The 269,525-nt window shown below is 45.2% G+C and overlaps 5 protein-coding genes, 1 long non-coding RNA gene and 1 pseudogene across 17 annotated transcripts; 2 read left to right on the top strand and 5 right to left on the bottom strand.

Moving 5' to 3' along the window:
* Positions 1–2,261: 2,261 nt before the first annotated feature.
* Positions 2,262–7,900, bottom strand: LOC310844540. The gene is made up of 3 exons (XR_014564173.1): positions 7,851–7,900; positions 5,385–5,517; positions 2,262–2,485 (listed from the first exon to the last, which is right to left on the bottom strand). It is a non-coding gene; the product is annotated as an uncharacterized lncRNA (long non-coding RNA).
* A 39,189-nt stretch (positions 7,901–47,089) lies between these two features.
* LOC310845203 (small ribosomal subunit protein uS9 pseudogene) lies at positions 47,090–47,588 on the bottom strand (annotated as a pseudogene). The gene has a single exon. The product of its transcript is annotated as a small ribosomal subunit protein uS9 pseudogene (transcript).
* A 26,179-nt stretch (positions 47,589–73,767) lies between these two features.
* KAZALD1 (Kazal type serine peptidase inhibitor domain 1) lies at positions 73,768–85,756 on the bottom strand. The gene is made up of 5 exons (XM_083738049.1): positions 85,560–85,756; positions 81,793–82,384; positions 79,279–79,439; positions 75,451–75,598; positions 73,768–74,166 (listed from the first exon to the last, which is right to left on the bottom strand). The coding sequence occupies exons 2-5, from the start codon at positions 82,328–82,330 to the stop codon at positions 74,069–74,071; spliced, it is 945 nt and encodes a 314-aa protein (XP_083594175.1). The 5' UTR covers positions 82,331–82,384; positions 85,560–85,756; the 3' UTR covers positions 73,768–74,068.
* A 41,392-nt stretch (positions 85,757–127,148) lies between these two features.
* SFXN3 (sideroflexin 3) lies at positions 127,149–144,006 on the bottom strand. 3 transcript variants are annotated; one of them, XM_083740124.1, is made up of 12 exons: positions 143,784–143,914; positions 140,030–140,196; positions 138,988–139,158; positions 138,046–138,144; positions 137,453–137,528; positions 136,965–137,050; positions 135,101–135,228; positions 133,891–133,940; positions 133,254–133,303; positions 131,601–131,648; positions 127,727–130,640; positions 127,149–127,686 (listed from the first exon to the last, which is right to left on the bottom strand). In XM_083740124.1, exons 2-11 carry the CDS (start codon positions 140,191–140,193, stop codon positions 130,544–130,546), a joined length of 969 nt encoding a protein of 322 aa, XP_083596250.1. In that variant the 5' UTR covers positions 140,194–140,196; positions 143,784–143,914; the 3' UTR covers positions 127,149–127,686; positions 127,727–130,543. The 3 variants fall into 3 exon arrangements, with proteins under 3 accessions (XP_083596250.1, XP_083596251.1, XP_083596249.1); XM_083740125.1 differs by having other exon boundaries at positions 127,149–130,640; positions 143,784–144,006; XM_083740123.1 differs by lacking the exon at positions 143,784–143,914 and adding an exon at positions 143,335–143,466 and having other exon boundaries at positions 127,149–130,640.
* A 1,519-nt stretch (positions 144,007–145,525) lies between these two features.
* On the top strand, positions 145,526–156,440 carry LOC310844524 (proton channel OTOP1-like). 2 transcript variants are annotated; one of them, XM_083738622.1, is made up of 8 exons: positions 145,526–145,570; positions 145,817–145,852; positions 147,501–147,778; positions 148,705–148,841; positions 149,537–149,595; positions 150,431–150,558; positions 152,022–152,941; positions 155,806–156,440. In XM_083738622.1, exons 3-8 carry the CDS (start codon positions 147,529–147,531, stop codon positions 156,013–156,015), a joined length of 1,704 nt encoding a protein of 567 aa, XP_083594748.1. In that variant the 5' UTR covers positions 145,526–145,570; positions 145,817–145,852; positions 147,501–147,528; the 3' UTR covers positions 156,016–156,440. The 2 variants fall into 2 exon arrangements, with proteins under 2 accessions (XP_083594748.1, XP_083594747.1); XM_083738621.1 differs by lacking the exons at positions 145,526–145,570; positions 145,817–145,852 and having other exon boundaries at positions 147,469–147,778.
* Positions 156,441–159,301: 2,861 nt separating this feature from the next.
* Positions 159,302–189,149, top strand: PDZD7 (PDZ domain containing 7). Its single transcript, XM_083737931.1, has 15 exons — positions 159,302–159,763; positions 161,580–161,720; positions 162,951–163,125; positions 166,199–166,375; positions 168,398–168,545; positions 169,557–169,617; positions 170,836–171,306; positions 172,214–172,399; positions 174,552–174,709; positions 176,735–176,826; positions 177,068–177,159; positions 178,218–178,289; positions 179,251–179,844; positions 180,788–180,888; positions 184,820–189,149. Exons 1-15 carry the CDS (start codon positions 159,571–159,573, stop codon positions 184,964–184,966), a joined length of 2,808 nt encoding a protein of 935 aa, XP_083594057.1. The 5' UTR covers positions 159,302–159,570; the 3' UTR covers positions 184,967–189,149.
* On the bottom strand, positions 186,261–249,909 carry LZTS2 (leucine zipper tumor suppressor 2). 8 transcript variants are annotated; one of them, XM_083737957.1, is made up of 7 exons: positions 249,499–249,632; positions 244,690–244,739; positions 238,299–238,388; positions 195,101–195,511; positions 193,564–194,160; positions 191,910–192,179; positions 186,261–190,715 (listed from the first exon to the last, which is right to left on the bottom strand). In XM_083737957.1, the coding sequence occupies exons 4-7, from the start codon at positions 195,479–195,481 to the stop codon at positions 190,047–190,049; spliced, it is 1,917 nt and encodes a 638-aa protein (XP_083594083.1). In that variant the 5' UTR covers positions 195,482–195,511; positions 238,299–238,388; positions 244,690–244,739; positions 249,499–249,632; the 3' UTR covers positions 186,261–190,046. The 8 variants fall into 8 exon arrangements, with proteins under 8 accessions (XP_083594083.1, XP_083594082.1, XP_083594086.1 ...); XM_083737956.1 differs by lacking the exon at positions 249,499–249,632 and adding an exon at positions 245,386–245,582; XM_083737960.1 differs by lacking the exon at positions 249,499–249,632 and adding an exon at positions 245,045–245,184.
* Between the last annotated feature and the right edge of the window lie 19,616 nt (positions 249,910–269,525).

Here is a 269,525-nt window from a genome sequence, read left to right as displayed (position 1 = left end):
AAGGCTTGTCAGCCCAAAGGAACAGGGACCATTAGCACGCAAAAAATAATAATGGGGAGGGGAGCGGTAGCACTTTCACTAACAGGTAAATAATTAAAAAGAAATGCTAGCCTACCAGGTCAGGGGGATTATTTAGAGCCGGGAGCCATTATCACGCAGGCACAAAATGCAACTCTTGGTGTGTGTGTGGGGGGGGGGGGCGCGCGTCGAGGTAGAAATAGGCGCGCAGAAACGCGCTTACGCAGGCGCGCAAACTTAACGGCAGAGCTGCGTCTTGGAGCGAGGTTTGTTTGGGGAAGCTCTGCAGACAGGAATTAATTCCGAGTGCCTGCAGAATGCCAGAACACGCAAAGCCATAGCTCTTCCTCCCACCTCCTCCCTTAACAGCAGGTAGCGGAAACAACAATTAGTTCCAAGAGTCACGTTTATATCGCGCTGTCAGCCTCCAATTATTATGAAGATTATCTATTTGCTGGAAGATCCTGAGACGCAATCGGCAAATGTGGGAAAGGGAACGTTTGTGTTTCTGTTGGAGAAAGAAAGAAATGGAAAAAATATATGGCTGGATTTTATATATACGGTTCGAATTTGCATTTATAGATCTGTTTAGTAGTTCTGTTACAGAAATAGCTAAAGGTAATGTATGATCCAGATTCTGAAGCAACATCCTTGGAAGTTAGGTCCCGTTGAACTTAATTCGTAGGAATCAAAGGAGTTTAAAAGGTGGTAGGCAATGGACTTTAAAGGGCAGGTCGAATTCTTCGCTGGTTGATGAGATGTGTTGCTATTACATTGATAAGCACAGTTGTTTTTTAAAAAACTGCCACTGCAGAGTTGTTAATGGGTCTGATGGAATTAATCGATTAATCATTAGGGTAATCGAGTCACACGTTGATCTTATAGAATGTGGACTCTAAATCAGATTTTAATAAGTACCAGTCGTGCTCCGCGAAAGCCTACTGAGCACATCTTAGAGAACGAACACCACCCGTCTCTTCATTTAGCCTTTATAATTGTTTATCCTTTGGTGTGTGTGTGTTTTTACACTTCTCCACACCGTATTCTTTATCAAAATATTCTCGGTGTATTAACTGCACCGATTTAAAGCAACTTTAATGCAGTGACTAACAATTTTAAATTAACTGACAGCTCTGATTAGTCATAGCAGAAGCGGAGAAAATCAAAAATTTACAGTTAGTCAGATCTTTACTTTGACTCAACCGCCTAGGCAGAAAATTGTATTTTTATTTTTAAGCTGAAAGGGAATTCCAAATATGTTCAAAAAAGACCCACGACCCATTATGGTGTGACCATGTAGCTGTTTGCAGTCCATTTGGGAAGGACTAGAAAATACTGGAAATTCAAATTATTTATCCTGGTAGATCTGTACAGGTCTTTTTTTTTTTTTTTAAAGGAAAATAAATAAATAAACCAAACTCTTCCGTCTGTAATAGTGCTTCGATTCCCAGTTGCTTGCGGGACCCCCAAATTTTGTCCCCTAGGCTATATAGAATAACAGGCCTTCACCAGATGGTCTCTTGCTTTCCCGATGCTAAGTGATGGAGAGACGATATTATTGGGAAAAGAGCATCTGTTCAGGCACACACCCTCCCCTGCCCCTCACTTGGGAAACGCGGCCTCGCCTCTCGCGCGGAGCCGAAGCTCTCCTCTGAGCGCTCTCAAGTATCCCGAGGAAACCCCAGCCCGGGCTTCCCAAGTGCCAAATAAATATTTGCGAGGACGTTTTCCTTCCGTGTCACTTCCAATTTATAAGAAGCGTCCCCACAACCGCAGCCGCTCCTTGCTGACCTTTCCCACTCGAAGTCTCCCAAGAGCTAGATTTCTCCACTGGCGACGAGTAAGAAAACAGGAGTGGATCTAAGATATTTTCATTTTCTTCCCTCTACCTCCACACTCCACTCCCGTTTTACTTTGCCATTTGAAAGTTTTCCATTTTGGCCAGCTGTGTTTTTCAAAGTAGGAAATGGAATAAAACAACAGCCGTTGGAATACACGGGGAAATGTACACGCGCGGGCCCGCGCACCCACGCACACCTCAAATGCAAAAGCCTCCACTGCTGAATTCTTAGGCGCCAGGTGTATATGCTGAAAGGCAGGTGCTTTCAAAAGCTGCGAGAATTTGAGGGTGAAGCCTGATCTGCTTCTCACACAGTGAGAATTTCTTTTTATTGTTTGCACAGAAATCTGTATTTCGCATTCATTTACAGCCATTTAATTTCTACTCGCTGGTACACACTCAGTCATCCACACGCAGGGCCACAAGCCTTGTTTATCCCGAGATTGTCAGCAAACACGTGTGTGAGAATGAGAGAGACCTTCGAGGGCTTTCTCATTAATGAAAACCGAACATCTGAATGCCTCTGTACTTGGAGCTAATCCTTAGGAACTCCTCGAATTAGTCAGGACTCTTTTTTCCAGGACACGTCCTCCTTTTCATGGGTGGGGTCGTCAAAGCGATCCATAGCTAAAAGTCGAAAAATTCGACCTCTTTTTTTGCTCTTTGAAATATGGCAACCCTACGTATCTGACATAATAACAGAAGAAGAGCCCTGCCAGCGACCCATTCCAGCATTCAAAGCTGTGCCTGCTAAACTTGAGAGAAGTGCCACTCGTTTCTCTTTGAAGCAATGGGAAAACGCGACCTCCTCGTGCCACACCAGACAGGCTGCCACGCAGCTCCCTCCCCGCGCCTCTCAGAGGCTATATCCTGTTGTTCCTTCCCCTCCCAAGAGAAAGGGTCCTGATCCCCCCTCTTCTGGCCAGCAGGATCTTCCCCTTCCCTTCCTTCCTGCAGCGCCTTGTCTGTAGGCGATCGGGTTTCCCCCGCCGCACCCGCCCTACCTGCCTCAAGTTCTTGACTTCTGAACTCTTTAGGGAACCTGCTGGCGCCAGCTCCATCATCCAAAGTCCTTGTGGTTTGGGAGAGCTGAAGCTTTCGGGGGTTAGGGAGGAAGGAGCTGATGACTGCTTCAAGGGGGTCCCTCCCTCCCTCCCTCCCTCCCCAAGGGTTTAATTGCACTCCCGGAGGCTACTGGTGGGGAATCTGGCTCCCCCCACCCCACCCTCTCTGCCTTGTTGTGTAATGGGAGGCTGATCCCTAGAAAGGTGGATAAATATACACTTCATCTCCCTCAAAAAAGTGCAACCCAGTGACAAGGAAGCATCCAATAAGCAGCCTGCTTCAAAGCTTAGTTTCCCTTGGGTGGGAGGTTGGTTCAGGCTAGTCCTCTCATACTTTCTCCCTCGATATTGGTAATGGGGAAATGAAGGCAATGGGGTCCTTTATATGCCCAGCTGTCCTTTGTCAACAACAATTTGTTGCTGTTTTTTGTGTTGAATATATGCTATACAGTGGCATAGCGTGGGGGGTGCAGGGGGGGCCGGCCTCACCGGGCGCAACATCTGGGGTTAGGGTTAGGGGGCGCAAATCCACGGGTTAGGGGGTGCAAATTACTTGCCTTGCCCCGGGTGTTGACAACCCACGCTACGCCACTGATGCTATATGGTAATTTATGGACCTAATTATAGGTACCTAAAGCAATTGCACATAACAGTCCATGCAGAATGTAGGGACCCTGTATATAGAATATGTACAGGGTGCTTGTATACAAAGGGACGCGGGTGGCACTGCAGGTTAAACCATAGAGTCTAGGACCTGCCGATCAGACGGTCGGCAGTTTGAATCCCCGCAATGGGGTAATCTTCCTTTGCCCGGTCCCTGCTCCTGCCAACCTAGCAGTTCGGAAGCACATCAAAGTGCAAGTAGATAAATAGGTACCACTCTGGTGGGAAGGTAAACAGCATTTCCGTGCACAGCTCTGGTTCGCCAGAAGCGGCTTAGTCATGTTGGCCATATGACCCAGAAGCTGTACGCCGGCTCCCTCGGCCAATAAAGCAAGATGAGCGCCGTAACCCCAGAGTCGGCCTTGACTGGACCTAATGGTCAGGGGTCCCTTTACCTTTTAAAGCCAATTGCACATAACAGTCCATACAGAATGTAGGCACCCTGCATATAGAAATGAACAAGCCAGTGATATTTTAGGGAGCAGGCTAGCAGGCTTGCATCACAGGAGGCTTGCATCATTACTTACATCATAGGAGCCTACACAACACAAAACACTGTTGCTGTATGTAGGTTTTATTTTATTTGTTTTTTATCTTATATTTTGGAAATGTATGTCCAGCTTTCTTTCCTTTAATTTTTTTGAGGGCCCCCAAGAAAGTGGGGCCCTAAGCTATATCTTGTTCAGCTTATACGTAAATCCAGCACTGTGTGTGCATGTTCTCATGCGAGGCACTTTAGTGAAGTTCAGTTTCTGGTGCACTTTGAAATGGGTTTCTATTGGTCACTTTTTTCATGTGGATTTTTTTTTGTTTTGGGCATTTTTATGGAAAGCCTAGAGTATCAACATACTAAAGAAATGGATACACTGCATTTTGAATTAGCATTCTTGCCTATTCATAACCCTGATATAGTGGGCAAACAAAGACCTCCATCCCCACTTGCTCAGGCAAGGACAGGTGTACATGCTTCGTCTAGCCATGGAGGAGGAGGAGTTTGGATTTGATATCCCACTTTATCACTACCCTAAGGAATCTCAAAGCTGCTAACAATCTCCTTTCCCTTCCTCCCCCACAACAAACACTCTGTGAGGTGAGTGGGGCTGAGAGACTTCAGAGAAGTGTGACTAGCCCAAGGTCACCCAGCAGCTGCATGTGGAGGAGCGGGGAAGCGAACCCAGTTCACCAGATTACAAGACTACCACTCTTAACCACTACACCGTGCTAGCTGGTTAGTTAGTGGCCAGGGACCCCTGCAGGACAATTTTTGAGTCTTATTTATTTTTTAAGTATATTTTTTAGCCCACCCTTCATCATCATAATAGATCTCAGGTCAAGGTGCAGCACACACATACACTGAATAAATGAAATCAGCTGAAAGCAATCAAAAGTATAAATCAATGTAAGGGCACCTTGAAAGAACTCATGGAAATGAAAAATGCTGCTTAAAGGTGCAAGGTGGCCTACTCACTCTCGGTCATACTCTAAAATACTCTAGATGCCTGAGCAGCAGGTGGGTCTTTACATGCTGCTGAAATGACAGAAGTGTCAGCAACCAAGTGTGTTTCCAAAGGGAGAGCATGCCACAAGCAAGGTCCCTCCTTTGTACAGAAGGCCCCTTTCTGTGTCATTGTATAGTGTGTGTCATCCCAGCAGTGTAAAAGAGCCTCGATCCATTTCTGGTCCCCTGTAGTTATGTTATCACTGGGGTGGGTACATTCAAGATGTATATCTGAATAAGATTCCACTTCAAAGTATGTGAGGAGGGACTGCATCCAAATTCAAAGGCACGCCCGGCTTACTTTCAATGGGATGTGCGTTCCCCTTCTTCTCCACCTTGTCCATTGTATGCATCTGACGGGTAAAGAGACTTGCTGGAACAATGCAGATGCCATCCCTCTTCTCTCTAATATCCATCCGCCTTGTGAACAGTTTCTTAGGTACAAAAAACAAACCAACCAACCAGGAAATGGAAGTACATTTCATGGGGAGCTAATAATAGTATTACTTAATACAGATGTGTTGCTTTCAAGTGTTCAGAGCACATCACATCCATTATTTAGTTGCAATCCTTACAACAACCCTGTAAGATGACAGTGTTTATTATCTTCTATACTGCAGATAGGCCTGAGGCAGAGAGAGAGAGCAGCTTGCCTATGGTTCATGGATGATGCAAAAGTCAACCTCCTGAGTTGTACTTGGTGTCTCCTACCTGTTATTACTGTACAAAAGCATACTGCTCACAAGTAGGCTTAGCACTTCATAGATTGCAGTATAAAGTGATAGTAGCATTGACTTATTTCTCCAACTCTAGAAGTTTTGGACTACAGTTTGAACCATCTCTTATAATTAGCCATGCTGGTGGAGGCTGATGGGAGTTGTAGTCCAAAACATCCAGAGAGCATCACGTTGGCAAATACTGCTTTACAGGGTTCTTATGAAGATTACAATGAATAATGCATGTGAAGCACTTTAAATATCTGAAAGTATTGTCCCAATGGTAAGTATTATTATAACATGTTTAATAATCCCATGCGCACTTACCTGGGGGTAAGTTCCATTTAGCATGCTTAGAAATATCCTACATGGCTGCAAACATGTTTACTCAAGAGTAAGATCCATTGAACACAAGGGGACTAACCTCTGAGTAAACCCTGCTTTAGGTTGCTCTGCTCAACATGGTTTCAATGCTCAGTTTGTTATTTAAAGCATTTTAAGAACTCCACTCTTTGGTAAAAAGTGTCCCAGAACAACTTACTGATCAATAAAAAAAGGCAGTCCCTGTCCTTAGGTTTATTATTTGTTTTATTTATTAAAAATGTATAAAGTCCTTCATTTGAAAATTACAAAAGGTTAAAGACAATATATCACAATATATCTCACTATATAGAAGGGTCTGGTAACTTCTGTTTCAGTGTATCTGAAGAAGTGTGCATGCACACGAAAGCTCATACCAAGAACTAACTTAGTTGGTCTTTAAGGTGCTACTGGAAGGAATTTTTTTTGTTTTGACTATGGCAGACCAACACGGCTACCTATCTGTAAAAGGTTAAAGAGATTCAGCTGGGGGTGGGGGTGAGAGCAAACTTCAGCATCAGTTTTTACAATGACCAGCTGGGATGGAAAGAGCTCCGGTAGCCTGATGGAATCGATGCTGTTGGCTGACAGATGAAGGAGAAAAACCATGAGCAGCTGGTCTCAGCAAAGCGGGAGGAATAGACCAGCTTCCCTTTTCTCCCTCTGATGCATCATCACCATTCCTGAGTTTGTCAACCACTTGTGATCTCCAAATGGGAGGAAAAGTGGGATAAAAGGTGGGCATCAGAGCATGTACCAGCTTATTGGCTTCCTGGCTCTTGAGCTGGCCCTGGTTCTGACCAGATTTGGGCAGACTTGAAACTCTTGTACATGACAAACATGTGAAGGTTGCAAGTTCACATCTGCATTAAGGTGTTTATACAGAGATCCTCGTATCTTTTCCTTCCCCCTTCTGCTTTTGTATTGTTAAGCTGAATATAATTCTTTAGGCCCACAATATAACTAGAGATCAGCTGACGGTGGAACTCCGAAACCCGTTGAGTGCGCTTTTGGAATGAGGGCTTGGGATTCAGTCACTCCGATCATGGAAGGAAAACTAACATGATTGTTGACAACTTTATGCCAATGTGATTGACCTGCCCTAATAACACAATTGTTTCGTTTTGAGTACAGAGCTCTTTAGATTGGCTCAGAACCAAACAGCATACTGATTGGTTTATAATGGCTACACTTCCAGCAGATCATTTATGTATTATTATTTATACTGTATCTTCGGATTTGGGGTACAGGAAGAGGATGTTGTTTACAATGTTTCTTAGTGCCAAAATAGATGTTTCATGCAGCACCATTTTTTTTAAAAAAAGAACAATAAAAATAGCCTGTGGAGGATTATTTAACCCTTCCAAAATGTTGCCTTAAAACTCAAAATCCCACCTCAAAGCTGCTGATCACCACACAAAGAAAAAGATACAACTGAATGCACCACATCTCCCCCCCCACCCCCACACCACAAATAAGGAAAAGCAACTTATGGAGGGAGCGTTTTTAAATAGAAAAGTATCTGGAAGGGAAAGGGTTAAGTACCCCCTCCCCAGCTGCTCCACCACTGAAATCCTCAGCCTCCAGAGGCTGCTTTGCTGCCCAATAAAAATAAGAACCTGCTTATAAGTTGCCTTTCCTCATGGGAGCTCAAGACAGCATGCATTATGTTTTATGTATCCAAAATATACCTGTTGTATAAGTTGCCCTGCCTGTGCTGATTGGTGGTTATTGTTTCACCCATGAATCATAACGGAGAACAAAGAAATAAAATAATCATAATTGCAACGAAACAAACAAAAACAGAATAGCAGTAATATCTAACATGTATCATACTACCGAGGAGGTAGAAAATTGACTCAAGTTTTGCAAGCTGCCACGGCAAATCCTGTCACTGAAATAAGGTCACTGTAATACACTGTTTATTTATTTATTTATTTATATTTATTTTAAAATTTATATCCCACTTTTTGCCATGTAAGTCCCAAAGCTGCTGAGAATAAAATATACAATAAAATATTATTTAAGTTTCCATTTTTAAAAAAAAAAAATCAAGAAAATAAAATCCTATCTATATAAATATATGTATTTACAAAATGGAGGGCATTTGAGAAGCATTCAAGGTGCAAAGGCCTCCCGAAATAATATAGATATGATATGGTGTGTGTCTGTTACTTCATAAGTAAGGGAAAGGTACATTGTATGATTTTTAAAAATACTATACAGTCCTTTGAGCTTCCTTCTGGGTTTTGTTTACAGTGCTGCACTTGTGTAATTCGCACATCAAAAAATTTAAGGAGAGCTAACTGTGTGATCCTATCTATGTCTGCTTCAGTCAGAAGTCAGCCCCCCCCCCGAGTTTAATGGGACATTCCCAAGTCTGAATGCTTAGGATTGCAGAATTAAGTATTTATTCCAACTGTTCTGCTGGTGTTTCATGGCTAAGCTGTTTATTTTTAGCAGGCGACATGGGAAGAGGGGATTTAAGCAACCATTAAAAGTCCAGCTATGGCTCTATCTGTGCAAATTGATGCTGGCACAATGCTTGCTGAAGTTCATCTCCAAAGCCTCGTCCATTCCCACCCTGCTAAGCCTGGCTGTATCTGAAGTCTCTTTAATAACCATATACACCTGTTGATAACAGCAGTGAGCGGTTGTCAAAGTTCCCCTCTGCCTGTCCATAAAAATAGCTGTGATGGATAACTGGATTTCTCTGGCGGTAGGCTGGGGAATACTATGTAAAGCTTCACGCTGGCAGATCACTGGTACAAATAGGAACCCAGCATAACTTGAGAGCTATTATGGCTGAGATGGGGATTTGTGATTCTTCTTATGAGTGCCTTGTGGCCACTCCAAGGCCTAGCAGGATGGTCTAGGTTAACTCTTTTGGAAGAAAGATATTATTACAGAAATGATATTATTACAGAAATGCAGGTCCAAGTTAATAGCCAAGGGGACTAACATTAGACCGTGCCCAGAACAGCTGAGCAAAGCAGCCAGGGACTGTACACATGACATTTTATTTTAAAATCAATGGAGACCGAGTACTCCCCCCGCCCCCATGTAGTCCACACACAGTCTAGATCTATTGCATATGTTTTACTCCTGAAAAGTGCTTCTTGAGAAACTGGTTACATTTCAAAAAGCAAAAGCTCATTGCAGATTGATTCGGAATCAGTGGCGTAGGGTGGGTTGTCAGCACCCGGGGCAAGGCAAGTAATTTGCGCCCCCTAACCCGTGGATTTGTGCCCCCTAACCCTAACCCCCAGATGTTGCGCCCGGTGCGGCCGGTCCCCCCTGCACCCCCCACGCTACGCCACTGTTTGGAATTGCCTTGCAGCATTATAAATAATTGTAATAAATATACAAACAAACAAATAAAAGAGTAAATTCAATTCAATTTGATTTGATTTAGTGGTGGTCATTTTCTTTGTATTTCACAGTTTTATGATGTTTTAATTATTTTATTGCTCCACTTCAAAATATGTTAATGAGATTATTATAATTGTTATTAATTGCACTTATTAGTAGTTTTTCTTTACAAAAGGTAATCAAAAGTGACTTACAAAGTACAGTAGTACAAATATGAAAACCAAATCAATTTTTTTTAAAAAAACAACAACCCCACATTAATCCATATAAAAGGCAGGTTTAACACATTCTACCCACTAAATATATACAACCTTCCAAATTAGGGCTAAAGGCAGTTTATAAATACTTGTATAATGAAGTAAATATAATTCTGGGAGAAGGCAATGTTTTCTGGTTTAGACACATGGTGATCCTAACAAAGTTAATATAGTGGTAGCATTATACTATGCTGCCAATCAGATTCAGCTACGCTATTACATCACAAAAGGCAAATGAAGTTAATTCCATCCAAGAGGCGATCATTCTGGAACAGCCAGAAAAAGAAACCATAAAGGGAGGGGATATTCTTGATTTTTCTTACAATGTTCACTAAACACAGGGAGTACTTTTGGCTCAGCTGCACAAAGATCTACAATTCCCAGGACTTCCTGGCAGAGGGAATGACTATTAAACCAGTTTGGGCTAGTTGTGTGGATGAGCTCCAATTGGTTTTGCCTGCCTGCACTGTTGTGACCAATCTTCCCCTTGACATAGATTACATTGTCTTTGTTCTTGCCATTATAACTTCCCATCAGATTAATCACACAGTTGATTTTGCACCATTCAACATTAAAAATATATATGTTAAATTAAGTCTTGTTTAACTTGCTTAATCTGGAGGTGATCCAACCAGTGAGCAGAGTCCCCATTAACTTCAAGGAGATTTAACAGCACAATATAAATATAGCTATACAAGGGGATTAATATGCATTAAACATCATCCTGATTATTACTTCTTGTTGGCTTTCCCTGCTACTACCACTTATTCCTTTCCCAGTCAATTGAAAATGTCTTTGAATAGGGATAGAAGGTAGCACAGCAGAGGAATGGGAGGAGGAGTGAGGTTAAGAAGGGCCCTGTTAGATCAGACCAAATGTCCAACACCCTGTTCTCCAGCTGGCCACTGGGATAACAGGAATCTGGATTAGATGATCTTATCCACCTGTACTCGTCTTAAATACTCAGCCTTCCACCTCATCCTAAGATTTTACTGTAGTTCCCTATCATGTTCTGCATCCATCCACTTCTAGCTTTTAACCATAGCTTTTAAAACTCTCCAGGGATGCGGGTGGCGCTGTGGGTTAAACCACAGAGCCTAGGACTTACCAATCAGAAGGTCGGCGGTTCGAATCCCCGCGAAGGGGTGAGGTCCCATTGCTCGCTCCCTGCTCCTGCCAACCTAGCAGTTCGAAAGCACGTCAAAGTGCAAGTAGATAAATAGGTACCGCTCCAGCAGGAAGGTAAACGGCGTTTCTGTGCACTGCTCTGGTTCACCAGAAGTGGCTTAGTCATGCTGGCCACATGACCCAGAAGCTGTATGCCAGCTCCCTCGGCCAATAAAGCGAGATGAGCGCCGCAACCCCAGAGTCAGTCACGACTGGACCTAATGGTCAGGGGTCCCTTTACCTTTACCTTTACAACTCTCCACCTCTTTAGCTTTGAATAGCCCCCCTTGGCTTCCCCACTTCACAAGTTGCTCACCTGTTTGGCAGCTTACTGATAGCCCCTCATCCCTCTCTAATATCTGACTCCTGTTCCTCTGCCACTCACCCTATTTATTAAGTTGTTTCCACTCCCTCATTTCAGCTTATCATCTGCTTTCACTTATTTATAGCAAATATTTCCACTTCCCTTACCTCCAGCTTGGCCTACCCCATCCCTTCCCTCTGATTCATCCATCTTCATCTTCTTGCGTAAATGGTTAGATCTTTGTGCAAGGTCTATATCGCTTAGTGTTCTATATTTTCGTCAAGTCCATTGCCAATATGAAACCCTTGTCAAGTGGTATACCCTCAGTGTAAGCAGTCAACAAAAATGAGTGGGAAGGTTGGCCTTGTTGGCTAGCATAGCCAAAGAAACAAACTCTTGTCTGTATAGATTTTGACTAAGTCTGAAACACAACATTATATACACTTTAGTTTGACTTTCCCATCTTAATTACTGCCTTTGCATGTCCCTAAATCTAGGGCCAGTCAAGCAGACACAGTACCATATTGATCCAGTGATGTCTACATCATATTCAACCTTAGAGTGACACCACACAATTGTCAAGAGAGCTAATCATCTGTGAATTCAAAATGTGCAACAAAGCCAGTTGGCATAATTCTGGGACCACGAGTAAGAATAGGCTCCATCACAGCAACCATTTGATCAGGAGTGCCCATAAAAGTTCTCTAGATGTGTATACCACACAAAAAGCTGTCAAATAACATTCTGTAGATACTACCATTTTCCTTGGGTTGAAACAACCAAGCCATTCCTCCACTTCCTTGCCTTCCTCTTCAGACTGATGTACAGCCAGCTGAGCTCTCACTGTGATCACCTAACATTTCCAGCTTTCCTTGGACCTGGCAAAATAAAGGCAAGGGAGGTGATGGGGATGCTCTTAGCAAGCATCTCCAGCAATTAGCTAAACAACAGTAGCTGCATGGCCGGAACCAGGACAAATGTTCCATTCTTTAATTGGATAGGCCTACTCTGCAGTGGAGGTCATTAGCTCTTCATTTCCTATACTGTAGTTAAATTGGAATGTGCTTATCAGACACAAGTTTACTCTGAAAAAAAGAAAACTTTTTAGCATGTATTAAGTCATAATGTAGGCTCCCTTTGAGGCCTTTAATGGCAGCTATGTACATACAGGGGCAGCTCAGATTTTCAAATAGATGGGAAACATTAGCAGAAGCAAGTAATCTGCCGCTGGGAAATACGAATTACGTCCACTCCCTCTGTCAGGTGGGTCAATTCCACCCAGCATTAGATTACAAACCACCAACCAATACTCCATTTCCATTAAATTTTGAGCAAGGAGAAATCTGCAATAATTGGGGATTTGAGCATAAGAAAGCCAAAGGCCAATAAGGCAATCCAGAATGTGGCAGATATTTGAAACTCTAGTAATTACTGTGCCTTGTTGCTTTTATTAAATGAGAAGGCATTGGGTTGGGTTGGCGGAGCCTCACGTCAGCAGTTTGCCTTCCTTGAGAGTGCGCCTGTTGCAAACAGCAAGCCATCCATTTTCAATGCTCCTGTTTATTTATTAGTTCCTACCAAGCTCTCTCGGAAGTCCATCAACCGACAAGAACCTCGTTTCTTTCCCAACCCCCACCCTTGAGCTCCTGAGGGGGTGTTTAGAGTCCCTCCTTCAATCTGGATTAATAAAGTCACTGGAGAGAAATCTGTCAGTTTGATTAAGGCAGCCCTGAAAGGCCTCTCCATGACTTATCCATTACAGACGAAGAACGTTGCAAAGTAGGGACAATTTATTTCCAAAAAATGCTAATGAAGCCACAGGCAAACAAGTCTCCTTGAACTGCTAGTACCACACTCATGCACATACATACATACTTAATATATAAGGTGGGAGGAGATATCTGGAAAGTGCAGTCATATTAAAATCAGCCAGTGATTGTTTTACAGGAGCTGTTCTGGAACACAGGGCTGCCATACAGAAAAGGAAAGCTATCCTAACATCACCCCCATGGGCTGGTTGCGGGGAGACAATGCCTGAATTCCCCAACTTTAATTGTGAATTATTGCTTCTCTGCTTTATAGTTGCTGTTGCAAGGTTGGTTTGGGGTTGGGGGGTGCATGTTTCTTTTTATTCCCTGTGCCTTATATCAAATGTTCTACTCAGAGGAGACCCATTTAAATTAATGAGCATAACGAAGTTTGTTACAACCCAGTACTCCCGATATTTGAATTTTCAGTAGTCATAAACAGGACAGCTTGCTCGAAGTGAAGTCCTATTATGTCCCATGAGAGAAAATGAAGCACATGCAGATCTCACCCAGTAAAATCAAGGAGGCTGAAAAGTGATTTATGCTTTTGCAACTTTTACTAGGTCCCAGGATCCCATTCAACAGCTTATTTCACAAAATCATTGATGTATTTTTGAATGATATTTATGGATCACCTCTCTGCCTGAAGGCATCCAAAGGGCCTTTAAAAATGTTTTCATTTTAAGATCTCCGTAGAATTCCAAAGAGAAGACTAATTTGGGTCTCTTACATTGGGTTTGCCATATCCCCCAAAGTGAAAACAAACTTGTTGAGCTTTACCTTTTCCTTGGGCAAAGTTATTGAGCTTTTGGGGGGAACATCTCCCCCCAAAATAAAGCATTCAAAGCATTAAAAAACAACAATCCCACCCTACTTGCCATACATCCGGTTTCCCCAGACATTTTGCCAATTCAGCTAAAGTGCGCCCAGATGCCATTTTTGCAGCCCAATTCCCAGGTGTACCCGGGGGGAAACTGGACGCATGGCAGCCCTACACATAAGACAAGTGCCTGCTAAGTCCATTCGCCACCCAACTCCCAGACATATTGCTTCCACTTCCTGTATACAATTAGCATATTCCAATCAGGACCTGGGTTTTATAAAAGAACATATGTTAGATGCCAAATAGGAGACTCACGCTTCCCTTCCCTCTGTGCTTCCTCTCCTCCACTGCCACCCTTTCTCACATGCTATAGTGTGAGATGAGCTAATTGTTACCACATTATAAAGCATTATGCAGAAAAGGAGTGCCATAAAGCAAATATACTCACCAAGGCACTGGTGGATGAAAGTGGGGGCGGGGGGGGAGTGGTCTGCCCCGGGTGGCCACCCTGGGGGGGGGTGTGACAATGCGGTTGCCCCTGCCCCTGGGACGTTCAGCGCACACGCCCTGGGATGTGCACCACTTGGCATGCTCCCCTGATGCGTGGCACGCCCCCCACGGGCAGTGCGCCATGCTCCCCTGGGACGCGCGCCAGCCGTGCCCCTGGATGTAACCCTCTCCCAGTGCCAGAACAGGTAGCTTCACCACTGCACCAAGGCTATAAGTGGCAGAAAGCTAGGGAGTCCTAGTTCAGTGCAGCTTCAGAACACCCCACAATATTAGATCACATACTAGACAGTGATTCAGTCGATCTGGCTGATTTAGTAGTTCTGTTTGTATTTCTACCCTTCAGGTCTTGTGGAAAACACAGGAAGCCAGCGGCGTCTTTTGATACTGCTACACATGGCTAGTTAGTCAATAATGCTGCTGCCAAATCTGTATCAATTGCTGCTTCTGAGTAGCTTTCAAGGCTTGCCCCAAGTGCAACATGTCTCAACCTAATCTGGATGTTACCAGGGCATAGAGAACTGTGGCCAGGGGCCCTCTGTCTAGGAGGCACCAGAGCCAGCATACCAGCCTACACTGGGTCTCTGTAGGTTCCTCAGCAAATAGAAAGTTTCTCCCTCTCTTAATTCCTGTTTATAAGCATTTAATCCCCAGATTTGGGCACAACGGAATGTAGGATTTTTTGTTAATACCAATACTGAATTGTTCCTAATCTAATAAAGAACCTGGAAGGAGAATTGTGTTTTGGGAGAGATGCATGCGTGGATTTAGTTTGGAGGTCTGAATATGTGCAATTTGTTTCATCCATCCTTTCAGCACACCAGTATTGACAGCAGAAACAAAGAGCGACAAAGAGGTTCTGAAGAACAAACTGTAACGAACAAACTATAAACATTTCTTTAACAATGGAAAATAAAAGGTGCCTGTCACGAAGGCCTACACAAACCCTACCTGTCCTCCTGCAAAAGACTGGATAAGCATGTTTCAAGAATCACCTCCCTCAATACACAGCAGAGTTGTCTCTTTAGTTTAAATCTGTTAAACAGGAACCCAGGAAAGATCCTTTCATATCACATGGCTTCCCCTACGTAGGCAAAGCAATAATAATAATTCCAAACACCACTCTCTGAGGGTTTCCTGTTTCATCCATTTTCAGGGACCTTTCCTTTGTGCTGGGTTCTCCCTGCCCACCCAATAAACCAATGAGTCAATTTTTGTGAGTTTTTGTCTTCATCAGAACACAGATCAGAAGTCAGAGGAGAAAACTGGGGGGTTGGGGGGTTGGAGGGGTACTCTGAGTGAAAAGGTTGAAAAGGCTCTAACCCTGCAAACATCTTGAATTAAAATATATTGACTTGAAAATAAATCTTAAGGAAGTCATTGTCCCAAGATAGCAACATTTTATTTGGATCCCAAGTGTTGGGGGGGGGGAGTGCTGTTGTAGTCAGGTCCTGTTTACGGCCTTCCCAGAGGCATCTTGGTTCACCACTGTGAGAACAGGATTCTGCACTAGGGGTCCCTTGGGCTTCATAGCATTTGGCACAACACTTCGAGAAAATGTATGGATTCTCCTTCAGATTCCTTCTCCTGTATCAACATGGGCATAGTCAGGATTTATTGGGGGGGCAGGGCACCCACCTGTCCTGTTCCAGAACTGAGCTACCTGCAACACAATTGGTCAATTCAAGGAAGCCTTGCCTATTGTTCAGTCGGGTTGCCAATTATGCCTCAACTTTATCCAAGTGACATCAATGAGCATTTCAATTTCAAATATTCTGATTATTTCTACTTTTAGTTAAGTATTTTTTATTTATTTACATGATTTAGGGGGGGCATGTGTATGAATGCTCTCCTCTTCATAATTCTCCTGTGTTCTAGTGATGTCCCTAAAGTTCAAAATTACTGCATTTGATATTCTAATTTGCCAGTTGTAACACTCGGCGTCGAACAAATTGTGCGCCGTTTTTCTCAGACATTCTTTTCTGGCTTAGAAAGTTACATACACAGTCAACAGACCTTGATCCAGCATTGGTACTTGAAACTCAGATGACTTCCGTGGCTTGGAGAACTGTGTACCTACTAACTATGACCCTACCTGGATAGAGACAGCCTTGTTACAGTTTATCCATGCTCTCGTAGCCTCCCGCATGCATTTCTGCAATTTGTCATGCTGCTTCCAGTCTGTGTCCACGCCCAATTCAATATGCTGGTTTTAACTTTCAAAGTCCTGCGGAACTCAGGTCCAGGTTGACTGAAGAATTGCCTTCTCCTGTTTGTACCTGTCCAGGCATTTGATTGTTATCAGAGGCCTTTCTCCATCTAATGCTACGAAGTGGGTGGTGACAAAGGAGAGGGCCTTTTAAGTGGTGGTGCCCTGTTTATGAAATGCCCTCCAGAGAGAGGCTTGTTGTTGCCCACATTATGGTCCTTTGGGTATTAGGTGAAGACATTTTTAATCTCCCAGGCCATTAAATTTATAACATTTTTTTTCATTGCTTTGCTGAGTTTTTTCAAAGCAACAGCAGCTGCTTGCTCTCTTGCAAATTCCAGATTTTTGACATGGTGACATCTCTTGCCTTCCCTTGTTAAAACTTGATCTGGCCACAAATTCTTGAATTTATTTATTTATTAGATTTATATCCCATCCTTCCAAAAGAAGCCCAAGAATTGAAATGCTTGATACATTGTCACATCTCAGATTTGCATGCAACATCATTTCCTTCCCTAGATTGTGGGGGAGGCTGGGGAGGCGAAGTCAAAGTAATGCTTGTCTTCCGCAAATTGTGTGAAGTGGATCTTCTTGCACTTTAGACCACGGGATTAAACACCCACACCCACCCCTTCCAGTCCTGTTGTAATCCCATCATTTGTAATGCCAATTGGACTTCTAGATTGTTTCGCTTTTAATAGCGAAGTACTCCAATGAATGCAACAATCTATTTGAACATGGCCTCAGAGTGGCATCATATTTAATACATTTTTAAAGATCTGACTTACAGAATAGGGACAGAAATTGTTGGGGGAGGAGTATAAAGCAAACATTGAGGAAATAGTTAAAGAGTAACATTTCTGCTAAGCACTCACTTGAAATCCAGACAGCACTTTCTGCACATTAAAAGCAATTAACACCATTTGGGGAATTTTTAATTGCTCTATAAAGCACGCTGTAAATAATTATTCCCAGCCCTGTGGATCCCTTGAACGATCTCCCTGACAGTTGTAATTTATGGGGCCTGAAGCATGGCTCTTTTTATTCAGCATATATCCTTATTACAATAATGACTTAGCACTCTGGTGCCCTTAATGAGTATAAAGAGCCCTGTGCACAAGGGAGGGGAGAAAACTGCAAGGTTTTAAGAACTTGACCAAGCACCATTTTTCCCTAGTTATTGTTATAAATTGTTAAGCAGTTATGCAGACTACTAAATGATCAAGACTTTGTAGGGAAGAAATCTGAATACATTACTATGTACGTGTGGTCTGATTATATTACCTAGGACTACTTTTCAGAAAGATAAAAATCTGGGTGACTCTTGGTCACACTTCAACATGACCAAGAGATTGGGAGTGCAATGCAAAGCAGAGGGTGGTCCAGGCCCAGGTCTCCAGACACATACCCCTCATTCTTATCACATGATGCTACCTTAGCAAAAGGAACTTTAGTGGAAAGTCTTCAAAGGGAGATGCCATGCTTTGATTCCAAAGTTGAAACTCAACTTGACAAGGTGTCAAAAATCTAAAGTTCAGTTGGCAGCTTACTCAAATCTAACTTTCCCAAGGACCCTGAGCAAAGTTGCCTAGGCCAGGCAGGTCGAAAAACAGCCTCAAGTAGAAATATTCTTCTGCACCCTCACATTGCTGTCTGAGTTTTCATGCTGAATATTCAATTCCTGATGCCAGAAACACCAAATTCACTGAGATGGATGATGTTGGAAATAGACTGAGGATTAAATCTGTAAATTAAAATTTAAACCTCCTGTCCCACATGTGTGGAATAAATATGAGAATAAACAGGTTTGTAAAGCCCTTTTCAGCATAGGTAAAACACTGGGAATTCTTTGTCAGCAAAGTCTGCCAGGCCTCCCTGCAACAAGGAGAGAAGGAAGATTTCCAGCTCACCACAACTAGAAAGTGTTTACAAATGCAGCATTTTACTCCCCGCCCCTAGACATAGTATCAAAGAAACATAGAAGTGGAGAGTTGGAAGAGATTACGAGGATTATCTAGTCCAACCCCCTGCAATGCAGGAATCTTTTCATCCAACGTGGAGCTTGAACCCACAACCTGAGATTACCGGGTAAGTGTTTCAGGCTTTTCCAACTGAGTGGCAACCATTCAGTTCTATGGGAGGAAGTAAGGAATTTCATGGAGGTGGGGGATAAATATGCTCCTGGCCTCTAGAGTTAGCCCTCGGTAAATTTATTTTTGTCCATGTCAGTTTCTGTTTTACTAATATGCCTTTTGCATACATATTTAGGCCTCCTACTCACTCCATTTTGCCTAGTTAACATGTAGCTACTTTCAACAGCAGCAAAACTCAAGTTGCCACTGAGGAGTGTGTGGCATAGTATCTAGTAATAGGGGGCACTTTCAAGAGCTAAAAATTCAAGACTGATGATTTAGGTTGCAAACCTACGAACTCCTGCAAGAGTCAATGTGGAGCAGTACTTAAGAGCATTGGACTAGTACAGTGGTACCTCTGGTTACGAACTTAATTCGTTCTGGGAGGTCCGTTCTTAACCCGAAACTGTCCTTAACCTAAGGTACTACTTCTGGATTAGCAGAGTCTGTAACCCAAAGTGTTTGTAACCAGAGGTGTTTGTAACTCGAGGTACCACTGTACTTGGGAATCCTCACTCAGCCATGAAGGTCATTGGATGACCTTGGGCCCATCGCCAAGCCTTTCTTTCAGCCAGAATTCTCCGGAACTCAGTTCTGCCGCCTCTCAGGTGGGTGCCATTGCCAGTATAAGAGAACAAGGGAGGTGAGTTCCGGCACCTCTTTTTCTAGAAAAATAGCACTGCCCATCACTCTTAGCCTAACTAACCTACCTCAGAGGGTTGTGGTGAGGATAAGATGCAGAAGGTGAGGTTCATGTATGCCACCATGAGCTCCTGGGAGGCAAGTGGGATAAAAAGGTAATAATAAATAAACTCTTTACTGAGTAAGCCTGTTGCAGAAAACCGGGGTTTGTTTCTGGGTAGTTCTGAGCAAACATAGACGGGATCACACCGCTTGCGATGCCTGTAATTGCAAAGCTCCACTTACATCCCAAAAGCAGAGTGACAGCCCAGGATCACAAAGCTAACACAACACCAGAGCGCTAGTTGTTGAGCCACCTAATAAATATTAATGGCTGGTTGGCTTCCAAAAGAGCATCTGCCTCCAAAGTTATTGTCTCCTGGCCAAAAAGCCACCTACTTCCAGTGTGAAAAAAGAAGCAACTTGCTTTAATTTAATCAGCAGTGTTCCTGTGCCACCACCTCTCCTCCAGCACCAGCCAGTCACCATTAAGGAACAATACGTCTGCCTGACACGGCTTCCAGCAATGGTGCCCCAGGCAAGGCTCTGCTCGCCCCTCCTTCGCCTGTAACAAATTAAATTTGTGCCATCAGCTCCAAGACAAGTTAGGCACAAGGGGAAGCCCGAACAGGACAGTGACAGTGTGATGAATGGAGGCGCTGAGGAGAATGACACAGAAAGAGAAGAAAGGGAGGGGAAGCCCAGGCAGCTCTCAGCTGCCGGCCTACATCAGGTGCCGAACTTTTATTTGCCTTCTTCACGCCATTTGAGGGAAACAGAGATTGATTACTCTGACTCCTGATATTAACTTCCTGCTTAAATTACTCCATGGCCTCCCCTTGGTTGCATGTCACTGTGGACTTTGCTGGCCGTTTCTTCAAATCTAGTGGACATTTTGGTTGCTGCACATACTGTCTTCCCACCCAACAATTCAGACCTGAAAGTTACCATTTCTGGGTGGTTCTTCTCCTCTTTGCCAAAGAATGATGGGTAATTATTTGCCTCACCTTTTTAGCATGGAAAACTGTGGGTTGATTTGATCTCCACTGAGCATGTTGGGCATTTCCAGACTGATTCACACAACTGTTTTGAAGTTGTAAAAGAGGGGCCTGTGATTATCATTAGGCAGTCACCTCAGGTGGCAGGTGCTTGAGGGTGCGAAGTACCAGGTTGCCTGTGCATGTGAGGGACACCATCCTACTGCCAGCATTCAAATAAGATTCAACTACCAATCTTGTGGGTACCCTCTTCTTCTTCTTCACCTCAAGCAGCAAAATGTCCTCTGGTCCTCTAACACCAAAATCAGAGTCCTGTGCTGCAGTGTTGGAGCCTTAGAACTAGCTGTCAAGGTACTAAGGTTTAAATGCCCAATAGCATTCAGTAAATTTGACAAGCAGCGGACTGAGAAGTTTTAGAAATCTAGACTGTGTGAAGCAGTTAACAGAGACAATTGTTTTTCTTTGATTCCAATATCTTATGTCACCCATCTAATTTTCTTGTCAGGTTTTCGGGACAAATATGGTCTCTTTCAATCAACTGGTTTCTCTTACAGGTAAGAGCTGCCACTGGGGGAGAAAGGGGGTGTAGTGGGTGCGGTCCGCCCCAAGTGTTATCCCTGAGGGGGGTGACATAACCTCACTGCCCCCCTGGGATGCTCACCTCGCCCCCATAGGCAGTTTGCCCCGCCCCCAGGTGCAGAGCTAGCTCCTCCTCTGAGACCTGCCATACTGCTCCAGCTCAAAAGTCTCCCTGTGCCACATTCCTAAAAAACATGAAGTGTGACTATGACAAGCAGGTATTTGAAAATTGCATACATGATAACATCTCACACATCATACAGCTAACACTTCTCAGTGAGCCAGGGTTTGTAGGGGTGCCCTGTTTTATCTAAACGCTGGCTCCAATCCTAAACACAGTTACTAAGGAGTAAGTTCCAGTGAGACAGATTTCTAATTCATCATGATTTTGGATTGTGGCCTGCAGGTGGGTGGGTGGACCAGTTTATTGAGCTTACAAAACTTACATGGAGGTTAGAATATACCTGGCCTTTGTTGAGCAATTCTTCTGCTTTGTTTGCAGGACAATTATATGAGATTGCATTCATCCTGCCATTTGTTTAATCTACACTTTGCAGGGAATTTCCCTATTACTTTCCAAACTGTTTAGGGGTGTCTTTCTTTCTTTCTTTCTTTCTTTCTTTCTTTCTTTCTTTCTTCTTGTGAAATTTTCAATTACAGCTGGTTATAGTTATTCCAAACTTATAGTTATATCCAAAGGACCATAATGAATAACTATGGGGACGCGGGTGGGGCTGTGGATTAAACCACAGAGCCTAGGACTTGCCGATCAGAAGGTCGGCGGTTCGAATCCCTGCGACGGGGTGAGCTCCCGTTGCTCGGTCCCTGCTCCTGCCAACCTAGCAGTTCGAAAGCACATCAAAGTGCAAGTAGATAAATAGGCACCGCTCCGGCGGGAAGATAAATGGTGTTTCTGTGCACTGCTCCGGTTTGCTTAGTCATGCTGTATGCCGGCTCCCTCAGCCAATAAAGTGAGATGAGCGCCGCAACCCCAGAGTCGGTCACGACTGGACCTAATGGTCAGGGGTCCCTTTACCTTTACCTATAGTTATTCCAGTTGCAAACATCATCTCCTAAGCCTTCTCGCCTGGACTTCCCAACCTATATTTCCTTGACATCCTCAGTCACTTTGGTTTGCTGCAACTCCTAAAGCTTTCCAATCCTTCCCTCCTCTATCTTGCACTCCTTGTTGTGTCTACTGGTGTTCATATGTTTAACCCTACTTGTAAATTTATATTTATACCGCTTCTTTTTAAATACTCCTCTAGTTGTTCCCACTCACTTAAAACTGTTTTTCTCTTTGTATTTCTTATGTTGGCTGTCATCGTGGCTAATTCTACACATTCTATTAGTTTAAACTACCAACTGGTCTTTGGTCAAGATTTCCCTCTCCTTCCACGTTTTACTGCTGCTGTTGTGTAAAGGAAGAGGGTTGTTTGTTTGTTTTTATTACTTTATCTGGAATTTCCTGTCCTATTATAGCTAACAGGAATGTGTCTGGCTTATTGAGGAAGGAACATTTAAGCATCTTCTTTAGTTCTTCATAAATCATTCCCCAATATTCCCCACCCACCCCCAGAGTTCGCATTGCCACCACATGTGGATTAATGAGCCCTCCTTGTCTAAACATTTCCAACCTAAGCTGGATCCTCTTTTATACAATGTAATCAGTTTGCTGTGCATTAAATGCCATCTGAAGATCCTTTTTTGGATGTTTTCTCTAATTGCATAACATGCTGAGAATTTTATGGTGTTTTCCCATAATTTTTCTTATGCTGATAATTCTATGCTGTGTGTGTTTCTTTTAAAGGTGATTTGTTGTGCTAAAAGATGAAGCACTTCATCCACTATAAATGCACAAAGCCAAAGTTCTGAATCACTTGCACAAAATTTGGAGGCCCCCATGGTTATTGCTCTGCAGTGTATGAAACTGCCCTAAGTTGTTCTAGGAAGTTTTGGAGGGGCAGTCACCATTTCATGCTCAGATTGCCACAAACCTTTGCTTAGCTAAAGAGTGGGGGGAAGGCTTCAGTGAGGAATGCAAGCCCAACAAGCAGATCCACCTGGTGTGATGTGACAACCTGTCAAAAATGGCCTGCAGAGCACTTTGGGATCTGGCCCCCTAGACCAAAGCGTCTCCCCAACCTTGGAAGGAACACCATTTCTTGCTGCTTCTTTTTTCTGTGACACTAGGAATAATTACATGGGAGTAACTTATATTTACATCAATGGAACTTACTTCTAAGTAAATGAAATGATCAGGGATGGGGTGGTAGTGTAGACTAGGGCCTGCCAGAGCAAGGTTCAAATCCACACTTAGTCATCAAGCAGCCAGTATTGGCCTCTTAGCTTAACCTTGCTGTGAGGATTAAAATGGGGAGGGGGAGAACTATAGGATGGAAATGGATTAAGGATTAAATCTGTAAATTAAATTTAAACCTCCTGTCCCATGTGTGTGGGAGAAAATATGAGAGTAATAAGGCTGCAAAGCACTTTTAGCAGAGTAAAAGCACCTATGTGTTTTTGCAGCTTACTGGAAACTAGGAATTAGGCAATTATTGTGGGATGTGAAACACATAGCAGTCAAGTAAAACATTCCTAGAGTGGACATGAAAGGGGATGCTTGCTCCATCTAGTCGGAACTTCCTGTTTCCTCCTGAGCTGGGACAAGCTTCCTCTACATGTGACTAGAGGTGGGTGTGACCTTACCTGCCCAGGTAACAAAAGGTGTGAGGCAGGCAGCATACTTCCTCTTCTCCATCTTGCTTTCGACGTGTGCGCAGCAGTGACTGCCAGTCTGCAGTCACTGGGACTAACCTGCATATGGGGTAGTTCCACGTTTATATATCTTGTAACCTAAGTCTGCCTTCAGGGATCTATCTGTGAACTGAATGAATGTGAGTAAACTACTTTTATACTTTTTTCACAAGACTGTGTTGTGTCTATTCTTTTTAAGAGGGATATAAGGGAATTACCAGGAATCTTATATTGAGAGGCTAAAACTAGCTTGCAACAAGCTAACCGCTGTATGTTTAAAAGGGGAATGCACTCTGATAAGTAAAGGGACTTGCTAACGCAAGTTAGGAAGGATATTATTAAACAATATATCCTCTCTTGCCTCCCTGAACATTCCAACAATTATACCATTTAATATCTGTTTATTTGTGATCTGCTAACCCTTCCCCTGTTTGTCCCCATTGCTAGAAATAAAAAGATATACTTGCATCCAATGCAAGCAGTTAATACTTCTATTCAGGAATAAAGAATAAAGCTTCTTAGTAACAAAGTATGAAATTGTTCTCCAAAAAGAAATCTGGGCTCTGAGTAGAGCCCAAGCAGGTATGTCTGCTCACATCATTGACTTGAAAGAGAGAGAGAGAGCTCAGACAGGAAGTAAGTACATGGGCTGATTGCCTTCATTATAAATTTCCACCAAAGCTTTAAGGAAGTGACCTCATAAAGTCCCATCTATATTGATTCAGGAACTCTATGCATGTCAGCCCCTCATGTGCCTGTCTGGCCATCACACATTTGTGATTTTGACTGGAAATCCCACACTATGTACACTCACCACCTTGAGCTCCTTGGACGAAAGGCTGGTCATCACTTTTGTTCTTGGCACATTACAGATAGTCCTAAAACACTAGAAACTGGTTGAACCACTCTTATATCCTGGAGTCACTTTGTTAGTGTAGGAGTACCTACTAAGTCTTCAAATGGCACAGGCCTTGTCATCAGGCCACCTGAACAATAGCTGATTCTTTGGCAGCAAAGCAGTTGTTTTTCCAGTGGCACAGTGGCCTGTTCCCAAAACTTTTGGTGTTTCGTCTTTCACTCTGGCACACATGCATTAGCCTACAAGAGGCTACAGAACAACAAAATTACAGATAATTTTACAATAGGAAGAAACCCTTATTTCTGTGTAAACAGAAACCTGGCATTCTCCTAACACACCCTGCAAGCTGGACCAGCAACAATAGATGTTTTGCATTTCTTACTTAAGGTCACATCCTTTGTAATTCACATTAATGTCTGGGGAAAACCTCACTCCCTGGCTTTATATTCATAATCACTATCATTAATGCTAGTTAGAATCCTGGCTTTAGACCTGCAGAAGAAAGTAAGTAGATGGAGATCTACTGCTAGATACCTAGGTTATTCCCAGTAGATCAGAAAGGGCTTCTAACCTCACACCTTTAACAGCAGCAAGGAAAATTGCAAGTTAATATATGCTGTGACTTGACTGAACTATTGCCGTTTGCTTATCTCCCAATGTTCCATACTGGTAAAATATGAGAGTTTTATTTATTGCTTCTAACCAGTCCTTTGCACGAGGCCAGTTTTTGTGTTAGAAATCCCTATTCTGTAATAGCTCTGTTGTAGATCTGTATATGCAGGTCATCCCACTAGGTAAGTGATCTTGGAAGTGCACCTCCCCCCCCCCCCAAGAAGCTGCAAATAACGAGAAAGGGGCATTACAGGGTTCATTTCTGTGGCGTTGGACTCGCAAAACTCCTTGCGAGGTTTTTCTGTGGTCACTGTCGTTGCCTGGAACCTTTACAGAAGGAAACAGGTCCTTACGAAACCCTAGCCGGTCACTAGATTAAATACGACGGCAGGACTTGGATCCAGCCGCCCTTCGGTGTTTCAGGCACACAGTGGAAGGAATATTAAGTCATTTATCACAATCTCGCTCGTTTCCTACTTAAACAAGGCCGGCCGGCCTCCGCTGATTGAAGACACGCTTCCTTCCATTCGTCATTTCTGCGGCTCCGGAGAAGTTTTGCAGACACCGTCGCCAGGCTTCCCCTCTCCTCCTCCCTCCTCCTGCCCAGTTCCCTCCCACTGCATAAGTTACACTGTCCGGCTGCTGGCACCCAGGAATGGGAATATTAATATTCCCCGGCAAATGCCCTCTTCTAAATATTGCTATATGAAGAATAGGCGCAGCGCCCTCCTCATTATTAAGAGCGAGGGAGATGGATGGGACCGAAGCAGCCGGAGAGCTGCGCGCTGAATTGATGGCCGGTGAGAAGAAGAGGGTCGAAACCGCAGCGCAAGCCGCAGCTTGTATGTGGAGCAATCCTGCTTGGGTGGAAGTAAATTCCGTGGAAACCAGTAGAGTTTACCCAAGTCTGTGCATGTTTGCTCAGAAGTCCACCCCACTGAATTGCACGAGAGGATATTCGCGATTAAGTATACATAGGATGGCAGCCTTAGCAGCGGCATACTGTGTGTGCGCGCACTTAGGTGTCAACGTCATTAAAGTAACTGGCTCGACTGCATGTGCATATTTACTCGTGAGTAAGTCCCACTCTTTCCCTAGTAAACAGGTTTCGAATCCCACCCTTGTCATTTCCAATTTCCCAGTAAAAGTTGGTACTCAATATCTCTGATCACAGATAAGTCATTCTTTAACAGCTTGTGGTCTTCGGATGAAGGGTGGTACACAAATTCACAAAGGGTGGTACATAAATAAATGGAATCAAAAATAGCACCCGTGGGGGGTGAAGCCTATGTCTGTCCCGTTGAATTCCAGGCAGGATACCTACTCTCAAGTAAAGGTGCCTGTGACTGCAGAGATCCTACTTACTTGTGTAAGCCAACCGAGGTTTACTCAAAGGAAATCCCACTGGGGTTTATTTCCAAGTGCGCATGGCACTCAATCTGCACGGTGCGATCCTAAACATGTCAACTCGCAATTGAGTCCCATTAAGTTCAATGCGTCTTACAAGTAAACATGTAGGATAGCAGTCTTAGCGATCATGAATCCCAGAACAACGGAATGAAAGTTTCTGCACTAACGCGAAGTGGAAGGCCATACACTGCCTTGGGTATCTAATACTGTATCAATAAACGCCGAACAGGAAGAAGCAAGAGAGAATTTCATTTTCAATAGTTGTAACTCTGGCTGACGATGTTTTGAGAGTTACTAAACCAGGAAAGCTTACTTCACAATACGTTCAGGAGTCTTGAAGGAGCAACAAATCGTGTATGTGTGTGTTTGCAACAGACCAATCGAGCTACTTCTGCGGAAGTTTCGAAAGTTATTCCAAAATCCTCATTAGGGCAATATTTATTAGGTCAACACCAAAGTTTCAAACAGCGTGCAGGCTCCTTGTAAGGCGGCCTTTGCTTTTTGACAGCTCTCATTTTTAAACTTCTCTTTCTCTCCCCACCCTAGATAATACCGGAAGTATAACGGAGCGATTTTTAATAAACAAGCAAACCGTGAAATCATGGCTTTAAAAAACGCAGATTGAAAAGAAAAGGAAAAGTCTATATCCCTTTCTGTGTTATGGCTGTCGTTTCTCTGCTTTTGTAAAGAAAGGACGTCATGTCAGAGCAACCCATTATTTCAAGACATGCTGCTGGTACGTGAAAAACAAACAAGCTCGTTTCTCCTCATCCTTTTAGCGAGAGGGTGAAGAGTTTAACAGGAGCCACTCCTTCGCTTGGGAGCCGCTTCGCTTTGCGATTTACACGTTGGGAGATGACATCTGCCCGATCCCTTTTTCAGAAGGCAAGATCCAAACGGCTAACCAAATTACGCGCAGCGGAGGAGGAAAGTCCAAGGATATTCACTCGGGAGCGAAGTCCTGCCACTATTGGATGGGTTTTCCTTCAGAGGAAAGTGTGCTTAAAGTTGCAGCCCAAGACTCGGCCCGAAAAGCAGAGGCGATCTCTCTCTCTGCTATCTGTCGCCGCGCGGCAACAACCTGAGCGGAACTGTTGACTGTGGAAGCAAGCCCAGTGGAAACCAAGTGAAATATACGAAGAATTTCCTAAAACAAGCTTGCTTCAGAAAGACAACTGATAGCAAGGGCAAACTGTTAGAGCACCATACCTGGTTTTTACACAGCTAATAAATAACGATCGGATAATGCGAGGAAATCTCTTCGCATAGTATACCCTATTTTCTCGCTCCTCCCTAGCATGATAGAAAAAACAGCCCCAGGTACTTTATGAAAAACCCTATCTCTCTTTTTCGACCACCGAAAGGGCAACTTATTTTCTTAACTGCTTGCTTTTCAGGCCCCAATACTCTGCACACTTACCTTGGAGTAAGTTGTATTCAATGGGTCTTATTTCGGAATAGACAGGCAAGGCAACCATAGGTCTGCGCTGTCAGAGTCCCTCAATAGGACTCGATCCTGCCCGGATCTCTTGCCATGTGTCCTTTGGGGATTTCTAACTAAGCTAAATCCCAGGAGGGAAGGGAGAGGGAAGAAAGATCATGGCACACAACGCCCCTCGCGAGACAGAGGCGCAGCCAGCAACAGTTTCAATGTTGGGGCTCAGATTGAAGGGAAAGACCGCCCGGATTTTGCTATCCCCGCAGGGATTTGATACTAAGGAAGCTGAACCGAAAATGTTGGGAAAAGGCTTTGTGTGAAGTGCTTCTCTAGACCAGACGCAAGGACAAACGTCCAGGATAGATGCCTGACCCGAAGGTGGGGGGAGGAGAGAAAGAAAGCTAGAAACCTTCCAGAATCAACAGCTGTTTGAGATCGCCCCCTCCTCATCCCCCCAACGGATGTGCGAGATCAAGCAGCCCCGCTTTCCTTCCCTCCACGATCCCAGCTAGGACCGGATGCAAAGCGGCGCGGCGCACGCGAACGACCCTTTTACGCAGCAGTGTACAGTGGTACCTCGGGTTAAGTACTTAATTCATTCCGGAGGCCCGTTCTTAACCTGAAACTGTTCTTAACCTGAAGCACCACTTTAGCTAATGGGGCCTCCTGCTGCTGCCGCGCCGCCGGAGCACGATTTCTGTTCTCATCCTGAAGCAAAGTTCTTAACCTGAAGCACTATTTCTGGGTTGGCTGAGTCCGTAACCTGAAGCGAATGTAACCTGAAGTGTATGTAACCCGAGGTACCACTGTAATTGTGAAAGCGACACAGTCAAGACCCTGTTCAGCTGCCATGTCATGTTTTCCCAGGTGTTCCTAGAGAAGACCCTGCCGCCCAACAGCAGTCGCCTCCTCTCTTCTTCTGGAAGCTGTTAGGTCTGCAGATAGTAGACTTGGCTAACCCCGCAAGTTTAGCTTCCTGATGGAGAGGGACAAATGTCCTGCTTGTGTGGGATTCCCATGGGCACCTGGTTGGCGGCTGTCTGTGAGAAGCAGGAGGCTGACCTAGAAGGGTCTTTGCTCTGATCCAGAAGAACCCTCCTTATATACTCATGAGGTATGAAGGAGCTCTCTCTCTTTTTCGTCCTGGATAAGTATGTAGGAGTTCTGAAACAAACAAACCAAAGTCTTTTGCTTTGTGATGTAAACTAATTCACAGGTAAGGGCTAAGGCTAATGGATCCGGGAGAAGCGATTGAAGACGTACGCTCCGCTTCAAATATTTTATGGGGGAGGCGAAGACCCCTCGGCCCCTAGAAGTTGACTCCTATGAACCCAGGTGTTTCAAATACCTGTTTGGAGAACTCACACTTGATTATTAGAGACGCGGCTGTAAAAAGCAGGCATAACCCTACATAAACAGCGCAGCAATGTGTATAAGAGCTTTATTAGCACGCTAGTGCATAACTCCAGGACGATGCAAGATGGTGAGGGAATGGCTCTTCCTGAACAGCTGCTGCGCCGGCCTTCCTTTGTGAAGGAAGGAAATCGGGATAGGCTGAGGTGGCCATGGGCGTAGCCAGGATTTTTGTGGGGGGGAGGCCTTTTGTTAGTGGGGGCAGAACCTCAGTTTGCTATGTATTTTTATTGAATTTTATTGATGGGGGGAACCGCCCCTCCCTGTCCCCCCATTGGAGGTTGCCAATACGGTGGTGTTGAGTAAAGCCCCTGGAAATTTAGGCATGTGTGGAAATGTTCTTAATGGGAGACAGAAAACAGAAGGGAGAGGAACATGCTTAGATCCCGGTGTGCATTCAAAGCAGCCCAGGAACAACTACTGCTAAACCCTCTTGCGAAAAGGCGCGTTGGACGTCTGACTGATTATCCCACAGAGTTGGTTACTGGGGAAAAGAGGACAGAGCCAAGTTTTAAGGCTTGGAAGTCCTTTTAGTAGCTTTTACTAGCTTAACAACAACAACAATTTTCTCTTTTGCTCTATGACTCTCACTAGTAACATAATATTTGGAATATTATACACACCTTTCATTAAAAGAGAAAGCAGCTCAGCGAAAAGGGAAATTTCCCTTGCAACAGGAGCAAACTGAAAATTTCTCTGGCTTATTTCTGGTAGCATTTTTTAAACAGTAAAATCACTAGTGGCAGGGCACTACAGCAGCTGCAACTACCGTAAATACCTTTTGAAGCAGGCTGCGTCACTCCATCGTAATATAAAAGAAACATCAAAGGAAGGAAATGGACTGGCTTAGAACCCGGGTTTGACCAGACAGTGGTGATTCTACAAGGAGGGACTTTAGGGCAGATTACGGGCTGTTGCTGCAAGATCACTGAGACTGGAGCCTAAATTACCAAACTGTACCACAGCTGCCAACTTTGAAAGCAACACCCTATCTCTACCCGCTTTTTAAAACGGTTTCCTCTGGTGTGGTTAGAAGCGGGAGGGCAGATGCAAAATGAGGCAGGGCTCTTGCAGGGAGTTCCGCGGGCGAACCTTTGGGGAAGGGTCGTAGCTCCGTGGCGGAGCATCAACTTTTCCTGTAGGGGGGGGGTCCCCGTCACTTCCAGGTAGTACTGGAAATGTCCCCTGTCTAAGACTTCGGAGAACCGCTGTCAGCTGGTGTACTGAGGTGTGTGGACCAATGATCTGACTGAAACAAAGCTAGCTTCCTCTGCCATGCAAATGACTCCTGCTAACAGCTGCTCTTCACCTATGAGAGTGTAGGAGCTCTAACCACCTTTATGTAGAATCCTAGAATTATAGACTTGGAAGGGATCCCAAGGGTCATCTAGTCCAACCCTCTGCAATGCAGGAATCTTTTCCCCACGACTCTGAGATTAAAAATCTCATGCTCTAGCAACTGAGCTATCCAGCCATGTATATCTGGCCACCCTAGCTAGAAGGGATGCTGTGCAGCTCCACCTCGCGAAAAGCTCATTTCCTGCATATCTGTTGAGCTAGAGCCGAGGCACTGGAGCAGTTGGCAACCTTATTTAAACGTGGCTCCGGAGACCTGCTAATCTTTTTCAAGCTCTTCAGGTTTTCGGCTGGCTTGAAATGGAACACCTTTCAGGGCCGCGGACTTCAAGAGAAGGCGCCTGCGCCCCTGTCCAACGGGCCTTTCTGTTGACTTACGAACAGTCTTGTTTGTTTGTCTTTGCAGCAGCCCGTGGGGATCGGCGGGGGAGTCAGATGACCGCCTTTGTTTGTGGCCCGAATCAAGCCGACCCTTGTTTTGCCAACGGAACTTTGCTCCCCAAACAGCAACCCAGGACATCAAAGGAAAGACTAATTTCATTCAAGTAGGGAAGACGACGAGGACGACGACACCACCGCTGGTGAGAGGCTGCTGCTGCTGCTGGGGCTTCTGCTACTGTCAAGGTAGCATTTTTCCTAATTGCCAAGCAAATCAAAGCCTATTGTTTTAATTATTGCAAGTTTACAGCTGGATGATAAACTCTCACCGGTGAATCTTTTAATTTTTATGGAGGTTAATTAGCATGCAAAACAATAAAGCGCACTAAAGGGGTGAACCTAAATCTAAGATTAACTTCTGGAGACCAGAGGTATTGGGAGGAGCATCCAAAGACATGCAAAACCAGATCTCCACTCATTCTATGCAGCCATGGCAGCTCTTAGCCAGGTGGCCATGAGAAATGGGTCAGATATGACAATGGCTAAGATCTGGGAACACACAAGTAAATTCTAAGCTTGCTAACAGTAGCCTTTTGTAAGTTCTCACACAGCTCTTTCTGTGCTCTTTTAAAACAGGTTCTAAGAATGCTTTCTGTTCACATTCAGTGGTGGTGTTTTGTTTTGTTTTGTTTTAAAAATGGGAGTGTCTTCCCAAGTCACCACAGGTACGCTTGCCGATCTTACTCTCACTGCCTGTGGAAATGATGCATTCAATATAAGGTCTTGGTGAACAGTGATGGGAAGCTACTGGTTTTCCAGATGTTGACTTACAACATCCCTGGCCATTAGCTATGTTGGCTGAGGATGATAGAAGTTGGAGGGCCACAAGTACAATTTAAGCACCAAGAGTCCAGTTGATGGGCACATATATATATTTTCCATCTGCTAAATGTATTTTCTCACTTACCTATTAATAAATTGATCTTAGAAAGAGGAATTGCCATTGTTATCAAATGTAATAGGATCCAAGCTCTCCTCCTAGGGGTTTTGTTATTACATTTAAATCCCATCTTACCTCCAATGAGCTAAACATAATTACATTTATCATTATCATGAATTACCTTCTAACTTTGTCAAGGCAAATTGCATGTAAGGGTATTAAAAAGTTAAAAACACAGTAAGGGTATTAAAAAGTTAAAAACACAAAATTTAACCCTAACCAAGTAGGCACTCATGGCAAAGACCAATTGAACCCAGCTGGGAAGCCTATTAGAACAAAAATGTCTTCTGTTGTTTCCAGAAAGTGCAGATAGTGGACGACTGCCATATCTCAACAGGAATTGTATTCCACAGAACAGGGGCAGCCACACTAAAAGCCCTGCTTCAAACTACAGCAGAACAAGCTTCTGAGATCTTTGGAACTTGCAGGAGAAACACTCCCGCATACCACAGCAATCTACTGGGTGTATAAGGGATAAGACAATCTCATTACAAGAACCCTGTGAGGTAGAGTAGCTAAAATATAGTAATTGGCCCAAGCCCATTGCCTACCGGGGATTTGAACTTGGGTCTCCCCAGTCCTAGCCTGACATTCTGACCACTACACAACACTGGCTAAGGTTGTGCCCTTTCCTGATTCTAAGGTCTGTGCAAAGTAATAAACAATAAATTAAACAAACATAAACATCAGAGAGAGAAAAGAAAACTTATTGCTGTAGCACTTGGGATCCTGTATTGTAGATTCTCCAGACTCCAGAAAATTAAAGCTAGTGGTCAAAAAGTTATTCAGATAGATGTTCTACTAGAATATAGCTATCTAGTTGCAGCCATGGTATCCTTCCCAGGCTCATATAAAACCCTTCCTAATGCAATTTTGTTCCAGGACTTTTACAGCTCCATGGAGATGAGCTGTGACATTTCCGCTTCCCCTTTCATAAATATTGCATCTAGCAAATGCAATTACCAAAGGCGAAACAGCACCAAGTGTTTACTAAATAAGATTATGTGATAATGTTAATGTGTTTTATGTCTGTGTTCTGACACAAGACAAACTCCCTATTAATAACAGCTCAATGAGATGCTGAGGTTTTGCAGGATGCAAGAGGAGGCTGGAGATTTCATGGTAGCTGTTAAATACCTAGAGAGGGAAAGGAAGCTTGCCCATTAAAACACTGGCAGATTTGTATGACTTCAGATAGTCCAGGTTAAGAAGTTCACCGTGCAGTGCAGTCTTCCAGCTCCAAAAAACCACAAATGAGAAGGTTAAGTGGGAAGAAAGACCATATGTAACTTCCTTTTTATTTTGATCATGAGGACTACTCTCATATGATATTTCTTTGTATCCTTCCTCTCTTGCCCTTTTCCAATATCTTAGCAATGTATCATCATAAATGTAGCTAAGGGTGGCCAATCATATGGTCTAGATTTAAATAAGAGGTTAGTCCACACCTACTTTGATAATGCATTTCCTTCACCCCCAAAATTGGGCTTTCATATTATAGGTGTTAAGGATGAACCCGGGGAAATAAAATTCTGTAGGTGTTATTGTTACTCACACAGTGAGATGCAACTGCTGGACTCTCTTGAAAAATATCCAGTGCCTGAAGGACAGCATGTTGTTCCATGCATGGATGTGACCTGAGAAATTAAATTATCCAGTATATTTGACTAAGCTTCAATCTATGGTGCCTTTTATTTTTACACATCACTAACCTATCATGCGGGTGGCACTGCAGAGCTTAGGACTTGCCAATCAGAAGGTCGGCAGTTCGAATCCCCATGACGGGGTGAGCTCCCGTTGCTCGGTCCCTGCTCCTGCCAACCTAGCAGTTCAAAAGCACATCCAAGTGCAAGTAGATAAATAGGTACCGCTCCAGCAGGAAGGTAAGCGGCGTTTCCATGCGCTGCTCTGGTTCACTTAGTCATGCTGGCCACATGACCCAAAGCTGTACACCAGCTCCCTGGGCCAATAAAGCGAGATGATCACCGCAACCCCAGAGTCGGCCACGACTGGACCTAACCTATCACACTAGGAGTCCAGCACTTCCTCACAACAAAGGAGCCTAGCCCACATGTTGTATGTCAGCCTTGCTAGATTAGGATGGATACACAGATTCTCTGCTTCCTCAATGAGCAAAATCTTTGTAGGATTGGTGACTCAGAGCTATGCTGGCAGAAGTTCTGCAAAGAAAGAAGCAAGAATCACAGGCAAAGGCAAACCAGATGGTTGTTATTGCACCTTTGTGAAAAGAATGGAGTTGGAAAGCCTGTGCTAAAAGGAGAACAAAGGCTTGAAAGCAGCAAGGGGCAAGGACAATAGAAAGAAGGAGAAGGCCCATGAAGGTAATAGACAAGTAGTGATGTAACATGTGAGCAAAACATAGCAGAGAACCTGTTACTCACATGAGGCCTGAAGTTTGCCCAGAGTCAGGGTCCACAATGCCCAGTCCCCAGCCATGAAGCTATGCTGCCAGCCTTGTGGGAAAGAAAGGAAATCAGCCCTTGGCCATGCTAGTCACTGAACAAACTTTTTCCTGGTGGAGTTGAGGAAAGCGGAACAAATCCCATCAGATAGCTAATTAAAGGCCCCATCCAAGTGAGCAGTCACTGGACCAGACTCCCCTAGGGCAAAGAGTCCTCCTTGCATTCATATAGATTACATATGCAGGGACAGAGAAAATGCACCCCAACAAGTATAGAGTGGTGTCGTTTGGAGTCTTCTGAACTCACATCAGCCATAGTTTGTGTTTGATCTTTGACCTCCAAAGGTGGAAGGTCAACTGTTGATTTACTTTGGTCCCAGGGTCTCCTGTTCATCCATGTCCATTTCAACATTTTGCCATAATGGAAACAATTTTCCTCTCCGCCTAAATCACTTCACATTCAAAACACAGCAACTAATCGACACCTGATCCTCTTCGCCTGTTAAGAAGCAGCAGCTGTCCCCCCAAAAACTTCACTATGCTCTCAGAGCAGCACTACTAAAGTACAATAAGCCTCTTTGGACAAGCTTCTGCAGCAAGCTTGACACATGTTAAATGATCCCATGTTGGTGTGTTTTGATTTGGCAAGGATCTAAAGCAGAAGACTTGCAATACCTTTACGCAGAAGACAGAGCCAGTGCACCCTAATGGTTCTATTGATCTGAAAACCCTGTAGTCACATTAACCTTAGAGGAAAGGTGGAGCTATGATTAAGGCAGGTTGGTTGTACAGGTGGCGTCTGAGTTCTGCTCTTAACTGAAGTATTAATCATCTGCAAAAAACTAACACAAACTTCACTTCCTTATTCTGTACTGAAATATTTTCATTTGTAATATGAACAATACTAACTCTATTAATGTGCCAGTGCAAAATGTTGGTGTATTCCTCCTCCTAAGAAACACAGGTGCAACACTGACCCAGCTTGGAAGCATCTAAACACAAATATTGCCCTTATTATATTCTTTTTAAAATAGTGTTTAAAGTGTATATTAACATCTTGCAAAAACCACCTTAGGCTTCTATTCAAATACCACCCTATGTTTTATTTAAATTTCACCAGCCCTAAACAGAAAGTGCCATCAGTGATGAAAGACAAGTTTCTGCCTATGGTTTCACATACCAGACTTTGCCTCAAAATTAGTTCTGTGATGTTCCCCAAATCATATGCATATTTTTTTATCCTTGCAAAAATCAAGGTATATAGACTAATATTTACCCATCTCCTTACTTGCTTTGATAATGTATTCTTGCAGTAATGTATCAAAGGAAGAAATATATTAGTTATTATGTGAATTAAAATAGCATGCAAGAATAGAAACATTTTGGAAATCGTCCTTTACAGTTTTAACACAGTTTTCAGATTGGAGTCAGGGGAACTCCCATAACCCAACTTTCTATCAAATGTGTGGCTTAGCCTGCTCTCTGTTAGAGTGCTGGACATTACTGCCAAGGAAAAGTAATAATGTATGTTGACCATTAAACCTCCAATATGTTCTGTTTTTAGAGTTTTAGCTTTCTATCCTTTGTGGATATGCTATTTTGATATCCTAACAAGTAAGTGAGCCAAAGAAAATGAGAGAAAATTGCTGTAGCTGGTCCCTACTGGGTTCTATACTCATTCAACAATGAACACGTCTACAAATATTTCTTCTTTTTTTCCTTCAAATTTTAGATTTACAATGGGCAAGGGACAGAAGGGTTAATATAATACATGTTTTTTTTCTAAACACAGCACACAAACATTAAAATAGTCAGGTTGTAGCTTGGATTTTGAAAACACACACACACTCTGCTCATTGTTTGTTCAGGCATCCAGGAGCTAAGAACTTTCCTGGAGAACAATATTGTTAACCTGGAAATGTGTGTCCTCTCTAACTTTAGATGGCCCTTGCACAAAGGAGGGTGACGTTCTAGTTAAGGAGATGATAATAATAATAATAATATTCCCTGGATGGTTGAGTGACAGACTGATTGGCCAGTGTTATTGTTGGAGACAATAGCTGATGATGCATGTTGACAATCTGTGTCACCATAGTACCCTCAACTCCTCCACCCTTTCCATTTCCCTTCGGAAAAAAAGTTGCCATTTCTTAGAGTTGATGGTTGAATGCAGCTAGGTAAGCTATTTTCTGCCAACAATGCACAGAGGCAGAACAAAGGTTGGAGCTTTAGAAAGATTCTATTACATTTAAAAGTCTTAGCACCCTCACAGATGGTTGACCAATAAAATATATTATAATAGCAAGTGCCTTGACTCTTTCATCAAGTCTTCATGAATAATGACTACTATGCTAATGTCTCCAGCTGGATTTATAATGGTGAAGTGGAACATCATTCAAGCCTGCTGAAGTAGGATTAAAAAAGGTAAAGGTAAAGGACCTCTGACAGATAAGTCCAGTTGCGAATGACTCTGGGGTTGCGGCGTTCATCTCGCTTTAGTGGCCGAGGGAGTCGGCATTTGTCCGCAGGCAGTTTTTCCGGGTCATGTGGCCAGCATGACTAAGCCGCTTCTAGCGAAACCAGAGCAGTGCACAAAACACTGTTTATCTTCCCGCTGGAGCGGTACCTATTTATCTACTTGCACTTCGACGTGCTTTCGATCTGCTAGGTTGGCAGGAGCAGGGAACGAGCAACGGGAGCTAACACCGTCATGGGGATTTGAACTGCAACCTTTCGATCGGCAAGCCCTAGGCTCTGTGTTTTAGACCACAGTGCCACCTGCATCCCTCTTGCAGTAGGATAGTAGTCTTTATTCCAGTAGGTATGTGAGACTAGGTGGCATCTTGTCAGAGGGGCTGTTTCTCTATTGCCCTCTGCAGAGAGTACCTATTCTGTATCAATATTGCTGCTTTCATAAACAGGTATATCATATATGTCTACTCCCAGCATTCAGCTACATTTTACCACACATTTTAGCATGAGGAAGGCTCCATTCACACTTCCATGTGACGGAAGGGGTATTTATCTTTGGTGGGATTCCACTATGCAGCTATAGAATGTATATGAATACTGCATGAACAGATGTAGTATCAAGTGTGTAAGTCTTTCCCTTCTGGTCACTTCTTCTCCTTCATGGCATCCTGCTTCCAAGGGAAGCTGTATCACCTGTACTACAACATTTCCCTCCTTTTGGATCAACATAAACCGGCATAGACAATCTGAAATAATAGGAGAATGTGCGAACTTGCAATCTTAAAGGAGGACTTCCTAGAATCTTGCCTTTTAGATTGCAAAGTTTTCAGTGTGGTTCTGTTCTATTTAATTCTCAAACCCAAGGAATCACACACACCAACAAATAAATAGCAGACTAATTAACTTTTTTTTTTTTTACAGTTCGTATTCAGATAATATATTGACCCAAAGGGCTACAAGTGCCAGCGGAAGTTCTCCACAAACCTAAGTCTATCCACTAAAATATGATATTTTGTGTGTTTGTGTGCTGTGTTCCATTTGTCATGGCTGATGATCAACTTTTGATACTTCAGAGTGAGGATGAAGTCCCTTGTGGTTCTCATTTGTTCAGCCTTTCCACTATCCCAAGTTTTTTTTTTAAAAAAAAATGTTCTGTGTGATTATGCCAGTTGCCTTGAAAGGCTGGAATTTGACAGAGCTGGGGCAAAATTTCTCCAACGCCCACCCCACCAATTTTCTGAGAAATTGCATATAGGATGGAAGAAGTTAAGGACATTTTCATGACCAAAAGGAAATCCGCTTGGAAAAAGTCCTGCCTCTCTCAGTGAATTGATGCTTCGTGTTCCCTTGTGATTAATTGTCAAGAGAAACTTTGTGATATGCTTGCAGCTCCAGCTTCCTTTGTCAGGAGCTTCTCAAACTCTTTTATCACCCCCTGAGGCCGGACTGGCCAAGGCACCAGGCAGTCTGAGCCTGGCATGCACCTCAGAGACCTGTAACTTGTTTGTTTTGGTATGAGTCTGAGCTTAATTGGGGCTCAAAGGAAAACAACTCTTTAGGGAGGGAGAAAGGGGCCCAGCAGTGATGGACACATCCCTGAAGAAAGGATGTAGACAGAGCCTGTCCAGAAATACACAGCCACAAAACTAATCTGGCCAGGTGAGTCTGAAGAGATGGAAGAACTCCTTAGCTCAGAGCCTGGCAATTTAGGATGGCATCATGGTATTTCTTTCCAGGCATCCTTCTGATAACGGAGCCCCATGCTTATGCTCAACCAACTAGCTCAGGAACAGAAAAAAAACAATAGAAAAGGTAGAGTATGAAAGGGAAACTATAAGCAAAGATATAAACAATGAGATAGTTGGTCTGAAATAAGGCTCATCTTTTCTTTTTTATTCTATATGGTTGAGATGCTCTTAAAATAATAAACACTTGGCTATTCTGCTGTTTTAAGGCTTTGTGCCCCTAGACAGCTGATATAATAACAATAACAATAACAAAACAATAACAATAACAATAATAAATAAATAAATAAATTAAATAAATAAATAAATACCCTGCCCATCTGGCTGGGTTGCCCCAGCTACTTTTGCATCTGTTTCAGTGAAGAGTAAAGTTGAGCATACAACTGAACTATTGTAATGCAGTATGTGTGGAGCGGCTCATTAAGATACTGTAGTTCAGAAATTTCAATTGGTCCAAATGCAGCATTGTGATGGGTGTTATATTATAAACAGCAGTATAGCCAAGTGTTTGCTTTTAAAATGCATTAAGCTCCAAGCCACAGAAAGCTTAATTTGCTGGTTCCTGCATATCAAGCTTTAGCTAAAGGCACAAGAATGAATAGCGTGAGTGACATTTTTTCTGGTCAGTTAACAACCAAATTGTTACGGTGGCAAAGCATGCTGTTACAGTGACAATAAGAGCAAGAAACAAAATACCATGGATTGCAATGAAGATGTGCTAATGCAGCTGAACTCATGGCTCTTGGGGTGGTGACAAACCCCTTCTTTCCTGACCAAGCTTCTGCTGTCACTGGGAAGTGGACCCCCACATTTGCACCCAGAGCAAAATAGTGAAGGCATCATCTCTGTTGCCTTTTAGGTGCTTGTTGAAAACGTCCCTCATTCAACAAACCTTCTGTGTGCAGATTATTATCCCAGCTGGCATCTGTATTGGATTTGAAATTGATTTTATAAATGCAACTGTTTTGTATCTGTTTTCCTTGCATTGTAAATTGGTTTGAGGTGCCTCATAGGCATAAATGAAATAAATAATCCAAGAGCAACAGTAAGAAAAATGGAACTTTTCATTCCATTCATTTGCTCTGCTCCAACTTATTCTCCCTAATGTCGTGGATTATTTATGTACAAGAAAGACTAAGGAAACAATAAATCAGAGACTACAATTAGCATGAGTAATTTTACAAGCAAAGAAGATCTATTGCAATTCTGCTTCCACTGCACACAGGAGCCAGATGCACAGCTACAAGCTCTTAAATGGTCTTGCTCAGAATGGGTTGCACAGATGGGAAACCTGTGGCCCTCCAGATGTTGTGGGCTTCAGTTCCCATCATGCCAATACTCAGGGGCGGTGGGAGTTGGAGTCCAGCAACATCTGGAGGGCCACAGGTTCCCCATCCTTGCTGGGATAGGACAAGTGATGCTTCAGTATTTGGCTTTTGATGATTGAGGTTGTCCAAGGTAAATTGAAATTGGGGGTGCCCAGATTGGATTGCCTAGATGCTAGAGGAAAGAATAGTCATTGATTCACCAGGGAAAGATGTTCATGGACTAAGGGGCAGAAAAGACACACTGTCAGGAGAACAATGGCATAAAACATCTGGTTAACTGGGGTAGAAGATGAATTTATTTGAATAACAGGAAACAGTAGGAGGGAAAATTAAATATCAACTCCCTTCCTTTTAGAAAAAGAAGCTGTATGTGTGAGTGGGAGAAGGAGAGAGATGGCCATATACCAAGTGGAACCAAGTTGTATCCCAAGCCCTCTTCATTCCACAGAAACACCCCCAACGTCAGCAAAGTGCCCAAGTTTCCATAGAACTCAAACCCTGCACTGTTGGAGCTGAAGGGAGGCAACAAATAGAAATCAATCTCCATATGGAGACATCTAAAAGCCAAAGGAGCAAAGGACCACTGAACTATTCTCACAAACACCGCATTGTGCATGCTAGGAACAGCTGGGCCATGTTGTCCTTCTTATTTTAGAACAGCAGTTAGGTTTCCAGGTTAAAGAAATGCTCTCTCCCTCCAACAATCACTTTTATATTTTATTATTTATCATCATCATTATTCACAAATGGGGTAGGATGAATAGGCTTCTTGCAATTTGCAAATAACTTCTACAAATGGCTGCTTCTTGATAAATATTTAACAGTGCAATCCTAACCATGCCTGCCCAGAAGTAAGTCATGTTTAATTCATTGGGGGTTATTCCCAGGTAAAGGGGGTAAGGTTTGCAGTCTTAGTTTGTATTCCTTTACTTTGATAGGTTATATTTGATCAGTAGCAACTGCAATTAATTCATTTCATTATTATTTCACATTTACAGAGTTATCAAGGCCTTTTTGTATTTTTAATGAGAACATTTGTTCTTACTTGGCTTTGAAAGCATTAAAGTAGAAAAGTAGAAAAGAAATCTCACCTTAAAGTCAGAAGATTTTAATTGTACTAACATGCAATTAAATACTGTGTTGAAATTACTCTGGCTGACATGCTTTAGGATTTAACAGAAACCATAGACACAACGCCAGATATGCTGATGGCAACTTATTTATGCTGGCAGTAGAACACAAGGCTGGAGAAGCCATTTCACCAGCAAATATATGGTGGTGGAACAGCTGAACCAGGAGGAGAAGGACATGGGCAGGATAGGGGCACACTTATGCCAAACCCTAGACCCCAAGTGATTGCATAACTTTACACCAGCCTCAGACCTGGTGCAAAAAAAATTTCCCTTCCAAGGACTTCAGTGGAAAGAGAGATTAAAAGAAGAAAAGTAGCCAGCCCTCATCATCAATGTTGCCATGATAGGGCACTGGATGTGTCCCCTCCAGTTCCCATCACCTTTGACCATTGGGCATCCAACAACAGCTAGAGAGCCACATGTTCCTCACTACTGGGATATGGTGAAACTCAGCACCCAGTCACATACCACTGCATGTATATAAACTCCACACAGGAAGACCATAATGAGATCCTGATAGGGTGCACACTAGCTTCATGTTGTGTACACTATGAAGTAGAGTCTGATAATGGGTACCTTTGGAGAAAGGACACTTTGCACCCTGGTCTCTAGAACCACTGCTTTCTTGAATACTCTGTTCTATGTAGATAGATTAACTCATCCTGCCCAAAAGCAGACTTCTTAAACCTTTAGCAGGTGTATGACAAAAAGGAACTGTGCTGATAAAGTTTTCCTCATCATTCTGTTTGATGCCAAGATAATGTTTTACATGCTACATTTGGAAGCACAACATGACCTTTCCAAGAAAATGTGAGCAACTCAATTTTTATTGAACAGCCCAGAGGACTCCCAAGGAGAGGGAAGAGGAGAGGAAGCTGAAGGAACACTCCATAGCTGTCAACGTTTCCCTTTTTTAAGGGAAATTCCCTTATTCCGAATAGGATTCCTCACAAGAAAAGGGAAAAGTTGACAGCTATGCACTCCACAAGGGAGGGTGTTTGAAAAAGGATGACAGGCTGCCAGCTCTGCAGGCAAGGGGTGACATAACTGGGCTCCTGAGCCCCACAGAGGTGCCGCAGAAAGAATGTAGTTGGTCAAGGGCGCCGTGGACTCAAAAAGGTTGAAAACCTCTATCTTACAGCATAAATCTACAAATGTCTACCTGACTTCAGTGGGGTTTACTCCCAGATAAGTGAACACAGGGTTGCAGCCTGAAAAGCATACTTAGGACATGATAGCTCTGGGAGACTTCATATATAGTTATATGATTGCAAGTAGATACAGTGCAAAATCTGCAGTTGTTCCCCAGGGACTTGAGTTGAGAGAGATGCCACCTCTGATCATAGTGGTAAAATACAGCTACCATGATTATGAGACATTGATAGCTTTCTGCATGAAGTAGCCTTCTCATTCATGTAGAAGGATACTGCTGACGCAGAGAGGATTCGGAAGTGACTATGCAATGAGAAATGTAGTTAGTTTTCTACCATCTGACAAGATGAGGCATCAGGTATGTTTCAGGATGGAATGGTACTGAAGACAGGGAATGACTTCAGCAGATCTGGCATGTTCGGAAAAGTCCCAGTGCATGCAGGCCAGACCTAGTCTGTGAACCAAATATTTGATTTTCCCAGTCCTAGCTCAAAACTCTAACTAATATAGCAAACTGTCTTAAACAAAGCAAAACAAAAAGTGTAGATATGCATTCACTCATGTCCTCCCTTTTCTAAGTCCCACCCCCCGCTGTTGTTGAGAGCTTGTATTCCCACATTAGAGGGAAACAAAGAAACACCCGCAGCTGCTTTTTCTACATAGACTTTCAGAACCCAAGCAGAATGCCCAATGGAGCTTGATACCATAAGAGTTGCTGGCAAACTGCACAGACCTCACACCCAAACTCTATGGATTCATTTGCTGTCCCAGGTAAATGTAGCAAAGCCTGTAACCTCAGGCTCCCATGACCAACCCAGGAGGGATTAGGAGCTGTAGACAGCAGGGCAGTTACTCATCCCCTTAATTCCTTGTTTGTTTTGTTTATCCAGCGTAGCTCCTTCAAACCCTATTAAGGAACCCTATTAGCCTGCTAACAGCAAAACAAGTTAGCCCCCTCCATCCTGTCCTTTCCCTATAACATATATATCCCCAAGCAGTAGGATATGCCATGTTAATGCAAGCTAGATACAGATTGTGGGTGAGTGGGTAAAGCGTTTGGTCCTGGTTTGGTTAGCTAATGCCTTGGAATGTATTGAGTGGTGCTTGTCCAGGCACTGACTCCTGTACTCGCAAATCACTTTGAATTCCATTGCAAAGCCTTCAAGGTCCTTGCAAGATTGTACCCTGTCCCCGCACCCCATGCCTCATCAGACTTGCAGGCTGAATAATTGGCAGGTTGTTACGTTTGGAGGCTTCTGCTCAGCCCTCCCCAGGATTAATAATGGCATCTGTGGCAAGTGGGGAAGCTGGATGTGTTCCATTGTTTGCCCACTTCCTACCTGTTTGGTGCTGACATGCTGTGACTTTTCCTACCTCGTGTGTTTTCTCCTAGAGCTACATTCTTAACACCAGGCAGGAATGCTCTGATTCATAGCAAAGTGCTACTAAGCAGTGTTAAGGAGAAATTTAATATGTGCAAGTGTTTAAGGATTCAGAAACAATGGAAGGTTCTACAGCCACATGGACTTTCCTACAAGAACCGGGATGGCACAACACAAAGTGGAGGAAACTGATCCGAATGACAAACAGATGTGAGGATGATTTCTACCGCCACTTGTTGCTGTAGCAAAATATCTATTGGAAGCACATTGTTGTTGGCATCTGTCTGTCAAGTTTAAGACAGACACAGTTATGGGAGCAGTTACACCTGTTGAATTTCTGCTTGCCATGCAGCTCTTTTAAAGGTCCAGAGCCTCTGTCAGAAATAAAAGTGGCAACCACTGATAACACATTCTTTGTAAGTCTACCGGGCATTAGGTGAACGGCCCAGGCTGGACAGATCAATGTGGACAGCCACTCTCTCTTCCTGGGACTCCCTTTTCCCTGCCTTGCTGTGATCAGCTCCCTGGTGGTTTCTTTTATCAACGGCTGAAATCCTTGTTTTCTTAGTTGCTTGTACTAGTAGCTCTATCAGCATTAACCCTTGACCTCCGAATGTAGCTTCTTCCCTCTTCTTCCCACAATTATGTTTACAGAGCATTTTTTTCCTGGTCCTTAGTGAGAGAGATTACCTTGTGAGTCATGCAGCAAGGGTCCATTTGCCCTGCAACTTAGCTGACATATGCAGAGGTGATGCAAAGGTATTTAAAATAGTGCTGAACGGTTTTTCGCAGTAAGGTGATTGGAATTACTTAAAAGTTGGATAAGTCCTAAGAAAACCAAAACACAGTCCTGGCAGACAGGCAGGCAACAGGCAAAGCTGTCCTCTGATTTTCTTTGCTGTGTGTGTGTGTGTGTGTGTGTGTGTGTGTGTGTCTTTGTCTTTGTCTTTGTCTTTGTGTCTTCTGTTGGACAAAAGAAATGGCTAACTAGCAATGATCCAGCTTCAACCACACAAATGTGAAGGTTTGATTTGAACACACACACCCTCACACACCAGGCTTTGACCATTTAAAAAAGCTAACAAATACATTTCACAACAAACTTCCATAGGCAACAGGCTACTTTGTCAGATGCATGGAATCTGGAAGTTGTAGGATCACCAAACCTTTCCACAGCTTGGTGCATGTAATGGCCTGTCACAACAGAGCTGCTTCTGCTCATTTTATTATTGCCTCAGCATCTTCCTCTCTGATAATCATATCCAACACAACACACACAAACACAAATCCTCGGGTCTTTGAAAGGGGGAGAAGATACAAGGAAAAATATTTTACTTCTGCTATATATACCCAATTGGACATTTCTAAGATAGATGGGGCCTATCCTGGACTGAGAGGAGGGTAGGAATTAATCAGCAAATGCGCTGGCAACGATCTGCTCCAAAATACACTGGAGCATGTCCAAGCAGTACACATTTGGCACTTTGAGATGGAGCACGGCTGGCCTCAACATTCCATGGCAGCCTTTGGCTTTGGAGGATGGTGGTAGCGTACTAGATACAGCCAATGTGGGGAAAACAGGTGTCTGATGAGTTGCAGAGTAGTTAAGAAGAAAAGTTCAGCTATTAATCAGAGATTGGATTTAACTGATAGATGGGAAGAAGCAGTTGACTTCTCCTGTGTTCTTTGGCTGAGAATTATCTCCATGGCCTCATTAGCCTATCCTGATGATGATATGGCTTGGACTAGAAATCAGGAGATAATTCATTTCCATGTTCTATAGTTCTGGGTAAACCTAGATAATTTCCTTACTGTCAGGGGTTCAGAAGGAGAGACACAGGAGGGGGAGCAAATGGAGAGTGAGGAGGAGGAGTACGAGGGGGGCGCAGGCAGTGACAGTGGCCAGAGTTATTCCACAAGCCTCTCTAGCGAATCGGAGGACTCACAGAAGGGAGCGCCGGTGGCCAGAGCGAAGGGGGCTCCAGGGGGGAAGCCTCAGGAGGAAGGGGCTAGCGGGGAGTCCCTGAGCAGCAGTTGGAAATCAGGACCAGCTTCTCCACCAGAGCGCAGTGGGGAGGGGGAGTCCCAGGAGTCGGGACCAGTGTCCTCACCACCAGAGGGAGGAGAGGAGTCAGGTTTGGCAACGCCCACATCAGGAAGTGGGGAAACGGTCAGAAGGAAAGTCACCAGCTGGGCGCGCGCGCCAAGTTCAAATGTACAGGAGCGCGGCACAGCAGGGAGCCCGGAAAGGGAGCCAGGTCCTAAAGCCCGCTGGAGGGAGGGGCAAGACTCAGGAGGCTCAGCGTCAGAGGAGTCCAGGAAGGAGGGAACCCCAGAGGGCAGAAGGACCCAGCGAAGGAAAGAACAGCGTAGGAGGTGGAGCCGGGCTAGAATCTTAAACTGGTGTGGGTGGAGCAGTGAGTCAGAGGGGACTTAGCCGGTCTAGCGTCAGACGTGGGTCTGCGCGCCCAGAGCTTGGAAATGGAAACTAAACTTTAATAAAGACTTTTGTATATAACATCCACTGGGCGTTGGTCCTCTGTGAGCTGGGACCTAGCGGCAGTCCTGACACTTACGCTCTTTGAGCCTCAGAGTACAGTAAGCTCAAGATTCCTTAAGTTGCTTTAGTTAGACTGAACAGTTAACCACCCTGCCATACTTCCCATTAGGGCGGTTTAAGAGTGATAAGGCTTTCCCCATCCTTTTCATTGTATGCTTATGGAACAGTATTGTAATTAATGCTGCTGATTGTGATTACAGAACCATGGTGGTTATTTTAGATCAAAGGTAAAGGGTCCCCTAACCGTTAGGTCCAGTCGTGGATGACTCTGGGGTTGTGGCACTCATCTCGCTTTACTGGCTGAGGGAGCTGGCGTACAGCTTCTGGGTCATGTGGCTAGCATGACTAAGCCACTTCTGGCAAACCAGAAAGGCCATTTACCTTCCCGCCGAAGCAGTACCTATTTATCTACTTGCACTTTGACGTGCTTTCAAACTGCTAGGTTGGCAGGAGCAGGGACCGAGCAATGGGAACTCACCCCGTTGCAGGGATTTGAACCACCCACCTTCTGATCGGCAAGCCCTAGGCTCTGTTTAAAAGCAATAACCACCCATTCCTCTCCCTGCCCACTAAAGGGGGGGGGGGAGCTCAGAGAGCAGTTACAGCACATAAGCCCCCTCTAGTGGTGGTTAATAGATTACTCATAGATAGTGATGTATCCTTTCCTCTCTGGTAGTTGTTGTTGTTGTTGTTTTCAGTTTTCTCCATCTTTATTTAAAAGACTGAACAAATGCATAGTTTTCTTTTAACGATAAGACTTCTGGTAACGAGCACGAGCACCAGGGCCCCCAAACTTCTTGGATTCACAACGACGAGGATCAGCAACCAAAAGGGTCTTATCGTACTGGATAAGGATATCCTTTATCTCCTTATTGGAAGCTGCTTCAACATATTTCTGGTAATAAGCCACCAGCGCTTTGGAAATAGACTGCCGAATTGTGCATATTTGTGCTACGTGACCTCCACCCTTCACACGGACTCTGATGTCGACTCCTGCAAAGCGCTCCTAGCCCAAAAGGAGAACTGGTTCAAGCAGTTTGTACTGCAGAGTTCTGGGTTCTATCATTTCCAGAGGCCTTCCATTCACCTTAATGAGGCCATTTCCTCTTTTGCAGTGAGCAACTGCAGTAGCAGTTTTCTTCCTGCCAAAGACCTGCACGCTCTGGAGGGGTTGCTTAGTGAGAGCAGAAGAGTCAGAGCAGAAGAGAAAAACTCTGGTAGTTGTTTTTATAGGCCAAGTACAAGTTAGGCTCATTCCTGCCTCCCTTGCTCAAGTTGTGATTGTGGCCATATTATTTCTCCATTGCTAGGCTGCATAAGAGCAGTATCGTTTTATTTTGTTTTAGGAGACCTTATTAGATCAAACCCAGAACACTTCCCAGATGTAGCGCTAGGCCACACATAAACTGAGCAGCCACCCTGTTAGATTTCCCACTGTGCTGCCCAAAGTGCCCACCAGTATAGCTGTATCAGATGCTCGTGGGCATTGCACAAATTTAACATGGTTGCCATCTAGTGCCAATCAAAGCCAAAGAGCTTCCTGGCTCCCATACAAGCTGCACCTGCCAGGGTGACTCACTGGCACTGTGTATGCAGAGCCTTTTGACAGCAGCTGAGATATTGAGAGAGGCGTAGGTGACACTGGGTGCCCCTATGGCTTCTGGACAAGACAGATAAGCTGTGCCAGGGAGGGGGCACTTGTACATCACACCCCAGAAAGGACACAAATTTGTATAAAATGTACCCATGCTGATTTATATTGATAGATGCAAATTTAGAGATAATAAGCACTTTGAAATAATTGCTGGAATTTAAACAGAAGTACAATACAGCTCAGCATAGCGTAGGAGACTGTGACCAGATTACCCGTGTACTTGCTTTGGCCATATTTGTAGAATAAAGCACTATTAAACCATTTTAACAGTTAAGGGTTTCATCTATTCCCTCCAGAGTGGTTTAACAATCAATCTGGAACTCTGGAAATTGTAGTTCTGTGAGGCGAATAGGGGCCTCCTAACAATGCTCAACACTCTTAACAACACTCTTAACAAACTACAACTCCCAAGAGTCTCTGGGAGGTGGGAACCATGGCTGTTAAAGTGGTCTAATATCATTTTAAGTATACAATGTGGATGTGGCCTTAGTTTGAATCTGAAATTGCTTTAGTGGTGAACCACTCTGAAATTGCTGTGCAGTGAAGAACAGATAATAAATATTTTAAATAAAGAATATACCCACTCAGCCAGTGTTTCAAATGGAAAAGGTGTATAAGGAGCACCTGTGTTTTTATCATTGTTCTCATGTGCTAAGCCACTGAATGAAGCATAGGGAAGGCTGCAGCTCAGTAGCGGATCATCTGCTTTGCATGCAGAAGTTCTTGTGTTCAGTTCCCAGCATCTCTGGACAGCAACTGAAAGATGGCATAGACAATTCTGTGCTGGATGGACCAATGGTCTGACTCAGTATAAGACAACCTCCTGTGTTCCTAAAGGGCCCTTCCACAATATCACAGAAAATGGGCCATGGCATAAGATTGTGGCTTGATGGAGCAAGGGCAAGGTTCATCTAGTCTACTGTTATGTTTGCAACAACAAACAGCCAGATACCTTTGCAAGCTTCCCACATGCTATAGTCTTCAACAGGAAGTTCCCATATCCTAGCATTTATCTCACTTAGCTGCTTGTGTAAAAGATGTAATATCATGACTGACTGCTCATAAGATGTGGTTTAAGGGAAAGGAAGTAGGAAACGGGAAGCTTTTAAAAGACTTGACATAGCTTTGGAACTGTGGCTACTCTCTCCCACACATCCTCCACCCCCACTGAAATTCCCAGAGGATTTGGCATCTCCCACATACAGAGTATGCCTGTTATGGAAGACTCCACTTGAAACAAAAAACATTGAGCTAGAAAAAAGCTTGACATGGCCTTATGTACCCAGTAGGTCTGTGCTCTGCAGAATAATTTTTTCTTGAAGTCCCTAAATATCAGAAGCTCTCTCCACGACAAATTGGAGCAGGGCTTTCAGTGTGGCTGCCCCGATTTGTGGAACAACAATGCTGTTGAAAGATGAGGGACAACCACTATTTGTACTTTCTAGAAACAGTTGGAGACATTATCCCCAGACAAATCGTATCTGTTTATTGTGTATTGTTTTTAACCTATTTCTGCACTGTTTCAACAACTATTGACATTTTTTTCTTGTCTGCTTGTAAATCACCTTGAGACCCATGTTAAGGGTGTAATGATGATGGGACTAGTCTGGACATTTTACATGGCTTACTTCTGTGATTCATGGTATTAGAACAGCTGGCGTGACTTTCATATAAAATACACCTCTCATGAGCTATTCATGACCCTGGTACAAGCTCCTGTCATATGTGACCTTGAAAGAGCAGTTAGCATCCTGACCCTAATAGTTGCAAAAAAAAAATCTGTATTTGCCAGAAACATCAACCTCCTGTTAACTGGAACCATACAGAAAATGAAGATCTCTTTCAAGGTAAATTGTGGCCATAAGTGTGTCCCTTCCCCTCTTACAGCTCCTGAATAAAATGCTCTCCCTAGGGAATGAAGAGCTACCCTCAAAAAGTTGTTGAAGTAGTATTCAACCCATTGATTTGTATGGAGAGGTTTGGAAATCCCATGCCCAAAGAAGCGTGTTGGACAAATGTCCCCATTGCAGAATTAGCAACTGTATTATGAGAAGAGCTGTGAGAAACTCAAAATTGCTCTCTGTACACCATTTGTACATTTGTTGCTTTAAAGCTATAAGTGAATATCTGAACCTTCTGTTTTCAAGTGCTATTGGGATGCATCTATAGAGGTTTACACATACATTTAATTGCAGTCCTCACTCCCCCTGCTTGTTGTATCTATAGCTTCAGACCCCCTGTCTTTCCTTCATTTCTTGCTGTTTGTGAGCAGCAGAAGTGTGTGTAGAAGGAGAGCAGCAGTTGGAAAGACGGACACTAAATTTGCAATGATTTCTACTAGGCTTAGAATAACAGCATTCTATCTAAAAACTTTTGGAAAACTGGACAGTTTATTACTTCTATTTATAATCATGCAAACTATAAGCAACATGAATACTTGTTTCTGCTTAAATGCATCTTCAAGATTTCATTAAAATGCTTATGGCAGAGCCCTCTGTGACATCAGACCAGCTGAAATAATGGCAGTCAAAACAGATAATGGTATTTGCAGCTGAATTAGGGTTTCACAACCTTACCACTAGAAAATGAATCTGATTCTTGCTTGCAAGGACAAGGAGAAAACTCAACAGCCAAAGTGGGGAACCTGTGGCTTTCCAGATGTTGTTGGACTGCAACTCCCACAATCCCATGCTGGCTGAAATGAATTGGGGTCCCTCAACATATGGAAGGCCACACACCTGCACAACATATAGCACAAAATTCAATGTATCATTTCCCCCATGTGGAAAAAGGTGATTAACTTTTCCTCCCTGCTAACTGTTTTTCCTTCTAAGGTCACCTCAAACTGCTTTTATCTCTGCAGAGGAAAAGATACAAGAACTTGTAAGGAAGGAAGGCAGCTGGGAACAATTTTGAGAGGAAAAGCATCCTGAGGTTAAACACCTCTCTCCATCACTCCTCCTCCTCTAATTTCTTTTTCAAGTAGGGGAATGTTTCCTAAAACTCAGCATAATGTGTACTCTTGCTTTTACTCAGGCTCACTATCTAAGGTGAGAAGCAGATGGCATTAAGAAAGGTAGGAAAGGATGTAAAGTGATGATCAGGAAGGGAGGTTCTACAATGTTCAGAGCCTTAGCTAATCTAGATGTATAGCTAACAGTTATCACCGCTGCTCAGTCCCATCGCTAACTCCAGTTCAATATCTCTGCCTGAGTCAGCACCACCTCATTAATTATTTCTAATTCCTAATTAACCTTTGTATCATCACAACAATCCATACCTAGGCTTTGGCAATAAACCATTGTCACTGGATTAATCACACATTTACACCAGAGTAATTAACCTGGAAGGGACGCAGGTGGCGCTGTGGGTAAAAGCCTCTGTGCCTAGGACTTGCCGATCGAAAGGTCGGCGGTTCGAATCCCTGCGGCGGGGTGCGCTCCCGTTGCTCGGTCCCAGCGCCTGCCAACCTAGCAGTTCGAAAGCACCTCTGGGTGCAAGTAGATAAATAGGGACCACTTACCAGCGGGAAGGTAAACGGCGTTTCCGTGTGCGGCTCTGGCTCGCCAGAGCAGCGATGTCACGCTGGCCACGTGACCCGGAAGTGTCTCCGGACAGCGCTGGCCCCTGGCCTCTTAAGTGAGATGGGCGCACAACCCCAGAGTCTGTCAAGACTGGCCCGTACGGGCAGGGGTACCTTTACCTTTACCTTTACCTTTAATTAACCTGGAATACCATGCTCTTGTTGTATATTTACAATCACAGGTCACACATCACCCATTGAAAGGGTAGAAAAAGGCCACCCTTTGCTACTCTGTCATCACCCCCAAGATCCTGAGAATTAAAAGCATACTAATGGGGCAGCAAATTAACATGAAGTGATTGTTCCTTAACCCCCCCCCCCACCAAAAGATTGCCTGTTCACAATCATGGGAAAAAATTAGGCCCTGATGTCCATTCCCTGCTTCACCACCATCACCTTCCTGACTCCTAGGCAAATGTTTGAGTGGAAGCCAGTAGTCAAGTTAAATTGGAACCGAAATCTAAATAATGCAAAATTATTTATTGGACAGAGGGAGGGAGGGAGGACAGCCATCAATCCCACACCATCTCACCCTGACACCACCAGCGCAACCAGACAAAACAGGCCAGGGAAATAATAGTCATTGTGAAAGGAATGAAAGAGGCCTGCATTTTCGTGAGTCCTGCCAGGTTAATACCACTGCCTATCTCCCTGACAGCTACAAGATTGATTACCAGCCTCAGCACTCTTTATAACTTGATCAGGCGAATTAATCTCTGGCTGTGGGCCCATCTGATGCCTGGCATCGCAAATTTAATTTGGAGGTGTAGCAGCTCTTTTACTGTTCTCCCCCTTCCCTTCATCATGATCCCTCCTCCCCAACCCGCTGTGCATGTAGCAAGGGTGGTGTTGCCGTAACAACAAGGCCTAGTGATGGCTTCTAACTTGAGGCCTGAGCTGTCAAGGCTTCAGCTGTCCCACGGGAGGTGTTTCATCAGGTACGCAGAGAAAAAGAGGCTTAACAGACACTAAGTAAGACATATTAATGTACTAAAGACTTAATGAAGTTTGGAAGGGTGGGGGGTGCAGAGGGGAAAGTGCTTACTTTATTAGTTTATGGCCGATTAATGGGAATGGTCATTACAGTGATGGAGATAGATTACTCCCATCAAAGAGCTCCTGCCATTCCCATTCAAATAGTGGGGTTGCCTGATGCTTCCTCTTGGTCTGCCTCAGAGAGCTCCACCCTTTGAGCCACCATAAAAGAGTGAGAGAGTGTGTGTGCTCACGGACACACAGCCAAGATAAGGGCTGGTGAGGCTGGGTTTTTTTTAAGAAGTGAAATAAAGAAAAGCTGTCTAAGGATTTTTAAAATATATATATAATGTTTGTATGCAAGAAATGGGACGAACACAAAGGAAGGAACTGTTTGCCAGGAGATGACTTTATAGTGAAAAGTTGGGGGATCGCGAGAGAAAATTGGAAGATGGAATTTTTGATAAGAACAAAAATTACAGATCATGAACAATAATTCTTAGCTATATGGGCACCATGGTAGATTATTTGGTAAGGAAATGCATAGCTCCGTCAGTAGAGCATGAGACTCTTAATCTCAGGGTGATGGATTTGAGCCCCATGTTGAGCAAAAAGCCCCATGTTGACTCGATGACCCTTGTGGTCTCTTCAAACATTACAGTTCTATGATTCTATGAAGTACTGTGCTGGGTCTCCTGAAGGTGCAGCTGAAGGGGTGGATCCTGGCAAATCTGGTGGTTGAGCTTGGTAGAATTGGGGTGGGGCTTTGTGGAGCCTGATGTAGGAACAGAGGCCACCCAGGAGAAGAACCTGGTTGTATGTTGGAAGGATGGATGAGGAGGAGAGTAAATGACTTGATTTTGTGTAGGCTCTTATAAAAAATGGCAGAATCCAGTGTTGTACAAGTGAATTAGGAGCATCTTCACCTGCTGCATAACCATGTGCCACAGAGTTTGCAAGAGTGTGGGAGGCTGTCTGGAACAAGTAGCTAACACATTTATGAAGGAAAAGCCAGAAGCATCCCACTCACTACTGCTGGTCATGGGGTGGGCCTCCCTCTTGGTCGGGACAGAACCAGGCATGAGATTAATTTTGTTCCCGTGAGAGTGGCCTGCGGAGTGCAAAGTGAGACATAGATAAAGAATAATGAGTAACAGTAAGTATTCACGGAACTGGATTGTCCAATACATTTGGGAGTAAGTGAGTGAGAATAGTGAGTGTTGGCATCCAGATGTTCAACCTTTTTTCCTGTCTTATCCTCCCCACTCATGTGGGGAAGGGAGAGGCTGTGAATATATTTCTCCATTGAGGCTGTAATGTAATGTTCTGCATGCCTCTGCAGTATGATTCTGCAGACAAAAATGCTCATGAGGGTTTGAGCAGTAATGATGGTTGGAGTGATGTACCTGGACTTTGCCAGCAGAAAGTCTACCTTATTCCTCTTATTCCTAAAGAGTTTCATTATTGAGCATTCCCACCAAATATGAAAGAAGCCATTATTTGGTTTTGATTAACATTTATTACTTACATATTTCTATGTTTTATTAAATAATATTTTATAGTCATGTTCTTTTCTTTCAAACATCCCATTGTCCTGTTAAATTTTTGCCATTCTGGAAATTGACCTCTATCATACGTTGTCCCATTGACCTTGGAAGTTACCTCCTAAATGCTTCTGGTTGCAATTCTAGACACATGTACCTGGAAGTAAGTCCCACTGAACTCAGAGCGCCTTACTTCTGAGTAAGCACAGATAAGATCGCACTATGACAATATCACCTATGTTACTGCATATGATGAGAGCCATTCACTTCCTGAAAGATCTTACAATCTAATGAAGAAGAAGAAAGTTAACTAATTGGAAATGCCAAAAAGGCAGTTTCTCAATGCTGAAAAATTACATTTAGAAAAATAGAGGGTTACATTTTATCTGTTAAAAATCAAATTGAAAATAAACTTGCAGCTATCATTCTGAACATTTCTACAGCAGAAAGTGAGCACTGAAAAGTTTGGGCAATGTCCCATCTGATAAGTTCCAATGCTGACATAGCTCCTTAGAATCCACTTTGACTTACAGCCTTTTGTCAATCACTGAGTGATTTATATCTTTCCTAATGAACTGACTGGAATTAGATTAGCTTGAGCACCCATGTGCTCAAACTGGGCTTGATTAAAATCCCATCTGTGCATTTCCAACATTTGAAGGGTTTATTATGACTACTGTTTTGAAACTGGATGCTTGTGCGGGAGGGGAAGGATGTCTGTTATTAATACATCCAACTTATCAATGTCTCTTAGGGTAATACCTACTTTTCGTTGCCAAAGCAAATACTGTGCTAACTAGTTCTCAGGTTTGTTTTAAAACTAGAATTGCTGCCCCCATCTGTCACCCCAGGGAATTTCAAGCTGTGTTTCCTTCTTTCACAACATAGTACAAAATATCTCTGAAGTTTGGCCTGTTCAGTGATACTTCATTGAAAAATAGGTTAGCAGAGGGGCTCAGTGCATCAGGGCCAAATTGAAAAGGCCAGCAGAGTTCAAAGAAATATTTGATTTGTCTAACATTTACAGCAGATTGGGGCTTTACAAAACACATAAGGTTTAGAATGATTTCTAATCTTAGAAACTTTTGTGGCACACCTGTTTAAAGACAGGAAGGTTTATTCATGAGGGGCAGTCAAGAAGCTGTCTAGGGACCTAGAATATTTGGGTTCCTGTCTCTGTCACAAAGCTTTAAAATAGTCTTGGGCAAGAATCCCCAATAGTGTGACATGGGTGCATTAAAAATAAATTCAGTATTACCAAATTGGATAAAAAAACTAATATCCCTGACTGAGGGGGGGGGGAGAATACTATTACAGTGATATATGCAATAAGAAGGCATAGACTATGACAATACCCCTTTTGTAAAAGAGCAAGTACAACAGCTTGCTTTCACAGATGTCCTTTTTATACTTAAACTTTTCATTAGATTTGTTCATGCATCTCTCACCTTGGTCCCTCAGTTTCTCCATCACTATTGTTATTTTTAAAATTTAATATATTTATATGCTGCTTAATTCCAATACAGTCTCTGAGCAGTTTACAAATCATTTAACCTCTACTGATACATCCATTTAGCACCACATTTCATGATGTTGCGATATAATGCATGTTGTGTTGCCAGGAAACAGATTTTACAGGATGCTCTTGAGAAAGGGGAATTCTGGGAATTAATTTTCCTTCCTGAGAGGTTGTGTGGTTATATGCTTAGCCAAACAAATGCACAAATCCCCTTTCTCTGAATTAAGGAAACCATCACTGAATATTCTCAGTTTTAAGAGAAGCAGAGTATGCTGACTGTGAACAGGCTAAAACAATACTTTACTTTAGGATGTAAAAATCCATTTAAAATGCATCAGAGGGCTTCTGCTGCAAAACCCCCACAAAGAGGAAAGAAGTTTTTGTTGTGTGCTGAAATGTTTGCAAGATGTGTCTCCCTCTTTTGGCTCAGCACTGTTCATGATAACCCTCTCCAAAAACTATGAATTAGCACTATGTGTTCTAATCAAACTACATGAAGAACATTTTTGTTGAGAGACGTTCAAGGCTTCCATTAGGGGTAGAGTGTCTCATGTTTCAGCACTGTGGACAGCTACCACGATTAGATTCTTTTTCAAAAGGGCTACAGTGCAAAAAAATTAAATCTTTTCTGGTACCAGTGTACACTTCAGACCACACAGGTCTGTTCATTAGGCACAGGTACTCCTTATAACATCAAACATAGCTGTTGTTGAGCAAAACTATACTCTTGAAGAAAGTGCTAATTAGATAACAATTCAGTTATGCTGACTCAAGGAAAGGAGAGTGATAGGGAATGTATTATCTCAATTTCCATCTTTGTTGCAAAGGTCCCATGTAAGACAAATAATATACAGAGCAAAAAGATACCAGAGTTTACAAGATCTTTACTTCTGCCATTTTGTTCCTTCTTCTATGTTCCCTAAACGAGACTGTTGAACAGTGCTTGCCCAAAATGTTTTGATGCCTGGAAGCAAGTTCAAATGGTTTTTCCCAGAACAAAACAAGTCTTAGCATTCAGAACCAAATTCTGCTTTTGTCTTTCTATCTGTCATAATCCTACCTGTAGCTTCCTTCACACTACTGCAGGGTTGAGCAGGTAAGATTTGACACAAATTGACAGCTGCTAGATTAACAATAGCAAAATATTGGAAAGCTTCCCATTTGGGTTTATCGGAAGTTTGATTCCAAGAAATCTAGTCAACCATATATATGGGAAAATAGCACATAAAATGAAAGCATTATGAAAAGCAAAGGAGTCAGACAAATTTGGAAAAAAACATGGTGTCATTTTATTGATTTTTATTGAATTCACTTCTAATAAAGAAAACAACTTTTATTCCACTTCAAACTCATGGTGATTTAAGAATAACTGATATTGGCTGATGGTATTGTCTTCATTTATTCTCTGAATCCAATTGCTTTTTTTTTTTTAGTTTTCCCTTCTTAGTTATTGTCCTGATTATCATTTTACACAGTGCTCTTGACCTAGAGAAACCTAGAGGGCCACAGTCAGACCCCAGCTTAAGGTTATCCACCCCAGGGGGGAGTAATGACAGTAGAGTTCATAAAGATTTTACACAAAAGAGACTTTGTATATTCTAGAAGTGGCTTGCTGAGTGGGGCAGAGCTGATATGCAGGTGGGTCTAAAACAATTTAATTCTTATAAATCTAAGCACCTTGAATTTCAAAATCTTCAGACCTTTGGTGGGAAGAGGCATGAACTCTTGTTCTGTGATCCTTCACGTGATATATAATCTGAAAAACTGGTCCAGAAAACTGCGTGGTTGTTTTTTTTGACAAAAATAGCTAGTAGTTAATTAAGCGGTTTAGAAGTAGTGGGATTTATTCCTAGGTAAATAAGATTACACTTGTCCTTTCTGCAGGCTTTCCAGTGGTCAGAAAAAGAGACTACAGCATTCTGTTTTCTGAAACTCACCCATCATGCACTCTTTGGTTTTCCCAATTTCTTCTTTGTGCACTCCAGTCCCTGCCAGAAAAAACTCAAGTTCTGCAACCTTCATCTCCACAGTGGTGTGGGTTTTTTTTGGGGGGGGGGGAGTTTGCAAGTGAAATATTTCATACAAAAATAAAAATAAATGTATGCTTTCTCAATAAAGGGGCATGGGGATGCCAAAAGAGGTCTGTTTACATAATTATTCTCATCACAGAATGTTAAGTTGTACTGTTGCAGAATTGTAGAGTGTTTGGGCAACGTGTTCTGGATCCCCTGGTGATGATGAATCAGTGGCAGCCTTTTCTCTAACAAACTGAAGCCCTTTCTGGGTCTCTATCCTAGGCAGCACAGCTCTAAAGAATCCCCTCCTACACAGAGGATGAATAGGGACAGCCGGGCAGCAATAAAAGTGTCAGGACTGTCTCCTTGTGCATCATTGGGCTACAGTATTTCAGCAGAGCAAACTGCACAGAGGCTAATTATTGCTTCCCTCCACCCCGACTCTCTCCCAATTTAAGATGGATCTGACTGTCAGTAGAGGTGACAGATGAAGACAAAGCACAGGTACAGCTCCCATGAACTCCAGGCCTGGCTACATCATTTGAGAGGAGCTGAGAGCACTGGAGAGTGGGGGCTCCTGTGCAGAAACATTAACTCTTCTAGTTCTGGAATATATCCGGATTAGTGAATTAACAGCTGAGAAGCTTCTGTGAGTGTGTCCCCCTGTTGGACACCTATTTTCAACACTTACCAGATATTTTATGCTGTGGAGGCAGCAGTCCCACAGAACCTGCCGCTGAGCACTAGGAGTTCCTCTTTAATCTCCATAGGCTTTCAGAAATATGGGGGGAGGGAGCCTTGTTGGCATATAAACAGGAGAGCAATGGTGGCATAACTCAAGGTAGCCAACATGGTGCCCTCCAGATGTCATAGGACTACATAATGGCCAGATGATGGGAAACACAGAAAACCACTCAGATCCATGCTTTTTCTACGCACAAGGCAAGGGGAAGTGTGAATGAGCTCTCTTTCAAACACTGTGATTTATTTAGTTTTATTATGCAAAAACTTGCCAGCACTAAGTTTCTCTGCTCTGAAGACCAGAGTCCAAGCAAATTGCTAATCTGGGCATCTCTGAAATTCAAGTGTTTCACTCTGAAACATGGGAGAAATATTTGTATTTCTTTGTCCACTGAAGGGCTAGATTTCTTTCGAGTTCCTAACAAGTAGGTCCTATCCTGTACCTTCAGAAGACTAGTGAGACTTTATTACCAAACTTCATTTATTCTTGTCCTTCTTTCATTGCTACTGGACCAACCACATTTCCACCTAAAATCTGTCCAGTCTGAAACAGATAAATTCCCCCTTTTGAAAGGCCCATATGCTGCTACCTTGTGCCAAACCCTTCAAACTTTAATTAAAGAAGAACATAAGGACCATTTGCAAGTTCATGGTCAGGGGAGACTTAAACTAAATCAGCATAGCCATTGTGAGAGGACAGTGGTGTGTCCCCCACCTTGAAGGCCTTCTCTCTCTCTCCCACCCACCAACTCCCACAGGATTCTGCTTTAAAAGATGAGCCTTTTCTACAGCAGTACTCAGGCCTGTCAGATTTCTATCCCCTCAGGCCTCAGTGTGAGGGGCACAATTTCATCTGTTTTGCCAGAAAGACACAGGGAACTGGCAAGAAGAGAGACATATGCTCCTTCAGCCTGTGCTTTAGTCTTTACAATAAGGGGAAAAAATGCTAGTTATGTATTCTCCTGTGCTAATATAGACTTTAGGCGATGAAGAGGTCACATGCTGTTTTACGTGTTGCATGATTGCTTGGAATGTATGACAATGTAGCTTCTTACTCTGATCCCAACTGTCCTAACTCTGGCCCAATTCCCCCAACACTTTGTTCATGCCCACATAAGAGTGCACCCTTGTGAACTGAGTTGGCTTTCATTTACTTTTTATGGAGGAAATTGGTAGTTTTGGGAAGAGTTATGTATTGACTTATAGGCAGTGCTTTTTTCTAGAAAAATAGTTGCTGTACTCACCATGAAGCTGTTACAGTAAGTGCCACATTTTTAACAACAAAAGAGGTGCCAGTTCTGCGTACCCTTGAGTACTTCCTGGAGGAGGAAAAGAAAGCACCGAGCAAGACAAACTTCGACAAGTAAAAGAAAAGAGATTCAACAGACCAGGCAAAATGTTGCCGTTACCAGCACCTTTTCTCAAGGATCTATATAAAGGAATAATTCAAAAAAAGATGATTGGGGTGGTCTGTTGATATATGGGAAGTATCACCGAAATTACTAGCTTACTTGTTAGCAATCTAACAGCAATCTTGAAAAATCCAAAACCTTCTTCTTAATTATCTGTGTTGTATGTGTTTTTGAGCTTGATGATCTTTCCTAACTACGAGCATCACTTGATGCATTCGAATGGCCTATTTCTAAGGAGCTGTCCTGTTGCTTTCAGGGCATTCTTCTTACTCAGCTTGCTTCAGTTCACATGGGTTTGGGAGGCCATCCATGCCAGGTTTGTTGGTGCAGTGAAGGGGATGAAGCAATCACCTTGTGATCTCTCTTTGCAGCACTTGCCAGGAAGAGATGTCCCAAATCCCCATTTGGATCTGTTCTGGAGTGGTGTAGTGGTTAAGAGCGGTAGTCTCGTAATCTGGGGAACCGGGTTCGCGTCTCCGCTCCTCCACATGCAGCTGCTGGGTGACCTTGGGCTAGTCACACTTCTTTGAAGTCTCTCAGCCCCACTCACCTCACAGAGTGTTTGTTGTGGGGGAGGAAGGGAAAGGAGAATGTTAGCCACTTTGAGACTCCTTAAAGGGAGTGAAAGGTGGGATATCAAATCCAAACTCCTCCTCCTCTTCTTCTTCTTCTTCTTCTTCTTCTTCTTCTTCTTCTTCTTCTTCTTTTTCTTCTTCTTGTAGTGCTGCTTTAGCTGCCAGACCTGCCTGTTGCTCATCTCCATCACTGCACACAATGCTATCCAGTTTTGCCCCAGTGTGCGATCTGTTCCTTGTCAGCTGTTAACAAGAGGAAGTGGCTGGGTTTTCCTCTTCACAGTTGGCAGATTTAAAAAGTCCAGGCAAGTGGTAAGGGGAACCAGAATATGGAGAGGGGGCTCAGGGTTTTACTGGATGTAGTTGTTCTTTTGTCTACTGGGACTGCATAGATGTACTCTGATTAAATTAATTTCCATGTAATTTTGGCTTAATGGCAAATTAATGATTTATCATGCAGAAAACAAGAGTGATCTGCTAGCTAGGATATTTGTCTGTATATTCTAATTGCTGTGCAACTGTCTCAGAGTGCAGTTACCTAGTTAGAAATCTTTTGCTTTTTATTCTTTTATTTGTACAGATTTAAGATTAGGAAGTAGTGCTCCAAAAAGCAGAGTATAGGGATAGATGTTAACAACCTTCAAAAACAGATAGAATAAAGCAACATTTAAAATGTCATGTTTAAACATTCAGAGAATTGTAAACATTGGCACAATAGAGCAATGACAATGTCTAAGATGAGTAAGATTTGTACCATTCTTATTGGGAGGATAAGCAAACTCTCATTGGTTAAACTCCTTAAGAATGATACAAAGCTCATTTGAATGTTGACTATCTCTTAGAACCATTTGTACCATTAGCAGCATTCCTCAATTGCCAGTGAGATACATCAGTAGGATCACACCATTAAATGTTCCCAAGTACTATGATCCCAGGCAATATATTGGCTATATTCTTACATTTTGTCAATAATTATTTAAAAAGACGTGGTTCAACATACCAATGCTGCTGCTCCTTTCCTCTCTCTTCTGTTTTGCCCCTTTATGCTCAAGTGATGAAATGCAACTCTTTCAAATTAATTGCAGGTTTAAATTGCCTCTCTACCTAACATGTTTTGTAAGTATATCACCTGCTTTGAACCTAGCTGCGGTTTTTCTATGCAGTTCAAAGCAGGCCAGGAGCAAGAGAAATGCCTAATCTTAACGAAGTGACAGACTGTAGGCAAAGGCAACTACAGACCAGGACAGTAACAGATAGCAATGGCTAGGGTGGAAATGAATGTGAGGAAAGACAACAAGCAGCTAAGCTGCTTTCTGATAAGCTCTTTCTCCACAAAACAGCCCCATTACTCAAGGAGATAACCTGGAGCTGAGGGTCAAAAATGACTGAAGCCAGAGCTACTACTGATTTTATGAATGGGTGTACTCCTAGCTGACTCCTAAGCCAAACCACATGCAAATACGGGCTTCTCCTTTCTGTCCACTGACAATTTATTGCCCTGTATCACCACTTAGAGTCCATTTCCCTCCAGGAAAGACAAAAATCAGCTGTGCCATATTTCTCTTAGCAAGTTTGACCTAGACAGTAACACAGGTCTTGAAGAGAAATAATGATCTTTGTGGTTACAATTTCATTTGGTAATTTACTGTATAATAACTGTGTCGTGACTGCTCTAATCAGTGCTTGTATTAAAGGGCACCACCTGTTATTTAACTGCTGATATAAAACTATTCTGAATCTGGAAGAACTCAAAATAAATAACATATGTTGCAAACAACACATCATTCCATGGAAAACGGTGGGGGGGGGGGGGGACACCGTATCAATGAAAAGAAAAGGTGAATCCGCCATATAGGTTCTATTAAATTTGGCTTTGATTTATTTTTTAAAAAACTGTAACAGCTTGATGGTCACTTCCCTCCATGTCCTATCACCCAATCTCCAAGAAAAATTACAATTGCCTCTCAGTAAGACTATCAATGTGCCATGTTTAGATCATAGAGAAGAAGCATTTTTCATGGCTGCTCCATATTTAAGACCTCCCTTCCCCTTTGAGACTTGCTATCCAGGCTAGAACATTTGGAAAAACCACGGGAAGCCATTTGTTTGGACTGGCTACTGGTAGTCAAGTTTTAAGTGAGCTTCATGACTAAGGAAAGATTAGAGCCTGGCTATTGCGCAGTGCACCACGCTCAATCCCTTAAGGGATTCTATAAAATATACAGAGATTGTGAAGCCGCTGTAATCTTGAGCTGCAATAGATTGCAGTGCAGATGAATGCAAGGATAATGTGGTAGGAACGCCCACTTTTATTTTGGTCAAAGTACACTTGCAGTGTGAATCTCTTCACCTAGTGTTATGCTGCTGGTGTTTTGCCCTTTTTCTGAGATGAGGATCTAGCAACATAAGCCCTGCATTATCTAAGTAAGCATATCCTTTCAATTTCCCATGTTAGGACCATGGGTGCTTGTCCTCAGAGCACCCCAATTTCACTCTAGGTATTTCTGTATGAGTTCTTCATTGGTATCCAACCCCATTGTCAGATCCACTTCATTTTGCCTCAACTATTCAGCCATTACTTGAAACGGACTGATAGCATGTTGTAGAGTTTTCCTCAAGTGGAATGTGACTGCAAGGTTGAAAATGTGACAGACCCAATTCACTTTGGAATGATCATAGTTCTCTAAATCTCGCAAAGCATCATGTCAGATTGAGCAGATGAATTATGGCTGCTTACTCTATTGTCACATTCTTTAGGAGAATGATGGAGATAGACTAAAACAAGTATTTTGAAGCTCTATTGCTTTCAAGGGGAGAGTCAACATAGTGCTTAAATCTGTTGGTTTTGACAGTGATTCAAAGCACTTAAAAAGGATTTAACTTTGCTCTACTTCATTGCTGATTTTCATTCATTTTAATGTAGAAAAGTTGTTTGTGCATGATGCATCAGTTTTATGTAATGTATAGTGGCATGATTTCAAAACAGTATTAAACTGACAGCAACATTTTACAACTTTTCAAGCTTAATTCCTTGGTGGTGTGCTTATCCGGTCATGAGTTCAAGACTAGAGGGGTAAAATTCTGGATTAGCAGCCCAAGAGCCAGCAGGGAAAACAGTTTCAAACACAGGACCATAGAATTGTAGAGTTGGAAGAAAACAAACTTGCTCCATCTTCCATGTGACATCCCCTTAGATGTTTGAAGATGGCTATCATATCTTCTGTCAGTCTCCTCTTTTCCAGGCTTAACATACCCAGCTCCTTCAACTGTTCCTCATAAGGCTTGGTTTCCAGACCCTTGATCATCCTGGTAGCCCTCCTCTGCACATATTTCAGCTTGTCAATATCATTCATAAACTCTGGTGCCCAGACAGGACTCCAGGTGGGTTCTGACCAAGACAGAGTAGAGCAGTACTATGACTTCGCTTGATCTGGACACTATATCTCCGTTGAGGCAAACTGCAATAGCAGCCACTTTTTTGCTGCTGCATCACATTGTCAATACATGTGCTCTCGTAAGACCCCTAGATCCCTTTCGCGTGTTTACTGACAAGCCAGGTGTCCCCCATCTTATATTTGTACAGCTGGTTCTCCCTGCCTAAGTGTAGAACCTGACATTTCTCTCTATTGAAATTCATTTTGTTCGTTTTGGCCCAGTTCTCCAATCTGTTAAGGTCATCTGGAATCCTTATTCTGTCTTCTGCTGTATTAGCTACCCCTCACAGTTTGGTGTCATCTGCTAATTTGATGAACATCCCTTCAATTCCTTCATTCAAGTTGTTTATAAAGACATTGAACAACAACAGGCCCAGGACAGAACCCTGCAGCACCTCACGTGCCACTTTTTTCAGTGATGAGGAACCATTAATGGGCACTCTTTGGGCTCAGTCAGTCAACCAGCTATAAATCCACCTAACAGCTATTTTGTCCAGCCCACATTATGGAGAATGCTAGTATCAAAGAGACCAGGCCTCTCCTCCCTGCCCCCACCACAGTCTTGCCAGTATATCCTTCCTTTCCCTTGCATGTATCAGGGGACCAACTTAGATATTATTCATTAAAACCCTCAGCCAAATCCACAGCCTTCATCCATTTGCCATGACTAATATCAGGCATTTGAACGTTTTTATTAAACTCTGCCGTTTCCTCTCCTTTTTAAAGTTTAATAATAAATTGGATGTCACATTATAGCTGCATTTATTAAAACCCACCAGAGCTTGCTCACTCAGTATGCTGCAGCCTTGTGAATTATTGAAGCCCCCCTCAGCCCCCCTCACCCATGAGGCCCCTTTGCTTCAACTGCAAAAGGTGTTTTCCCCCTTCCCCATTTTATTTGCCAGACAGAATAAGTGCCAGCAAGAGACAGAGATAAAGTGGCTTATTCTTTTAACTGAAATTAGAAAGTAAGTATTCAAGCGGGAAATGGGCATGTCACTTACGGCTACAGAGCGGAGCCTCTGGTTAAAGCTGATGGGGAATTTTAAGAAGAATATTTGAAATAAGATGCAAGAGGAAGATGCCAAATATTCTGTGATATAATGTGGCGATTCAGAGTGCTTGTTGGTGGGCCACCTGCCATTGCTCTTTAGATATTTGGATGTACTCACCATTCAAACAGATGATGGAGATGGGAAAGTGGCAAAACCCTGCATTCCCTTCTCTAGCCTATCCACATTTAGCTCCCATGAGCTATAATATCATCTCATATATGATGCAACCCCCCTCCCTCTTCCATCCCCATGAAATAGCATGCAATCCAAGAAGGAGTGTTGGAAAACATTCTATATGCTTCCAATGAAGAGTATTTTAACAGGCCCTTGGAGATTGGAAAACATACAACATAAGACAGCCAACAAGGGAGGCAGGTTGACAGGAATGTTGTTGATCTCAGGAGGAAATGGTTGGGGATGCTGGAAGAGAGGTTTTCTTTAAAGAAAACCTGCTACAGCAAAGATAGACTTCTAATGACCAGTAAATACAAAGGACCAGGTGTAACTTATGAGTTCATCCTGCATGAATTAATCTCCAGCCTGGCAGAGACAGAAAGATTCTTCCCTACTATCACTGTACTCTATACCTAGTGCAGGTACAGATATGTACCACTTCCAGGAGTAAGTCTAACCATGTATTTCTGTATTCATAACATTTATCTGGAAGGCCAGGATGGCAGAGTGGACCAGGGTGGACAGGGAGGCAAGAAGGAGGCAATTTTTCTTTGGACCATGTGGGTTTCCAACAAGAACCTTGTAAAGGAGAATACAAAGGAAAAAATTTCTAGACACTGAGGTCCAGTGCCAAGGGTCTTCCGGAAGTTCCTTCACTGCGAGAAGCGAAGTTACAGGGAACCAGACAGAGGGCCTTCTCGGTAGCGGCGCCCACCCTGTGGAACGCCCTCCCATCAGATGTCAAGGAAATAAACAACTATCTGACTTTTAGAAGACATCTGAAGGGAGCCCTGTTTAGGGAAGTTTTTAATGTTTGATTCTAATTTTAATATTCTGTTGGGAGCCGCCCAGAGTGGCTGGGGAAACCCAGCCAGATGGGCAGGGTATAAATAATGTATGTATGTATGTATGTATGTATGTATGTATGTATGTATGTATATCACATCACTATTACTATTATTATTTTCTGCCAGCACAAAATGCAAATAGATGTTTCCAACACACTGATGGATGGAAAAACCGCATCCATCAGTTTCAAAGGTTTTCAGCTTCAAGCAACACAAACAGAAGATTGCAATGTGATTGAAGAGATTGCCAGTAGATGGCACTATTTAGTGGACAATCATTGACAAACAGGTAGTGGGAGGAGAAATCCTAGAATTGTGCTGTGTGAAGAGTGAATGTGAAGCACTTTTCAAAATCACCACAGACATATTTCATTTTTTATTGTTTTTTTAAGAGAAGTGTTCCAAGTCTTGTTCTTGAAACTTAAAACATTGAACCTTGGCATCTTCAATTAAAGGATCAGATAGCTATGGATCAGAAAGCAAATAAGGGGAGAGTCCTCTTCCTTAGACCATGGAGAGCTGCTGTCAATCAGAGAAGATGGTTCTGACCTAGATGGATTTCTTTTAAAAAACTAGCTTCCATTTTCTGCCATGAGTTCCACAAGTGAGTATGACTGGGAAGTCTGGAAGCCCAATAGTCACACTTGATCCCATTTCATCTCTGTGACCCAACAACAGAACCCGCATCCTCCAAGCTCTTTTTTACAAGACAAGAAGAAAATGTGACCAATGTTTATAAGACAATGCATCTCATCTGAATTAATTGGCTGTTTTGCTTTGTTGACTCTTGCCAGAAAGGACGTTCTGCCCTGAAGGAAACCAGGAGCAGTTCCTTGGCTTCTGTTAATGGAGTAATGCACTCACTGCTTCCTCCATCTGCGCTCCAGTCTTGACACTGAAACTATGGCTGGTCATAGGATAAAATGGCTGTTTTCCCCCCAAAGGCTGATCCATATGCATTGAGTCATAAATCTATGTTTCTAGCTATGAGGTGGAAATCTCTGACTCCCTGGCCTATATTTCTTTTTTGGCAAACTGCTGTGTAGCTGGATAAGTGATGAAACCCAGAGCAAAGAGATGTGATATATGGTCCCCTTTCAGTGAGGATGCTTCGATTAAACAACTGTTCTAGAAGGTGCCACGTTGTACACATCCTAAATGATGCCTTTACACAGACGCACACACACCCTGCAAGTGGCTAGTCCAAAGCCCGCACAATATCTCTGTGTTCATTTTTCTCTCATTTTTTTCACCCCCCTCCTATTGCGGTTATTGAATTAAAGACTGAAAATGAGGGAAATACGTTAAAGGCTTTTTTCCTTTTTTTTTTTTAAAGCTTGAACAACGGCTCTTAAACATTATTACCGTAGTGAGCCTCCCTAGGGCATGATTAAAAACTTTTTCAAGCTCCTCCAAGTGTAACTAAGACAAAACAGACAGTTATTATGGCAATGCTTATTTTGGTCCACTGCCCAGAGGAAAACTGATTCAAATGAAGGAGAGAGAGCTGTGCCTTCCCTGGTGTATGGCAGACTCTAGGGTGCCTGAGGGAGGAACCATAGCAAAGAGGAACACACTGAGCAGGAACTGGTTTCCTATGAGCCCCCAATGCCAACACAAAGCTATTATAATAGCAAGAGGGGGAGCGAAGTAGCACTAAGGTTGACATTATTTTTTCTCTCCTGGAAAGGCTTCTGTGCCTTTTAAAACCTGATTGCCAAGAATAAATTCAGCAGATGAAGATTCCGCCCTGCCCCACCACAGAGGTGCAGCACTGAGAGATGCTTCTCCTGTTCCATATCTGCCTGTCACACAGGAAAATCTTGCCAGTTTTTAAAAAAATGGTTCCGTGACCCTAGTTTAAATTTGTTGGTAAACAGATGTAGTGTGGTAGGTGGAGGGAAGCCCAGGCACTGCAGGGTTAATGGAAGCTTCCAAGCCACCACTTGGACGCCAGTCGCTGTCCCGGAAGGAGTGCCAAACCAGCATATTTTAAAGTAACAACAAATAACTTTAATTAAGTTCTGTGGCAGTGACAGATTCCGAACAATTAACCTTAGGCCCGGTGCAGAGAAGGTTATTTTCTTCTTTTAATTTTTAAGTGGTGTTGAAACAAGGAAGATTTGTGACCCTTGAGACTCTCTCTGCAGCAAAAGAACAGGCTGAGCAGTCTTCAGCATCCTGTATGAACTCCCCGGTTGATAGAATTTAATGGTGGTGATGGAATGAAGGCATTTCTGGGAAAGAACTGAAATCAGCTTTATATGCCTCAGCCACTACTCTGTTCCTACCACAGGCTGGAAGAGGGTCGTATGGCAGGTTTTAGTTATTTGGGAAGCTGGTCAGTGGCAATAGTCTGGGATCACCAGGCATATTTTTTAGGTTTGCTTGACCTAGGACCGTCTATAAGAGACATACAGTGGTACCTCAGGTTAAGAACTTAATTCGTTCTGGAGGTCCGTTCTTAACCTGAAACTGTTCTTAACCTGAGGTACCACTTTAGCTAATGGGGCCTCCTGCTGCTGCCACACAATTTCTGTTCTCATCCTGAAGCAAAGTTCTTAACCTGAGGTACTATTTCTGGGTTAGCAGAGTCTGTAACCTGAAGCATATGTAACCTGAAGCGTCTGTAACCCGAGGTACCACTGTACCTTTAAATCAGTGGTTTTCAACCAGTGTGCCATGGCACCCTGGGGTGCCTTGAATGATGGTCTGGGGTGCCGTGGGCAACGCTAACCTGTCCCTCTTTCCTTCCCTCCCTCCTCTGATGCCCTCTTGTCTCTCTGCCTCCCAAAGGCTTGCACAGCTGTTATTTGCAGCAGCCCTGGCCATAAGTTCTGCAGGCAATGGTGCTTCTAAGAGGCACCTCTCTCTGGAGCAGGTGGGAGGTCAGAGATCAGGGACAGCAGAAAGGAGAGGAGAGAGGAGAGAGGAGAGAGGCACACTCCACAAGGGAGGGTGTTCGAAAAAGGGTGAGAGACTGCCAACTCTGCAGGCAAGGGGTGACATAACTGGGCTCCTGCAGAAAGAATGTAGTTGGTTAAGGGAGTTGTGGACTCAAAAAGGTTGAAAACTTTTGCTTTAAATAATTGTTATGATAAATGGATGGGGGAATATGATGCAGTCAAGTGATGGTATGATGAAACACTCGCAAGTAGCTGTGTGGGGTGGGGGGGGAAGGACAGCTGTAATGACACAAACATTAAACAGACAGGAAGCTCAAGGTATTAAGTCACACACACTCACCCTTAAGAGGATGAATGCACTGAACATCTTACTATATGTTCATTCCATTGCTGAAGCTAATCACCCCCCTCCTCCCCCATTAATTTCTCTGGTTCTTTTCTTTTTTAATAAGAAGAAAGGTCTTGTCTGTTTTTAAAACTGGTCTCCTTTAGTTTCTGTTAGCTCCCTTTGTTTAAGCGCCTTACATTACTGGCTGTCTGGCTTGTATCTAAAGCCATGGCTTGCGTACATGTTAATTATACACAGGTATAATTAATGAATGCAAGGGGGATAATTTGTGGAGGGGACTTCTCTCTCTCTCTCTCTCTCTCTCTCTCTCTCTCTCTCTCTCTCTCTCTTTTCTAAAGGAAGGCCTTGGCCAGCAGCTCACTTTTCAGAATGTTGCTTATTCTGTTCTAACCGAGTCTTTAAGGGGAAGTGTGATGTAGTGGCTAGAGTGTCAGACTAGGACCCTGGAGGTCTGGGTTTAGATCCCCACAGATCCCCTTGTGCCAGTCACCACCTCTAAAGGTAAAGGGACCCCTGACCATTAGGTCCAGTCATGACCGACTCTGGGGTTGCATGCTCATCTCGCTCTATAGGCCGAGGGAGCCGCCGTTTGTCCGCAGACAGCTTCCGGGTCATGTGGCCAGCATGACTAAGCTGCTTCTGGCAAACCAGAGCAGTGCACGGAAGCGCCGTTTACCTTCCCACTGGAGCGGTACCTATTTATCTACTTGCACTTTGACATGCTTTCAAACTGCTAGGTTGGCAGGAGCAGGGACCGAGCAACAGGAGCTCACCACGTCGTGGGCATTCGAACCACCAACCTTCTGATCAGCAAGTCCTAGGCTCTGTGGTTTAACCCACAGCGTCAGCCGTGTCCCAACTGTCACCACCTCTAAGCCTAACCTAAGTCACAGATCTTTCATATTGATAAAAGGGGGAGGGGAGCCATGTGTGCTGCTGTGAGTTCCTTAAAGGAAAGGCAAGATAAAAATGGAATTAATGAATTATTATTGGCTCCAGAAAATTTTACAATATCTTAACAAGATATTGGCAACCCTGTACAGTTATAGGAAGCTTTTATAAACATCTTCAAACATGAAATGCAATTTAGCCTATTTTTTCTCTTCATAATAATAGGGTTGCAGCCTGGGATTCCTCTCCCTGGAAAGTGCACTTGTTTCCTATCCCAGTTAATTCCCCTGTCTTCAATAAGTATGAATCCTTTTTATTTAAAAACATCTTTACACATCTTACTGTTGCAGCTTCCAGCAGTAATCAATTCCACAGGTCAATTGTGCATTGTGGAAAGCAGAGGGGAAATCTTTTTAGTTGGTTAAGAAAGCTGCTGTGTATAATTTTCTCTTTGTCCTCCAGTTCTAATACTTACTGCTGGGTTTATGCATGTCAACACATGATTTACTGGGGACAATTCATTTATGTTTATCATGCAATAAATACAACTATCATGTTGCACCATATTTTCTTGCAATAACTTGCAAGGGTCACAAAGAGCTTTGTTTAAAGATGAGTGCAGTGTCTGTCAGAAGTGAGAAGAAGCTTCAATGCTAATTTCATTGCTTGATATGAAAATTAACCATTGTGTGAACTGGTCATTTAGCTCACTGTTCACTCAGCATAGGTGAGAGCAAGTGCATCTGATGGCGGCACATATGCTTAAAACTTGCATTCTGAGAGCAGACTCTCCTCAATCTAACCTTCTAGGTGAGAGGTGAAAGCAATATTGTACATTGGTAGAATTCAGCCTCCACTTAGCATACCTGTTCCTCTCTTAGACCAACCTGAAAATCCCATGGTACCCCTAGTTGTACTGTTTGAACTGCTGCATTGAATGTCAGCATCACACTGTGTGGGCCCCTAACATAGGCAGCTGAGCTCTGTTCAGAGCCCGGTGAGAACTGCCTTTTAAATTTCCTACAAAGCTCCTGCTGTAGGTGTCACTCAAAGGCATTGTGAGAATCAGTGGCTCGCAGATTCAATTGCTTGAAGTGGGCCTGAGTGGGCAGGAGCAAACCCTCCCAGGGTTGGGACCCCTACATTGCCTTGGGTTCTGGTGCTGGGTCTGGTAGCAGCTATGGAAACCTCACACACATACAGATCACTTGGTTTCCACAGTAAACCTAAACCTATGAATTGGCCATTTAACTCTGCTTTACACACAAACAACATGAAGTGTCAAATGAGTACACCCACTGACTCTGCCTCCAACATTCAGTAGAGCCTGCCTTTGTACAAACTAAACACACATTGGCTTTTCTGCACAGTTGAGGATCCTGCTTTTTGAAAGGTCCCAGATCTGAGGCTCCCAAAGCACAGTCCATGGACCAGCTGTGGTCCATGAGCTTTATACAGGTGGCCCACAGCAGCAACTCTGCTGGGTGGCAGAGCTATGTGTGAGTGACAAATATTGCAGGCGCACACAGCTGCTGCTCCATCATTCTTAGACCCCAACCTTCTTAGGCCCCGGTGATGGAGCAGGGAGGATGCTCTGCTGTACTCAAAAGAATAAAAGCATGGCAGCAAAATCTCAAGCAGAGAAAGAGGCTGAAAAGGCACTTGGAAAGGAGTGGAGAGTTGCTTCATAGAAGCGAAGGAAGCAGCGAGAAGGAAAAGAAAGAGAGTGAAGGCTTATAAAATTCAGGGGGAGGGAATCATTAAGTGATCCGGCAACACCTTCAGCAATTTTCAAGTGGTCCGGGTGAGAAAAAAACTTTGGGAACTACTGTCCCAGATTGCACACACAGGGCCTACATGCATACAATCTATATGCACATAGGATCTGTTCACAAGGTCTGTTGAATGTGTATAGATTGGATTATATCCTATCACTCTGCAGGCATTCATTCTAAACCCCATATCATGTGAACAGGGGGAGCAGGCATACTGTTCCCTGTAGAATGACACATTGCTCATGCACATTTCATTTAGTGCACTACAGCAGTGGCCATCAGATCCAAGTTTATATGAATCCTCCAAGCTTGTGATCTGCTCACATAGTGTATGTGGTGTTTATGTGTCAGCTGCTCTGAGACTAGTTTATAAATTGATTAATTGCTTCCAGAACTGAAAACAATCCATTTCCAAGAATCAAAAGGAGCCCATACGAATCCTATAAAGAGACCATTCTGTTCATCTCTTGTTTGTTGAAAATCCTGGTTTGGCAAAGGATTACCCACCAGCTCTTCTGAATGAGCATATCATTTTATTCCTGGGGGAGGCACCCAGAAACCAGAGTTTCATCTAAGGATCTCAGCTGTGAAGGACAAAACAGATGTGTACAAATCCTCAGGAGCTGCTCCCTCAGGACTTTTGATGAGACCTGAAAAGACCTTTGAAAACACAGTGGGAAAGTGGATCTCTCCGCTAGCACTTCAGGAAATACAATGCTTTCCACCCTGCCCTGATTTTGATTTTGTTAGAAAGCAAAGGACAGTAACAAATATAACAACACAAATGAGATCACAGATGAATCTGTACAAAAGGCTTGAGAGAAGCTGCTGCATATAAGTCAGGCCTCCAGTTGCGCTTTAAAGTGAGAATCTCCCAGGTCTGCTTTATTTTCAGGAGTGAGAATTGCGGTTCTTATTCAAAGGTCAATCTTGTTACATTGCTGTACACCAGGGATGGGGAACATTTTTCAGCCAAGGGGCCCACATTCATTTGTGGTTAACCTTTTGGGGACAGCATACCTGTGGTCGGTGTGCTCAATCACATACCACTGTCCATCCAGGCAAGTAAGAGTTGTAACCACAGTTAAAGGACACATTTCAGCCAGATAAAATCACTAGAGGAAGATACAGAGCAGGACCAGTGAGGGTTGGGACCTGGGCAGAGCCCTGAGGATTCAGTGGGTTGCAGGGATATGCATCCCTACTATATACCATTGTAACCTATCCGCACTGTCCTCAGTATGGAAGAGTTGATCATGCCAGTGTATTTGCATAAGAGGCTTCATATCTAATGCTAAATGTGAGTGGTGGTTTCACTTTAAAATCGTCAAGGCATTCAGCTCATATGGCGAATAGAGTCTCATACAATGACACTGCAGTTGATCTGGAGGGCAAGAGCTGATCCAAAGTGAGGAAGCAGACCAAACAGAAGTACAGATCAAGGCTAAGAAGGCAACTTGGAGTCTTTAAGGTAAGGAACAAAGGAATGGTGGGCAGGGTAGAGAAGAAGCGTGTGGAGAGCATCTGGAACAGAAGAAATAGGATGGGTTCTCATCACAAGAAGGGGTCTCATAGCTTCGTCTTTTCTCCAGAGTCTGTGCTGTGCCATCAAATTGTCTAGATGAAGCCCTGGTCTCTGATCAAACTAGTCAAAATATCATTCATGCAATTAGCATTTGCATAACTGGTTTTTTTAAAAAATAAATTGAAGTATGGGGGGCAATCTGGATTGGGACCATGGTGTGGAGGGGTTGGGGGGGTTTGTGCTCCCCCCCCACTCATATTATATTCTCAACTAAGGATCTTGTATCTGCTATCTGCATTGAGGATAAAGCCTCTCGTTTCCTCAAGGGGAAGTTTACATGAGTGTTGAGACATGTGAGGTCAAAGAAACTATATTCTCCAAAGGTGATCAAGGTACCATTTAATGCCCATTTGCTCTAGGATCAGCTAAAAAAAACCAAAACCCCTCTTTTCACTTGCTTGTTGTCCCCTTTACCTAACAAAAGAAGGGGCCAAATGATTAAATACATAAATCTTCCCAACCCAAAATTAACTGATACCCAAACTGTCCATAGAAGATTTTCAGCACAAAGGTTCAGTACTGGCTATCTCAGAGGTCTGCAGTAGATGAGGAGGCAAATGTTCAAAATGGAATAGATGTACATTGCTCTTCACTTTGACAGCTCCCTCATGCATGTGCCATCAGTAATAGTCATATGAGTCATCGTCACTCTCCATGTCATCGTCTGGCCCTAGTCTGGGCATCTTGGGCAGGGCCAATTCAGTCATGTTCAGCTGATCTGCAAGTACAGGGCACAAAGCAAATTATTAGTCCTTGTACAGTGTTTGTATTCTTTGCTATCTATCCTTCACCACTGTGGGGATAGTTGGATGTTGTCCATTTTACAAGCAGCCAAGATCAGGGCTGGCCCAAGTCTCAGTTCTGCTGCCTGAGGTGAAGGACAAGATGTCACCACTACCCCATTCCATGGGCAGAAACTTACCAGATTGACAGCTGAATCTTACTCATCCTTAGGGAACTCAGTGCAGGTCCCATGACACACCCTTCTCTATTCTCTAACACAGGAGAATAGCTGGGACAGGGGTTCAGCAAGAATTGGCTACCGTCTCTGTCCACATCTCAGCATCCATTGCTTGAAGCAGCTGCCTCGTCTGACAAACAACTTGTCAAACATTTTATCTCCATGTCTTTGTCTGCATTTCTTTTCACCAAACCAATAAATCAACCAAGCACGCATGTCACAAACAATAGCATGCTTAAGCTAATATTTGGTGTTAATTGTTTTTGCAGATATTTTAAATTGAATGCTAAAGAGGGATATCCTGATACAGTGAACAAAAAGTAGAATTTGGGCCCAGAAGACATCTGCCATGGAACTGCTTAACTCTGTGTTGAATTGTGACCATAGAGAAGAACTAAACATTATGGGAAACACATGATTATCACTGAAACTGGGAGCCACCTGTTCCTTTGTAGCATGTAGTTCAACTACCATCATATCTTGACAGCATTACATTAGCTTTTTGAAAATCCCTTTACCCACAGGACTTGCTGCCACTAAAAGGGGTGGGAAAATGTTGATTGTAATGAGGATGTAATCCAGGGGAAATGGACACAGGGCTGCCAGTTTTGTTGGCAACCATGTTTTGGTAACATGTATTTCTGCCCAGAGTGTGAGGAAATGGCATTCCATATATCTGAATTCCTTTTATTTAGAAAACACTTTTACCAACATTTTACCAAGGACTAGGTTGGTATAATCAGTAGTTATGGATAAACCATTTGATTCTTTAAAAAAAAAACTTCAATTGTAACGCAGTTGGTTACACAGGATATATGAAACACTACTTGGTAGTTAAGGAGCACTGATAGCAGCGGCTGCCTGAAGAATATCAGATCAGCGGTTGCCTGAATAATATCAGATAGCTCAGAAGAGGGGAAGACTAAAGAGACATTGAAGATCTGCTCTCACATATGGCAAAGGGTGTTTGGTGTGCTGGGCCTGAAATGTCAACACAATGAATCTGTCAGGAGGAGGAGAGGAAGAATAGGAACTACTTACCAGGAGTGAGAACCATGAGGCTGGCTGGAGCTGCCACCTGCCCAACGTTGTTCCTCGCAAAGCAGCGGTAAGTCCCCTCATCAGTTACTCGCACAGCTTGAATCTGCAGCCAGCTGGTCACCTCATATTTCTGAGGGCCTCCCCTAAACTAGAGTTAATTATATACCAACAGGAGAGACACAATTCCATTGTTAAAAACTTTACAGCAAGTGGATTGCTGCCGAAATCTCCAATGGGGAGTTATTGAGACAGTCCCTGTATCACAGATCAATCAATTCAGGCATATCTAAGATATTGGTTGCACACTCAAATCTCAGTTTTAGCATCGCTCCATTTGCCCTCCTTTCAAGTGAAGCACTATCATGTTCTCTGAAACATATTTTCTTGCACAAGCATATCTTGTCATTTATAAATTATAAAAGGTGTCACATAGGACACCTTTTGTTATTTAGAAAGCCACACACCTGGAATGCAAAAACTGTTGACTCATTTTCCTGTTCTAAAGCAGGGCCAATAAGACTGAATGTTTCACTTTAAAAGGTTTCCACGACCTCTGAGGCATGCATATTTCTTCTTCATTATTTGTCTTCCTATAATTTAGACCCTTTTTCTCTTTTCCTAATCCCAGCAGTTAGAGCAAACAATTAGTCTCTTTCTGTCATCTCTGCACATATTTGGAAACTGTAGGATTCCACCATATTCCTTGTTCTCACTTTAAATGGGATATTCCACCATCCTGAGTGTTTGGGTACACATAAACAAGAAAGGTGGCCCACTTCTGGGTTTTTAAAAGATGTACATATGCAGACCCATTTCACACTTGACGCATACATATTTTGTACTTGTGTATTTTCTAGGACATCTCAGCCTGCTGTGAAATACCAAGTCTCCCCTCACCCCCACTCTGAACTGGAAAACAATCTAAATTCCTTGCAGATGTAGCAAACTGTACTGTGGCACACTCTCTCTTTTCTTTTAGAGCATAAATCAGAACGGACTGGAAAGTGACCACAAACTGTCTTCTTGTTTCTCAGTCTCCTTTGTAAACAGGATACAAGCAGCTTTCCTCAGAAAGTGAATGTACAGGCTCTGTCTTTCTCTTTCTTTTGTCAACTCAGAGAGCACAGAATCACATCCAAAAAGTGATGTTACCTCACCAATGGGCAGAAATGCATGAAGCACAGAATTTAAAAGATCACTTTGAAATAGTCATTTGCTTATCTAATAGCAGCGCAACACTGAAACAAATTCCAGAATTTGTAATGTCTTGGCAGGGACTGGGTTTGTGGAGTCAGTAGGAGAGGGACTGCTTGCCATGGATTGAATCAAAAAGCTTTATATGGGACTCAAAAACTTCACTCTCAATTGCTGAATGCCACACCCACATCCACTTTGATTTCTCGGCTCTTAGAAGATTATGCCTACATACTTAACTATATGTCTACATACATATAGTTTTAAGATGAGGTCTAGAAATTTTTAAAATGAAAACTAGGTTTCTCTGCATTCTTACAAAGCTATACAAAACAAAACAAAATCCTTCCAGTAGCACCTTAAAGACCAACTAAGTTAGTTCTTGGTATGAGCTTACGTGTGCATGCACACTTCTTCAGATAGATGGGTGTATCTGAAGAAGTGTGCATGCACACGAAAGCTCATACCAAGAACTAACTTAGTTGGTCTTTAAGGTGCTACTGGAAGGAATTTTTTTTGTTTTGACTATGGCAGACCAACAAGGCTACCTATCTGTAACTAAAGCTATACAAGTCTGTGCAATAGATTAAAATATGCAGTCACAAAGCAGTAGATTACCTGATTAAACTGGGAAACCTAACCTTAAACTGAGGATCCTCCAGTGGGACTGACTGATTTACAGCACAATCCTTTGCAGGATTGCCAGAATGTAAATACTACTGTGTTTGATGAAGACCACTTCCCACCTGCCTAGGATTTCCATTCCATTTTAAAGATAGAATCCTAAAGTTGTAGGGGTGCATGGAGATTTAGGGGTGCATTAGGACCTTGGTAGCATCATCTGGTTTAATACCTGCCCTCACACGGAAGATTTTTCTGCGCAATATATTCCATAATGTTTCATTTAAACTGTTTTTAATTAACTCGCAGAAAATGGAGTTTCTCACTGGAGATTATTCCATTGTTTCAGCTTTTCCCTGTGGGAAAGCTGTTTCTGGTTCCAGTTTTCATTTGTTGGGTTTCATCCCCGATGTGTGGTCCAGCAAGAAAATGCAGTCAAGGAAAGTGTTATGTACTGAGTTGAATAGGATCCAAAAGGCAGCAGTCTGATTGGTCCTAGAACAATAGGATCCAAATTGCAGCAGCCTATTGGTCCTAGAACAATAGGATTCAGAATGCAGCAGTCTGATTGGTCCTAGAACAATGCAGCAATATGATTGGTCTGCAGGAGCCACCCAATCCGACTCCAGATGGAAGTGAATCCACAACCTGATTGGCCTACAGGAGAATTCCAGAATTAGCCAATCACGTGCAGCCCATTGTGTAAATAATGTATATAAAGCAGATACTTTGAGGGGACATTCATTCCTCCTCACCACTATGAGCTGAATAAAGAGCATGAAATCCACTCTCGACTCTGAGTATATTTCAGAAAGTGACTTGAAATTCATTCTAGCTGGAAGATGCCACCAGAAGCATAACACTACTTTCCCCCTGCCTGAAACATGGAGCTTCCCCAAGCTTCTCAATCCAGCAGTGATGTAGTTTTCGCCTCACCCAAACATTCCATACAATAATAATAAAGATTTGTAGTTTCTATAAAAGTTTCCCAGGACTTCCTTACACGCCCTTTAAATAGAAGGGTATACAAGCGGCTGCCCTACAGCCTCTCAAGTTCTATTTTGGGATGGAGCTCCAAGCCTGTTAACCCTTCTGAAGATAACTTGGTGAGCCTTTTAGGGTTATGCACAGTGAGTACAATATTCCACATCTGCCATTGTGGATACGTGTATTATTCTTCCTCAAAGGGGAACAGTAAAAAGTAGAAGATAATTGAACTTCACTGTAACAAAGGAAATGTATGTGCAGGGATGCAACTGTTTTTTCAGCAGCAAAAAAAAACATACAGTGGTACCTCGGGTTACAGGTGCTTCAGGTTACAGACTCCTCTAACCCAGAAATAGTACCTTGGGTTAAGAACTTTGCTTCAGGATGTGAACAGAAATTGTGCGGTGGCAGCGCAGCAGCAGCTGGAGGCCCCATTAGATAAAGTGGTACCTCAGGTTAAGAACAGTTTCAGGTTAAGAACGGACCTCCAGAATGAATTAAGTTCTTAACCCGAGGTACCACTGTATTCTGAAGAAAATGAAACTTCATCTGTGGCATATCTGTGGTAGGCGGGCAGAAGACCTAAGGTCAGCCTACCATATTTTTCATTCTATAAGACGCACCAGACCACAAGATGCACCTAGTTTTTGGAGGAGGAAAACAAGGGGGAAAAAATTCTGAATCTCAGATGCCAGAACAGCAAGAGGGATCACTGCGCAGTGAAAGCAGCAATCCCTCTTGCTGTTCTGTCTTCTGTGATAGCTGCACAGCCTGCATTCGCTCCATAAGATGCACACACATTTCCCCTTACTTTTTAGGAGGGAAAAAGTGAGTCTTATAGAGCAAAAAAATACGGTAAGTGATAGAAGATGCTAAACATGATATGTAGTTGCTAAAAGAAGGTAAATTAGGCCTGCCAAATAACTGAGTACTCTGAGTATCTTCTGCTGAAAAATCCTTTTTCAGACCTGCCCCATAAACACAAGCCATTCTCCCCCTGAGCTCTTGCTGGAACTCGTAGCTCACCTGAACCGAGATGTGGGGGTCATCTCCAGGAAGCAGCATGTCCGATCCTTCCTTTCTCCATTCAATAGATGCCATGGGGTATGCAAAGACCTCACAGCCAAAGATCACATCTTGCCCAGTGATGTTCCAGATGTCATAGGGAGGCGATATGATGTGGGGCTCTGGAAAAGACCCAAAACTATCTGAGAGAAATAATCTCTGGGTTGCTTGTATATGAAGACTGGATTTTATAGATTAGTTCTCTCAGCTTGTTCTAGCTGAGATCTGATTTAGGTGTGTTTTCCAAGTAATCTTTCTAGTACATGATGCGATATTTACCTTTTGATTGTCAGCTTGCAAGCAGTGCCTGTGTAATTTTAATATTTTTGTTCAGCAACTAGCAATTTTAGGTGCCGCAGCAGCAACCGCCACAATAATAATTAAGCACATTGTTCTGTACAACTGTTGCACTACGCTGCCTTATTTCTTATAAACAGAAAAAAGCCAGGCTTTTTATGACTGAGCTGAATAGTCCTCTTCGCCATGCCCACCAGCAGTTGTTAGTCAAGCATGTGTTTGCATCATGGCACATCTGTGAACCACAGCCCTTGGCCCCTAAACGGTGGTCCAGAGCTTTGTCATGCTCGTTTAAATGAAGTGCTTCTCAGGGAATGTCGCTTGAGTCTCATGTTGCAGCAGAAACGTGACATCCTTGTGGCAGCTGCTAATCAGCCTGCTTTACTGTCAGATGCTTTGGCTACATTTAAAGCATCCTGGTCCCTCTCTTCCTCCTGTTGTGAGGTTGGCTGCACAGGGAGGGGTCCATAGCTCTGTGGTAGAGCATGTACTCTGCATGCAGAAGACCCCAAGGTCAATCTCCAGCATCTCCAGCTAACAAAGGATTGGGTGCCAAGTGTTGGGATAGATAGATAGATAGATAGATAGCTCTCTACTTGAGAACTTGGAGAGCTGCAGAATGGGTACCGTAATCCTTGATCAGTTCACCAAAGAGTCTCTGGCTAATTTCAGGCACCTTCTTAAGTTTCAGTTGGATTTTCCAAATAGTGTAGTGATGTGAGGCCAAATGTTAGCAATCCCAGTGACACCATCCTGCCCCAACACCTTGGATTTCTTCTATCGTTCCCCTCCAAAGGAATCCAGCAGAATTGCTCCATCTATTTTAAGATACGCACATGTTGGCACAGCCCTTTCTTTTCTGGGCCAGACTATGCAACATGCACACTAAATAGCAATCTATTTTTTCTCCAAATTTTGTGATGTAGTCCCCAGGTTTAAAAAAAATGTACAAAAATGCAGATCAATATGTATATTTTAGAATAAAATATGTTTAGAAAAATGTGCTTCGAGGGAAAATCGGTTTAGAAAGGTGTCTTTTGTGGGATAGTAAATATTTAAAAGAGGGATGCGGGTGGCACTGTGGGTTAAACCACAGAGCCTAGGGCTTGCCAATAAGAAGGTCGGTTGTTTGAATCCCCGTGACGGGGTGAGATCCTGTTGCTCGGTCCCTGCTCCTGCCAACCTAGCAGTTCGAAAGCACATCAAGTGCAAATAGATAAATAGGTACCGCTCCAGCGGGAAGGTAAATGGCATTTCTGTGTGCTGCTCTGGTTTGCCAGAAGCGGCTTAGTCATGCTGGCCACATTACCCGGAAGCTGTCTGCAGACAAACGCTGGCTCTCTCGGCCAGTAAAGCGAGATGAGCGCCGCAATCCCAGAGTTGTCCGTGACTGGACCTAATGGTCAGGGGTCCCTTTAAATATTTAAAAACATTGGTCAATACAAAAAAATAAATCCTGGATTTTTCAATGGCAACAAAAAATATCCAGATGATATGAAATAGGCTGGAATGGACATGTGATTGAACACATGGGAAAATGACACAGGCTGAAAAAGAAGACAAGAGGCTTCTGGCCAGATGTTTAGGTTCACTGGAGATGTCCCCTAACAACCATACAGTCCTTATTTTCAATTACTTATTGCTTTTTTGGGGGGTGGAACCCCATGATCTTGGTCTTCACAGCTTTCCATAAAAAATAATTACAGTGCACTGTGAAGAGGTCTATGCATCACTCTTAAGGTGAGGTTGTGCTTTGCATACAGAAAGTCCTAGGTTGAGGTTTAATACCTGGCATTTCCAGTTTAAAAAGCTCACATGGCAAGTGATGGGGGAGATCTTTGCATGAGACCCTGGAACACTTCTACCAGTCATTGTAAAGGTAAAGGGACCCCTGACCATTAGGTCCAGTCATGGCCGACTCTGGGGTTGAGGCACTCATCTCGCAACCAGTCATTGTACTGGGCTTGGGGGAAAAACAAAAGCTTGAACTGGTTTAAGGCAGCTGTCAAAGCATTTCCCATTTCTCTTTTGTCCAGCTTAAAGCTGTCCGTCTGTTTCATTTCGCAAATGCCCCTTTTTCTTGGAATGTAAATGTGAAGAAATGCCTTCTCATTTTATTTCCAAATCATCGCTTGCAGCTTCACTTGGAAATTTAGAGAAAACCTGCAAAAGCCTTACCTGATTCACAGGGTCCTTCATGGGCCACAGTGAGATTAGCCTCTGGATGGGAGTTATGCACCTCTTGAAATTTGCATATTTGGGCATAGGTCTTGCCATCGGAGCCACAGAGAGCCTGGCTAGATTGGCAAGCACACTGAGGCTCAGGCACCTCACCGCGCCGTAGGTCCCCGGAATCAAGGCGGCACTCTAAGTGATCCCCACACTTGCCATAGAAGTGGTTGGTATTGTCCAAGTCACAGATTTGGCCCTCCAGATTGGCACACTCCCAACAGCAGTCACAAGCATCCAGCACCACCCCAGCAAGGCAGCCACGTGGCGTGGGACATTCTTCCAATCTACATTGCACACAGCTTTCCCCCTCCTCCAAAAGCCTCTGCCAGCCACGCTGCAAGTAATCTGGGCCGACAGGAAGGGCTCGACTGAGTACATCCCAGCACAAAAACAGAAAGAGAAAGGTGACTAAGTTAGCAGGCCGAGACATTCTCACAAGCTTTTGGGAACTTGGCATCCATTCATCACCCTTGCCGAAAAGCATCCTTTGGGTCCTCAGCACCGGTCACTGCAATCTTCTCTACAAGGCCATCAGTGCCTGCAAAAAAGAAACAGAAGTTAGAAGAGGGGGATATATTCAGAGACAACCACTTAATGAATCCCTGAGGTGTGGAGAAGGGTTGTGGCTCAGTGGCCGTACCTTTCAGGAGGGCTGAGAATGTCCCCTTCTTGGAACCCTGGAGACCTCCTGCCAATCAGTGTAGACAATACTGAACTAGATGGACAACTGGGCTGACTTATACCAAGTTTCTTGTGTTCCTGTGGAACTATATGAGGAACAAGGGACATCAACTGGGGAAAAAGGCAATCCCACCCACCATTGAACCCAATGTATTTTGACTATATGTTATTTTAGCTTTGCACACTATCGCCGGAATGTAACTTCCATGAAAGTTGAGAGTCGCCCATACAATATATATAACTGCAAGATGTTTCATCAGGCAGACAGGAAATTTAAACCTGAGGTATTATATCCAGAACAATAGTAAAAGCGCATTTCGATCATTTCAGATCACAGTTTATTTACAATTATTTTAGCATTGAAAAATATAATAGCTAACAGGTGGTTATGGGCTATTGTTGTCCCAAGCCAGGAACTCAAGCCTTAGTCTATTTAAGCCGCTGTGCTTTCTCTGCCATAAGGCTATGAATGTTAATTCCCAAGCTTGCCTTTCATGTATATTGTACAAGCTTCCTTTTAGAACAAAGCCTGCGAGGTCAATGAGGGAGCAGTCATGCTGTGAAAATATTCACTCAGTACGAAGTTATTCTTGTCCATGATCATTTTTCTAGGCCAGGTCATTCAAAATATTGGGGGTTGTTTGACTTCAGCCATGCGGCTGCCATTGAGACAGGGACATCTGTTGCATTGTATCTGGTAGTTAACAGTTGTTCTGAAAGAAATGGCCCTTGGGTAAGGAAGAGGGGATGCAATTGCTATTTCTGTCACTCACTTGCAGTTGCAGCCAATTAAGTGTCAAGTAGGTCCCCCCCCCCCCAGTACATTATCCTTGGTTCTTATCACCTTTACCACCCCCTTTCCCACTCCTCCATGGTATTGTCTATTTCATGCCTCTTGCCTCCAAAAGCTAGGATCCTACATCCACCTACCTATTTTGGTCTAATAGACAAACAAATATATCCTCAGCAATAAATAAAATAACCCAACTCCTCTGGGCTGCTCTGTATCACTAGAATACACACACCTCAGGTCTGAAGACAGAACCTAGTATTTCAGATCCTTTTTTGTACCATCTCCTCTAGATTTCTCTGTCCATCCAGGTCCTAATGACTAACACGACAACCTGCATTCCCCCCCCCTAACTTTGGAGATAGAAACCCCACTCTGTTATTATGGAAGTGCACTAATGAGCACTGCTAGCAATATTCTCACTTACAGACAAGCGCTAAAAAGAAAAAATTGCATGGCATTTCAGATGAAACTAATCCATAACAGAAGGAGTTCTATTGTTTTATAGAAAACACACTCTATATAGCCCCGGGCATTAAAGGCTATCTTGTGACAGCCAAGCCTTCCCAGAATTGTTCTCCTTTACTCCCCACTCCCTCCTAACCACAAACATGCACATTTCATACCAGACCTTTAGTTAGCTACCATGATGATAGCAACTTTTATTGGTGAGCTAGAAATTACACTTCTGCCAACATACTAGGTCTTGAGACTCTGATGATAATAATACGGGGGGGGGGGGGGAGAGAAAGACTCAGGGAAGGTCTCTAGTGTTTGGTTGTGGATGAATTTTGCAATGTGTTTTATGGTGGATGATTTTTACAACATATTTTATTGCAGAGGAATTTTGCAACATATTCTTGACACAATAGTGGTGGATTTATTATAGATCATTAATTGTTCTTCAGTGCTTCCCCAGTGTTACCAAATTATTGCTGTCTGGAGGAACTACAGTGGGACATATGCAGGACAACACCCTGAACATCTGTGGTATAAAAAGTTTTGGAATTTCAGCAGGAAGTTGCAGGATATGCACTGAATGGAAATGTGGCCGTATGAACACCCCAAAACATTTGCTGGTGCAAACAGTATTGAAAGCAAGATTTTGTATGACCACCCCCGATACCATCATTATCACAAATCATCATGAACATGCAATTAAAAAGTTGTTTGGATGGGCCCTATGACGGCTCAATTGCTGTGAAGTTAAGGCTGCAACCATATGCACATTTACCTGAGAGTATGCTCCACTGAACACAGTGGGACTTGTTTCTGAGTAAACATGTCTAGGACTGTGATGTAAATAACAGTATGATGCTAAATATAATACATCAGAATGAATGAAGTGCTGTAACTCTCTCCAAACACCCTCAGGAATATTACTGTTCAACAATGTTATTCTCTCCCTGCTAATTGAAAACTTTGCTAGACTTTAGATACATCTTTAGAGGAACTTCGCGCAGGGGACCAGGGGAAATAATGGAAGCGTCAGGGCCCATAGAGACACAGTGAGCAGTGATTTTAGAGGCCAATTGTTTCATGCTTTGCCTGTAGACAGGATTCCTTGGACCCATCCCATCCATGACAGATGTTTATCCAACCAATGCTTAAATGGTTCCAAGGATATGTATCTCCTGTGGCTGAAAACCTGGAGCCAAGTCTGAAATGCTCGTTTTTCCAGAATTGACTCCAAGAGTTTCAGAAATCAATGGATACCTTGAGATTTCAGGAATGGTCAAGGAGCTCATAGAATCATAGAATTGTAGAGTTGGAAGGGACCCTGAGGCTCATCTACTCCAGTCCGCTGCCCCCATGCAGAAATCTCAGCTAGATCATACATGATAGATGGCCATCCAAGCTCTGCTTGTAAACCTCCAAGGAAGGAGAATCTACCACCTCTAATGGGAATTTGTTCCCCTGTCAAACAGCTCTTACTGTCAGAAAGTTAATCTGAGCAGCTGGTCTGGAGGACCATGCTTTAACCTTGAAAGGAAGGTTTAGGAAGCTCCAGTATTTGAAAGTGTCTCACCATGCAAATATTTAACCGCCTTTATTTTAAATGCTAGACCTGACTTGAATTGCCTTAATCCAGAGAATCATCGTAATGAATATTCCTTCTTTTGAGAACTCTCCATTTCCTTGCATACTATATACAGTAGACAATGTAGCCCTAAAATATTTCATATATATATTTTTAAAAATCATGCAGCTCTGCTCCCCATACAGTGGTGGATGCACCTACCTCCGCTCAGACTAGGCAAAGCCTGTGGCTGGTTCAAAATCCTGGTGATCAGTTGCTTCCAACGCCGTCCTGAATATCCTCTCCAACCGGGTTAAGCTGGGTGATTTTTGCCTTTTCCAGTGGATTAGTTTGTCTGCATCTCTGCTTGGAATGAGGACCAGTGATGTCACAATGAAACGTGATCCCCTGATCCCAGCCCTCTCCTCTCTCCCGCCCCTCAACACACACAAACAGTACTACTTCCACCAAAGCCTGCCTGATTAGCCACTAGACTTGTTTTCATGCTGAATGGCCACGAGTGAAGCCCAACAGAAACCTCCTTCGCTACTCCTGGCTCTGCTCTACGGAGAAACCACAATTGTAACTAGACACTTTTTTCACTGACTACTTAGGAAGCAGGCTCTAGGCAGAAAAATCCTTTTTTTTATTAGAAGTATAAACTGGAACTCAACATGTCCAAGGGGGGAGCTCAGAGTTCTTGGGTGGCAGATGTGCCTGATTTTTCCGAAGCAAAACATTCCACAGCAGAAGAGCCCCCAGAAACTCCTGGTGTGGCCCCTTCTGCTTGCTGTAAAGAAAAGCTGTGAGAGGTATTTGGGGAAAGTGATATTTAGTTGCCACATGGACGGTATGTTTCAGAGGGCATTCTCAGTGAGGATCATCAGAGTGGTGAGATGGGAAGAGGCAGCAGCTTTAGGACATGCCTGGCGCCAAATACCGAACTTTTTCTGCCAAAGCAACAGTGCAGGTTGGTTCAAGACAGAATCCACAGCCTGCCAAAGTTCACCTGAGATGTAGCCACATTCACACTGCCTTCCCAAATAGAGCATTTAAAGAGGGCATGTATTTGCATTAAAATGGCATATGCTAATTTATATAGATGTGAATTAACAGACAAAGAAAGAAAGAAAGAAAGAGAGAGAGAGAGAGAGAGAGAGAAAGAAAGAAAGAAAGAAAGAAAGAAAGAAAGAAAGAAAGAAAGAAAGAAAGAAAGAAAGAAAGATCTCTGTGTATGATTTGCTAGCAAAAGATGAAAAGTTTGATCTGGTATGTGCCAAAATAAGCAATCCCTCTTTTTCCTTGTCTGCCACTCAGATGTGGGCTCTTTCATACCCTGAGAAAGAATGTAAACCTAGATAAACAAGCCAGGCATCACAACAGAATTTCCTTAGGAAAGTCATGTGATCCTTCTCTTGACTGTCTCACCGATGAGGTTTCCCAACTGGAATACAAGGGCAGCAGAATCATATTGTGCGCTAGATTGCACAGTTAATTAAGGCCCCACCCTGGTGTTTTTTTTAAGGCATGTCAAAAATAAGAGGCCTACCTCAGCCTTCTCTCTGACAACTGCATACTGTTACTGTTATGGATGGGCCCTTATGTCACCGATCAACACATTTGCCTTTGTCTTCTCTAGGATATCAAAGCTGTCCTGGCTAAGATGCCTATGTGGTAAAAAGGTTCAATGAATACTCTTTTTCTGACCCAATTATGTTCATATGAACAGCAACAGGAGTGTGTCCCTTTTCTTTTCAAAGAGAAGATACCTGATTTGATATGTATGCTGCTTCCCACCAAAACAACCCCAGAGTGATCTTTTGCACTTGCATGTATTGCAGAACTATAGGTGTAACTAAGGGAGCAACCCTCAACTAAATGTATACGGAGGGACCAAGACTTTTAGCACTGAGTGAAAAGTTCATTGATGAGGATTATGGGATCCATCCTAAGGCTCCACCACAATTCACATATAGGATTCCAACTGTGGCTGTGAGTCTAGCTGTTGCCCAGCGTGATCTGGAAGTGCAGATCCTGGATCCCTGGATTGGGCCCAGCACCCCTCTACTCCTGTGGAATGGAGAGGACAATCAGCAATAGTGGACAAGCTAACTTCAGGCAGCTTCTGTGCCATTGCCAATCTTTTCATTGAGGAACCTCAATGGTTAAAAGGGGATTAGACAATTTCGGGGAAGATATCAATGGCTGCTGGTCATGATGGATGTATGCTACCTCCAGAAACAGGGGCACCATAACTTGCCCCTGAATACCATGAACAAAAGAGTGCTGTTGCACTCCCATCCTGCTTAGGGGCTTTTGTAGGCATCTGATTGGCCACTGCAGGAAAGGGGCCTCTGGGCTTGATGGCCCCCTGATCTCATCTTCCTATGTTTTTAACCTCTCATGTATTTATAAAGAACACCTCTTGAAAACTGAGCTAGGAAAGACTGAGTAGAGGTTGAAAATGGTGCCTGGGTGCACTACATTGATATTCTTTCAGAGTAGTATTCATTTATTTATCTATTGCAATATTTCCATTCTTCCTTTCAGCCTCTCACAGAGTCCCCAAAGTAGCTCGCAATCACAAACTAAAACAAACACAATCAAACAATAAAATAAAGCCGGGAGCTTAAAAACAACAACAACAAACCCATACCAGAGCTGACTATCCAAACATAATCACAAAGGGAAGAGAGAGAAGGCTAAATCAAAACAGAATCTTGGCAGGGCAAAGAAATATTTGCAGAGTGTCATAATACAATTAAAGAGGGGGCAACTGGAGCCCTCCAAGGTAGGGAGTGGTCCTGTATTCAAAATAGTATCATCAGTTCACATTGAAATTGGTGATGATTATCTAATTAGTAGTTGGCTACAATAAAGATTCAAACAGTAGAACAAAACAATGCCATCCTGTGGCCTCAGTAGCATTTGCAAGGCTTTGCATAATGCTTTCAGTAATAGTAGATCTAGATTACCTTTTAAAAATCAGAAATACACATTTAGTTTCTTTGCAAGCTTCTGAGAAGTCGAGTTGTGCAAATAACAAATGGGAACTGATCCATTGCGACAGACTTTTGTGTTCTACTTCACTGTATTTATTTTAAAGTACACGAGGTAGCTCAGTCGGTAGAGCATGAAACTCTTAATCTCATTGTTGTGGGTTTGAGCCCCATGTTGGGCAAAAGATTCCTGCACTGCGGGGGGTTGGACTAGATGACCCTTGTGGTCCCTTCCAACTCTACAAATCTATGATCAGTGTTACCACTTCCATTAGTTTCTTTCATTCTACACATCCCTTGGTTCTCCAGCAACAACTCCTGATGATTGGAGGGGGGGGGGAGGTAACCAGGAGAGGCAGAGTGGCTATTGACAAAACACACACGCACAACCCCTGAAATGTTTTCAGCAGCTTTGAGCTTGAAATCCACCCACCCAAACTGGCTCCTTCCAGTTACCTTAGCTTAAAAGAAACCTCCAGCCCCAAAGGATCCCCACTACAGACAACCTATTGTGAGAATTGGGAAACAAAGTGAAGGTTTTTTCCTAATATACATTCAAAATGATACCCTGAAACAGAGACAGGAAACTTTTATCACAATGTCAATAATCACAGCACCCAGAAACCCAGCCAGGAAAAGACCTGAATCCTGAGGAAAGTCATGATGGGATAGGAGAGGAATCCAGTAGAAAAGGAGAGTAGTTTTGCAGGGTGTTATGGAGAATCCAGATGCAAGAAACAGTTTGATGAGCCAGAGGGTGCTGTGAAGTAGATAGACTGAGAAACAGTTGAGGAGGCATTTCTTCTCCTCCTCTTCTTGCAAACTGGTACAAGCCACTGCTGTGACCTGCAATTAAACCTAAGTAGCAGGACTATGCTTAAAAGGTTCAGGAAGTAACTCTGGTTTGCCTACCCACAAGGCCCACCTGAGACCCTTCTTCATGTGTTCCCCCCATGAGGGGTCTGGAGGGTGGCAACACGAGAATGGGACTTTTCTGTGGTGACTCCCTGTTTGTGGAATGTGCTCCCCAGGGAGGCGAATACAGGCTTTCACTGAAGCTTGGAGAGCGAGAGGGGTCTGTGCGCACCGACCCCTCTCGCTCTCCAGACTTCAGGAAGCTATCAGCAAGCCTGGGGAGCCCGCGGGAGTTCCCGCAGGGCTCCCTAGGCTGCGGATAGCAGCCTGCCGCCCGGCGCGCAGGGGCACCCTGAAGCAGAGCGCCTCGCGCGCCGGGCAGACATTGGCCAGCCCCACAAGCTCGGGGGACAGCGGGGAGGTGCAGTGCCGCCATCCTGCTGTTCCCCAACCTGGTTTGGAGGCTGGCGCTGGGGAGAAGCCCTTTATTTCCCCCCAAAAAAACTAGGTGCGTCCTATGGGACAGAGCGCCCTATGGGACGAAAAATACGGTATGTTTGTGTTTTTATATTTTCAACTGCACTGTGATCCTCGGATGAAGGGAAGCATAGAAATTCAATAAATAATAAATTAAAGAAATAATAACAATTGCCTGTGTTCTGTGCCTGCTATTGTTCTCTCCTGTCCTTGTAGGAAGAGCCAATCTCCCTTGCGCTGTTCTTTCCTTTAAAAACTGGAGGCATTTTGTCATTTGGCTCAAACACACAAATGACTTCAAGGTTTTCCCACCCCACACTAGGACATCATCAGGGCCTTGGATGGTGGATGACTATCATGCGGTCACTATATTGACAACCACTACAAAGCTGGCAGCTCAGTCTGCTTGGAGGGGAAGTTCTTTGGGGTTGATTTAAAGGAGAGGCTGTGTGTACATGGGTATAGAGTCCCATGTGCAATCCCATGCATGTGCTCATCAGCAACCTTTGGCTTGGACAGATACTGTTCCTCCATGTGGATGCTGCACACATGAATAAGTATACTTTAAACACAGGCCAGGGCCAGACAGATCCTTGCATGAGAAAAATTCCTTTCGTACAGCCAGCATCTCATTGTAATTGATCCTTATGCTTAGGATCAGAAGATTGCAACACACTGCATGTCAGAAAGCATGCTAGATTAGAAAACCCTTTACTGGTTTGCCAAAGGATCCTTTGGATATGAACCAACACTTGCATTACTGTCTATCTGGAGGTGGGAAGAATGCAGTATCCTCTCAGGCCACACTCTGGGACCAGAGTGAAAGCAACAAATAATGAGTGCTGGGGAGTGTCCAGCGCTTTTGAGCTTCGCAAAAGGCTTTTCCCCCTTGCCAGTCACCTTAGTGATGTCTAAATATAAATTACTGCTTAGGCATGCTGTTTCTGCTCCATGCGCTCGCAGACACTTAGCTGTGAGAGGCTCTGATACATCATAAAGCAGAAGTTGTTGGACTACAGATCCTGTTGTTGCTGACCATTGGCCACACTCTCCAGGGATGATGGGACATAGAGTCTGACAATGTCTGAAGGCCTACAGGTTCCCCATCCTTGGCATAAAGAGTCTGTTCACTATGGGTTTAATAATTCCCCAAACAATACCTCCTACACATCATTAGACTTCCCTTCACAGGTTGGCAGCAACTTCAGTGCTTTGTCCTGCTCAAGGGAATCTGCTTTGGTTGTTGTTCTCATCTGCTATGAAGCCAGGTGTCTAAACAAGCTTGTCTCAAGTCCATCATTCTTAGAACAAGCCATGGGGTTGCATTGTGAGCAGTTGTAATCCACAGCACTGCTGGCCAATTCATAAATCTCTCTAGTCTATGCCATCTAAACCAGCTTTCACTCACTGCTCCTTAAGCTGGAATTCCTCTATAGGTTTTCTTGGCAAGAGCCCAGAGATCTGAGGAAATGAGCCGACAAGTCTGCCTCCCGCCAGCACCTGATTTGGAACCTCTTCCTTTGCAAACACAGAGAAATCCCAGGGCTCTGAGCCAAGGAAATCAAACATAGACTTTTTAGCCATTGTTAGTTTTATTTCTTCAAGGAATTCCTATAGAGAGACTGCTTGGCTTTGAGGTCTGGGAAGAAGCTTTGTAACAGAAGGACAAAAGTACTGGCATAGACTTCATATTAGCAGTGGAAAAACTAACAAGCCCAGATATATGCATAGATGTGATATGTTCATTTATGAATCTTGGAACCTTTCATTTTCTTTCTATTTTTATGTACCAGGGACTGCCACTCCTGCTCGTGTTGTTTGTCACTCCCAATTACCCCCCACCAAACCCCCATACCAATGCCCTCCCTCTCCCTTCACACCTCAGCCCCCCAAACCCCTGCCTTTATAAAAGGTAAAGGGACCCCTGACCATTAGGTCCAGTCGTGGCCGACTCTGGGGTTGCAGCGCTCATCTCACTTTATTGGCCGAGGGAGCCGGCGTACTAAGCCGCTTCTGGCAAACCAGAGCAGCGCACGGAAACGCCGTTTACTTTCCCACTGGAGCGGTACCTATTTATCTACTTGCACTTTGATGTACTTTCAAACTGCTAGGTTGGCAGGAGCAGAGACCGAGCAACGGGAGCTCACCCCGTTGTGGGGTTTCGAACTGCCAACCTTCTGATCGGCAAGTCCTAGGCTCTGTGGTTTAACCCACAGCGCCACCCATGTCCCTTTATACCTTTATACCTCCCTCCAAAAGATCCCTCCCTGCTTCCCTTACAACTCATCCTGCTCAAAGCTCACCCCAATTCCCCGCCATCCCCATCCCCAAAGGTTTTCTTCTCTTAGCTGAGGTGGTGTGGCAGGGAGAGGTGAAGGGGACCAATGGTTTCTTCCCTTTGTCATTCCCGTCAATGCCACCAACCCCGCCAGTGCTGCCTTGGCCAGGAGAAGGAGGCCTGCATTTTAAATGCAGTCTTCCTTCTCTCATAGGTGGGGGTGAGATAGAGGAAGGGAAGAAAGAGCTTCTCCCTTTCATTCCTCTACCCTGTTGGGGGTGATGTGGCCACAACAGCGACAACAGGGCGAGTGCAGAAAGCCCTGCCTTGGGCTGCCTGCTGGCCAGGTCGTTCTATCTGCCTGTCTGCTCATTGCGCAGGCCCACTTGCGTTAGCCCACTCACTTACACATGCAGACATATCAGGAATACTGCAATCGGCAGCAGTGTCCGGGCAGAAATCGACAAAGATGTCCGGGAAAATCCAGACATATGGCAGGCCACGTTGACAGTGCTGTTTTTGCCAGTTTCCCATAAAAATAGCTCAAAACAGCAATTTTCACTGTTTGAAATATGGCAACCCTAGCAAATACAGTATAGAAATGAAAATTTTCTGCTGGCATAACAAGATTTCAATTTCTTCTCCTCCCTCTGTGCACCTCCCAAACCTGATCTGAAAAGCCTGCCAACCCTCCAAAGCTGATTTTGAGGACATGTGTGGGAAGGGCTGGAGAGGAAGTTCTGTTGTGTGAAAGAAGGCCCTTGCACTGCAGGAGCCCTATACTTCTGGAGTGCATGCACCTATAGTTTGTTAACAACTGGACTTTCCCCTACATAACCTCACAATCCCCCATTCTGCCCCACCCAACCAATGTGCCTTAAGTTATGGTTCTCCTTCTCTAATGCTTAACTCATTCTTTGATGCGAAAGGGCATGATCGTGTAGGAAGAAAGTATGTCACTGGGCGCACCCAAAAGGGACTAAAAAACAGGGGAAGCAGAAGCCAGCCACTATGGGTCCAAGTGGTTCTTCATTTATTCCATTGCCAGAATGTTGATCTTGTTAGGAAATAATCAGGATCATAGCCAAGGGGTCATGTGGATGCCTAGAAACCTCAGGGACTGTCCAGATTTAGACACCTCCCTAAATGTTCAGTTTTCATTTTTTCTAAAGGAAAGTTAGCCTTTTTACTTGCAGGGGGGAAAACCATGCAGACTGTATTGTACCTGTGATGGGATAGTGAGCTGCTTGTGCGTAAAAGCTTGATCCCTCTGGGGTTTGGCTGGTCATCCAAACCGAGGCACTAACGGAGCCCCCAAAGCATGACTCCGTCAGTCGCTGGTAGAATCTGACAGTGGGCGTCTACGGAATTTACGCCAACATAAAAGCTGTTTGACGGACATGCGCCTTCGTGACTCTCTGCGTGACAGTTTCCGGCGAAGGGTGGGAGTTCCTAACGGGGGTCTTGTTACCTCTTCGCTATTCTCACTAGAAGTATCCCAGAGCCTCCCCTCCGCTGTGACTCCTGCACTCCCCCTGCTGGTTCCTTCCTCTGCTGCAGATTCTCTCCTATTCTCCTGGAGCCTGTCCACCACCTGTCCCTCCGATGGCAGTTCCCTGACATCCACCTCCCCCCCAGGGCCCCCTTCACCCCCTCCCGCCTCCTCTCCCACTGGCGGTGAGGGCGGAAAGCCCCTGAAGGAACTCTCCTCGTCGTCCGAGGATTCAAACACTTCTAGCCACGGCGTACCGTCTCTCTCCCCGTCTTCCTCTTCTTCGTCGGAGTCGGCTTCCTCACCCACCCCTGACTCTGGGAACCCTTCAAACTCTCCTTCCTCATCGGTGGTCCCAAAGTGTTCCCTTCTAAATCGTGCCACGGGTTGCGGTTTTCTTGGGAAACGCTGATGAAATGTTTCTATTAAGACCTCGTCATTGACTACCTCTGCTGGTACCCAAGTGTTTTCCGACTCTACTTCCCCCTCCCATTCTACCAGATATTCCACCTGATTCCCCTTCCACCTGGAATCAATGATTCCTGCCACGTTCATGTCGCGCTCTTTCTCTTCTATCACGGGCGTTTGGGTGGCCTCTCTCTCACGCTCCCCCCACTCACGTCCCTCTCGGTACGGCGACAGTAATGACCTGTGAAATACTGGGTGTAATTTCATGTGACTGGGCAGCCTGAGTTTGAATGCTACTGGGTTGACCTGCTGTATGACCTCAAAGGGTCCCAATCTTTTGGGTCTCAATTTCTTACTCCCGCCCTTGAACGGTAGTCCTTGGGTGGATAACCACACCCGGTCTCCCACCCTTATAGTTTCACCTTCCCTCCTATTTCTGTCTGCTTGCTTCTTATATTCTTCCTTGGCTTTCTCTAAGTTAAGTTGAAGCTGACGGTGGATCGCTTCCATCTCTTCAAAAAAATATTCCGCCGCCGGCACGCTCCACCTCTCCCCTCCCTCTCCGGGGAATGCCCGGGGGTGACACCCATAATTTGCCAGAAAGGGACTCATCCCTGTGGACACGTTCTCCGCGTTGTTGTAGGCAAATTCTGCTAGAGGTAACTTATCCACCCAATCATTTTCTCTGTCTTTTACATAACACCTCAGGTATTGTTGTAAAATCCCGTTTGCCCTTTCCGCTTGCCCATTTGTTTCTGGGTGCCGGGCAGTTGAGAAATTGAGTTCTACGTGCAGTAAGCTCATAAGTTTCCTCCAGAACCTGGAAGTAAATTGTTTCCCTCTGTCGCTCAAAACCCTCAAGGGGGCGCCATGCAACCTAAAAATATGTTCTACAAACAACTTGGCGGTTTCCTCCGCTGTGACCGCATGTGAACAAGCTATAAAATGACACATCTTGGTTAATAGATCTACCACCACCATGACAGCTGTTTTGCCTTTGGATTTTGGCAGGTCCGTCATAAAATCTATGGATACTGCCTCCCATGGCCTTTCTGGCGTGGGTAAGGGTTGTAATAGCCCCGCTGGCGCCACCCTCTCTCCTTTCGCTCGCTGGCACCTGTCGCAACCCCTGACATATTCCCGTACGTCCTCCCTCACCTTGGGCCACCAAAACTCCCTGGTAACCAACCACATGGTTTTGTGCTGTCCAAAATGTCCCGCTGTGGGGCTGTCATGCAACTGCTTGAGTACTCTGCCCCTCAGTTCCCCATCGGGTATGTACAGTGCCCCTTTGTAATACAATGCCCCGTTCTTTTCTTCAAACCCCCCTGTGTTCTCCTCTGTCCTCCTGAGCTCTCTGAGTTTCTCTTGGGCGTATTCATCGTTCTCAGTACCCTCTATCAGTTCCCTCTGCCCCACCAATGCCGCCCCACACACCCAGCGGTCTTCAGGGATTACATGCCTTGCCTCAGGCGCTCCCTCCCCCTCTAAGTACTCAGGTTTCCTGGAAAGAGCGTCCGCCCTCACGTTCTCGGAGCCGGGCACGTAACGAATCTCAAAGTGGAATTTGGAGAACTCCTGGGCCCATCGCACTTGTCTCTGGTTCAGCACTCGGGCTGTTCTCCAGTATTCCAGATTTTTGTGGTCAGTTCGGACTTGAACCTTGTGCTGCGCCCCAATCAGCAAGTGCCGCCATTTCCGGAATGCTTCATGAATGGCGAGCAGTTCTCGGTCGTATACTGTGTAGTTCCTCTCGGATTTGTTCAACTTCCGCGAGAAGAATGCACACGGTCTCCATTCAGACGTATCTTTTCCCGGCTGGAGAAGAACGGCCCCCACCGCTCGGTCTGACGCGTCAGTCTCCACTCTCATTGGTTGTTGTAGATCCACGTGCAAAAGTTGCAAACGCCTGCTTTAAACGTTCGAACGCCCGCTGCGCTTCTTCCGTCCAAACAAATTTCTTTTTGCTACTAAGACAATCCGTGATGGGCGCTGTTAAATGGGCAAAGTTTTTGATGAACTTCCTATAGAAGTTTCCGAAGCCCAGGAACCTTTGCACGTCCTTCTTGGTCTTTGGTGTTTTCCATTCCAGTACCGCTTGAACCTTGCTGGGATCCATGGCCAATCCCTTGTCAGACAACCGGTACCCCAGGAATTCCACCTCCCTGGTATGAAACTGACACTTCTCCAGTTTCACCCACAGCCGGTTTTCTCGCAGCTTGCTCAGTACCTCTCTTACATCTCGCACATGCTGCTCCTCATTCTCTGAGTACACCAGGACGTCATCTAAGAACACTACGCAGTTCTTGTAGAGCAGTGGCCCCAGGACGTGATTCATGAATGATTGAAAGCAGGCGGAGCCCGCTTGTAATCCGAAAGGCATAACCCGGTACTCAAAAGCCCCCAAGGGGGTGAACATAGTGGTCTTCCACTCATCCCCCTTTCTCACACGTATCAAGTTATATGCCCCCCTAAGGTCCAGCTTGGTAAAAATTTTCCCTTTTCTCACCCGTGTTAGAATGTCATCAATTCTAGGCATAGGGAAAGTCACTGGTTCTGACACTGCATTTAGGGCCCTGAAATCACATACAAGCCTGGGCTTGCCCGTGTTTTTTTTGTCCACAAAGAACACTGGGCTGCCCCCCACCGCTCGTGACTCTCTGATGAAACCTCGCTTGAGGTTCTTGTCAATGAACTCCCTTAACTCCTGCATCTCACTGTCTGACATTGCATACAGCTTGCCCACTGGCAATTGTGCTCCTGGGAGTAAGTTAATTTGACAGTCAAAGGGTCTGTGCGGGGGCAGTTTATCTGCTTCTTTTTCGCTGAATACGTCAATCAAGTCAGCGTATTGTGGTGGCACCCTCCCCTTGTCCATCACTTCCATCCCTGCTAGAGTGGCCCTGGCCCCTGCCTGAGCCTCTCCCTCCTTGCAGTGTTCTAGGCAATGTGCTGATCCAAAGGAAACCACTCTCTGATGCCAGCCTACTAGCGGATCGTGTAGTGCCAGCCAGCTCATTCCCAAGATAATAGGAGCTCCTCCCAAGGTGGCTACGTTAAACGCTATCAGTTCTGTGTGTCTTGCCACCCTCATTATCATTGGTACAGTTTGTTGGTTCACTTCTCCTCCCAACAGCTCCCTCCCATCAATCGTGGTAACCTGCAAAGGCTTACTTAATGGGATAGTCTGTATCTGGTGTTCAGCTGCAAACTCCTTACTCATGAAATTACATGAGCTACCTGAATCCAATAGCGCTTTTATCTTCAGTGGGTGTCCGTTTGCCAGTTCCAGCAACACCTCTATCACAAGCGCTGGTCTTGGAGGTTCCGGCGTGGGCACATTCACTACTCCCTGGCCTGGCTGCTGTGCCCTGATGTTGGCAACCAGGCGTTGGCTTTTACTTGCTCCGTGATTTCTTCTTCCTCCTTCCCCCCAACAGTTCCCGCCATCCCTTGCCATTCCTTCCTTTGCGGACAGACTCTGGCAAAGTGACCTGGCTGTTGGCAGAGATAGCATCTCTTGCCGCTCTTTCCCTCCTTCTTCCGCCCTTCACTGGTGTTTGAAACTGCGCGCGCGCGCGCTGTTCCAAGTTCCATCGGCTCTGCTGGCGGGAAAGGCTGCTCCGGAATCTCTGGAATGCGGAAGTCCTTCCAACGTTCCCCCTTTCCTTCCCGCTTTTCCATAGCTCTAGCCTCCTGGCGTGCTCCTATGGACAGCGCTGATTTAGTCAGCTGATCCATAGACTCCGCCCTAGGCGCCCGGGAAAGTTCATCTTTCACTGCCGGAGAGAGACCTTCTTCAAACAGCATTTGAATAGGTTCACTAGCAAGGTCCCACCCTAGTCTATGAATCAGCATGGTGAACTCAGTCCAGTACTCACGTACAGATCGGCTCCCCTGTTTACACGCCATTAACTGTCTGCGCACCACCCCCTGCTCGATCTCGCTGGAAAACATCAAGTCCATGGCGCGAAAAAACTTCATAGTGTCCTTTAAGATTTCATTATTGGCTGCCATCAGGGGCCGAACCCAGTCCTTCGCCCCTCCCTCTAGATGGCCAATCACGTACGCCACTCTAGAGTTCTCATCGGGGAAGTCATCAAACAGTAGATTGAGAGCATATTGCATCTCTGTCCTAAAGGCTTGATAGTTCCTGGGATCCCCCCCAAATTTCTGCACCAATCCAGGCACCCGTCTGGCAAGTGGGGTGGTTTTCCCTTTATCCGCATCTTGAGCCCTCCTCTCCTCGAGCCTCGCCGTTTGCAGCGCCAGCTGGACCTCCAACGCCCTGTACCTTTCTTCCAGGCTTGGACCTGCTCCAGCTCCAGCTCCTGCTCCTCCGGTTCCGGCTGGTTCGCTCATGATGCCCTCTGCTTGCACAAGCTGCTTTCAAAGACTGTCAGATTGCTGTGATGGGATAGTGAGCTGCTTGTGCGTAAAAGCTTGATCCCTCTGGGGTTTGGCTGGTCATCCAAACCGAGGCACTAACGGAGCCCCCAAAGCATGACTCCGTCAGTCGCTGGTAGAATCTGACAGTGGGCGTCTACGGAATTTACGCCAACATAAAAGCTGTTTGACGGACATGCGCCTTCGTGACTCTCTGCGTGACAGTTTCCGGCGAAGGGTGGGAGTTCCTAACGGGGGTCTTGTTACCTCTTCGCTATTCTCACTAGAAGTATCCCAGAGCCTCCCCTCCGCTGTGACTCCTGCACTCCCCCTGCTGGTTCCTTCCTCTGCTGCAGATTCTCTCCTATTCTCCTGGAGCCTGTCCACCACCTGTCCCTCCGATGGCAGTTCCCTGACAGTACCCAACTGTTGACTAAAAAGCAACTCAACTAAATAGTGTTGAATGCATTTGTTTGGCTACCTGTTCTGGCTGCTCTGTGGTCATTAAGTTTCCTTGCCACAAAGGTTCTGGCTACAGGCCTCTAAAGGATTCTCATTTCCCATGACTACCCACCATGTTCAGGTCCCCAATGAGACTTGTGTGTCTTACTGCAGCTGTAAGAAAAAGAACCACCACTATGAAAAATGGGCTAGTGTTGGCAGCCAAAGTGCATTAAAGGCTGGGAACCCTCCATTAGAGATGCTTAAGCCCTGCACTGAACAACAGGCCCTCTCATACAGGCAACCTCATAGTTCCCAGGATCTCCTGCAGAGATCCAACCTGTTTAAGCCAGCAGGGTGGGTAGACCTGAAAAAGTTAATGATGCTCACTGCATCTCTAACAACATCTCTTGCCGACCCCAAGAGCCATGCTAGAGCAATTGCTCTTATGTTCGGCAGCGACACACATTTCCCCACCTGTATTAACTGCAGAATTTGTAAGCGTGGGGCCTTTGGCTTGCCTTTCTCTGGGCACTTTGTAAGCCGACTTCCCGTTAAAAACTCCCCTCTCAGCAAATTCTTTCAGAAACCATTCTGCCTGCTGCTGCCAGCCACACTTGAGTTTCCCAGGCTTCCTCTCAGAGGAGCCAGAAAAACTGTTAATGCTCCAAGGCTGGTTAGGATTGGCCAGCCCTGATCCTTAGCGATTTCACCCTTTACACTTTCGTAAAGCTGCTTTCTATGCACCTTTCCCTTTCCCAGGCCAATGTCTGATTCTCTCCAGGCCAACGTCTTTTCACCAGCATTTTACCCCATAGGTTCAGGAGTAGAGGATTTGCAGCCCCCAACATACTATGCTATAAGGCTCTTGAGTAGCATTGCCAAAGGATCCTGCTACAGCCTCCCTTCAGTCCTCAGGTATGTTCAAAGGGCCTCCACACCATGGAAACTCTGTTTTGTTTCCCAAACCTTGGGGCGCATGGGATTAGCAGAGATCCAGCACGAGGTGAAGACTAGCCAGAAATTTCCATGAGTGTATCAGCAGCCAAGCTGTGTTCTTCTAAGGGAGGTTCCCTCAGCCAGCAGCACCTGCCCCAATTTGTAGCAGGGCACATGAGGGATGGATGCACAGCAGAAAGCAGGGGCCTCAAAAAAGCCCTGCAGATTTTGTGCATCTACTCAAGTGCAAAAGGAGCAGTGACAGTATTAAAGAATGCATGGCCTGTGCTAAACTCCATTCTGGGCCATTAGCCATCCTCAATGGCAAACACACACTCTAGTCATGAATTTTACATCTGCTGCAAAACCCAGAAAAATTCTGTTCTTTGTGCTGCCCAAGTAATTTGCACAAAGCTATGCTATCACTAGGGACGCGGGTGGCGCTGTGGGTTAAACCACAGAGCCTAGGACTTGCCGACCAGAAGGTCGGCGATTCGAATCCCCGCGACGGGGTGAGCTCCAGTTGCTCGGTCCCAGCTCCTGCCAACGTAGCAGTTCGAAAGCGTCAATGTGCAAGTAGATAAATAGGTACCACTCCAGTGGGAAGGTAAACGGTGTTTCTGTGCGCTGCTCTGGTTCGCCAGAAGCGACTTAGTCATCCTGGCCACATGACCCGGAAGCTGTACGCCGGTTCCCTCGATCAATAAAGCGAGTTGAGCGCCGCAACCCCAGAGTCAGCCACGACTGGACCTAATGGTCAGGGGTCCCTTTACCTTTATGCTATCACTGCTGGTGCTTTGCCATGTGAGGACTATATTCAGTAAGCAGTATAGTTCTTTAGGATTTTGTGTTTTTTCTGTTTGAAAAGTAATAATAAAAAAAACCCTGCTGTTGGCATTGCAATTTTGCATCAGGTGGAAAAATGTCTCGGACTGGCTCTGCCCAAGCAGAGCGAAGGTTGGGCTGCAAGCTGAGCTAGTAAGCTCTTCCCCCGTGTCAGCTAGATGCCACCCAGATGTGCTTTCCTGGTGGAAACTCAGTCAAATCCTACAGAACCAAGTATCGCTGTCTGCCCAATGACATCCTCTCCTAGTATGCACAACACATACACACACATACACACCTTAACCTGCATGTTTCTGTATTTTGTACTACATCTTTTTCTTCATAAAGTGAAGTTGGTCCAACTAAGTCTCTTTCCAGTAATGCTACATTCTCCTTTGCTTGGAGGAAGTGGGAGTTCGAAGGTTGCAGACTAAACAGTCCAGCACCTGGTGTGTGTTTCTCCTCCCACACCCTTGCATCTCCCAAGGTTCCCTGGGACATCCAGTCTCAATGCATGTTTTCTCCATTATAGGCCTTGTCCGAGTTCTCTGGTCTCCTCCAAGCAGCAACTATAGCTCAGTTTCATATAATGTCTGGCTACAGAAAGCAAGCTGGCATTAACTTTAAGTGCTACAGACAGCCAAACCATTTCTAACAACGCAGAAACAGAACTTGAAACATACAGATCACATCAGGAACTACTTCTGAGGTTGGAAAAACAAGGAGTACATGTGCCATACATTTCTGCTATTATGGTTACATCTGAAGTTTACAGGGCAGGCCAGGGCTGCAAGCAGATGAGGTCTGATCAGCGTCCCACTGCTGTTCTCAGCATAAAAATCATATATGAAGGCCCCCTTTGCTCTCAAAAATGGATACTTATGGGCACATACTGAGAGCTGGTCCATTTGCTGAAGAACTTAAAGTAAAATTAGACAAGAAGGCAGTTGAAAGGGAAGATGGGGATCTTAAGCAAAAGAAGTGGCATGCCCATGTCTTATAATTAACTACATGCTTGGTAACCAGAGACAACCAGGAATTCCATGCAGGGGAATGACGAGGCTGGCAGAGGAGGGATGGACCTCTTCATTCCTCCCCCTCCACCAGCTCACTTGGTTTCCACAGAAGGAGTAAACTTCCTTTCTTCATGGCCAGCACAAAAATGCAGTGGTATGGTGGTGAAAGGGGTGGGGGATGGAGTGATCCAGTCCTCCTCTGTCAGCCTGCTTGGTATAACTTTTGTTTGTTCATTTCCATGCCGGCTGTAGAGGAGGAAACTCCCCATCTCCATGGCCAGGGTGGAAACACAGGCGGCAAGTCTCTTATAGCAGACTAGTAAAAAAAAAAAAATTCAGGCTAGTAACTTTTTTAGGCTTATTTGCAAGGCTGATGTGATGTAGCAAATCAGTATTAGAATTCAGTTCATTAGAACTCCTGGCTAGCCTTCCTCTCTATCACTGTGTAAATGGTACAGGATCACATATCATAGCCTAATATGAGTACCAACGAAGCTAGATAAATAACTAATTCTACAAATTATCCTTTTTAAACCTTTTGTTATAAATTTAGTATGGATAACAAGCGATAGAAAATAACAAGCGATAGAAAAATAAAACATCTTCAAAACATCTTCAAAACAATTGCAATATAGATGCAGACTGGAAAAGATCTCAACTTAAAAGGCCTGTTGAAAGTGGAAGGCCTTCGAATAGGTACTAAAAAGACAACATCCAAGGGGAGGAAATTCTAATGGGTAGATCCAATCCCTACATTGTGCAAATGGACCTCCTTATAACGTGCTGTCGGTAGGAGGCCTTCACCTGTAGATCACAGTATTTGATTAGGTACATAAGGGGTAAGATGATATTTCAGGTATCCTAGTCCTAAACTGCACGGGGCTTTATACACCAAAACCAGCACCTTGAACTTAGCCTGGTAGCTAATTGACAGCCAATGTAATTCTTTCAACAGCAGGATAACATTTTGGCGACATCCTACCCCAGTGAGCCTCTTGAGGCCTCTTCCACCCCTACAGCTCTACAAATCAATAAGAGCCATTTAAATGTGTTGCGAAGGCCCAGCCATCTGAGCCATAACTTCATTAAAAAGCTGGGAAAGCCCATCTGCTGGAATGAATGAGTTAAACCTGCTCCACTTTTGAAATGACTGAATGGAACTTTGTTTTCAGTGCAGCATTTTTGCTGAGAGGGGAATGCCATTGAAGTAGCAGAGAGAGAGAGAAAGAAGCAGCAAACCCCTTGGGAGGGCATTAATCTTTCCAATGCAATGGGCTGGGAATCATGTACAACAGACAAACTATTGAGGCATGAAGAATACATTCACAGTGGAGTTCTGCAGGCCTTCTCTGCACACTGCTGAAAGAGGCAAGCCCCTTCTCTGGGTCGGGTCTAGACAAAACATCCTCTACAATCTTGCAGCTGCTGCCAACTGCCTGTCCATTAACATGCCTCCTGGATTCTATGCCCACCTTGTAAAATTAAAGCATGTGCAGTAATGTTGCTCAGTTTGCAGTCTACACAGCTAGCAGTGTTTTATTTTCATCCACTCAAGATTAAAACTATTCATCTCATTTTTGCATTTGTTTTCATGTCAAAAAGCACCTCCCCTTTTCAGCAGATTTTGGCATTTGTTTTGAACATACGAGCCTTCTCTCAGTGCTTCCCATCACCATTTCCATTTCTCTTTTTCATTGCCTTCACAGCTCCCTCTCAGTCTCCTTTGCCCACACTTGCCTTTGATCTTATTGGCTGTGGTGCCCCACATTTTTTTGTTGATGATGTGATAATACTACATCTAATAAGGTGACATCATAGCGATGTCTGAAAGTGCTTCAACCCATTCCGACATTCATTCCTGTGTTTTTTCAACTGGTGTTTTCTCTTCTACTGCAATTGGTTTCTCAGAGTAGATCCTTGGGAATTAATGGGAAACCACACATTTTTAAATGTATATCATAGCACACAATGGGCACACATATTTTATCCATCAACAGATATTTACAAATGAATTACCTTCACTGTGTGTTCCATTCCAAAATTAATGAATTTCCAGAGGAGTACCCCTATTAGCTTATCACAATGTCATCTATGGCTACAATGCTAACCATGCCTATTCAGAACTCCCATTCAATTTCATAGACTTACTCACAGGTGTGCAGGATTAGGATTATAACCTACCACACTAAGGTTTCATTTCTTTTCTTTTTAATGTGTTTTATTATTTACTATCTTTTAGTTTCTAAGTCTGAGCACATGTTAATGTGTATGTTGGGGATGGGGAGAGAAGCAGGCACAAAATATATAACATAAATAAATCTGAGTTGTACCTAGAGGAGAAACCTGCCAAAGGGTGTAACACTGCATTTGAGCAACACTAGAGTCCCTCTTGTTTAATTAAGGGCAAAACACCATCATATTTAAATGGTATACGGCCTCTTTGAGAATAATCCGGTTTCCTTTCAGCTGTTTGGAAATATAGGGTCCCTCACGCATGGAACGGAATGCTAAGGCCCAGATATGGGGGGTTCTGAATTGCATTTCCTGCTGCTTTAAAAATATATATTTCTATTTTAAGTAAATATGTAGGAGTGCTAGTTTGAAGCCACAGTTCCCAAACAAATATCCTGCAGTGGAATGTCACTCTGTCATTATACAGAAAGTTTATTCCTGAAACTGTTCCTTTGCCAGCAAGGCAAGACGCCTGCTCCCCTCTGTTTGCTTGTGCAAAATGCCATAGCACTTTTTGTGCAGGGGAGCTTCAGAAACTTTTCTTTTTGATTTTCATAATAACCCGTGGAGGTGAACTGTTTTTCTTCTTATTGCCTATTTATGTAAAGAGATAAGAACTTCCAAGACAAAGGTAAAAATTGAACCAAGGTCTCCCAAATCCAAGGGACGCAGGTGGCGCTGTGGGTTAAAGCCTCAGCGGCTAGGACTTGCCGATCGAAAGGTCGGCGGTTTGAATCCCCGCGGCGGGGTGCGCTCCCGCTGCTCGGTCCCAGCGCCTGCCAACCTAGCAGTTCGAAAGCACCTCCGGGTGCAAGTAGATAAATAGGGACCGCTTACCAGCGGGAAGGTAAACGGCGTTTCCGTGTGCGGCTCTGGCTCGACAGAGCAGCGATGTCACGCTGGCCACGTGACCCGGAAGTGTCTCCGGACAGCGCTGGCCCCTGGCCTCTTAAGTGAGATGGGCGCACAACCCCAGAGTCTGTCAAGACTGGCCCGTACGGGCAGGGGTACCTTTACCTTTACCTCCCAAATCCAGAGTGGTCACAAGACCACAGTTGCTCTAAATGGGCTTGAGATCCAGAAAGAAAACCTTTCCCAAATTCCTACATGAATTTAAATGAAACTCATAAACAATAAACAAAACTCTAATTGCAAGAAGAGCATCAAATGTAAACACATGCATTCTGCAGATTTTAGCTGCATACACAGCTAACCTGCTTGTAGAACAATAATGTAGTTTTTATCAGTCCCAATCACTCACGCTAATCCACAACATACTGCTTTCAGTCCAGATTGATTCTAGATTCTACAGTCCAGAAGGGAGGCTGTGGTTACTTGATTTGGAAACCTTCCCCTTGATTAGATTTTCCATGCCTTTTCCACCCTGCACATGCCACAGGTGAATGAAGAAGGAAGTGGTGGTACATGCCCACCCAAAACATCATTGGACAGGTGTGGCCACACAAACACACCATTTCTGGGACTGCCTACATCTGTTTTCATCTGTTTTCAAATGGTGATGCCATTTGAAATGCCAAATCAATCTGCAGTGAGCTTCACTTTTCAGAATGAAACCAGTTTCTGAAGAAGTGTTTTTCAAGGGCAAAAAATAAATAAATGCAACAGATCTACATAGAAAAATAAGTACTCAGTCTCCATTAATTATAGAATAAAATGTTGTATATATACAGCCCAAGGTTTTAAACGTTTTCTCTTATAGTATAACACTGCAGCCCTATAAAATGCAAGTAGTGGGAGATATATTGGCAGCAAAGTCTACTTAGTGCCACCTGAGGTTAAAAAGTGACTCGACTGCCAATAAAACATGATGAAATTGAGAAAGAACACACCAGGGTGAAAAGAGACGGCTAAATGTTTTAATTGTTTTATCGCTTGTGTGTTTCCTCCCTGGACTCCTTTGGGAGGAGGTATAGAATATAAATTGGAAGAAGAAGAAGAAGAAGAAGAAGAAGAAGAAGAAGAAGAAGAAGAAGAAGAAGAAGAAGAAGAAGAAGTAGTTACTACTACAATTAAAATTTCAAACTTTTTTCTGTTCTGCATCACACAGGTGATGAAAGATGAGATTTGCTTTACAGTGTTTCTTTCCAACCAGTTCCCTCATGAAATCAGCCTTTTTTCTTTGAAACCACAGTAACTAACACACTTTGTACAGTTTACATGGCTACTTGGTGAGAGGGGTTAATCAGAGTATTTTATCAGTCTTATGCATCCTGCAGTAACTAGCCAAGGTCATTCACAATTCTGTTTCTGCAGCATCTGGGTGTCTGTGGAGTGATGTTCAGCTCTCGCCTTATCCCTCAAAAAGTCTGTTGCTCACTGAAACCAGGCCTTTCTTTAAAAACTGTAACAGTGGGTCATTAGGACTAACTGCATAAGAGGAAAATACCCATTCACTTTCCAGTGTTGGTAGGGTGTATGTCTATAAACGACCTAGCCATTTTAAAAATTACTACTATTGATTTAAACTCTGCACGTTATTCCACTGCCAGAGCCTGGATTTTTCCACAGGCTCCTTCCAAAAACATCCACATAAAACTTGTACAGGAAGTGAAACAACAGCAGAGGTTAGAAATGCGGCTTGACAGAAAACAGAAGTTGAAATGAGCAACGTATCTTCATTTCTCTCCCAAACTCTTGTCTTATTTACTGCTGTTTGTATATGTTATTGTTGTACTCAAAAATCTACAAGATATTTATTTTAAATGTGGAATAAGGAGTGCTGCTTAAGCAGAGACACATTCTTGCAAATGCTAGAAGGAGGGAGAACCAACCAGCAACCTCTGTGTAATGAATGCCTACCATCTTTCAAGGAAAGAATTTGACTGCATGAGACCATAGGCAGACTTTCTAAACAAAGGTCTGAGGGCACAGAAACATTCCTAGAGCATATCCGCAGCAGATTGCTTTAGTTTTATTATGAATACAATGGACAATACTGGTCTTCTAGTGGTTTATAATATATTTTTGTTGGTCCAATAGTTGGACTGTATATCCTTTCTTGCAATTCCCTGAATCATGATAATCTGTTTTTTACATATACTATGCTTACCTGTGCTGGACTGCACCTTTGTTATGGGTGGGCGAGTTGGGAGTGTTTTTGCAATTTGGTGTTTTGTGACTTACTACAGTGGAAAATTGTATGGATCATATAATAAATACTTTTTTTAACTTCTTAAAGTCAAGCAGGTCTGAATCTGGTCCATTCCTGGATATTAGACAATCTATAATAATTTAATAATAATAATAATTTATTATTTATATCCCGCCTATCTGGTTGGGCTTCCCCAGTCACTCGTTGGGCGGCTTCCAATAAAATATTAAAATACAGTAATGCATCAAACATTAAAAGCTTCCCTAAACAGGGCTGCCTTCAGATGTCTTCTAAACAGGGCTGCCTTCAGATGTCTTCATCCACAGGGTGGGTGCTACTACCAAGAAGGCTCTCTGCCTGGTTCCCTGTAATTTGGCTTCTCGCAGTGAGGGAACCACCAGAAGGCCCTTGGAGCTGGACCTCAGTGTCCGGGTAGAACGTTGGGGGTGGAGATGCTCCTTCAGATAAGAACCTATTGTATCCTGCCTTGAATTCCATGATGGAAATACCCAAACAGGGCATTACAAAGGTAAACATGGCCACTACCCTTGCAAATTCTCTCCCTACAATTTTTCTGATCTCATGGATGCCTGCAGGAATAACAACACAAACCAACAGCAGATCTGGGCCCTTTATCCACTGAGATGGAGATAGAGCAGAGTTTCTCTTCCCTTGCTCCTCATACTGGAGGGTAATCAGAACATATGACGCACCTGAGATGGCAACTGCCTGTTTCTTCTCTCACGCACTCAATTCATCAGCACTCTGTTTTCCATCTCTGGCTTCCGTTTCCCTGCTCTTCTTTCTTGTCCTTCTTCTTTCTCCATTCAGTCCATATGACTCTGCTTGCCCCTGTTGGATTGGAGAGTGCTTTGATTTGCTCTTGCCACACTGAACGTGGGGGCAGAGGTTAGAGACTGTGAATTCATATGTTTCCCTCAGCAGTCCATTGCAAAACACCAAAACAACACTGGTGACTTGGCCCTCAAGATGATCTGCAAGGATCCCCCATAGAAAAAGCCTTCTTTCCCAGGAAAAGTTACACCTGCATTCTGTCTTGCTTGTTTCGATCAGAGTACAGGCAGCGAATATTTCGTGTGGGGGTTCAGTTCCTGGCCCCTGCGAGCATTGGTGGAGCAGGTATAATCGCACCCCACCCTATTCTGCTTTCTTCTGGGTCCAAAAGGACCCGCATGTTGGCAATCACACCTCAGCTGGACGCACCTAGAATGGTTGCTGCCTGTACATGCTATATCTTTAAAGCACATCCAAAGCACATTCTTCCCCTCAAAGAATTCTGGGCACTGTGGTTTACTCCTCAGAGAGTTACAATTCCCCGCAACCCTTAACAAACTATAATGCCAAGAATTCTTTGCAGGGCGGGGTAATGTGATTCGAATGTGCATCTCCAATTTGTAAACCAATTAGCCACAATTAGCAGTAGTCTTGTGACCTCTGCACTTGCAGTCAATCCATATCTGCTGGCTGCAGCACCAGCTACAAAACAGAGACAGAGCTGCTACTACAATTGTTTTAACCATTTTTACTGTTTTAATTGCTTTAATTTGTGTGAGGTTTGTAAATTATTTCATTCTAAGCTCTAGTCTCTTGGTTGTTTGTTCCCCTTGTTAAGTCTTCGATAAGTGCAGCTTGCCCAGTGGTGCATGGTTCCTCTGAGCTCAAGACCCCAAAATGCATGTGCCTTTTGAGTAACCAGTAGGTGCATATGTGGACAATGACCCTGCAATAAAAGTGGGTAACTAGAAGTAAGAAAGGCCAAAGCTGTTAATCTTGCAAAGAAACAGCAGGCAGCTTTCTGTGTGGGTTGGTTCATTAGGCTGATCCACATCCTTCATTTTATTTATTGACAGTACAGTCCTATGTATGTTGACTTAGAACGAAGTCCCACTGTGTTCAGTGGGGTTTACTCCCAGGTAAGTGCGCAAAGTCAGGATTGAAGCCTGAAGCACACTCAAAGTTCCCTAGCATGCTCTGGAACACAGCTTGGGAATTACTACTATGAGCTTTCACAGATATACAGATATTAAACACATTGGATTTAAATTGATACCTACTTCTAGCATTAATCCACTTCAATTAAAGTATGTACATAGAAAGTTCACACATGCACCACACAGCTCCCCACATTTAACCCGCATTTTTTTCATGGTCACTTATGGAGACATTATTCAAATCTCCTCTGCTTATTCAGATACTTACCATGATATCGGTGCACACTTGAGATGTGCTAGTCTTGTTAATGCTGTGTTGCAGAAATGCTGATTCAGGAGTCCAGGCAGCTGCTGGTGAGACCACAGCTATGGCATTTTGATCCGCAGTCCCGCCATGACTGCTGCTAAAAGCATTATAGCTGGGAGTGAAGGGGCCAGTTACAGGAGCAACCATGAGACCCCTTCCCCCCACCCCAGCCCTTCCATTCCTATCCACTCCAAAGAAAATGGGAAACGTAAATAGGCCTTTTGCTGTCCTGAAAGGGAGCTTTCTGTTTTGTTTTGTGGCGTGTCTTTTTTTTAAAAAAAAAACAGAGCCAGGGAAATTCCTGAAGCAAAGCAGAATCTCCAGAGCAAGCAAAAAAAAAAACCTGGACAATGCAGTGCTCCATGGAAATCTCTGCATTTAGAAGGGCTGTAATGGTGGTACACAGGGGCTAGCCAATGTGATCTGCAGAATAACAGCAACAACAGTAACAATAATAACAATAATTTTATTATTTATACCCTGCCCATCTGGCTGGGCCGCCCAAGTCACTCTGAGGGACTCCAGTCCCAACACATATAAAAATGTAATAAAACACCAAACATTAAAAACTTATCAATACAGGGCTGCCTTAAAATACCTTCTAAAAGTTGTGTAGTTCATTATCTCCTTGACATCTGATGGGAGAGGATGTGGCACAGGGAGGGCGCCTCTGGAGAGAAGACCCTCTGCTTGGTTCCATGTAACTTCACTTCTCATGGTGGGGGAACCGCCAGAAGGCCCTTGGAGCTGGAACACAGTGTCTAGGCTGAACAATGGGGGCTGGGTGTGTGGAAACGCTCCTTCAGGTATACAGGGCCGAGGTCAGCACCAGCATTTTAAAATGTGCTTGGAAAAGTACTGGTAGCCAGTATAGACCCTTTAGGACCAGTGGTATATGGTCCCTGTGGCCACTCCCAGTCACCAGTCTACCTGCCACACTCTGGATTAGCTGGTGTTTCCGAGTCACCTTCAAAGGTGGTTATTAAGCAGGAGATAACCAGGACATGTACCACTCTGAAGAGACAGTCTGTGGGCAGGTAGGGTCTCAGCCTGCATACCAGATTGAGCTGGTAGACAGCTGCCCTGCACACAGAATTGACCTATGCCTCCATGGACAGCTGTGAGTCTAAAATGACTCCCAAGCTGTGCACCTGGTTCTTCAGGGGCACAGTTACCCCATTCAGGATCAGGGAGTCCTCCACCCCCACTCAGAAACAGTACTTCTGTCTTTTCAGGAGTCAACCCCAATCCATTAACCACCAACTATCCTCCAACCACCTCCAGACACTCACACAGAACATTCACCACCTTCACTGGTTCCGATTTAAAGGAGAGGTAGAGCTGGGTACCATCCACATACTGGTGAGTACCCAGCCGAGCCCCCTGATGTTCTCTCCTAGCAGTTTCATATAGATGTTAAAAAGCATGGGGGAGGGGACGGAGCCCTGAGGCACCCCACAAATGAGAGCCCAGGGGTCCAAACACTCATCCCCCAACACCACTTTCTGGACATGGCCCAGGAGGAAGGAGCGGAACCACTGCATAACAGTGCCCCCAGATCCCAATTCCTCTAGGTGGTTCAGAAGGATACCATGGTCAATGGCAGGCATCCCCCAACTCAGCCCTCCAGATGTTTTTTGGGACTACAATTCCCATCATCCCTGACCACTGGTCCTGTTAGCTAGGGATGATGGGAGTTGTAGTCCCAAAACATCTGGAGGGCTGAGTTTGCCTATGCCTAGTCAATGGTCTCAGAAGTCACAGAGAGATCCTGCAGAAGCAGGAAACAGCTTTCACCTCTCTCCCTAGCCTGGCAGAGATCACTGACAAGCATGACCAACTTGCAGGACATCTTGCAATGTGGATTCCTTAGATTTGTCTAGCCTAGACTAGGTTTGCTCTTTCTCAAAGATGTGCCAGTCATACATTAATCCATTTAAGTGGATCTAATTTTAAAATGCTTATTGCTTAATAACCAGTCAAAGCACAACACTATTGGGTGGACACTAATGAGGTGGACTTTAAAGCAGCCAGGTAAGTGCACTTCAATCCTGCCTTTTGTCCCCCTGCTTCCTAAATATCTGAAATTGGGTGTAGGGGATTCCTTAAAGCAGTGGTTCTCAGCCTGTGGGTCCCCAGATGTTGTTGGACTACAACTCCCACCATCCCTGAGCTCTGGCCTTAAGGCTAAGGAGACCAGCAGACTCGAGGGGGGTTCCCCTGTGTATAATAGCAGTTCCTCAAGACTGATAAAATAGTTACAAGAAGAATCTTGAGCCCAGTTTCTCTCTCGAGATATGTGGTTGCGTTGTGGTTTGTGCTTTTCCAGCCAACTCAGCAGTTGGTGGGAAGATGAAGCCAAGAGCAATAGAAGGGATCTTGTGAGGTCTCCCATTCTCACAAAGCCAGAGCACCTGAACTTCTTGGAAAGCCATCCGCATCCCTGCTGATCCAGAACTTCCTTCAAGGTCCCAAGGACTTCCACACTTCCTCCGTTTTGCTAGGCCAGAATATTGACCTGAGCTCAGTGAACACAAGAGAAGTATTTCTGGACAGTTGACATTATTTGCTGCACTCTTCCAGGTTAGTACAGTCATACCTTGGGTTGCGAACGCTGCGGGTTGCACGTTTTCAGGTTACGGACCGCGCCAAACCTGGAACGGGTTACTTCCGGGTTTCAGTGCGCACACATGCGCAGAAATGCTAAATCACGCTTTGCGCATGTGCAAAAGCACCAAGTCACATGCGCAGACACAGTGCTGTGGGTTGCAAACACTGTGGGTTGCGAATATGCCTCCCGCACAGATCACGTTTGCAACCCAAGGTATGACTGTACTAACAAACAGTAACTGTGCCTTCTAGGAATCCATGCCTCCTCCTATTATTCCCTCAGCATTCAACATATTGCCATCCTGTTGGTTCTCTCACCCCATCTACATTCACACCACACATTTAAAGCACTATGATACCACTTTAAAAGAATTCTGGGAGCTGTAGTTTGTTAAAGATGCTCAGACTTGTGAGGAGATCCCTGTTCCCCTCACAGAGCTACGATTCCCAGAGTGGCTTAACAATGAATCCCTCTTCACGGGAAACTCTGGAAATGATAGGGGAATAGGGGTCTCCTAGCAACTCTTGCCATACTTAGCAGACTACAGCTCCCAGAATTCTTTGGGGGAAGCCCAATTTGAAGTGGTATCATAGTGTTTTCAATATTTGGTGTGACTGTGGCCTTACTCAGTGTCCACAAATAGTCTTGCTGCTCACTTTCTTTTTCTTTTTGCAAATTTCATTTTCAACTACATTATTCATTTAAAGGAGCCCAAATCTGATAGTCCATTATCTAATTCTGAGGCTGATCCCACCCCCCACCCCACCCCAGATGTAGCCAGGCAGAGAAAACTGTCAAGCAGCACACACTTTTGGCTTTATAAACCTAGGCGGCAGCCCTATTCACAAGTAGCCTCGCTGATCAGTCAATTACCATCATGCAACTGCTCTTGCCATTTATTTCTCTGCCATCAAACCTAAACATCTCATTACTTAACCAGACAAGTGACGCACCCAGCAAAATTGGACAGAACAGGAAGACATCAAAACTGGCCCCATTCCCAACATCTGGCAGCCCAGTGTGCTTGGCTCCCAGGGATGACTGCTGCAGGGTCTCCGATAATCAAACATCTGGTTTCCAAACATGAAAAGGGATGCAAAGCCCATTTCAGAGACAAAAGGGTGGGGGAAGCTCCTCGCCATTCCTGTTGTTAATTATGCCTCTGTAATGTTCGCTGTTCTGAGCCAGAAACAGTCTAAACAAAAAAGAAGTCTTACCATCCTGAGCTAGGGGAGGCTATGTAGCTTGGCTCATGTGCAACCTGTGCCCTGGCCTCAAGGGTGCAGCTCAAGCAAGGTAATCTCTACTTAAATGGGGCACACATACCTCCCCTGTGAAATGTATTTCTGTTCTTGATCACGGAAACCAGGGAGTAGATTTCCTCTGGTATGTGTGAGTTTCTAATGAAATTCACTTGATTCATCTCTCTCTCTCTCTCTCTCTCTCTCTCTCTGAATGTGGAAAAACTGGAGGTGTGATCTTCCGTGCATCCATTTTTTTGTTCAGGCATATCTGATTAGTCACAGTAGAGGACCAATGTTTGTATTCTTCATGAAGTGAGACTACAAAATTGTTGTGGTTCACACAGGACAGCTCAAGGTTTTTTGCTACCATCACACACAAAAACCACCTGGAGTACATTCTCAGTATTTATAGGGGACTGGAAGCAGCACAAGAGCAAAGGCTAGCATGTTGCTTATGGCAAGCACCTAGTCCGCCTCTATTGTTGAGCTGCCCCTGGTTTCATGACTCCATGTGCATGTATATTTCCAAGCAGTAATAGGCAAACTCTCTCTGGCTAAGTTCAGAATCAGTTTGGTATTTACAAGCTTGCCTGTTCTCTGGCTGTCATCCCTCCAACTAGCAACATTGGTGCATGTACAGTGGTACCTTGGTTCTCAAACACCTTGGTACTCAAATGCCTTGGTTCCCAAATGCTGAAAACCTGGAAGTAACTGTTCTGGTTTTTGAACTTTTTTCGGAAGCCGAATGTCCAATGCGGCTGTCGGCTATTGTTTCCGGGGCGCCTGCACCAGTCAGAAGCTGCGCCTTGGTTTTCGAATGTTTTGGAAGTCAAATGGACTTCCGGAATAGACTAAGTTTGGTGCTTTTGTTTTTGCTATTTATTTTGCATTTTTGAGGCTTTTTCAGTTAATTTGTTTTTGTGACTGTGTGGAACCCAGTTCAGCTACTGATTGATTGATTGATTGATTGATTGATTGATTGTGTGACTGTAGAAATAGATAAAAGCCCCCCATGCAAACAATGACTATCATCAGTGCAGGTAAGAAAAAAAATTAATTTTAATTTTTATCATCTACAATACTGTCTTATTTATTTTATAGTACAGTACATTGATTATTGCTTTCATTTTATGAATCAATGGTCTCGTTAAATAGTAAAATTCATGTTAAATTGCTGTTTTAGGGTTTGTTTTTAAAAGTCTGGAGCGGATTAATCCATTTTGCATTACTTTCTATGGGAAAGCGTGCCTTGGTTTTGGAACGCTTTGGTTTTGGAACGTACTTCCAGAACGGATTAAGTTTGAGAACCAAGGTACCACTGTATTCTGATAGTTCAGTTTCCACAATAATTGTAGCTTGGCTGTTTCACTTGCCCTGCATCCACCCCAGGAGACCAAACAGGCTGGAAATCTGCTTGAAAACACAACTGCCCACTCCACACAAGCTCACATAAGATAAAGAGAGGGGCTTACATTGGATGGAGAGCAGCAACCACACACACACAAAAAAAATTGTAAGAACCAATGGGAAGAAAGGACCTAAATAGATATAAAACTTACCCAATAAAAGCCAGGCTGATACTTACCAGCTGGTCACCTGGTATCGTCACATCATTCATAGCAATCCAGATAATGGTGTATTTTCAAAAATGGCACCATCATTATTTTCAAGGTACACTGCAGAATAGCAAATCTCTTTCAGGTGTAGAAATCTGGAGACTTTGGAATCAGGATAGCTTTCATGAGTTTTAATGATTTTGTTGGATTTTAGTATATATACAACAATTTTAAAATATCATAAGAATAGAAATATCACAATAATATAGAATATTATTGCTGTAGTCCAAACATGCTAAAAGGTCTATATTAATGTGCAGATGATTGCACATAACACATTAAGATAAATGTATAAAGGTTGCCAAGTGCCAAGTGCCAGAAACAAGTGCAATTGTCACAGTAGACTTCTGTTCAGAAGAAGACTGGATTTATGTCAATTACTTCCTTAAAAAAAAATTTGGAAGCATTTTTGAACTGAACTTGTCTTTTGTGAAAAAATTGCCCTCTGATATCCTTATCATGCTCCTGCCAACCTAGCAGTTCGAAAGCACGTCAAAGTGCAAGTAGATAAATAGGTACCACTCTAGCAGGAAGGTAAATGTTGTTTCCATGCACTGCTCTGAAGCGGCTTAGTCATGCTGGCCCCATGACCTGGAAGCTGTACACCGTCTCCCTCGGCCAGTAAAGCGAGATGAGCGCCGCAACCCCAGAGTCGGTCACAACTGGACCTAATGGTCAGGGGTCCCTTTACCTTTATCCTTATCATGAAACATAAGATGAATAAACATCTTGGTAATGTCTGCTTCATGGCTAGAAGGCCAATCTATATTTACAAGGGCTGGCAAGACACCACCCACCGCATTGCCCAGACAGTCTTTTGCTACTGCTGCTGCTGAAGTCCATACCCACCTGCCTTGGGATACAAACTTGGCCAGATAAGAATACTTCCCTGCATTACAAAGCAAGCATGTTTTGTCTGAACACTTTGTCTCCAATTGTGATCCAGGTTGGTGGGCCTCCCTCCCTGGTGCCCTAGTGCTAGAACAGTGACTTAGGCACCAAGGATTTTGGGAAGTGTAATTTTCCCAGGACACCTGAGCATAGATGCCAGACGCACCTCAGATATTCCCAGTAGCATTTAGCAGAACCAATATTTGAAGTGCAAAAAGAAAAGACTTTTAACCACCTTTTTACATAGTATAATATTAACTATAATTCAAGTAAAGACTTGCACCCAGAATAAATCACTCACTGCTTAAGAAGTCACTTCTCCCACAATTTAAAGTGAGGCAGTAAAAGCAGTTTCTGGGACAGAAAGTTAAAATCCCGCCTAGACTTGAGATTTCTTATATCTTTTGCAAGCTCAGCGTCTGTGTCTAAAGCATGCTGGGCCCAGTTCTGGCCTCTGTTTTCTCTCTGGGGATCTGATACTTGTTGATTTCACTTCCTGAAACCATAGTCTTAGCAAGAGTTAGCAGGGCAGTTATTTACCTTGAATTCTATGCAATAGGTAAAATATAGGACCTTCTGCTGCCATCTAGAGGACAAGTGTTAGCTGGCCATGCTACAGTCTCTACTGGGGACTGGCTCCTCTTTGAAAAGTCTTTTTGAAAGTAAACAACTGCTTATGGATTCTCCATAGAAGAGAAAGAAAAGGATGAGAGAATGGAAGTAAGCTTAGAAGGACCTGTGAATTTCAATTCTCCACATTTTTTGCAACAATTTGAGAATTTTATTGTTGTTTTTTTAAATCCTCAATAAAATTCACCAGCATTTTACTGTGAATTTCTGCTGATAAACACATTTTTGTATGCTGCTTTGATTTTGGAAAGCAATTTCCCCTAATATAATGCATGTGTGTATGTAATTTTCACTAATATATTCACTTTTATACACAATTTCCCCTAACACATGGCATTTTTGCAAACACCATTTGATTGGAGAACTGCATCACAAATTTTGAATAAGCGTGAATTCCAAAGGGCAGCTGTGTTTTGCTTCACATATTTCAGAAGGTGTGGATTTGGTAGAGCAGGCAGCCCCTCAGTAATTGTTTTGAATGGGCCAGGGCCCCTCAATGTTGCGTGACATCACACACATGCTCATGTGATGTCACACACGCAAAACACGCACCAGGCCCCTCAATCTTGGGGGCAATTTGGTTCCTCTGTGGTAGAATCACCTCTGAATGTGAACTGAATCAAATTTCTCAGGCTGGGACTGAAGAGCTTTCTTGGAGATACAGAGAGCCAAAGAAGCAGTGCAGAAATCTCCTCTGGATGCTTCCAGGAAAAATGCTTCTCTGATTTATAAGCAACTGTGCTTATATTTGACAGTGCCTTTTGTGAGCAGCATGTTCTTCCACCATCATCCCAATGCCTGAAACACTTTCAAAACTTTACAAAACTTAAATCCTTTAAAAAAGAAACAACATGGGTGTAGACAAGGGGGGCAGCTGCCCTCCCCTAGATCAAGTAAAACAATAGAAATACTTAACTAACTGACCAATCACGTTGGTTCTGCCCCCCCTCAACAAAAGTCCTGCACACCCTAACAAAAATCCTGGCTACACCCATGGGCACCAATCAAATACAATTTTTGATGGCAACAAGCCTGGATAGCTCAGTTGGTTAGAGCATGGTGCTGATAACGCTAAGGTTACAGGTTTGATATTTGTGCCTTGCAGGGGGTTGGACTAGATGACCCCCAGGATCCTTTCCAACTCTAAAATTCTCTGACTCTATGAAACCTTTCCCACTCTCTCCCCTGCCCTCCAGGAATATTGCTTTCATTATTCAAGCGGGTCATCTTCTGGATGCTTTAGTGCAGAGACTGTGCACTCTCTCTCTGCCAAACAGCTCCTGTGCCAGAATGCTGCCAAGAAATAGGTGGTTTTTAAATGTTGCAAGGTTAGTGTCCTCCTCCTTGACCCACACAACACACAGTGACATACAGGCACACAGAGCATTGTGCCTGAGGGTGCTTGTTGCGTTCATATTGTGACAACTAAACAGTCTGCATTCTGGTCAGTGCCCGCCTGGGACACAGGATGGAAACCCAGTTTAACTGCTCTAAGATTCGTCAAGAGAAGCATAGGAAGCTGCCTTATCCTGAATCAGATCATTAGTCCACCTAGCTCCATATTGTCTACACTGTCTGGCAGTAGCTCTCCAGGGTTTCAGGCAGGGGTGCTCTCCAACCCCAACCTGGAGAATTCGCCAGAGACCTAAGTGCAGTTAAACACACACACATACAAGTGTGCAATGTATGCGAGTGAGCCATCATGCTATTGTCATGGCGACATCACTTGCAGGAGTATTGTAAAGATCAGAGCATCCTTTAAGGAACCCCTCTCAGGAGGCCCATGGGAAATTTCAGCAGCAGCTAGTGAATGTGAGACCAATATGGGAAGCAAGATGGTAGCTTGCCTAGAAGAGGTTCAGTTGCTGAGGTAGGGTAGAACATTAGATCTGACCATTTACCAAGGGATACGTGACCAAAAAGCCCAGGGAAACTGTAAAATAAATTCATTTTTGGTCATGGGTGAAAGTCCACATCGGTCTTCTCAAGATTGTACAGATCCTAAATAAAGCAAGCAGGCAGCCAGCCACAGGAGGAGATGAAGGGCAAGGAAGAAAGGATGGCAACTCTTAGTCCCAGTTCCTTTTGGGAAGTGACAATGTCTCCTTCTTAGGAGCACAACTGAGGAGAAGGGACAGGAGAATTTGCCGTCCCTCCGTGATGACAACCCTACCTAAAACATCTCTCCCCACCCCATGCACTCACAGGAGACTGGCCATTATCAGGCGTCGTTAAAGAGCAATTAGATGGAAATTAAGCTGAGAACAAGTATTGATTAGCTCATTAAGGATGGGGGAACCTACTCTGTCGATAGGAATTACCAGCGCTAACCCCATTATCTGCAAGGTTAAAGTCTGCGGTTGGGGGCTCCTCATTAAATATCCCAGAGATTAATCGATCCCTGCCCCTCCCCTCCCTTGCCCAGGGGTCTCTCTGTAATTGCTCTGAAATGTTGGAATGGCAAGAGTCCTGGCTCCCTCTTCTTCCCCTGCCCTCCATCCTTTGCTCCAAGAAGCTGACATCAGGTGTGTTGAACTGGGATTGAAATGAGGAAGAAATGAGCAGTGGCAAGATGGAAGGTCTCAAGATCTTGAGAAACTGCAGGTGAAGCCAGCCTGCTTTGTAGATGAAGTGTGCAGCTGAGAATGACTCGATTCCACCAGCTTGAATTCTGACCGTGCCTCAGGCCTGATTTGGAGTAGTAGTAGTAGTAATTATTATTATTATTATTATTATTTATTTATTTATTTATTTATTTATACCCCGCCCATCAGGCTGGGTTTCCCCAGCCACTCTGGGCAGCTTCCAACAGAACACTAAAATACAATAACCTATTAAACATTAAAAGCTTCCCTAAACAGGGCTGCCTTCAGATGTCTTCTAAAAGTTTGGTACAGTGGTGCCCCGCAAGACGAACGCCTCGCAAGACGGAAAACCCGCTAGACGAAAGGGTTTTCTGTTTTGGAGGCGCTTCGCAAAACGAATTTCCCTATGGGCTTGCTTCGCAAGATGAAATGTCTTGCGAGTTCCTGCGGGTTTCCCCCCCCTTCCCCCCAAGCCGCTAAGCCGCTTATCAGCTGATCCGCTAAAAGCCGCTAAACCGCTAATAGCGCTAATCCGCTAAGCTGTCAATGGGCTTGCTTCGCAAGATTAATTTTGTCTTGCGAGGCACCACTGTAGTTATTTTTCTCTTTGACATCTGGTGGGAGGGCGTTCCACAGGTGGGTGCCACTACCGAGAAGGCCCTCTGCCTGGTTCCCTGTAACTTGGCTTCTCGTAGCGAGTGCATTCTCTCGCTCACCAGTAAGGAAGATCAGATTGATGGCTGCCAGTGACAGGGCCTTTCAGTGGTGGCTTCACAAGTTGTTTTATTCTATGCAGTATTGGCCAGCAGGGAAGCATGGGTAAGGCTGCACTGGTGACCTGCCTTCCCCACCACATGCTTTCCTGCTGCTCCCAAGAAGGAGAGGGACAAAACCCTTGTGAGGTAGGTTAGACACAGCTGGTGCAACTGGCCCAGTCACTCCATGAGCTTTATACCCAAGTGGGGACTTAAATCTGGGTCTCCCTGGTCTTAATACAACACTCTAACCACCACACCACACTGTCTCTCAGCTGTAGGCCTCCCTCACTGTGCTTACAGTCTTGCTGCTTTTAAATGGGCTTTGAAGATTTACCTGCTTTCCAAATCGTTTCATGAAGATGGCTGCTGGTTTTAATATGTTTCACCCTATTTGCTTTGGTGTATTAATATTATTTTATAGTTGTTGCTTGAAGGGTGTTGGTAAGCCACCTGGAGGAGACTTGTACCTTGAAAGATGGGATATAAATTATTCTCATAATCAAGAAATATAACAAATAGTACGTGAATGTCCAATATCTCTGAAAGTGCTATCATTGTATGGTATGGATTCTGATACCAACAGAATTGTGAAGCCCTTTGCCAGCTTGTTTCTGGGCTCAGCTGAAGGTGCTGGGTTTTCTGAGCAACAGTTTGACTAAATGGTCTAGGCCCTGATTATCTCAGGGAACACTTTCTCCAAGATTGGAGACCAGTCAATAAGCACTTCTTGAAAACTGACATCTTTAAAGGGCCTCTTCTATAGGAGCCCAGGAACTTTGGAACTCCATTTGACTGCCCCTCTTCTCTCCTATTGTGAACCTAAAAGTGGAAAGTAACAGACAACTCACTCATAGTAATTCTTCATGCCATCAGAGCAGGAAATGTGTTCTACCTTGGACACATGTGTTTTACAACTTTTTCCGGTAACACAGTTTTGCAAAGTACAATGAAGTAGGGTTTAGTGGAGGTGGAATGACATTAAAATGTTTGTGGGTGGGGGAGGTGTGTCATGTAACCTCACAAACATTTAATATGCATGCCAATCATTTCACACTAAGCAAATAAAAAGCAGCTTAAATCCCCAGGCATTTTGCTCCCTGCTTGTTCTCTGCCCCCACTGGTTCATCTCTCATCCACGGACAATATCTTTGGCCCTTGCCAAACCAATTCGAGCTTGCCAAACTGGAATCTTTCACCTTTCCTGGCAGGAGTTCGCCTCCATGCCAACTACATTCCTGCCAGTTGCAACTTGCCTCTCCCAGTCTTCATTTACCCTGTCCCGGAGCAATGCAACTATTAATCTTGGTTGACGTTTTCCAAAATACTAATTGAGAAGTTAGATAGCAGACGATCCAGCCCTAAAGGTAAAAACACTCTCCACTTAATGGCCTGCTTAATCATAACCAAGCGCTGGGATCCCTGGGAGAGGCAAGGAGAAGGAGGTAATAGATTACAGCAGGTGAGAAAGAGAACCCACTAATGAGGCTAGAAAGGGGAGGAAACAGAAAATGGTAATACGTTTGTCGGGGGGGGGGGCAGAATAGTGGGGCAAGCAGAAAGGGAAGTTTGGTGTGCTTTTCCTTGTAGAGCACTAGCTGTATGCAAGGAGATTTCTAGAGGATTAGAGAGAGTTCTCACAGAGAGAGAATATTAGGTTGGGGTTGGTGGAACTACCCTACACTGCCTTTAAACCAGGGCAGGTGGTTCCTTATTTTGTTTCACAGATGTTCCACGTGCTCGTACAGTAAGAAATGTACAGGCAGTTCCATTTGGTCCCCTTCCATTCCCTCTGCATACTCCTCCTCTTTAATTTACTATTTTCACTTTGTCACTGACAGACAGTAACAAACCTTTTACTTTCTTGCTAATTACTTCAAAATCAGAATACTATTGCAGGGAGAAGTTAAAATCTGGCTGAATAGCCTCTGGGAACAATTACATAGCAGCAATTATGTAGGGATTTTAAATATATAGTACATCAAGAGGCTTATAAATGCTTTAAATAAATAAATACGTAATAAAACAAGTGGAATCAGAGGAGGATTTTTATATTTCTCCTTTATAGGCTAAGTGTGCCTCATCTTTCAGCCTTTCCCTCAAATGTAGCGTTTTTGGATGCAATTTTGCCAGATATACACATCTTTTGCAAGCAATCTTCCTTAATATACCGGTAACACATTTTATATGCCATTTTCACTAATATATGATTTTTAATGCACATTTACCCTTCCCCCAATAGACACATTTGTGTATACATTATTTGGTTGGAGTTAGGCTTCACAAAATTCAGAGTTGCACAAATTCCAAAGGATAGGCTGCTTTTTACTGCACATATTGTTTTGAAAAGTACAAATTAGGTAGGTTTGCATTAAAATCAGAACCAAACCGAAATTCTACCCCAGCCCTCTCCCTAGGTGAGTCAAGCTATACATACAAACATACATACATACATACATACATACATACATACATACAATTATAGCAACAGGTGTATAATGATTCCTTCAATATTGGGAAGGGGTGTCTTGATGCATTTTACTCTAGTTTCTTGGGGCTCCTCCAGATGACCTGTTAATTGAACATTCATTACGTGGCCAGGCAAAGACCCCCCCCCCCCAACCCTAGGCGACACCCGGGTGGAATAATGACTTGTGACAGCGTGTTATGGGACTAAAATTGACCACAACTTTATTAAACTTTCAGATGTAGGAAGACCTTGGCTTAGGCATTGGGCATTTACCCCTCCCAGTCCCCAGCCAGGGATCTGGGGCACATCAGGGTTATCCAATCTGTTTGGAGATTGGGCTGGCTCTGGAAGACTATGTTTAAGCAGAGAGCCCACCTCCCATTTCACTGCAACACAGGGGAGTGCACTGACAACCTTTCAGCGTATGGCCAGTGACTCCCCTCAACACAACCTCTTTAACGGAGAACACTGGGATTGCCACCACGGGGGGGGGGGGGGCGTGTGTCACCGCTTCATGCCGTCCCATTTAGGGAAGATAGACTAAAGAATTCCGCCCAAGGCCTATAACCACCAATGTTGTGACGTTATGCTTAAAGAGTGAACCCAACCCTTACTTGGGCTGGGAGTGTGGCGTAGTGGTTAAGAGCAGTGGACTCGTAATCTGGTGAACCGGGTTCGCGTCTTCGCTCCTCCACATGCAACTGCTGGGTGACCTTGGGCTAGTCACACTTCTCTGAAGTCTCTCAGCCCCACTCACCTCACAGAGTGTTTGTTGTGGGGGAGGAAGGGAAAGGAGAATGTTAGCCGCTTTGAGACTCCTTCGGGTAGTGATAAAGCAGGATATCAAATCCAAACTCTTCTTCTCTTCTACTTGGTCCGTTCCCCTGGCTAAGCCTCCTCAGTTGTGACTGGTTCTTTGAACTGAGGTTTGGCAGGAACCTCAAGGTTTACGACTTGGGGAGGCAGTCCAGGAGTGCTCTGCCGGGAGTCATGTAGGATGGGGGGGGGAGTGCTGCTGCTCACGAGGGAACGCAAAGAGCGCCCTCCATTTGATGTGGAGAGCGGTCATTCTGATTCGCTTGCATAAAACGTATGCAGAAATTATATGATGCCCATTCTTTACTGAACATTCATTCTCATTTATTTGCAGGGAGGTTATATGACAATGAGCATTCATCCCAGTTTGTTTGATGAGAACTTATACATCTTCCTATCAATAAATTCTTATCATAAAGTTTTTAGCGTATTTTCCCATCACTTTCCTAACCAGAAGTCCATTTAAAAGGGAATTTCTTGCATCAGAACACCACAGCAAATTAATCCACTTTGTAACAGTACAAAGCTACCGGTAACTTTCTGGTACGCAGTGAAATCCTTCCCACAAAACGGTGGCAGTCTGGAGGTGAACTACATCAAATAATAAGTCTACTCATGACGTAAAATGCCGTTTCCTGCAGTTTGCAATTCACATTTATTTGAACCTTGTTTTACATAAACAGCCTCCCACTTGAGTGACTTCAGATTGTTTTTCTCTCAGTACATTTCAGTTTATCTGACCTTTCCTGGAACATTATGAGAGCTGTACTAAGAAGTGGCATTAAGTGAGTTTATTAAGCCGAGGGTCTCTAATCAGATATGTGTGCTCTGTGGGATTCTTCAAAGCTCGTGAACTGGTTTTATAGGAGGGGTATTTATTCTGTGAGGCCATGTGGATCCAAAAAGAACACAGCTGTTCTGGAAGTTAAGTTATGTAATTGTATGTCTCATCCCAATACACTGATGGGGTTTTCCGAAAGTGATGGAGATGAAACCTCTAGCACTGATTGGCTGAGTTGTCCTAATGTTACAGAGAGGGAGGTGGGCAGAGATTTCTGGCAGCCATTGACTGAAGAGACAGCAAAGAGACAGACACGAAGGTTGCAGGAAGGAGGCAGAGCATTGCAGTGACCTAGAAAAGGGGGAAGCAGAGGGCATGGGAAGGCTGTGTGGTGAGACAAAGAGTGGGCTTAGAAAATGGTCCAAAGCAGTGGTTTTCAATCTTGGGTCGCCAGATGTTGTTGGACTCCCATTATCCTCAGTCAGCTTAGTCAATAGTCAAGAATGATAGGAATTGTAGTCCAACAACATTTGAGGACCTAAGACTGAAGAACACTGGTTCATAGGAATGAATAGAGTGTGAGGAATGAGAAAATCATTAGTGAGATGTGTCAAGAGTTCAGCCTACATTTGAGTGGGACCCTGGCAGAGACACATGCCCGACTGACATGTTCCCTCCCTCCTGGTTGATTGTTCAGGAGCTTCAAAAGCTTTCTTCTGCCTGAACATCACAGTGACTGATGCCAACAGACACCGGCACACTTAGGGATCCACAGAGTTTGCACACCTTGTGACAGACCTCAGCAACTCAACATTTTGGCTAATCTACTTTATTTACATATAAACACACACGGAGCACTGCAACATGGCTCCCTCTCTCTCTAGCATCAGACAGCAAAGAGAAAAAGAACAAAGGACAATAGTCCCACTTCACGGAACACAGTAACACAAATATCCTGTCTTCCCACTCTTCCCATCCACACTTCCCACTCTGTGGAGTCAAAACATACACCGTCATATGATAGACAACAATCCCATGACTGCAATCATGGAGCAGGAATTCTAACAAGGTGTGCATAGAACGAACTTCAAATGTAAGGCGGTCTGGAATTGTTGCATATTGCTTTCACATAGTCAGTCAAGTATTTGGTTACAAGCCTCAAGTATTTATTTATTTCCCCAGCAACATCTGCCGCCATGCTTTCTGCATGGCAATTGTGTAGCCTAGGACCCAGTTTACTATCCCATTCCATCAAAAATAATCCTCCGCCACCCCAAACTTTATCCCCAGGCTGCTCCCATGTCAGAGCAAGTTTCCCTTTCGCTGCAAGTTCTGTGGGATATGCTCAGATTGTCTGCATGAGGAGGCAAAGTGAGGGGAGGGTTGCAAAAGTGTGCCTGGGGTTCTCCTTCTACTCAAATGCATTAGAAATGTATTGTTTTCTCAACTAATCCCGCTCATTACAGCATAATAAAACACATAATAAAAACGTAATTCATTTTTCTTGAGCATTCCATCTCGCAGCATCTTGGCAAGCTATTAAAAATTTGTCTTCATTTTTCTGGCAAGAGCCTTGTACCTTTTCATCTTTAATTTATGAGGGCAGCTTTGCAATTGACAAGTCTTATTGCACCGCAGACTCCTACATTATTTATCAGCCATTGATTGATGGCTCATCCCAGATCCATCCGTGCAATATGCTAAGCTGGAGGAGGCGGGAGGGAACAGGGCAGAAGGCTCACATGGCAAGCAGATGGGGATGAGAGCCTTTGCAGGCAGCACCTGCCCCTCTTCCCTTGGCTTTGGGCTCAATTCTTTTCTCACTCAAGTCAGGGCATGTTGTGCAAGTGGATTTTTCCTATGTCACAAATGTACGTCCAATGTTGGCCAGAGACTTGGTTCTCTTGGTTAAGTCACTATTGATCAGAGGTGGGAAGAAAGATCTGGATCAACTGATAGAACTGGGTGATCTGCTGTAGAATGGCGATTTCCGATTCCAAATCGGTTAACAATAGCAGCAACAAAATCTCTCTCTCTCTCTCTCTCTCTCTCTCTCACACACACACACACACACACACACAAACATACATAGTACAGTGGTACCTCGGGTAACATACATTTCAGGTTACATATGCTTCATGTTACAGACTCCGCTAACCCAGAAATAGTACCTCAGGTTAAGAAATTTGCTTCAGGATGAGAACAGAAATTGTGTGGCGGCAGCGGTGGGAGGCCCCATTAGCTAAAGTGGTACCTCAGGTTAAGAACAGTTTCAGGTTAAGAACAGACCTCCAGAATGAATTAAGTTCTTAACCCGAAGTACCACTGTAATGAAATGAAGACTGCAGTAACTGGGAGTGGAATTTTGTGCAGAAGAACTGCAAGCTTCATTCCATTCTGATATTCAAAACAAATTCCAAGGCTCAGAATACTCTCATTCCATGTGTATGTCTTTTACACCAGACTCTGGTTGGTGAATCTCTAGTAAAAAAAACACCAAAGTGGATTCTGCAAGTCTGTACATCCCTGCAGAAAGTGACAAGCCCTGAGCACACAATTCCTCAGTGATACAAATACATGCTTTGAGAACTTGTAAGTTCCCATGTTTGATCTTCAGTCAAAAGACTTCTAGATCAGAGCCTAAGTATTCTTCAGCATGTGCTTCCTCTGCTGTGGAAGAAATATGTAGATTGTTATGCATGATTATCACACATTGAGTTTTTGCTGTTTATACACACAGTGGGAGCTCAAAAGTGGCCCACAACCTCCTAACACATGCACAAGTTTTTTGTTTCCTTTCCCTTCTTGTCTAGATCACATTCGCTCTCCCACTTTTTGTTGCTTGGTACATCAGAAAGCTTTAAGACTGTAGGCCTGCAAGGAAGCCCCTGTGGTTTTAAATTAGCTTTGCACAGTGCTTAGTAACATTTAAGTGCTCTCAGAATAAATCACAACATGATGCGCTACATACAGGTTGTCTTTTGCGTAGGAATTTTGTAAAGTGAAAAATGGCCCGGAATGTGGGACACATCTTGGAGAGTATACTGATTTCTTTGCTCAAATGACAGCATAGCCCTTCCATGAACAGGAATAATCACTGTAATCATAAACGGATTAACCTTTGAAGAATGCGGGTGGGAATTAGGGGACCCGCACTTAGAAGTTAGTGGGAAGCTTTTTGCCTTCATCGCCAGTAAGAGTAATTTTGGTCACATTTCCTTAAAACAAAAGGTAAAGGTAAAGGTACCCCTGCCCGTACGGGCCAGTCTTGCCAGACTCTGGGGTTGTGCGCCCATCTCACTCAAGAGGCCAGGGGCCAGCGCTGTCCGAAGACACTTCCGGGTCACGTGGCCAGCGTGACATCGCTGCTCTGGCGCGCCAGAGCTGCACACGGAAACGCCATTTACCTTCCCGCTAGAAAGCGGTCCCTATTTATCTACTTGCACCCGAGGGTGCTTTCGAACTGCTAGGTTGGCAGGCGCTGGGACCGAGCAACGGGAGCGCACCCCGCCGCGGGGATTCGAACCTCTGACCTTTCGATCGGCAAGCCCTAGGCGCTGAGGCTTTTACCCACAGCGCCACCCCCACCCGCGTCCCTCTTAAAACAAAACTCTGCATCAAAATCTGCTGTATATGAGCAAGAAACATAGCAATGCATTTTACCTGTCAGTTCAAGAAAACAGCAAAGACATGTGCAAGAGACAGAAATTATATTCTTTATTTGGAAACAGATGCCTTATTTAAAGCTATACAAGAGGTATAACATGGAATCAATGAGGATTCCTGCACAGACATTGCTTTGCATTTGGTAAAATAAGCCTCAAACATAACCCAACACAGTAAAAGAAAAATAAGCTGACTCAAACCATTTTAAGCTTGTAAGAGTTGGATCGGATGAGGTCTCATTAAGCGAATGTGATAAAGAGCATATATAGTAACCCCTGATGGAACTCTGAGGCTCCAGCAAAGATGACATTTAACAAAGGAAGCAAGCATGCAAACCCAGGCGGTTCTGCTCAGATTAAAATAAAGGATTTGCTCCAGGGATAAAAAGTACATAAAACTGGATTAAGCCACTGACCTTCATCCACCTTTGGAGAAGGCAGTTCTGGCAGTTCTTTATTCTACTTTGCAGATCAAAAATCATGTGTCATCACACACACTTGTTCCAGTTTAGCTCTGTGTGTGTGTTGCTTAGGTCAAATAAGTGCTATGGACCCTGCTGCTGCTGCTGCTGCTGCTGCTGCTGCTGCTGCTGCTGCTGCTGCTGCTGAAGTCAAGGGCAAAAATGACATTGAACTAAACGTTCTGAGCAAATGGAATCTGATGCTAGATTGTGCAGAATATGCAACAGCATGGACTACAGGGATGGACATTGCTGTAGAGCATTTTATCCCTTCAGACCATAAGCGAAGAGAATTTTTATGGGTCAAATCCACCCAAAGGCATCTTATGGATGCGCTGATTCAGTGCACCTGATCACTACACACAAATCTGATCCTAGCACTGACCAGTTAAGTCTACATGGCAGACAGAAGGAATTGTAGGGTTACAAGGCAGGTACCATAATCAACACAGGGTAATACTGCAGAAAACCTCCTGCCCACATTGCTTTCTTTATTAGGAGCAAATGCTGATTCAGAGTCAGAAAGTGTGTTTGCAAAAAAATGACAACATCTCTCCTCAAGCTTTCCATTTAAGAAGAAAGCCAAGGTGGGAAGAGGGTGGAAGAAGTCTAGCGCAAACAAACCTGCACCTTTTTGACTGGAATTATGGCAGGCTTCTTCCAGTCCAAAGGATTTGCTATGCTTGCAAATTGCATACAATTCTGTCAAATGGAAAGAGGCTATAATCATTTGTTGATTTCCTCATGACAGCTAATGGGGAGGCACAAAGCTTCAGCTTTTCCCAGATCAGTATTCTGATACGGTGCCAAGATGAACCAGGCAGCCTTCAAACTGTCTAACCCAAATGGAGTAATTTCCAAAGTGCTAAATCAGGGTCCAAAACAAACCTTGTGGTTAGTGCACACTCTGAGTATTGGATACTGCTTTAGCAAGTAAAGCATCAAACCAGATACCCAAGAGCTTTTGTGCAGACACACCTCCCCAAACGCTGGAACATCATTTATTATTTTATTTATTTTGTAAGATTTTATGTACTGCTTGATTGTAAAAAACAAAACCTCAGAGTGGTTGTCTCAACTGTTCTGGCAAAGTACAGGTACCACTATTCAGTCACAGCTATATGCACCAAAGAGAGTCATTTATGCTCTCAGGCAGGTGTGACCCTTTTCTACCTGACAAATTCACCCAAGTAAGTATTCACTTGGAGCAACAAGGTATGTGCTTAGAAATTTGGGGGTGGGATTAAGAATTCTCCAACTAAATGGTGAGATTTCTACTTGTGCAACAGAATTCTTCATATTGCTCTTCCCTCTCCATGTGCCCCCAAGCCCCCCCCCCCATTCCCTCCTGAGGGTTGGGAACCCCTAGGACAGATTCAGGGGATGGGACAGATTCACAGGGAGAGGAGAGGGAGCATAGGTTCCTTTGCACAACAATAAGTATGTTCCAGCTCCACTGTCAGAGACATTATGCCTCTTAATACCAGTTGCTGGAAAACCCAGGTGGGCAGAGTACTGTTAGGCTCATGTCCTGCTTGCAGGCTCCCCATTGGCATTTGTCTGCAACTATGCGAATAGGCCATTGGCTTGATCCAGTAGGCTTGTATTGCGTTCTTAAAATGTGGAACCACTTAGTTGGATACCACCCATGGTATTAATGAAAGGTTTGGGGGAGTGAGTGTGTGGAAAGGGTAAGCAGAACAAATATCTTTCTCAGTCTGGGAGGTGAAACCATCAGGCCCCATGAGCATGGGTTTACTGCTGTCACAACCCTCACCTGATCCAATGAAGCTGGCAGAAGTGATGCTCCATTTGGATGTCATCCCTATCAATTGCCCTGGGCCTTCAAGCAAGCTATGCAACCGTACAAAATATTGCTGTGGTTATGCTAAAACAGCTAAGCAGAACATAAGGGGTGAAGCCTCTACATATATAGACACATCCCTTCCCACTTTATGTGAAATTCTGTGGTTTCCAAGGGGCAGATAAGGGGCATGTTAGGATCAACTGATTTCCATGATCCAATCTCCTATAACATAATTATGCAAACACCAGATCTTTGCTTCATCTTCGAAGCATGTGCTCACCTCCGAATAGAAGATTGCTGATAAAAAATCCACCAACCTGTTTGAATTTTAGCGGTTTCCTGCTAACTCAGTATGGTCAATTGCTTGCTTCCCTAAGTAGGAAGCATTGTGCTTATTTGACTAGCGCTCACCCTGCATCATGGGTTTTGTGGTTTCAAGGCTGCACATACTGTCATTCTCGTACATTTCTCTTATCAGCAAAGTATCAAAACAGCAAGAGAACGCAGAGGTTCTTGGAAAAACATGTTTTGGTTGCAAAAACAAAGGTTGTCTAGAGAAAAAACCATCTCAAGAACGTAGGTATTGCAAAAACCCATAATGCTCTTATGCAGGAGAGTGATCTCCTTTACCTCTGAATACATGAAATTCCAACTAACCAGGAGAGCAAGTTGCCTTCTATGTAGCAACTGATTCTCAGGTGTCCCATGGATTTCTCTTCTTCCCAAACATTTCTCAATGTTATCATTCTTAGGATAATACATCATTAAGATTATAGTGCACATACATCCACACCTGTACACATACCACTGTAGAACTATGTGTAATGTAAGGATTTAGGCTTAAGGACTTCTTTGCTCCTGAAACCCAAATGGGTCGTCACTGGAATGTTTCTGCTTTGTTCAGGGTATGAACACACATCACTGCAACAGCCACATTGCCACATTACAATCTACCCTAGGGTTCACCTGAATTCAGGAAGGTTATATCATACACATAGGGCCTGCCATGACTTGTCAGCCAATAAGAAAGCAGCATATAAAAGGGATTATACTATTACAAAGTGTAAATTCCTCCTCAGGAGCACCGGATCCCTGGTTCTTCTACTTCTTCCTGGTTTTTTTACTCCATACCAGGGCAGCACGAGGAAGCTTCTCTCAAAGCCCTTTATTAAAGTAGACAACCTCAATGTCAGAGTTTTTCTCCCTGATCAGAGCTTGGACTTCAGGTTCCAGGCGGCTCACCCGCATTGAGCTGGAAAAAGGAAAACAAGATGTTTTTCTAGTTCTTAGGGCAAAGGAGAGAGTAGGAAATGGAAAGCAAAGTAATGGGGCAGGGCTATCTTAAGAGGTGCACAGCCATGCTCTGAAAAATGGGCTATGACTTCCCATGTCATGTTTTAAATCAGCAGTAGGCTAATCTGTATATTATGGGAAAGAGATGCTTACAGTGTGTCCACCATGTATGCTTCTGGAGAACACCACAGTTGCTGAAGGAGAAACCAGGTCCCAAGCATGTGGTGACCAAAGGTGTCTTCTTCAAACTTCATGTGGGATGCTCTTTCCCACACTGTGTGGCATTTCCCCCCAACTGTGGCATTGCCCCATTTGAAAACCTCCTAAGCAGAAAGGGGAAACATCTGTGACTCCTAAAGAATGTAGGATTGCTTCTATACTTAAGACAGGATCAGACTTCAAGACTGTAACACACCAGCAGGGCATGAAAACTGTAGCAAACATTAAAAAAGCCATGTTTTTCAAAATAATGCTTCTTCCCCCACCCACCCCGGGAAAAAAAGAAAAAAAAACCTTTTCAAATTTTGAATTGAAAGTAAACAGTTGTGAAAATGTTGACTTTGGACAGCAAAATATTAAAAAAAGAAAAGTAAACAGCTTATGAGGAACTCCCCATTCAAAATTATACAGATTCAGCACTGAGACTTGCATTCAGTGCTAGATCTACTCAGAACAGACTGCCTGACGTTGATGAACATGACTAACAGGTCCATTAAAGTCTATGTGACCCATGCGCGAGAGCACAGTTCCCCAAAAGGAGCATTTTGGGGCACCAAGATCTCACACGAGAGCACAGCCCCTCCAAACGGGATGTCCCAGACAGTTGATGGGTATGTGCCACGAACCCTCTGGGTGGCTGGACCCCAAATGGACACTGGGAACCGCTCTCATAGAATATAACATGCAATGGCATGCTTACCTTTTCTGGGGGAAGAGTGCACAGCAAAGGGGGGTAGCAAACACCAAACTGGAAAAACAAAGACAGGAGAGGAGTCACATCTGCCTTGGAGGATGGGCAAGGGAGTCGCTCTGGGGGGAAATAACCCTCACTCCCCTCCCACCAACCCGGGGGGGAGGCAATGGCAATGTTCTATGTTGCTCTATGTGTTGGGGGTATAGGCTGCTTTCTTGCTCCGAGTCAGAATTGTGGGTGCCGAACAACACACAATGGAGTGCATTATCTTGCATCCCAATCAAAGCTTTTCTCTTGTGCCTCCTTCACCAACCTGGAACTCTCCATATGGTTTGGACTACAACTCCCAACTACAACTGATCATCAAAAAACATCTGGAGGGCACCAGGTTGGCAAAAGGCCCCCAACCCATTTTCCTGGAATGGGGATCTAGTCAAATTTCCAAAAGGAATAGCACTATGTAATGAAAGCTACCTTGCCTGATCCATTACAAATAAGCTGGACACCATGTTATTGTCATTTCAATGGGGCTTGTGGGGGGCAACCCACAAAAGTTGAAATATTCAGAATGGAACAGGTTGCCACTCAGAAATTTCAACACCTTCAAAGTGACTTACAGTGGTACCTCAGGTTACATACGCTTCAGGTTACAGACTCCGCTAACCCAGAAATAGTGCTTCAGGTTAAGAACTTTGCTTCAGGATGAGAACAGAAATTGTGCTCTGGCGGTGCAGGGGCAGCAGGAGGCCCCATTAGCTCAAGTGGTGCTTCAGGTTAAGAACAGTTTCAGGTTAAGTACGGACCTCTGGAAAGAATTAAGTACTTAACCCGAGGTACTACTGTACATTGATAGGAACTGGTGGGATTTCTGATCAGCCTAAAGGTCAAGTCACAGTTGCCAGGGAAGAAAATCCAGAAGGGCCATGGCATGTGGGTCCCCGTGCCTGATTCCCACAATCATACCCTCTCAGGAGATTACCTCACTTGCTCCTGTAAGCCATATGCTATTTGGTTCTAGTCAAAAGCCGTGTTTCTTTATTATTTATATATTCCATGCTTGTCTTGTCTTTCATCCCAGGAGCTCAAGGCTCCTAGGTCATCATGCCCCAACCAGCTACCCCCAAATTTAGCCTCCACAACCAGGTTGGTCTGGGAGAAAGTGAGTTTCCTGGCTAAGAAAGGATTTGAATCTGAGCCTCCTCAGTCATAGGCACTCTACTTCCCCAAACTGGTCAGATTCACACCATAAATTTAAAGCGCTATGGTATCAATTTAAACAGCCATGGCTTTCCCCAAGTATTCTGGGAACTGCAGCTCATTAAAGGTGCTAAGGGTTCGTTAAGTTGTTAGGAGATCCCTGCTGCCCACACAGAACTACAGTCCCGAGTGATTTAACATTCAATTCCTCTTCACAGGGAACTCTGGAAATTGTAGCTTTTTTGGCGGGGGAACAAACTCAGCACTGTAAAAAAACTAAAGCTCCCAGAATCCTTTGGGGGAAGCCGTGACTGTTTAAAGTGGTATCATGGCACTTTATAAACATACAGTGTGAATGTGACCACGGTTTGCACTGACATTCTTCTCAGAGAGCTCTGGCAACCTGTTCTCTCCTCCTGACGTACAATACTCCCATTTGCACAAGGGAAGAAGCACACTTACCACAGGCCCACCAGCCCAACCTGCAGAGGAGCATTCATCCAAGGGTACCGCTGGAAGGAAACACAAGGCATTGGTTCGTGCTCAGGATCTACATCTTGTTTCCAAAGCAGCCGTTGTCGCTTGTTGCTTACAGAGGTGCAGCCATTGACCCAGCAGGAGCACTCATACGTTTCTTGGGGAAAGCCCTATGTAGTATGTAGCACTCCAGATAGTGCTAAACTACAACACAGTCTCAGCTAGCATGGTCAATGGTCAGGGATGATGGCAACATCTAGAGAGCCAAGGGTTAGCCACCCCTGCTTAAGAAGCTTTGAATATTTTTGACACTAGCATTTCCAAGATGGCAGTCAATACACCTTCTAAGAAATTAAACTCCCCTTCCTGATAAGAAGAGCCCTGCTGGATCAACCCAAAAACCTATGTAATCTAGCACTCTGTTTGCAGAGTGACCAACTGAATGCCCTTGGGAAGCCCACAACCAGGATATGAGGCCAATAACCCTCTCCTGTTCATGAGGGTTGAGAAGTAAGCTGAACACACACACACAAATATGGCTCATCTCAGGAAAGCAACCACATCCTTCTCAGTCTCTAGGAATGAAGGCCTGGGAGATGAACTAAGATCCAAAAGGACCTACCTTCAAAAATGCTCTCTTCTCTAGCGCATTCATGATCACAGGAGGGATGGCTATAAGGAAAATGAGGACCGAGAATATTAAAGACACACCCAGCCAGCCAAATGTCTTCTGCACATTTGGGGTTTTAGGGTTGTTGTTGTTTTATTTCTCTAGGACTTCCTGGAATCCATTGAGGACACTCGGAAACATCACAATGAGTAGTTCACAAACTTAAAAGCTCAGAGGTGCCCCAACTGGTAATGGAATTTGATTTATGGCTGCATTCACATGGCAGTTTATTTCATTTTCATGACATTTCCACATTATATTGATGCTTTCACACAATGTAAAAGTCACTTCAGAACCATAGTGGAATACAGCACAGGTTAAACACTGGTTTCCATATTATTTGCAAATGGGGAAACGAGCACTTAACTTTAACTATTTTCCACTACGGTTCCAGAAGTCACTCTTACATCATGTGAAAGCTCAAATATAATGCAGAACTAAGAAGTTAGGGGAAAGTCAAGAGAATGGAATAAACTGCCATGCGAAGGCAGCCCAGATTGTCATTTTGTTTTTGCCCTGCAAATGCCAACAACTTAAAACAGGATTTCTACCTTGCTACAACCTTTCAGGAGATAATGACAAAATAGCACAGCATGTATGCACCAAAAGCAGAACTAAAATTAATGGGCTCTTCAAAATGCTTAATTTTTATGTCAAATATTCTCCAGGCAATCTGTGAATGCTCAAATGGGGGCAGAGGGCATGAAGGGTGCTCTTCATCCTCTGTGCTCCCCAGCCCCTGCCGACAGGCAGGCATTCATGCGCAGGATCTTTGCGCTGCACCTCCCCAATTGTGCACCTGGGACAATGGTCCCCCAGGCTATACCACTGTACCGCCCTCCATCAGCAGATCTCAGGGCCCTTTTAAATTAAAAGTGCCAAAGGTTTAACCTGGGCCCTGCTACATGCTAACATGTGTTCTGCCACTAAGCCTCCCAATGCACATCAAGCATCCAAATTAATTAATAGTTAGTAAGAAACACTCCTCAGTTTATAATATTTCATATCTGAATCTTACAAAAAAATTGAGAGAAGCCAGCAAATCAAAATCATTCACATTTTCACCCATTAAAAAAGTGTCATCCCTTATTGGCAAAGTTGGAACTTCAAGTATTTGCTTCCGCTCTCACCAATGGCCACTGCCAATGCAGCAGCTACTTACCCATGGCAGGTGCAGCCATGCCAATTCGAGACACCACCACTTGTGCAATGGCTTGCTGAGCGGCTGCCTTTGACTCACCCAACCGATTTCCATTCTCGTCTGTAATGGGGATACCAAGCTTTAGCTCCCTGTAAAAATGGTTGGGGGGGGGATACAACCCTTTATTGTCATTTTCAGCCTCTCCTTTCTCTTGCTGCCAGAAATGCAGCAATTCTTCTGAGTCCTAGTTGCCTGTGCTTCCTGTCTTTCTAGACCAGGAACAGAAGTATTAAACTAGGCTCCAACTCTAGATGTTGTTTTGGACTACAAATCCCACCCACCCACCAGCCAGCACTGGACCATGTCTGTCCTGCTGGATCTCCAAAAAAGGATGTCTGGAACAATGTGGTATAGGACCACAGAACGATGTGGAGTAGCTCCATCACATTATCCCACCTGACCACTCCCCAGGAACCAAAACCACATAAACATCACAACAGCAGACACTGTTCAGACATGAGGACAAGGCACACCAGGAGATTGTGAGACCCGTGGCTCCACTCTTCATTACACTTTTCCTCTACACTTCATTATGTTGCCTCCTCTCCAACATCTTCCACCTACTTCAAAACCCTAGCTCTCTACCCTGGCTCTGGCACGTGATGCAGCAATCTTCATAAAGCTAAGCAGGTCTCGGTCCGGTTGGTGCCTGGATGGGAGACCTTTATATATCGCCTTGAATTACCAAGTAGGAAAAGATGGGATACAAAGAAATAAAAGGAACTATATTCTCAGCTACAGTAACAAACTTATCACAGAAATGTAGATGTTGCTTTCTAAATACAGTGGTACAGTGGTGCCTCGCAAGACGAAATTAATTTGTTCCGCGGGTTGTGTCGTCTTGCAATTTTTTCGTCTTGCGGAGCGCGGATTCGCTGGGTATTAACGGCTTTAAGAAAAAGGAAGCAAACTCGCAAGACATTTTCGTCTTGCGAAGCAAGCCCATAGGGAAAATCGTCTTGCGAAGCAACGCAAAAAACGAAAAACCCTTTCGTCTTGCGCATTTTTCGTCTTGCGCGTTTTTCGTCTTGCGAGGTACCACTGTAACTCTGGTTGCAAATGGGATCTGTTCCAGAGGCCCATTCGCAACATGAAAAGAGTGCAACCCGCAGCGGCGCATCTGTGCATGCGCGGATTGCGATTCGCTGCTTCTGCACATGTGTGTGACATCATTTTGCGCTTCTGCGCATGTGCAAGCGGCAAAACCCGGAAGTAACCCTTTCCAGTACGTCCAGGTCACCACAGGACGTAACCTGAAAGAACGTAACATGAAGCAAACGTAACATGAGGTTTGACTGTAGCTAGAAAGCTTCTCTCTTCATTCCGGGGATGGAGATGGTAGTTCCCCTTACACAATCTGGTATTACTTTTTACTATGTTCCAAGTCCACCCCACCCTTCATAGATCTATAATGGCAAAGCCCTCTGCTATGCTGTTAGCCTGATGCCAGTTATTGTGGATTCCGTATATTATCATAGCTGTGAACACCTCATACTTTCAAGGTCAAAAGACTGAGAAAAGATGCCCAGGGGTGCAGTAATTTAGAATATGCTACTAGCAAGAAATGGCCAAGACCTGGACTTTGGTTTTCCCTTTCCAGGAGGGTGGGCTATCTTTCAGTGTCATAGGACATGCTTTGGTGGGGCAAAAGGTCGCTGGTGTCTCCAGGAAGGGATAGGAAGCTCCCCTGCTTGAAACCGAGGAGAGACCCTGCCAGTCAGTGTAGACAATACTGAGCTAGATGGCCCAATACTGTGTTATATCGGCTCAGTGCAAGGCATCTTCTTAGATTCCTACCCTCTCCCCATCATGCACCCTATCTTACCTCTGCCTCATTAATGGTATGTTGATACAGTTAGCTGCTGCCACAGCTGCAAAAGGCACATAGCGTCCAATGATGGGTGGAAGATGCTACCAAGGTGGAAGAGTTGAAAGGGAAAGAGAAAGAGAGAGGAGACATGTGTTACAGTTTGAATTAACAGCAGGATGAATAGGCCCAGGGAAAGTGTACCCAGCTGCCCACCCACCGTGCACAGGCCTGACCGATGCACAAGAGAAAACAGGAAGAGGAACCAAAGATTTGCAGAAGTACACACACACACAAACACAAACAACACTGGAAGAAAACCTTTCCAAACATCTCAGTGAGTGCTGAGCATGCTCAGTGGCCAGGGAATGCTGATAAACAAATACGGAAAGAGAGTCACTTGTACTATGCAAGGTCTTGTTTGTAACACCAAAGTGTGACAATCTCAAAGAACAGGCATATCCTCCTTGCTGTGCCAGAGCAGACACAGCCGGCGGGTCCCTTACCTTGGTGAGGGACTTGAGGCCCAGTGCTGTGACCACAGCTCCCGTGGTAGCACTGACGTAGGCAGTGCCCAGCTGGCTGTAAAGGAAGCAGGCAACCAGGTGAGGCTAAGATACTTCCTCCTTTCTAGTCCCAGCCCTAATGCTTCCCCTGGGAAAGGTACTCAATGGGTGGGACATGCAAGAACATTCCTATTCCCACCATTAAAAATCCCCACCAAGACTAAGCAGTCACACATCTTCACCACCTTTCCTAGCACTGCCAGTGTTCCTTCTTGCCTCATTCCCTACCCATTTCTGCACAGGAGGTCTCCACCATGGTCTACCTTGCTTTTGACTTCAAGCTTTCCCTCCATGACTCCTGGGGCTGCCCTGCAATCCTCCCCTCTTGACCCTACAAATGGGGCTACCATTGCTTCCTAGGCACACCACTTTGAAGAATTAGCTCCCATGAGTTTTCCTAGGATTTACAATGGGAAAAGTATAAGAGTAATTTCATTCTTATCAGGCAACCCCATGGCCCTCTGGTGCAATTTCCCACAAATAGGTCTGCATTCGTTTCCAGGGCTCTGGGGCAGGACTCAGTGTCTTCTTACCTGACGGTTATGGGAGCATCTCCACTCCGGTTAGTGTAGTTGACAATGGCGTTGAATGACTGGTTCACCCATTGCCAGAACAGAACAGCAGGGGTTGTTCTGCAAGGACAAAGAAAAGTCAGGGCTCCCATAAATATGACAAAAACCAGAATGTTAGGCTAATTCTCAAAGAAGTAGCGAACGAGCTCTATGTACTGATTTGGTGTGTGCTTCTCGCAGCCCCTCCTCCATACATACACACAAAAGCACTCAATGAGGTACGCATGCAGTTTCAATGCCACTGTTCCACACCATACACAGCACTTCCTTTCTCCTTCAGATATAGGGCCAAACTACATCCAACACAGAAAATCCATGAACAGATCTCTGTCTTTTTTATTTCATTAAAACTAGCTGATGTTAGGGGGCAATTTGGGTGACGGAGGGTTGCTATACATCCAGAATTTCCCAGACATAGCCAGGATATTGCAGGATATTGCAGTGTCCAGGCAGAAATTGCTAAAATGTCTGAGAAAATCCGGATCTATGGCAACCCTTGTTGGCAGTGTCGATTTTCCTTAAAAATAGAAAGCTCAACAACTTTTGTGTCCGGATTTTCACTTTTTGAAATATAGCAACCCTAGGTGAGGTCCATGGCAAGGGGGAAAGTGGGGTTAATTCTTCCCCCCAGCCACAATGTTAGATTGCTCCCTCTTCCTGCCCCAAAGCTGGCATTTCCCTCAGAGGTACTTGCCCATATAGTATTTGTCTTTCCCCCCTAACCTGCAGCTAAGAGCAACTTGAGAACTGAGGCAGGGGAGAGAGGGGAACAGTGTTAAACTCCTATCATAGCAGACTGCTTCAAATTAGGCCTCTACATTGCTGCATTACATTAAATGTAAGGTTGTTGTCACGCTGCAGTTCGCGTGGCCACCAATAGGACCTTAGAAGTTGTGCACGTGCCTGTAGAAAGTGAGCATGCACCCAGTGATGGTCATGTTCATGGGCACCTGGGCCGACATTCGCCCAATCAGGATCATCTTCTCGCCAGTGTCTGGGTGGAAAGCTGAGTCGTAGATGTATTTCGCCCGCCATAGTTGGTCCTCAGTCAATCCTGGCGACACCTTCCCTTTCCTGAAACAATCAAGAAAAGGAAAGAAGATTGGAGGCAGTTTAGGGAAATGAGAAGATTTGCTGTGGAGGTTGCTGGGGCAGGAAGTATCAACGCACTGTACTAGGAAGAGGCGGGGTCAGTTTGGGAGGTAAGAATAGCTATATTAGCAATGACCAGAGGTACCCCTCAATACTCCTCTCTATTCATGTACACTGTGAAATGCAAGGAGACTCTTCAAATGAACCAGTTGCCCTGTGGGTCATCTTGGATGGGTTCCTTTGAATGTTCTGATTAATTCAAAATATTGGGTTTGGAATAGGATGTGTAGAGAGGGCAATGGTTTGGGACTATGCTAATGCTCTGTCACCAAATGGCCAGTAGTCACTGGAGGAGACATTAATACTAATGAGGGAATCGTTAATACTAATATGTTTGTTTGCTAATGGGAACATAAAAGACTGCATTTATGATATATTTATGTTTTCGTTGCACCTATATCTTGATTTGTTTGCTTTTCTTGTGAGCCACTTGGAGCATCCTTTGGGAAAGTGACCTATAAATAAACTTGATGGTTTAGTCTCTAAGCTTCACCTTTCCATCCCTTCTAAAAGTGCATCCTTCTCCCTAGGACCTCGTTCTCCCTGCTTCTGCTTTCCCAGAGCCACTATATTGAAAGTCAACAAGCCACTCCAGAGTGCTAAGAAGAATCTATGAATTCCAGGAACTAGAGGAGAGCTAAGGAAGTTGAATGCCATAGTTAACACCAAGTGCTTTAAAAGCCTCTAGATAGCACAACATCAGGATTCCCCACAACCTCACCCCCTCACTCCCGGCACTGCCTTCCTTGTCATTCTCTAAGGACCAAAGCAATCCCCAGACTAACAAGAGAACCTGTAATCCTCAATCACCCTCCGGGCCTCTTCCAGAGTTTTGCTAGAGAGCAGAAGGTTGCGAGGATCTGTCACCGTGAAGAAGTGTTTTGCTCTCCCTGTAAAGCTGCTCTGGTCCCATCGTGGCTCCTTGGTGTCGATGCGCAAGGACAGTTCCCCAGACATCTTCTGCAAGGAGACAAAGGAGGGAGAGCAAACTCAATTCATGTCATAGTGAGGCTAAGCAGAAGGGTTGGGTCCGCATTGCCAGTGGTGGGTGGGGCCGGAAGCAAAAGCAGTCAGAGCAATGCATGTGACTCTTTATCTTTATATAACAGGCTAAATTTCATCCACGCTCAAGTCAGAGGCTTCTACCCATACAAATGTCTCTCTCCATTCTCCATTCAGGGAAGCGAGTGGCTGCAAATGGGAGGAAGGGGCAGGAAGAATTCCTCCCATGAACTTGATTAAGTTATCTTATCTTAGGGCCCAAGCTTATGTGCTGAAAGTTTGTTTTTCAAAGACCATTAGAACTCGCGCACAATGCTCTCCAACAAAGCAGGAACAAGCAAAACTGGGGAAGTTATCAGATATGTACAAGGTCACTTTCGTACCATCTGAAAGCACGACTTTCGCTTTTACTCGCATACAAGGATGATGTGATCTTCACACATCTCCACCATTTCCCAAGTTGCTGATATGCCGGTGCTTTGCTCCTGAGTTCTTCCTTACATACATAGGGGATCCTGCCTGTTAAGCACAAGAGGGTTCTTTGCATCCCATTAGAGAGATTCCTAGCCCTTGAGCCTTCTACACAGCAGAATATGTGCCTAAGCAAAATTGAGCCAGTACAATAAAAACTGGTAAATCAATATACATGTTAAGTTGCTTATTTTCTAGAACCTGAAGCTGAACTTATAGAGGTTACATCAACACTAAGGCTCACATCAAGATTCACGTCTGGAAATGTTGGTTGCCCTTTAAATACCATTTGTCATGCCCCTACTGTTACCCAGGCAATAATTAAAATAACAAACATCATACTCCTTGCGTCAAAGAAAAATGTCAGCCTCCAATATTCACAAATTCTCTGTGGAAGGAATAATCCTTTTGGATGGAAACCCTGTGAGGCACAACAGTAATATTCAAAAATAAAAAGCCGATAAAGACTTTAACTGCAGTATTATTAGAACAAATACTCTGAAGCTTTCCTGCAGAGACTGCACACAAAGAACATGCAGAGATACAGATTGAACCTAATAAAATTTCAGGGATTTGAATTCTATTCTCATTAGTGGGTGAAAACGGCATGAACAAGGAAATTAGTCAATTTCATCTGGAGACCAGCAAGGTATCAAGAGGTCACCTCCCCTTTCCTCTTTAACCTGAAAAGCTTCACAAGCATTTTTTATTTCTGTACTTGCTGCTGGTCTACCAAGAGGCCAAAGAGCTGCAGAAGGAGGAGGCAGTTCTATGTTAAAATGCAGCAAATCACTTTAATTTCCAAGAAGCAAGCCACACCACTGGGTTCTCCCTCAGACCTTCTATCAATTTAGCTTGTACTAACAGTGGATGATCAACACAATTCCTGGGTTAGGAGGAATAGTCAAGTCTGAAATCCTCGACTTGAGTAGTTACTTAAGACTGTATCCACATTAATACTATGAGTGTGTCTATACTTGGTGTGTCTATAACCTACCAAGCATTCAGTTTGGCACTATAGCACACAGCCAAGAGTACACTAAGTATATGCCAGCATTTTTCTCCTAGAACCCAGGATATGGCCTGAAGACACATGAGGCCACTGCCTTGCCGCAGCTAAACAGGAACAGGTCTGGTCAGTGCCTAGATGTTTGACCACCAGGAACCACATGTAGACCACATGGAACCAAGGTGAGCTATATACAGCATTGGCCAGTGAAGCAGCATGGGGAAGCTTCGTGTGGCACATGACAGCAGAGTCAATCTGATGCTCCTGCAGCCATGCGCCAAGTCGTTTCCTGAAGAGTGCACACACCACCTCACCAGCCACTACTGACTATAGATGTAAGAAAATTAATAAATAAAAGAAATAGGACATGGCCAGGTTTAAAATGGAAGGCAATCCTGGAGATGCCACAACCAGCAATGGTCCTACAATGGTCTGCTGAAATCACAGCATGCTTTATGGATCAGTTTGTCCTGGCACAAGTATAGTAGGTGACATGCCAGCCATGCAAAAAGTCTACACACACATCGCTCCATCCATGCAGAACATGGCCAGTCATCTGTCAGGGATTCTTTAGCTGAGATTCCTGCACTGCGGGGAGTTGGACAAGATGCCCCTTGGGGTCCCTTCCAACTCTATGGTCCTAAGTGATGACCCATTTGCTTATATGAAGTTGTGATGTTTCGAACTAGTTAGAAGCCTCTGAAGTAAAGCTGGTGTTTTAAAAATAAAATATATTATCTGGCAAAAAAAAAAACACTGCAAGAGAAGAGGTGCATGTCTGAGCAAATGGGAGACCCCAAAATAAAGAAAACAGGGAAGTCTTCAGTCTCTCTCTCTGCAGTCCTCTTGGGAGGCAGTGTGGTATAGTGGTTAGAATGCCCAACGGGGACCTGGGAAACCAGAGTTTAAAATCCCCATTGGTCCATGAAACTCACTGGGTGGCCTTGGGCCATTCATTTCCTCTCAGCCTAACCTAAATCACAGGGAGGTTGAGGGGATTAAATGAGAGGAGGGAGATCCATGCACCTTGAGCTCCTTGGAGAAAAGGGTGGGCTATTAAATGCGAGAAAATGAAAACAAAAAGTGGGCCATCGAACAGAAGGCATGCGAAGAAGCTCACGGATGAAAGAAGCCCTACACACCTTCCTGGGTGCTGAGATTAGCAGACGGGGGGGGGGGCTCTTGGTACTTTCTCCACCCTCAGAGTCTGGGGTGCTGGTGCCCCAAGAGAGGCCATTCTCCATGGCAGCCCCTAAGCTGTGGAGCCCCGTTCCCACAGAGATGCACCCAGTACCTTCATCATTCAGCTGCCGCAGGATGCTGAAGGGGCACCTCTTGCCTCAGACTTTGACACCTGGGGCATCTAATTTCAGGGCTCACCTTATTTTTCCGGTTGTTAGTTGTTCTCAATTGTTTCGAATATTGTGTTTTCATGTTGTAACCCACCCTGGGACCTTGAGGCCAATGAAGGAAGGAAGGAAGGAAGGAAGGAAGGAAGGAAGGAAGGAAGGAAGGAAGGAAGACTCCCGTCTTTCAAGGCTACCCCGCCACAGAAACCGGGGAGTTGAAGGTGGATTGGAGAGGGCTGCTCTGCGTATCCCGCTATGTGCCGCTACCTGTCGCTCACATACTCTGCCTGTCACCCTCCCAGCCAACTCCCCAGATCCCGGCGAGATGCTCACTAGCCCTTGGGCACGCGGTGCGCGCAGGGAGTCACCCGCCGGCGCGTGCATGAGCTCGTGACGCGGATGGGCCCCCACCCAAAACCCCGAAGTGACTCATAAAAACGGATGGAGGAGGAGGAGGAAGGGAAAGCGCGCGCGGAGTGGGCGGCAGGGGGTGGGGAGGAGAGAGAGAGAGAGAGAGAGAGAGAGAGAGAGAGAGAGAGAGAGAGAGAGAGAGAGATGGGAACGTGTGATGAGTAATCCGCAGGCTGTGGAGGGAGCAAGGGAGAGGCTGCATAGCGAGGAGCCCCGAGGCAAAGCGGAGGATGGAGCCGGGAGGCGTCCCCGCCCCGCGAGGGGAGGGCCGGGCTGGGTCGCGATCCCTGCGAGAAGAAACTCACTTGTTCCTCCGAGCGGCGGCAGTGGCGGTGGCGGCTGCAACCCTGTCGCCCGGTGGCTGTGACACGGCGGCGCTGGGCTGCTTCCCGAGACCGGCCCCTTCCTTGGCTTGTCACGGCGCCCGAGCGTCGCGGCCCCCCTGGCGAGGCGAGAGCCAATGAGCGGCGAGGGAGAGCCGGCCAAGAGGCAGGGCTACGGCCTAGACAGTTCCTCGGAGCCTGCCGGGAAGCGGAGCGGGCGGGAGGCTGGCCCGGGTGGGGCTGCCTGGAAGGAGCGGAGGGGAGAGGCTTGTCCCTGGCAGCCCTCGCGGGGATCGGATTAGGAGGCGGCGGCAGCGCCAGCTGCTCTGGCTGCCGGCCTTTTCCCTGCTTTGCTCCTCGCCCGCCAGGCAGGGTGGGCGCATCCCCTTCAGAGCGCACTACGTGCCGCTTGACACAGACTTTGGCGGTCAGATCCTGCCCCGCTCACTCACTGGCAATCGGCCGGAGCTGTCCATGTTTTAAGTATGAAACCTGTAGCAGGACCCAGGTGCAGCCCTGCTGGCCTGCTTCTCCAGTAACCCGTCTCCGGCCCTGGAATGGGCGAGATGCTAGGGGAAAGTGCCCTTGAACATGTGCAGAGTATTTCCTTCCTTCGCTGCTCTTTAAAACAGGCAATTGTACGACCCACCCCCGCAGCAGAATTTGATTGGAAGGGGCGGCGGAGTGGGGGGGGGGTCAGAGTAAGCTGGCAGTCAGGATACAGGTGACCTGTAACAGGACCTGCGAGAGGAGCTAGCTGAGTCTCTAGAGTCCATGGATAAAATATATTATTGCATGTGCAGTGGAATGGAATGGCCTCGCGTGAGAAGCATAAATTAGGGCAGAAGAAGCGGAAGCAGCACCTGCTTGACGTTTTGGACTACAACTCCTATCAGCCCCAGCTAGGATGGCCAAGGAGACAATCTTATGAATAGTGGGATATGGCATAGGGTCCCATCTGAGATCAGATGTCAGGAATGGGCTGCTGTTTACTGAATTTGTAACAAATGCCAGATGCTGTGTGACAAACGTGTATGAATTCATGACATCTCAATGTGAAAATATATTTAGCTGAATTAATTACAATATCATGGTAGAAATGCTTAATACTTGTAGTACCCTTTACTTTAGTGGTAATCTATGAATTGTTACACTGTTATGCATGGATAGCTTTTTCAGCTGAAATAGACCAAAAACAATGTGATTTATTGCTTTGTTGGTATTTATGTTCTAGTGTGATTTAGGATACAATCTTGAAACATGTATTGATGACCATGAGATCTTTTTGGAAATATTATTTTAAATAAAAATAAAATGATTTAAAACATGTATGTATGTCTACTATTTGGATACATTTCAAAAGAAAACATTCCCATGTTTCTTTGGTGGGATATAACCACCTCATGGAAATTGGTTGCTTGTTTGTTCTGCTCCCAACAGTTAATGTAAAAAAAATGTACTTGTTTTCCCATCCATTGCTAGATGGTATACATTATTAAAACCCCAGCCCTTTCTATTCAAATCCCATTAGCTTACAAAGAGACATTCAAACACCAGGCGAGGATGGGGGCAGGGAGTGAAGGAGAAATGATATGGAAATCCTGATCTCCCTGCCCCTGATTATGCTGGTAGGGGTGGTCCCAAGTTGTCCCCTGGGGCCATCATTCCTGGTATATTAATACCTTTGCCTTGCTAGTTCCTGGAGAGTAATTCCAAATCTGTGGTAGGCGTGTGAGAGAACTGGACTCTCAGCAGCATGACACGACCAGGTGAGTAGGATCTTGCCAGGGAAAGGGCCTAGAGCAGAATAAGGTGTGCTTTGGAATCTAGATCTTATAATGAGCATGTATACAAGGATTCCACTGTTCCAAGGGGAAGGCTTCTGAGGGGAAGGGCTCCATCCCTAAGAATTCTGGAGGGAGTGCTTGGGGTATCATTTTTTCCATTTCAAAAATTGGTGGATTCCATGCTCATGTGCAAAGACTCATTATATTGCCTTCTTTTTTACCCCCTAGGAAAGTCTGTTTAGTAATTTCAACTATCTCAGGAGGGTGAGTGACAACTAATGTTCTTGGTGATGCAGGATCACCCCATTATTTCAGCTGCAAAATGTGGTGTTAGGCTTCCCACTTTCCAAGAAAAAGAGTCCCGTGCATCAACCTAGCTATTAGTAGGAGGCACACTGCTTCCAATAAAAGCACCTGTGTTGCAGGACACAATATCAATCTTCTGACTCCTCTGATCCAGCCCATGTTAGCAAGTCTCACATTCCTCACTTTGTGTTTTTGGCCCAAAGCTTGATTTTGCAATTGCGTTACAGTATATGAAGGGCTGTATGATAGGCAGATGGGGTTCATGGAAAGCCTAACAAGAGAAGAGTTTATTGATTAGCCCCCTAAGTCTGACCCCAGCAATCAAAAATTTAAATCCATGCCCTCCAAAAACATTTCCTGTTGTGTCCATATATCTCTCATACATCTTGCAGAGATGAGTAGACATTGGAAGGGGATGTTTATAGGTTTCGGGTTTGATTTCATTAGATATGTATCGGAAAAAATTTAATGTCTGATGTTTTACAATTTTTTATATATGCTGTAAGCCACTCAGAGTGGCTGGGGAAACCCAGCCAGATGGTTGGGGTATAAATAATACAATTAGTAGTAGTAGTAGTAGTAGTAGTAGTAGTAGTAGTAGTAGTAGTATATGACTGCAGAGGAGGGTGGAGGCGGATGATTTAGGCTGCAATCCTAATGGCACAACCTGGGATCACACCCCACTTAATTCAGTAGGATTTAGTTCTGAATAAACATGGTTAGGAAGCATTGCATTGTTAACCATTTGTGGAAGACAGATTCCCTGGCACTGAGCAGCAGGCCGGATGAGCTCTTTGCTCCTGGGATTTTTTTCTTTGTGACAGAAGCTGTGGGCTAGTCACGCAGCTAGGTCACATTCTCCTGGTGACATGGATGTATACGATTTGTGATGGCTTGTTTTTATAGTGCAAAGGTGTTAAATTGCCCAGAGCTTTTCCACACTACAGCTGCAGCTGAATCAAATGCAGAATAAGAAACCAACTCTAACATCCTAACATTCTCCTTTGGAAGTCGTGCAGCCTGGCAGTGGACCACCATGGGATAAAACATGGGTAGGCAAACTAAGGCCCGGTGGCCGGATCCAGCCCAATTGCCTTCTAAACCTGGCCCACAGATGGTCTGGGAATCAGCGTGATTTTACATGAGTAGAATGTGCCCTTTATTTAAAAGGCATCTCTGGGTCATTTGTGGGGCCCGCCTGGTGTTTTTACAGGAGTAGAATGTGTTCTTTTATTTAAAATGCATCTCTCGGTTATTTGTGGGGCATAGGAATTCGTTCATTTTTTCCTCCAAAATATAGTCTGGCCCCCCACAAGGTCTGAGGGACAGTGGACCAGCCCCCTGCTGAAAAGGTTTGCTGACCTCTGGGATAAACTATTGAAAAGCACTGCCAGTTCAAAAATTTAGTCATTTTGGGGCAGGCTGAAGGGAATGCATGCACTATTACAGCCGTCATACTGAGCTGTGTGCATGTCTCTGTGTTATAAGATCCACATAGTTATATAGCATGGAGCATAGGATGTGTGTTCCTGACCTTTCTCTCGAGTCTATTTCTGTCTACAGTTATATTTCCTGTAATGCTGAGCTATACCTTGCTGCACTGCAGATACCCAGCAAAAAGACCCTGCTTAGCCATGGCATCTACCATGCTGTCCAGTTCCCTGCTTTCTCTCCTCTATTTGGTGCTTCTGACGTTTGTGGGCAGTGCGGTGCTCCTTGCTGAGATGCACCAGCACAGCTCACAGAGCCGCAACGTCCATGCTTTCCTGGAGGCACTCATGATCTCTTCCTGCATCTGGATGCTCTGGTTTGGCTGCCACTCTTCCCGCAACAAGCAGCTGAAAAGGCACCAGGATCACCAGGCAGGAGCAAGCTGGCTAAAAGGTAGAGATGTTAACACAGATAGGATGCATTGCAAAATGCTCGTGCCCAAGCAAATTGTGCAATCCTTCAAACAACGAAGACCATCACTAGCAGTGAAACCTCCTTGCCCTTCCAAAGTTTTGCCATTTCTACTAAAAGGAGACTCAGGCAAGTGCACTAGAGGAGCTGCGGCACACATGACACCATTACAGTTGAATCCTGCAGAGAAAATGTGGTTCTTGGATCTGCTGGTGTCTGACAGATCCAAGCCAACCAGAAGATATTTCAGAATTTCAGTCCACTGCTATTATCCTGACTTGCACTTCATTTCATTTCAGAGAGGCAGAGAACCTACTGTTATATCTAGTGCTTTTTTTTCTGGGGGGACGCATACCCCTAAACATTTTGTGAATCTCTGTACTTTGTCCATTTACTGTATTTACTTTCTCCGATTTGAACCATAAAATGGTGGTTTTATTGAGTCAAAATGAGAGTACCCCTAAACACTTTTTAAGAAAGAAAGAAAAAAGCACTGGTTATATCAGCCAATTTGTTCTCACAAACAACCACTCGCATCAGCTGCCTACCCCTATTAGCATCGCAATGATTGGCGAGGGTGGGGACTTCCATGAAACCACAGATTTCTCAGTCTTGTTTCACAATTCCCCTTCCCATGCAGCTCATGTTGTTGTTTTTTAATCTGTAGTCTTATGGGTCAGTGGAGAAAGGCACTGGGGACTCACTTTGGAATTGACAGGGGGGAACTGTCAGGATGCAGATGCTTTCCTTCATCAGCAGGAAGCCTGCTCCCCTTGCTCTCTCTGGTCCCACGGTCTTGGCACTTAATATGAATGGACCTCCTGCCCCCTTCTGCTTCCTGAATAAATTATCAGAGTGTCTGCTTTCTGTGCTGCATTTGTGGTGACCGTGCTGTCTTGTCATGGCAGGCGGTCTCTCTCTCTTTGCACTGGCCACCTTGGTTCTGGACTGCCTCTCCTTGGGGTACTGCTACGAGCTGCAGCACTGCGCCTCCATGCTCATCACCACCTTCCCTGTCGTGCAGGCTGTTTTTACCATCATCCAGGTGAGGTCAAATGTGGTCAGCTCTTTGGTGGGGATGCCACAGCACAGGCAGGCTCAGCCTTAGAGGAGTTAGCTATTCTCCTTCCTTTTCTGCCATACATCTAGGTTACCTACCCCTTCTGCTTCTCTCCACTGTGTTCTTTCTCCTTGCAAAATGTTCACTACTGTTAAAGAGGCAGTGCATAAGGCAAAATTTCAGAGTACAGTGGTACCTCGGGTTACATACGCTTCAGGTTACAGACTCCGCTAACCCAGAAGTAGTACCTCGGGTTAAGAACTTTGCTTCAGGATGAGAACAGAAATCGGGCTCCGGCAGCGCAGCGGCAGCAGGAAGCCCCATTAGCTAAAGTGGTGCTTCAGGTTAAGAACAGTTTCAGGTTAAGAATGGACCTCCGGAACGAATTAAGTACTTAACCCAAGGTACCACTGTACTGGAGGAACAGTTTGTGCCAGGCTTCCCAAACTTAGTGGGCTTTCAGCAATGGTAGTCAAGCTAGTGCCCTCCAAATGTTGTTGGACTACAACTTCCATCATCCCTGGCCACTGACCTTCCTGGTTAGGGCTAATGGGAGTTGGAAGTCCAATAAATGCAGAGAGCACCAGGTTGGGGAAGACTGGTTTATACTATTAGTGGCAAATGGTGATGTGGTCTTCTATCTCTTTCCCCTCCCTGGCACCTTCCTTCCCTTCTTACAGGTCTCAGTGCTGTTGTTTAATGCTAAAGTTTGCATCCAGGAACACCAGCATCTAAATAGGTAGGTGTATTCTCTTGAACCACGTAAAATCAGCAACCCAAACAGCTACCAGGCATACACACTGGTCCAAGGCTTGAACTTCAAAGCAGTACAGTCTTTTCTAACCTATGCAATTCTTTATTATTTCATCCATCTTTCTTCAAAGGTGGGATAAAAATGCAATAAATGAAAGCATCCCATCAGCACAAAGACTGCTGTTTGCACTGCAGAACTTTCTCTCCTCCTCTTCACCCCCACCTTGTGCCCTTTCCCTAAATGTGCTCCAGAGGGGTGAAGGAAAGTCCAGAAAATATTTAAGGGATGCACAGGCAGGGAAGGAAAGTCCTGTTGCACAAAGAGTAATCCTTGCACTGCTAGGGCACGCACTTAGCACTGCACTGGATGCAATTAGAATCACAGAGAATCAGTGACATAGAGTTGGAAGGGACCTTGAGGGTCATCTAGTCTAGCCCCCTGCAATGCCCGCAGCTGTCCCTGAGAGGGCTTGAACCGTCCACCTTCCAATTAACAAGCAGATGTGCTGACCCATTGTGCCACAGGATGGTTTGCATTGGGTAGCTGTAATATGAAAATTCTGCCTCTAGCAAGGATGAGGACGCCTGGAAGAATCTGAATGTTGCAGATGAGGCAACCATGCTGGGAAAAGCAAGTCAGGTTTTTGGCAGCCTGGTAAGAATGCCAGTGCATGAAATGGCTACAAAGATGCTAATCATGGCTGGGAGGAATGTTTAGATTGGGGCCAGGGAGCCTCTATCTGAACCAAATTGAGTAGGGGAGGGTGAAGCGCAGAGATCTTTAATTTATCCCCTTCCTCCTTTCCCCCCGTGACTTCTAGGTTTGGGCTGATGCACACTCTGGCCACCAACGTGCTCCTGTGGATGAGTGTGGTGCTGGATGAGTCCATGAAGCAGCTGGAAGAATTTTATGATGCTCACAAGGGAGAGACTTCACAGGCCCCCCATGGTACAAACAGTCCTTCTCATCTGGGGAGCGAGCTCTCAAAGAGAGGTCTACAAATAGCTTGGCTTGATCAGTGACAAACTTAGGAACTAAGTCTTTCAAAGTGACCAAAGGCATGGTTCAAATCTAAGGGTAGGGTTGCCATATTTTTAAACAGGGAAAATCTGGACAGCAAAGTTGTAAAGCTGCCGGCATAGGCTGCCATACATCTGGATATTCCCAAACATTTGGCCTATTTCCACCCAGACTCTGCTGAGGAATGTCGTATTCCGGATATGTCCAGGAAATTCTGGACGTATGGCAACCCTGTCCAAGGGACTTCTGTTTACTTGCTATCTTACTATACTTACATGGTAGTCCAGTAATGTATGTTCTCTGAGCATTTGCATCCGTTCTCTGGCCTTCTTTCCAGCAGATGTGCCCCCTTACTTTGCCATTTACTCCGGAGCCCCTCATGGGGCTGGGACTGGGAAACTGCTGAGACTCAGCCCAGCATATAAGGAAATATTTGGCTTCAACAACATAAGGAGAGGCCCCCTGTAGAATGCAGCTCTGCAGCTGCCGCACCCCATATTTCTCCTTTGCATCCCTTCCCCAGTGCTGCAAAGCCCTAACACTCCACTTCACCTGAGTGTCCCCCTGGATTGAGCCATTTCCCATCCATGCTTTAACTATCCACCCTACGATCACTGTGCTTCCTATACATGATGTTCCATCTCATGCCATTCCTCTGAAGCATCCCATCCTCCAAATTCAGTGGTAAGAAATTATTTACAGATACAGTTAGCCTGCAGCTCCCCTTCCCACAGCGTGTTTTGGTATAAAGTTGTCATGATTGGATGAAGAAAGCAGAAAATAATAATAATAATAATAATAATAATAATAATAATAATAATTTTATTTATACCCCGCCCTCCGCAGCCAGGACCAGTCTCAGGGTGACTACCATCAAAGTATGTTACATTAAAAACATAAATCAAACAATCAATTAAAATACAGCTTAAAATCAAATTTGGAGCAGAATAAAATCAGATGGCAACCTACGGATTATAACTAATGGGGATGGGAACATTGAGTGCTCACCAGGCCCAACTGTTTGTGCTGGTCTTACATGAGCCGGTGGAAAAGAACTGTGTGCGGCTTCTCAACTGCACACGGGGCACAGCCACACCAAAAAGTACTCTTAATACCATTTTAACAGTCAGGCTTCCCCCAAAGAATCTTGGGAATTGTAGTGCTGACCTCACCAAGCTACAATTCCCAGCACCCTTAACAAACAACAGTTCCTAGGATTCTCCATGAGTGTTAAAGTGGTGTAAGAATGCTTTAAATATTTGCTGTGGGTGTGACCTAAGCAGATAGAATTGTCCTCTTTTCCAGTTAGAAGTTGCCAGACAACCTTTTCTGTTGTTCCTCTGCTAAACATATATCCCTCTTCTAGCACAAGCATCCTATTCTTCCTACAGGTGGTTCCCACACCAACAGCTGCATCTGTACCACCAGCCTTTGCCACATCTTTTCAGAAGGTGCCGCCTACCTGCATCCCTTCAATATTGAGTTCAGTCTCTTCTCTTCTACAATGCTGTACATCATCTGGAAGAACACGGGGCGGCAAAGCCCCAGCCAAAAGCCCCAGCTTACTCACAAGGCACACTTCCATCTCAGTGGGGCTTTTGTGGGGCTAGTGCTGGGGGCCTTGGCCATTTCAGCGACATTTGGGGTGATGATCTCCTTTGGAGTGCTTGCCAAGTCTCCCCACACCATTCCTGAAGCCCTACGGACATACTACATCTTCAACTCTGTGCTCTTGTCTGCCATGTTCCTGGCAACTTTGATTGGCATTGCCACCTACAGAATGAAGAAAAAATCTGCGGCTCTCCCTTCTGACAAAAGCGTGGTAAGAAACTTAGATGTCACCTTGCTTCTGGGCAGCTCCTGTGGTCCCCTCATGGTATCCATCTTCTCTTTGGTTGCCATCTTATTTCTTCATACCAATGGTGGCCTCCACCTCCTAGACTTCTGCTTCTCCCTCTGCAAGACCATCCAGATATTGGGACAGAATCTCTTCATTACTGAAGCTTTGTACTCAAGCCTCCCTCAAGAGCCAGATGGCCAAGACAACAGCAATTCTGCTGCTGCCAGCTGGATCTTTTCCATTTCCAGAGGTCCTGCAGAACAGGACGGCAATAGACCTTACTCCAAAACCCATACACTGACCAACATCATGGCCAGTTTGGAAAATCAACTGCCCATGCACTTGTCAGATCATGGTGATGACCCATCCCTCTTCCAGATTTCACACATTCAGAGAGAACCTAAAAAACAAAGTATCAGAAGGAAGGTCCTACAAAACATCTCAATTCTCCTCATCTTCTACAACATATCGGTAAGTTGGGTTTGGTTTAAGACAGATCTAAAGGTAGCACCAAAATTGCAGTGGGTGGGAGATTTTGTGGAAAGGGCTTCTAGGGAGACCCTTTGCAACCAGGAACCAGGCTGTCCATGACAGAATTGAGGCAGTAGTCTCTGTTGGCCTTAGTTTTGATAATATGATCAATCTATGTCAGCATGCCAGGTCTTAGCACAGGCCTAGTGAAGACTTGTGCACTGTAGGAATAATAATGGTTTGTGTTCACTAGGCCCAGGCCAAGTTATTACATACCAGAAAGTGCCACAGATACCAGTCAAGAAATGGCTATCTTGAGGGTGTGGCGCAACACAACATGGCTGCCATGGGGAACGTGGCATGACACAAAATGGCTGCCACATCTAAAACAGCAGAAAGAGGGACACAACCGCAAAATGGTAAGGGCATGTCCACAACCACCAGCCACCTCATGAATGGGAAACAGGTTCCTACAGGATTGGACACTGTCCTACACCCAGGTGTATCTGGCAAAGTTGTTTTATCAGGCAACATTATGCTCACTCACCAAGAGCAGTTGATTTCTGAACAGAGAACTGCAAGGAGCATTTTTCTATGAGGCAGCTGATGCAGGTGCCTTTTTATAATCCATCCCAGGGCTCCCCCAGAGAGAAGCTCTTTGCACCTCTCCTGTGTTCAGAATAGATGAGTGGTTGCGTGTCCAATTCAAGAATCCAATGAACTGTGGGCATGTTTAAGAGTGGTGTGTAAGTGTGTTCAATGCAGGAGAAGCTGAGCCAATGCAATCAGGAACTGAGCAAGAAGAGCAAACAGTCTCCTTTGAACTGTGGATTTTTGAGAGAGTGTTTACTGAGACCTTTTGTGGGCATCACAGTAGGTACTGGTGGGAACACTGGTGCCTTCAAGCACCATGTTGGTGATCCCCATTATACACCAACATAGAATGACACCATTTCCTAAAAAATAATTAAATTGATTAAAGCTATCATCAACACATCAGTTATATAAAGGAATTACAAATATGTCATAAATGTTTAATGACAAGGTATAAAAAGATATTAAAAGTTAATTCACCCTTAATTCAATATTGTAGTCTTTAAATAAGAAGCAGCATTAGAATCCTATTTTACACCATGAAATTCCAAGATAGATACTGCAGAGCAAAAGAAAGGGAGTACCTCTTATAGCAACCTGTTTTACATTCAAAAATGTCCCAAACAATTCCCGGTCTTCTTTGAACTTATTTGCCTTAGCTCTTCCAGGCTGATATGAAGACTTTTACTCATCAATGCCAAATTTCAATTTGCTCTACCAAATTCCTTATTGAAGAACCCTACCACCACACATTATGTTACATGCATGAATCTTGCCATGATGTTGATGATTTTGTTAGAGCTCCAATCATGCCAAATTTGAAATGGAAAACACAGAAGATTGTCTAATAATATTTGTTGCAACTAACTTTGCAAAATCAGTTCTTGAACGTGTTCCAAGTGAGAGAATCTATGTGACCCATAGAGGGCAGTAGTGGATTAGAACCAAGATCAACAAAAAAAGTCTTATGGCACCTTCAAGATGTGGACCAGAGACCATTTCATCAGATGCATCTAATGAAGTGGACTCTTCTTCATAAAGGTTCTGCCATAATAAAACTTGTTTGTCTTTAAGGTGCCACAATACTATTTGATGGTTGGAGTATCAGGAAGCTAACATAGGTACTTATAAAATGGTTATTTGGCTTGTAACTTTAGTCACCTAACAAACTGCATTTGGTAATTTGCAACACCAAGTCAAGCTTTGCTATCACAAATCCTCTTCTCCTGATTCCAAAAATGTACATATTTGTTAGTTTCTCCTTTATGCAAATCCCCCACCCCTTTTTTGTTGCAAACAGTATCAAGGAAACAGCACAACAGTGACATAAATGAGGATTCCTATGCAGCCTATAGCTCTAACGTAGGTGCACTGGTACCTCAGGATGCCAATGGGATCCGTTCCGGAGCCCCGTTCGCATCCTGAAGTGAACGCAACCCACACATCTAAAAACATAACGCATCATCATTGTTTAAAATGTCATGCTTACAGAAATTTTCAAAGACCTGAGTTACGTAACTGAAGAATTCTGGCACCGCATGGAAAGCATATCTTGGGTGAAGTGGAACAACATCCCCATCTATATAATGGCCGATCTACATGGTCAGGAGGCACACAAATGCTACAACTTTCCTGGGACTGTAACAATTTGGAATCCAGGCAGTGGAACTGAACTTTATCCCTGTCTTCAAAATTTGATTCCACTCCCCTTCTGCCACCACAAAAAATCTGGCATTTTAGAAAGAAAGGCTCTAACCAAGCTTTACTCCTGACCTGCTGCTTGTTTATGTTCATGCAAAGGGAAGGGAAGCTATAGCTGTGTGACACACCTCTCACATTCTGACCTACAACAGGTCATGGAGTTCTGCCCCATGTTCTTTCTCTGAACATGTAGATTGGCTCAAAGAGTACCTTCTAATCCGGCACATGAAAACTTCTGATTGTTGTTCATGTGCTTGAGAAAGTAGAACAGGGGACAGTGGAAAAACAGGTGTATATCCTAGACAACGTAGCTTTTCCATGTGCTCTATAGGCACGTCAAATGCTAAATAAGTATGGGAGACATTTCAGGAAGGATGGGGAAGTGGTGTTCCACCAGATGCTGGATGGGTCTGATGGGAGTTGTAGTTCAACAATAACAACAGAATATGGAGGGCCACACGCTCCCCATAACTCCCATGAAAGGATGCTGCTGCCCCAAAATAATGGCTACTTATGCCAACAGTTTGAAGTTGGTTTTATTCCTTTCCCTGTTTCCTTTGTTTGACTAGGTGTGGATTCTATATGCCTATGGGACCCGCCCGCACCTGGTGAGCCAGATTGAGCAGTCTTTCTATGGCTTCACACTATGGGCCATCGTGGTCAAGATCTCTCTGCCACTGGGCATCTTTTACCGCATGCACTCCGTGGCTAGTCTCTTTGAAGTTTACTGCAAGACCTGCAAAACACCACCAACCCTTAGGACCACCAATGCACCCTGACATCATGGAAAGAGCAGCATAAGTGCCCCCACACATGAGGGAAGCTAAAAGAAGCTGCCCTTTATACAAGAGAGGGTTGCAAAGCTATCTACCTATTGCACCAACCAGCATTTCAAGCAAATCACACATTCCTCAGATTATCCCCCTCTCTGAAGTCCACGGAGCATCTGAATGATCAGCTTGAGAAAGCCCACTCTATCAGAGACAGGCAACTAGCAAGTTTGGTACATCTCCCTGGCAGGTTTTATTTCAGGGGGTTAGCAGACTACCTAAACTAGTATGATGTCCTTCTCCCCTATTTAACTCTATTTTATTTTTAATGTTTTGGTTTTTAGCCGTTTTAGCAAAAGCAAATACAACATTTCCTTTCATGTAGAGTTTTAAATGCAGTTTACTTTTATGCAGACTTTATTTGTATTCTGTTTTGTTTTCTGTTGAAATGGACTAATTCAATAAAACTCTATGCTACTCTGGTTGGGATTTACCTCTGTTCAGTCTTGCCTGCATGCCAGGAAGTGCTTTAGTCCAGTGTCATCACTTCACTTCCACCTAGTGCAAAAGGCAACAAGGCTCCTGCTTCTTTCAATATAGCAGGGTAGAAGAGGGTATTTCAGCAGGTGCAGGTGACCTAACTATTAAAGGTGACTATTAAGGCCCCACTTTCTTTTGCATTTGGCCACCCTATTAGGACTAGATGTTAATGGCTATAATAAATGTGTATATTTTCGATAATTTTGCCCAGCAAATATACTAATGCAAAATGGGAATCTCTTCTTCAAATGTACCAGATGTACAGACTTTCCTCTACACCTTACTAAAGTATAGATATGTCTCCTTTTATTATCATAAATGTACAAGACACATAAGCAGGACACAAAGTCCAACAAAAGCATCAAAACATAGACAATAATCTCAATGGGGTATTTTGATATCTAAAAAATTGCTTCCAGTAATTAACACACATAAGCCATTTTAAATTGGGGAGGATACATCCCTCTTCAGCTATCACATGCCTTTACCTGTTCATTTTGACTGCAGAACAAATGGATAGTCCTAATAATGTTCTCTGTTGGAGCTGCTTCCATTCTTCTCTGCTTGTTACAAGTCCAGAAACACACCTGCTGAGTTTCCCCCCTTCCCTCCACAAGAGATACAACGAGGAAGTGCTGCGAATAACTGACAGCTATTCTGACCTATGAGAGGTCTTGTTCCTGGTTTGACCAGCCAATCCATGTGACGGGGGTGAGAGGTACCTCTAGCAGCCACCAGGTTTGCAGGCTCAACTGTGTGTCTGTCCCAGGTGAGGAAGTTTGCAGAGCAACATGGAAACAGGTGAGGAGGGGGGCAAGGGAGGGGTATGTTAATCAGGGGTTATTTACATTTCTGAGCGGGTCACCCTTCCCTTTTCGTCTCTCTACTGTCTGTAGATTATTTTGTGCTAGGTCCGAGAGAGTTGCCAGGTAGAACAAGGGCGTTAGGCATGAGAAGGTTTACCTGCAGGTAGCAGGATGCAATTTAATGCAGGTGCTTTCGGGAGACCTGTCCAAGGTGCTGAAACATCCCGCTCCACTCACACTGGAGCAGAAGCGACGGTTGTTGAGATGTTGCCTACTAGTGGCCTTATATCAGAATTGGGGCGTGCCCCATATCTTGTCCTCTCCCACAAGGGTTTCTGCGGTCCCCGCCCCCGTGCTGTATCTCTAATGGAAGAGATGACATCACTTATTTATTAAGGTCAGGTCACTCCGCACGCAGGCTTCATTCCAGCTAATGTGCAGGCAAGGAAACGGTGGCGGGGGGGGGGAGACTGGGGCTTGCGTATCAGTGATGCAGAGTAAGCTGGAAAATCCCCCTCTCTTCCCCTGAGTGATTACATAGCAAAAGCAGAGAGATCTCCATCTTCCCGGACTGAACAGCCGTGTAGAGGAACAAATGCCCACGCTTGGGACATAGTTTCTTTTAAAGCTTCTTATTGAGAATGTTACAATGAGCAAAAGCTTTGGCTGTTGCATACTGCTTTATACTGGGTGGAATGCAAAGCTTCCAGGATATTCAGCAGAGAGCATTAAGAGATCAAAGCAGAATTCCTGCAGCATCTCGAGTTATTTACAAGCAAAGCTCTAAAAAGTATTAGTTTTTTGGGCAATTCATTAAAAGTTTTTGAATTTTATTATTTTTTTTAAAAATAGAAAATTATTATTTTCTTATCTATACAGCAAGCTGAAAGCATTTCAGCTTGGCACTGGCTACTGTAAACTAGTGTACCCACTTCAAGCCAACCTAGTGTAATTCTTAAGCGGTAAATGCCTTGAGAAATATAAGCATATCAAGGTAGGGTTACTTCTGGTCTCAGCTGAACAAGTGCATATCCAGTCACGCTGTGTAAACCAGGAAGATTTGGTTGGGATAGCTCAGTCAGTAGAGCACATGAGGCTCTGAATCTCAGGGTCGTGGGTGAAAGATTCTTGCATTGCAAGGGGGTGGACTAGATGACCCTTGTGGTCCCTTCTAACTCTAGAATGATATGATTCTATTAAATTGCCAAGCCATAAACCTGGAGATACATCACTGAAATCAACAGATGTTTTTAGACTAAAAGTGCTAAAATAGAATCACACTGTGACGCTGGAAGGAAAAGAATCTGATCCATTTTCTTTTCAGCTTTAATTTTTCTACATTTAGCCAGGTCAGCCATAGTCAAACAATATTATTCCTGCTTTTTATTCTACATAAATTCCATGGAACACAACAGTCCCACTACAATGAAAATGTTTCAAACGACGTTTGCAACATGCTTATGTCTTACTGTAAAAATGTCTTCATCCACCATATTGCTTAGATAATAAATATGAAGTGCCTTCATGTCTGAAACTGTTGAATTAGCATTAGACCCCCTCACACACACAAACACACCTAACTTCAAAGAGTGGATGCAGTGAGCACTGTGTGAAAGGTAGTAATATTTATGTTCCCTTGTCAAGGAGACTTCTGGAGTGCCATAGAACATGTTCTTGTTGCACCACAAACTCAAAAGAAATCCTAAACTTATTTACATAGAAATAAGTCCTGTTTAATTGCTTCCAGTTAAATGTGCATAGGGCTTAAATTTGACTAAAGGCTTTAGGGTAAAAAAATGATAGTATTATTATTATTACTATTACTACTACTACTACTACCACCACCACCACCACTACTATTATTACAGAATACACGTCTGGAAGACAGAGAAAGAGCATGAATCTAAACCCATGAGAGGAAAGATGTTTTCATTGGATCCTGCATTTTAAAAATAGGTGAATTTTCCTAAGGACAATCCTCAGTGGTAACTTCACCATCGACAACAACAAAATGAGTCTACGAGAGGTAATACTATGATTGATGGAAACATGTCCAGCAACGGTTTCCGCTGGTGGGAAGCAACCTAAGGGGCCAAAATGTAACAAACTCGCCCAACTTTCCTGAAGGAATCAGGCCCAAGTGCAGTGTGCTTCTCCAACCCATCAAGAGACCCAACAGCGAGAGTCCTTCTGTGCATAACCAGCACCCTGTCCTGCCATGGCATACACTCCTGATTCATTCCAGAGCGAAATCATTTACCCGACTCACTCCCGGGGCTCCAGCAGTGACATCAGCACTGCCAATCGCCTCCTGCTGAGCAGGCAGAACCGGCTCCTGAATGGGAACCTTCGGGACTACCGCACCTCGTCCCCCATGGGAAGAGTTATCCTCATCAATACACCCCTTGAAGGTACCGTTGGGGATGAAGGTGGGAGGTGGTAGTGTGCAAGGGACGTGATTTCTACCTACATAGCCAAGCCAGATCCTGGCTGGATGGAGAGAGTTGGTATCAGCCTTTTGCAAAGGAGTAGAGCCATAGCCAAATGGTGCTGTTTGTTCCTTTCCTTGCAAGATCAGTTGCAGATTTATGAGGAAGTTGCTGTGACCCAAGAGAGCCAATTAGCGCGCACACCTCATTGCCCTGCAATTTTATATACATTCCAGTATTAGTAAATAAGCCAATTATGTGATTAGGAAGTACCACAGTAATTAGAAACATGCATTTGTAATATGCATAATTCCAGGAAGTAAATGTTATCTCATGGTATATAGGATGGGTTGTTTTCGGCAATTATTTGGTGCAAAGAAATGAGGTGTTAGGGGCAGAGATAAGAGGACATGGAGCAGTGGCAGACCTTGGGGTCTCAAAATTCAGCACCCCATACCTCTTGCCTTCCATACTACATTATAGTTGCAGTGGCCCCTATGGCACACCAAGGCTCCGCACCCGGTGCAACTGAACCAGCCGTGCTCCCCTAAATTAGCCTCTACATTGAGGGAGAGAGATAAAATTGATTCAGGCAGCTTCCCATAATGCTGAGCCTCAGCAAAACGGGACTTTCTACTATGCTGCCATTTTCTGATTGAGGACCAAAGAAGACACGGTATGAGAAGTCCATGAGCAGAACTGTGGATCCTTTTTAAACAGGGTGCATTTTAAACAGGCTCGAGCAGAGAGGGTGAGATACAGCTGGGTATGCCTGTCCCAGGCCTCAAAGGGCTAGGCCAGACAAATGAGGAGTGCCGCCAGGCCTGCCAGACTTACACTGTTCAGGGTCTATAACTTTATTCTTACAAGACTCCTCCATCAGGCCTCAGACAAGCTCTGCATGGGCCTGATTTTAGTTGTGAATTGCAACCATAGGGATCATAGGGTGAGGAAGAGCTAATTTGGATCAGGGCCATGATGGAGATAGAGCTTAACACTTTCTCTGGGGCTGCCCTCCCCCATTCTTCTATTTGGCCCAGGTAGCAAAACATATAGGTGTCATATAGAACATTTTACAGGCTCCTTGATATATAGAGGTCAAAATCTAGAGATTTAGAGGAGAAAAGGCTCCTGCCACCCCAACCCCAACCCCCTCCAATAGACTGATCTGTCTCCTCATTTGACCTTGCCCTGAACAAAGCCACTCCCACGGCTCCTATTAACATGTTGCAGTCATTTTATTACGGTCAATAGCCAGTGTCAAGATAAAAACACCAATTACAAAATTGAAAAGCTGAGAGCAAAATAAAATAGTATAAAATCACATCCACATAAAAAAGCAGTTCTAGTTGGGACTCTTCTGGAGCTGGCCATGTTCCCAGGGTGTGAAGGCATTTACAATATTGCTGCCAGATAGGAGAAGAGGAGGGGGAGATGCTTGTTGCAGTTCTAGGTTTGTGTTGTGTGTATTGTAATCATTTATATTAGACAGGACATCCATGTGTGCATTGACAGAGGAGATACACTTTGATGAACGCTCCCATGTCTCCCTAGAAAGTAAACTTTCAGGGATTTCATGGCATGCCCTCCAGCCTGCCAAGATGTCATTTCTGGGTCTGGTGGACCCACAATGATGGGAAAGAGAGGCTAAAATGCAGAGTGTAGGGAGATGTGGCATATTTCTCTTGCAATTCTTTCTACTATGAGTACTGTAGCTCCTTTTGCTGGTCATTCCAGCGCAGTGAGTGTCCTTAGTTGTGTCATTTCATAATTATATCATGCTGTATCCCCATGACAGCTAACAGTGATGAGAGTGATGCCATCAATGCCATTACGGTGGAAAAAAGCACAGATGGGAAGCTGGGCTTCAGTGTGCGTGGAGGCTCAGAGCATGGCCTGGGTATCTTCGTCAGCAAGGTGGAGGAGGGCAGCAGTGCAGGTAAGCAAAATCTCTCCAATCCTCCCAGCCTTAAAAAGAGACAACAAGCTGCTCGGATGTTCTATCCATAAAATCAGAACTTCATTCTAGTCCCTGCAACACTGGCAGAATCACCTAGACTTAAATCTTTACCAGCAAGTGGTCTTCCAGTGCTGACCAGTTCTTCTCCAGGACCTAACCCATGTCTGGAGGTTGCAGCAAAACCCAAGCAAAGTAATTTATTTGAGACAATGTTTATGTGTCACGTTGCTAAGTAGTTCTGGAAGCACATCAGTATAGAATTCCATGACATCGCAAAATGTCAGATTCTCCGAGAGCCATGCATACAGGTCTTTAGAGCCATGCATACAGGTCTTTAGAAGAATAAGTCTTTTAAACAGAGAGAGAAAATATGCTATCAAGGCTATTATTATTATTTATTACATTTTTAGCCCACCTTTTCCCCAAGGAACTCAATGTGGTATACATGGTCCTCTCCCTCCTCTGAGGCAAAAGGGCCAAAGAAGGAAATTATAAAGTAAAAGCCTGCTGTTGTTATATAAATAAACTGGGAATATAAAGGAAGGGGATAAGAGAGAAAAGCTTTTACAGGAGGAAGAAGCAAATGTCTAAGGACCAAGGAGGAGAGATGAAAGAAACTTGTAGTTGTGGGAGAGGGGCAGAAATTAGGTAGAAGTTGAGTGTGAAAGGAGAGTGGGAGAAGAAATTACAGAAGATGGGTAAAAATACTTTTAGGGTCATGCGGGAATGGGGAGGGGAAAATATTTTTAAAAGACTTTTCCACTTGGAGCCCCTGAATCAGCAAATCCTGCCTGAAATGAGGAGGCCCTCACAATACCTCCATAGCAAATTATGTACTTAGCCTGAGGAAAACTGACCCATTGAACTCCTTGCCACAAGAACAATGCTGTGGCAGAGTTTAACCATTTGCAAAGATGGATTAGATATCAGTGGGAAACAATGTCAGTAAATGCCAGCTGTTTTTTCCAAACTCTGCTTCCTGAACCACCATTTTGTGACTGAGGTAGACCTCAGTAGTTTTCAGCTGTTTCAACTGGGAGTAGAAAGTTTTAGAAACCCTGCCTTACTCTAAAATGTGTGCGCTATATACTTTGATATTTTGTCATTTTAGTAATACTGTAAAAAAAAATAATAATTAAGAAAACCAGGAAAGAGAAACCCTCTCTAATCCTTAGCCCAAGTTGAGTTACCTGTATTTAATACCAACAGAACAGGCTGGGCTGTGTGTTGGAGATAAAATCACAGAGGTGAATAGTGTGAGCTTGGAGAACATTACAATGGGAAGCGCAGTCAAAGTCCTGACGGGGAACAACCGGCTGCGGATGGTCGTGAGACGCATGGGCAAAGTGCCAGGGATAAAGTTCTCCAAAGAAAAGACCACATGGTAAGCGGAACTGCCTGCTATGGTGACACCCTATTGTCAGCAGGCCCTTGGGTAACCAAAAATCACAATGTGTTGTTTGTAAGGGCCGAGGCAAGTGTGCTGGGCTCAGCGGAGCAGAGAAGGTGTGATCGGGTTTCGTGAGAAGCAAGGAGATGCTATCGGCATGAACTCTGACCAGGGCGCAGGAGAGGGACGGGTCAAGGTGACCTGGGGTTACTGGGCTAAATGCTCCCCTCTGACTTAGGGTGCTTCCAGACTACTGCTGTTTCCAGGTGGGGTTCAATCACATACAGTTGCACTGCTTGGGTTGTGTTTACACCATACCTTTTAAAGCACGTTCAAAGCACGCCACCACCTTCACCAAAGAATCCTGGGAACTGTGGCCTACCCCTCACAGAGCTCGCATTCCCAGCACCCTTAGCAAACTACAGTTCTCAGAATTATTGCAGGAAGGGCAAGGTGCTCTGAATGCGTTTTAAAGGTGTGTTGTGTAGCCAGCTGTAGTTGACTAGGATGTCATGCAATGATCCCTCAAAACAGGGTTGCCATATTTTAAAGGTATAATTCATGACATCTGCAAACTTTTTTTTAGGAAGCCCCCAAAATTGTAGAGCTTTTTAAGGAAACCACCAAACTAATTTGGGAGAAAATAGTGATTTTAAGCTTTTGGAGCTGTTTCCGCTGCTTTTTCCATCACATTGCCATACATCTGGGTTTTGCCTGACATTTTGCCAATTTGGTAAAATCCCGCCCCCCGGATGCCTTTTTTACACCTGAAAACCAGGATGTGTCAGGAATTTTCCTCACATATTGCAAGCTTACCTCAAAAGATCAGAGTTTTTGTATTAAGGAAAGTAACAGGGAAATGCACTGGAAAATGTGGGCTAACTCCTGCTTTTAGGTGACATCGCCAAAGCTCCCTGTAGGCAAATTGGGATGAATAAACAGGCCATTAAAACACATGGGGAAATGAGGCTGGACACAGGCTTTGTGCATAATATGTAGATAGGAAATGAATAGTGATGAGCAGAGGGCTGGGAAATCATCTGCTAATGTGAAAGAGGGAAACAGAAGAGGATCACGGGGGCATGCATGGGACTCTGTAAGCAGCAGGGCTGGATTAAAGCCTTTAGAGCCCCTAAGCACTGAAAAGATTTTGGTGCCCCTTATGCAATTCAAATTCAAACAATGCTAAACTGTAAAACGGCATGTTATTTCTGGAAATGACACAAGACATGTTGAAATTAAAATAGCTTCTTTCTAAGTTTTCTGATTGCAAAACTCTGGATAAATTCATCAAAACTGACTTGATGAAGCACATTCGCCTCCATAAGCAGTAGGGAAAGGGAACCAATACCTATTTCTCTCTCTCTTTTTTATTCGTTTCAGATGAGGAAAAAGCATTATTCACAGCATTCATAACCCGTACAGTTGGTAGTACATATTGTATTCCGTCTTTCATTACTGTGAAAGATCCACGACTGAATTTCATGTTTTCTGTTTCATTAAACTTTGTGACAGTAGAACTGCTGTAGTTGCCCACAAAAGATTCACGTTTAAGTCCTGAGGGTATGAGTGAACTAGTTTTTGGGAATCTTGTAAATATAGTACATCAGATAAGTCTGTATTATTTAGAAAATTAAATCCACTTGATACATTCACATACATTTCACTTCTCTTCATATTAGCTTCAGGTGTATCAGTTATATCACAGTAAGTAGATACGTGAAATTTGTCTCTAAGATTCAGATGCTGTTTCTGATGCGCTGCTGCATTTGCTTGTTTTTTCCTGATTTGCTGGCAGGACTGGGCTACTTTGTAGTTAATTTCAGGCAAGGTATCTTCTAATATGCCCTCAGATCTTTTGAAATCGTTCCTCAAAGTGTGCAACTGGTCTGCTAATGATTGACAGGTCTGCACAGATTTTCAAATCCTTCTTAGTGGTAGCCCCTGTGATTTTGGAAATGTTTTCCCAGGAAGGTTTGGCTGGCTTTAGCACACTCTTCTAATCTGGTTTATAGGCGGGGAGAGGGGGAGCTTTCTGACTGCTTTTGTTTTAGGTTATGCTTGTTGGTGATTATCATATTATTGCGCCACAAACTAGGCCCAAAATACAAGACCTGTGCTTCTTCACACTCCCTCCTTTATAGTCGCTTTTAACCATTTGTCCTTGTTTCTATCATTTTAAGTTATGTATGATATAACCACCTTTTAACTACTAGCTTTTATTCCTTACCTGTTTTAAGTCTTATGTGTTCAGTTTATCCATATGTTTTATCTTATGCTGGTCTGTGGGTCCCGTTGCAATTCTAAGAGAATGAGGGAGGTGTTCATGTTGAGTTCTGGCACCTATTTTTCTAGAAAAATAGCACTGGATATAAGTTTCCTAAAATACAATACGTCATCCCCAGATCCAGCATGGAGAGGTTCTCTTCTGAAACCAGAAATGACCAGGCTCAAGCCCTGTTAAAAGCATGTTCTGGAGACATGTTTTGGTGTCTTGGGTGTCAGCCCTAATAAGCCCTGATTCAAATAAAGTTTTGTTTCAGAGGTTGCCATATGCTAGTGTGGCTGGAGCCATCACACATTGCTTTCATTCTCTTTCTGTCTCACACATGGACACATTAATTCTAATTCTCTCTCTCTCTCTCTCTCTCTCTCTCTCTCTCTCTCTCTCTCCCCCCCCCCCTTCCTCAGCCCCACTCCCCCATATGGCAACTATCCCTAAGAGGGAAAAGCTCCCATTTGCATCCATGGAAGCTTTCCTCTAAGCCTAATTGCCAAATGGGGAGAGCCATTTTTCTCAGGGTGATAGCTGGGGTAGGTGGAAGAAGAGCGAACCCTCCCTGTGTACAATAAATAAATAAATCATCCTGTTCCTTGGGTCTATTCCTAAGTCTCAATTACGGTTGTTCAACATCCAGATTGCAATTCTGGTTACGTTCTGCCTGCCACCTATGGGCTTATTGGTTTTCCAAGTTCCATTCAAAAATATTTCAGCTGTTCATGGGGAAAGGCCTGTGTAGAACTCCCAGAGTCCAGAATACTGGGTGAATTCTTTATCTCGCAACAGGGTTGATGTGGTGAACAAGCGCCTGATTGTGGAGAGGAGTGGCTCAACTCCATCAGACACGAGCTCTGAGATTGGGAGGCGGAGGATCATTCACCTGTATACCACCTCTGATGACTACTGCTTGGGTTTCAACATCCGTGGGGGGAAAGAGTATGGCCTTGGTATCTACGTCTCCAAGTAAGTCTTGAGACTTGTCCACAATTCCACTTGAAAGCATGAGTCTGAGCAGTTTTCTGCTCACCCCACTCAGTTTTCAGGGAAAACCCACTCTTTAGTGCTCAGTCAGAGCAAACATCAACCCAGAGAAAAATCCTGAATTGCCTTTGTTCTGATTGAGCACTAAAGAGCTGTTTCACACTGGAGCTTGCCACTTTTAACTGTTTTGGAATCTTGGTACCACCTTGGCTGAGTACCCACCATACATTTAAAGCACGTTGCTTCCCCCAAAGAATCCTGAGAACTGTAATTTATTCCTAACTGAGCTACAACTCCCAGTACCTTGAACAATCTACAATGTCCAGGATTCTTTGGAAGAAGACATGTGCTTTAAATGTATGGTTTGTATGCAGCCTAAGATTAGGTTTACTATCCCTGCATAATACTTAATAGAAACCATTTCTGTTAAGAAGCTCCAGCCATAATGATACGATATAATTCTTTGTAGAAATACAGTAGTACATTGTAGAACTTGTTTTGGTTGCTATCCTTGCTCACTCTGCAAGCAGCAGAATAAACTACCAGAGCTAGCTTGAACCTCAATTATGCACGTTTACTTGGGTGTAAATCTTATTGAACTTAATGGATCTGTTTAATAGGTGCTCTTTAACAGCCTTGATCCACATTTTAAATGTAAAATTGGGTTAGGTATATCATGAGAAAAAGGTAGATTTCCCCCCACTCTTTTGGTTCAGGGCTGTGAGTGTAATGGTTATTCAATCTTATTTGAATTTGATACCAAATATTGATCCTTCTTTCAGGTTAATTAATCTAGAGTAAAATGGCCATATCTTATGTCTGTAGTATTATCTTGTGTCTGTGTAGCATTTGTATGCGACTGTAGCAGCCCTCTTGCCTCTTGTATTTAGACTTTTTCAATCAAGTTTGTTCAGTCCCAAATGCATGCAGCCTCAGAGAAGCCACAGCTGATGTCACCTTCTGTAGCATGACCACATCATTAGATTTGATCCATGGCTTTCTATGATCTGGGGAAAAATAATCTTCAGCTCTGAATACATTTACGGGGCCTATGCCAATCTTCCACAATTAGTTTAAAAGCTGGGTCATTTCAATAATTTACTGAGCCATTGGTGAACTTATTAGAAGGAGTCACTCACATCCTGGCTGTTACCTCCAATCTAATCCCCGGATTTGCAAATCTTTCCCTGGACAAATTCCATTCCCAGAATGTCCCCAGATTTGCAAATTTGTCCCCAGGAAACGTGGCAGCCTCAGCACCCCATAGCCAGCCTGTTAGCAGGCAGGTGGCCGTTGCACAGGAGTGGCGCAAGGCGCACGGTTTCTCTGCCGGCCGGGCAAGGTGCAAAGCCCTTCTTTCGCACCCTGTGAAGCCTAAATGTGCAGACTTTTTTAAAAAACTGGGCAATGGTGCATCACACACCCATGACTACCCCGATCTCCCGCCCCCTTCCCCTTTTGTTTTGACAGATCGGGGGAGGCTGGGGAACCACGGGTGGGCAGCCATTGCCCAGTTTTTAAAAAACTCTCCGCATTTATGTTTCTCAGGGTGAGAAAGAAGGGCTTTGCACCTTTATACAATATGCATGTGTGCTTGGGCCCAGGGTCTTTTGCCTCACCATCCCCACTGGTAAAATCTGGTAACCATAATCTAAAGAGAAGGTAAAAAAGGCTCTTCTGTTTTCAGAATCCATTCTTAACACCTCCATCTCCTTTGAGAGCCATAAGGGAAAGTGCCTTAGAGGGACATGCCTTCCAGTTATGCTAGGAGGAACCAGAGTTGTTGCACCACCCTCATTGTCATAGAATCCTGGAACTGGAGAGTTGGAAAGACCCAAAGGGTCAATAGGCCCAACCCTCTGACAGCCTCCCCCTCTCTGTTGACCAAGAACATGTTCTAGTTCCCCTTGTCCTGTTCACTTGACTTGGAATGCCTTGTATACCTGCCCAAAGCCTCACTGTTCCCATTCAAGAATAATCATCCTAATGTCGTATCGTTCCCAGAGTGGATCCTGGCGGGCTTGCTGAGCTTCATGGGGTCAAGGTCGGCGACCAAGTCCTTGCAGCCAACGGAGTCAAGTTTGACGACATCAGCCATAGCAAGGCAGTGGAAGTGCTAAAGGGGCAGACCCACATCATGCTGACCATCAAGGTGAGGCCTGTGCCTTGCCAAGTGCTGGGCCAAGATTGGGATAGGAAGGGGTGCTACTCTATGGGAGGATGACCCAGTGGTCCCATTACTGTGGGAGGTTAGGGCCATGAGACGAGGCACCAATATCCTGATTGCTGAATGCTGTCAGAGTTCTCACCAGCTCCCATAGTCAGCTTCCTATAGGTGTAATCTCTTTCTCTACCTAGCCAGACATAGGATACATCCTTTCTATGGCTTAGCAGAGAACATGGCACCCTGGCCTAGGAAAATGGCACTTTATAAATAAGTAGGCTACAAAGGGCCAGGGAGCAAAGACTACTATTTTGATAAAGGGCTGATCCACACTTTTGCTTGACCCTTATTTTTGATCATATAGTGTACCCATTAATTCCCCAGGGTTTGAGAGCTTTTCTCGTTATCCCTAGCAAAAATCCGATCTTACCCACTGAACTGAAGCTCAGTTAAGCAAGATCTCTCTTTGGATTTTCCGCACATCTAATGAGATCTGATTCAGTAGGTGAGATTCTTACAAAACAAAGAGGAAAGCTCTTGAATCAGGGCAAATTAACTGGTATAAAACACAATCAAAATACCGGTCAAGTGGAAAGAAAGTAAAAAATACGGGTGAAGCGAAAGTGTTGATAAGCCCTTAGGAAATGGTAGCTGCTAGAGGTGGAAAACAGAAGCCCTCCATTTCTGCTCAAAGTGTCCCGAAAAAGAGACCACGCCCTCTAAGAAGTTGCTTGCCAAAGCAGCAGCACTGAATTCTCTTTCTTGCTGCCTTCTGTGACGCCCAGCAACTCCCTCCCCAAGACGCTGTGGAACCCAGACTCTTGAGACTTAGCAGATTCAGTTTCAGCTGGGAAGGGACCTGGCAGTGGGGGATGCATTATTTATCAAAGTGTCTCTCCGCCTGGGATCGGGTTAGCCTCTGAAGACACCGCTCAGTGCTGGGCAGGCAGCAAATGATCCCATGACGTGTTGTGTCTCTCTTCTGTGCTTTCCATCTAGGAGACGGGGAGGTTCCCTGCATACAAGGAAATGGTGGCTGAGTATTGCTGGCTCAACAGATGTAAGACACAAATGCACATTTTCTGTCTACATTAATATGCTGGATGTTGCTTTGCTAAGGATGAATAAGGAGTGCCAGAGCATCCTGCAAGCAAATTACTTTCCCTCCTTGCATTTCAGAAAACAACCCTCCTTCCTCCCTCACCCTTGCGTTTGGGCTGTTTGCAAAGAATGCAGTGTCATCAAAAGACAAAACATGCAGAAAAAATAGCCCAGGAGTGGGTGCTGTGTTGCACAGACCATTGTTGATGGAGCTCAAATTCTCTCCTCCCAGTTGGCATTTTCGCCCTTAAGGACATGCTTGTAAAAGCATAGATCTATGAGTCTGTTGCACGAAGAAAGAAAACAGCAGTTCAGAGGAGCATAGGAAGCTGCCTAATAGTGAGTCAGGACATTGGTACAGTGGTACCTTGGTTCTCAAACTTGATCCATTCCAGAAGTCCATTCCAAAACTAAAGCATTCCAAAACCAAGGTGTGCTTTCCCATAAAGTAATGCAAAATGGATTAATCCATTCCAGACTTTTAAAAACAACTCCTAAAACAGCAGTTTAACATGAATTTTACTGTCTAATGAGACCACTGATCCATAAAATGAAAGCAATAAACAATGTACTGCAGTCACATAATCGATCAATCAGTAGCTGAACTGGGTTCCACACAGTCACAAAAACAAAAAAGAGCCACAAAAACAAAAACGCAAAATAAATAGCAAAAATAGACAGACCTCAGCGTAACACTCAAATCGGAAGTGTGGCACTCCAAACGGAAGCGTAACACTCAAAACGGAGCATGTTTGACTTCTGAAAACAGTTCACAAACCAGAACACTTACTTCTGGGTTTGCAGTGTTTGGGCTCCAAGTTGTTTGAGTACCAAGGCATTTGAGAACCAAGGTACCACTGTACATCTAACTCAGTATCAGGTGGGTATCCATGGCACACTCATAATCTCATTCCACACAGCAATAATAATAGCAGTGCTTGAACTATCTGGCACAACAATTGGGGTTGTTGTTTTTCCCCAGATACAAAGTTGTAGCACATTCCTTGCTGTGGAAATGCAATATTCCCACAACAAAAGCAATGTAAGTCATTTGGCCTGTGTGCAATAATGGGTAGCTTCTGTGCATTTATTGTACTAACATGGATTGTCAAAACAGGAAAGACTCCTATAATGCTCATCTCTCTCTCTCCCTTTCTTTCTCTCTCTCTCCACACAGTGACCAATGGCCAGTTGCAGGAGCTGTCCCAGACCTCGGAATCCAGCTCCTCTGCATCATCCTACTCCTCAGGCACCCCCTTCAGCTCCATGAATGGCCTGTTCATGGCCCCGATCCCCAGCTCAGCAGCACAAAGTTGCATGGTAGATGTTGGCATCTCTGCTGAACTGCCAGTCCAGAGACACACCTTGGAGAGAGCAGAGACCGCCATGCAGACTGATCCGCTGTCGGACGGTGCCTCCTATTCGGGGAGTCTGGTGATGGAGACCCGACGGGTTGTGGAGCCCTTGAAGATCCTGAAAGACACCGCCATCCGCACCGAGAGCCTCAAAGAGTCCTTCCGCTTGAAGAAGCACCGGCCCTTTGCCAGCAGAGAGACAACAGACCCCTCCCCTAAAACTGCCCTCCTTCTGGCACTCAGCCGTCCACGACAGCCCATCAAGAGATCGCAGAGCTATCTGACCATTTATGGTAGGTGCCATGGGACCATTATTCTTACCATGGTTCATGGAAACTGCAACAGGATTCTAGGTACTCCTTCCAGTCGCCCTCCCCGTGTCCCGTTTCCCCCCAGGGAGCATTCCATGCACACTGAGCATGCTCAGTCTTTATTGAGCCACTGGGGTGATAGGGGTACCTTTCTGTTTTGACTACATAAATACTGAGAGAATTGAGATTGCTGCTGCTGTTATCATCATTATCATTATAGCAATAATGGCAATAATGTAGTGTAAATCAGGAGGGTTGCAGTTTTGGAAAGCTTACATTTCCCTCCCCGTTTCATTCTGCATTAATGCAACATTATTATGATGTCAAATATTAAATGTGGACCCAGGAAATAATTTCATGGAGGAAGAAGGAGAGAGGGATAAAGCAAAGAGAAGAGGATTGGCCAAATTCATGGAAGATAAGTCTATCAGTGGCTACCAGCCATGGTTGTGTTCTACCTCCACTGTCAGAGACATTACACCTCTGAGTATCAGCTGCTGGGAATCGCAGGTGGGCAGAGTGCTATTGTGTTCCTGTCCAGCTTGCAGCCTATCCACAGGGATTTGATTGACCACTTCTCTACTAGGGAGTTCTGAAAATGTACCTTATTGTTAAACAGTCCTGGTCCTTAATATGTAGGCAGAGAGGAGAAAATCCCATGGCACATCTGAAAGACACTGGTCTGTGCATTTTGTTCCATCATGCAGAAGGTTTCTGGCCCCCATTTAACAGGCAGAGTCAGAAAGTTATATAATCAGATACCTTTTCTTCTCCTTCTTAAAATGGTACCCACAATACACTGTCAATGGGGCTGGAGTGGGGAAGGATCAGATTTTGGGTTATCCCCTGGCTGTGATCTTCAGGTATGATTTTTGGATTCTTGCCCCAGAGGAGAAACGCCAGAGGAAGAAAGAGAAGCCGGTCTCCCCAGAGAAGAAGGCCACGCTCCAGCGCTCCAAAACCCTCATGAACCTGTTCTTTAAAAGCACCCGGACAGGGAAGCCAAGCTCGGCAGCTGGGTCACCAGAGACACAGAGGCGGTCCAAATCGCCAGCGCGGTCTGATGGCGAGAAAGGTAACAAAAAGATGTCCTGTTTTTAGCATCCTCCAGAGAACACAGTACTCTGGTCCTGCTTGATTGTAAACTTGCGCATGGCAGCAAGATCCACTGAGATTTTGGGTGGGGAGAAGGGAACCTTTAACTACAAGGCTTTCCCCCTTTATTGGGCAGGGACAGAAGCAGGGAGAATAATAGATTGTCAAGTGTGTGAGCATTTCCCCTCACAGAGTTAAAATTCCCAGTGACCCTTAACAAACTACAATACTCAGAAAGGGCAAGAGTGTGTTTTGAATGTGCTTTAAAGCTTATAGTGTGTACACAGCCTGAATGTGATTGCCAGCCAGCAGGCAGAGGAACCAATCACCATTCCTATTTATATCAACAGCTGAGCTGGAGAATTTCTGTTCCTTTCTTGGCTGTCCATTTCTCTCCGCAAACCATGACCAAAAGAGAAGGCCCCGGAATCTGGCCTAGCCAAGATTAGGGGCCCATTTTACCAGGTGGACGTAGACTGGGCTGTTGGCTCATTTAGTAGAGCACTGAGAAACAGCATCTTCCATTCTGTGCTAAGGGCTTTTCCATTTGGCCTTTCATCCTTTCTACTGGTTGGGAGGTTCTTGCCTCGAGCAACAAGGGAGCACAACGGAAGTGCATTTGCCAAATGCTGATGCTTTGATGTGAAGCAGCTAGAGCAGGAGTCTGTCTACAGGCAGGAAGGTGGCCAGAGTCTGTCTGTGAGGCACATTAATCCTCTGGAGGTCACATTTGGCAGAACAAGTTGTCATAACCCTTTCTTCAGCATTTCATCACTAAACTGGAAGTGTCAGGAAAAGTCTCTGGGAAACATGGGGAAATGTGGCACAGAGAATTGTACTGTATACTAGCCTGCCTCCCTATGTCAGGGGGGAGGAGCCTCAGGGCCAGGAGCCAAATGTGGCCCCTTCTCCAGATCTCGCTCACTCTGGTCCTCAGAAACTCTGCTCAGGCCCTGCTCTGTGCTCTTGTCTAGTTATTTTACCTGGCTGGGCTGGGTCCTTTGAAGTGCAGTAATACATTTTGGCCACACCCACCACTGGTATGTGGGCCCTGGAAGGTTTGACCATGAGGGAATATGGTCTTCTTCAGGCATCTTTTCTGTGATTATTTGTGCTCGTGATGCTATTGGGGCAGTCATACACCCTTCTGCTTTTGCTGCGTTTGCACTTGCAAAGGTCCAAGGCGTGCATACTGCTTTGCGCAGTCAGTGCACATTCTGTAACTCGCTGCTGAAATCCTGTAACTTTTCGCACCACAAATGTTTGGAGCGGGGGGGGGCACCATTTCACTTGTGTTGCACTAGACGCAGACGTGCCCCTCTATATGGTAAGAATGCACTAACATTGGGGAAACATTGCAGGACAACTAAGAAAGCAGAAAGATGTGTGGATGCCCTGGTATAAACCCATCACTAATGCACAATTATTCCACCGTGACTGGTTGAAGAACACACACATAAAACAATCTGTAGGAGCCAGGAGGTGGTACAGACAGCATTGCCTGTCAGACATGCACAAATTGTGGAAAAAAAACACTTCTCCAAAAGGCAGAATGGCAGTAGTTTTCCTTTTCTCCCTTTTCATCAGACAGAGCAGAGACCAGTCCAAAATGGTCCCCTCTTCCCTCCAATTTGCCCTTCTCCACTACAGTTTCCAAACTATTTGTCTTTGCTCTTTCTTCCCATCTCACCCTCTTGCCTGCAGTTAGCGTCGTACAGAAGATTGTCACCCGCACTCTGAGACGGGGTAACTGAGCAGGAAGGCAGGCTGTGCCTGGCCAACAAGCATGTAGCTTCACGCATGCCTTTGGAAACCCGTGTGTGTGTGTGTGTGTGTGTGTGTGTTGTGTTGCTATCAATTGCTACTTCTTCACGCCTTTCCTTTCTCAGCTGTGAATGTACAACACCTGAACATCCCACATCCAAATCCAGCACCCTGACCATCTTCATCTACACTGGGGTACTTGTGGGTACAGAATACCTTGCATGTGCAATGCCAGTAGTTACCCACAGACAAAAGATTTCAAGTGCATGCTTACATTTCTGGCTTGTGGTTCCAGGTGGCTAATGGCCTCATGCTTTGTTATTCCCGAATTATGTTTTTGCACTGACTTTCTGTGGTGCCCCTCCCAGAAAAAGGCCGCCTTTTCCCCTCCTTGGGCTCCTCTCCCCAGTACAATGGCACGGAGCGCAGCAAAGTCACCGAGAGTCACCTGCTGCTTATTGAAGACATGGCCAGGAAGCTGCTGATGGAGGATGAAGTGGCAGCTGTGCTGAGACACTGCACTCGGGTAAGGATGGAGGACAGCTGCCATGTGCGCCATGGTGCCTGAATGGGCCAATCTCTCCCTTGATTGTGAAATGTCTTGCAACAACTTATGAGCTATAGTTGCCTCACTCTGCCTTCAGTTACGTTTGCACCTCTCTTCCGTAAGGCTGTGCTTTAAAGCATCCCATTTGTCCTGTTGCTGACAGGCTTCCCAGAAGCAGCAGTGCCAAACAGGACGATTAACAGGATGGTCCAACATGAGGCTCTTGTGTTTTGTCTCACTGGTTTGGCAGGCTTTGGTCCGCACCCATTGCATTCATTTAACTAAGAGCCTCTCATTTTGCTTTAAGTGTCATGGCTTCCCCACCAAAGAATCCTGAGATTTGTGATGTGTTGAAAATCTTCAAACGGTTCTTAGCTCCCTTGACAAACTAGAGTTCCCAGGACTTTTGGGGGGAGAGAGAGAGAGAGAGAGAGACTACTCTTAAAGTGGAGTAAGAGTGTTTGTGGCCACAGTTGGTTTGCTTGCTTTTATTTGGAGCCTATTCTGTGCAGGTTTAGGGTGAAAATCTGGTAGGGCAAAGCAGGCATTGGTATGTCTGGCAATCCAACCTTCACTGCAGCTTTGAAGGTCTTACATACCCTCCAATGCATCAAAGGCAAAAAACCAGGATGCCATCTTCCCATTTTTTTTCACCAGAGGACAGCGGCCATTTTTGGTGCTTTGTTCTTGCACCATTTTGTACTGCACCCCCTCCAAAAAAACCCCCAGTGCTTTTGGGGCATGGGTGCCATACAAGATGGGGGAGGTTGCTGTGCGTAATGTCACAGCACCAAAAAGGCCAGTGTCCTCTTGTGAGAAAAAATGTGATATCCTGGTTTTTCTGGGACACTTGCAAGGTATGGAATGTTTGCCCTCACCAGTTTGGTACCTCCCACTTCTCACCATTCCTGTTGGCCTTTGATGTGCCACTAGAGGGAGCTCTGAGCTAGCACATTGTTGAAACTCATTCCCAAGATTGCTTCTGTGAAGCCCAAGGAAGAGAGGGGGGGGCACTAATCTTCGTGCAGAGAGGGACAAATGAAACTAGGGCAGGGAGAGGATTGCTTGATAGCCTGATGCAGCAGCCACCCTGAAACGGGTTTCTTTTTGCTAAGACCGCTAAGGGCAGGATTACTTATCGCTTATCAGGAATCCTATAAACTAATAAAGACTTCTACCTCCAAGCATGCAATTCAACCCTATGCATGTTGAATTGTGTTCACGGGGTGTGTGTGTGTGTGTGTGTGTGTGTGTGTGTGTTACATTCTCGTGTGTCTAGGACTGCAACCTTGAAATGCTTTATTAAAATGTTTAAGGATAGCATTCTGATTAAAATGGCTCAGTCTGCAGATAGGTCCACTGTCTGTATTCTCTTAGATTTTCCTGTCAAGGGTCACACTCCCTTGGGAGTAATCTGTTGAGGGCCACTTACAAATGGTGGGCAGCGCTGAAACCAGCAATGGGAAGAAGCAGAGCCCAATGTGGGCTGGCTGCCCATTTTCTTGGGCTCTTTCTGTAACACCAGCACCACACTGTATCTCTGACATGCCTTGTTCTCTGTCTGACTCTTGTCAGAAGTCTGAACTGATTGCTTGCAGAGGGCTGGGGCCACACGTTGCCCATGTGAAGCTAGGATGAGGCATATGAGTCCAACGTTGGGTCAGGGAGGGGGAACCACCTTTGGTCTGTTTTGGCCTGCCAGGCCTCCCCATTTTCCCCAAATGAATACCTGTCTCACATCTGGATTCCAACAGAAAGCTGGATTGAACCCCCCCAGCCATCCGTTGATGCCCAGGCAGTTCAGTCCTGCTTAGCCTGGGAGAGAGTTCCCTACAGAAAGCAGGATGAAACTCCCCACCCATCACCTGAGCCTAGGGGAAGATGGCCTCCCTTTTGAGGGAGCTGGGCAACAAGAGTAGTAACGGGGATCAGGGGATCTGCTGCTGCTTCAAACTGAATAGCCAGGTGATCTCTGCTGATGGTTACTTTTTCCCCAACACACAGTACATCCAAGAAAGTGGGGTGGAAGATCTGGTGAGGCCACTCCTGGCGATTCTCGACCGGCCTGAAAAGTTGCTTCTCCTCAGAGATATCAGGTAGGAACAGGAAGCAAGAAACTGTGGGAGGCTGAACTGCACCCCTAAACTCAGAGGGTGGGGAGAGGGAGCACAGGAGGGCAGCACACATCATCCCAGCCTTGCCCAGGGTGACCATTGCTTCCTTCTGGTGCTCTTTGGCTATTTGCCATGTTCTTCCCCCAAAACAGCTGCATTGCATGAGCAGAGAGTTGAGCCACCAGACACCCAGGAGTCTTCTCTCCCACTTTTTTTTTTACAGGAGTGTGATCACTCCCACGGATCTGGGCCGTTTTGACAGTATGGTTGTGCCGGTGGAGCTCGAAGCCTATGATGCCCTGAAGAGCAGAACAGGTGAGGAAGAAACCAGCAGGGATCACAGGTTGAAGAAGGAGGGGGTGATGGATGGGGGGGCTTCTCAAAGCTCTCTTTCATTTTATGGATGCTAGAAGCAGTTGGTGGATAGCATTCCTATTTAAAAGGGTTGCCACGAGGAAAGGATTATTTCAGTCTATTTATTTGTCCTGAAAAGAAAGCAAATGGGGTGATTTGGGGAGAGCTCAGCTGAATCAACATTTCTTGCAAACCATCTGAATATTTATTCCAAATGACTGTTGATTTTTCTGCTCAGTTCTTCTTGGCACCAAGAGACAAAATCATGGGTGAAGCCAGGATTTATGTTGCGGGGAGGGGCAGGCTTCATGTTAGGGGACAGAAACTTACTTAAGTATTTTTATTGATTTACTTGATTTGGGGGACAACTGCCCCCCTGCCCTCCTTGGCTACACCCATGGGCAAAATGGATGTAGTGTCATTCATGCAACTAGCAATTGCCCCGTGCAGTGTGAGAAAAGTGGCAGTGGACCCTTTGACTATCTAGGGGCCCCAGCCAGTCCCTTGGCTTGCCAGTCTCCACTGCTGGTTGTGCCTTCAACCTACCCTGAGTGCCAGCAACTGAGCCTGGAGTTGCGTAAAGCAGGGAAGGGAAACATATGGTCCTTGAAGATGGGGCTGGGCTCTAACTCCCAAGATCCCAGATCCTTGGCCATGGTGGCTGAGGCTGATGGAACGTGGAGTCCAGCAATATCTGGAAGGCCTCAGGTTCCCCCATCCTTAATGCAAAGAACGATGAAGTTTCTGAACATGTACATAGCACATCCTCCTTCATCACAGAGTGTGAGCTTAGCTTTGTGTATGTATATATACATATATAATACTCTCATGGGAGTAGGGCGAATAAGCCTTCTATAGAAGAAGAAGGCCTGACATCCGAAGCCCCGGAAGCCCCCTTTTCTCTAGAAATTAACCTCTTAGGAGAAAGTAGCCAGGAAGAAGGGCTGGCCACCATGCCACCTAAGGTCACTGTGCAAAAGAAAATGAAGCTCAATTTGTCCACCTTTCCCTCTTCACAGTGAGGTCACCTGTTCTCCGCCCAGCACAGCAAGAAACACCTCCCAAGAGACATCTCATCACCCCAGTGCCTGGTGAGTCCCCAGCCTTCATCCTTGGGGTCACACACACACCGTGCTTAAATGTAGCCCCCCAAAATACTGTACTTAGGAATCAATGTGGGGGGAAAGACTTTGAGTTTGAGTTTGGGAGTGAGTTATAACACAGATGGCATGAATGTGCACATTTAATTTCATTTGCAAGAGATGTTCTAGTTGCAGCGTTGGGGTTTCTACAAAATGTGGTGTGTTTGGCAAAGGAGGGTGTCAGGCCCAAATATCTGGCACCTCTGGTGCAGTTAACTCAGGCAGCAGGGCTGGTGAAAATCTTCTGTGAGCCTCTGCTCATAGGGAGAGATGGTGCTCTGCAAAGACCATTGGACTGACGAGCTTTAAGCCAGCTCCTTACCTAGGAACCAAGAATGGCACATAGGTATTATGGTAACCAATGGGAAGGGCCATATTTGCGATTCCTGCTAACACACACACACAACTCCAAAAAATCTCAGCCGAGGAAGCATAGTCGAGACAACCATTTCTTTTGTATTCAGTATGGCGATATTAACTCAAAATGTTATGTTTTGAACAAGGTTGAAGTTGGTTGCCATTTCACAAATCCTTATCTGCATGGAAGTACCAGTGCAACCAAGGAACTGGGAAGCATTAGCCAACTTCAACCACACATTTCCAGTCCTTTCCACAAGTTAGGGACAGAGGAAGCTGCCTAAAACCCAGACCATAGGTGTAGAAACAGCTTGGTATTGGCTGGAAGCAGTTCTCACGGGTGTCAGGCAGGGAACATTCCTAGCCAGGGACTGAACCTGAGACCTGCATGCAGAGCAGATGCTCTCCCATGGAGCTACAGTTCCTTCCAAGTTCACTTCAGGCATTCAGATACAGTACTAGACCCATCTCACCCAGTTGCTTTCCCCTTTTCTGAGGATTGCTAGGAGAGGGCTGATCGAGTGATGGTCACATCCTGTGATTCTGGTTTCAGATTTCCGGGGCAGCTTCCTCCTGAAGCCAGTGACCAGCGAGGAGAAAGGAGGGGAGGCGGAGGAAGCAGCAGCAGCAGCGCTGAAGGATAGGATAAAAGGACTGCAGCTCTCATCCAGCCCTAGACGGACTCACCCCCGAGGCTATACCCCTCTTCCCGACGTGCCAGTGGATGCCTACGCCTCCCACAGCATCTCCGCCTCAACTGCTGGGGGCGGTGGACAGCCCCACTGGTTCCTAAGCAAGCCCGCAAAAATGTCAGCGAGCCCCACGCGAGCACCACCCCCTCGGGAAGAGGCGGGGCAACCCCAACAGCAAGGGGACGAGCGGCCTGGCCGAGGGAGGCCTCGCACGCCCAAGTCAAGCCATGGCAAAGCCACAGTGTGGGGGCCACATGGGGAAGTCCAGCCTGCCAAGGACACCCTGTACTCTGCTGTCAACAGGCCCCGAAGAGGTAGGCCCCAGCTGAAGCAGCTCTTCAAGGACGCCCCGGCCGCTGACCAAGAGGGCCTGCTCCAAAATGGCCCCAGTGATGTCCTGGAGGAAGAATATGAGCTGCTGACGGTCAACCTGTCCAAGAGCAAACAGTCTCTGGGTAAGTTAAAGGCACCGCTGACAGCCCTGGAAACGGAAGCAAAGGTCCCAGCCCTTCCTCCTAGGTGATTTGCGTACAGCTAAGGAAACAGCTCTCAACTCTGACTATTATGAGGTGAGGAATCTCAGGCTACCGAAAATAATAGATCTGAGATTTCAGGCTTCAATTCATTGGAAGGTATCAAAGGGAGGGGGGTCACATATAGATAGCAGATTTCCTGTCTATCTATCTATCCAGATAGATTTCCTGTCACCTCCAGCAAAGTGGATAGCAGCTACAGACTCCCTTCAGTCTGGGAAGAGCATTGCAATGATTTGCTACCCAGGTTGCTTGTGTTCCCCTGTGGTGGCCTGGACTGTACTTCCCATTTCCCTAGAACAGGAGAAGGGAGATTGGACTCAACTCCCATCAGCCCCAGCCAGTGTGGCCAATGGTGAAGGAGGACAGGAGCTGTAGTTCAGTAACATCTGGAAGGCTGAAGGACCTCTCCTTCTCCTGACAAGGGAAAGTTCAGAAATCTCTCTGATTTTTCAGCAGGACTACCCTGCTTTGGAGGACTGGTAAACAAGGTGGTGAACACCCGTTTAGAATTAGGTCTCATCCACACCATACATTTAAAGCAGTATTATGCCACTTTTAACAGTCATGGAGAAGTCTTTTGCTTCCAGCCGCAAAACCTTTTGACTTGGTCCTGCTCCCTCACAAGGTCAGGACACCAAATGGGAAGACCATGTGCTTAAGGAGTTTGCAGGCCTATTGTTTGCCGAATTGCAAGTGAAGCATGTGTCCAACTCTCTGGCACCACCTGCTGTTCCAGGCTGTTGGCACACCTGGTGCTCCTGTTCTCCAGACAGGGAGGATGGTATTGGCAGTGGATTGTATTGGCTCAGCCACTTTTCCAACTTACTACCAAGTGCTCACAGAGAACTACTTTGTTTTCCAGGGATCAGTATTTCCGGTGGGATAGAGTCCAAATTGCAGCCAATGGTGAAGATTGAAAAGATTTTTCCAGGAGGAGCAGCATCCCTGAGTGGAGAACTGGAGGTAAGCAGAGCAGCAAAGCAAGGCTGGCTTTCAGCGGCACCAGCTCCATACAGAGGCCAGGTACCCCCCACCCACAAACCTTCCTTGTTTCTCTACTTAGCAGCTGAGTATTACAATCAGCCCACTCATACACCCAGAGCAAAGCACTACTCAGTTATTGATGGCCTGGGCCAGCCTATCTCAACCTTGGGTCCCCAGCTGTTATTGGACTACAATTCCCACCATCCCTAGCTAGCAGGGACAGTGGCCAGGGATGGTGGAAGTTGTAGTCCAACATCTGGGGGCCCAAGGTTGAGAAAGTCTGGTCTAGGAAGCCAATGTAGTGTGTGCTCTCCATGTTACAGGACTATAACTCCCATCAGCCCAAGTCACCATGGCTCAATGGTTAGGGATGGTGTGAGGTCAACAGGATCTGGAGTGCAGCACATGGGCTCTCCCTAGGGTAGCTGATCTTTGCATAGCGATTATATATTTCTTCTCAGTTTGCCCACAGCAACATACACAGCTTCTGCAGGATGCAGCAAACAACACTTACTCTGTGCACTTTCAATAGGATTTGTGCAGCTTGCACATCCAGCTCCTCTCCCCCCCCCCCCATAAACCACCAGCAGAGCAGGACAGCACCCTCCCTCCTATCCCCCATACTAACAGGGAAACAATTTGGCCAAGGTCACCCAGGGGAGTCTGTAATAGAGCAGGCAGCAATCTCTCTCCTCCCCTAATCCCTATACTCTCGCTTTGCTGTCTCTACAGTCTGTTCTTCCCCTCTCCTCCTCCCATCAAAGCAGCCTGTCCCTCTGCACCACTGTTCATGCAGCCTTAATCCTATGCAAGCTTACTCAAAAGTAACTCCTCCCGAGTGCAAGGGAGCTTAATCCCCAAAGATGAACAGCTTCTGTGTGGAACTGCGACACATAGAACCTACTAAATTTACTCCTCTGTTCCTATTGCTATGAATTAATAAATTGCTTTCAATGCAAGCACACTTTTACTGTACAACTGAAAAAGACTGCATGGAGGAATCTATTGCAGCTTGTAGGATCTTGATGAAACCATTGTAATCTAAAAAGATTGGTGCATAAGTGGGACTAATGTGGAAAGAGTAAAAAAAGAGAGAGAGAGAGATTTCAGCCAGTCAAATCCATATACAGGAAGGTAATACAACAATCCTACAAGTGTGCCATATCATATCCCTTTGCCAGGGAGGGAGACCTTCATCGGCAAAGCCTGGATCTATTTATTCATTAATCAATGACGTCTTTATCCCACTTTTTTGTCCCAGTATGAGGACACACTGGGTTATGCTAGCAACACAGGATTTTCCCGTAATCTACAACTAGAGTTCAAGGCATCTCTACAAAACAGACCCACCTTATTCCAGAGTATTTACCATATGTCTCAGAGTCCATCACCACAGGACTGGGATGGGATCACTAGATCACAAGCAGGGGAATCCCAAGTGAGCCACACTGATCCCTGTGTTTGCGAAAGAGTGATCAAAGCTTTCTAAGGAGCCACCAACTCACGTTGAGCAAGCCAGTCTCCTGGCTCCCAAACAGAAGAGTGTGCCGTGGTGGCCATACCAGGAATCTGACCCCCACCCCACCCACTTACATTGCCGCTTCCATGGCAAAGGGGTTGCGCCTCCCATCTGACATCCCCACAGCCCAACCTCCCTGCGCGGTTTCACCCTTTTAAGACATCCGCCCCCTCCCCACCAAGTAAATGCTCATTGTGCTTTGTCCTATAATGAGGCCGAGGGACCCAGCGGCAGGCATACACACCCCATTGTGCCATTTAGGGTTCCCCATGGTTCAGGGCGCTGTGCGGCATTTCACAAGGCCTGCGTAATGAGGCCGGGCGCTGACAAAGAACCATTGTGGGCCTTGGCCCGCCCGCCCGCCCGCCCACCAGGCAACTTTTCATCTGTCCCCGGGAGCAGCTGTAATTAGATTTCCCCCTTGGTGGCCTCTTCACTGAGGGGACGGCAGGCCCAGATTGCCAGGTGGCTCTGGAGGGGAGGAAGCCTAATGGTCCCCCAGGTTGCTGTGGTGGGGAGAAACGGTCAATGGCTGGCTAGAGGCACAGGTGACACTCCTCTGCGATATTTATGGAGGGCTGGTGGTGGTGGAGGAGGGTGTTGACCTAAGGCTTGCCAGTTTCTTCAAAGCTCCCTTCTCTGCGGACAGACCACCTCCCTGCCAAGCCCAGAGACAGGAGTCTCTCTCCAGCTTAGCTTTTGCATTACTGCTATACACAGGGATCCGTCTATTCTGCTAACTCAGGATGCAATATCCAGCTCGGCATTGTCACTTGACACGTAACTGAACTATGGGACTCTCTCCAACAGGAGGCTGTGATGGCCACCACTTGGAATGGCTTTTAAAGACAACAGGAGGCAGTTGTGGATTCAATGCAAGTTGCTGGGAATTGCAGAAGGGGCGTGCTCTTGCCCTTGGGTCCTCCTTGCCACTTTCCTACAGCCACCTGCCTGGCAATTGTGAGAACAGGTTGATGGGCCTGCTCCAGCAGACTGTTCTTATGTTCTTGTGGCATTGCTGGGTATCTGCTAAGGTCCACATGTGAACAGGGGACCCGCTGCCAATCTCTGGAGGCTCCTGGACATACTGTTCCTCCTCCTTGTTGTTACTTTTCCTCCCCTCTTCAACCTCCTGAGCAGTGCAAAGAGCAAGAGCAGTCACTTCTGCACACTGAAGGCAATGGGAGAGGCAAGTCGTTGGGCAGCAAGAATTGCAGTGAGAAAGAGGCCTCGTTCAGGGGAGGGAGCTCACCGAGGGCATCAAATCCAAGGAACCAGCACTGAAGAATATGTGCAGTGTTCCCCAGCCTGGTTTTCACTAGATGTTCGGGATTACAATCCCCACCCGCCAAGATGGCCAAAGGTCATAGAATCATAGAATCATAGAGTTGGAAGAGACCACAAGGGCCATCAAGTCCAACCCCCTGCCAAGCAGGAAACACCATCAGACCACTCCTGACATATGGTTGTCAAGCCTCTGCTTAAAGACCTCCAAAGGAGACTCCACCACACTCCTTGGCAGCAAATTCCACTGTCGAACAGCTCTTATTGTCAGGAAGTTCTTCCTAATGTTTAGGTGGAATCTTCTTTCTTGTAGTTTGGAACCATTGCTCCGTGTCCGCTTCTCTGCAGCAGCAGAAAACAACCTTTCTCCCTCCTCTATGTGACATCCTTTTATATATTTGAACATGGCTATCATATCACCCCTTAACCTCCTCTTCTCCAGGCTAAACATGCCCAGCTCCCTTAGCCGTTCCTCATAAGGCATCGTTTCCAGGCCTTTGACCATTTTGGTTGCCCTCCTCTGGACACGTTCCAGTTTGTCAGTGTCCTTCTTGTCAGGTCAGGGATGATGGAAGTTGTATTCCACAACATCTGGAGGACACCATGTTGGCTGCTCCTGTTTTAGACTGTAATATCCATCAGCCCCAGTCAGCTGGGGCTGGCGGGTGTAACCCAAAACATCTGGATGGTTAAGGAAGGCTGATATACAGAGTACCAAGGGGCACAGCAAAGATGGAGCTGCTTACACAAGTGAGACACAAGAAAGGTACGTCAGCTGAGGGGCTTGTTCCTTGCAGCAGGACTAGCTAACCAGGACTAGCTAAGACAGCTTCGTTCCCGTGTATAGTTGGTGACTCTAGCTCTGAAGTGTAGCTGCACCTACCATGCATCTGCTCTTAAGGAAGAGCTCCCTGGCATATTTCAGACAGGGGTCTTTCCCAGGCCTACCTGAAGATGCCCAGGGTTGAACCTGGGACCTTCTGCATGGGAGGCAGATGCTATGTCACTGAGCTGAAGTCCTTCTTCTTGAGCTACATCTCTTCCTGATAGAATACATATAGGAATACTGGGCCTCCCTTTCTAACTCCTTTGGGTTCTTTTTGCTAGGCGGGCCAAGAACTGGTTGCAGTGGAAGGGGAGAGTTTGCAGAACGTGACCCACCAGCGAGCTGTGGACATCATCCGCCAGGCCTATCGCAACAAAGCCAAGGAGCCCATGGAGATTGTGGTAAAGGTGCCGAAGAGAGCCAGGTAATGCCGTGGACAAAGCGACATGTCTTGAAGAACGTGGCCAGTCCAGGCCTTCGAAGTGGCTGCAAGCCCCCATTGTCAGCAAAGGACCTGTTTATGATGGCTGCCTATTGCTCAGAAAGGTAGTGGTACCGCTGAAGCAAACTACTGGCTGGGTGAGTAAGAAGGGAAGCCACTTAGCAAGCAGGGGGCTTAAGGGAACATGTCAAGCTTCCCATTTCCGGAGTAGCAGCAGGGAAGCGCAGGTGCACCTATCACAGCCTCGACAGGAATCAGGTGTTCCGTTTCCAAAATCCACCAAGAAGATGCTTTCATGGGCAGCTGTAAGTGGGACAGCTGCAACCAGGACTAGTTGCTTTGCAACAAACTTCTTGCTGTAGTGAGCAGGCGTCAGAGTTGTTTTTGGCATATGGAACTTTCTACAGCTCTCATTCGATTGGAGGTTTTCAGATAGCAGGATATAGGGCTGGCACCTTTAAACCAGCCTGGCCACTTTTTGGACACTTGGCTAGTTCAGGTTGAGCACTTAGGCAATGGCACTGTTTTAACACATCTGAACATCCGTCTGCAAGTGAGTTGTGGATTTTCTTCTCTCCTTTTGGAGAGACAACCATCCAAGAGTCCACGAGATCATCAGTGCAGGAAACAGGGCTTAATATATTCACCCAACACTTTCTTCCGTTGAAACACAAATGCTAAATCCATAGAGAAATAACAGGCAGCAGTCCCAGTAGGAGACGTATAGCAAAGCAAGCTGGTGGTCACTGTTTCCATCTAGCCTCAGAGCCGCTCTGCAATGGCCATGATGTTGCAAGCCAGCAAAAAGGAAGACCCTCTTCTCTGAACTCCACGTGGGGAGGACCTACAGAGGCTCTCTAGCCGGGAATCCTAATGTCTGTTTCAAAGCACCCCCAGCTATTGCCTAATAGGGAAAATCTGCTAATGGAAAGGGATAGATCCATCCTCTTCTTATCCCTGAGCTGAAGTTGCTATTTTGGATCAGAGAGTGTCCATTTCCCAGGTGGATACATTCCCTATGGGGCATTTTTTAAAAGATGCTGCCACAAATGTTTTGCAAGCCACTGAGTGAAGGTGGCAATTGTGAACCAAGGTGCATTTGGACCCAGTTTTTATACAGCAACAAGAGGAAGGGTGTGCAAGTGCAAGACCACCAGCCCGCCCACCTCTGCTTCTCATCCATCATCAGAACCATTCTACCCTATCTTCATCCTTCCATGCTCCACTACCTTCACCCATCAAACCACCAGGTGGCTTTTCTTTAAAAACACAGAAGTGGCTTTGTCGTCGTCTTCTTTTTTTAATTCACACTTTTCTTTTGGTTTGTACAAGAAATTTACACAGCTTGGAAAATATACAATTTCAGAAATAAAAGTTTAAAAAAAAAGTAAAACACAAAGTGGTGCTAAAAAAAGGGAGGGGAAGAGAGGGATCAGGTAAGCAACAGTCACAGAAATAACATGCACCAAGCTTTTGCCTTTGGTCTAGTGTTGTGTGTCCCTGGCGCCAATCTCATGCACTCCCATAGCTATGGGCAGGAGAGTTAAGAATGACCGGGGTGGAAGTGGGCGGAGATGGCTTGTTCTCTCGGAATGCACAACAATCTCCCAAGTGAACGTGGAAGCCATAAACTCCCTTCTGCAAACAATCCAAAGTATCATACAGAGCTGGAATGCGTCCTCCCCAAATTCTTGAGTGTGCTCTTTCATTTTCTTGCATGCGGATAAACAGGAGGAACTGGAGCTAAGGCTAGGCCAGGCTGGCAGATATCAGGCAGTCCCTCCTCTAGCAATGGGGCTGTTATTTCCAAAGTGGCTTAAGCAGGGTGCTGAACTAGGCTGGGCTTTGGCTGCACTCTGGTCACAAGTCACTCAAGGAGAGGCTTCTCTGCTCAGCGCTTGCACAGCCAGAGGGACGGGGCTAAGAACATCTGACCAGCTTGGCAGGATGGGCACATCAAGGACTAGCTGCACAAAGGAGAACTCAGGGTGGTCAAGGAGAAGGTGGTGAGCCACTGTGGCTATCAGAGCCATGTTTGCTCTGCCATCTGGTTCTTCCTGCATTGGCTGAAATGATAACTCATTCCTGTTCCTAGTCCTCCTTGTTCAACTATACCCTGTTAACCCCAGGGATATGAAGTCAGCCTGGCTACATCTCTCCACCAGAGAGAGCTTTTCTCCTTTACAGGATATTCAGCCACACCCAGTCAAGCTCCTCTGGAAATTACTTTTCTGCACCCCAGAAGTCAAAACCCTGCTTCGCTGACCTTTTTTGCTCCTGGGCAAATATCGCAGGGTATTTGCAATGAAGCTCTTTTTGAAAACACTTTACCTCCAGGAAGCTAGTGGGCAGCATAAAGCTTAATTTAGCAGGGAAGGTTTCCACAGCAGGTATGGAGGTCATCGCTCTCCGCAAGTGGAGATGCTGCCCTCTGAAGAGCCGATCTGCAGAAAAGGTCCTAGGCTATTTGGATGTGAGAGTAGAGGGTGGGCATTTGGGCCGGGCTTTTTCCTCACTTCCAAAAGCAGCTTGAGTACAGATTTTTAAAGATGTGTGGGCTTGAGGGCACTGGATGGAGCAACTCTGGTGTTCAATTGCCTCCAAGCTAATTGCAACAGAAAGTGGACAGCTGGGTACTGCAAGATCAGAAAGGAAGGCTGGACTGAAAACAGGAACCAGGCATTAAAGAGAACCAGGATTCAAACTGAATCACATTTGGTTAGAAGCCATGAGGTGGAATGGAACTGAGACACCTGGAGAATGCAGGCATCTGGGAACAGTCAAGGGACACTGTCCATCAACTGACCCCATCCTTTGCTAACCTGGTGTCCTCCAGATATTTTGGACTACAACTCCCAACAGCCTTAGCCAGTGTGCCGGCTGAGGCTGATGGGAGCTGTAGTCCAAAATATCTGAAGGACATTAGGCTGGCAAATGATGGCCTACCCACATCATCCATGAGAACCAGAAGCCAGCAGGGCACTCTGCCAGCCAGGCCTGAAAGGAAAGCAATGGGGGTATCATGAGGACGGTGCTGCAGGCAGGCTCAAAGGCAGTACCACTGGGCCCTCAAACAGCTTATGGAGCCTGTAGGGAGTGGATACAGCTGGGCAGAAAAGCACAAGCAGGAGGAGGGCAGCCGGGGGTTGGGGGGAGACCCAGGCAGCAAGGCCAAACAAAAGGCACTCTCAAATCAGAGCTCCAGCAGGAGCGACAAAGGCAATTGGGGGTGGGGTGAAAGGACATTCCAGATCCCCATGCAGCAGGGTTCCCCCCGGGGGGGAGGGAGGAGTGGGACTGGCAAGTAACTCGGAGCCCTGGTACAAGACTCAGCAACCCCAAGCGAATGGGCAGGCCCTGCTCTTGTGCGGAGAACAAGAAATCCCCAGCTTACAACAAGAGGAGTTCAAATATCTGGGAATGTCCTATAAAAATAACTTGGGCATCATTGTTATTATATATTTACTTATACCCTGCCTATTTTCCATGACGGGACTCATCATGGAAGTGAGGATGGGGCAGGAATGCAGATGAACATCGTCTATAAAAATTCAGAGACATCGTCTATAAACTGTGACACGTTGGCTGTCCTGGTCCTGTTAAGGTTAGGGCACATGACAGGGCATCAGTCAGCCAATGCAGATGCCTGAGAAGCTTTGGCCTTTTAGTCTTCTTGGGGAGGTGCTGGGTGGGGGGGTGGCTCCTGCTTCCACAGCAGAGAGGGAGACTACTTTTCCTCAGCAAGCCTAGCACAGTGTCTTCCCACAATGCCTTGGGTGAGATCAGGCTAGGCCTGCATATCTTCTGTAATTCCACAAAATGGCTACCAGTCACATTTGCTAGATGCTACTTCCATACATCAGAAGCAGTTTGACACCGAATACCAGCTTTTTTTGAGGTGCGTGTGGGTAAACTGCAGGTGAGGGCTGCTAGGCTCATACGCTGCTTGTGAGCTTCCCTTAGGTATCTGGTTGGCCACTGTGGAAACATAATATTGGCCTTTGGTCTAACCCAGCAGAGCTCTTCTGAACGTTCTTTAGCACTGAAATAAGCACTAAATGTGGGACTAGAATTCAGCATCCTGAGAATCAATGTTGGGTCTTACCACTATTTATCACTCTTATTATTGCTGTCCTTATGACTATAAAAAAATAGCTTCTGTGGACCTTCAAGGCCTTACAAAACAACCTGCCCTTTACAACTACTGTAAGCAGCACAAATTATGCAAACAAAGCGCATGTGTGCAAGTTTGCTTAATTTGTACAACTTGTCAGAATCACAGCATCTGGGGTTCTCTCGGTGGCTTTTGATTGTATGCCTCCTCCCGCCCCCCCAATTTAGATTCACTTTACCCAGCCCAGGACTGGGACAAAGGTCAAAAGAGCATCCTGTAAAATGCTTCTCCAGCCAGCCTAAAAACAGGCGATGCTAATTCCTTCCCATCAGTTAAGTGGATCAGGTGGCTGTCAGCAAAGCCACATCAGCCTAATTTCTAGCCAGGTGGTGGCTGAGGGCCAGTTGGGTCACTTCATACAGGTAGTGGCAGAAGAGAGAGCTTCCTGCCTTCACCGTATCTCCAGCCCACAGAACAGGAGGCAAAACAGTGGTAGCCATTTTCTACCACAACCAGCACCTTTGTGGGAGGATGAGGAGCATTAGGACCTAGAGGGCAGCTGCTTCCCCATGGGGAGGGGTGGGGAATGGAGGAGGAGGACAACATTCCAAAGGGCGGGCTTAGTTAGAGGTTAGTCCCATCTCCCTACAAGGCAGGTCTGGAAAATACTGACAAAATCCTTAGCAGCCTCTACCTCCCAGTGAAACTGCCTGGCTTCTGGTCCTTGTCTTATCTCACTGGCAGTGAAATCTGTTAAGCTGGTGGGGGTGGGCGGGAGTTCCCCAGACAAGTTAAGTAATGGAACAAGTGCTACCCAGTGGGATTCAGGTATAGCAGACTTCTCCCTCCACCACTGGTCCCAAGCTCACTCCATTCTCATATCCGATGGAGCACGCTCCCTTGTCTGCGGCCGCACAGCTTATTCACCAAGGCCTTCTTCATCCAGGCACGGTCAGATCTCGGTGGCGGCAATCTCCTCGAAGCAGATGCCTTCGCCCCCATGCATCTCGTACTCCTCCATGTCCCGGGCCTCGAGTTCGAGGCTGAGGTGGCGCAGCTGGCTCTCCAAGTCACGGTTGTGCCGGTACATCTGGATATAGTTGTGCTGCAGCTGCTTCTGGTAGCGGATGACCCTGTCCTTTTCCCCCTGCCAAGTGACGCGCTCGGCGTGGAAAGCTTCCCGCTGCTCCTCGCCGCGCCGGCGCTCGCACAGCAGCTCGGCGCGCAGCCGTTCGGCCTGGGTGCGCAAGCCCTGCAGGGTATCGGCTGCCTGGCGCTGGGCCTTGGCCTCGTCGCACTCGGCCAACAGGGGGCAGAGCTCCCCACCTGCACTGCGCAGTCCCTCCAACTCGTGCTCCAGCCGCCCCACCTTCTCGCGCAGCAGCTCCGCCTCGCTCTTGCGCCTGGCCAGCTCGTTGGCACACACCTCCAGCTCCAAGGACTTGGTGTGGGCCACTTCCTGCAAGCCCAGCACCTGCTCTTCACCAGCCTGCAGCTCAGCCCTTGCTTCCCTCAGCTGGGCCCTCAGAAGCACCAGCTCGTTGCCCCGCTGAGCCACCTCCGCCTGCGATTCCTTCAGCTGCTGTTTCAGTAGCGAGATCTCGCCAGACTTCTGGCATACCTGGTGGGAGTGAAACAAGATGCATCAGCTGACCTGGAAGATGCCATAGATTCTGACCCAGCAGAGCGAGAGGCATGGTTGGATTAAGAATGTAAGAAGAGCTCTGCTGGATCAGGCCAGTGGCCCGTCTAGTCATAGAAAAATCATAGACATCATAGTTGGAAGGGACCAAGGGGATCCCAAGCCCTGGTCTAGTCCACACCCCCTGCAATGCAGGAATCTTTTGCCCAATGTGGGGCCCTGAGATTAAGAGTCTCATGCTCTACCAACCGAGCTATCCCAGCATCCTCTTCTCACACCGGCCAACTAGATGCCTGTGGGAAACCTGCAAGCGGGACCCCTGAGCACAAGATTCCTCTCCCCTCTGGTGGTTTCCAGAAACAGGTATTCAGAAGGATTACAGCCTCCAGCAGTGGAAGGCAGAGCACACCCATCATGGCTAGTAACTATCCTTAGCCTTCTCCTCCCTGAAAAGGTAGCCTGCTGTCCTCGAGCCCAGGAGCAAAATCACAGCCTGCAGAACAGGAGCCGGTTAGATCACAGCGTAAGTGCATTTACAGCCTAGGGCAAGGATGGAAGAGACTGAAAGGGGAGTCCAATAATCTCAAGCAGGGTGAGCCCTGATACTCTGTCCCACCAAAGGCCAGGAATAATGCGCTCCTGTCAACAGGAAGATTTCCTCCACTCCCCCCACCCCAAAAGACCCAAACATCTCTGCTCGACATCTTCTGAACAGTGCCCAAAACGATGTGTTTTGAGGATTTGAGAGAGAACTAAAAAATATACCAGGGATTATTCCCAAGCCCATGGTGAAAGCTATACCAGCCTTCTTCAACAACCAGAGGCTGTTGGGCTCAAACTCCCATCAGTCAGCAGGGTGAAAAGTCAGAGATGATGGGAGTTGTTGTCAACTAACATCTGGAGCGTAGCTGGATGGGAAGGCTGCTCTGGAGTGTCCTCCAATTCAGCCAGAAAGGGATAACTAGTGATTGGGGGGGGGGGACTTCCCTGTATAGACTAAAGGCAGGTGTTTAAAGACTTCTAAGGGGAAATAAGGCAAGAGGGAACCTCCAGGATCTCTGAAAGCAGCACAGCCAGCCCTCTGCTAGCGGTGCAACCTTGTGCGCTATGCAACTTTCAAACCTGGGGGCGGGGGAGCCAGGGGAGCCCCTCTTTCCCGCAGCCTGGGCTCACCTCCCATTTGGTCTCTTCCAAGCGGGGCCCCAGCTCCGTGTGCTCTCGCTCAAAGGAGGCGCAGCGCTTCTCCAGCAGCTCCCGCTCGGCCAGCAGCTGTGCAAAGTCCTCCTGGAGTTTCTTCTTCTCCTGCTGCAGCTGGAAGATCTGGAGCTGCAGCACCTGCTGGCTGCGCTGGGCCTTCTGCGCTGACTGCTGGAGCTTGGCGGTGTAGCCCTGCCGCAGCTCTTCCATCTCTTCCTCGCAGCGCCTCTGCTTCTCCTCGTACACCTGGAAGGAAAGCACCCATTTTCATCAACCCCCAGGTCACTCCTTGCATTAGGAAAGCTCTGCCACCACTTGCAGCTTCTGTGTTTTAATTCAATTGGCATCAACGTTCCAGAATTTCCACTACCCCTCCCAGGAATCAGACCTGTCAAATTTCAGGCAGGTGGGAGGAGGGAAACAGTCCCTGTTTTGCATACTTTTTTTAAGGCTGATAAATAGCTCTTACCATTAAGAATTTTCTCCTAATGTTTAGCTGAAATCAGCTTCCTTGCCATTTCCACCCATTGGTGCAAGTTCTGCCCTCTGGAGCAACAGAGAACACATCTGTTTCTTGATCTGAGTGACAGCCCTTCTGATAGTCAAAGGCAGCTATCATGTCTCCCCTTAAATTTCTCTTCTCCAGGCTAAACACATCCAGCTCTTTCAACCATTCTTCATATGACTTGGTTCCTCCACATCTCAGCATCCTGGTTGCCTTCCATGGAACATTCTCCAGCTTGCCCGTATCCCCCTTAAAACATAGCGTCCAGGACTGCATGCACTAGTCTAGATTCAACTAGCGCACAATAATGAAACTATCACATTTTGTGCTCTGGATACTACGCTCCTGATCACACATCCTAGTCAGCATGGGAGGTGATGTAGCCAACCACTGGGTCTCAACAGAAAGATTACAATAATAGCAGCCTGCAAGCACCCAAAATTACAACTAATTCACCTAGATGATAACAAAGTGCAAACTGGGTTCCAGGAACAGATTATTATGCTGTCTGGAAAAGCAAGATGACAGACTGGAAACATTTGTGAAATCATGACTCTGGTAACATGACACACAACAATGCTCCTTTATTAGATTATGTAGACCTTATTTATGATTACTCATTTTTGTCCGTCACAATAGGATGCTGTGAGACAAACAGTTGGAGAACTTGTTAATGTCATAGTACGGAAGCTGCCAAGAAGGGGAGTGGCAAATCTGCACACTGGAAACCAAGTTATGCTGCTAATTCCTGCAAGGACGAGTTTCCAGCATGCAGTGCTGCCAGCCTACTCAACATTGACAACACACTGCACCTTGAGATAGGCAGTGTACCCCTTTCTGCCTTGAGGTGAATTTAACCTAATTGTGCCACAAAGGAGCTCCCAGTTGCTTGACGTTATTGGAGATGAACCTGCCGGTTCCTGCCCTACAGCAACTGCCTCATGAAAGCTGCCTGGTAAAACGAGAAGCTGCTGCCTCTCCAAACACCAACAAAGGCAGTCCCACAGTAGAAGCAGCCTTTCAAAAACCAAAGAAACCCTCTCCCTGGTGAGAAACACGAGCGCTCCCCTTGCTGCATCAGACCTGCCTGCATTAGGAGCAAGCGAGCAACCCCGAGCAGCTTACCTGGCAAATGGCCACCTCATTCTCGTCCAAGCTCTCCCTCAGGTGCTGCAGCTCGACCTCACGCTCCCGCAACTTCTCCTCAAGTTCATGAATGAGGAGGGCTTCATCCGCTCCGCTGTGCACAGGTGAACGGCCCCCGCAGGAGCCGCTGTCGGAGGAATGGTGGCCCCGGCCGCTCAGAGAGCCCGTACTCTTGCTCGACGACGAGCGGCCGCTGTCCGAGTTTGAAGGCCCCGTGAGGCCACGCGAACTGCCTCCTCCGCCGCCGCCACCATCCAGGGTGATGTGGCCCATGGAGATGCTGACTGGCTCCATCTGCTGGCTGCATCCAGTACTGTAGGTGGGGAGGCTCGAGAGGGAGTTGCGCCCCGAGTCCGACATGGTCCCTGAGTGAGAGCTGGTTCGGCAGCTCAGGGAGTTGTGCTTCTCGGTGCTGCCCGCAGGGACGCCGCCAAAGAGCTGGGCAAGACTAGCTTGGCTCTCGGAGAGCACAGAGGCACCGGGACGCAGAGCCAAGTGCCCCTGCAGTGGGCCATTGCGGTTCTTGGGCATGACTGGCTTGAAGGCCGTGGGGCGGATAAGCGTCTTCTCCATGGCCTGAAAAACAGCACACAGGCACAGGATTGCTAGGGTGGAAGTTGATACCAGAAGGTTAAATCAATGGATAATGAACCCTCTCCGCCTTATCACACTTTGGGCAGACGTGTACTCCATATATCACAAGAGAGGTAATGGGCCTTGTCTAATCTCAGTCAAGATTAGAAGGGCTGTTTCTGGACAGGATGGACCTACCTGCCTTCTCCTCAGCTGTCACAACCCTCTCCTAAGCTACGGTGCTACTTGTAGTAACTGATGTGGTGCGACTCTGGTTGCCCTTTTTTAGCTGATACAGACAAAGGCAAACAGGAACACCATTTAGCAACATGGATAAGAGAGCTCATTAATAGTTGCCCCTACCGTGGATGAACCATAATCCCCAGCTTTCATTTTAAAATAAAGATGGCGTTTCTGGCATTTGTAGAAGCTGAGTTATGAGCCAAAATGTAGAGACACTATTCTGCTTATTTTGTGGGTTGTGAGAAACTAACCTGCTCCCTCTTTCGGTGCTTTAATATGCCCCTGGAAAAATTCCTGCAGAAACCCATGGACACCCTACCATGGTTTTGCCTTAGCTGCATACACCTTCCTGGGTTTAAATGGGTAACATTATAGGTGCACTGAGAAGGGTCAACTCCTGTGTTCAGTATGCATTTCTCTCAAGACAGAATCAGGATAGAGATGCACAATGGAGGAAGAGGATCCTTATTAGCCTTTTGACAGGGCTGAGGAAACATTCATCTGCTAGAATAACTCTCCACAGCATGGTGCCCTTCAGGTAATTTAGGACTACAGCTCCCATCAGCCCTAGTACAGCATATCCAATGGTCATCCAAGGGATGATGGGAGTTGTAGTCCAAATAATCTGGAGGGCACCAGATAGGGGAAGGCTGATCTCGAAAGACCAGCATGTTCTGCCCAAAGCACGCTCTCTACTTACCTTCTCAAGTTTCCCCGAGACAGGCACCAACTTTGGGGGTGGTCCGCGGATGGTGCCAACTCGGGGCTTGTCATCCTGCAGGTCTTCCGTGTCACTACAGGGGCTGATGGGAGACACCTCTTCGGCCCAGTCCTCTTCGCTTACGTAAGCATAGCTGCTCTTCTTGGTGGGAAGTCCATGGCACAGGGGCTCTTGGGAACCAGCCCCGCCAGGCAGGCGGAAAGGGCCAAACTCTGTCGTGGCTTTGTGGCAAGGCCGGCCGGAGATTAGGCTGCTGACACTGCCCATGGCTGCAGGGGACGGGCAGGCACTCGTGTGGAGCTGGGCAGCCCCTTCAGAGGCGGACTCAATGGAGATGGGCAGGGTCTGCACTATGGCCATGATGTCCGATGGAGGGGCTTTGCACGTGGTCTGAAAGAGAGAAGGGATTGGCTGCTAAGAACATGACCAGGAAATCACTACATCAGCATAAGCAGCCTCTGACGCAAGGGTCTGTTCTCAGAGTTGGTTCTCCTTTGAGGAGAAGAAAAAGAAGGCCTCGCCTGGGAGTGAAAGCACTGACCACTGAGGAATCGGACCACACAAAGGAGCCCATCAGCTCCCAACCTCCACACTCTGCCAGGCCAGAGGTCAATGGGAAAGGTTCCTTTGAGCTGCTATGTGGGGAGACGATCAAAGGGGGCTTAGGGGAGAAAGAGAAGCCTTGGCAGCAAAGAGGGAAAAGCAAAATCGAAAACAGGCCAAGGAGCAGAGTTTGTGTTCCATAGTTCATTTACACTGGAAAAGTTAAGTCAGTCTCTTTCCTGCCAGGGAAATACTGGCATTCAGAAAATCCCACTCTAAAAGCAACTCAAATTCCCCCAATATCACTGCCAGGCAATGATATTTAAGGTTAAAGGTAGCTTCCAAAACACAAAGGAGGAGAGATCTCCCTTGCAGAGCAGGTCCAGAGCCTACCTTGCACTTGTGGAGAAGGGTGTTTTGCTTCCTGGTCTCCATCAAGCCAGGATGACTCGCAGGAGCTATTATGTCCGGTTGTAAATTTATGCTCTACATATATAAACTAGTCCTGGAAGAATCAGCAGCAGTTACGTCCACTGCTTTCCTGCCCCACTGCAAAATACACCAGTGTGTATGTGGGGAGTGCCCTCTCAAGCTTTCTCTACTGCACAGAGAAGTGGGAAAGTCCTCACCCAAGATTCAGCACACTTAGAGTGGGCAGGAGTGATAAGAAAGCTGCAGAACGTACCTGCCATACCTTTTTACATAACAGCAGGGACGTAGGAACCACTATCATTTAAAGGCCACCTTTGATTGTGTTCAAAGAGTTTCAAAGGCTGGAAGGGAACTGGAGGGAGACCAGAGTGCCAACTCTTTCCACAGAGGCAGGCTTCCTATCGAGCAGAACCTGCGGCCTTGTAGCTGTTGTTGGACTACAAATCCCATCAATCGGCTATGCTAGGCAGGGCTGATGGAAGTTGAAGTTCAACCACAGGTTCCCCATCCCTGCTTTAGAGTTCCCACGCAATACTATGTTTCAGAGGCGCAACAACCCACTTGCCTAGGGCAAGTAGCAACAGCCCATGAAGTGCAAAGCCTCTCTCACAGCTAGAAAGGCTGTGTGTCTTTTCTGGCCCTTGAATCTAGGAGAGACAGCTGGGATATTGTTTGTTCCATCCAGGATGGGCATCCTGGCTGCCTCTCCTTGCTTCCAAGAGCCAGGACAGCCAGCTAGAGCTGCCTGCCAGTCTCCATGGAAAATGCCCATTGCCCAATTGCTTTTCCAACGTGGATTTCTTTTGCACGCCTCTTCCTTTCTGCAGCTGAAGCTGGGAGCTCCAAGCAGATCTGCAGACAACCACCCTGCTAATGCTGCACAGAGGGAAACGACTAGCCTGCCATTTATACATACGGCTTCTGTTAATCCTTCCGGGAATTGCATGTGATTTCCCCCCTTCCGTAAGAAGCAGAACATGCTTCGTGTTCGGTTTAGGAGGTACTGTAGTCAATGGGGAAGCCATCCACCTAGAACTGATAGGGGAGCTGGGGTGGAAGGAAGCAGAAGGATTCCGGGAGGCAATTTCTCCGCCATGCCACCAACGGAGAAGAGCCATGGGGGAGGGAAGCCCAAGCACAGCAGCACCTCCCCGCTCTCGGCTTCCCTCTCCCTTCGCTTCTGTCCGCAGAGCAGATTTCCTTTTTATAACCTGCCCTCTGTGCTGTGCTTTAAATAGAAAGCGCCTGTGTCTCCCGCTCCTGCCAGCAGTTCAGGATCACTGAGCGGAACTAACTCGCATTTATTCCAACCCTAGGCACTAGACCAGCCCCTGCTCAGCTCCCATCTTGGGCAGTGCATGAGTACATGAGCATTTTTTTTAGAAAAGCAGAGGGGAATTGGAAGCGGAGAACGACTCTAATAGAACAGGATCTACAACAGGAGAAAGACCTCAAAGGTAATACTTTGGCCTTGTTTTCCTTGCTTACCACAAGCCTTTGGTCTTGCGTAATGAAAGGCAGGCTCCCCAATGCTCCCCAGCGTAAAGGGATTTATGCTTCACTACAATGTTTCAGAGAGCATCAACATGCAAAAGACTCTACCCTTGCTCACAGATTTAAAGGGTGTTGAAGGGAACAATTGCCAGATTGAGATGCCCAGATTACAGTCTATAAATTCATGCAAAGAGATCAGAAATATCCAAGCCCAAGACAACTACAGGTTGTGGTGTGTGTGCCTTCTGTGTGCTATCATCAACTCAAACATTCCTGATACAGCAACAAATCTAAGAGGGACAGAAACCACTGTTATAACTTTTGCGTTGCCATGTTTGAAATCCAGCTGCTCAGGCAGTGAGATGTGAATCGGAGGCATGTGAATGAGGTGAGAGAGCGGCTGAATGAACGGTGGCCACAGGTGCTACTGACTAACAAGTGAAAACATATGCAACACATTTCTGTTAGTTCTTCACACCAGAAAGCAGCAAGATTATAGTAACCGAGGTTGTGGGATTTGCACTCACAAAAATCTTCAGACAGGCACAACTGTTCAAAATTGATTAAGTACCAACAATGTGGCCAGTGCAGTACAGAATATACCAGTGGCAAGGTTAGGAAAGTGGCATGAGATTGGGGGAAGTCAGGTGAACCTAAAGGTGCAGTTAAGATCAGGAAAATTACATTGCTGAAGGAGCAGATATTGAGATGAAGGAACTTAAGGAATGAGAGATGTGTGATGAACAGAAAATAGAAAGATGCTCCAAGTACGGGATTCACAGCATGGCAAAACGATGTAATGCAAGAACAGGAGGGAAGTAAAGGTACAATGGAAAGGATTCACTTTCAGGGGTAACTTCTGCTGCATCCTACCTGGCTACATTTTTGCACAAAGTGAGCCGAATGCAAAACAAAAAACATCCTTTTAAAACTTCTTCTAAAAGAAGCCAAAGCAGCTAGCTGTAAGAAAATGTTCCCAAACCACTTTGGCTTGTTTGTCTGGCTGACAATCTCATAGCCCTGTGATTTTGTAATGACTGCAAAGAATTTTAGATGACTGAGAATCTGTTCTCCTATTCAGCAAAAGGGCTGGGGAGAGGGGTGTATATGGAATAAGCGAGGCCACTGCAGGAGGAAGACCATCACTATCAGATCTTCTCAGGAAGTTCTTTCCAGTACACACACTTCAGGAGTACTTCCTGACAACTTCTACTTCCCCCGATTGTTAAAAAAGAAAAAAGCAAGCCCAGCGCTGAGTCATGGGATGGGCCTTTGCTCCCAAACCCCACATTCCAGATGCATTTGTACAGTCCATGCGAATACGAATTAGATCACGATCTCTGTTTGTATATTCTGCTTCTGTTAAGTGGGGCTTTCAGAGAACTTGGATGTTTTGGCAAAGAGGCAATGAAAGTGCTCAAGGAAGGAGGGAGAGATTTACAAAACAGAGGTCAGAAAAATGTGAGTCAAGTTCCCCAACATTTTTCCATAGCAAAGAAGACTGGAAAGTTGTGCCTTCAAAGAAAAAGAAAAACCTGGAGGAGGTAGTTAATAATATACAAGAACAAGTTTGAAATAATAACATACAGGGAAAAATTTAAAAGGAGAGACTGCTGCAGGAAGAGTTAACTCTAGTTTTTGTGAGGCCAAGAAGGGATGTTTCTGGGAACAAGGCCTTGAATTTTGAAAATTCAAGCACATAAGAAGGAGACTGAAAATAGCAACACAGTCTTGATACTGGCCAGCGCCCTTGTGTCAAATGGGAAAATTATATCAACAAGGAAATTGCAGTCAGAGCCTAATCCGTTTTACTCTTATATATGTTTTCATATTTAAGACATTTATATATTGCTTAATCATTCATGTTTCTAAGTGGTGCACCTAAAAACAAACCCCCGAAAATTAAACAATAAATTATGAAACATAGAATTGTAGACATGGAAGGAATCTCTAGGGTCATTGAGTCCAACCCCTTGCAATGCAGGAATCTCAACTAAAGCATCCATGACAGATGGCCATCTAACCTCTGCTTAAAAACCTCCAATGAAAGAGAGTCCACAACCTCCCAAAGGAGTCAATTCCACTATTGAACAGCTCGTATCATTTATCAAAAAACTGAACACTACCTTAAAATGCCCCCTGAAACAAGGAGGTCTTAGTCATGAGCCTGAAGTTCAGCAAGGAGGGTGCACCTCTCATGTCAGGTGGCAAGGAATTCCACAGGCTACTACACCGAATGCACAGCTTCTAGTGGTTACAAGCGTTGCATCTGAACCACTCACCCATTGATCAAGCAGAAACACATAACCTAGGATTTCAGCCTTTCTGTGCAGTAAAGGTAAAGGACCCCTGACAGTTAAGTCCAGTCGCGAACAACTCTGGGGTTGCGGCGCTCATCTCGCTTTACTGGCTGAGGGAGCTGACGTTTGTCCGCAGACAGTTTTTCCGTGCACTACTTGCACTCAAAGGCTGCAGTGACATACACTTGAGCTGCAATCCTATGCAGTTAATTAAAAGGAACCAAGGTGGTGGGAGGGGAGAAGGAGAAAACAGCTCTCTGTTCTCTTCCACAACCATTCACTGGCACTGTGCAGAGCATGGAAAAGCTTTTTAGAAGCAAGGTGCCGAGGTGGGGATATGGTTTGTGAGGAACAGTAGACAATCTGCAAAAAGTCACAGCTCAGCTCCATTTCTCTAACCCAAAGCTTGGGAACACAAACTCAAGTATGGTTCGATTCCAAATAGTTTGCCTTAACAACACCATCATATCTGCAGAAGTACAAGAAAGGTTTGTTCTTATTTCCACCCTGCCAGTGCATTTCCATGGGCACCATAAGCCTCACTTTGAAACCTGACTCTAGTGTTGCCTGCCCAGGCACTTCTTTGGCTTAATCAAGGAGGAGGAAGAAAGAAAAATTTGGTGGGGGGGTTGAAGCCCACCTGCCCCCAGTTCCATCCAGGCCCACTGGCTGTCCACCTTGCCCATAAGGCTTCCAAACTGCAACAGGGAATTTCTGAATCTGAATTCCAGATTGCTGAAAATGAACACATTGCTTTGTGCACATGCTGCGGTGAGGGACCATTGCTTAGCGGCAGAGCACATGCACTGCATCCAGAGGTTTCCATGTTCGGTCCTTGGCCACTCCAGTTAAAAAAGGGGATGGGGAAAGACCTCTGCCTGAGTACCTGGAATGCTGCTCCCAATGAGAGTACACGATACTGGGCTATGTGGACAGACAGACCTCATATACATTTTAGCTCCATGCTCACACTTTCACTACTGTCAAGCAGAATCACAAGTGCAGAAAGTATTGCTGCACTCCAATGCTGCTTGAGGGCTTCCTACAGGCATCTGGTTGGCCATTGTGAGAACAAGATACTGGATTAAATGGGCCTTTTGCTGGATCCAGCAGGGCTCTTCTTACGTTCTATACATAGCTGTCAACTTTTCCCTTTTCTTGCGAAGAATCCTATTCGGAATAAGGGAATTTCCCTTTAAAAATGGGAAACGTTGACAGCTATGGTTCTATATAAGCATGCCTTTGGCTAAGGCCTTTAAAAAACAAAAAACAAACCCCCGATTGTGGATGTCCCAGTAGAGGAAGCAATATGGACAGCTCAGCTCCCAGTCCAGATGGCATAAATAATAAGATAGCAAATAATTAAGCTGCAGAGTCTAGAGCTGTGGAGCTGGAATTCCCAAGTGCCCACAGGAAATTGTTCAGGGCAGATGGGGAGCTAAGGGGCTAGATGAATGGCCACAGAAACACCATTTGCACTTGAGGCAGCGAACACCAGAACAGCATCCATGTCCTTCCCAGTTAGCTTAGGCTTCCTATCCATAGACAAGGGATTATTCTGTTCCTACTGCAAGCCGGCACAGACTAGTTTATAAAGCTGCCAGATTTTAACTCAAAGGTAGCTGCATGGCAGGCTTAACGCAATTCAGCGTTGGCTACAATTTGCAATTGGAATCTATTCAAGAGAGAAAGCAATTTCGAAGAGGAAAATAGCCTACAGAGCCTGCAACAGCACAGACAATGAGCTGCCCGTATGGGCCAGATCAGAGATGATGCAAAATTCATCTGCTGCCTGCTGCAGCACAGCCAAAAAATTAGGGAATGTTCCACAAGTGTAAATGGCATTAACTTTGGTTAAAGAATACCCTTCCTACTCAACAGGTAATAAGAATAAAATGTTTTCTTATCCACCCTTCACCATAAAGTCCCAGGGCGCCTTAGAGCATGTTAAAAATATGATTTAAAAATCAGATCAAACAATTTACAATCAAAAGAATAGGTTGGGTTCTAAAAACATGCATCTCAGGTGTCAAAGGCATCTTCAGCATATGGTAAAACCTTTATAATCTGATGTACCTCTATAGGGAAGGAATCCCACAGCTTAGAGGCTGCCACAGAAAATACTCTCTTCCAGGTCACCACCTCCCTCACCTCTGAGATAGGAAGATAAGAACTGCTGCCTTATACAGAATCAGATCATTGGCCCATCTAGCTCAGTACTGTATACACTGACCAGCAGCAGCTCTCCAGAGTTTCAGGCAGGAAGTCTCTCCCAACCTGGAGATTCCAAGGATTGAAGCTTGGAGCCACTACATGGCCCTGGGGGTGGCAGATCTACCAAGAGGAACCCGATCTGTTGATCTTAACACCTGAGAGGGCCTCTAGGGAACGAAGCAATCTTTCAGGTATTTTTGGCCTCAGTCAACTAAAGCTTTAATCCAGGGATAAGGAACCTCCAGACAGGGGACCAAATCTGGGTCTCCAGGTCTTTCCATCTGACCCTTGAGACTCTCCTCAAGCTACATAAATGCCAATGCCCGTTGTGTCAGTGGCCCTGCTCCACCCCATCCTTGAGTGCTTTTGCTTGGCTGGAATGTGTCCTTGAACTGTGACAATGCCTCTTATTTGCCTAGATGGAGAGGCAGGTGTAGAAACCTCTGAATTGCGCGCCTATTGTGTGGAGGAAGGAATCACACCTGTTGCTCCATCCACTTGTTGCCCCCAGCTACACCCACCGTAGGTATGCCCCCCAGAATGCTGCCTATGAGGGAATATGGCTCCCCAGGCTGAAAAATGTCCCCCAGCCCTGCTTGAAACGCTGAGCCATGTTTTTAATATTCAGTTGGAAGCCGCCCAGAGTGGCTGGGGAAACCCAGCCAGATGGGTGGGTATAAATAATAAATTATTATTATTATTATTATTATTATTATTATTATTATTATTATTATTGAACCCCATCCGGTAATCTGGCCAGTGCATTTTGGGCCAGCTGAAGTTTTTGAGTCATCTTCAAGGGCAGCTCCATGTCGCATGTGCTGCAATAATCCGATCTGGAAGTTACCAGGGCATAGATTGTGCAGTGGCCAAGTCGTCTCTGTCCAAAAGTGGCCTGCTGAGCTTCCCATCAAGTGAAATAATGAAGCAGGGCGTTAAATGTTTAACAAGATTCTGAAAGGGAATGGAGATGGGGCTCTGATAACCAAATTTATCAAGATCAGAGAGCCAGAGTCTTCTGCCTGATAGCGAAGTCCAACCTCCTCACAGCGGGGGCTGAGCCATTTTTGTGCAGCCTGAAAACACTGGTTGAAATTCTCAGAACGCTAAGCTTTCCTTTTTCCGATAGCTTAGCCTCCATGGCTGAGAGAAGATAGAAAACATAAAAGTGTTTCCGTAATAGCTCACAAAAGCAGAATGAAAGAACCCACCTAACATGATGTTTCCTTAATCTCCTCACAGGATTGGAGAGAACAAAGAGTTTTGAGCATGCGAGTTTCTCAACCATCCCAAATAGTTGAAAAATGCCATGGCTCAGTGACAGAGGACATGACCTGCACGCAAAAGATCTCATATTTAACTCCCAGCATCTCCAGCTACAAGGTCCCAGGTAGAAGGACATCTTCAAGACTGCTACACAGAGTAGTTCAGGGATGGGAGAGAACCTCAGGACCAGGAGACAATGAAACACCCAAGTCTCCCTACCTGAGTCTGACCCCTTAGGATCCTCCCCATGCTACATTCCCTCCCTATCCTACCCACCCCTCTCTGCTTAGGGCCAGCCCTGCCGTTAGGCATGGTGAGATCACTACCTCAGGCAGTAGAAATCCCTGAGGCAGCATCGCCATGGTTACCCCACCAGCGTCAGAAGTGGTAGGGCACACAACAGACAGAGGCAGTAGCAGTGGCAGGTATGGTGGGGGTGGGAGTGGTGGCAGCAGCAGGGCAGCACTTCCCATATTGCCTCAGGCGGCAAAATGGGATATGCCACCCCTGCCCCCTGGCTGAAATGTGAACTCCCTAGTAATGCCCCCTGCTTGCATTGGTATACAATGGAGGGAGGACAAAGGGGGGGTGTGGGTGTGTGGTGATACAGAATAAATAAGAAGAAACTAGGCTACCATATAAAGGTAAATTTTACACTAATTTCTCTGTCCACTTTTGCAGCTGGCCCCACCCCACATGTAGCCCCCAGAAGACATCGCTGGCCTTGGATTCCCCGCCCTCAAAGTAGACAACAGGGAGCCAGAAGGAGCAATGGTCCGACACAAAGGCAGCACCCTCTATGTCCATATGCCACTGGCAATTTGGGATTATTTTAAAGGAACTCCCCCCCCCCCCGTCATTTAAATGACAGGCACAACACAGAGCTAAACTAGGTATCCATATGTTTATTCACCCATTTGCCTTTAAAGTCTTACTTTTTGCACCAAAATGAGCGCATGAAGAACAACAAAGGCCCCCATCCTGTCTTAACTCACCATATTCAGCCACTTAAAGCTGTTTGCCTCTCACAGCCTGACTCACTTCTGGTATCCAAGCCAGGCTGATGGAAAACAGTTTAAAGCAGTCAAGCATAGCATGGCATAGCAAGGCAAGGGACAGGTTTCGTTCTGCTCCCCCTGACACTCGTGTTGATATAGGAAAGCAGGAGACACCCCCTGACCCTCTCCAACACTTGAATAAAGTGTATTCTGTTAGTGTATAATAAGCATGCACACATCTATTTTGGCCCACAGAATCAGAGATGTGTGACACATGCTGAGAAACTGCAGTTAGCATTGAAAGGAAAGTTCATTTACAGCAAGCAGACAACAATCTGCCCTTTGTCAACCCCCTTCCGCATCACCCAAGGATACTGAATTTGCGGCTTCCACAAACTTTAACAGAGGCATCTTGCAGACAGATTCTCCACCACCCCAGTCTTTCTGCCAAAATGAAAGATGCTGATTTTTGTGCAGTGTGCTATACAGCGTCACTCTTCCCTAGACAGCGCACATTTCCATGTTTGGACCTTGATCAACGTAAACTGAGAACTTCAGTTCACTGGTTGCTGGCAATGCATTCTAAAGACGGTGTTTTCAAAGTTCAACTCCTGAACTGGCTTTATATCTATCAACTACGACTTGTGCTCAGCCCATTCAGCCCTCTGGACACTTTCCAAACATGTCCCATCCTGTTGATCAGCAAGAACTAGAACAGGGGCAGCCAAAGCTGTTAAGGCTGCAAGCTCCCATCATATCTGACCATTGCTGGTTGTGGCTGATGGGTGCAAGAGTCCAAAAACACCCAGAGGGCTCACATTGGCTAGTCCTGAACTAAGGAATACAGCACAATTTTCACAGAAGAACAGGATGGAAAGCTGCTCTGCTCTGGGTGTTGCTTCTTCCTTATGATGATCACCACTGCTGTCCCTAACCAGAGGAGGAACAACTGCTGGGAAGTGCGCACCTGCATCAGCACAACCAGGCACCTTCATCTGCCCCAGCTGCAAACATGTCTCCCCTGTATTGTCTCTACAGCCACAGCAGCAGCTGTAACTCCCCAACAGTTTAACTTCACCCCCGAAGGCACATTCTTCCATTGTCTCCCAAGACAGACAGATGCCAACCAACCCTACCAGCACAAGTTATTAGGCCAGAAGGATCATTGGCATGAATCCCAACTATGCTTAATGTATCCCATGCTTCCTGCCTGTCCATTCCGCCCCACCCTTTCAAGCACTGCAAGGAGACACGTGGAAAGGAACATCTTGAAATGAACCCAGGACAGCAGAGTGCTCATATAATAATGCAGGGGTCAGCAACCTTTTTCAGCCGTGGGCCGGTCCACCGTCCCTCGGACCATGTGGTGGGCCGGACTATATTTTGAAGGGAGAAAAAGAACAAATTCCTATGCCCCACAAATAACCCAGAGATGCGTTTTAAAGAGAAGCACACATTCTATTCATGTAAAAACACCAGGCAGGCCCCACAAATAACCCAGAGATGCATTTTAAATAAAAAGACACATTCTACTCATGTAAAAACACGCTGATTCCCAGACCATCCGCGGGCCAGATTTAGAAGGCGACTAGGCCGTATCTGGCCCCCGGGCCTTAGTTTGCCTACCCCTGTAATAATGTATCTATATTTTAAAGAAAACAACAGCCAGGTTCTTACATAACTTGTTGAAGTGGCCATGTTTGCACGAAATTGTAAGCCAAAGTTTCCAGTCTATTGCAGCTTATTGTGAACAAGCAGTGGGTTAGTGCAGATTGCCCAATCGTTCCTGCTTTGCTCCCCACCCTGGAGAAGAAGGAGACTGCATCTAAGCCATGGATCGTGGTGTATTATTCCCTAACAAGTCCCAATCAGCAAATCAACCATGAACCGTGGGTTAAGGTTGGCTCATTAACATTGCTTGTTAAGAAGCAGCAAATCAGGGTCTGTGAGTTCAGACATAATGATAAGCCAAGTATTCCTGGACTGTTTACAACTCTCATGTCAGAGAAGGAGTGAAGCTGGAACTACTGGGCAGGATGCACCAACGCATGGCTTGTTCACAATAAACCACGAAAAGTCAGAAAGTTTGGCTTGTCAATACGTGCCAAGGCAGCCACTGTGGCCCAGCTGAAATGTAATTACAAACAAGAGTTTGATGCTTATTTATTTTCTCCTTTGTCCTCACAATGCCAGTACTTTAAAGAGGCAGGGTCTTTTTTGGCTAGTCAAATGCCCACCTCTAGGTTTCATAATCACAAAAGGAGTGCACCTCAAAAGACAAAGTATGAAAACAGCCCAAAATCATGCCAGAGACATTATCCTCGTCTAAATCTATTCTTTTATTTGCATTGCCGATGGGCTGCCGTATGACAAGAAGTTCCCTGAGCAGCCTAAGATTTGCCAACACAGCACATAAATGTACTCGAGACACAATACTCTGCATGTCATCTAACACATGAGTTCATTTATAAGCTGAATTTCAGGGATACCCAGAGAAGGGAGCCCATTTTCCACAGTCCATCCGTCTAGGGAGCCATGCCCTCCCCCACCCACCCCACACTTGCTGCTCCTCTTCATCTAGGACAGGCATCTGCCTCGAAACCGGATCTTTGTTTCCATGCAGGCCCCTGCTGCTCCAGGCCCTGTTTGATGTCAGGATCCTCTGTCCTTAACATAATCAACATCTCCCAGCAACCGCCAGGCTAAGGGATTATGGGAGAAATAATCCACCAGCAGGAACAGCAGCAGAAGCCGAAGTTGGGAGACAAAAGCTCCCGTTTTCATGCAAATGTTGGCCTGAACCAATGAGCCTGGGACTCCAGGGAGGTCCCGAATTTGACCTCACAGCTGGGCCACTCTCAGAGACAACAGCCTAAGAAAGTTGCAGATTGTACCACTCAGGCCTAGCACCTGGGAAACCCATTATGCAAGGCAGGAGAGCACAGTAAGAAGATCACTTCAAGGGAGATGAGGCTCTTGGGAGCTTTTCTTTCTTTCTGCAGGGTGGGTGGGGGTGTCACAAATATTTCAGTGAACAAAGTATCACAAAATGGGATTTATAGTTTTGAAACTGCTGAGGAATTAAACTATTCCATCATGAGGCCTAGAAACTTTATTTGATTTTTAAAGTAAATAGCTTAATAGAATCTGTAAGGTTCAAACGTTAGGCAAGTTTATACAGTATTAAAATAGCTCCTCCTAAAAAAAAAACCAACATACATTCTGCTACTATCCCCTCTACATTTAGAAGAGCAAAGGAAAACTGCCTTAAGAAAGGCTGGAAAAATTCTAAAACCCTCACACTTATAAATCCGATACTGTTTCGTTAGAGGTTGGTCCTAATGTCTGACAATTTTTAATGCTTGTCAAACCCAGATCACTAGGACCAATCAATCAGAGGTATTATTTTAAAATGACTGTGTTTAAAATTTTTATTTCTTCTACCAGAAAATCCTTAGATATGTCAACATTGAAATAATCCAGTCTAGGGAAATCCCAACCTCTTTATTGCCAAGGGATGCAAAGCAGCACCTAGAAAGTTGCACCATTTTACCTGCATGTATTAGAGTTTATATGGGATGCGGGTGGCGCTGTGGGTAAAACCTCAGCGCCTAGGAGTTGCCGATCGTATGGTCGCCGGTTCGAATCCCCGCAGCGGGGTGGGCTCCCGTCGTTCAGTCCCAGCTCCTGCCCACCTAGCATTCGAAAGCACTCTTAAGTGCAAGTAGATAAATAGGTACCGCTTTCTAGCAGGAAGGTAAACGGCGTTTCCGTGTGCTGTGCTGGTGCTGGCTTGCCAGAGCAGCTTCGTCACGCTGGCCACGTGACCTGGAAGTGTCTCCGGACAGCGCTGGCCCCCGACCTCTTAAGTGAGATGGGCACACAACCCTAGAGTCGGACACGACTGGCCTGTACGGGCAGGGGTACCTTTACCTTTATTAGAGTTTATAGCACCTGGAAAGTTGTGTGTATAGTAAATAGAACAGGCGAAATAATGTTCAAATCCTGGAACAGACATGTTGCTGGACATCCTTCAGTAATAAATAATAATAATAATAATAATAATAATAATAATAATTCATTTGTACCCTGCCCATCTGGCTGGGTTTCCCCAGCCACTCTGGGCAGCTTCCATAGAAACCAAAAATACACTAAAATATCACACATTAAAAACTTCCCTGAACAGGGCTGCCTTAAGATGTCTTCTGAATGTCAGGTAGTTGTTTATCGCTTTGACATCTGATGGGAGGGCGTTCCACAGGGTGGGCGCCACTACCGAGAAGGCCCTCTGTCTGGTTCCCTGTAGCTTTGCTTCTCGCAATGAGGGAACCGCCAGAAGGCCCTCGGCGCTGGACCTCAGTGTCTGGGCTGAACGATGGGCATGGAGATGCTGTTTCAGGTATACTGGGCCGAGGCCGTTTAGGGCTTTAAAGGTCAACACCAGCACTTTGAATTGTGCTCGGAAACGTACGTTATCTCCTCGGTTTAATTTTTGTCTGAAAATCTGAAGTAATGGCAGGAAAGCATATAAAAATTTCCTAATTAAAAGATACTAAGCATTATTATTTGAGACTTCCACTTTTGATCTATTTTCAAAAGGTTAATTCATGATGCCTATTAAGTCTAGATTTGAGAAAGCCTGGCTGCGGCTGATGGAGTCCAAGAACTCTTGAGGGCACCAGTTTGGGAAAGGCTGTTCCACAGGTTATGACTCCCAAGCCAGAAATGCATTGGGATACACTATAGTGGATTTCAGAGTAGAAACATTGCTAATTTGTATTTATTTGCTTGTTGCAGATTTATATGCAAGGATATGCTTTGTGAGTTCAACATCCTCAGGTTTGTGAACAGGGAAGGCACAGTCAGCTGAAGTTCTTTTCTGGACCGTTCACATGGTCAAATGGGAACAGACAGTACCTTCCACACACCTCCACCAGGGCTTCCCTTGCACTGGATGTCAAGAATTTGTGAGCGTGACCCCATCAGAACAGCCACATTTCTTTTCAGAGGATTCAGAAGATTTTGTTTATGCTTGGTGTCTAATAAGCATTCGAAACTCCCATTGTTCTAGGCATGTTTTGCGACAAGGAATTTCATTAGCGCAAGCAGTTTCTGAGCTCTGGGCCTAAGATTTCAGATTAAAACTGCAGAGTGGAAGGAAAGGAGGGCCTTTTTCTGCCTCCCCACTTCCAGCCACTCACTGAAGACTGGAGAAAAGACCCTCTTAAGAATATTGGAGGGGGGGGCAGGCAGAGGAAACATGGCTTTGTTGTTGTTTTTTGCAGTCTTCAGATGAGGACTAGACCATGTGAAAAATGAATATAAGATTTCAGCTGCAGTTCATTCATTTTTCAGCTTTGTATTCTTGTTATTTTAAAAGTGTGCCTAGGTTTAAGGTGCCGTTTAGCTCCTAGCTTTCATATCTCAGTTTCTAACACTGTCTCTCTCCAGTCAAACATATAGGGTCCCTGATAATTTGTTGCTGTTTCCTGTAGAGCACTGAGTGATTTGGTTATCTTGAGCCAAATACTCACTTTGGTACAGTGGTACCTCTACTTATGGACATGATCCGTTCCAGGGTCCCATTCGGACCCCAAAAAGTCCGTAAGTAGAGCGCCACTTCTGCGCATGATGCAATAGAGAGCTCCTGCGCATGCGCGAAGCTGCGAACCCGGAAGTAAACACTCATTCCACACTCATGCCACATTCATAACTTGAAATGAAGCAAACACAACTTGCAGTATGACTGTACTTCACATTGCTGTGCTTTCCTCCCCCCCTACCTCTACTGTATAAAGAAAAAACTCAACAGGAACATATTTGACAGGTTCGACAGTGGAAAGGACCCCTTTGGGAGGTTGTGGACTCTTCTTCCTTGGAGGTTGGATAGCCATCTGTCATGGGTGCTTAAGTTGAGATTCCTGCATTGTGTGGGGTAGGGCAAGAGGACCCTTGTGGTCATTTCCAATTCTATGATATGAAGCTGCCTCATACGGAGTCAGGCCATTGGCCCATCTAGCTCAGTATTGTCTACACTGACTGGCAGGAGTTCTCTTGCGTTTCAGGCAGGGAGTCTCTCCCATCCTTACCTACAGATTTCAGGAGTTGAACCTGCAGCCAACACCTGCATGCAACAAAGGTGCTCTACCACTAAAGTCAAGAAGACCCGTCTCCTACACAGGATCTTTGGCAACACAGTATGATGTAGTTATCTGACACAAGGAGATGTTGTATGCAGGCAGATGCTGTAGAACACAGAGAACAGCACACTGCGGGACAGAGATTCCACCTACCAAAGCACGAACATTACCACGACTGGACCAGTCTGCCGGAGGGCATCCCACCCCTTTAAGTGCAGATCCACTCTCCCCAGCATGAGGGCAGGCCATGTGATAGCTGCACACATGACAAGCTAATGAGTTATGATCACTAGGAGCACTGGATAGATGTGGAGTGACAGGCCACCCAGAAGAGCAGCCTAGTGCACACTGATCAGGGGCAGCATTCAGTCGGGCCACGGCTGGGTCAACCCAGCAGGGTTCCTCTCCACATGTGCGCGCGCACATTCCACATAAAGCCATGGAGAGGAGGAACCATCTTCACCCTCTCGTTGAACCTGGGGAGTAAGGATTTAATCCCATATGATGACCTGGGCTGGCACCGGAGAACCAAAAGCTGCCGGGTGATGTGCCAGGTTTTTTTTTCCAGGAAAGCTGTACAATTAACACGGAGACCCTTCAGAAAAGAAGAGAAGGGGGAATGAACAGGCACAAACAGAAGAAGACATGGCCTTCTGAGCACTACTGAACCCTGAAAGTACCTGACACATCATAACTATGTAGCGTAAGCAGATCCCAAGGCGCATGTGTGCACATATGCACACACAGTCCCCAACTCCCCCAGTCCTCTGAAATGCCAGTATGCTGACACCAGTTCCAGGCAGCCAGCAACTGGCCACACTCCTGTACTCCCAAGCCCAAGGCCTCGCCACCTAGGCTAGCCCAGTCATAGTGGCAAACTGGATATGCAGGCACCACAATTCCAGCGGCATCTGCCTCAGCTATGTGAATACTTGAGGGCAGAGAGAAATGTGCTGTGTTGCACTTTTGGAGGGAAGAGGAGCACAAAGCAAGCTCAGCGACTCATGGGATGGGCAGGGCTCCCAACATACCAAGGGGCACGGCCTGATTGCTAACTGATCTCTGGAACACAGGCCCAGTTGTCAAGGGGAAGAAAGGAGTTACTTTGGAAATTAAAATGAGAAATCAGAATTCTAATCAACTCTTGATCATTGCGTATGGTGGCATTGTGCTGCTCAGCATACAGTTAAGGGTGTTTGGAGGGGGTTAGAGAGGGGATTTTAATTTGCTGACTGCGGCAAAGCCTAGGGGCAGTGCTGCCCACCACTATACAAGTTTAAACAGCAGGAAGTCAAAAAATGGATTGGCAGATAAACAATCTAAATATAGGGCCAGCTGCAGAGAGCCTTAATCCCAACTAGTTGCAACATGTTAACCAAAATAGTTCACTTTTACAGAGCATTTTAGAGAGTTTAAAATGTATCACATACATTGGTTCAGTAATGATGCTTCACAAGGTAAGATCAGCCTTATCATACCCATTTTGCAGAGAAGGGACTGAGGCTGAGAGAGTTCTGGTTTGTTAAGACCGCTGAGTTTGCTGCAAAGGAAACATTTTCTTGAGGACTTCCTAGTTCATAGTTTATACACTTCAATACACCTGCGTTGTAAATAAGCCAACAAAAGTTTGTTTTTCAAGAGTTTGTTTTTCTAGCCTGCATTCCTATGCTTGCCATAGATGTGAAGATGTCCTATTCGGCAATCCCACCCATGGAAATGTAGGCTTCTCTACCCTCCTAACAAGCTAGCCACAAGGAAGGAAGGAAGGAAGGAAGGAAGGAAGGAAGGAAGGAAGGAAGAAAGAAAGAAAGAAAGAAAGAAAGAAAGAAAGAAAGAAAGAAAGAAAGAAAGAAAGAAAAGCCTTCTACCAAGTGGACTGGAAGTAGGAGTATTGACTGCTCCTCTGGCACCCCTCTGCATTTCCATGCTGATTGCAGAGAAAGGGGTTTTTCTTCTCCTACAGCTAGCACAGAAACCAAGTGGGCTGTTGGGAGAAGGAGCCGCCTCCCCCAGCCCTGTCAATCCCCAACATGGAACTCCTGCTTGCCTGTAGCTATCAGTGAAATAGAACTCTGCCATTGCGCATCCTTGGGCAAGCCCTAGCCAGGCATGTCCAAAGTCCATTTTGGGGGCCTAATCCAGCCCCCTGGTCGGTTTAATCCAGCCCCTGTGGTAGTTTATTTTCTGGGTAAAATCCTAAAAAAAACCTCAACAACAATTTTGGTTGGCCCTCACGGCCCTTCACTTCATCAAATCTGGCCCTCTTTGAAAAAAGTTTGTGGACACCACTGCTAGGCATTCATATCCTGCAAAATTGAGATCTCTACATGTGAGCAAAGCAACTGGCTACAGTTAGCAATTAACCTTCCACAAGGGGCATATCTAGAGGTTCAAGAGCCCTTGGCGCTGTGCTGGGCTTTTCATGAGATAAATCTGCAGAGGTATATAGACAATGTACAAAGGGGGCCCATCTATCCCTACCCTAGCTGGATCGAAGAGTCATTGACTGTAACTGTTTCTTCATTTGTTTCTCTGTCTAAAGGTCTACTACCTCACTTTTCACAGTTGTCTCAAAGCAACTCACAAAGAAGAAATTAAACATACAATGTACAAAAGGCATAGATTAAACATAAGAAAACAAGAACATTAAACATAAGAAAACAAGAACATTAAAGCAGCCTCCTGAAATAAAAAAATTGTTCTGACCCAACATCTGAAACTTTGCAGTGTCAGTCCTCGTCTGGTTCCTACTGGACGAAGCTCCATAGAACTGGGCTCACTATGCTGAGGGCGCAACCCCTTGTTAATGTGGGTCAGGCTTCTGGACCATGGGGAACCACTAGTAGCTTTCCATGTTGGAAATCTATGCTTATCCTCCACTGGGAGACCAAAAAAAGAAGCCCCTTTCCGCCACCATTTCTCCCAAACCACTCTCAGCACTCAGAGGCTTCTTTTCCCACAATGCAGCAGTGAAGGACAGCACCTGTGGCCCTCTATATATAGTTGTACTTCAACTCCCATCAGCCATAGCCTGCACTGTCAACAATCGGGGGTGATGGGAGTTGCAACCCAACAATGACCACAGCCCCCATTACCAATGCTTTGGAATAAAATGTGCTACTTTGTGCACGGCATCTGAATAAGTCTAGGAAAGCCATCAAGGGAGAGGAGAAGCCTGCTGCCTCCACTTCTTAGCATTCGGTCTTAAGCTGTGTGCCTGTGTAACAATGCTGCCCAGCGAACAAGACACTGCGGGGAGGGGAGGGGAGGGGAGGGGAGGTCGGTCAGGGCTGTACCCTCCCTTCCCCCATCTATTTCACTTCAAAGCAAGGAGCAGAGGCATCTGCTGAAGCTATCAAGCCTGTCCAGCCTAAAGCTGAGGAACAAAGAACATGATCAGAGAGCAATCAGACTCTTACCCTTCCACTCTTACCCTCCCTCCTCTCAACTCTGCCAGCAGAATGTACCCAAGAAAAAGCTGCTCCCCTCCCCCCTTGCCTTTGCATGCACGGATGCACCCATCACCAAAGATTCCCTAAATCCCAGCCCTGGCAGTCTGAACACTAGAGAGGCTTCCTGGCCCTTCAATACTTTTCTCTCCTATCCTTCGTTCACGGGCATCTGGCCTGGAACTGAAAGCTGCAAATGGCAGTGCTTTGCCCAGACTTTTCCAAGCCCTGCAGGACCAAACTGCCAGCAGCAGAGAGTTTTAAAAGTTTCAGGGCTTTCAGGTTCTTGTTTATAGAGAATGGTGATTCACAAGCTTGCAAAGGACAGCAAGCTGCCCCTAACAGGAGAGTCCCTACCGCAAACAGGCTCAGGCTGGATCTTAAAAAGCACCATATACACAGAGGCAAGAATCCAAACACAATGAGTTGTGATGAATGGTTCCTGTTGTCTGTCCTCTTCACAAACACAAAGAGGCCACCTCATTTCTCCAGGAAATGTAATTAACACACACAGTCGCCTCTTGGGAGTCCCCAGCTCACTCACATGTACCCCCAATGACAGAAAAAGAGAGAACAGAATAAGAGAATTCATAGAGCTGGAGTGAGATGGCTTAGAGCAGCCTTCGTCAACGTGGTGCCCTCCAGATATTGCTGGACTATTGCTGAGCGGGTCAGACCAGGACTGTGGAAACCCAGGTCCAACTCCCCATCCAACTACTGTACAAATCTTATAGGGCAATTCTGGACCCGTCTCTCAGCCTAGCCTGCAGGGTTGTTGTGAGGATAAAACTGGAGGACAATATATTCATTCCTGAATTCCTTGAAGGCAGGATATAAATGCACCTTATTATCACATTCCTGTCCTAGAGAGGATCTTTTATAGTTAATGCTTCTGATATTAGCCCACAGCACCCACTGTTATTCCACATGCAAACAAAAATCTCCAGGGCTTATCACAGTCAGTCACCACAGCTAAATGCAGAAAGAGGAGCTGACAGAAACACACGTACAACAGGGAAAGCCAGCATTGTTTGGTCTGCCCAGTGCAACGCACATGCTTCCAGCATAATATGCAACTGTGTGCATATAAACACATTCAAAGAGACTTTTTAGCTGTTGCACATGCTCCTACAGTATCAACATTGGACAGTTTCCTCATTGGCCTCCCCACACCTGTGCTGAAAATAGAAACCTACACTCATCCACTCTACAATTTCCACACACCATGCACACCCACCTCCAGCATTGAGAGACTAACACTCTGTCCCAGACCCCACAGCTGACCACTGAACTCCAGCTCCCATCAGCCCCAGTCACCATGGCCAATGGCAGGGAATGATGGGAGTTGTGGTCCTACTACATCTGGAGAGCCACAGGTTTACTCCCCCTGCTCTGCACAGTATCATCCAAGGGCTTTGCACTGGCTATCCTGGCTGCTGGGGTCACTCTGGTGTTCCTTTGGGGCATCCACAGCCCTCTCCCTGGGGGCAGCTGGAGGACTAGCACAATTGCTCAGAGCAAGCACCTGCAATGGACTCTCAACAGGCATAAACCCCAAGCCAACCCATCCAGGCAGGGGAGGGTTAGGTTCTGGCACACAGCCTGGCCTCCATCAACCCAGGTTCCTGGCGCAGATTCAGAGCACCGGGGATGTGGAGGAGGAGGAGGCCACGGCTAAACTTTCCCCATGAATGTAAGGAGGGAGAAGGAGAAGCCCACTAGGCCAGACCAACAAGCTCATTGGCTGGCAAGAGGCTGCCCCGTGACGAAGAGGGAGAAAGGGGCACCTTCACGCGCGCCACAAGCCCGGCAGCGCCGACTCCCGCTTCTCCGTTGCCCTTTCATGGAGAAAGTAACGCGAAGGAACAACATTACGCGCTCAGAAACCGACTCGCCGCCGGGACAAGAGGCAGCGGCGCCTCTCCTTTCCCAGCGCGGGAGACGCAAGTCGACGGATGGCGAAGGGAGAATGTGATTCCAGCAGGCAGATGGAGGGGGAAGCGGGGGGCGCATAAACAGCAACATCGCCGGCCTGCTTCCGACTCCACGCAACAACAAAGATCGCCGCGGCGGGACCACCCAGCCAACTCAGCCCCCTTCAGGAAGGGAGGTGGACGGGGGAAGCAGAGGAGCGACCCGTCGCTGGAGAAAGGCGTCCCGAAAGAGGCTCCCAAGCAAGCCCCCTCGGTCGCCAACTGTAACTCAGCGCCCAAGACTCTTAGCGCACAAATCGGCTGGTCTTTTTTTTGGCGGAGGGGGGGGGAGCTCTCCCCTTCTGATCTTCCTGGGCCCCGAAGCGAATTCCCGCCCGTCTCCCCCCACCCACCGGAAAGTGGACCGCGACCTCCCGCTGCCCGCCTTGCCCCGCACCTGGCCTGGCCGCCTCCATGGTGCCGGTCCGCCGCTGGGCCGCTACGGGGCACAGTTCCCCCGGCCGGCTCGCAGCGCCGCCGCGTCTCGACAAGTTTGAACAGGCTCCTCCCCTCGGCTAACCGGGACTCTCGTGTCTCGGATCCGCCCCCTACCCTCCTTCTCCGCCCAGCCCCACTTTCCTCCTCCCTTTCCCCCACCCCCACCGACTCGGCCGGGCCTGAGACACACGCGCAAAACGACGGGCGGGCGCACCAGCTCCGCCGGAGGGCCTCGCCCCCCAGAGGCCCATCTCAGAGTCGTGCGCCGCGCGACTGACTTTTTTGCATCCGCACATCGCCAACCGCAAGCGATGTGGAGTAGGAGCGCGCGCACACACAACTGCAATTGCTGTGTAACTTTAGCGCCTGCTGATGTGCTCTACTTTTGAATTATGGCGCTGGAGGAGACTCTTGAGAGTCCCATGGATTGCAATAAGATCAAAACTATACATTCTTAAGGGAATCAGCCCTGAGTGCTCACTGGAAGGACAGATCCTGAAGCTGAGGCTCCAATACTTTGGCCACCTCATGAGAAGAGAAGACTCCCTGGAAAAGACCCTGATGGAGGGAAAGATGGAGGGCACAAGGAGAAAGGGACGACAGAGGACAAGATGGTTGGACAGTGTTCTTGAAGCTACCAGCATGAATTTGACCAAACTGCGGAAGACAGGAGTGCCTAGCGTGCTCTGGTCCATGGGGTCACGAAGAGCCGGAAACGACTAAACAATGTGCTCACCGCTGTACATGACAATGTACCTCCGAGGCTCTAAACACCCTCCATTTGACTGCAAAGCACGGGTCTTTGCCCACTCACCAAACACTCAACATCCCCAAGGGGCACCTGTGGGGGGGGGGAGCCCTCCAGTTAGCATGTGCAGCCCAGTTTGCCCCAATGTTTTCTGGTTGCACACCTTTACCCAACTGTGTAGGTGCAGGTTCAGTAGCTATGGACAGGCTTCAGGCTTATTCCACCCTGACCTAAGCTGAGCAACTGTGGTTGCATAACCGCCTTTTCCCACTTATCTCTGACTTCCCCTTGTTTATTTTTCAAAGGTGACTGGCTACAAAGGTGAGCAAGACTCCTGCATCTTCAATAGTTCTGTGGCTTGCAAGATTTTTGGTCCATGCAGCTTGTCATGCAGGAATTGGGGGTGGGGGTGGGGACTGCATATATCTGCCAGAAACCCATCTTCTATTAAAGGTGCAATGAGGCTTGATCTCCTTTGTAAGTTGGTCATTCTCCGGAAGTTGAGAAAGAATCCCTTGGGAATAGATTGGCTTCACACACACACACCTCACAATTCAACAATCTCTGTGGAAGTTCCACTATGTGCATGGAGCTCCTCCCCCTAGAGGGCTGTCCCCTTCATTTCACTGCAGTGGCACTGGAAGTTTCAAAGGATGTAAAGGCATCTCTCCCAGGAAGGGCAACGTAAGCTCATTGGCATCAGCCTTGCATGAAGAAGGTCCCAGGTTCAATCCCTGGCATCTCCAGGTATGGCTGGGAATGCCCCCCATTTAAAACTCGAGAGCTGCTGCCAGTCAGTGCAGACCACACTGAACCAGATGGGTGATTGGTCTGACTCTGTACAAAGCAAGCTTCCTGTGCTCCTGCAAACTAAGCTCATGTCATCTTGCCTATGCATCCTTTCCCATCCACAACTGCCGGCAGTTTCTTACCCCTAAGCTGCTCCATGACCACTTCTAACCATCCCTGGGCTCCCCTCCCACGGCTGCACTGGGTCTCTCCATGCTGTGAAGATCTGTCCCTGGGTGAAAGTCCAGGGATGTGTGTACCATTCCTGTCCCCAGCCCATGCCAGCCAGCCAGCAGTGCAGGCCAGGAAGTCAGTCTCTCTCTCTCTCACACACACACTGCTGCCTGATCTCGCTTTGTACAGTGAGGAAGCTCATTGCATTGGCTGCAGCAAGCAAGGACCCAGGAATATGGCCGCATGCAAGACTCTGCCTGCTGCTGTGCTGTCGCTTGCAACAGATCTGCCCACTGAGGAGATGGAGCCAAGACGGATGGCAAGCCGAGTACAGGTGCAGGCATGCCTTTCCCCAGATGGTGATATTCCACCCCCAACCCAGATAGCTGTCCTCATCCTCAAGCCTGGCCAAATCCTTTTGAACACATCTCCCATTATTATTTAAGCCAGCCCCCCCCCACCTGTGATCCCCAGAAATTGCTCCCTCCTTCAGCCACTAGAGGGCGCCATTGATTTATATAATCTTTCAGGGATATTGCTCCGATGGCTCACTGCCCCCTGCTCCAATAATGTGCTCGTGCAGGATTTTTAACTTGCATCAAACCTTAGCATTTCAAAACAAATAATAGTTCCTCTAAGTGCCATTCACTTGGGAAGTTCCCAGCTCTAATATTGTACCAGTTTCAACAGATGGCAGCCCTGGGAGTGCAAACCTGCTCCACGTTTGTTTGCCTGCCTGGCCTCAGGGCACATGGGGTGACAAGTCTTCCAATGCTCATTTTAGACATTTTATTTGCCACCATTCAATAAGCATATGGAGGTCATAGCTGTCAACTTTTCCCTTTTCTTGCGAGGAATCCTATTCGGAATAAGAGAATTTCCCTTTAAAAAAGGGAAACGTTGACAGCTATGATGGAGGTATATGCAAACTTTAAAATCAGCTTAGGTCTAAATCGGTTTATAAAATCACTACTTGTTTGTTGTTTACCCTGCCTTGAACCCCCTAAAGGAGAGTTATTCTGCAGGCAGAGGATTGGAGCCCCTCTCTGGACCAAGAACAACAAAACTCTCCACTGACTTACTAATCCGCTCCTGGTGAGTTAGAATAGTCCAGTTGTATCTGACGTTGCACAAGAGGTTGCTTCTTGCAAAATAATAATAAAAGAAATTGAATATATGTGTGTAAAATAAATGGTTATATATATATTTATTAGATAGATGATAGATAGATAGATGATAGATAGATGATAGATAGATAGATAGATAGATAGATAGATGATAGATAGATAGATAGATAGATAGATAGATAGATAGATAGAGATAGATAGATGATAGATAGATAGATAGATAGATAGATAGATAGATAGATAGATAGATAGATACATAGATAGATAGATATAGATAGATAGATAGATAGATATAGATAGATAGATAGATAGATAGATAGATAGATAGATAGATAGATAGATAGATGATAGAGATAGATAGATAGATAGATAGATAGATAGATAGATAGATAGATAGATAGATGATAGATAGATAGATAGATAGATGATAGATAGATAGATGATAGAGATAGATAGATATAGATAGATGATAGATAGATAGATGATAGATAGATAGATAGATAGATAGATAGATAGATGATAGATAGATAGATAGATGATAGATAGATAGATGATAGAGATAGATAGATAGATAGATAGATAGATAGATAGATAGATATAGATGGATAGATAGATAGATAGATAGATAGATAGATAGATAGATAGGACAGGCCCAAGGTAAGCTAAGCGGTGTGACACCTTCCTGAAGCTGTAAAGGACTGAGCAGATCAGAAAAGATTTCACAACAGCAAATTGTCTGAGGGGAGATTCTTCACACTGTATACTGTAAAGCCTAGTTCAAACTCAGCAGTGGTGTGTGAGGAGGACAGACTGGTGGCAGTGCCTTTCCAGTGCTGTGGTGGTGATGCAGGATGAGGTGAGGTGAGGCAGTGCTGAGGCTGCGAACACGGACCTCCCATGACCTCGCTGCTGCTTGGCCCACCTCATTCCTGTTCTGATGGGCCGCTTGTCCCTCCGCTCACACCCCATAGGGGAGTAAACCTACGCCCTGACTGTACCACTTTGGCCTGCTGCCTCAAGTGAAGAGGACACAACTCCTGCACATGGAAAATGTACATGTCAGAGAGAAGGCTAGGCCAAAACCCTTGTCTGTGGCATTTAGCTTTTTATGTGCAGGGATTTTATTTTATTTTGTAATTTGGATGATTCCAGTCTGTCATCTCCCACATGCAGTCTAAAGCAGCACAGCCCAGGCACAGGTTTGCGGTCCTTAAAGTCCTGCCTTTGAAGGGCTGTCTGGTCCAAATCCAGTTTAAGGATGAAGAACCATAAAGGAGGGAGAAGGCCTTTACATTGCCCGTTGATAGTTAGCACTGGGACAGCAGACTGAGCGGGCACATAGGCCACTTCACAGAATCCAGTCCAATCCCCAGCAATGGTCAGGTATTATGTGAGCTGTTGGGTCAGCACAACATCTGGAGGACCCCAGGTTAGCTTATCCTAGGTGCTGAACTTCAGCAGATTCTGAATTAACAGCAATGGAGGGAATGACAGATAAGGAGTGGGAGGAAGGAGTCCTCACAACACAGGGAGAAAAATAAACATGGAGGTACATAGGCAGAGTGGCAGAGCATAGATGGAAGTTCAGGAAGGTGCCTTATACCAAGCCAGATAATTGGTCCATCTTGCTAAGTATTATAGACACTGCCTGGCAGTGTATCTGAAGATCCAGGGATGGAACCTTTTTGCATGCAACATGTGCACTCTACCACTGAGCCAAGGCCCTTCTCCTATGCAGTACCACTGGCAATACAATTCAATGCAGTTATCATCGGCCCTGCTGTCACAATGCGATGCTGCGTGAAAAACAAGCCAGATGCTACACAGAGCTCCATATGCTCCACACTGACTGGCAGGTGCTCTCCAAGGTCTTGGGGTCTTTTCTAGTCCCACCAGGAGATGTCAGGAACCAAACCTCAAGCATCCTTGCATGCTCTATCTCTGAGCAACAGCTCTATCTCTGATTTAGTGGGGACTCTGGTATGCAATCTCAAGGGCTATGGGATAGGATCACTGGAAGATCAAGAGCCCTTTGGCCTTTGTTTGCTTCTGAGCCTCCCTTCCAACAATGCTCTTGCACCACGAGGCATTTGCAGTGAGCCCCTGATGTTGCCACCCCCTCATCTGTTCAAGAATGCCAGGCGGCTTCAGGACTGGCTGGCAGAGTAGATATATCTGTGTCCTGCTTGCCGATCAGAGAAGACAGGCCTGCCCACATCTTCCTTGTCACAAGGCTGCTCCAGGCCTTGGTGTTTATTTGCTCTGTGGATTTCTGCTTCTTCAAACAGAAGTGCATCCCCAACCCCCTGGTGTGACTATGGCAGCCATATGATTCGCCCAGCAGCTGTTCCTGGAAATTCACTGGAGAATCTTGCTATTTGGTAGATATTGGGGGGGGGGTTACGGACACATGGGAGGGGCTTCTCTTAAAGGCCTATGACACCAATAGTGGAGAAATGTTATTTGGTCAGCAGTATTGTCTTTAGAACAAGGACAGATTCAAATCCCTACTTGCCCACAGGACCTTGGGCAGGTTTCAGCCCAACCTATCTCATGCCACTGGTTTTGAGCAATGGTTAATTGTAAAGAACTGAAAGCACCCCAAATATCAGATGGTTACAACTCTTTAAACCTGGTCTTTTCATATATCAGCCAAAAAAGTTGGACATAAAAAAAAATCAAAGTCTCATCCACTTGTGAACTACAGGAAATGTTTCTGATACATTATTTCCCTGTATCAGGAATTTTTTTATGTCTGATTTTTACTGTTTTTTTATATTTGCTGTAAGCTGCCCAGAGTGGCTGGGGAAACCCAGCCAGATGGGCAGGGTATTATTATTATTATTTTCATCTTCTTATAACAGCCTAGCAAGGTACTGTAGGTAGTTTTTAGCACATGCCATTAACATTTTCAGTACATCTGCTCTCCATCTGTACAAAGTTTAAAGTGATTTCAAGGAGACTGTTCTACAACAGGCCAGAAAGCAACCACCTTAGGACACCCACAGGTGGTTTCTTATTTGTCTGTTGGGAACTATGGCACTAAGATATGGCCCGAGTGCATTCAGAGATACGGCTAGTTTTCTGATGATGTCTCTCTGAAATGTTTCAAGTGCTCCTACTACGTTATGAAGGAGAGCTTTTGCTCCCAGACAGCTCAATCCAGTGTAAGTGTCCTCAGAAGTAAGTCCCACTTGGTTCAGTGGGACTTACTGCCTTGGGATGCAGTCGTAAGAGTTACACAACTCAAGGGAAAGTGAGCAATAGACTGCCCTTGATCTGACACTAGAGGGCAGTATGTTAGTTAAACTGAAGTCTGCAGACGGCTACACATTTTTGCCTGTTTCTGACAGATGTTAACAATCTGTAGTCCTGCTTTCAGAGGACTGCCCTGTATGAGTTTTCTTCCTGTCTTCACCAACCTAGTGCCTTTCAGAAGCTTTGGACTGCAGCTCTCATCAATCCCAGCCAGCAAGTCTTTGTAATGTAATCCAGGATGTCCTCTCTCCCTCCCAAATCCTCGCCTCCTTCAGCCGAAGAGAATTCACCAGGCTGGGCAAACACCAGATGGGGAGAACACTCCACCCATAGTTCATCACACTCTCCAGCCCAAAGCCTCACATGACAGGATGGAATCCATCATGTGCCGCCAGTCATGTGCTTACAGAGCACATTAAAGCCTAGTAAATGTTTAACCCCTTCAAAATCTGGCACAGGCAACCTATCCAGCTGCACAGGTTTGGCTGGTGAAACGATGACCAACTTTAACAGCTCACCAGGGGAGGGGGGCAAAATCATAGCAGGAAGCAGAGGAACAACATAGCTCTCAAATATTTCTGCTGTGCCACCCAAACAGAACAGTGTGACAAGAAAAATGTCAGAGCAATCACATGGGGTGAAGACCTCAAGGTGAGTCAACATTCAGACACTTTCAGAACTAGCTTTCAAATTCTCCACCTTTCTGTCAATAGTTTGTACAGAAATGAAATAAATCTTCCAGCTTGGAATAGGATTAAGCTTGGCAAGCGTTGCCAAGGGCTCATCCAGACTTCTGCTTGCCTCACTGCTCCCCCAACCCAGGAGAAAACCCCAATCTTTACCGCTCAATTGGACCAAACGTCAATTGGGTTTTCTGCAGATTGATGTTTGTGCCAATTCAGCGCTAAAGAGCAGGTTTTTCTGGGGAAAGTGGCAGGGGAAATGGAAAACTGCTCAGACCCATGATTTCTAGGCATGGGACAAGTGGAAGTGTGTCCCAAGAGAAAGCTGGTATTTTGATAACTAAATTACTGGAAAGTAGACTATATAACCAGCTGTTTCATACCAAGATTTGCTCAGGTGTTCAAAGAAACGAAAGGGCAGTTTTGAAATCAGTGGTTAAAATCAGGAAAGTTTCGAAATCTTGATATTCCCTTTTCCTTTCTAAACAAAAGTATTCTATTTATTATTAAGTAAGTATTATTACTTACTTATCTACCAGTATTTATATACTGCTTCATCATCAAAACCTTTAGATAGCTCACACAGAATACAAACCAGTGTTTCTCAAACTTTGGCCCCCAGGTGTTGTTGGACTACAACTCCCATCATTCCTAACTAGCAGGACCAGTGGTCAGGGATCATGGGAGATGTAGTTCAAAAAATATCTGGGGAACCAAGGCTTAGAAAGGCTGCTTTAGAATTACAGAAATGCAGAGTTGGAAGGGACCCTGAGCATCATCTAGTCCACCCCCTGCAATGCAGGGATATGCAGCTGTCCCATATGGGGATCGAACCTGCAATGCTGGCCTTAACAGCACCATGCTCTAACCAACTGAGCTATCCAGGCATATTTAGGAAGAGCCATCTATAAGCAGTTACAGTCCTTGCACAGTCGCAAAGGGAAGTGGCCAACCACCGGGGGGGGGCGGGGCAGGCAATTTCACTCAGGCTTAAAAAGATGACATCCTTTGTTAAGAGAAGCTCTGCAAACTTTGGAGCTGAAGCTACAGCCCCTTCATTAAACAAATCTGGGCAAAGCAAATGAACAAAGCCAAGGCTGTTTTCCCAACTGGAAAACACGGGGGAGGCTTGGAATTAAGGAGCCTCTGCAGAGACTTGCTCAGAGCCCATGGGAGGCGAGAGGAGGCTTTGGGGCCAAGAATCTACCATGCACAAGGTGGATTCCCAGGCTGCCTCTCCCTGAGACCCAGGCTGTTCTTATTCACCCTTCCTTCTTTCCAAATCCCTTGCACTACACAATACAGAGAAGGAAAAGGAAAGAAAAGGGGTTACGTGACAGTCCTTCAAGCTGCCATCTGTGGCATGAGGTGGGCTAGTCTCTCTGTCATGGCACCGCCACTTGCTCAGCAGGACCAGAAGGGGGCAAGGCAGGGTGGTGGCAGGTGTGCCACCACTGCCAACGCGGTGCTTCCACTGCCCTCGCCCCACCCTGCCCCGTCAAGTGGCAGTGCTACCCCAGGACAGTGCAGGAGACACCCCCACACACACCTCAGACACCACAATGGAAGACATCCCCTCCAATATCAGGCAAGCCTGTTTTATGCCATGCATTTTCCAGAGCAGAAGGGAACTTAACAGGCCAGGAAGAAGGCCTGCAGGGCAGTGTGGAGTAGTGGTTAGTGCACTGGAATGGCAGGCCAGTTACTGCAGAACAGGGGCGATTGAAAGCTTAATTTGGGTGAGGAAAAAGAAGCCTTTTGTTGTCTATTAGGAAGAACAGAGGAAGCTGATTTAGGACTTCCGGGTTAGCGCCAACATCTAATGGCGGATCCCCTCCGAGCTCCGGAGGGGATCGGCTCAGTAGGGATCGGGTTTTACCGTGCTGGCAACGCGGGGACCCTTATAAACCACAGGCGCGGATGCCTGTGGACGTGGCGACTCGGCGGGCACCATTAGCGCCCCCCCGACCCGCGAAGGAGCCTTTTTAAAGGCTTCGGAACGGGGGACGGGGAGCGGCGCGGTGCTGAGAGTCTTCTGCTTCCCCTGCTGAGTGAAGCTGCATGCCATGGATGGAGAGCGCTGACTTTTTCCTTTAAACATTCGGATTAAAAAGCAACAACCCGTGAGTAATAAGTAAACTGGACTTTTAAATTTGGACTTCAAATTCGGTACGATCAGGGGTGGTGTAAAAAGGAAGTCCGCCCCCCCCCCCGTCTTGTAGATAATCTAAAGCAAGGACCAGATAACTAAAGTTGAGAGAAACATCTTTGGGGGTTTTTTGGAAGAAAAATCATTATTTTCGCGATTGGACAGTACAATTAATTCTGCTGGAGGATAAGAGTCGGTCTAGGCTAAAGTGTAACCCCCCGAGACCCGGGAGCGATCCGGAAAGAGATTGTTAAAAGATCCAGAAGGCTTTGACAGCTGTCAAATTAGCTGTCAAAGTTGGGGAACAAAAGGAAACATTGTTTTTGGTATTCTGCTGGCTAGACTTTCTTTAATTTGGGACTGGCAGAATTCGAGACCTGGGAGAAGAGAGGGTTGAAGAAGATTGGAGGAAATTTAAGACTTATTTACAAAAATATTGCGATTTGGTGGAAAGTTAAGTAGGATGTTTGATCATAAATAATTGGCCATCACAAAATCGGATTGGAATGGGATGTAAAGCGAGACTAAGAGAAACAAATTTTCAGAGGACTATATTTAAATAAGCGGTTATAAAATTTGCAAACTAGATGATAAATTGCTTGGAAAAAATTTATGATGATGAAAATGGCAGTGGGAGATGCGAGGAAGTCCAAAGAAGTTATGAAACTCTGTTGAGATAAAAGTAAGGTTGTTTATTGTCTTTGTACTCTATTCTGTAAAAAACCCTAATAAAAATTTTATTAAAAAAAAATAGACTTTCTTTAATTTGGATACAAGAAAATTGGATACAAATTGTCGGGAAAATAGGAAAATAAGTTACATTGGACTCTTGGACTGATACTGGAAAGATACTAAGTAAACAGAATCCCTCTAGAGGGAACTTTGAGATATTGCAAGAAATGGCTCTAAGTGGAAAAATACTCACTGAGCTGAATAGGACTTTTTATCTCCTGGGAAAGCTCCAGGACCAAAGTGATATTTTGACTACAAAGATAACAGCATTGAATGAAACAGTAGAAAATCTTATGGGAACAGGAAGAGATTTGACACAAGTTACTGCTACCGAACCAAAAGCTCTTGAGGTTGGAATAGAATCTGCTGCAGCTGGGGAAATGAAACTTGATAAAACCCAAGAGACATATGAGGACTTTCTGGAAAATGAAGGTGAAGCCACAATGTTGCGGAAGACTAAGTTAGACCAGAGGCCTGGTAGCACAAATTTGATCAAGATGGTGGTTGGAGCTTTTGGGACATATAGATTTAAAAGATTTAAGAAATATAATCTGAGCTCCACCCTTAGATACAGAGGCCTGTCTGGAAGAAAATTGGACATTATTGGGATAGAGCTTCATCAAGAGCGGGTGTTGGAAACAAAGGACTGTCAAGAAAACCAGCAGAGAGAAACTGAGAGAGGCTTAAGAGCCTCAGAAATCTGGGATCCAGGTTGAGAACAGATGGACTGATGGACATTGCTTTGGGGATCAAAGCCGGGAAAGGGTGGGTGGGATTTGAAAATTTAAAGGGTGTTAAAACATAATTTGTTAAGTTCTTTATTATATGTATATCTTTTTTCTTTTTTTTCTTTCACTTTTTTCTTTTTGTAATTTTTATGGAATGTGGAAAAATCGTGGAAGGGAAGGTTGGGTCGACTTTAGGAAAAAGGTTTAAGACTAAGTTAAAATTGGGTCTTTTAAATTAAGTAGATATAAGGTTTTAAAAATAAATTGAGGAACGAAGGGTGGAGAAGGAAAATAATAGCATGATTTAATTAAATTATTAAGATAAGGTTGAGAAATAAGTTAAGAACTTGCTGAGCAGAGAATAATGAAATTATAATACAGAAGGGGGAGGTGTGAGGAGGTCGGGGAAATAAGGTTTAAGAAAAAAAATTATTGACATTATACTTGTTTTTTTTGTTTGTGTGTGTTTGTATGTTTGTGTGTGTTTATATGTATAATTTGAAAATTTAATAAATATTATTTTTAAAAAAACAGAGGAAGCTGATTTATACTGTGACCATTGGTCTCTCTAGCTCAATATTGTCTATTCTGACTGGCAGCAGCTTTCTGGGGTTTCAAGAGGCATGCTCTTAGCCCTATCTGGAGGCTCCAGGGATTGAACCCAATACCTTCTACCTGCCAGGCAGATGCTCTCCCACAGAGCTGCAGCCTTTCCCCCCAAACATCACTGCAAAAAGCCACGTCAGCCTAGCTGCAGAGAAGTGCACAGGAACACTGGAAGCTGCCTTATACTGAGTCAAGCCATGGGTAAGTTTAATTCAGTATTGTCTACACTGATGGGCAGCATTTCACACAAGCCCTACCTGGAGATGCCGGGGATTGAACTTGGGACCTTCTGCATCCAAGGCAGGTCAACTGCCACTGAGATATGGGCCTTGCCCCCATAGGAAATAGAAGCCAGAAACTCTTGCCAGTCTACTGCAAACCAGCCAATGGATTCCAATCTACCTTCAGCGCACAGAGTCCTACCAGTGCACTGTGTCACATGGAGAAGTGTGCACGCAATCATAGTCCTCTGCTTCAACATCAGCAGGTACTCCATGGCACTTGAGTCCCCACCACCACTGGGCTTTCTGAGGCCAGGTATCACCTGCAAGGAAAACTGGCAAAGCACCCTGAGCACCAACCACAGACCACATCTTAAGGCAATGCTCAGTGGGCCTCCCTTTCACGTGCACCAGTTTGGCTTGTTCTGTAGAGGCCTCTGCCTGCAACAGAAAGGCACCCACCTCTCTACTTCATCCATCTAAAACCCACCAAGGTTAACTGGCAATGATGAGTGACACAGGTAGAGAGCAGCACCAAGCGCCCACCCCCACCCCAAGGCAGATCTGGAGCAGAGAAAGGGTCCACTATAAGACTCTCTGCCTCCAAGAAAGTGCATTCCTTTGCTTCGTGTTGTCAGCTGGGGATTTTCTTAAAGAAAACAGAGACAAGGAAGCAAGTCCTCTTGGCAGGCATCACATCACCAGATGGGGCGGGAGGAGGTGGAACATTTTTTATTTGTTTGCACAAATCCGGATCCAAGTTGTTGCAACTTTTGCCAGGCAGACAGAAAGGTTTAGAGTCCTAGACCGCAACATCTCTCAACTTAGCAAGCCCTAAACACCCAATACCAAAGGCTGCTCCTTAGGCCTACTGACATCCAGTGTAATTCTTCTGTTTCTCCCAGAGGGGAAATTCCTCCCCAAAGGGTGAGTCACTTTGCTCTCGTGTATAAACCTAACCCATTGCACTGGCTTGAGATGCAGGAAATTCAGGCACCCATTGAAAGCTCTGTCACACATTTCCTGCAGAGCCATTGAAAAGTCTGTCTGTCTGTCTGTCTCTAATCAAGGGGCCTTTTGGACAAGATGTTTAGAAATATACAGGTTGAGCAGATGGAAAGCAAGCACACATAGGCAGTGCTAACTCCAGAAGAGCAACAACCCAGCACTCCCAAGATTCACAGCAACCTTTACCAACCAGCTTCAAAATATCACCTTTCTCTTTCTCTGGCCCAATTCAAAATGCACAAACTGTTCCTTTCAGACTCAGCCAGAATCCTCCAGGGAGGTGTGGCTTGAGATACTTCCTACATGGATTTTTAGATTAAGACTAGCTTAATGATCATCAGACAGTAAGAAACTACCTAAGGCTACAGAAGAACCTTAGAAGATGATGCAGTACTACTAAACCTAGGACCAGCCCAAATGGAACAAGATAGCAAGCAAGTTTTTGAGTGGTCCAGAATTCCTCAGGCAGGATGTCAGACAAAGGAGATGGTGCAGGTGAAGGGAGAAAAATATGGTCTAATGGTAAAGCCATAAATTTGAATTGGTCTTAAAATAGAGCAGGAGAACAGCTGGGTGCTGTGCTGGTTTCGGGGCATACTTCGGGATTTTGGTATGAAGAAACACGCAATGGCCGATTCCCCCTTTTTGGAAATGTAAAATCCAGCAGATACCCAGATCTGTTTCTAGCAGGTTCCTTATGACAGAAAACACACATGACAAGTCTTACAATAGGAAAGCCAGAAATTAATTTTAGCTGGTGTACTCTTTTCCCTTGGTAAACCATAATAGTGTACCCGTGACTATTGAGTAATACTGTCATATTTGCTTTCCATGCATCTCCTAAAATTACTTCAGCATTACTAATTCCTCTTCTGTAACATCCAAACCCAGAGTTAGCTGAAGATGTAATTATTCCTGTTGCCCCATTCCCACCAAATGTGCAAACTAAGACATGCAGCCTGATCCAATGCATCCTTACTCAGAAGTAAGCCCCCATGAAATCAGTGACATTTGCCCCCTGGTAAATGTGCAGAGGGCTGCAGCCTTAACCGTGTGATCCACAAAGTCAATGCAGTGTACACTCCTGCATGGCACTGCAGAGATACATTCTCAGGGCCTCCTCAGACCCAATAATTTCTAGCCATACCCAGACTCTACGTGCATGTGTGTGTGTGCACGTGCACGCGCATTTGTATGCGTATACCTGTTAAATGAGGAAAACAGTTAATGAATCTGACGAAGTGTCATTTAGTCCACAAAAGTGCATCATAAATGTGTTTGTCTTTTAAAGCTTAACAGCTCTCTCCATTTATTTATTTTTGGTGCCACAAACTAACATGGCTATAAATCGAAGTTTCGAGACAGGTTACTTATTTACTGGCTAGGCATTGTTGGGACTCCTCTGACCAGTCACAACAACCCTCTGGGAAACAGTGTCCAAGGCTTGTGGCTCCCAGCCAGGAGCTCTTGAAAATGCTCTTGCAAGTCACAGTTGCAAAGTCGTCTCTCTTCTCCAGGTACAGCTGGAGGGTGTTGGAGCTGAGGAGGCTGTGCATGATGAGAAAATGCTCGGTCTGCACCTAGTAGCGCTGCAGACCTTTACGAGGGTGCTGTGTCTGCCCCATAGTCCCTTGCAATGCATACAGAGGAGGCGGCTAGATTTATAAAGGACAATCAACCATTAATAATTGCAACTCAGAGGACACAACAGAACACCCTCCCTCAATCACAGAGCATTCAAAGAATGCTGTCGAGGAGATGCTGATCCACATCAGTGACAAAGACAACATTTCTGGTTAATTGATCAGAAATAATAATAGAAAAAGCACGATGCAAATTAAGTTTGTGAGCTGGGCAGTGGAGGAATCTTTGGCCACACACTAAACACGCGTCAACTGTACTGTGGGGATAAACATGTGGTTAAAAGCATCAAGACATAAGTAATCCTTCTTGAGATCTTGAGAATGCGCCCCAAAAATGGACCAGAGCAGGAGTTGGGGACCTGATGCCCCCTTCAGATATTGTTGGACTACAGCCCCCTAATCCCTGATCATTGGCGATATGGGTTGAAGCTGATGAGAGGCCACCAACAGGTAGAGGGACATACCTGGTCTAGAGCAAAGCGAGCTAAGGGGTGTGTGTGTATGTTAATGACCCCGAGAACCAAAATGAGGGAGTTTAGCCCAGAATAAAAGAACACTGTAGCTGCAATCTTATGCAGATTTTTCTGGGAGTTGGCCCTACTGAAAACAGTGGGATTTAGGGCTCATCCACACTTGTCCTGTGTTTGATTTCTAAGCACAGGTCTGCTAGATTTTTTGATTGATATGTGCTCCAATTAAGCAGTGAACTGTGGGTTTTCCTTTGGAAAGAGGTGGGGCAAAAGAAAAACTTCTCAGACCCATGTCCAGAAATCACAGGATAAGCAGAAGCATGGACAAGCCCTTACTTCTAGGGTTGAGCAGTGTTTTGCGACAAGTCTTCCAGAACAATCTAAAGAGCGGATGTGGTTCCTAGCTTTGCTTTAATAGTCAAGTATCTTATGGCCACAGAAAAGTCAGGACAGTATCGGCCATCATAGTCGCCTAATCAAATCGCCTAGACTGGCATGGGATTTGCGAGCGACCACATCTGCCACATGATTATCTGCTCTGCTTTTGAGCGACCACAATGAGCCCAAATGACCAACGCCTGATGGTCATTTCTAAAGAGGCGTGTTAGGCCTTAGGCCCATGGAAGCCACATCCTCTTGAAAACCTTCTTCATAATCCCACACGTGTGGTGGTGAGTTATGGCTACTTACAGGAGTAAGGAAAATGCACTTTCCACATCTTCAGAGGCACCAGCTTAATTACAATTTTGTGGCTTCCCAGGATGAGTCCTGGCACTGCAGTTCCTCAGGCTGAGCCCCAAGGAGCCTTGCCAAACAACCATTCCTAGGGCTAGAATGTTTCTGTAACATCTGACCCAAACCGAAAGTCTTGCCATTTGAACCCATTGCTTCTTGTGCCCCCCAGCCAGAAAACTAAAGGAAAACAGCTTGCTATCTGCTTTGCTGCTATCATCACAATATTCCAAGATTGTTAGCAAGCCATCCCTTGCTGCATGAGGGCTGCTTGAATGGATCAACCTATGCCCATTCCGTGGGGAAGGATGGAAAGATCTGTCACTTTTGGTGCTCTCAGTTTCTTGTTTTTCTAATCTTAAATACAGTTCTCCTTATTTTACATTAATTTGAGATTATTATTTTTTTAAAAAATCATGAAAATTCATCAGCACATTAGTGCAAATTTCTCCAATAAACACGTTTCTAATACACCGTTTTAACATTGTTCATTATTCTAAATAGCCAATCATTATCATTAATTCCTCCATTTTGGATACTTTAAATACATGCAAGTATAGGGGGTGTTTGTTTTTTCATTCATTTGTTGGTTCTCTCATTCATTCATTCATTCCAGCCTTTCATGCCTGACAAAACACATCTGGGGCTACTGCGAATAACAATTTCACCTCCTGAAAAGCTATTAGTCTGCAGAATAATGTAGACCAAAGAAAGCAGTCCCATGATTTTCATACCACCTAGTGGGAAGAAAGGAATGTCTCTAGGAAATAAGGCCTACCCATTGAGCTCTAGTAGAAACCCAGCCTGATGGGTAGGGTATAAACAATAAAATTATTATTATTATTATTATTATTATTATTATTATTATTATTATTATTCACTTCAGTGATGAACCTGTGTCTGGACTGGACCATTGTAGACTGGGTGGGGAAAGGCTTACTTTAATTTTTCTTCTACACACATACACCTTTAGGTAGAAAAAAGGATGTCACAGAAAAGGTTCTAATCTAGCTTTCCCACTGACATCATGGATTTTATGTGAAGGGTTTTATTTATTTTTAATGCAAAACCTTTCAGTCTCCCATACTAAACAGCTGGGGTTTTAAGACCTTCAGGAGAAGCCCTCTGTTCCAGGAACTTGTGAAAGAGTAGTCTTTGCATTTTATTGCTGTTCTGTTTTATTATTATTATTGTATTATTGTCATTAAACACCTTAAACACCATTTGGTGGGAAGGCAGGATTGAATTTTGCAAGCAAACAAATTAATTGATTTGCCTACCTTGCCCACCCCCAATCTTTGGCCACCTAAAGTGGTACAGCCCAGACATTGGTTTCCCATCTCCAAGACCCCCTACCTTGAGAAAAGTCAAAGCATTTTGACAGTGAAGACTGTTTATTCTGCTGGGGACTATACAATATACAAAGGGATTTGACTGGAGATGAAAGGAATTGACAGGAGAAGGAACTCATCCCAGATATGTTTAAAAGTGTGGTCTACCTTCCTGCTTGACTCAAGATCAGATGGAAACAGTGAGCAAAATAATAACCAGACATAATCTGTCTCTCCAACCCACAAGTGGGAGAGGCTGCGATGCAAATCCTCTCAAACTTGGTCTAAAATCAAAACAGCCAGCCAAATCACGGGACCCAAAAACTGCCTGAAAACCTGGGTTTCAGGGATGCACAAAAAAGCAGTTGTGAAAAAGAGGTCTGTGCCAGGGGGCACATTAAAACTTCAAAGCACATTGAGCTCCCTGGAGGAAAAGGTGGGATATAAACAAATGGCATGACTGCTTCAATATATGCCCAGAAACACTCATGGAGAGGACTATCCTCTCCATGGAAAACCAGGCTAGCAAAGATATTCACAAGGAAGCAAAATCTATTGACTCCTAGCTCCTTGCCTGGTACGCTAACGGTTAACTTGCCACTTGGATAGAACTATGCAATTCTCTGCATAAAGTTTCTAGTTCTGTTTGAGGATTTAAAAAGTTAAGAGACATGAAAACCACGTTTGTTCTTGCAGCACGTGGGCCCTGTTCATGCTTAGAAACAGATCTATTTGTTCTCCACTAAACTTCCCTGAAGTACACCATCTCCTCCAAATGACAATTCCAAAGATCACCGCCCCTCACTGTGACACACGCCTACAGTCACCTTGCTGATCTTAAAGAATCAAAATGCTGGAGGAAAGGGACTTAAAGGTCATTTCATCCAAATCCTTTTCCATTCCATTCACTAGAAGGTCTTACACAGACCATACAGTAGTACCTGGGTTTACAACCATAATCCGTTCCGGAGGTCCGTTTGTAAACCAAAACAGGTTGTAACCAAAGGCGTGCTTTCGCCAATGGGGCTTCCAAAAAAAATTTGTTTGTATAGTGGTACCTAGGGTTACAAACGCTTTGGGTTACAAATTCCGCTAACCCGGAAGTAGTACCTCAGGTTGAGAACTTTGCCCCAGGATGAGAATGGAAATCAAGTGCTGGCGGTGCGGCAGCAGTGAGAGGCCCCACTGGCGAAAGCGTGTCTCAAGTTAAGAATGGTTTCGGGTTAAGAACAGACCTCCGGAATGAATTAAGTTCATAACCCGAGGTACCACTGTAATAAAAAAAAAATGGGTTGTAATCCCAAAAAAAGTTGCAAACCAGGACATGCACTTCCGGTTTGACATGTTGTAATTCAAAACATATGCAAACCAAGACATATGCAAACCAAGGTACCACTGTAGTAATAAATCCAGATAACATAGGAAAAAAGTACACTATAGTCATACCTCGTGTTGAAGTAGCTTCAGGTTGAGCATTTTTGGGTTGCACTCTGCGGCGACTCAGAAGTAACGGAGTGTGTTACTTCCGGGTTTCGCCGCTTGCGCATGCACAGACGCTCAAAATGATATCACGGACATGCACAGAAGTGGTGAATCACAACCCGCGGGTGCGGGTTGCATTCGCTTCAGGATGCAAACGGGGCTCCAGAACGGATCCTGTTCGCATCCAGAGGTACCACTATACTCAGAAGTAGTGAAAAATAACAATGCCACCTAATCAGTTTCCCACAGCAACAGGGTAAAAACAATAAGAGTACACAAAACAGACAAAAGCCTTCTGGAAAAGCAAGCCAGATCTTGGGAGGTGCCAAAATGAATGCAGTGTAGGGGGCTTGACAAACCTCTATGGAGAAAGCATTCAACTATCAGAAGCGTTCAACTAACCACTAACTATCAGGAGCATTCAACTAACCACTGTAGCCCAGGCATTAGTCACCTCAAGGCTGCATTACTGAAATGTGCTCAATGTGGGGCTGCCCTTTGGCTGGTTCAGAAGCTCCAGCTGGTGCAGAATGCAGAATGTAGTGGCCAGACTCCCATGGGGACACCTGACATGTGACATCATTTATAGAACAACTGTACTGGCTGCTCATCCACTACCAAGCTAATTTATAAATTTAATTTATAACGCCCAGAACATCTTAGGTCCAGGGTGCCTTAGGGAACCACCTGAATCCTTATATCCCAGCTTGATCAATGAGATCATCTATACAGGAATGTCGTTGGTCATCCCCCAAGCTGGAAAGCCCATTTCTCAGCAACAAGAAACAGCCTTTAGTTTCATCGGTTCAGTCCTGTGGAACAGAGGTCCAAGGAGGCGCCTTATGTTCCAACCTTCAAATGCCTGTTGAAAACCTTTCTATGCCTCCATGATTATTCTCTATTCTAAGATAATATTCTTAGTGAGAAAATATCCTTCTGTAACAGTTGATCTCTAGGTTTTTTAATACATACATATATGGTTTTTACTGCATGGTTTTATGTTTGACTGTTGTAAACCACTTGGGTTTTTAATGAATAGAATGTTTTTAAAAATAATAATAAGCCATGTCAGTGTGAAGTGTGGCTGGTTTTCAGCCCAGAGGCAAATTCTGTTTCTCATTCAAATGCATGCAAGTTGCCTCTGGACTCAAAACCAGCCACACTTTGCACAGACACATAAAGTATAGCACATACATCTCACCTGATTGCAAACGCTGTGAGCTTTTGGGAACCTTTGACAGATGTGCACCTCAGATTTGGGTCTGGCTGTTCTTTTGTTAGAAAGGTTCCATATGCAACCTTTTCTTTTCCCTACATTTACCATCCCACTAGTTGGGTAACATAGAGCTGGAAGGGCTCAAATAGAGTTCTCACCTGGGGTAGACAATGCTTGGCACCAGCCCTGCTGCAGTTATAATGTGGGGAGGGAGTGAGTTACGAGAACACTTCCCTTCTAGCATTGAAATGCGTAACTCTTTTACATTTGAGCAACGGACCAGACCATGTTCCTATCAAACCTGCACACTATCAAAATAGCACACTTTGCTGCAGAACAAACTACTTGAAACAAAAGGGTAGGGAACTTCAATGGCAAGTGCTTTCATTTTGCAGCAGCGCCTATAACTAGGAAACTAAAATGAAGGGTGGGGGGCTGCCTGGGTTTGTTGCCCTTGCATTAACAAAGACTTCCTCCAGAGGATCAGGACATGTCCTGCCTGACCTGGTAATGGAGGAACAATAGCTGGCTCAGTGGGATTTGCCCACTAGAGTCACAATGGGAAGCAACAGTGGCTTCGACTGGGGTGCTCATGAGGCTAGCATGCCATCCATGCTCAAAATGCAAAGTAAATTCTCATCAGCACCAGCTAAAACTGGCACAGTGCTAAACTTTGTTCCTATCCAAGCTCTTATGCAACCAACCAACCATTCATCCATCCATCCATCCATCCATCCACAGCAGGCTGATCATTGATTATTCACAGAAGGAGGAGCAAAAAGAAAGCTGTGCTCTTGCCAGTGCCAACCAGGAGCTGTGGTGCCCAGCACTGGATTCCCCTGGCACTAGAGAAGCACATTCTGCCAAATGTGTTTAGGCAAAGGAGCTTCTCAGCTTTTTAAAGATCCAGTTATCTGTGCTCGGGAGAGCCTTTCAGTTCCTTATCTGCTCCCCACCCCCCACATGCCAAAAGGAGGCTTAAAGGAAGACCACAGGTGCAGGCCACAGACTAAGCAAAACTGCCTCATCGATGAACCCTTAGCTGATGAGAGAGCAGGAAAGCAGTTAAGCCTGTTCCTGCCCAGGAGATGAGGGAGCGGGGCCATGTCTGGCTCCATCTGGAGTTTTGTGCAGACCACGTGCATGTTTCAGCTTGCACTAAAATAGCTGCCAGACTTGGAGGAAAACAAACTTCACTTAAAGGGGAAAGTGGCAGCATTTTCCACAAACAAACGAAGGGCGTAAGATGCACATCACAGAGATTCTTTTGGTTAACAGACCCCAAAGGACACCAAGCAGATAACCGGTGGATGGGGGTGGGGGGAGACATTCTATATCTGGATGGATGGAAGGCAATAAAAAACACTGTTCACCGCTGAGGAAGGCGGGAGGAGATAATGAGCCCTCCCTTCACAAAGCGAGCACAGTGCCAACAGCAACTGTCTTGCATCTTTCTTAAATGCTATTGTTTCCTTTCACAGCTGACCTGTTTATCTCAGAAGACGCTCTCTCCCAGGTACCCAAATCTCAGCCCTCCACATTTATTTTGATTTCACCAAATTTATGTAGCACTTGATTGTAATAAAAACTATAAAAACAGTTTGCAAGAAATATGAAAACCGTCAATAAATACAGCTAGAAACAAATAATCCAAAACATTCAAGAAATTGTTAAAAAGCAACAGTAGCTAAAAAGAAATAAAACGTATATAACTTCTACATGTCTGGATAGGTTTGCCTAAACAACAAAGAACTATGCAAATATAGAAGATTGTAGCCTGTTAACTCTTACTCAGAGTAGACCCACTGAAATTAATAAACCTGTATTAGTCCTGTCTATTAACTTCAGTGGGTATTCCCTGAATAGGACTAACACTACCACCCAGTGCAGTCAGATGCTAATGGTGTTTGTTATGGAAACCCAAAAGTTCTGTGTTTTGTTCCTGTTAATCTCCTAATGTGAAGTCCTATCCCTCCCCCGGTGCTGTACTATTTCTTTGTATTCTCCATTGGGAGGAAGGGAGACGTCACCATCCTCCCTCCACAGATGAAGGTCAACATCCTGAGAAACAAACTACAGTAACTTACTGGTTATCACCCAAACATCTGTCAGAACAGAGAAGTGGCTCCCAAGGCCAGGGGCTTGTTTGAGTGTTTAAAATTCCTCAATGGAAAACCTCAGGGAACCATTCTGAAAGATTGTCATGATATTTCAGGGGAGGACAAGTAGCTGATCTGTGGATTTCAAATTATCCTTTTACTGGTCAGCAAAACACTCCACAGTTTTCACTTCTGGGGCAAGAGGATAGGCCAGTTCCTGCAGACCCAGCGCTTACGGATGCCCATCAAAGCCCCATTACTTTCAGCAGGCTCATCAAGCTTTCTCTGGATTGCAGCCCTTGTTCTTTCACTGCCCAGTCTGCTCATTTGGGCAAATGGTCTCTACAATTTTGCCTTTGCAGAAACCAAGCTTTTGCTTGCTGCCGCACCTGTCCCTGCTGCCCCCTGATTCTTGTGCTCCTTATCTCTGTCATCCATCTGAGACAGATTGCATGCTTGAACTCTGTGCCCCAGCTCCAGTCTGCCCCCTGTTCTCACTACCCGTGTTCATGGATGTCCTTGTTGCAGACACAAGAGACTGAATGCTGCTCTACACCCAGGCAGGCCTCCCAACCTAGAAAGTCAGAATGAGATCCTCTCTGCCGTGGGGGGGGGGGCAAACTCAACCATTGAGAACTGCACAGCATCAGTGCCATTTAGGGTGAGGCAAAGGGGAGTCTGGCTGCGGCTTCCAACCCTTGCAATTTTCAAGTGTAGCAGAGAAAATTGCTAACCTCAAGTGTGGGAGGCTGTCCTTTGCTCCAGGGTCATGGGGAACTGACCAAGCTGCAAAGATAAGGCGCCAGCTCAAAATTCTTCCCTTCCTAGCAGAGACAAAAAAACAACAACAAGGGCTCAAGTAAGGAGCGTTGCCAAGCATGCTACTAGCCCGGGCGGGTGGAGGGTGGGAGAGAATGGGACTTCTCATGAGCACAGCCGCCCACCACTCCCAGAATCCCCTGGGGCAGAGTAACAGCAACAAGAACACATGAAATGTCCCGTTGCACCATAAACGAGAGCTTGCTAATCTATGTTGCTCGTGGCACATGTTGAGCAAGATTTAGAATTCAAAGGGAAGAGGCCCTCGCCCACTGGGCCCCCCATCCCCTTCCCACACATAAGGGAATAATTAGTTCCAGCAGACTACTTTCCCCAGACACAGTAACCTAAGAGGTAGGCTCCAGTGACACAGCTGATATGTTGCTGAGTGTGACAGAACACAGTGACTAACCATCAAACCGCCTAATGCAAAGGCATTCCATAGGAAGCAACAGAAACCGATTTAACAGGAAGCGCAGTGGGGGCAGTCCCCAAGGCTGGGGGGGGGGGGAATGAGTTGCGCCTTGTGGATGTTCTTTTGCATGTAGATCAGGCACATGGCCGCTCACACCAGGTACATGGGCCCCACCCCAAGCAGGATGCATCCTGGAACAAGGGAGCAACCTTTCTCTGCTGTGCCATTCCACAGAACAGCTCCTGTTAATTCCTCCCTTGAAATCAAGCTCTCCTGTTTGTTTGGTCAGTTATCTTTCTATGGAGCCATCTGTGCAGCCTGCGTCCCACCAAGGGGTGTGGCCACCTCCCGATTGCAATCTATTCAAATTGGGGAGGAAACCACAATTAACCTGATCCACGAGTTATTCTGTTTGCAGAAACTCTATTGACATGCAGGGCCCACCCACACAAAGAGGCCTCTGGCACCTGGAGAGCAGCTTGCAAGGCACCTCCAGCAAATCCATAAAACTATAGTAGTGTTAAATCTCCATTCAAAATAGGGTGACAAATTGGTATCCTAAATGGCTTATACCAAACGGTAACTCTTCCAGGTCTCCAAAGCACCTTAAGAACCATCAGATTCCTTTTGCTCCACTGTGATCACAGATCATCTAACGGGGCACTTCTGGTGGTTCCCCATATCCTTGAGGTTCAGTTGGTCTTCACTAGGATTCGGGCCTTTTACTTGAATCCTAGTGTGGCATGCACTGCCCTGTGGAACTCCCTGGCAAAAGAAGTTGGGCAGGAACCATCCTGTATGTGAGCTTCAGACACTTTTAGAAAACTTTTTTGTTTAGGCAAGCTTCTAACAACATGAATCCCCCTCCCCTCTCCTTTTAACCAACCAGTATTTATTGATGTTTTATGGGTGTTTTAATTAAGGATATTTTTGTTGATTTCATTATTATATACAGTATTGTATTCTGCCTTGCTGTGTTTTTACTATAGATTATAAATTTGTAACACAATCGCACAAACATTAGTGAGCACGCCCTTTGAGTCAAACAGCCCGATCGTGCTGTGTTTGTGGACTCCTGTAACTACATATTGCTACCATAATCAAGTCTGCCTTTATTTCAGGCCTCTTGGTCCAAGGAAGGCAGGAGGAATCAATCAGAAAGGGAAGAAAACTGAAATGATTCTCATTCTCATTTATTTACACCAGGGGTAGCAAACCCCAGGTTAGGGTTTTTTGCCTGGCCAGAATGCATCACTTGCTTGCCTGGATGCAGAAGAGAGAAAAATGTGTGGCTGTGTGTTCAGGACTACTGAACAAAAGTGAAACTGGCATTTGTTGCTCTGCCCATTTTTGCTCCTGGCCCTTCTCACCAGTGACACGAGGCCACCAGGAGGCTGCCCAGAAGAGAAAGTGGCTTTTGGGCTGGAAAAAGTTCCCAACCCCTAATTTGCACCATTTTCGGATGCAGTATTGGTGAGCACCTGAGCTGCCATGTAAACTGGAACGCAGCACTCAAAGGAAAGGGAAAATCCCATTTCACATCACCTTTCATTTCTACCAAAAATTCCTCCCCGCAGCTTGGAATCTTAGCCACTTAGAACAACTATCAAAAGAAATTATGGCTGTTCCTGCCTTGCATGAAACAAAGGAACACAGAGAGCTGCTTTACACTGAGTAAGACCATTAGTTCATCTGGTTCAGCATTGTCTACACTGACGTCAGGGACTGAACCCTGGAACCTTTTGCATGAAAAGTACATGCTTGCTCCCACCGACCTATGACCTTCATTCACCCCCTCTATAAAAGTGCATTGTGACTAAAAAATTTTGCATGATCCATTACTGAAAATTGTGCAAGAAGCTCTTTTATTCCACATCAAATTTTATGATTGGGAGGTCTTAGTACTCAAGTTTAGAGTCATTTTATAAGCAAAATTATCAGTAACAAGGTACAAACTTTCTCCCTATTGCCATTTCAGTTGTACACCCATTTATCTAGATATCAAACACAATTCTTCTGGTAGTGTCTTTTAGCTGAAGCCAAAAGACCCTGATGTTAGGAAAGATGGAGGGCACAAGGAGAAGGGGACGACAGAGGACGAGATGGTTGGACAGTGTTCTCGAAGCTACGAACATGAGTTTGACCAAACTGCGGGAGGCAGTGGAAGACAGGAGTGCCTGGCATGCTCTGGTCCATGGGGTCACGAAGAGTCGGATACGATTAAACAACTAAACAGCAAGAACAACAAACCTGGCTACTTCATAATTCATAAATTCATAAATAGGTGAAACTGTACAAATTCAGCATTCATTAACAAAACGAAAACTGCAACCCAAGCTTGCAGTTCCAGGACGAGGAAGCATATGAGAAACTCTGAGATTGGTACAAATAAGGTGAAATGGCAAAACGGAAATGAAGACGAAAGCAGGAGCGTAAGAAGTGGGGGGCAGGGGGGCGCCTGCCTCCCACCAGCTGTGGAGCTACCGAGGGCGCACACAGTCCGTAAGGGCTGCCACGCATGCACAGTCCGTAGGGGATGCCGCTCGCACGGTAGCCTGTATGGCCTCCGCGTATGATCAGCTGCCCATATAGCCACATGCGCAAGTGGCAGCCCGTGCGCATGTGTGGCAGCCTGTACGGTCATTGCGCATGCACACTCCATACGGGATGCCCCGCCCCGGGTGTCTGACAGGGTTCCTCCACCACTGGACGGCAGTACTAGACAATCTTACTAGTTTGGAGTGAGACTCAATGACCTCATTTGAGACTTTCTTCCTAGTACAAAGATCCATACTTGTAAATGAAATGCCACACAGCACTTTCCTGGGCACATCCAAATTCATGCCGTTGATGTTTTAATTTGCTGATGCTTTAAGTTGTTGGAAGCTGCCCAGAGTGGCTGGGGCAACCCGGTCAGGTTCACAACATATAAATAAAATGTTGTTGATGTTCTTGTTATGCATGTTTATTCAAAGGTAAATCCTGCTGTATTTAATGGGGCTGTAATCTCTTGCACACCTACTCACAAGTGAACCCTCCTGAAATCAGACTTACTTCCATGTAAATATGAGACTTGCTTCCATGCACATTATATCCTGCATATTCTGTTCAGTCATTTCACAGTCCTGAATAATATGATTGCCAGATGGAACCCAGAAGCTTTACATTAGTGTGGAGAGCATGTGGCCCTGCAGCTGCTGCTGGACTCCAATTCCCATTAGCCCCACCCAATATGGCCAATGGGTAGGGATGATGGAAACTGTAGTATAACAACAAATGGAGGGCCACAGGTTTCCCAGACCCTCCAAGTGTCCCTATTTTCCAGAGATAGTCCTGGATTTACAGAAGCCGTTCCACTTTCTGATTTGATCCCAGAATGCTCCACTTTTCCTTAGGATGTCCCTATTTTCATCGGTGAAATGTTGGAGGGTATAGAGTTGTGCAACCCACGTGCCAAAGAGATAAGATACAACCTTTGGAAGACATCTGAAGGCAGCCCTGCATGGGGAAGTTTTTAAATGTCTAATATTTTATTTTGTTTTTATACCTGTATATACTCAAGTATAAGCCGACCCGAATATAAGCCGAGGCACCTAATTTTACCACAAAAAACTGGGAAAACTTATTGACTCGAGTATAAACTGGTTCACCACACCACAAACCTCCTGGTGGGCCGAAGTGTGTGTGCGTGTGTGCAGAGGGGGCTTCTTTCCCCCCAGCCCCTCCCGCCCCCCTGTCTACCTAGGGTGCTCCCGAGAGGCAGAGGCTGGTGGTGGCAGCAGCAGCGGAGGAAGAACAAGCAGCCCAAAAGGGCTGCTTTTGGGCTGCTCATTCCCTCTTCCGCCGCTGCCGACAGCAGCAAAGGTGGAGGAGGAGGAAGGAGCAGCCTGAAAGGACCCTCACTTGAGTATAAGCCGAGGGGGGCTTTTTCAGCATAAAAAATGTGCTGAAAAAGTCGGCTTTTACTTGAGTATGTACAGTATATGGTGGAAGCCACCCAGAGTGGCTTGGGCAACCCAGTCAGATGTATGGGGTTTAAATTATTATTATTATTATTATTATTATTATTATTATTATTATTAATTATTATTATTATTATTGAATAGGATGTCCCTGTTTTTATCAGAGAAATGCTTGCAGGCTTCATTCGAAATCAGAGGGCAGCTGCAGTTTTGTGAAGAGAGGCGAGGTCTCACCAAGCTGCAGGTGTTAATTTTGCGTTTCAGAATATAGAGATTAAACAAAGCAAGCAAAGAACTTTGTAAGTACTTTCGGTAATCACACCCAAAGGGATGCAAAAGGAAAGCCCCAGAACTTGTTTCAAAATCAGAGCTCAATTCTCAAATGTGTGAAGTAATAACAATAAAGGGAGTGCCTTTCTGCAGCTTCCAAGCTCCTTTCCCTTCAGATGGAGAAACTGCAACCAGCTATGGACCCATGTAAAGAGTTTCCAGAGCAAAGACTGTTGTGTTTCAAGGATGTATGAGTTCCAGCATCTCCAAAAGTGACTAATAACAAATTTCTCAGCTACTGTATTTGATGAGGGAGGATGTCCATCAGTCCATGCATGCACCACAGTTTTGTGGGACGACACAACAGAGAATGAGTTTCCATGAGGCCAAGCAGCCTGGGTCTGACTGTCATGTGAAAGATCTAAAGAATAATAATAATAAAAATCCTACTATAAACATGGCCATTTCCTAAGACCCTGGTGCCTCTTTCTGTCCACCTCCCATCTGAGGAGGCATTAGACCTGCCCTTGTTGAGCTCAAGACATGTGACAAGCCTTTCATGCACAGATAAATTATAATACTATTACTACGCAGGGCAATAACACATGGCAAAGACAGCCCCAAGGCTGTCCGTATCTGCAAATGCTCTGAATACATATTAATGTCAATTTCACTGCATTTATCATCACTGCTCCAAGCTGCCTTGAGCAGGAACTGCAAGCCCAAGATTGGAAGGTCATCTGGTTTAATGAGTGCTTTTGTGTCAGTCTCTTAGTGGCCTTCACAAAAAGGGGAAAGGGTGGGGAGGGCCCTTTTGTAACTTGCTACATAATTAACTCCCCCTCTGGAAGTCAAAGGAGGCATCCCAGTTCTTTTCTCTCTCTTGCCACAAAGACAACCAGTGTCAGAAAAGTTTTGCCAAGTTAAGTGGGCAGGCTAAGCTATCCTCTGCTGGCACCAGAGGAGGACAGAAATTAAAGGGAAAGGCCTTAGGATTGCAGTAGGGTAGCAACCAGGTGCAGTGACAAGAATGGGGAACACTGAGTGCCGTGTGAATGCACAATGAAAACATGTACTACCCAATTTTATTTAGTAAGCTGGTAAATCTTTTCATTCTATATGCAAGACTGAGCCAAAATAAGGTCCAAGTTTCCAAATACACACAGGGTCAGTTTCCTAAAGAGGGTATTGGTGAGCAATATCCTGAGAGATGGTTGTTTTAAATATCTAAGTCATTTGATGTGGGGGATTTGGGGCGGGGAGTTGCAAATTCTCCAAAAGCTATCATAAGCACAAACCATCCCCTTTCAAAGTGTCAGTCCCTCAAAGAATGCAAGGGGTCCAAAGAAGGGGGTGGGAAGATATATGAGAAAGACAAAAAAGGAGGCTGTTCAGAATGTGATTCCTTGGCCATTCCTTGCCAACCAAATCTGCTGCACTTTGATATAGTCATAAATGTACCAGAGTAAGCAAAAGACTGCACATTAAACTAAACTAGCTTGCATTATGGGGAGAAGGAGAGTGGCCTTAAGTGATTCATATAAAGAACAGCACATCATTTCAACCTCCAGCACATCCTAGGAACACAGAAGCCAAATGACAGTAACTCTGTAAATTTTGCTGTGGTATCTGAGGGGATGCTCCCTTCATGTACCTTACCTGCCTCAGGTCTTGAAAGTGAGCTCTGCTCTCCTGTCATCAACTTCCTCCTGAAACAAGAGAAAAATTGTGAGGCCAGAAGATTAAGTGAAAAATCAGTGCAGTTTCTGGCATGTGTAGCACATGATGAGTTTCAGTCACAACAACCAACCAGGCTATAGGGTAGGTTCTCAGAAGTTATCAGTCCCCACTCTCCATATTGCTCTGGATTCCTTGTGCAAATGCAAAATTAAGGAACATTGAAGGATAAATACACAGTAGATGGTGTAAGAGGAAAATACAGATCGCCCCTTGCTAAAATCAGCCGAGACCCTCTCTACATGCACAACTCAAGAGCCACAGGGAAAGTTCATACTTCTCTACTTTTCTATTCTGCAATTCATTGCTGGAGGACTCCCTCATTACAGTAATTTTCGCTATAAAATCATCTGCTCCACAGTGGAGTTCTCCACCCAAACAGCCAGCTTTGGTGTCCAAGTTACAAACGCAAGCAATTAATTTAACAGCGGCTGAATGGAGTTTGTTTGTTTTTCCTCCTCAAATTTATCGTTCGAAGATCAGGGCAGGGACACTCTTCCCTCTAGGCAACATTATGTTTCAAACTGTGCCAGAGAAAAGTGAGCTGCACAGCACCACCTCCCCTGCTCTGTATCCCACACCATATGCCTTGGCAGGCAGAAAGGCAGAAAGACATACCGAACAAACACAAACCCGGTCAACAACAGCCAGACTTCCGAACCAAAGGACAAACCACCAGAGAAGCTTGTCCATGTAGGAAAATGGCAGATGAGGCTGGCTCACACATCCTGCAAGAGTAAAACCACTAGCGGTTTCAAGTTGATTCCTGCTGCCTGCCCTTCTCACTATCATTCCAACTCCCCAAAAAAATCCTGGCTAGCGTCACAGCCAAACAGTCTTACCAGCTAATCAGAGAACAGGAGGGGAGGGACGCCTGTCGCTTCACATTTCTTTCATGCTAACAACTAGGTTCGTGTGTGCATGTTCCCACATGTGCGGTGCATATCACGTTCCTCTGTTTCCGTGCAGTTCATTTCTTGTAGTCTTTACCAGCTCCAAGACATAACCTAGAACAACTTAAGGCAAATGCACACGGAGCCACCAAATTTAGGATCAGGACTAGAAAGCAGCAATTTGTACAGCCTCTCTTCTTTCCTGCGCCTGGCACAGGAGAGTGCAAAAACACCTGGATTCGTGCCAGGGGAAGGCCCATGAGATTTTTCTCTTTCCAGCGGGCACAATGAGCAAATCACACACAGCTTACAAGCCCCCAATACTCTCTTCCCTCCCTCCCTCCTTCCCACCCCATTCTCCAGCCTTAGAAGTCAGAGCATCATGTTACAGACCCTTTCATGCTCCAAACACAAAGCAGAGACCGGCTCATTATGTAGCGCTCAACTAACTACTCATGGAGCAGCTGCTGTCAGCCTGCTGCTGCGTGGTCCAATCCAAGCTCTGAAGAACAATGTCACGTGACCATCAAAATCCTTGCATATGCTTATTAACAAATGTGACCCAGTAAAAAAAGTACCATTTTACCAATCTCTTTTCCCCCAAGGTTGTGAAACGGATAAGGTCATGTTATGTTCAGAAGAGAGGAGAGGAACACATTTATCCCACTACTGCCCCCAATTCAAAAGATCATTGCAGGCAAAAGAAATGCCACCAAAGAAAACATAGTGGCTTTTCAATTTTGTTTTTTTTTTTAAAAAAAAAAACTTGCCAACAGTTCTACATTAGAAGAGAAAACACTTCCAAAAGTGGAAGTCAGAGCAAAGCTAAATATGTTCTCTACCCATGAGGAGCTCACATAAGAGTTTCTTCCTTTGATTTGTAAAGTGTCATTCCTATGTTGGGGCTTGTGTTAACAGGATGTATGCGCAGGGCAAGAAAGCTGAGGAGCACTGAGGAGTGTCATCTATTTAGGGGCCTCGGAATCTGCACAGGAGGTGTATATGGTGCATATGGAAACAGTCGCACTGGGGTCTAGCAGTTCCATGCAAAGCTAAGGGATTGGGCTGAGCTAATGCTGATGGGCTAGGACAGAGGTGAGGAACATACGGCCCTCCAGATGTTGTTGTCTCCAACTCTCATCAGCCTTGCCAACTATAAGGTTGCAGTCCTTTGCACACTGACCTTCGAATAAGTAACCACCCACCAAACTCAGTGAAACTTAATGCTGAGTAAGCGTACATGGGAACCCTTTCTGTTAGAGTGCAGAAATTATAATGAATTTAGTGAGAAAAAAGCTAGCTCAATTTGACAGAAGGGGAATCTGGCGGTCAAAGATATAGCACAGCCTTGGAAATAAGCCCACAAAAGTTACCAGCTTCTGTTTCCATGCTGGCTGTAGAGGAAAGGAAGCCTCCACCCTCTGCTGCCAGCATGCAGATACAGGTTCCTTAGACTCTAAGTAGGCTACTGAGGGAACGGGCAAAGGAAGAACAGATTATTTTCCATATCCGCCTCTTCTCCACCAGCCTGCTTGGTTTGCATGCTTCTCGGGGAGGAAGGGGCTTTCCTTCCTCTGTGGTTAGCACAGAACTCAAGTGGTGGAGGGAGGCGGAGGATCCACCCCTCATCCACCACCTCACCCATTTGCCTGCAGGTAATTCTTATGTACCTGAGGCAAGTTGTTCAATGGAGTTGCAGCGATGGCTGGCCCATTTTAGTGACTGGAACACTGCCCCACCAACCTCAATCTGACCATAGCTGTCAACCTTCCCTTTTTTTGCGGGGAATTCCCTTATTCCAGTGCCATTTCCCGCTGCTTCCCGCTGCTATCCCGGATTGTTAGATATCCCGTAGACTGTCCCCAGCACAGGTGAGGCTGCTGATCCCTTATTTTCAAATCTGAAAGTTGACAGCTATGAAACTGACATCAGCCAGGCAGCCCACCCAGCCTTGCCTTCCAGCCTTTCTCAACCTGTCGGCCCCCAGATGTTGTTGAACTACAACTCCCGTCACCCCTAGCTAGCAAGGCCAGAGCTCAGGGATGATGGGAGTTGTAGTCCAACAACATTTGGTGACCCACAGGTTGAGAACTGCTATGAGCTGGCGTTGCCTGTCAGCTTCCTCCACCTTATGTCTCAGTGTTGCCCTTGTAACAGGAGTGCCAACTTGGCCCCACGACCGTGGGTACCCAGGGCTTTGGCTGCCATGCAGCGTGCCCGGCCCTGGCACCAAAATTTGTGGATGCCCGGCCCCTTTATGGGGAATTTTGGGGCCCAAGGGAGTTTGCACCTATGCCTTGTAAGGAGGCGAGGAGGAAGGGGGCAAAACTCGAATTAGTTGGCTCTGAATCTCACTGACTCTGACTCCATCAGCTGTTGGGCTCCCTGCTTTCTGCCCTTGCAGCTCCAATGGGTACAGACCACCACTGTGCAGAGAGTACATAAGGTGAAGCAATTTAGGCAAATTTAGCTATAACCTGGGGAATGCCCAAGAGGCACAGCTTGCAGCACAACCCTGAAATAACCATCCAAACCAGCTAGGCAGGAGTACTTAGGCTTAAACCATCTGCTCTGCATCCTGAAAGCTAATACCAAACAGGAGAGGAGAGTTTGCCCAGGCAGGGAGGGGCTAACAGGCAGTTGCCACTCCAGATACCAAAGTCTCTGCTCCTGTCCAAATAAGCTAGAACGTCCAAGGGTAGATGTGGCCAGGAATGGGAGGAGGGAGGGAAGGCGTGCGAATACTTCTAGCCACAGTTTTCAATATATCTGATTGCGATGGAGCCAGCTTTCCCCATGTGGCTGTGAAATGGAAACTCTATATTCCGAAAGGGAAAAGGAAGGCTGCCAGGCCAAGCTGGGCACTGCATATATCGGAAAGAAGCTTCGGGGAAAGTTTGCACTGGAGGTGAGACAGGGAACGAAAGCCACCGAAACCTCTCCGGTCCCTGCCGACTCCTGAGCCTGGAATGTACACTGTTGAAACAGTCCCTCCCTCAGCATGCCAGAGACTTCTACAGAGAGTCACCCTCTCAGACCCAGAGCCCGTCTCAGCCTGCCAAATCCCTGGAACCCCCAGAACCCTGGATCCATTATCTGGGAAAAGGCAGGATATAAGCTTTTGAAATCAATCAGTCAAACAAATCCCCCTTCAGTAATCAAAACCCCTCTTCCACAAATGCTAGTCTCCTGGAGTGGGGAGCCTGTACCCTTCCAGTTGTTGTTGGGACTATGACTCCCATCATTCCTGACCATTGACTACGCTGTCCGGGATCAATGAGTTGGAGTCCTGCACAACAACTTCTGGAGGGCCGTAGGCTCCCCTGCCCTTGCCCCCTAAGCATCAGCTCCTTCCGTCCCTGGAAGAGTCACTTTTGCCTTTTCAGCCACTGCCCCACACTTTGACCCAGCACAACACCTCAGTACCACCGGATCTCCCAGTCCCTTGCTCCACTCCACCCAAGATCTGTCTCCCCAAAGACCCTCCAACAACCCATTGCCCATATTCCACTTCTGGACAGTGGTTACATAGCCCACAGAACCACCAGCCTCGTAGCACATTTCCCCCATGCATGATACCCCCACGCTCCTTACAGAGGTTCTCAGCCCCCTAAAAATATCACACTCCAACTCGTCTGCCCCACACATACAAAACATCAACACAGCAGCGTATTTATTTTAAGCTTAGTTTAAAAACATGTCGAGGACATTTAGCTTGCCTTAAGCGCCTGGAGGATCTCTCCCCTGTATCCCCACATTTGCCCTACAACGCCCCCCCCCCGCCCCCCGCGATTTAATTCATCGCTGCCTCAGTTTTAAAGCCTTTTCCTCCACTGACCGCCACACAGCATCTCGGGTCCACACAGCCAGCCAGCTCTCTCCCTCTCGCCCAGAGGAGCGCTAGGACAGCCCGCCGCAGCCTCCAGCTCCCCTCGCCCCCCGGCCAGTCCATGCCCGGCCCCAACGCCAGGCTCCGCCCGGCCGCCACCCCCCTAAAGCCCCCCCTAGACGGACGGACGGCCGAGCTAACGGGCAGTGGGAAGGGGCCGCGCTCGGGAGAGTCCCGACGGGCGGACAGTGTCTGGTCCCAGACGATCAATCGGGGGAGGGGTAAGGAAGGGCGCCTTTAGGGTCGAGGGCAACGTCCCAGTCCTAAAACTGTGGGGTTTTTAAGAGAGACAGCGGGCAATGCCGGCTTGGCTTGGCCAAAGCTATGCATCTTGCCCTCCCTTCAACTTTTTTAAGTTATGATGATGTCTGGAGCACTTTTTCTGGTCTTGTTTCCGGGATGGGTGTTGTGTCGTTGTTTCCCATACCACGTTCCTCTGTTATGCCCTTTTAACTTCTGAGATTACAAGGGAAGAGCCAAAAAGCTGACCACCTGACCTCACTATATACTGTATACTGTAATTCCCGGGCTGCGCGCACGTCAATAAAAGCAAACGAGGTTAGACGCGCCTCGTTAAAAAGGCTATTCAGAAACAACCACCTTCCTTCTGCATCACGTGCAGTCAGAGACATATCTTTATTTCTGGACCAACTAAAATATTACAAAGCAACAATTAAGCAAGCTTTCGAGGTCTCCAGGACTCTTCTTCAGTCTGGGTGTTAAGCAAAACATAAGGCAGCAGCGGGAGGTTGGGGGTGGATGGAGAGAAATACTAGTCTGTAGTTTGTAAGAGCCTTAAATTGGAGTGCAGGAGGCATTAGGCAGACTTAATTAGATTAGACTCTGTAGGTGCAGAACAGATTTCAGGTTGCAGTAAGGGCTGCTGGGACACAGAAGCAATAATAACTGATTTCCTTACTTGCGGAGGGAGGGACTGTCATTGTGGGTGGTTTTTTGGTCACAGTAAATTTTAAGGTGCAACCTGAAAGGAGTGTATAATCTTCCCAACACCTCCTGCACTCCATTTTAAGACCCAAATTGTGGACTTCGAGGCTCCAACATTTTGTCTTCTTTTCCTCCCCTCCCCCTTGTTTTCCTCAATATCCAGAGCTATGAAGAACCTCAAAGCTTGCTCACTACTTTGCTCTGCTCTAGTTACTCCACCTCATAAGGGTATTACCATATGGTAACTTTTGGGGTTGTTTTATTCAAGTGGGTCAAGAGAGTTAGTTACCTACATTTTTATTTTTACTCCTGTGCACTTCACACATTTTATACACGGGAGCTCATTCAATATTTTTCATTATGAGGAAGATCACATTTATTGAAACATTGCATATGCTCTGTCTGTTTTCTTCTCCTCTGTTCTCACAGTGCAAGCCATACATTCAAAGCACATAGCTTTCGCCCAAAGAACCATGGGGACTGTAGTTTTCCACTCACAGAGCTACAATTCCCAGCACTCTTAACAAACTGCAGTTCATAGGATTCTTTGGAGGGGGAATATGTATGGTGTGCATGTGACTTGAGTGCCACCCTGGACCAAAGTGAACTGTGTATTCTGGTAAAGATTACAGGAGCAAAATAGTCCTAAGGTGGGCGTTATGTACTAAAAAAGGCCAAGGGACGGAGGCGTTTCAATAGAGTCATAGCATAAAATGGCACCGCTAATATTTCTCCGTTTGCCACTTTGCTTTTGTGGTAGGAAGATTGTGCTTCCGGTGATAGCATTATGGGAACAGGTTTTATCACTTGCTGTTTAGTGTGTGTGTGTGATTTTATGGCTTTAATCATTTGCATTGCATACTGCCCAGAGAACTTCTGCTATTGGACAGTGCAGAAAAGCAACAAGTAAAGCAATATAAAAAAAAGTGGGGAATGGCACAAGAGAAACTCTAGAGTTGTTGATGATGTTCTTTAGAGTTCTGCCAAACTACTACAACTTGAAAAAGGCGACTATCACACTGTAACATCTTAGAAAAAGAAGGGACATCTGGCAAAATGCATGCTGGAACAAGCAGGTAAACAAACCTCTGCAAAGCAGGAGACACATGAGTGATCAAACTAGATTAAGTTCCTTGAAAAATAAATGCTGGCATAAAAAGACTGTGTAATTCATTAACCATAATTTCCAATGGAATTAACACGTAGGGTTGTCACAGAGCATGCATTATTTGACATTAGCTATGCAGGCATCTCAAGGCGAGTGACTTTTCCTATGTTGCCTGCGAGACAGGAGTTAACTTCCTGTGCTTTTGAGGGCAGGGAGCAGAAGAAGCCTGTTTTTCCACTCCGTTACATTCCTTTTAACCACCATGTATCTCCAGTGAATAATGCATTTGTTCACCTTTTGCAGAAGACGCCTGGAGCCCCTCCCCCCAACCCCCAAAAAGCAGGGAGTAGAGCACAGACCCCTATTACCAAACTATAGAAGCACAGAAGAATAGGATGGGAGGGATACAAGGTTCAGAGCAATTTCTGCATCAAGGTGGGACCTCCTCCTGAGTTCCTAGGGCCAGAATACGCTGGCAGAGGGGGTGAGAACCCTGATGTACCTTCGTATTCATGCAACAAGCACCTAAACAGAGGATCCCAGAGGCTGCACTGGAGTAATGGAGTCGGGGAGATGTTTTGTACAGCACATGGACAACCCTCTTCCTGTTTTGCTGACGAAGCTGGGAGTGTTTTGTTTTGTGTGCATGTGTGTGGTCTTTTTTTAGCATCAGGCTGCAACGTACTAAAAGCATTATTCTTTTTTACACCAAGCAGCATCTGTCCACCCACTCCAAGAAATGTCTCCACCCAAATACGTCAAAAGTTCCCCTCTCCGTGCAATATACACACATAGTAGTTTCCATAACCATGTTATCGATTTTTTCTTTTCGCTCAGCTCATTTTTAGCTCAGATAATTAGCCAAGCCAGTACCAAGCGTCGACTTGCTCTGCTCTCACTGCATTTCATTCCTTACATAAATCACACAGCATTTGGGAGACACTTTGCGCATGAAATATTAAAGATAAAAAAAACCCCTTGATTAGTAGCTTATGAAACGTTAAAGAAAAAAGAGTCGGTTTTGCCATTAACTGATGCTCCAAGATTTGCATAACTGCCTTGAGCCCCTGGCATAACAGCCCTGCTGTTGCAAGGCTTCGTGTGTGTGTGTGTGTGTGTGTCCTTGCATGATGCAGCATTTTGCAATTGTTTTCTGAAGCAATGTGTTTTAGGATCAGGCTCTTAGTTATGTAAGCAAACACACACACATATACACACAATTGCTGCCGATTCTCTCTACAGGGAGATTTTCTTTGGAAAGTCAGTGAGCATTAAGCAAAGACTACACATTAACAAGCAAACATATGGAGCTGAAACCATGTCTATGTCACATGCAGCCAGGGTGGAAGATCACACACACTTTCCCTCTCCACCTCCATCTGCTCTGACCACTGGTCCCTGTGCATGGTTAGTGTCCCTACTGCTTTTCCGAGACCTTTCCCAGAAGATGCCAGGGACTGAAACTGAGATCTTCTGTATGGGTGGCATGCAGCCTACCATCAAGCTACAACCTCTCCTCCAGAAATGTGTGCTGGTAGTAATGCTTATACAGAGATAGATAATACTTTAAACAAAATGATTTGTTTGTTTGTATATACCAGGCATAGGCAAACTCGGCCCTCCAGATGTTTTGGGACTACAACTCCCATCATCCCTGACTGCTGGTCCTGTTAGCTAGGGATGATGGGAGTTGTAGTCCCAAAACATCTGGAGGGTCGAGTTTGCCTATGCCTGGTATGTACACACAAGGTAGGTGGGCAGAGAATGCCATTCCTCTTCCAGATAACTGATTTTAAGAATTTGGAATTGCAAAGAGGGGTTGGGTTGCATGCATATTTTGTAGGCTCAACTCCAACATTCTTTATTGAGACTCAACAAGATGTCATAAAAAGCTGGCAAGCTTTTGAGTGCTTCAGAAGTCTTCATCAGACAAGATGTTACACAAAACAGGAGGCGAGAAGAACAAGGAGTTAACAAAATGCAAAAAGTACAAAAATTAGGCTTAAAGTTCATTTGAAGTTTGGGACCAATATTGTTATGTACTGAAGTTCTCACCCTGGGCCAGCAGGGGGATACTGTAGATAGTTATGCAAATGAAGGATTGAAAGTGACGTTCAGTGATTGGATAGTTTGTATGCAAATGAAGGATCGAAAGTGACATTCAGTGATTGGATAGTTTTAGAAAATTGCAACAGTTACATTGTTCTGGAACAGGCTGACCGAGCTCCTCAGTTCAGTTCTGTTCCAGCTTACAAATAAAGGGCTGCTTTGGAAGAATCGCTGTGTCATCTGATATGTTCGCCCACAACTTAACAAATATGGATTAAAAGCTTCCTCATCCTAGAATCTAATGAATGGTATCTAACTTAGTCCTAGTCAAAGGATACCCACTGAAATTAATGGACCAACTGAAATTACCCATAAACCAACACTGGCTACAACTCTAGGTGTGTAACCCATATCGGGGTTTGTGAAGCGAGACCCTGTCCTTTCTCCAATATTGAAGAAACATTCAACTACCAGTCCAGTTGGCTTCTGTGCATCTTGACCTTCACCTCAAGCAGCAAAATGTATAGAACAGGCCCTGGTGGCCATGATCAAAGTAGAGCTCAGCCCACCAAGGGTCTACCGCAATCAATGCAATTAATGTCTCCTATTCAGTCGCAGTTAATACTGGAGGTACGATGAAAGCATGGTATGGCACTAATAACAGTGACAATCAGGCATGACCAAGTAACACCAGTATATTCAGTTACACCCGTGTTATTTGGTTGTATATACAGGCCCATGGAGAGCCGCCAATGAAAAGTACAATTTTCATGCTGGAGATAATGATCTTTGTGTGATAATGAAAACCACACAGATTTGAAATTGGAGAACATACTGCAAATGTTGTTTGCTGAAAGAACATGTGGATTAAAAAAAATACATTCCAAAATTTCATCAGCAAGTTATAGCAAAGCTGTATGCAGAAAGTAGTTACATTTTAAATAAAATACTCATTACATTTTTTTTCCTCAGACCAATCCTGTCACCGCAAAACTTTTAACTTCTTAATGTATCAGGAATTATTATTATTATTCTGAAGACTTTAAACTTTTCAAAACCATGAAGAAAGAGATACTTTACTTATTCAGAGGATTAGAACATTTTTTCTCTCCACAATTTGGGCCGGGGGTGGGATGTTTTTGCTTTGCCAAAATGAAAATACACATTATGCTGTTCAGGGAAGTTCCCCCAGGAAAGAAAATAGAAAAGGGTTTTGCTATAGTCAATCTGTTTTAGTTTATTGTGATTTAAGAAGAAGGGAGTACAATAAAGGCAAGCAAATAAAACAGCTCTGAAGTATATCAAATCCAGGCATACAGAATTGCCGAGAGCAAAAAGATCCACAGGCAATCATTTTCCATTATTTCCTACCACTCAGACACAGACTTAGGAACTGATGCTAAGACAATCATCTCCTCCCGGGTGTCCAGACAGAATGAACATTTGAGACAGTGGTCAAGTGACGTCAGATATAATCAGTAAGAAACAATTAAGAGACACCAAGAGAGCATTTGGTCCAACTCCCAAACTGATTATGTTGGAAATCTGGCATACCCCTGTCAGCTAGCGCAGCAACCAAAACAAGCAGCCCCATGAGTCAGCAAGTTTGCTCTTTGAGGGTTTTTTATTATGGGAGCATTTCAGGTTACAAAAAGGGCTTTGTGTGCATAAAATTCAACATACACATGAAATGGGAATTTTAAAAAAGCAAGAGTGAGAAAAACTATTATTTGAGGTTAAAAGCTTGCACAGAAAAATCTAATTTTTGCCTGGGGAACTCAAAGGCACAGGGTACAAATAAATAAATCTGGATGAATTGAACCAAGAATGGGAGATTTGTACAAGTAAATAGTGTTTTATTTATTAGGCAGGTTAGGATTTGGCACCACATACAAATTTAAAATATGTTGGTCACAAAGTTGTGGGAGTTCAGGCAAGACTGAGCCAACATTTCTTAATTGTTTATAGCCACTGGGAGAAGAACAGAGAAACGGAAGTACTAAATGCAAAGGAATGGCTTTTCCCCAGTAACAAAATATTGCTGCTGTGAGGACAATGTTGCATCAAACAACATTATGCTGAGCTACTTGCAGGAGATTAGTGAAACAAGTAATGTTGTGGTTTTTTTAAAAAAAAATAGGACATAAGAAGAATCCCTTGGATTAGACCAAAGGTCCATCTTAGGCCAGGGTCCTGTTCTTATAGTGGCCAATCTATGGGAAGCCTGCAAGAAACGATTCCCAGCCACTGGCATACAGAGGCATGCTGGGTCTGACAATGGAGGCAGTACACAGCCAACAAGGCGACTAGCCTTTGGTAGCCTTATCCTCCATGAATTTGTTCAGAGATCCGAGTTTTAAAACAGATACCCTACACATAAACAAAAAACAAACCTGTCTGCAAAAGTGAAGACTGCTTAATTTAAAAAAAAAACCCAACAACTCACCCTGAAATTCTAAAGGAGCTAAATTCTGTATTTTTTGTAAGACAGAAGACAGATGCACAGAGTGTGCATATTCCAGCAACCATTGGAAGTATGTCACTACGCCTACAGGCTTTCCTGCTCCTTCCAACCAGCATTCCCCATCACAAAACAGCCCTTGCATCACAGAAAGACAGACACAGTCCTGCCATCCCCACCAGCCAGTTATGAAATTAATAGTGAATCAATTACTTCTGTTTCCCTCAGTACATTCTAATAATCCGGCAGGTTCCTTCCGTTTTCTTACAATAATGTTTTCAGGACATTATGGCTTTCCTTCCTTTGCCTTCCCTGATCTTCAGTACTGAATCATTGCTGCAGTTTATTGAAACATGGCAATGGGTCAGGGCATCTGGCTGTTAACCAGAAGGTTGGTGGTTCGAGCCCACCCAGGAAGAGCTGTGGGTGGGCAGGATTCCTGCCTTGCAGGGGGCAGGACTAGATGACCCTCAGGATCCTTTCCAGCTTTTTACTTCTATGATTCTATAAATGGCTTAGAACCAAGTTGCTTAAAAGATCACTTTCTCCCACATATACTTTCCTGAACCTTAAAATGCTCTCCAGGAGCCCAGCTCCATGCCCCCACTAAGTAAAGCAAGGTGGGTGCTTATTAGGCAGGGGACATTGTTGCGGGTGGCACCCAGCCTGTGAAATAGTCTCTCTAGAATGCCTCACCTGGCACCATTTTAAGTGTGTTTTTTATACCAGGCAAATACCTTTTTATTCACCCAGACCTTTTCAAATAATTGGCCATCTTGAAATCTGGGCTTTTAATGTCTGGTATGCGACTGGTTTTCTCTCTTTGTTTTGTTGAGAAGGTTTCGTGATGCTATTTATTCTGTTCTCAAATTTTCAATATTTTCATTATTTTATTTCTTCTGAGCCACCTAGAGAATAGGGTGGCCTGAATAATAAGTAAATAAAGAAATCAACTCCAGGAACAATAGTGAGGGGAACCACTGTGACCACCTATGGCCAGGCTTATATAGGTTTCTGAAGGACTTCCAGATGATCAAAACACATATTTTCTCCTTAAGAAGTTCTGCTACACAAGATTCAGCACTGCTGTTGGGAGAGGGAATGATCTTCATAGGAAGTTGCCTCAGACTAGAACAGACCATTTGTCTGACATGCCCAGTACAATGTGCTCCGATTAGCAGTGACTTTCTAGGACAAAGGTGGCTAATCTGTGACCCTCCATATGTTGTTTGTCTTCAATTCCCAGGAGTGCCACACAGCATGGCCAACAGTCAGGGAAGATAGAAGTTGCTGGCCAGCAACATCTGGAGGCCACACATCCCACAGCCATGCTTTAAGATCACAGACAGATGCCTTTCACATCATCTGTTATCTGATCTTTTGGAGTGGCGAAATAATAGAACGTGGGGCCTTCCCATGAAAAATGTGTTCTCCGCCATTGAGCTATATGGGGCGAGTGTTTGCTACCTTTAAGAGCTAAAAGAAGACATCTTTGTTTGAGTTGTACAGGAGGGGACAGCACAACACCCCAGTAAACATTTTTAAAAGAATTAAAATTAACCACGAGGGAGGAGTTTACAGCAATCTGAAGCTGGGGTGGGAAGTAGGACAAGAACAATCATGAAGCAGAATGAGACAAGTGCCTCAGGGGATGAAGGTGTCAAGCTGCTCCCCTGTCCACTTAATCTTGCTGCTGAATCTGCCACCATCCATATAAGGCTTCTGCAGGGCCCAAGGTTCTCCTCTCCCCCCTGGCTTTGCTCAGAGAAAGGGTCAAGATGGTCCTTGCTCAGAGAGAGGCATTCTAGGAAAGATGGCCAGAGAATAGAACCTGCAGCATGGCAGCTAGGAGACCTTTTTAAACTAAGTTTAAAAACTGGGCAAGGGTCCCATATAAGCCTTCGCCAAAAAGTCCTCACCAATGGAGGGCAGAGTTTGTGGATGTAGTCCAAACAGACTAAGAGGAAGCACAAATAATCAGTCTAAGTCCAAGCATGATTCAGAGACAAAACACGGAACAACATCCCAAGGAGTTCAGGCAAGGTGCAACCCAGCAATGCAGGGAGACTGAAGCTATGAGTTCAAGGGGGTGCCTCATATACTCTGCCCTTCTACACCACACCCTAACCTCAGCTGCTGTCAGTGAAGGAGTGCCTAGGACTGCTTACTCATAAGTAGACCCCTTAAAGGTAAAGGTACTCCTGACTGTTAGGTCCAGTCACGGACGACTCTGGGGTTGCGGCACTCATCTCGCTTTACTGGCCGAGGGAGCCGGCGTAAAGCTTCCGGGTCATGTGGCCAGTATGACTAAGCTGCTTCTGGCGAACCCTTACTTACAAGTTAACCAATGACTGTGGGTCTGCAGACACATGCAGCTGCTGCTGCTCTTTGGTCTGGACCTGAAGCTTTTGGCAACAGTGCTCTTGGGTCCCAGGAGATGGCTCCACTTCTTCTGACAGTGCCAGGGGTTCTTCATCAACTTTTAACATGGAGGGCCCCTCAGGGAGATCCTCAGCGTTGGATTCAGACTGCTCTGCTTGCTCCTCGAGGTCTTTGACCTGTGGGGTGCCTGGTGCCTGGTGCCTTTGACCTGTGGGGTGGCTCTAAGGATGCCATGTCTGTTACCAGGTTGGGGCTAGGCATAAAAACATAAAGGACTCCATTGGTCCTGTCACAAAGCGAAGGAGGATAGTTGTTGTGAGAAGAAGAAGAAGAAGAAGAAGAAGAAGAAGAAGAAGAAGAGGAGGAGGAGGAGGAGGAGGAGGAGGAGAAGGAGGAGGAGGAGGAGGAGATTATTCTTAGAAAAAAAGTTTTTTGCATCTGAATCATTACATAGTCACAAAATAATCCCCAAAGAGCAAAAGAAATAAATCAAGATAAATACACCAAACTGCTTCTCAGTTACTAAAACCCCAGCCCTTTCTTCTCCCTCCTGCACCAAGCTTGAGTTCTTCAGATATTCCTCTGGGTCAATCTGATCCCTTGATCTGATCAATCTGATCCCTTGATCTCCACAAGCAACACCCTATTTATATCCCTGAGCCACCTTTCCCCCCTTTTTTACAGTATCAATTGTCTTGTTTTCACTGGGTAGCTGAGTAACCAAAGGATTTGTCAGCAGCAACACCAAAGGTGAGCAGCAACCAAAGCAACTTCCAGTGACAGGTCAGTTGGAGACCAAGCAAGCAAGCAAGCAAGCAAGCAACAGAGGGTTAGGAGAGAAGCAAAGTCAGATTAATCTAAGCAGTGCCTGATTGGGGGGGGGGGGGCAAAGGGGTGTATGTGCCCTGGGCAGTAGGGTTTTTTTTGGGGGGGCAGCAAGAATACCAGCTTGCTTTGGAGAAAATCCCTTTAAGTATGTTAAGCACTTATTTTAGCTGTTTTTATTGATAATGTTTCTTGTAAACCACTTAGAGGCTTTATTACAAGCAAGTGATATATAATTTTTGTTAAATAAATAAAGAAGTGTTTACCTGCTGGACAAGGTTGACTTTGTTACTCTGTAAAGTAACATACGGTAACAATTACATAAATCAGACAAGGGGGGGGAAATACAGAGAAGAAAGGCCATCTAGTTCAATGTCCTGTTCTTAGGCAAAAATTCCTACAACTGCTCTGACAAGTATATGCAGATCCTATTTCTTTGAAACTCCCAAGGAACAAGATACTACAGTCTCCGTAGGCAATTTGGGCCACCGCTGAACTGTCCTTGCACTGAGGGAATAAGAACAGTTTGGTAACAGAGCAAGCTGGATAGTAAGCTGAATTTTGCAAAAGGTCAGCTACAAGTCACTTAAGATTACAAAAAAAGAGCTGAACAATAGACCTTTAGTGTGTGTTTCTTAACTGAGCTCTGGTCAACAAGTGTGGGTCATGGGACAGAGGTAAAGTGAGGTAAAACCAAGTTTCAAATTCCAACTCATCCAAAAAAAGTCATTGAGTGTCAAGTCACTTATCTCTCAGTTTACTTAACCTACCTTACAGGGTTGTTGTGTGAAAGTGGAATAATCCATGCATGTTCTCCAGAGCTTCTCAGAGAAAAGAGTGGGGGGGCAATGCAACAAAAAAACAGCATGAGTGGAACAAATCTAAATATTATCTCCTTAGGATTTGCAAAAGTTGACAAGTATGTTGTGCACTCATCCACCACCCTAACTTTTTTCTTCCTACCATTATATTAGTTTTAAATAAAAACCTATTCTGTAAGGCAACAGATTAACTCACTTATGGTTTAACCAAAGTGTAATTTCAAGTTTTACGTATACAGAAAATGTGTCATCTTTGGGGTGGAATACCGGTATGCTGCTTGCTGGTCTCTCACTAGAACATGTAATGACTATGTCATCATGACTTTAGGATATGAACAAAAGCATCTGGAGAAGGCAGCAGGACAAGGTAAGGAGGCAGCCTATAATAACCTGGAATTTGGCAGTTCTACAAAGGTGAAAATCTAGGCACACTGACTCTTCAGCGAACTGCAAATTAGGCCGCCCTGTTCCATCAACCAGGCCCTGACAGATCCAACATCAAGCAACATCAAGCAACATCAAACATCAGATGATTAAATCATGACCACCTTTTCTTGTATCTTTTATTGCTGTGGGGAAAGGCCTGAAAATACAGAATAAAAGCCAGAAGGCAAAACCAAGAGACTGGGACTACTTTTTTAATACCTGGGTCTGACAGTCTAACCACTTAGTCCCTTTTCCGGCAAAACAGGCTTGTCCGATGCAGGTTATTTCTTCAAATCTCCTGAAATTAATTAATGTGAAAGTCATGTAAAAATTGGGGCTTGGCTTTTGCTGTCCAACTCCCCATGGGACTCTGAGTCCCCCTAAATCCGTGATCGGCCAGAGAAGAATGGATGGAGGCAGGATCCAGTGGGAAGGAAGGCAGATACTTCTTTTTCTGTTACAACAAAGTTCCCTCCCCTCTTTACAAGGAGGAAGAGACCCAGAACAAAAGTGTGCAGGAACCTTTAAAGACTTTTGATATCACCCAAGTCTCTTAGCCAAAGACCACCCTAAAATCATCATACATACATCATAGGAGGTAGTCTACAGCATAAATCCTGTCTGTCAGGATACCTGATAATGGTCACTTGTAGCATTCCCTGGGCAGCCTAGCCATTCTTTTGTGATGGTTAATACTTTAGTTCCTGAATCCAGGTCACATGCTCACCCTATTCGTACACAAATACAGTGGTACCACGGGATAAGAACTTAATTCATTCTGGAGGTCCGTTCTTAACCTGAAGCTGTTCTCAACCTGAGGTACCATTTTAGCTAATGGGGCCTCCCACTGCCGCCGCCGCACGATTTCTGTTCTCATCCTGAAGCAAAGTTCTTAACCCGAGGTACTATTTCTAGGTTAGCAGAGTCTGTAACCTGAAGCGTCTGTAACCTGAGGTACCACTGTACACCCTTATGACAGGATTTGTAACCAAAAAGACAATGGGAAAGCTTTCCTCATTTATCTGACTTACTGCAGAGGAATATTTGAGGTCCCTGGGAGAGTAAAAATGGCTTTAGCATTGCTCTCCCGTACTATTTCAGACACATGGTTTATATATTTAGATATGTGTGCATTTATAAATATTTATTCTATATTTGAGATCTGAGAATTCTTATAAGAAGACTCACTATGCATAATCTCTCATTGCCTTGCTTTGGCTGAATATTAGTTCTCACATGGAACACACCTAGCTGATCACAAATGCTTGACTATGTGAGATCTTTAAAAAAAGGGGGGGAAAGAAACATCTATAGGGAAGAAGATGTTTTGGAGCAATGAAGAAGAGTATGTAAAATGTGTGTTTCTCCCCCTGGCACTTGGTAACCACAAGACGTCTCCAGACATCTGGACTTTACCAGCATCTGAGTCAGGCATCTCACGTAAACAATTTTCACCTGAGACCCAAATCTAAGACATTGCCCTTTCAGCACTGCACTGCAAAATCAGAAAATGTACCCCTGAATCTTTTGCTGTTTCTCAGAGAATGGCAGAGTATGCCTCTTAAACTACTTTTTCCTCTTTCTTTCTTTCTTTCTTTCTTTCTTTCTTTCTTTCTCTTTCTCTCTCTCTCTCTCTCTCTCTCACACACACACACACACAATTTCCTTCCCGTGTGGTCACTTGAATTGGTGCTTGTCCAAGTGTGCAAGAAGGATAGGCCTTCTGTTTCTTGACTGAGAACATTCAACCTTCCTCTGAGTCCTTTAGAACTGCTTTCGTGCCCCTCAGACAGCCTTCCGTTTGGGGGACTAAGCCCCTGTGTGTCAAGTCTGTTTGAGTAGAGCCAGACAGTTCCATCAAGAAGACACCGTCTGGCGCAATGCCCTGTCTCCACTTTCACTGTGTCCAGCCTCCCACTGTGGAAGAAGAGTCAGAATGTTTAATATTTCAACCTAGATGTTGAATATTTAAACAGTGCACTGCTTTTTTGGGAATGCTGAGGCAGCATCAAAGCAGAGAGGGACATGTTCCCTCCAATGTCTCTGTCACTTCCCTCAGTGAATCCAAAACACAAAACCCACTTTATGCAGGGCCTGATCAATCACAAAGCAAGCAAGGGACTTGGGTCTAAGACACTAAGGCTGTATCCCCCTACTCTGGACAAGACGCCATCCCCAGAACTCTTTTTTCATTTCTCCCTGCCTTCTGGCATGAGCACAAAAACATCATTGACTAGAATGCACATTCAGTTTTCAACTGGCCGGCTGCCGGCTTCTGTTTTATTTCCGTCACTTTGTATCTTGCTCTTCTTCTTAGGAACTCAGGATTGCATACGCGAGGTTACTCCAGCAGTTCCCAAACGTTTTTCTCTCCACGGACCACTTGAAAAATTGCTGAGGGTCTTGGCGGATGACATACGGTAATGATTTTGCTGCATGTTGTAGCAATTGCAGTGCACTGTATGGTTTTTAATTGTAGGTTTATTGTTCATTTCATTTCATATATGTTGTATGTTGCCATATTACAGTTTGCATTCTATAGAATTAAAATGGCAATGCGTACAATATAAGAAAGAAAAGAAGCAATGCCAATTCAATTAAAAATCACATGTTTAATGTGATGGGAGTACTGTCTCCTGTCTTAAAACCACAAATCCATAGATATGCTACATACCATCTGTATCAAAATCAGCCCGTGGACCACAGTTTGAGGAACCCCTGGGTTATTACCCTTTATTTGCACCACAATCCTGTGGAGAAAGCCTAGCTGAGATCCACAGCTACTAAAGTGGTTTTCATGGTTGAGTGGTCATTCCCACCCCAACCCCCATACTTAAAAACTGAAGCAGTTGTACAATTGTGCTGAGATGTAAAAGGGACTTTAGACAGACCACTGGATTAAGACAGTGGCCCATCAAGTCCAGCATCCTGTTTTCATAATGGTCAACCAGATACCTTTGGGATGTGCAAGCCCTATTCCTCAACAGGATAAGCTCTTACTTGAAAACTGAAAACAGCTGAGCCAGCTCTCTGTGTGTGGTACGATATCTTCTTTCTTTTATTAAAGGTATTACTTCTCTGTGGTTGACTGGTTGATTTAAGCCCACAGTTTGACGCAGGGCAACACAACAAAAACTAGCACCTTCACAGGAATGTAGGAAGCTGCTCTATCCAGTAGCCAACCATCTTGCTTAGTATTGTCTACTAGACTGGAGCATCACTCCAGGATTTGTTTAAGTCACGAGTGTTTCCAAGCCCTCCCTGGTGCTTGTACACAGGACCCTTTGCATGCAACACATGAGCTATAGCCCTTCCATTCTCAATCTAAAGTATGCAATAATCCAGAAAAGAAGATTTGGTGTTAAACCAATGTATGGGAATTATTAAATATCATGACTAAACATCCTTGTCAGAATATTTAAGGAATTCAGAAATTTATATCAGCCTGTTATATGTAATTAAAATAACAAGCAATAAACTGCCCACCACAGCGACAATATTCTGGCACAGACACACAGGTCTCCAGAGATAAGAGCAATGCTACTTTCTCCCTTGATCATGAGTGATCACTGACCTCATGGCTTCCATTAGAACAAGAAAGACACCAGTGGGAGAAAAATGAAAGTTATAATTAATTTTCCAAAGTATTAATAATTTAGCTTAATGAGAAGAAGTGATCATAGTTAATTAGGGTAATGAATTAGGATGTCTGGTCTGCACCCAGCTGGAGGTGAAGAGCGTGGGGGTGAGTGGGTGCAGGGTGGGAAATGACACATGACTCCTAAACCTATGGGATTCAGAGTTTACAAAGACTCTCGTTTCTTCTTTTTTGTGGACTGACTAGCATCCTTTTTGTTGTGTTTCCAGCTCCGGTTAACACATTCAGGATCATTATTTTGCTTGGTATGCAATATGCTTCTATTTTAAAACACAAAAGGGCAAATCACTCAGGCTTGTGAGTGTTTGCATATTCTAAATATGGCCCCAAATTCCAAAGCATAACAGTGAGGCTTAATTAATGCAATGAAATTGGTATCCTGGGAATGTGGATTGGGCAGCTCTTTGCAGAATTCATCACATGCTGAAACAGACATCTTAACATAACATATTTTAATCCTTCATTTCCTCCAAGGTGCTCAGCACAGTGAACACCCTTCATGATGTCTGCTCCCCAGGGCTAGAGTACAGTGCTGCGGTCTTCAGTACGTCCCTGCCACACACAAGCTGCTTATTTAACAATAGCAAAATGCCAGAGACACTACAGTGCTTAGCCAGGGGCTCAGCGATGTAGCACCTGGGGCAGCTCACCTGATCAATGCTTCCAGGTGCCAGTTTGCAATGCAACCTCTCGCTCCCTCCAAAGGAGAGCAGGTGGGAGGCAGGGTAGCATGAATATGGGCACTAAACTGAATGGGTTCTAATGGGTGTTAGAGGTCTGGATGCGCTGGGAGAGAGCAAGGTGGGGAAACCGATGCATCAGCTGCTCCTTTGTCACTGACTGGCCTTTCTCACACTTGGCAGTTAGACTTTGCTGGCACCGTTCTGTGCCTGGAACAGTGAACAGACTCTGTCCAGTTGCCTGCACCACCCATTCATTCACACAGTGCCTTCCTCAATTGCTAAGCACTCTTCCCCTACTTCCACAGACCAGTACATGGGCTTGGCAGGAGAGACTTCTCAACGGCTTTGATAGAGGGGAGCAGAGAAGGAAGGGTGGCAAGCTGTCCTTTAAATCAACCCCTCCCTAATAAACCTTTCAATGAGTGATTAAAGAAAGGATGGAGGTGAGGGGGGAGGGATGATGTTTGGAGTGTGGGAATTAGGGGTGAGAAGAGGAGAAGTGGTGAGGAGAAATCCAGGCCCAGCTGCTGGGAATATGATCCCCGTTCTTAAGCCTCCCACCCGCCCACTCTCTTCTTCTTCCACCCGCCTGGAGATGGACTGCTTGGAACTCAGCTGCCAGTTTTCTGTGAGAAAGGTCCCCATGTATGTGGCTTTGACAACTGGGCAAAGATACAGCTGCTGATTTCTCCCTGCCCAGCGTCTCCCTTTCCTTTCTCTTCCCTCGCAGCAGAGTTTTCTCAGGAAGGAGGGGGACGCAGCAAGCTAAGGATTCCTGCTTTGCCAGAGTAATCCCCCAATCTCTTGGGAAGTAAGGTGGGGAAAACTCCGGCATCAAATGGTTCCGCCCTGATTATCTCAGAAGTCCATTTCTGAACCAAAACCAGGGTGCCATTTCTTTTTCCAGTGCCATTTGCCTTGGGCAGACCACGCCTGGAGTACTGTGTCCAGTTCTGGAAACCACAATTTAAGAAAGATATTGACGAGCTGGAACATGTGCAGAGGAGGGTGACCAAGATGATCAAGGATCTGGAAACCAAGCCTTATGAGGAAGAGTTGAGGGAATTGGGTATGTTTAGCCTGGAAAAGAGGAGACTGAGAAGAAATATGGTAGCCATCTTCAAATATCTGAAGGACTGTCGCATGGAAGATGGAGTAAGCTTGTTTTTGCCTGCTCCAAAGGGTAGGATCCGAACCAATGGCTTCAAGTTACAGGAAAGGAGATTCTGAGTAAACATCGGGAAGAACTTTCTGATGGTAATAGCTGTTTGACAGTGGAACAGACTCCCTCAGAAGGTGGTGGACTCTCCTTCCTTGGAGGTTTTTAAGCAGAGGTTGGATGGTCACCTGGCATGGATGCTTTAGTTGAGATTCCTGCATTGCAGGGGGTTGGACTAGATGACCCTCGGGGTCCTTTCCAACTCTGATTCTGTGATTTTATGATTCAATCCTAAATTCCCAGTAGCCTGACTACCAAGCATCTAGGCACATGGAGATTCTAAAACCCTAAGGCTGGCAACCATGCGCACATCAGTGGTCAAATTAAGAAACTTTATAAGGTAAAAAAGGAAGCGGGGGAACAGGCAGAAAGTCAAAACAAAATACAAAATAAACCTGAGCACAGTCTGAACTAACTGTAGCCTAAAAACAACCTTTGTTCAAGTTTACTCTCAAAGAAACAGCAGGGCTGGTCAGCTTCATAAGATTGTCTTGGAACCCTAAAGCTGAAAAGGGAATGGAATTCTCTGGTGTTGAGGGGAACAAGCTGCAAAAAGCAGCCCAGCTTTTTGAAGGGTTTTTTTTTTGTCAGATAGGCCTCTTTTTTGCATATGAGAAAGCATAACAGGAGACACATGACAATTGTTTAGGGAAATGGTGGGCAGCTCAGGCCCTTTCTTCACATATGTGTCCTGACCTTCTCACATACATATTTTATTAAGAGCTAGAATTCTATGTACATGAGATAATCTGTCCCACATAACTCAGTACTGTTTAAGATTGGACTGCACATTGAGCCATAGGCTTTATAATACTTCAGTTCAAGTTTACATACTAATCAGAACCAAGTCACATCTGGTATCTTGCAAAATTGGTATTGCTTAATATTAATCAATGCCTTTAGTAAGGAATTCTGGCTTGATCTAATGCTCAGCTCTTGCAATATCTTGCTTTAAATGCAAAAACAAACAAACCTGGGTCAGATTTCTAGAAATGCCTCTACTGGGAAGGTAGCTGTGCTTTAGTGAAACAAACCGCCTCATTAACAAGCTGGTTACTGGGAACACTTAACTGTAATCTCCTTGGGATCAAAGGGACTCAAGCAGCATTAATCCAAGGACTCTAGTTTAACTGGTTTGCAGATCAAGCTGCTAGCAGCTATGGCAGATGTGTTTTGGTGTGCTCTTGCTTGTTGTGCAGAAATCTTTGTAGAGTTACTGGAGTCCTTCCCATACCTCCCTAAGGACAAGATCCAAGAAACACAAACATTGCACCATCTTATCAACCCATTTTGTACACCTTTAACAACCATCACAGTCTGTGACCAGGATAACACCTTTCCTTTCCCCACCATTCTGTGTTCCCAGCAGTTTCTATTGAAGTTAGGTGTCGATAGTCACTGGTGCCTGATCTAAGCAGCATGCCTTAAGCTCAGACGTTGGACTGGAATGAGGTACTTGGGGTGTGTTCACACTTCTGTTTACTGCGGCTCCAGTGCTGGCTTTTTAACACATGTTCACACCCCAATATCCAGAATGTGTTGTGATCCTGGACTTCTTCATGGAATGCTTCCGTTTGATGCATTGCTTCTCAAAGCAGCTTCATGCTGGCTTTTCCCCTCAGCATGTGCCTGATCCGTTTCCTTTAAGGGAATGAACACCTCTACAAAAGACTACACATCAGCCAGGCACCGTGCCTAGATGGCACCAAACCTATAAACACACCTGTTTATGGATGAGGTAAGCAATCACACACACTTCCCAATGTGAACATTTGCAGAAATGAATTAGGCACTGACCAGTGCTGGTGTGAACAGACAGCAAGAGAATGTGTAGCGAAAAAGAACCAACAAAAAAGCATTCACTGCTCTTTAAGGTGTGAATGTGGAGATAGGATTCAAATCCCCACTGAGGCACATAAGCCAAGCCCTGGGTTACCTTGGGTTCTCTCAGCCAAATAAACCTCATAGGGGTACATGGGGGAGGGGCTCCTTGAAGGGTGTGAAAAACATGTTGTAATACAGATGGTCCAATGTTGCACAAATCACTTATTTCCCGACAGATGCAAATGTCTGGTTTGCCCACAGCTTTGGGTTAGGGAGGATGGAAGCCTGTAAATTGAATCATGCTTCAAGAGCAGCTAGCCATAGCAAAGGAAATCGCTTCCAGGCACAGCTCAGCTTCCGATGAGCCCCGTTTGAATTCCAGGCTCCAGCCTTGGTTTCAACTCAAACCACAAATCAAGAGGCAGAAGAGTTTGAAACACACTCAGAGTCTGGTGTGCCGCTCTGTCCAGACTGTTGCAATGTGCGATGTTTGGATTCAAAATATCCCTTGCTGCCAAGTTGAAGGCTAACTGGGAACCGGGCTATTGGGTCATCCCCTCAGAGGAATAGGCCCTGCCCATGGCTCAGTGTCCAGACCCGATTCTCAGCCAGCCCTGGGCCCTTGTTCCTCTGCCTCCTTCCAGTTCCCATCATTCAGTGGCCAAGTTCTTTTCATCCTGCCCTGGTGCTGCCAGAAGCTAATTATTAAAAGCTGCAGTTGCCCAGGTCCCTTTCCATCCCTCTACAGAACAGAGGGGAATGCTCTGACTAGAACTAGGTTGAGGTATGTAGTAAAGAGTCCTTCCAGGATCAGCCACCCTCTGCTGTGGGATAAACCTTTGGGACCTGCAATTGTACAGTCTACTTCACTTCACCAAGATGGCACCCACCATACATTCTGGTCTACAATTCCCATCAGGCCCGGACAGCCTGATGTTGGCTGGGGCTGATGGGAGTTGTTGTCCAAAACTGCTGTCGGGTACTAGGTTGATAAAGGCAGTATGAAGGAAGGGAACAAAACCAGCACTTAAAGTTATATGGAGGAAGCTGGAAGAGTCCCATAATAAAATCCACAAGCCCCCTTCTTCTCCCCCCTGGCCTGTTTTAGACAACCATGACCTCCCTGTAGCCTTTCTAAGCAGGGGCCATTGCAAAAGATTAGGGACTGGTTCCCTCCTGCAATTCAAACATTGGCATGGAGGGGGTGGGAAATGCTGCTAAGGGGAGGAGAGGAACAGTCTAAAACAACCTAGCCACAGAGAAAACGCATATTACTAGAGAAAGGTTGCACCTTCTCTCTTCACCTGACCTGATCATACCCCCAGGCATGTAGCTTTCTGACACAAATGAGGGCAAGTGTGAGAAAGCAGAGGTCTGTGTCAGACCATGAAAACAGACCCGGCACAGCTGTTTGGCAGGGTCTTTGTGCCACCAGACCCTTGCAGAGAGCCCTAAAGGAAGTTAACTTTCTTCTCATAGCAGTTAGGCCTCGTGCCAGAGACTTGACGGTGCTGATCTGGAGAGGTGCAGGACTGTCCGGCTCCAGCAACGCTTTCAAGGCTTGGCAAAGCAGAG

The sequence above is a fragment of the Podarcis gaigeae genome (genome assembly GCF_964106915.1).
Source record: "Podarcis gaigeae genome assembly, chromosome: 5".
Classification (NCBI taxonomy): Eukaryota; Metazoa; Chordata; class Lepidosauria; order Squamata; family Lacertidae; genus Podarcis; species Podarcis gaigeae.
The sequence above is the reverse complement of the archived record's forward strand: the minus strand, read 5'-3'. Positions and strand labels throughout refer to the sequence as shown.

Bases quoted from the DNA above. Each gene is read 5' to 3' on its own strand.
- KAZALD1 (XM_083738049.1), bottom strand. From the start codon at position 82,330: ATGCTTTTCGGCAAGGGTGATGAATGGATGCCAAGTTCCCAAAAGCTT. The intron at 79,440-81,792 runs GTAAGGCTTTTG...GGTCTTTTCCAG, and splicing joins TGAAGGACCCTGTGAATCAG to AGCCCCACATCATATCGCCT. The intron at 74,167-75,450 runs GTAAGTAGTTCC...CTGTACTTGCAG, and splicing joins CCTCATGGTTCTCACTCCTG to ATCAGCTGAACATGACTGAA.
- SFXN3 (XM_083740123.1), bottom strand. From the start codon at position 143,451: ATGCACGCGCCGGCGGGTGACTCCCTGCGCGCACCGCGTGCCCAAGGG. The intron at 138,145-138,987 runs GCACGTGCACAA...TTGTCCTTGCAG, and splicing joins TGCATGCTCACTTTCTACAG to AACAACCCCTGCTGTTCTGT. The intron at 137,051-137,452 runs GTAAGGGACCCG...CCACCTTGGTAG, and splicing joins GCCTCAAGTCCCTCACCAAG to CATCTTCCACCCATCATTGG.
- LOC310844524 (XM_083738621.1), top strand. From the start codon at position 147,472: ATGCTGAGCTATACCTTGCTGCACTGCAGATACCCAGCAAAAAGACCC. The intron at 149,596-150,430 runs GTAGGTGTATTC...CGTGACTTCTAG, and splicing joins GAACACCAGCATCTAAATAG to GTTTGGGCTGATGCACACTC. The intron at 150,559-152,021 runs GTACAAACAGTC...TTCTTCCTACAG, and splicing joins GACTTCACAGGCCCCCCATG to GTGGTTCCCACACCAACAGC.
- PDZD7 (XM_083737931.1), top strand. From the start codon at position 159,571: ATGGCATACACTCCTGATTCATTCCAGAGCGAAATCATTTACCCGACT. The intron at 161,721-162,950 runs GTAAGCAAAATC...TAATACCAACAG, and splicing joins GGAGGAGGGCAGCAGTGCAG to AACAGGCTGGGCTGTGTGTT. The intron at 171,307-172,213 runs GTAGGTGCCATG...TTCTTGCCCCAG, and splicing joins GAGCTATCTGACCATTTATG to AGGAGAAACGCCAGAGGAAG.
- LZTS2 (XM_083737955.1), bottom strand. From the start codon at position 195,481: ATGGCCATAGTGCAGACCCTGCCCATCTCCATTGAGTCCGCCTCTGAA. The intron at 192,180-193,563 runs GTAAGCTGCTCG...CTTTCCTTCCAG, and splicing joins ATGAGGTGGCCATTTGCCAG to GTGTACGAGGAGAAGCAGAG. The intron at 190,716-191,909 runs GTGAGCCCAGGC...CACTCCCACCAG, and splicing joins TGGAAGAGACCAAATGGGAG to GTATGCCAGAAGTCTGGCGA.